This window comes from Neolamprologus multifasciatus, chromosome 11 (genome assembly GCF_963576455.1).
Source record: "Neolamprologus multifasciatus chromosome 11, fNeoMul1.2, whole genome shotgun sequence".
Classification (NCBI taxonomy): Eukaryota; Metazoa; Chordata; class Actinopteri; order Cichliformes; family Cichlidae; genus Neolamprologus; species Neolamprologus multifasciatus.
Genome location: NC_140449.1, coordinates 32,265,821 through 32,509,613, shown reverse-complemented (window position 1 = coordinate 32,509,613; position 243,793 = coordinate 32,265,821). Strand labels below are relative to the sequence as shown.

The 243,793-nt window shown below is 40.1% G+C and overlaps 2 protein-coding genes and 3 long non-coding RNA genes across 7 annotated transcripts; 3 read left to right on the top strand and 2 right to left on the bottom strand.

Annotated features, from left to right (window-relative positions):
* Window positions 1-714: 714 nt before the first annotated feature.
* Window positions 715-6,674, top strand: LOC146509040 (cysteine-rich venom protein). The gene is made up of 8 exons (XM_085178317.1): window positions 715-821; window positions 1,091-1,159; window positions 1,903-2,003; window positions 2,687-2,777; window positions 3,358-3,500; window positions 5,819-5,907; window positions 6,225-6,307; window positions 6,411-6,674. The coding sequence occupies exons 1-8, from the start codon at window positions 755-757 to the stop codon at window positions 6,545-6,547; spliced, it is 780 nt and encodes a 259-aa protein (XP_085034443.1). The 5' UTR covers window positions 715-754; the 3' UTR covers window positions 6,548-6,674.
* Window positions 6,675-10,955: 4,281 nt separating this feature from the next.
* On the top strand, window positions 10,956-56,868 carry plcl2 (phospholipase C like 2). Of its 3 annotated transcripts, none has more exons than XM_085178274.1 (7): window positions 10,957-11,315; window positions 11,718-12,201; window positions 36,074-38,554; window positions 39,994-40,197; window positions 44,568-44,643; window positions 50,587-50,696; window positions 52,785-56,868. In XM_085178274.1, exons 2-7 carry the CDS (start codon window positions 11,950-11,952, stop codon window positions 52,989-52,991), a joined length of 3,330 nt encoding a protein of 1,109 aa, XP_085034400.1. In that variant the 5' UTR covers window positions 10,957-11,315; window positions 11,718-11,949; the 3' UTR covers window positions 52,992-56,868. The 3 variants fall into 3 exon arrangements, with proteins under 3 accessions (XP_085034402.1, XP_085034400.1, XP_085034401.1); XM_085178275.1 differs by lacking the exon at window positions 10,957-11,315 and adding an exon at window positions 11,329-11,438; XM_085178276.1 differs by lacking the exons at window positions 44,568-44,643; window positions 50,587-50,696; window positions 52,785-56,868 and adding an exon at window positions 40,485-44,561 and having other exon boundaries at window positions 10,956-11,315.
* On the top strand, window positions 12,208-34,019 carry LOC146509039 (uncharacterized). The gene is made up of 2 exons (XR_014876973.1): window positions 12,208-19,531; window positions 20,441-34,019. It is a non-coding gene; the product is annotated as an uncharacterized LOC146509039 (long non-coding RNA).
* On the bottom strand, window positions 46,271-125,817 carry LOC146509037 (uncharacterized). The gene is made up of 3 exons (XR_014876965.1): window positions 125,090-125,817; window positions 118,686-118,842; window positions 46,271-73,525 (listed from the first exon to the last, which is right to left on the bottom strand). It is a non-coding gene; the product is annotated as an uncharacterized LOC146509037 (long non-coding RNA).
* Window positions 125,818-210,946: 85,129 nt separating this feature from the next.
* LOC146509036 (uncharacterized) lies at window positions 210,947-223,117 on the bottom strand. Its single transcript, XR_014876912.1, has 2 exons — window positions 211,748-223,117; window positions 210,947-211,269 (listed from the first exon to the last, which is right to left on the bottom strand). It is a non-coding gene; the product is annotated as an uncharacterized LOC146509036 (long non-coding RNA).
* Window positions 223,118-243,793: the final 20,676 nt, after the last annotated feature.

Genomic DNA, 243,793 nt, shown 5'->3' with positions numbered 1-243,793 from the left:
AGAACTGACAAAAAAGATTGTGGTATACTGCGAATAGAAGAAATGTTGCTCCAAGATAACATTTCTACTTTTCCTATGTATAGTCCCTAACAGTGTAAACAACAGTGTAAGCTCATTTCACACAGTTTATTTGCAGACAAACTGCAAAAAAAATCTTGATTTCATCCCCAGAAAAATATTAGGAGAAAAAAAAACTTTTTTCTGCATATGCAAATGCTTTTTCTGTTTGACAAACTGATCTGATCATAAATTGATTAGAATAGCTTTTTAAACTTACTTACTTTTAGTTTAGAGGGGTTTTTCACAACAAGCAGTCTTTGTCACTTGTAGTTTTGGGTTAAAATGATATCATTGTGAATTGTACGACTGAATTTGCCTTAATGATCTGCTGGTTCCCACTCCTGCATGCCGTTGTGAATTAATCTTTTAATGTATTGCATTTTGTGCAAGTGCAAGTTATGAGCACCTCTTTAGCCCACCCAAGCTGTACAGCTTTAATCCTTTCTTATATAAAAGCATACAACTTTATCTTCTAATCCATCAGTATCAGTGTTCCTTATTTGCTTTGACCTCAGAAACCGTTCCACTCTATGCTGTGTAAACACAGGTCAATACATCAGGTAGTCGCTAAACCCTTGGGATTAACAATTCCCCATTTACTCGCAGTCAGGTGTACTCTTATGAAGAAAGGGCGCCTTTAATACAATGTGACAGACTTGTCTTTGTACAATATCCAGTGTACTGAGCACTTGACATGGATCTATATAAGGAGGCAAAGGAAAGTGCCAACTCACCTCATTGTCCTGAGGACTTAGGAGCAGGTATGTAAGATCTAAGCATTTTTATAGTTTCTGTTATATATCATATAACCAAAGCTATAGCGCATATATATATATATATATATATATATATATATATATATATATATATATATAAACACTCAGATTTGTTTTGGAAGGAATATCTTACTTATTTCATGAATGAATGGCAAGCTACAAAAACTACACAGAAATTAAAAATGGCAACAACGTTTAAAAGCATCATGGATAAAAAGAAAAAAATGATTTTTGTTTTGTTTTATTGTTCTCAGAGAAAATGCTAGCATTCCTCATTTGCATCGTGGCAGTGCATCAGGTGCACTCAGCATGTGTTTTGGTGAGTAGAAGTGCAAAGCTTTCTTCTCTACTACACAATAATGTGACCTATGTTATCATATACTGCAAGAATTTTGCATGGGCTGAAAAGTGTATATTAGAATTTAAAACCTCTTTTTTGTTCTGTGAGTCGTCAGCAGAGTTTAGACTAAAATATTCTTTATTTTCATTCACTTGGTACTGTTGAATTAAGTTTTTCATGCAAGACAAATGATGCACAAGGATACAGTTCTCCACTATTTGTCATATTTTGGGGGACAACTGGGACTCATCAAAGGTTTTATAGTGTTAATTGTCTATAAACTTCCCTGACAGAGCAGTGAATGAAACTGATAAAAAAAACAAACAAACAAATAACAGCAACAAGTAGAATTAGCATTTTTAGTCTGTTTCATTTATGAGAAATTAACTTTTTCCTTTCATTTTCAAATGCTACCTTCCATGGTGTGTCCACAGCCAGGTAAGCACTGTGAAAATTGCATTAGGCATGTTTGCAAAAGTATTTTATTTTAATCATCATCTGAAACTGTGCCAGTAAGTCTCCCCGTAAGATTAATGCATTTGGCCCAGTTCTCTCTGTGTATTCTTTTTGTATGTCGAGTCATTTTAGAGCAATTAAACCAGGATATGTTTGTGAGTCATATCATGGATATTAAAACCACGGGAGTAAATACCACTCCTTATTATGTCTGTAATCCGGTGTTTACACATTGATTTTTAATGTCTGTGTGTGTGTGTGCTCCTGCAGACGTTTGCCCACAAAATGCAATGGTTCAGGCTGAGATCGTAGACGTGCACAATGCGTTCAGGAGAGCGGTTCAGCCTTCGGCGTCTGACATGCTCATAATGGTCAGTCGTGCTTTCAACTCTAACAGTGAATGTGGCTCCACAAGTGTTTACTCACAATCCTCAGCATTTGTTCTCCCTCCTTCCCTGTAGGAGGGAGAAAAATGATAAAGTGGGAGAGGTTTACTGCACCTCACCCACAGTCCTGTAAATCATAAAAGCCGGACTGTATAGTTTAATGATAAGGAGGTGACTCAATCCTAACTTCCAGTTTTTATCCAGTTCTTTCCAGTTCTATTCACGCAACTCGGATTGTATGCAAATGTATCAAAGCTGATAGATTTATATATTAATCACATGTGATTATTCAGTGTAGGAAATCAAGCCAGAAGTTCTGAAAGCAGGAGAATAAAGCTGTTTCATGTCCTTGCCAAACGAGCTGGGTGCAGAGGTGCGAGGCTTTAGCAGAGAAGTAAAAAGAAAAATTGCACGTTTGCGTTGGAACTTTTGGTAGAATAGCAAACTGGCTTGTGTCAAACAGCAAAGGCACTTCAGTTAAAGCCATTTCATATTTGAAGCATTAGAATAGGATGTATTTTCTAACTTTGCATTCTTAGTTCACCAATTTTTCCAGGCACAAATGGGCAGCTTTTCAGCACAAATCTAACCAGAGAATGATTTTTTTTTCTTAGGGATTGTTGGTGTATGTTCAAAATATAGTGTTTTTTTTTCTTTTTCTTTTATAGAGCTATAGCGAGGAGGTAGCAGCCAGTGCTCAGGCTTGGGTTGACCAGTGTATTCTGGCTCATGGAGCACCCAGCACCCGCCTGCTCAATGGTATATGTCTCTTCCCTTTATTCCTTCTGTTTCTTTATTCCTTTTCTTTCTTTCTTTCTTTATTCCTTTTCTTTCTTTCTTTATTCCTTTTCTTTCTTTCTTTCTTTCTTTATTCCTTTTCTTTCTTTATTCCTTTATTCCTTTATTCCTTTTCTTTCTTTCTTTATTCCTTTTCTTTCTTTCTTTCTTTCTTTCTTTATTCCTTTTCTTTCTTTCTTTATTCCTTTTCTTTCTTTCTTTCTTTCTTTATTCCTTTTCTTTCTTCTTTCCTTTCTTTCCTTGCACCACATCTCCATATCTGAATCTGGCTCAATTTAAAGGTTCCCTCTGAACTCAGCAAACCTGCGATTGATGGTCAGAATCACAGTGAACTTTATCTTATCTTCAGTCTTAATACCTTCTTTTAATAAGAAATTACACAGAGTAGAATATATTATCTACGAGGAGATAATGATCTGTAGGCTTTTAATGAACCCTGTTTTATCTAAATAATTTAATCTACTGTGACATGAAAACGAAAGCCTGCATTTGCAGATCCTAATAAATAATCAGTGCTGCCATGTTTCCCACTGTCAAAAAGGATATCACTTGGGCGAGAATCTGTTCTATTCATCTTCTCTTATGTCGTGGACTGATGTCATCAATGCGTGGCATAGTGAGGTAGAACACTACAATTACCCCACTGGATCCACCAATGGAAAATCTATTGGTCACTATACACAGGTAACAACAGCTTATACAGAAAGGTTTCTGCTTTCTTTTACCTGTTTGATAGCTGCTTCTTTTTATTAACCCATTAAAGCCAAGTGCATCATAATTTGTTTACATGACTCTTTGTGAGTTTTTAAGACTTCTTCATCATCAGTGTGATTTATTTCCCTCCCCCCAAAAAACTGAAATAAGTTGCATGGTACATCAAAAGGAATAAATTGCAAAAAGAATGGCAGATGTAGCAAATACGATACAAATTAAAACTCATATATGCAAATTGATATCACGTATTTTTATTCACCAGACGCTTCCGTGAACACAACATTTTTAATTAGACCTTTTTTGGCAATGGATTAGTGATTGAGACTTTAATGGGTTAACTGTGGATCAAATGACAAATGAAACGACTTCGTTCATTTCATACAGCTTTTCAGCATCTTTGGGGTTCTTGTTTTCTCCATTTATTACTGTCTTGCTTCAGTCTTACAGATCTTTGCTCAGCAAAACGTTCACACAATAACAAAGTGAATACATACCCAAAAGAGCGTGAATCTTAAGCTTGCAGTGATCAGGTGGCAAAACAACACAACTCCAACTGAGTGAACATATTATTCTTGAACTGAAGTAATTAGGGATGCAACGATACCAATTTTTTCAAACCGATACGATACCGATACTTGGATCTGAGTACTTGCCGATACAGAGTACAAAAACCGATACTTCTACCACACACACAAATACAGTCAATTGGAAGACAGGTTTTATTATATTCCCTGCCGATAAAAAATAAAATCTTAATAAAAATGACCACAAAAATTTCAAGTGAAAAATAAGCACTTCTGTTAAATTATTGCAGAGTCTCCACATTGTAATTTTACAAAATATCACTGAACTATTGGCACTGTCTGGGCGGTTGGGAATTTCATATCGCGGCTCGAGTATGCTGAGAAGACGGTGCAATCCTATGTTTTCCACGGCCGGCATTGGCTGGTCATCCAGAGCGATAAAATGAGTGAGAGCCTCTGTTATTTAAACTGCCCGTGGATTTTCTCTTGACATTTTTCATCGCTTTTCCAAAACCTGAGTTAAAGTTGGCTGTTCCACACTGCTGACATTTTGCTTAGCCTAGCTACAGCAGCCTCCAGTTTCTCTTTTTTTACTCGTCTAACCCTGTGCCTGTTTAGCGCGGGATGTCCCCCTAGTGGCCAATCTAAAAAACTACAACAGAAATGACAAGCCACCCTCTGGTTAATGAAATAAGTTGGTATCGGTTCATGGTATCGGTTAACTTTTACGAGTATGAGTACGCACACATTTTACAGTATCGGCCCCGATACCCGATACCAGTATCGGTATCGGTGCATCCCTAGAAGTAATATAAGCTTATCTAAGAAAAGTTACTCCCGAAAGTACATCACAGAGCATTTTAACACCAGGGATGCCTTTAGTTCTCAAGTCGCCTCAGTTCTTGGTAGCTGTTTAATGATTTTGGTCTACACTGACAATATTATGCGGTAATAATATAGTGATATCTGCAGCTTTGTCAGATAGACATTTATATTGTGAATCACCCACTAAGGTCGACACATTAATAAAGTTTATCCGACACGTTTGCTGTTTGCCATGAAGCGTTATCGTGCTGCAAGAAACATTTTTGCACCACTTTGAGTAAACCACAGACAGCTATGATGAAAATCCCAAAGGTCAGCCTCTTCAGAAATGACGCACTTAACTACTGCCTAATGACTGGCTGATCGAAGCGATACATGAGAACTCTGGCTCACATTATGCAAAATACATGAATTAAGTAGAAAGTGCAGACAGTGATAAGAGAAGTCCAAATGATTAAGAAGAAAAATTCCTTCTAGTTTTATCGTTGTTGAATAAAAGTATAATGTTGCTATCTGAGCTGCAGGATGCTTTTGATGTCATGACGAAGGACTCTGTTTGTGTCTTTCTCATTACTAAGTATTCATTTTATGGTGGATTGTATGTTCAAGACGAGTGGCCCTTCCTGCTTTCAAAAAGAGAATCCAAACCTATTTAGAAAAATGAAATTTTTATATTTCAAAAAGCAGTTGTTTAATCACTTTTAAACAGGCGCTGCGTTTTTAGGAAGATATATTTGTCTCTTTTAACTAAAACAAATGTAGTGCTTTAAATACAAATTAACTTGCAGAGTGTAGTGCCCAAATGTTTTCAGGCAGCCAAGAATTAGCCATGTTAAAACAGGACAAACATAAATGAGTTTTGTTCATATTTGAGCAGTCGGTAGCTATTTCAACACTGGAGTATCTCTAAAACCAACGGCTTTATGTTTTTCTCATCAGGTCATATGGAACAGCTCATACAAAGTTGGCTGTGGAGCAACGCTGTGCCCTAACAACATCTATTACTATGGCTGCCATTATTATCGCGCGTAGGTGACACCTTTCACACCCGTAAAGCCTACAGTGGCTTTATTTTACATGTCACTTTGTTAGCAATCTTAACAGCGATGGAAATAAATTGATGTTTGAGGGTGGAGCACACTTTGTATCTTTATCTTTATTTCAGACATATACAGAAAAAACGATATATACAAGTACACATACTTGCATTTACATGTACAAATATGAACATATATGTAAATACACACACATATGTGCTCAGACAAAACAAAAAATAGAGTCTAAATTGAATGAAATTACAATTATTAAGCTGAAATAATTGTAATAAACTGTTTTTATTTAACAGAGGAAACTTCAGGCGATGGCCGCCTTACACACCTGGATCCCCATGTGGCTCCTGTCCTAACAACTGCGTGGACAAACTCTGCAGTAAGTAAATGTATTACAAATGTGGTGTTTAATTACTGGGCAGGTAAAATGTGTTGCTGATAATGAAGACGATGAGCTAATCATTGCTTTACTTTATTTTTAGACAACCCCTGTCCATATATAGACCATTACATCAACTGTCCAATCTTGAAAAACACCACTGGATGCAGTAATGAGCTGGTGAAGGCTTGGTGCCCTGCTTCATGCACATGCACCACCGAGATCATTCCAATAGGCTAAAGGCTAAACTGTTGAGTCTGCAAACTGAGCTGCAGCCCAGCACTGTTCACATGTTCTTTGTTGGCTCTCTGTCTGTAACGTGAGATAAGATACCAATGACATATGAAAGAAAATAAATAAAGACAAATCTGTTCTATTGTCTGAAGGACATTTTTTTAACACTTCACCTTTAATCAAAGACACTTTGCAGATTGTGGACAGACAGTCATAATGAATCGCAGTATTTTGACGGAACAAACATTAAATAAAGTGTTATTGTTAATCCGCTGATGCTGGCAGCACCAGATGGTGCATTTAAATATTGACTCAGCACATACTGATACAATAAGTATTATTAAAAATAGCATATTCTGCATATGCTGAAGTTCAACTGTCTTTAAATGACTGAATATGAACAGTCTTCAGTAAATTGATCCCATATGTAACAGTCATCATGAGCTTTATTGTATTTACATACACATATTTATTGAGTTTACATTAATATGCATTTATTGCCTTCACATTCATTTTTATTGTAAAATGTAATGAAAGTCAGCAGAGAATTTCCCACGGTTAAAGATGACACTGCAATATCAAGAAGCAGTGTTTAAAAAGCTGCATCATTAACTAGTGATGACCTAAAACAAACAATTAAACAAACAATCAATAAAGCAAAGAAACTAAATGAAATACTGAACACACACTCAATAATAAGGGTACAGTAAAAATCAATTTCCAAATGTATGAATAAATCCATCCATCCATTCGCTTCCGCTTATCCTTTTCAGGGTCGCGGGGGTTGCTGGAGCCTATCCCAGCTGTCATGGGGCGAGAGGCGGGGTACACCCTGGACAGGTCGCCAGTCTGTCGCAGGGCCAACACACAGAGACAGACAACCATTCGCACTCACATTCATACCTAGTGGTAATTTGGATTATCCAATTAACCTATCCCCACAAGCTGCATGTCTTTGGACGGTGGGAGGAAGCCGGAGTACCCGGAGAGAACCCACGCAAACACGGGGAGAACATGCAAACTCCACACAGAAAGACCCCGGCCTGATGGTGGAATTGAACTCAGGACCTTCTTGCTGTGCGGCAACAGTGCTAACCACCGTGCTGCCCCTGTATGAATAAATATTATAAGAAACAAAACAGTCGGGTACATTCAGTATTTTTTTAATTAATGTATGAATAAATATTATTTAAAAAAATACTGAATGTACCCGACTGTTTTGTTTCTTATAATAACGAGAAAATTGGTTAAAAACAAATAGTTAACTACAAATAGTAGCTCTTGTCAAGGGGACAATGGTAGCATCTTACATGGTACCACAGAGAACTGTTTGGAGGCTCCACCAAAAAAGCTTTAAGCCGAACCAGAGCCGAAGAAAAATCACCAACAACTAAACTGTTTTACACACTTCAGAATCAGAATCAGAAACTTTATTGTCATTGTCACAGGTACAACGAAACTAAGAATGTTCCCCGATCATTGCATCATCCCTAGCAATATCAAAATATAAATAAAACAATAAAATTCAATAAATAAAATAGATAGAATACTTAAAATACTAATAAGACGTAACAGTAAAACATTCACATACATTCCCACATACATGCTTTAAACTGTTTTACACACTTGTGCAAAAAGACCAAGTTGAAAAAGGAAAATGCTCTTTTATATTTAAAACATAACAATGTAAATGGGAATGCTGAGAAAGAGCACAAATGCACTGGCAGTTAGGGTGCCTAAGTGTAAGTGTAGTAAGTGTTTTGTAATGCAAACGCGAATGGTCACAGGATAAAGTCAGATCAAACTTTGCCCTGCACAAAAAAAAGACAGTGTACCATTACGAGTCAGCAGATGTCTCTGTTGTACAACTCACCCCACCTCCTGCCTTTGTATTTCACAACACTTGCTCTGCCTGCTTTCATCTGAGGCAGTGGACTATGAACAAAGCCTACTAAACCATGTAAAATAACGTTAAGCCTCATCACTCACTCCGCGTGTCTTTTTGTAAAGGAGGGTATAAATTTAGGCTCTATGAATTACATTTAACGTCTGTGTTGACTATGTATGACTAATATTTTAAATCGCTTGATCATCCCCCCTAAAACCCGATTACTTTCTTTCGAAGAGTAGTTACTGTGAGAATATTTTCACAAGAAATCTGACGCAATAGTGCAATGAGACTGTTGTGTAGTAAGAGCCCTTACTTCACCTTTCGGATTAGTACATCTTCCGAGCACCGTCCGTATAAATACAAGGAAATTAGACATAATGTGAGCTGTTTTTGATTCATCATAAATACCACTCAGATGGACAACAACAACATTAGTCATTCAGAACATGTCCTACAGTCATGCAGAGAAAGCAGTTTATATTTCAAAGCATTAATCAGTGTAGAGTCAACCCTGCCAGGTCATCGTTAGAAAACAGCATTCCCTGCTGAAGAAAGGCTTTCCATGGAACGTTGTCTTTGCTCTTCCTAAAAGCAGCTTGACAATATTTTGGTTATCCATCTATTTCCTGTATCTTCAAGGACTTCCTGTATGTGAAACCGATGAATAAAACTGAGATTAATGACATTTGCCCAAGAATCTTTTGTGTGCACTTGCTTCTTGCTCCTGTTGACTTTTATTTTGTTTCGTGTTGTTTACTTTCTTTTCATGCATTATTCACAGATGATGGTTGAAAAGAAGATAACATGATACAGAAATATATAATAAAATTAAAGAAAAAGAAAGCAGAGCTACACCAGCAAGACTTATTTATGTTTTTGGTGGGGTTTTTTTGTATTATCCTTAAATGTTGTAGGTAGAATGAATGGTGAGTGGAACAGTATAACTACAGGGTTTATTTTCTCACGTGATAAGGGAAAATGAGCTCTAACTGTTAAACCACATTATCAAAATTGCATTTTCTCATTGCTCTGACATGACCTAAGCGACACAGCAGGTGTAAGCATGCAAAATGCATTTGACCCCGAAACACTTCCACAATTCACACTGAGCCCCTTCCCAGGTGGTTGGACCTACTCTAGCACATAGTTCCCCGGGTATGACATAACACGAAACACTTGCCCAATGAAGGTGGCAGTTGTGCTATTACAATAATCAGCTACTTTCACTCACAAGGGAGTTTCTGTGAAAGCGAGGAAAACCAGCTTTACATTGTCTTAATTCCCTGTGACAAAGATGAAAACACAAATGCACCGTGTCATCCACATTCCATGTAAGACACAAATTATTCAACATAAGGATTATCGTGGCTGAAACGATGATAAAAGTTCTGTTCCAATCATCCAAATGTTACCATAAAAAGAGGATTTGGGTTGGTTTGCACTGCATGCATGGTATGTCGTGTCTCCTTGGAATACGATACAGTGTAAGCTTTATTTTACCTCAGACAGATAGGTAACATTCAACATTTATATCCATTTATGGCTGAAACGTTTATACAAACCTGGAATTGAAATGCTGTTCAGTCACCCTTAGTTTACTCTCTGTATGCTCTTGGTGACTTTGTGGTGCTGTTGGTTTTGTGGCCTTTTTTCACGTACTTTTGTTTTGACTTATGTGACATAAGTCAGCAAGAAAACACTTAAACTATGTGAGAGTAATGTGAAAGGCATGTGGGTATTTTAAAGTGTGTGGCATGCAGCCTTGTTTGCTATGTAGAAAAGTGAAAGTAATTAATGTGTGTGTGTGTGTGGGTCTAATATTTCCTGGTAGTTTACAGCACGGATTTCTAACTTATCTTAGTCAAAGTGCAACCTAATTTCAGCTTAAGTGGGTAAGCTCATTAAAAACATTCTGTAATTGTTTATATTTAATAATTTAATAAGTAAATATTATTACACGTCCAAATATTCTCTTCTGGACATGAAGTAAAACTTTGAGAACTATTCAGCTCAGCCACAGGTAAGGTTTTTAAAAATTTTGCTCAAATTTTTAAAAACCTTAAAAACCATTAAAAACCACATTTTTATAACTTTACAACACGGGGTATTACTTCTTACTTAATCATTTTTCTTTTTTCCTGAGAGTAATTTATAACACTAATGATGAGCAGGTGAGGTCTTTTGAGATAAATAAGCGTGATTTTGTTGGCTGTACATGTACATTATATTTTACAGATTACACTGTAAAGTAATAAAACATTGAAAAAAATATTTGACACCTTTAAGAATTAAATCACTGGACTAGATCTATAAATACGTTCTGTATCTTTCAGTTTCAGCACCACCACAAAAGGACCGGTGGTACATGTTATTGATTAACAGGAGTAATTAAGGTTTATTTTGCAATTTTTACACTTTGCCAAACCATCAAGTGGACCAAACGGGAACCTGTGGCGAACCGGTACGAGCCCGCGAACCGTATGTTTGGCAGCCCTTGTCTATGGGTTTGATTGACAGCTCGGCCTGTTTCTCCTGCTGCGCGTTCACGAGACATACACAACTTTGTTCCATGGAGACTACTGTATGCGCGTGATTTAACGGGAAATCAACGTTTTCTTTTCTTTTTTCATTTTTCTTTTAAGAAAACGTAAAAGCGGCTTAAGTCTGACCTGAAAAAAAAAAATCAGGGGAAGCATTTCTCTCCTTCCTTTTTAGAGTTTTAGTTGGCTGGGAAAACTAACTTCAAACAGCTAGCAGGCGAGTGGAGTTAGCTGTAGCTAAGCTAAGCGCTGCTCGGCACACAGTAGTGAAAGACAGCAAAGGGTGCTGTGCTCAAAGAAGACGGGTCATTCATGGATAGTGTGGGACCAGGCGCTTTAAAAGGCAAGTACACAAAACTGACGAGCGTCACATGAAGCTAACCGTGACTTTAGTGGAGACGTTAATTGACCTGATAAGTTTCTGTTAACGTTATTTACCTTAACGACCACCGGTACGCTGGTGTGGGTGGGTTGTTATTATTGTTATTACAGTTAAATGGACCGTAATGGAGTCGCTGTGTGTGCGAACTTGTGCAGAAATGCACAAGAAAGCATGCACATAAATGGGGAAAAACCGGCTGTATTTGCTGCATTTGTGATGACAGCCTGTAGTGATTGCAAGTTAACATCCGCTTTCAGCGCACTGCTGAACGCCTTCTGTACAAAAGCTGCCACTGTTCACGTTGCTGTTGTTACTACTGTCATGCTGCCTAATTATGCTAATCGCTGTGGTTTCTCTCCACAGAGCACAATGCACGGAGAAAACCCCTCTCTCTGTAGGAACCTGTCAGCTATCTGCACCGAGAGATGATACGGCGTGATTTGGTGTAAATGTTACATCGAGGCAATAGGCCAGGCAGGAAATTGGGAGTGCGGCTGAAACATACGGCTTTGTTACCCAGCAGCTCGTCAGCTTGTGTGTGTGTGTGTGTGTGAGAGAGAGAGAAAGGGAGCGTGTGTGTGTGCTCGAAGTGCCTATGGCGGAGTTTGGAGAGGACGACAGCCTGCCTCCATTGAATCCCGAGGATACTGCCGTGCCCAGCGACAACGCAGCTGGTAAGACGCATTGCGAAGTGTCCGTCTTGAATGGAGACTGTGGGATATCTGAAAATATGGTCGGCTCGGGATCCCTCGTCGCACCTGGCAGCCAAACCGGGGTGGACAACGCCAACACCTCTGCCGGTCTGGACACCAAATCTGAAATACCACGCAGGAGCAGCATTATCAAGGTAAACACTGAAGTTCAAGCCTCTGTGTTATACCATTCATTCTGGTGAGCCAGTGTGTTGCACATCTACGCAGGACACAGGATGTTGGAAGTTACTGTGCAGTCTCTTCTGTGTACATCTTTGGTTTTGTGCACCATGATTGCTGTGAAATTTTCACACAATAGGAGCCAGTAATAGGAAGCACATCCTGTACTTTAAATATAATGTCTATAGCAGAGTGTATTGTTGACTTTAGCTTGTATGTCAAGAAATTCTGGCTACTAAAGCACTTGTGCCTGAAGAGCCACGATACAGTTACCAGAAGGGAAGAAACAGACGTTTAGGTGAAGCGTGTGGTTCAAAGTAATATGCTGGAGGGAAAACTAATGTGTGCAATAACAGAGATTAAATTGGAGAACAACAAATACCCGTAAATGAAAGCTGACTGAGGTAAAGTGGGGATGAGAGAGTGGAAGGGTAATGATAGTAGCTGGAGCTCTTAATAAAATGTTATGCACGACTAAAAATGTTTTATGTTTCCCTAGTGCTGTCTGATTATGGCAGATCAGACAGATTATTGTAATCATAGTAGTTACTCAGTGTCACTTACTGACTTTAGGAGCATCTTTCATTGCTTGGGGTTAAAAACATGTCTTTATAACAGTGAGCTATCTTGAACTTACTTCAACCAAACATGCCTCAGCTTGACAGCTAGTGAATTTGGGCTTGCACAAAAGCGCTTCCAAACTTACCTGAAAATCACTAATTACTAATCCTGTTATATTTTTCAGTACATCTGGTGGTTCACAGCAACAACAACAAAAAAGTTGATAGTTAATTCACTGATCCCCATTTTCCAAAATACAAACAAATCGTTTTGCCTCAGTCTGCTGAGGCTGTCAATCAGAGAGGTCTTTAACATTACGAATCATAAAACAGTCAGCTCCTCCAGTGTTTTCCTCCTGTCAAAGTCAGGATGCATGTCGAGCAACGCCTGACAAGAAGAACATCCCTGCATTGTGTGCGTGGCTTGTTGTAATCAAAAAGTTCTGCGCTTCCACTCGTAGAAAACAAAAGCCATACCCGATTTGAATTTCTTCATTCTATTCTTTATAGTCGTCTCCTTGCGCACCTCTGGTCCACTTCCAACTACCAGCGCTGCCACCGTTTCCAACTGGAAGGAGTTGTAGAGCAGAAAATACCAAAGCCAATCTTCTCAAGCTGTGCAAAGAGCGGCTCGAGAAGTCTGGGTTTGCATTTTCAACCACTTCTCACATTTTATCTGTAAATTCTTTTGTAAAGCAACCACTGATTTGTCTGATTAGAAATGATCTGCAACGTATGCACCATAAATCAAATTCATCGTGCTGAATTTCTGTGTATGATCGACATACTTTTGAACCCCCCACCTTCGCCAAAAAAAAGAGAAACGTCACTGGTTCCTTAAGGCATGTTTTTTGTCAGAAAAATCCTGCACCTATGCACCAATTTTAAGATTAGTCCTGCACACTGTTATCATAGTATTTATAATGTAGAAGGTAACACAAGAAAATGCTGCTGGGAGAGAGCCATGTGGTCAGCGAGAGTCTGCGAGCAAGACTTAACATGTTCCAGGTGCTGATTCTGAATACTAATGTGGCTGCTGAAATGCACAAGTGTGCGTGTTTCTGCGAGGTATGCAAATACTAAACATTTGACGCATACAGAGGTCTAATGTGCTGGTTCGTAATTTGATTTTGTTCTCAGCCTAAAGCTTTGTCTTTTGGTTTAGTCACCTCATGGGTGTAGATGTTGGGAATATTGCTTAAGGATATCAAAGATGATGACACTTCCTCACGTTGCACATTATGTCGAAAGCCCCAAGACATTTTCTTTAGCTAATGTCAGCAGCTCTGTAATGTAAATTTTCCCACTGCTACTGTTGTTGTCACAATGTGAGTCACAAGACTGCACTGGAGATGCTGTCTAGACTGAACAAACTGCTCACTACTCTGTTCTTCACATTATTTATACTGTGCCTGGTAAACGTTAATCTAGCAGAGACTCAAAATGGCTCCGGAAAGATCTCAGAAATGCGTGCCTTTTTAATTAAAATACGTGTTTACGTTTGGCTTCTAGAGGTCAGTAAATCAGCTGTTAGACCAGGGATTTGATTTCCTCAGGGGCCTGCCAGATTTAAAATGCGCGAGCCATGTGAGGAATTTATTCAGAGGCACCTATCAGAGAGCAGCGTGCTTTTGAGTGAAGTCTGTGTCCTAATTGTGCATTAACACAAAACGAGCAGCCAGTTTTCGATCTGCGATGTTATACCTGAGGAAAGTTCCTCTGCTCTGGATGCAGGGCAGGGTTCAGGTGCTCACATTTTTGCCAACAGGTTCAGCAAGGAGGCAAATTCTTGGGAAATTGCAGCTGCTATGCTTTGATGTTACCTGATGATTGATGGGGATAATATTGACATCAATCAATGGTGCAAAATTCCAAGTAATCTCTCACTATGCAAGAGTCCGTCTTAGTTCCCGGGACATCTGAAGGCACGTGTTAAGAAATGCCCTGAATTCAGACACGTTTATTTAAATATAATAGATGTGAAAAGATTTCTGACTTTTTCTCTAAGATATTTTTGATTGAACTGAGAACATTTTGTTCACGAAGAGGCAGAGATCGATGCTCTTCATGCAACTGTCCAATTTTAGTTAACTGGTCTAGAGATTTCCACATGATGGTGCAGCGCCAGGCTATCCATGCAGATGAGAAATCCTTCTTAAATGCTCAATGACCTAAATTCAATAACCGCCATATCAGATTGTATAACAGTAGCCTTCATGACAAAGCATAATGAAATATGTGAAATGTACCTCAGGTCAGTTTGAAATGGTTTTGTGGCATTTCCTTAGCAACGCAGTACGCAGATGGATAAATATCTAGTGAATCACAGCAGAGACGACTCACGACAAGTTGGAGACAAAACATATGTCACAGTAGGCCAACATTAGGAGACGTTAGTTGGGTAAAAAGATTTGTGTTCATACAGGAAGTGAAATTATTAATCAGCAATGGGTTAAAAAATTAAGAGAAATCCCCACTAACAATAAAGCTAACTAAAGGGGAATTTCTCTTCCAAATTTTCCCTTTTTAAAGCTGAAATTATTAAAATAAAACTGCAACATGCTAATCATTCACTGTTCCACTTGCGTGGTGACTAAACTCTCTCTGAATATCCTGAGGAATACATCCAGTAAATCAAGAACGCAGCAAGCTGTGCCCTTGACTACAAGGAAATCCTTTCTTGCAGGTATTTGTTTTTGTTCCTGATAGGTATGACTGATCAAGTAATGCACTGAGATGTTGGTGGCGAAGGAGCAGGCCAGCGTTTACAAGACGGCTTGTTTCACACCATCACTTCTTGTCAAACTCTTTCTCTGAAGCGATGGGAGGATGTGGTTGGAACATCACCCACCATGGTGTCATAGTAACAGCTTGTAGTACCTCTGTGCTTAACAACTTGACTTCTAGAAAGGTTTCTGTTTCACATAATTAGTGTGGGTGTGTATACATGCGTGTGGTTTAGAGTTACAAGCCAGTGCACATCTAAAGCTGCATGGTTGGGGCCGTTCTTCCTAAATTACATACTGAGTCAAGCCAAAGTTCTTGGGTGACAAAATTACACCATTTGTTGAGCTTTTAATTTGGTGGTTGCTGAATAATGCTATACTCCACCCCGAATCTACGCTCAGACTGTCGCTCATCATCCAAGTGACGGAAAACTTTCATGTGCCAGGACCTCTAGAGAACCGGAGCGGGTTTGTGGAACCCTCGGAAGGTCTGTGATGGATTCGTTGACTAGACCAGGAGTCAGCAACCTTTAAGTTTATTTGACTAACAAAATTCCGTGTGGAGCCACAAACTATGTCTGAACCTTGTAATGAAAATAGAATGTTACCAAACCTGACTACTATTCAGTGGCTGTTTATGATTGTTGGTACCTCAACTTAGCATTGTCATTTTTATAGTTATGTTCATCGAACCTTTTGCCTGTAGATGAATTGGGGGTTGCAGGCTGGCAGAGTTGTATGTGGGTTCAGAGCTACGAGTTCACAACCTCTGAACTAAATTTTTCAACTCTGATTAGTTAAACAGATCTTGCCTGTTTTTCCTAATGCCAGTTAACATCTGTGTCTCAGACGTTATCCAGCTCCCTGTTACTAATCAGGGCTGCAGCATCCCTTATAGCAGACGTTCCCAAAGTGTGGGGCCCGCCCCCTAGGGGGGGCGCAGAGCCATTGCAGGGGGGGCGCGGCATGAAAAGGGGAAAAAACAAAAAAAACAACGCTTGGACACTGCTAGCACGGGCGCCCACACGAACGCAAAGCAGGAGATGAAGCATAGCTGAATGTGTTTCCAAACCAACTTCATTCTATGGTGAAGCATATCTTCCCTTTGGTTTCACCTGCACAAGTGCCGAGGTAGGTCTCCCTGCAGAATTGGTTTTCCCTTCGTTGGGAGCAGCGCTGGGCTGTTTAAATCACGGACAAACAGTATCCCACATTCTTGATTTGTAGTTCATAAACACTTGTTGTAATGACTAACTACTCCTGACATTTTGGAGATGTTTGCTCTTTATACAGTAAAGTTACAGTGGGATACAAATAACATCAGGCTCATCCTGCCACAATTTAAAAATGTATTGATAGCAATGTTGAATATTATTACACAGGAAAAAAAAAACAACTACATGTAAAATAATTACACCGTGACGCCTCTGCCTTTCTAAATGGAGGGACAGTAACTGCGTGTATATGTAAGCGTGTAAAACCTGCAGATAGTCAGATTAACAGTATTTCGTCTCTATCTGTCATTCTGCAATTCATCTCATGTAAACAATAACGTGCACACAGCGTGAGGTGAAAAAAGGCACATACCTTTGACATTGCGTGACGAACTCCGTATTCCTCGTCCACACGTAAACGCAAAAAAGGAGTTTTAAAAAATCTCTGTTCTCGGTGATTCGAAACGCCGTTTACGTGTGGACGAAACAGCTGAGTTTTCAAAAATACCCGTGTAGGTGTGGACGTAGCGTAAAAGATTTAGTAGTTTATTTTCTTACTACCTGTAATTTATTGCAGATTACTTGTATTTGCTTAATTGTTTACTAAATGTTTGAGGTGTGAAATAAACCGCAATGGAGCAAAATATGGGCGTGTGTGGTTGGAGGATGTGTTCGTGCGTGCGCGCGCGAGGGGGGGGCGCGAACATTTTTCTTGTAAAACAAGGGGGGCCCAGCAAAAAAAGTTTGGGAACCACTGCCTTATAGTGTGATGAGAAGTTGCAAACAGTTCAGGTAAAAAGTAAGACAGATGACAGTCCTGCTAATGGTGCAATTTTGCAGTGTGTTGCTCTAGAACAAGGGTAGGCAACTCCAGGCCTCGAGTGCCGGTGTCCTGGAGGTTTTAGATGTGTCCATGATCCATCACAGCTGATTTAAAGGGCTAAATGAGTCCTCAACATTTCTTGAAGTTCTCCAGAGGCCTGGTAATGAACTAATCATTTGATTCAGGTGTGTTAACCCAGGGTGGGATCTAAAACCTGCAGGAAACCGGCACTCGAGGCCTGGAGTTGCCTACCCCTGCTCTAGAAAGACAGTAGTCATGTTTAACATGATGGGTTTTTTTCTTTTCTTTTTTTTTAAATGGATAAAAGTTAAGACATACGAAGCTAGATGGTAGGATCTTATTTTACATAATGTTGACAAAAGCTGATGCATCAATGAATTTATTGGTTAATCTGAACGAACACATTTCGTCATCAAAGTCAGAGAGTATCACAAACTAACCCATTGAGGAACCTATAGATAAACATGTCTCATTTTTTGCAAAGTAAATTCCTGTTTTTTCCAGTGGAGTCTCATGCTGATGCAGGGAAAATATTCTACATATATTGTATACTTAAACTATATTATTTATTTCTTGTAGACAGCTTAAATTGGTTTTGCTGCCGACCATGTCAACACTCGATCATGCCTTCAGTTTCTGTGCAGGTCGGTGCTTCTTTCTGCTTGGGGCTGGCTTTCTACCTGGTAAGATGGGTAAGATCAGTGGATCTGTGCCTCACACAGCCCCAGAGTGGAAGGAAGAAAAAACAATCACAGACTGAAACGAGGTAGTTTACCCAGTGAAGGGTAAACTACCATTGTTCTACCACAAATCTGTTCTAATACAGTTGCTAAAAATTGCAGCAATTGTTTAATAAAGAAACCAACTGTTTAAATATTATCTAGATATTTACCAGAGTTTTGTTTGTGACATTTCGCACAGTTGCTTTTGTCGAAAATACTGAAACATAAAATGTCAATATGAATTTAGTCTGTAAAGCCTAGCCGTAGCTGAACGCAATGGAAAAACAAAAAGTCACTCGTGCAGTGGAAAATAATGCAGCAGGAGAGATTAGAGTTATTTTTAGGTTATAGGTTTTCTTAATAATTGGAAACAGTTTTTACTGCTATGATTTCATTGTCCAGTGGCCACATCCTCTTTATGAAAGATGAAGTTTCTTTTTATAGTTATGTTTCAAACCCTCTGAAGGTTTGAGAGAAAAGAAACACTTTCAGATAAAATGTACTTACTTGTAGCTACATGTAATACTTGTAGTTATAATAATAATAATGGATTGCATTTATATAGCGCTTTTCGGGACCCCTCAAAGCGCTTTACAATACCACTATTCATTCACTCTCACATTCATACACTGGTGGAGGCAGCTACAGTTGTAGCCACAGCTGCTCTGGGGCAGACTGACAGAAGCGAGGCTGCCATATTGCGCCATCGGGCCCTCTGGCCAACACCAGTAGGCGGTAGGTGAAGTGTCTTGCCTAAGGACACAACGACCGTGACTGTCCAAGCCGGGGCTCGAACCGGCAACCTTCCGATTACAAGACGAACACCCAACTCTTGAGCTACGATCGCCCTGTGTTATGTGTCTTTGTGCTATAAAAAACCTAAATAACTTGGAAAATGGAGCCAGTGAACCTTTTTTTAAAGGTTAAAACTCCAGTAATCTGTAGCTGTCCTGGTTTACATATTGAAGTGGACGCAGTGACGTGGTGGTAGGTTTCATCTTTAAACGATTGCGACATAAAATTCATACTAGTGGTTTATATATAACAAAGTGTAAGGAGACCCTCAATGACAACCAAAACAAAATGTTTGAGGGCATTTCATCTGCATTTTTATCCCTTTTTATTGGGCTTGAGTGCTGAAAAAACATTTAGGCACTGGTTCTTGTGATTGTAGTGAAAACACTCTGTATACCTGGTTTGGAAGGTTGTGTCTTCACAGATGAATGCGCACATTCAGTCGTTTAACCCTTTAAAACCGGTCTGAGCAGCACGCTCCGTTTTGCGTAACTATTTTTAAATCCCGGTAGCACTGCAACCACGTAAGCTAGCGCAATAATTTTTTTTGCATATGAAACCGGAGGAGTTGTACTTACATCTTATGCCATCAGCTTGTCCTAAGTCACAGTTTCCTTCCACATATAGCTTTGCAAAAACTGCATAAAAAGCACTTGCAGCAACAAAAACATAATATTCCAGAAACACGCTTTGCCGATCCGATCAGCTGTTCATAACACTTCCTAATCCATCAGCACGAACTATCGCATGTCCGCCATGACCTGCCCGAAACCAGAAGTGACGTCATTTTCGCGGAAATGTAGTTTTTTACCATCAGGGCCTCATGAGCCTTTACTGGTGTTTTTAAAAGTTATGTTTGACTTTATGACTTTGTGTCGTTTCTGGGATACTTAGGACTCATATTGCACTGCTGGAAATAGTTTATTTTGATGCATATGCTGCTTTTTTGCAAATTTGCACTATAATATTTATTTTCGTTTTTCCTGCAGTATATAAAAATTGGTGTATTTCAAAAATAAAACTATGAAGACACTCAAAATAAATTTCCTGTGGTGGGAAACTATTTTGTGCAACTTTTTTGTATTTACAGTTTTGAGGGATAAGCCTCTTAAATTTCTCTAACTAGAAATATATGTTAAAAAACAAAAACGATTTTCAATTTTTTTGTAGTTTAATGCACTTTCTTGCAATTTATGTAATTACTATGCATTTAATGCATGCATATTATTAAAATGTAGGCTATAATGGTTGTATTGATGTATAGCAATTTGAAATGCTCCCAGAAATGGCACTACAGCATGTAAAAATATAATATAAGCTCTGGCGGACTTGGTTCTATGGTAGGTCTTAAAGGGTTAAAGAACAACTCTTCTTTGACAGCTTGAAATTTAAAACAAAAAGTTTATTTCTGCTGCTCCCAGTTTATCTACTGGGATATGGCTACAACTTTGACCAGTCCATTTTCTTTCTTCTTTATTTTTTTCCTTCTTTTTTTTTTAAGCATTCACCTGTGAAGCTTTTGGGTGGCAGTGCATCTCGTAGCTACACTTTTCTTACCCCTATGTCCCACCTCAGATCCTTTCGATTAAGTGGAATCACTCCATTACTTTGCTTTATAAACAACAGTTTTTTTTTCACAGCTCTGGTATGAGAAGAACACAAACTGTGATGTCCTTCTGTTAAAAGGGAAAACAATATGGCATTAATTATGGCGGACCAGCCGTGCTGCGAGTCCAAACAAGTTACTTCATGGTGATCTTCATCATTGTATCAGATTGCTGACTTAGTTTCAGTGGCAACTCATACAGTGGGGCTTTTCCATTTTTAAAGATCTACATTTACACAAACACTTTGCATTACGTCGATGCAGAACACTGAATGTTTTCTAGCAGTGGTTGGTTGTGTAAAAGCAGACTGTTTGGAGAGAGTTTCCTCCCTATAGTGATGAGCACAGACTGTATATAAAAGATGAATGTAGCCACTGTGATGTCACCCATCAGTTTTGGTCTCTGCCATGTTGGTTTTTGGAGGCAAAAGGTAACATATTTGACCATGAGCTCAACATAATAGCTAAGGTTAGGTACCATAAAGCAGCGGTCCCTGAGCCCCGGGCCACGAGTCGCTTGGTATCGGACGAGAGTTGAAGCTCAGGTGTGAAATGTATGGTTTTCAGGGTTTTTATCGTTATTTTTTTAAAATAGTTTTTATTGTTAACTCGGTTTCCCTGGGTCTTTTCCCGTGTGTTATGAATAAATCTTCTTTTTTGGGTACCAGTACTGGTTTTATTTTGTTGTATTTATCCGCAATACCTTAAAGGCATAAACCGGTCCGTAGCACAAAAAAGGTTGGGGACCGCTAGCATAAAGTGTACAGATGTAATGCACACACATAAATATCAGGTAATTAGTATTAAGTACCAGACTATTAAAATACTAAAATTTCACTTCACAAAACTGAAACACAACTTGTTGGATAATACTGGTGTTATCACACGCTATTTAACAGATAATTACATAAAAGATGCTTCAGAAAACACCAACAGGAAGAAGTCCAGTTCAGTGACTCAGGGACAGCTAAATATTTTGTATTTTTACAGTTTGGTTTATTAATGCTGGCATAAGCTCAGTATCAACTAGCACTCTCCTGCTGTTTCTTCTCAGCTCCTGGTATGCAGTGCACATGCTACATTATGCCTTTTAAGATTTCAAGATCAGGTTTTATACAACTTGAAGACTGAGGCATCATTCAATGTCAGTCTTAGCTGGTAAATCCTCTGAATACTTGGCTTGTAGTGTTGTGGAAGCATTTCCTTGAGTCGAATATCGATAGTTATACACTAAGGATGCTCTTATTGTACCTGCTGTAACATACTGCAGTCATCAGTGTTTACCATATTTATTAATAGCTTTTGAGCACTGGTGTTTCCCTTCTATACTCTAATTAACTGTGCTATATAATTACTGTTGAATGCACAGCCATACATTCCTCCATGTGAGTACTCGCACTGGAATGTGTAAGTGTACAGTCACTGCTTGTCCTATTTTAAACGCCCAGAGAGAAATAAGTATGAAAATTAATTAGGGAAATGCAGTGTGAAAAAGAGTCTCAACAAACTTATTAGTCCCCGAGCAAGAAACCAACTGATATAATCCTTAAATTCTGCAGTTTAGGAAGAAAAAGAAAGACAAAAGGTCTGAAGTCTTGTTTAGGGCATGATTGAGTAAAGCGGGTGGCGAAACGATTTCCTTTTTAAATATGATGTTGCAAGTGGTGGTGTTATTGCTGTTGCATTGTCACTTTAATTATGCACGCTACTATGTACAACTGAAATGTTACGACAGACCGGCCCATCATCATTTAGCCCGAATCTGCCAAGAAGAGATTTTTCTCAAATGCAATCTGAATTTCTTCTTCTTCTTCAAAAAGTTACTTGAATAATGCGGCGTGCGTGCTGGAGTCTTATCCGTTTGTCTGAACTAGTGCCGCCGGCAGCTGATTGTATAATTTATTGATGGTTTTTTGACAGCTGTCCTTGATGAGCGCCCTGCTGCGCGTCGCACATCTAGCCGTTGTGTTTACGTATGCAAGGCAACTTGCAGAAGCACTTACCGGAGTCACTGCCTATTAATTTACCAGGTCGGGTGTCACTGAGTTACACAAATGCTGTTTGCTTCACCAAGTTATTTCAGGGGTAGCTCAAAAAACTTGGCATCAAATACATTTCTACCACATTAACGGCAGATGTCCTTCTATGCCCTTGTAATGGATGGCATTAATTTTATACTTTAATATGCAGTCAACCATATTTTTCACAAACACGTTTACTAGAGGTGGGAATCACCATACATCCCACGATACGATATTATCACAATACTTAACGCACGATACGATATTATTGCAATTTTTAAAAATATTTTGCGATATTCAGATTCTGTACATAAAGGTAAACTTTATCAATATTCATTTTATCTAATATCAAAGTCTCACACTCAGTCTTTCTCTCATTTCAGTTTTATTGTTGACAAACTGAACGGTTTGTATTACAGTCTAGTCCAACTTAACTGATGCAACCATCTGGTACAATTATAGCTATTCTGAACTATGCAGTTTATGAAAACTATGCAGCCCCTTCAGCAACTGAAGAATTTGAAAGTAAATTAAAACAAAATATAATTTTACATTAAATAAAAAAGTTTTAAACTTAATTAAAATAAAACATGTCTTAAATTAAAATAAGTAAACTGTCATGTTTATTGCTGCCATAAAAAAAGTTAAACACATTTGGACAGTGAAGGAATGTCAGGATTCTTGCTCAGAAAAAGGATCAACATGCTCTGAAGTCAGAGCACAAAAACCTTTTTTGTAACAAAATATCGATTTCTGCTGTCCCTGTATCGATACATTATTAGCAAACAAAATATCACCATACTACACAGTATCGATTTTTCGCCCCACCCCTAACGTTTACGCAGGATGATATGTAGTCCTGTGAAAATTAAGTACACCTCATGGCTCAGTAGCTTGTATAACCATGTTTGGCAGAACTAAACTGAAGTTTTGTGGACATTTGTTAATGCACAGCTCTCTTCATTTCAGTTGAGATGAGGTCTGGACTTTGCTCACATGCAACCTAAAGGCGAGCTAAGCTGTGCTGCTATGTTCTTTTTAGAGAGAAAGACTTTCTCCTGGCAACCCTGGCAAAGGAGCCATATTTTCTGTCAGTCTTTTTCTAACTGTAACTGTTATTAACCTTAACATTTTACATGCATGAGGCCTGTAGAGGCCCGAAGAGCTCTTGAGTTTGAACGTTCTGACCTTGAGGTGAATTTGCTCTGAGGTCTTCTTCTAGTAAGATTCTGGCAGCGTGTTAAAACACACTAGAATGCCCCAGACCAACAAACTGCCAAAACCCCAGGTCACTCTTGCTGTTTACTGATTGTATTTGATTAGCTGTATCTGGCTGCTACTTGGTTTCTTAATTTCTATGGAAGCGTAAGAGGGCGCTTTTCATTTAAAAAAAAAAAACTTGCCATCTGAATTAACAGGACATCTTAAAATCCTAAAAGAGCTCATGTTGACTTTAAAACTGGATTTCATTGTTAATGATGGCTCACATGATTTTTTTTTTTTGTAAATATAGGTTTCTCTTGAAATATTGGGATATACTTGTGCCTTTGTCTCTTGAGCCAACATCATTGGTCACCACATAGACGCGTGGATGAATTTCGAGTGAATTACCCCTAAGTGTATTAAGGGTTTGCTCTTCATTGCTTATGAAATCAAGGTTTCAGGGCATTAGAGGCTTTCTGGGATTTTAACATGTCTTGTTCATTCAGAAAAAATGGAGTAATAGAATTTGATAGTTTTCTTGGAATTTTTGAGATAATCGTTTCATTAATTCAGGAAAACAAGGCTGCTTTTGTCAAGTGAAAGCACCGTGTCTCTGTAATATATTAATTTAATTTCAAATGATTCAATAATGAAAAAAATCCTCAGATAATTGATTATGAATACCGTTTTTGCAGCACTACTATAGACTTCATGCTTTATTTTCTGTTGTCCCATTAGTTCTTTTAACGTGGATCGCTTTGGGTAACTGTAACTCCTCGCAGTAAATATTTAATACTCACATAAAAATAAACTGTGAGGAGATATTAATGTGTATATTATCTCCAGCTCTGTTTACACTGAGGCCTCTGTTATTGTAATTAGATCACATTTAGTGTTTATGTTGACTTTATAAACTGGGAAGCTTTGTGTGATTAAAATCACAAACTAATATCCTGCCTGCAGGGACCTTTAACAGCTGTTCTCTGGGAGTGTTTATCAATAACATTGTTCTTGAGTTCTGATCACTTTCACTTTGAGTTATGTTACTGATGTTAGTATGACAATAACATTAATAGAAAAGTAGTGCATTAATATGTTGGATTGATTCTGCATATTAACCTTTTGTAGTCCTTTTAGAAATGAAACAAAGTTAGTCAGGTCTTTGTTTTTCTCAGTGCCTTCTGTCCACGGATGAATCAGTTCAACTGTTGTGATGGTAATACGACTCCTGAAGGTGGAAATACGATGCAATCTCCAGCTAACGGACGGAGAGTTATACTGAACTCTGACATGACAGTTTTGCTTCATATTGCCTGGTGGAGTTCTTACCAAAATGTGAAATGCAGTATTGACCTGCCATCAATAATGCAAGAATTTCTCGAGGTTTCACAGTTTTACAGTTTACTTGGAGCTGTAACATTGCAAGACTTGTCTATAAGTGGTGTAAAGAGCCAAACAAAATTGCCAGTTTTTCAATCTGAAATCAGAGTTAATCCCAGGCTTCACTGCACGTCTTTCCCCTGCTTTGCTTCGCCACATTTCCTGCTTCCTCGTCTGCTTGACCATCCCAGATTTGCCTCAAAATGTAAGGTCAAAAGTTTGGATATATAATGATATGATGATAATGATAATATGGATAATTAATAATGATTGTTGTGAATTTTTAGCTTCATATATCAAATACTTTTAAAGATTTATTTATTCTTTTTTTTTTTTAAAACGTCCTGTCAACCCACTTCCAACATTTTTGTCGAGCTAGTTTTACTTGCTGCTATGCTGGACCTGACATGCAGCTCTGCAGTTGTGAACGGTTGGTTTGAAGTTATTCTACAGCTGGAGGAACTGACTGGAGAGTTCCTCACAGAGTATATAATGATATATTTATGGAGCCTCGTGTGGAGCTTCTTGTGAGTTTTTCCCTACAGCCAATACTACCACAGATAAATTTGCAGTGAACCCTCTGAAGGCTTACCTACCCAAACCTTACATATCCTGCAGAAAAGTCTAACTTTACGTTGTTTTTTATATTAGTCGGTTAAAATGTGTTTGTTCGTTTTTTCTTTTTGTCTTTTTTCCCCAATTGCCCAGACTTCAGAGAACGAACAAACGGGTTGTCTGTGGTACTTAAAACAAAAAGGCAAAAAGGGGTACCGAGAAGGTCTGACATCCAACTTTGGCACCTAAAGGTTCACCGCAAATGCACTCGTTTGCTTGCTAACTTTGTTGGTCTTACCTGCATTAAATTTGCAGCAGATTAACTGAGTATTCTAGCAGACTTGTCGGTCTCCATGTACAATGTTTTCCCTGCATAGAAAAATATATGGTGCCAAGTAATGAAGGAGAAAAATCAGCTGCATGGTTGACTGAACAGTTTAGTTACTAGTCCAGTTGTTCTTGGATGCCGTCTTAGCTTTTTAAAACAAACATCATGGACACTACTTGGCTAACAAGTTGTCATTTCCAAGCTGTTATCCAGTGAGCATGGCCTTCTCCTTTCTGACTATAGTGGGGACCTTAATTGACAAAATGAATTTTATGTTGTATAGAGTGAGACTTCAAACCTGTTATTGAGGCAACAAATGTGATTGGAAAATATTTAATTTAATCAATTAATTTAATTTAGGGTGTCTTTTTTTCCCCCAGTGTCTTCCTCGTGTGTCCTGTTCATCTAATCCACACTTAACCCAGCCAGGAACCCAAAGGTCATAAACAAACAAAAACTAAATGTGATATTTATAAAGCAGCTTTTCTGTAGATGGTCTCTGATATATGTTTTTAGAGTATTAATAACAGGGCTAGACTAGAGCTTTTTTTTATAATATACTCTGGAATCATGCCTTTAGTTGCAATCTGCCTATTGCAGTCAGAGGTTCAGGTTTCTTTTTGTGGCAATGAAAAATGTGTGTCAGTAAAGAAAATCAGTGTGGGCATCTCTTAACAGTTTAGGTTTTGCTTTGGAGTATTTGTCAAACCACCAGACTGGTTGTAGAAAAGATAATATGTGGGCATGTGGGCTGTTCTTCTGTCTTTATGTCACGTATGTGGGAGTGGTTTGATGTTATAGCTGTCTGAGGTGACCGGCTGATGACTGTTGTTTATTGGTCTCTGAATAAGACCCACTGAATTTGCAGGCAAATTAGCTTAACGTGGGAGAATATAGCATTGATCTGGTGTAAGCAGAGCCTTTTAACTACTCTTCCAGTGATATTTTTGTGCTTAAAGTAAGCACGACAGTCCTAATCAGCTACTTGAATTAATTCAGTCAGATGTATAAAGTGACTCAGGGCAAAGCTGCAGAAAACACATGCATAAATGTTATGCATAGAACATTTTATATTAACCATAAATGAGACAATAACACAATACATTAAATGAATACAGCACATGAATGGCAGATGGCACCCTGACAATGAAAATTAAAAGCAGGTGTTTGAGCAACATATGAATTCTTTTTTACTAGAAACAGCTGCAATAAAATGGTAATAAATTCAGGATCATGTTGGAATGAAGGAAGCAACTGAGCTTTCTAAAAATTCACTAAGTCAGCAGACCACATGTGGTGTTTATGTGTGCGTTCTTTGGAGCGGTTGCTGAGTCAGACAAAGTAAGGAGATGGGGAAGGAGCAGTTTGAGATGGGATCAGAGATTATTTATTTAACAAAGTAGAATCTCAAAAAGCAGTATGTTATAACCCAAGATTTTACTCCGTGAGGTCTAATGAGGTAGTCATACTTCTGCATCAAATCTACACTGTGAGTGAGCCATAACCACAAGCCCTTCTGAAAGCCCGACATCTGCAACTGCACACTACATCGATGCAACCTGCAGTGACTGTACCTTCAGGTACCTTTGTTTCCTCCTATGCATTTACGGCTACTTCTTCTTGCCACCATTTTTCATATTGACTGGAAGCAACTGAGATCTTGAAGCTTAGGTGATTGCATTGTAACAGTATCACATTTTTACATTTATAAACATTGTGAATTTGAAATGTAAATTAAAGAAACTTATGATTTTGCAATAAACAATACAGTGTAAAGGAGTAGCAAATGGCCCAGTCTTTATATTTGCCAAATAGAGGAGATCTGGAGGAAGGGTGAAAGGTCCACTTCTATGAAGGAATGTCTCTGAGCATGTGTCACTCCCACGCTCAGTTCCAGTTTATTTTTCCATCACTGGTCCTGTTGACTGTTTTACCAGAATTATTTTAGATCCTAGATTGTCAAATATGATAAACATGAGGTGTAAAGCTCTGTATTGAGTTTCCTTTGTGGCGTAAAGGGTGTTTGGAGGTGAAATTCTTTTCAAGGCAAGAGACATAACTTCTCTGCGGAAATCTGGAGAAGCCTCAAAGATGAAACCCTGAGTCATTATTTCCTTAGAATTAACTCGGCCTTCTCTTCCCTCCATAGGGTACTGATTGCCCTTTTGACTGTAAGCCACTATGTTGTTAACTCTCTGAAAGGAGGTCCAAATTCTAGTGAATTCCAGTTTACCAATGTAGAAAAGAAAAGAAGTGCTGTGTTGTGGAAAGGGGGTCTTTGACCCTTTTTATTTGGAGTAGCATGAAAGGCCGCAAGCAGTGTTCATGGATTAAAGAAATGTCCTACATACTGATGGAAAATATTGTGGTGACCTTGGAATGAGATCTATTACTGGTAATGAATCAAAACTCAATTATGTTTGGTTGATGGCTGACATTTCTTTCAAGGTCCATCAAATTCATACCAGCTATAAAGATAACAAGAAACCAGTTGCAGAAGGTTACATGGTCATGGGTAAAGGCTTAGAAAAAGGGCATTCGGTGATAAGAAGAAGAAGAAATCTATTGCTTCTCGTTTCAAACAGCTCATATCTACAGGGCAGGTATCATTTACAGTATGATTTTCACTGGTTTAAATTCATAACTAGCTTATTGTCATCACTTTGATGAGCAATTAGGAAACTGACTAATTACTCAGTCTTGCATTTTTTTCTTCCTTATCTCATTTTGGAAAGAACCATAACAAATTAACTTTTTGTGAGGGCCTTACAGGAAATTGAACAGAAGTTACCCCAGTGTTATGTCCTAGCGCTTGTTGTGTAATTCAATTGATTGCGCAAGCTGCCCTCACAATGTCACGAAAGATTGGTCAGGGTATGAGATAAGGTGATCAGTATGCCCATTTAGGCATATTTGTTACTGTTGTTTTTAATGTTATTACACTGCAGATAATGCTATCAACAGCTCTTTACAGTTCACACAGTTTAATAAAATGTGACAGCTTTTGTCTAAAACTTAGTAAAGAATCAACCCTGTGGAATATTAACTTTCTGTACTATTAATAAGTAAAGATTCTTATTAATATCACAGAATTAACAGATTCATTTATTGTAGCTGTGACTAATGTCTCAATCTAATATTGAGAAGATGATAGGCTCGCTCTCTGCCCGGAGAGCTGATGATGTAAAGCCTGGAACAGCTCCATAGAGAACAGTTGGAAGAAAATGGTGGTAAGCAATTAACTCAGCCCACCCAAGGCAATTTTTTTTCTTGTTAATTGTATCCTCTTCTTTCTCAGTGCTGAAAATGTTGCCATAAAAAGACTTAAGTGTCAAATTTGAGGAAACATTTTAACTGTGTGGATTTTGTTGCACATTTTGGTTGATTGTCAGGAGAGCAAGTCCTTTGGGTTGTGGGCTGTAGAACATTCATCTTGTTACATTGTAACAAGATGAATATGCTTTTCACTTCATCTAACAGCTGTTTCTGATTGGTGTAGTTTGTGTTTGGCAGATAAGGTTCTCTGCTACAATGGTGGGTGAATCTACATTATATGGACAAAAGTGAGGCTACACCTCTTAATCACTGAATTCATATGTTTCTTTCAGTCCCATTGCCACTGGTGTATAAAATCAAACACTGCCAAGTTCCAATGAGGAATGAGGAGTTGCAGTGCTCTGCTTGCTCAGTAACTGCAGAGTTTCCTAACCTCCTCTGGTATTAACATCAGCATAAAAACTGTGCACTGGGAGCTTGATGCCGATGGGTTATCATGGCCAACAGGCATTGCCAAGCATTTGACAGAGTGATGCAAGTCACGCAGCCACTAGACTCTTGAAAAGTGGAAACGTGTTGTGTGAATTGACAAATCATGCAGTCTGCATTTGGTGAATGTTAGAAAAACATCATCTGCCTTACTGCAGCATTCCAAGTGTAAAGCTTGGAGCAGGAGGGATAGTGGTATGAGGTTGTTTTTCTGGGTTTGTGCTGGCCCTTTTGGTTCCAGTGAAGAGAGATCTTAATGCTTCAGTTTACCAGGACATTTTTGGACATTCCAGCATGAACCCTGCATGTGTACAAGGTTCACAAAACAATGGTTAGATGACTTTGGTATTTGGGAGAATGTGAGTAGCCCGCACAGTGCCCTGAACCCAACCCAAAATGTGATGTCATAAAAGCCTATGTATGTTTATTTTGTGCAAGTGGCTGTATGTACCAAAACAGTCCTAAACAGTATCCAAATTCACTTTTTGACTCAGCAGCCAAGCAGACTAGTAGATGGAAAAAGTCCGTTGGCCAAAAATATTTTTAATACTTTAAAATTAGAAATTGCTTTTTGATGTTGCATATTGATTAGCCGCACTACATGTTATGACCTACACAGTATCCTGTGTTGAGATGCACCCACTGGATTGGCTGGTGACTAGAATTGGTGGGTTTTCAGCTGATTGGCCAGGACCAGCTGATGAGTATAACTGACTCTAAAGATCCACTGCCATGTGCCAATGACCCGTCCACATCACTGTAGTCGTAAAAATCAGGATGCACAGCAGCTGCTAATGTGCTAGAGCAGCATCTGTCCTTTACTTGTTTTCACAGCTCTGCCAATCCCTATATAAACTTAGTATGCTCAGAAGTCTTTTCTCTCATTGTGTGGCAGCAGTTTGGTAATTTTAACTGTTCAACATTTATTATATCCAAGGCTGAGATGATCTGCTCAGCTTACAGTAGACCTTTCATGCACTGAATCAAGAATCTTCCTTTCTACAGCAGTCACCCTCCTTTGGATGCTTTGCACCCTGGTGTAGGGATGTGAGCTTAAACAAAAGTTAAATCCATTTATAACTGCAGCATCCAACAACTATGAAGAAGATGACAATTGAGATAAAACTATTTTCAAATTTTGTTTTTTTTGTAATCATGTGTTGTTTTGCATCGTCTTTTTTATCTTTCTTTGACAGCTATGTGCCTTTGCTCTTCGTTAAACCTCAAACACATCCCCCTACAGGATGTGGCAGGTTTAGATCAGCTTTGATTACAAAGAGTAGTAAAAACCAGTTCAGCCCTTCGCACACACTTTGTTTTCGAGAAGCCCGGCAAGGACAAGCAAATAAAAAAATGCCAGTTTTCCTTAAAAGTTCAACAAATGCACGATTGTGTCAAACACCCACCTATGGTGTTAATTAATCTTGATCTCAGAACATGCCAAAATAATTGCAAGTAGATTTTTTTTTTCCATAATTGATCAGCCCCATCATATTCCTTGATTTGACTGGCTAGTAATCATGTCTTGGCTGGAGACGCCATAAAGGTGGAATAAAAGATGGAAATAAAATGTGTGTCAGACTGTGACCTAAATAAGTCGAGGGCATAACCAGAGTGCCCGTTAACAGGGTAGAGATTCTTAGTATAGTTCATTATGACTGTTTTGGTTAGCTTCTCACATGCTAGGTGGTGGACACCCTGTCCTGATTTACTCACACTTTGTGGGAGTTAAACATTACCCCTCTTGTATCCTAGGAAGGTCTGTTCTCTAACCCTGATCTTTTTCCTAATCATCTAACTTAAACTCTACTTAGTCTAAGAGAAGGGATGGGAATGGATATCATTTGCCAATCTCCAGCTGTAGCAAATTAATATGTGATAGAAAATAGGTAATTCACTATTTTGAATGAAAAGATATGCTTAGTTGGTGGATTTTAGATTTTCTTCTTCCACTAATCTCCTTGTCTGGTGAGTCAATTTTGGACAATTGCATGGATTATTATTTGCCCCTAAAAGAGTAGACAGTACAGTTATTGCAGGCTGCCATCTTTTGAGCAAACTGACAAAAAAGGCCACAGCTGATCAATCCGCTCCATGTCAGTTAGATTACACAACACAAAACCTCTTAGAGATTAAGAAATGGATGGTTGAAATACCCAACCAAAAAGTTCTTATTTTGAACCACTGCACAGAAAAACAAACAGAAGACAAACACCTGCATAAATGGAAGTTGAATCTGTTAAACTGTATGGGAAAGATACAGCAGGTTGGCCTTTTTAAATACATATTGCTTTTTTATTTCAGCATGGAAAACTCGTGTGAAAAACAAGTTTTAGTCACAAGTTTTATTTATATTCACTCAGGAAATGGCAGAGCTGTTAGATTTCTCTTGTGTTACCTCTTTCACACTTCATGTGACAGACTCTTACCATATGGTACAGAAAAACAGCTGGGTCTGCACCAGGTCTGAACTCCCCTGGGATTTGACAGCAGTGCAGCTGGAGAACAAAAAGTCCCTATTTGCTAATTTTAATAAAACCGAATTCTCATTACTAGAAGATTGTGTATGTTTGTTGTTGTATACATACAGTATAGCGAGCTAATATCAGTTTAACTGCAATATAATATCTCGTGTTTCTTTTTCTTAGTTAAAATAATTTTTTACATAATAAAACCCAGTGGATTGTTTTGTTTTTGGCGTTTGTGCACGTTGATTTACGTTGCGTGCACAAGCAGGAACACGTCTGTTCCAGTTGTCCAACAAGTTTTTAGCATTGCCCCCAGGTGGTAACAATGAGTTACATCAGGTAGTTTGTCAGGAAGCTCTGCAGCTCTTGTAGTCCCTTAGCGCTGCACAACTCTTAGCTCAGCTAAAATATGCAAATATTTTTGTATTCAATATTTCTTCCCCTTGCTTTTACCGTTATCTGGTTATCTGGAAGCTGGCAAAACAACTAAAACTGAAGAATGCATTTCGAGCTGCCAGGCACGAGAAGATTGTATAGAGGGGCGAGATTAGATGTTGCTATGCAAACAGAGGACACATGGAAATCTGAAGACGATTACTAACAAAAATGTTAGTAGTTTTTTGGACCTCTGGACTAGACGTCATTTTATGTTTGGACAAAGTCTGCCACGTAACAAATCAGCCACAACTATTTGGGAATGCTTTCTGAAAGGAGGGCGATCTTCAAAAAACAGTTCCTCTTGAATTTATTATTTATTTATTTGCAAGAAATGGGTAATTTTTCCTCATTGTTTATATTTGTTGCATATCTAACGCGATATACACTGATATGGCCATATTTGAGCGAGGCCAATATCAGCTGTCCAGTACATCAGTTTGGCTTTGTGTAGAGGTGTATATATATATATATATATATATATATATATATAATATACTGTTTTCCTTCTAAGACCCCTAACAGTTGAGACACTGTAGGAATTCTTGTTGACGACTGTGATTTTATAAATTAGCAGTAAATAAGGGCCATGCACCATCACAAAGGGGCATATCTGTGGCTGCTTGTTACATTTGTACTCAGATGAAATTCATTTCATTCACTTAATTTTTGTTACTGTATATTTAAGCGTGTCTTGGCACCGAGCTAAAAGGTGATTTATGCTGCAGTGAGACTGAGGTGAGGATTTAGGTAGAACAGTAGAGCAAAGAGTAATGGGTCCCATGTGATGTCTTCAGTTGCACAGACAGTTCATAACTGCTCGCTGAGCCAGAAAAAAAATGCAGTTTTCCGTCCGTTAGGGAATTCAGACTCCTATGGGATCTTTGAGCAGTTGGACATATGCAGTCTTACTTGGTTCTCTCCCCCGCTATCTTGCTGTCGACACACACTCACACACACACTGATATCAAACATACACTGAAACCATGCATACAGCCTTAGAATTAACTTCTCTTTTCAGGGTGTCTGATGGTAATACCCAGGTTATTATCTTACCATTGTGAAGCACAAATACAACATTTAATATCTCATTTACGTTCTACTGTCGTGCCCTAACAATGCAGCACGGCTTTCCTTCTCTCAACAAAATTAATAAAGTAAAAAAACGAAACCATCCATAATAAACATAATGAAATGAGGATCAATGCAGAATATATATCAAAACCTGAACCTCAATTGTCCTGCTGTGTATTGTTCTGTTGCAGAGGATTCAAAGAAGGGATGACTAATAGCGTGGCACGGTCATGTATTTTGGATGCTTACCCAAGAAAATAATGTTTCTGTGTTTGCTTACAGTCCTTGTTACCACACAGTGATGTTAAACAGACTGAGCGGGGGTTAGATAAGGTTGATAAGTACTGAATACAGCTTGTACTTACTGGCGCTATAATGTCTTGCTCATGATATATATTTACACCCATACTTTTCTAACATATGGTCCTGTGGAACTTTTCTACTCTAATGAAGTTACAGCCCTTAATTGTTGACCACGGATCCCAAATAAAGGTCCTTTAAATCTGACTAAAAGCCAGCAGGGAAAGAAAGATCACCGTCTTTCTTGTAACTGCTAACATTACGGGGAAATTGTAGCTAGCTTGATCTGGTGCTGTGGTTTGACTTGGCAAAGAAACAGATGAACATAGATAAGTGATGGAGATTAATATGTACCCTATAAAACAAATAAATGTAGCTATACATAGCCCATCTGATCATGATTATGTTGTCTTTTGAACACCATGTAAGGCTAAATGAAGCTGCACTTGCAATGGAAAATATTGTGGATCACCTGACTGAAAAAAAAGACTGTTGCATAACAGTTCTTTTTCTAAGGAAACATTAAATGGTAAGACAAGGGTGCTTTGGCAATCTATACCTATCGTAATGCACTGGGTGTGTGCAGTATTTTTATTTCCTTATACTGACTGTATTATGGTTACTGCCTACTGATGACTATCCTAAAATCCACCTTTTTGTCCAGATCAGAAGGATTATGTAAGGAATTCCCATTTTAGGTTAGGGCAAGAACTGACCTTAAGCAACAGACTGCAAAATAAGGTCCATCCATGATTGTTACAGGGGCACAAGATAAGAGTCAGTGTCTGTGTTTTTTTTATACTCCAACACACAGATGCTGATGAATCAATTTGGAAAAAAAATTACATTATATAATTGTTTCGGTCTGTGTTTCATCTCAGAAGCGCCTACTGACAGATTTGCTTGATCATTTCTGTTATGTAAGATGTTTATTACTACGCTTGGTTGTATAGATGGTTTTTATGTTAGAGAAGATTTTGTTTCAGCCTTTCATCCTCATCTTTCCAGCTACTTTGACATCTTAATTGTACAAACTAATAAATAATCTCACTGAGAGTGGGCTGTCGGCAGCAGGGAGAACTATCAGGAGTGTCCATTGCTTTTGCTGCATTTTGACCTCTATATACATGATGTAATAATGAGTAGCCAATCCCTTTGTGCCTCTAAAAACAATAGCATTTCACTCATTCAGTCGTTAGATTAAAAGAAAATAAAGGTTGATGTTTCTACTGGAATGTATTGCAATGTAGTCTAGTTACATCATATATAGCTGAACAATGCTGCCACAGGATGATTAATAAGGGTGTGGGTTTTTCTAAAATTGTGAAATGACTTATGTCAAGTGTAAAATGCTGTTGTACTGAAGGAAACTGCTGCGATGGAAAGAGCAGGGTTCAGTGAAAATGTCAGACGTGTGACTGCTGTAGATGGCTGGATTTGTGTGGGCGATGCTCTCCTAAGGGAGATTCCTTGTTGTATCTGTATAATACACAGCGACAGGTGCCTTAAGTCAACCAACAAGGTTGCTGCTGTTGGACCAAGAAGGAGGACTATCTGGGCAAACAGTATGTCAGATGCTGGGTGCTGTATTTAGATTTTTCTTGAGTTGGAAAGAAATACAAAATGTGGAGATTGTGCTACAGGTCTGCTAGAGGGATTGATGACAAAATAGTGATCCACATGGAACAGTACTTTTTTAGTATGCGATTTAAGTAAGCCTAGACTGGCTTACCCCTTTAAAGTTAAACCTTGATGATAACTGCGTACTGTCATATTTTCATTGTTGTTGTTTCCTGTACTTTAAATGAAAAGATTTCTATTGATACACAGTGTTTTTCTTTTTCTCTGCAGGATGGAAAACAGCGGAAGGAAAGAAAGAAGACTGTCTCATTCAGCAGCATGCCCACTGAGAAGAAGATTAGTAGCGCAAGTGATTGCATCAGTGCCATGGTTGATGGCTCTGAGCTGAAAAAAGTGCGATCCAATTCGCGCATTTACCATCGCTACTTTCTCCTTGACGCCGACATGCAGTCTTTGAGATGGGAGCCTTCAAAGAAGGAAGTAGACAAGGCTAAAATCGATGTAAAATCTATCAAAGAGGTTCGGACAGGCAAAAACACAGATACTTTTAGAACTAATGGAACCTATGATCAGATTTCGGAGGACTGTGCTTTCTCTGTCATTTTTGGGGAGAACTACGAGTCCCTAGACTTGGTGGCGAACACTGCAGATGTAGCCAACACGTGGGTCACAGGGCTGAGGTACCTGATATCCTATGGAAAACATACCTTAAATATGATTGAGAGCAGTCAGAACAACATGCGCTCATCGTGGTTAGGTGAGCTTTTTGACGAGGAGGATACTACAAACAGCAAGCAACTTTCTATATGCACTGCTGTACAATTAGTCAAAAAGTTGAATCCGGGACTCAAAAATGTGAAAATAGAACTGAAATTCAAGGAGCTGCATAAAGTTAAGGACAAATCAGGTTCGGATGTGACAAAAGAGGAGTTCATTGAAGTCTTTCACGATCTTTGCACCAGACCAGAAATATATTTTCTCTTTGTTCAGTTTTCCAGTAATAAAGAATTTCTTGATACCAAGGACTTAATGATATTTCTGGAGGCAGAACAGGGAATGGCACAAGTCAGCGAAGAGACCAGCTTTGACGTAATTCAGAAATATGAGCCATCGAAAGAGGGCCAGCTCAAAGGTTGGCTGTCTTTGGACGGGTTCTCTAACTATCTTATGTCCTCAGAGTGCCATATATTTGACCCTGAACATAAATCAGTCTGCCAAGACATGAACCAAACCTTGTCCCACTACTACATCAATGCATCACACAACACCTACCTGATAGAAGATCAGTTCAGAGGCCCCTCTGATGTGACAGGCTATATCCGTGCTCTCAAGATGGGCTGCCGCAGTGTAGAGCTGGATGTGTGGGACGGACCTGATAATGAACCTGTAATTTACACTGGTCACACAATGACCTCACAGATAGTTTTTCGCAGTGTCATTGACGTCATTAACAAATATGCCTTTGTTGCCTCTGAGTTTCCATTGATACTGTGCTTAGAAAACCACTGTTCCTTGAAGCAACAGAGAGTCATGTTCCAGCACCTAAAGAAAATCCTTGGAGACAAGCTCCACCTAGATCCTCCGAAACCTGAGGACTGTTACCTTCCATCTCCTAATGAACTGAAGGGGAAGATCCTACTGAAGGGTAAGAAGTTGGGCACAAATTGCACTGCTTCAGAAGGTGAGGTGACAGATGAGGATGAGGGGGCAGAGATGTCTCAAAGGATGAGCATTGAGACTGCTGAACAACAGACAGTTGCACTCAAGAAATTTCAGCTGTCCAAGGAGCTCTCTGATCTGGTGACTTTGTGCAAGTCTGTGGAGTTCAAAGACTTTCCAACATCTTTCCAAAAACAGAAGCATTGGGAGCTGTGCTCTTTCAATGAAGTCTTTGCCAGTCGCTGTGCCAGTGAATTCCCAGGTGACTTTGTTAACTATAACAAGAAGTTCCTAGCACGGGTTTACCCTAGTCCCATGCGGATTGACTCCAGCAACATGAATCCACAAGATTTCTGGAAGTGTGGCTGTCAGATTGTAGCAATGAACTACCAGACTCCCGGCCTGATGATGGATTTAAACATTGGCTGGTTCCGTCAGAATGGGAACTGCGGTTATGTGCTGCGTCCAGCGATCATGAGGGAGCAGGTTTCATATTTCAGCGCCAACACTAAAGATTCAGTGCCTGGTGTTTCTCCACAGCTCTTGCACATCAAGATTATCAGTGGACAAAACTTTCCAAAACCCAAAGGCTCAGGTGCCAAAGGAGACGTAGTAGATCCCTACGTGTATGTCGAAATACACGGCATTCCCGCCGACTGCGCTGAGCAAAGGACTAAAACGGTCAACCAAAACGGGGACAACCCTCTGTTTGACGAGAGCTTCGAGTTTCAGATAAACCTCCCCGAACTTGCAATGGTGCGCTTTGTGGTGCTGGATGACGACTATATTGGCGATGAGTTTATCGGTCAATACACAATCCCGTTTGAGTGTCTGCAGCCAGGTTTCCGCCATGTTCCGCTGCAGTCTCTGACAGGGGAAGTGCTGCCACATACCTTATTGTTTGTTCATGTGGCAATAACCAATCGAAGAGGAGGCGGCAAACCTCACAAAAGGGGGCTGTCTGTACGAAAAGGCAAGAGGAGTAGAGAGTATGCAAGCATGAGGGTGCTATTGATCAAAGCTCTGGATGATGTCTTCAAAACAGCCATTCAGCCACTGAGAGAGGCAACAGACCTCAGAGAAAACATGCAGGTAAGGCATGAAGTATTGATTTTTTTTCCCACCCTTTTTTTGTGTGATTAACTAGAGTGGGTCTGAACTAACAGTGTCATCCAAGATATATATTGTACTGCATGGATATGCATGGAAAGTTTATGTCTGAACACGTCTGAACAGTAGACTGAACATAATCTATTAATTATAACTAGATTTAATACAAGACATCTAAAGTAATTTAAAACAGCGGTCCCCAACCTTTTTTACACCACGGACCGGTTTATGCCCGACAATATTTTCACGGACCGGCCTTTAAGGTGTCGCGGATGAATACAACAAAATAAAACTAGTACTGGTACCAAAAAAAAGAAGATTTATTCATAACACACGTGAAAAGACCAAGGAAAACCGAGTTAACGATAAAAACGAAAACAAAATAACGCTGAAAACCGATAAAAACCCTGAAAACCATACATTTCACACCTGAGCCTCTAGTCTCGCGGTCCGGTACCAAATGACTCACGGACCGGTACCGGTCCGAGGCCTGGGGGTTGGGGACTGCTGATTTAAAAGACTTCATCTTTGGAAAGGAAACACAAAAACCACCACCCTGGACTGAATTAGATTTGACCATGTCCTTATGTGTGTCAAAGAAGGGAGAGAAACGAGCAAACATAATGGTGAGATCCATGTTTTAACGATCCATGTTATAGAAGTTATTCATAACTTCTATTGTGTAAACTGGACCACATTTTTTAATGGTACCAGTGATGGAAAAACAATATAAAGCTGTTTGTTTTAACTGCTTAGCTTTAACCCACAGTATTTAATGGACTCCAGTCCAGACATACTTACTGTGATCCCTCTTTTCAGAAAAAGAGGCATTTATGTCATTGTTCAAGCTTTCAAAGGGCTGCATAGGAAATACACTGCTCGAGTGTCTCTGCACTGTGGATGGTCTCAGGTTGTGTTTCTTCAGGCGTTGTATTAGGTTTTATTTTGGTAGCGTTGTTTATATTGCGGTCGTTGTGCGATAACAAGCCACTGGCCTTGTGATTATAACACATCTTGGCCCTCCTGCTAGTTTTTCCCTCTGCTTGTTTATGTAGGATTTAAATTTGGCCTTTCACAGAAAGGTTAGGGTGTTTGTGTTTCTGTGTGTGTCTGTGTGTCTTTGTGAACCTGGTGTCAGTCCAAAAGGATTGAGTGTTTATGAGTGGCTTATAAGAGCCAAAATGAAAGTTCCCACAGGTAATGAATGAGCTTCCAGGCGTTTCCTTTGAGAAATGCTGTTCTGTGCGGTCGTGGGGCAGATGAAGGGCATATTTTTGAAAGCTGGAATATTAGGTTCCTTTCCTTTTAGACTTTTTGTAATGCTTATGCCATTTGATGCATGTTTTGCTTGGCACGCCAGTGTAAACCAGCATAAGTTCATGCAAGCCCGACTGTAATTACGCTTTCTCCATTCTCTGCAGAATGCCATAGCGTCCTTTAAAGAGCTGTGCGGCCTTTCAGCGGTGGCTAACCTGAAGCAGTGCATCTTGGCCCTTTCCCCTCGACTGACTGGGCCTGACAATAACCCCCTTCTGGTGTTCAACCTCAATGAGCAGTACCCCAACTTAGAGCCTCAAGGCCTGCTACCAGAGGTCCTAAAGAAAGTCGTTACCACATATGACATGGTGAGCAGTTTTTTGCACGATTCATTTACTTTATTTACACAGTAGTAACTCTAGTGAATCTCAAAAATGACAGTAAATAAAAAGAGGAGAGAGGCATTCAATTCCATGACGTGAAATAATGTCTAGAAACAAAGTAGCAGATATAATTTAATCTCTTGTCGTCTGGATCTAAGTGTGTTCTGTCTTTGTTGTCCAAACTCGTGGTTCTTTTGCAGTGCATAGAAAAGAAAACTTAATTTGGATTTGGCAGCAACCCATTCCACTCATGCATGCTTTTGCCACAACAGGAAGGGATGATCTAACCAGGCAAACCAACGCCAATCAGATCAATACCTGGGCTTACTGACTTAATGGGGACACATAGAGATGGTTAGGTAACAGGGCTGAAGTTCAGTTAAGTAATAAAATCAATGTTTACAAGTTATGCAACATGCCATTGAGGCTATTCCCAGCTACACCATTAACCTTAAAACACGATGTTCTCTGACATTGATTCTTGGCACAACATGAACAAGGAGGCAAAGGCGATTTTTCTAGCAAAAGCACAGCAACAAGAGAAACTATTTTGTCTCTGATTTGAAAACTTAAACACATAGATTAGGTATGAACATTCAAGAAAAGAAAGTCCAAAATCTTTTTTTTAAACCAGGCTGTAAATATGGTTTTTACTGCTGGAAAGATGGACGTGTTAATACAAGACTGGCTTACCTACTAGTCCCATGTGGCTCTTTTGCCTTTAAGTTCAACTCTGGATTCAAAGAAGGGGTACACACACCTGTGCATTTGCATTATTTCTTATCCAAATGATACATTATGCATTAAACTAAAAAAATGGAAATGGCAAAAGCTTCATACCTTGCAACTCAAGGACGAACATAGGAAAAAGACTCTGATGCAGACCGATTAAGGTGACCCCTCTGCTCTATTCAGACACGAGAATGGAAAGCTAGGCAATTGGCCCTGATGGAAGGAGCGCCAGGAAAATTGAGTTGGAGAGGAAGAAAGAAGAAAATGACGGGTGTTTGGGGACTAAAATCAAATAAATTAAGATCAAGGGCTTAAGTGGTGTGAAGCTGCAGGCCTTGATCATCAGCAGAGTGCCAGAAGTGATGGCAAGCAGAAAGGCGTGGCGGCAAAAGATGAGCTGACAAGTGCATACGTGTAATATAAGAGGGAGTGCAACCTTAAAATAATGTTAAATAATGTATGGATAAGTACAATTACAAATTCTGGTAGTGTGTCAAAATCCAAAATCCAGAATATGGGTCTCAATGCTGCCCATTTGTGTGCTAAGAGAAAAAGCTGGAGAGACTCGGTAGTACGCCAGCTCGAGCTCTTAGGTAATATGGTCCGATTTCTGTTTGTACTCGCAACAGATTAACTAAGGGCACAGAGGGTAGATGGAGAAAATACAAAGTCTTTGAAACACTGAACCAAGGGGACTTCAAAACCCATATGTTAGGCTTTTATTGGGGAATAAACTTGCTAAGATGTCTGTTATCTGCAGTTCAACCGCATACATCAAACAAGACTCATTAACACAATATTCTTAATAACATTAAAGTTGTTGTTCACAATATATTCTCTTTTTAGTTTTGGTTTGCAGAAATGTATCATTAAACTGACGTCACTTTGAAAATAAAAGACCGTTTGTGTCTTCGTTAATGTGGGTGGTAATAATAATAATACAGACGGCCATAACATTTAGAGGATACAGTTTAGTGTGCAAATAGGGAGCAGTCCACCCACTTACCTTACTAGAATATGCCTTTAAAGACGTTTGATTTGCTGTGTCTGCCACCAAGACAGTAATTTCTTTACCCATCAGGAAAGTAATCACAGTGTGTGAGGCAGCTCTAAGTGCCGCAACTGCAGCTGCAGAGTGAGACAAACAGCCACAGTCACTTAGTCATGACTGCCCGTGGAAGAACATGGTGAGTCACCATATGGGTTTGTGCAATGGTGTCTGTCCCCCATGCTGAGCACAGTATCAGGCAATGACTCTGCATAGTCATGCTTCGGGGGGAAAAAAGCTGCACGTTCATATTTATCTTTAGAAAACGTCTGCTGTGTTCTCACTTATTTTCTTAGAGTGCGTTAGAAAAAATAGCAGCTCAGGCCGTGACAAGTCTGTCGACATGCTCATAAGGGATAAGGCTGGCATTATTTCATATTTTCCTTATTAACACATCTGAAAAGACTAAAACGGTAGGAACAAACAAAGCTCTCTAATTTCATGGATTATACACCCTCGATTCCTTTCCTTGTATCCTCCCCTTGCATCTTAGTCCCTCCTACCAGAGAGGTGAGGAGAGAAGAATCGAGGCAACGAAAGTCAACAAAATGAGACATCCTCGCCTCTCAGCCATCATTTTAAAGTGATCCAGAATAAATTAGGCACAGCAGCAACATAAATTTTGTTGTAGTCCAACTACTGCTGTATTTTATTGATTCAGATGTGTGATCACATGATGCAATTCACACCATGGTGCACTGTGACAAGGTAGGCTATCATGCAGGCGATTAACCAAATTGCAAATAACTGAAACGGCATGCGAGTGCAAAGATCTAGTCGTTTGTGGTGTTGTCGTGTCGCCTGTGTTTGTATAGGTCAGCTGTGTGCCACGCCTTTTACATTCTGATGGTAAAATCGCTTCTGTGCATCCTCGAGTATTACTCCTCTCTCCTCTGTCCTTGAGAAGTATGTTAGAAATGAAGGCATCCTTCAACGTGGTGTCCAGTGATGGATTTTGGAGTCACAGGCAGGAGGACGGAGAAGATTGCGAGGCACCAAATCGAGAAATGAGAAAAGCCTAATGTGCTTCTAGAAGGAATATATATGGTAGTAAAATGTACCATAGTTTTGATTTTGTTTAAAGAGACAGCTTTATTAAATACAAACCAGACCTGTCGCACTTTTTCCAAATTCTCCCTACGTATCTTTTGTAACTCGGCAACAAAATTCAGTTGCGGAGAGAAATTTTGATGTCCGCCAAGTAACGTGTGGTCGGCGTATGCTGAACATGACACGCGAAGCAGACACAAACAGAATACGTAATATTGCATTGCAGGATGATGATGAGATGAAGATAATATACACGAAAATCCAAAGAACAGTTAATCATCAGTGTACGTGTGATAATATTCGTGCAAAGTTTTGTTCAGATTAAGCACCAGTTCAGGACGAGGTGGGACTGCGTCATTACAGTAAGACTGTCAGAGCAGTGAAGTACAGCCTCTGTTGGATTAAGTACTATATATTTTCCTCTCTATCCTTCTCTGTACGGGCCTCCCTGATTTCCCTCTTCTCTGGGATCTGGCTGGCAGGCTCCAAAGATTGATGTTGGGGCCACAGTGATGCTTGTTTTTGGCTTTGTCGCTCCGATCTCTGCAATAAAACACTGTTCATCATTCCTTAATTTCCATCTTGGCAGCTGAGCCGGGCCGCCTGGCTTCACGGCACAACCTCTATATGCTTAAGTCACACCGGGAGCGAACAAGTCAATTACGACCATGCCGCACCAGTAACCTACAGGCACTTAATTGAAATCAAAAGCGCAGTAACATTAGGGTATAAATAGCATCCCCATCAGATGAAAAAAATTAAGCTATTACTAAAATAATTGTGGCAAAAGATCCAGATGGTCTGCCAGGCACCCTGTTTACTCCATGCTTATTTACCCCCGTCTCTGACAGCCTACATATGCACCATTAACCTCCTGAAACAACATGCTGCTGCCGTCTTCCTTGTGTTAAAAAAATGTTTTTCGTTATTTCTTTATTTCTTTTTTTTTTTTGTTTACCGTTAGGAAGAAGCAGCGCTGGCATTTAATATGTAAATGGATTGCCACTAGAGTTTCAACAGTCTGCAGGTCAGCAGAGTTTGTGCACTCAATTAGGGGTGTGCACAAGACCAGAGGAGCTAAACTTAGCATCTGTCGCAGCTGCAGCTTCACAGAGAACACAGTAATGGTGTTGCTGCTTGAGAATGACTGACATGTTTTTAATTGAAATGACCTTAATTATCAGCACTTCCTTTGAAAAAAAATACTTTCCAACCAAAGTCAGACTTGCACATATATATATTTTCTCATTTAAAACAGGACACTGCTGGTGTTTTAGGGAAGAAAAGTAACTTTTAATAAACAACCTAATTGCTTGTGTCTCCTACCCTCTAATTTTGGCTTTCAAAAATGCAATTTAGCAGCCTGGCCCACTCACATCCCCTGTAATAACAACTTGTTTTCTAAGCACTCCCTGGATAGAAACTGCCTGCTAGCAGACAGACTTCCTGCTTTGTTGTGGGATGCAAGTTTTGCTGACATGGAAACTAAAGGCAAATGTGAGCAAATATGTTCGTGTGCTTTCAGGTAATCCAGACCAGCAAGACGCTGCTAGAGAGCTCAGAGGGGGTGTACGAGAGAATCCTACAAACCCAAAAAGCAGGTAAGATATAGGCTGTATCCCAATTCAGGGTCTGCAGCCTTAAAGTACGCAGCCTCAACGATCCTCAAGGGCCGCGTACTCAAAGACCGCTGAGGCCGGAAGTGTGAGGCTTGTGAAATGGGACGGTCTAGCCTCCGTTGCGCTGCCCAGGTTGCCTAGCAACCATGATACTAACAGCTGGAAACGTTTCATACAGCTTTGTTTGACAGACATGAAGGAGAAAATTAGTTCATTTGTTTGTTTGTTTCTACATGAGCTTTGATCATTCTCTGTAAGATTAAGCTCAGCTATTTTAAAGTAAAGGCTTTAAAACCAAGTTAGTACAAACGTCACTAATGTCACATGACTTTGCCGACATGTGGCCAACAGTAATGTTTTAATGATCTTCGTTATTAAACATTTGCACATAAATAAGTGACATAATATTCAGTACTTAGTTTACTAAGTTACTCTTCGGGCGCCCTTCATCCGCCGTTTTTTTTTTATTATAAATTATCCACACCCACCGCCGCGCTATGCATTCTGGGATATGTTGGGCCACGAAGTCTACACCGCCACGTCCTTAAAATTCAGGGAAATGAAGGACGCATTTGAGGGCCGCATTTCGAGCAGCCTTCGAATTGGGACAGCCTTCGTCGCGTCGCTGTGACGTAATCGGCCTTAAAATGCGGCCTTTAAGGCTGCAGACCCTGAATTGGGATACAGCCACAGTCACACAGGAGAGGAGGAAAACCCTTAAAAGGCAGAATTTCCTGACACCATTAATCAGCATCTGAGTGTTTGTCTGTGGCCGCATGTCTCCTCTGAAGCCACAGAGGTGACATGGGATCAGTCAATATGAATTAATTAGAATTTTCTTATTTGCATAAGTGGAATTACCATTTGATTCATGTTCATTAATGTGATCCAGTCACTGTTTCTCTTTGAAAAGCTGCCGTTCAAATAGAGGCGTTTAATTCACACCTGTAAGAGCCTCTGTCCTGTATTCTAATTACATGGTTCGAGACTGAGTGACGAGTGAAATGGGGGAAGACTGTGTGCAGTTAATAGATGGCAATCTATCCACACACACGCCATTCAGCACCAGTTAGAGCTCCATGCATTTGTGGAGCCTTGGCCTGCTAGCTGATTGTAACATTTCGACTTTGTGTCAATAAGGGAAAAGCAAATCCATTCAAGTTTAGTCATCCTTATAGGTCACTGGATTTAAGATGCAGCACACAGATGGGCTCTGGAGGCACCGTTTCTTCTTGAGTCTGTGTTAATGATTGAAGAGGACTGCCTTTTATTTTAGGGCAGTTCTTGTTTCATGAAGCAGCTACAGCAGTGAACCAAAAATATGGGTAAAACCTCTTAATTTTGAAGCTAATGCGATTCGTATTGTAGCACTTTCTCGCAATGAATCCTGTCTAAGTAGTCTAGAGGGCTAATTTAACATTGAGTAAGCCTGCTGGAAGCGCTTAGTGAGAATGGAAGGGCGCAGAGATGGACCATCATTACCGCAGCTCAGCTTTATTGGCTTTCAGATGGATGACTTATAAAATATTCATTGTCTATTGTCTTGCTGCATCAGAGAGGATGACGACTGTGCCTTTTTAAGCGATGTGAATCAAAGGCATTTTGGTGGTTTTTCGTTTCAACCACCTTCCAGACCTTAACAATTACCAGCCAGTGGCTTTGGGCTAAAGATGTACTTGAACTTACTGACATCAGAAAGATCCCCCAAAGCCTTTGAATTTTTATTTAGAGCATTTTCTGTTTGGCTCCAATTTGGACTGTAGCATGCACGATTCAGAACAGCGTCTGTCCTAAATGCACGACCTGTTTGTGTCCCTCAGCCATAATAACACCCTGTGATCTGTACGGCCTTCATCGTACACATCAAAAGGCGTCTTTTTTTTTCCTCTTTTTTGGCTTTTCTTTGTCTGCAGTTTGCAAATTTAGACGATGACGTTACTGTTACCGTCTTACCGCAGTGAGATTACATGTGCCAGCTGTTAAAGATGCCTGCCAGGCATTATTAGATCATTTTTACCTCACAAAATTGCGTTTCATTATCAGTTCTGTTGTGTTCCGGGGCAGATGCTTGATCTTGATTTGTTGCTGATTTAGAGGAGATTTAAAAAGTGGCTATTATCGTATAATTGAATATGCTCGTATGCCTGCGCAGGTTACCAAACTGAGTTTTGAATTAACGCATCACTCTTGTTGAGCTCTCACCTCTTTAGTGCAGCCTGGCTCATAGCAGATAACTAGCGATTATGATCCAGTTAAATTGTAAAGTGTTGTAGGCGGACACAGACTGAGGGTGGCATGTGAACGGTTCACTAGTCGATTAAATGTTATACGCTACAGTCAGTTAAACTCTTTAATTAAAGCTGGCACGCCTCCACCTCCAGAATACTTAAAAAATGGACCCTCAGAGTTGTTCAGGGTGGAAAACTGTCTACAGTGGTCGACTGTAAACATGTTTTTTAACGCGGTAAAGTTGGAGATTTGTTACGTGGGACTGTACAGGTCAAAGACGCTTTTGTTTCCTTATATTTTACAAATTTAGAGCCTGACAAGAATTGACTGCTTTTCAAAGCCAGCCTCAAGTGGCCACTAGGGGAACTGGAGGTATTGGTGCTTTTTTGGCTGCAGAAGTTGCTCCTCAGTCCGACCTGACAAATGCAGCAAATGCGAGCGTTTCCTGGTTCAGCTGCGTTGAACTGCACGGCCCGTGTGGAATAATTTCGACCAATAGAAACGCAGAACGACATGAAACGGCATATAGTACACGTGAAAACCATGAGCTGCCTCAAAAATGTCGGCAGGGTGCAGCGGCCAACCTCCTGTGTGAAAGGGCACATTAGGACACTTTAAATGAAACTATAGTCAAACAAACGAGTACGACGGGAGTACAAATTTAAGAAGACAAACATATTTTGTTATTTCAAAAGCTTCCAGAGAAGCATGACGGGGACTTAAATCTCAAAGCATATTTATATATGATTATCCAAAATCAACTGGAGAAAATTAAACAACCAACAATTGCAAACTAGGACACAACAGATGGCAAACTGATGAACTTGAACGTTGATTTATTTTCCATCCCAAACTGACATAATTCTATCCCAGCGGTGCATGCAGCGTGGTTTTGTGCGTCTGTTGAGTAGAAACTGGGTCAGTACAAACCCAATTCCCCTTTTACAGAAAGCAGAATGAGGAGCAGCTATTAAAGCTGTGAATAATCCATCACATCAGCTCAGACGAAGGAGGAGAAGAGAGAGAAAATGGACGTAGGTGGTGTCGGCGAACTCAGTCGGGTGTTTGTAGCTCAAACTGGGATGTCACCTCCCTCACCCGATACTCGCTTAGGTTCCAATTAACATTTGGGGGAGCTGGAAGGCCAAAGCTGCTGCAGACTAACATGATCAGCACAGAAGATGTTCTTTTAAATGCCAAGTGCGAAATTACAGTATTCAGTGCAAAGTGGAGCCACTGTGACATTTGGCAGAATACAAAGCAAAGAGCCGAAGTTTATTTTACAAGATAAAATGACAGATTCTCAAAAATCAAACGGTCTAAAACAATCTTGTCCCTTTAAGCTTTCTAATCCGTTTGATTCTTTTCATTTTCTAATTATCTGCTTGTCAGCTTTTCTACTTTAAGATGTAGATTTCTGAACATTTCTACATAGAGTCAACATTTTATCATCACTCCAGTTATACATACAGACACACGACTGTATACAAGTACAGTTGTGTGAGTTCTTAGCCAAAAGGCTTAATTTCAGCAATATTAAGCAGAAAAAAGTGCAATTGACCAAGAAGCTATTGTATTGTTGCAGCATCTCTGGGGACCGGCCCATTGTGGTAAAGAATGAGTTGAGATTTACTGATCAATATACGCTTTATCCTCACCGGTGGCCACGAGCTAGGAGTAGTGTACTCTGAAAGGGCACAGACACAGGCCGGAGAGCTCAGTGAGGGGGGGCTCAGAGCAGAGCCACCGCTCCTCCACACTGAAAGATGTAGCTCACGCCTCCCGGACACCACCTATGCGACGCGTTTCTGGCACGTCCTACCCAGAGCGCTCCAGGACATCCTGATCGTCTCAGTGTCCTGTGAAAGTGCTGTTGGGTATAGTGGGAAGAGGGAGGTCAGGTGTCTCTGCTTAGACTGCTGCCCCTGTGACCCAGACCTGGATAATTGCTTAATCTGGATTTGTACTCCATGTCTGATAAAATTAGGTTTTAGTGGCATGTGTGGTATAAGTAGATATGATCCTGTCTTGCTGAAAGAATTATGAATTTAACCTACTGAAAAATTCCGGTCACGCCGCGATCCTTCACATTACGCCTTCTCGAAGCGGCCTTTGCTGTACAGTTGCCGTCTTGCAGCATTACCTCAGAGATCAGAGTCTCAAATGCTTTGCTAAGAACGAGCTTTCCCCTTTCTTGCCAGCCAGACTCCATAAAATGTTGCTAGGCAACCTTCAGTGTAAGTTAAGCGTGTGCGCGACATGCACCTTCTTCAGCACCGTCATGGTTCACGTGCGCAGCAGCAGCAGCTCTGTAGTTACAGTAGTGACCTGGAATTAAACAGATGTCGTTTCACATTCGATTATAGCAAAAAATGGTGGGGAGAATTAAAAAAACAACTTGGGACTTGGGAGCGGTGACGTGACATCTGCTTCAAATATGATAAATGTGTCACAACTGACTGAGTCCCGTCAGCTTCCTGAGGTTGTATTCACGCCAGAAGTCTGGTGACAGACGCAAATCCTCAGCTGAGCGGCTCCGAAACAGCCCAGCACCACACACCTAGAATGGAGATTTCACACAAATGGGGTAGGGGGGGTTGTTGTCTCTCTCTCCCTCTCTCTCTCGTGCACACCATGTTTCCATGGCAACAGCACCGACAGGAACTACGACTGGCTCAAGCTGTTATCAGAGATTCAAGCGGAAATGTATGTGGAGTTTCCAGTGCGGAGGTGTTACGCAGTCATGGAGTCTGTGCTCTGTCTGCCTTTGGTTTATGCTTCTCAGGCTGAAGTTTCCTGTTGCTGCAAAGCAAAGTCAACTTTAAACATGTCCTTAGTCAGACTCAGTCATGCAGAGGATGGAGGGGGAAAATAGAGGAGGGAAGAGGTGGGAAAGCTCCTCAGGAGACAAATCCCTCCTCTGTTGGAGGCCGTGATGCTAATCCACAGTGAAAGAGCGTCGTGTCCGTCTCCCACTCTCTCTGTTTCTGCGTCTCTTTTATCCCGCCTCACTGTTCCACTCCCCTCGGTTTTTTCTTTCCTTCTCCTCTGTACTCCTGTCCCTTAGCATCCCTGTATTAGGAGGGTTTACCCAGGATTTGCACACGAGTCACTGCATGATATAGATTTCCCATTGATGATGCTGAAGAGAGGCATAAAACAGTTCCCCGCTAACAGGGACATCCCAGTGAAAATCTATGTATAAACACTGTGTGGATTCTAATAAAACAAAGCAGTCCCAAGAAAAGTCGGAAACATTTTCCTTCCGCGGTGAATGAAAAGCTGAAAAACACCACATTTTCCATCACATCTGCTTTCCACAAGACTGTTAATATTTTCATGGCAGGCACTTGAGTTTATGCTACAGGACAATCTCACCTGCTGTCCAGACCTGGTGTGTATGTAACTGTGGCCACTGCGATCCATTATCCCCTCGTATGTGTGCAGCGAGGAGACAGTAATGCTCTCCCACCTCCGGAGAGTCTCTGTACTTCCACAGACTGAAGTTTTCAGCTGCTGGAGAAATGTGAATGTCAACAATACATGCCAGGGTCTTTGCTTGCATGCGTTTCCTCACAGCGACAACAAGCCTAGCAAGCCTCGCATATCCCAGACTCCACTCTCGCAGCAGCTGTTCTTTCCTAAACCAACACCGCACTGACTCGACACTCATTCTCGTCCGTTTCTCTCTCGCAGCTATGGAATTTCACGAGAACCTCCACGACCTCGCTGTGAAGGAAGGCTTGAAAGGCAGAAAGCTGCACAAGGCTGTGGAGAGCTTCACGTGGAACATCACCATTCTGAAGGTGAGATTTTCAGTCACATCGCTTCGAAGTCGAGACAGTTTTATTAATGGAGGCCAATGCCACCAAATTGCTTAGAGGAGCTTTGCATAATAACCTTTATTTATCCTACAATGGGCCCTGCTCGCTTCATCCTCTCACTTCGCTTTAAGCCACGTTTCTTCTGATCCTTTTTGACATCATGACATCAGTTGGGGAAAAAAGTGCCTGTAAGCAAGTGTTTAGAGGAGTCTTGAGATTTTCAGGACACAGGGATTGCTTGTATACGCTCAGCTTACTTAACCTTTATCCTGCTACAATGGCATGTAGACTGTATACAAACGAAACAAAGGAAAGGAATAAAGAGATAGACCACAGTGAGCCGTATGATTTATGGCTAAAAGGACAGAGTGTGTTCCCTGCCACAGCAACATTAAGGACCAGAGCTGATCACTGTTAATCAATAAGGTGTTACAGTGCAGATCAAGTTTCGATCATAGTCGGCCTGACAAGATGAACTAAAGTGCACGTTGATGATTGCAGCATCAGCTACTCTGACATTTAAAGGAAGTGACGACAGAGGCTACGTCCACACGTACACGGGTATTTTTGAAAACGGAGATTTTCCGTTTTCGTTTTAAAAAATAATCCCATCCACACGTAAAGGCAGAAATGAAGGAAAACGCTGCTAGGAACATGCCAAAGCAACAGGTGGCGCTATATTCCTAACCATGCAGAAATGTTGGCCAATCAGAAGTCTAGAAGCCTCGGTGGGAAATAGTAAACAAAGCTGGGGCATAGAAGCAGAACCGAGTCGTATGTGTGGAGGGACAGTAACTGTGTGTGTATATGTAAGCATTTAAACACTGCAGAGAGTACAATTAACAGTAACAGTATTGTAGAAATTCATTTCACCGAAACAATAACGTGGCGCACAGTGTGACGTCAAAAAAGGCGCACACCTTTGACGCTGCGTTTTCTGCATTTTTCTCGTCCACACGTAAATGCAAAAACGGAGTTTTCAAAAATATCCACCCTGGCCGGAGTTTATAAAATCTCCGTTTTCAGTGACCAAAAACGCAGTTTTCATGTGAACGAAAGGTGCAAATGCATAGAAAAATCTGCGTTTTCAAAAATACCCGGGTACGTGTGGACGTAGCCAGAGAAACACCCCTCGTCTCGGCTGCTGGGAGGAAATCTGTTGGTCAGGAAAACGATCTAGTCGGCCATAAATGCTGCTTTAACAGTGACGTGTTCCACAATGATAAAGGCTCTCACGTATAAAAGAAACCTCATGTAACTTGTGTTTTAACCAACTTAAAATGAACTATTTAAGCCTGCTGTGGACTTTCAGTGTTAGAACTGCACAGATGTTCGGGTAATGTTAATGCAGTGAATTCATGTTTAAGAAAAATAAAGTCACAAGTAGAACTAGGTGTGAAAAACATTTCAAATTTCATTAAAAACTCAATCGTATGTTGTGCTTATAAAACCAACTGCAGTGAAGTTAAAGTATACAGGAGACGTGTTCAGCTCTGCGACCTGTTCAGGGTCTGACTCTCGCCCAATGACAGCTGGGATAAGCTCCACCCCCTCTGTGAGCTTGAATTAGACAAGCGTTTAAAAAGATGGACGGATGGATGATTCGTTACGTTTGTCACTACACAGCAGAGGCACGAGGACACTTTGTGGGACGTGTTAGTGAAACTGGAATGTTTATGGACTGAGTCAGTGACCTTGTAATAAACTTTTCGGAGCCAATAACATCTTAAATCTGACACTGACACAACTCTTCAACACATTAATCTAAACACAGAGGTGAGCGCGATCAGCTCTGCAGCTGAGCCTGGTTCAACTAGAGGTCTTTAACCCCACTGTTCCCAAGTGCTGTTCATAGAGAATAGAAAATATATGCTAATAATATACCATCAGATATTTGGGGTGCTCTTTGATATTGTATGGTTTTCTTTATTTTACAGTGTAACACCGCTTGAGATGTTTGTGTAGTGAATTAGCGTTGCACAAATGAAACTGAAAGAAGTTTTAGAAGCTACAGTTTTTCCTGACACCCAACTTGCTGCTGCCTGACTCTGATCTGCGTTTACCTCTCAGGGCCAGGCGGATCTACTGAAGCATGCCCGAAGCGAAGTCCAGGAGAACCTCAAGCAGATCCACTACGCCGCGCTCACCTGTAAACTGACTAAAGGTAGCGCGGTGAGCGGTTCCTTCGGCTCCTCTGAGTCCAAGAGCAGATGCAGCCTCGAGGCCATCCCGGAGAAGGCCGTCGCGGAGGAGGAGCTGACGGACGAGGACAACTAGACCCGCAGACCTGACGCCCACGTTCAGACCTCCACTCTGTTCCTGCCTCCTGAGCTCAAAACCCAAAGCTTTGCTCCTTCACCAGTCCGTGTCTTTACCCAGACATCACCGCTCCGTGCACGCTAGTGTTTCTACACATTCCATCACAAACATTCCCGCATCCCAAGCGCAGCTTTAACCTCTAACTTCTGGCATCAGTAAAACGCCGCTGCTTTTCCAGGCACGAGCTCAGTTCACCAAACGGCTTCAAGTCTAGATAACTGGCAAATTACTAATGGACCATTTGCTGCACATGTGCCACCAAATCTTCCCAGTCATCAAGCTCAGATCTCTACATCCTCCACGCCACTGCACAAGTTTGCTGCCATTCCTCTAACCCCAACTCTCCTGACTGAACCAGGAGAGATGAGTGAACTACCAGCCACCAGACTGTTTAAGACATTCAGCTACTGTTTGGAGACAGTGCACTTCTACTCAGCAGAACAGGTGTTAAGAAAAGATATGAAGGAAAAAAAAGCCGCGGATTGTTGGAAGAGATTTCCTAAAGCACAATTTTCTGGATTTACTGTATGAATGTAACGGGACAGGAGGAACAACAAGCCGACGGGAGAAGTCAATAAATGGTAGACGAACACATGTGAATGGGAGTAAAGAGCTGTTTACAATACTGAACTTGTCCATGTTTCTGTCTGCCAAAACAGTATACTGTGTGTATATATGGAGTTTCCTTTTTTTCTGCAGAGTGCATCATTTTATTATTGTACACTTGGAAATACAAGATTTATTTTATAAAAGATATATGAATATGTCTGTGGAAATACAAAGTTTTATTTGTCTGTGGACATCCGGTAACGAGGTTTATCACGAGGACCCGAGTTTTCCCGGTGGAGCGCGCCAACACGTCGAGACAGAAGGACGAATAAGAGAATGTATTCATACAGTTTCTTTGGTGCAAACAACAACAAAGTCTCAAAATTCAGAACCAGCAACTGCACGGAAGAAACCGGTGACTGGACGTTAGTGCACTCAACAGCTCGCAGTTTTAATCACATTTTAGCGTTTCATTGGGGAATATCTGGGGTTTTTATTGTTGGAGCATGCTCCTCCCACACGAGAGTGCTGAAACCTGTAATAAATATTAAAAATAGTAGATTTCTTCCAAGACAAAAAAAAAAAAAAAAAAGAGCCAAACCAATTCCACAGATATTCAAAATAAACCAAATGAGAAATCTGTTCTGGCTGTGGAAACAAAAGAAAACTGTTTTCTTGTAATTACTTGGTTTTGCTGAGCAGAATCATTGAATAGCTCCTACAGGGACTCATCTCAAGGCTTCAAACACTGCCGCTCTCTAAGACACGGCTGAAGACATGCGCACAAGTTGACCTTTGGCCTCACAGGTCACAGTGATATTAAATGGACACAGTAGTACTCTTCAAAATTACAAATTTGTAAATTTGAAAAAGGTTTCGAAAACAACACCAAATAAAAATAATTAATAAAAGAACTGAATTAAATAGAACAAATTATTGACCCCCCAAAAATTGCTGGATGAGCCTTCATCTTATTACATCTACCTTTTTTAACAGACTGAAACAACCACAAGTCAAAACCAGTGTTCAACAAACAGTGATAACCATCAACCATTACACAGTCCATAACAGCCGTAATGAAATCTATACGGACAAAGGTGACCTAATTAAACCCCAACATGCTTGAAATCACTAACCTCATTTGTTGGGAGTTTGTGAGACAGGAACTCACATTGTAGACTGGGTGCAGCCCCGTGACTTTGTCGCTGGTTAGTAAAATCCTGTTATGAAGCCGAGCACTTTCCCCATTTGTTTAAGACAACCCAAAGCTAGCGATTGATCCCATCGTCATTAGAAGCGTTTACGTTTAGGTCTGGGGTATTTTACCAGAGATTCCCCTACCATCAGAGGTTTTTTGTACCCAGAGTCATCGCTCCCCTGCTGGCCATGAAAGAACACAAGTTTAAAGCACATTAGCGTCGCCGCGTCCATCTTTTATACTTTCCATGTTTGAGATGCTGAGATAAACTCAAGTGCACTTGGTGCCTGGGAGGTCTGGGTAGGAGAGAGTTATGTTTGGCCAAGGTGCAGGGAAGCAGGGAAGTTGTAGTTGCGTTCATTCAATACTAAATACTGACTGGCTATATTTAGAAAGCCCTGCACACTGAAAATGCAACCTGTGCATTTATTTGGAACACCATGTCCTCCACAAACCTTTAGTTGAAAGTAAAACCGGTCTTGTTATTGCAGTACTCCAGTGCACCAATGCAGAGGTGCCACAGGACTCCTTGTGTGTCAGACGTTAGCAGCTTTGATAAGAATGGCAGTATTTGACACCACGGGTATGAGAACATGCTGCACTCACTTTGTATGGGAAGTACAAAAACAAAAGGCGTTGGATTCAGTTTACGCCACAAAGATGTTTCCCTGAAATGCTTCATTTTGCAGCTCCACTCATCCACTTTTAAGTTCTCACCTGACGAAAAACTGTATCATACAGCTCAAGCAGATTCTGCCTGTGATTAACAGCACTTTGACAACCCTTTGTAAGAATATAAACTCAGGTCTGAAGAGATGGTAGATAAAGGACACCGACTTCAAAGTAATAAAAGCTTCATAACCATTCCCGGTGACAGAGCAGCCATCGATCCACAGTTTCCCTTTGATTAAACGGCCTCGCTGCTGCTAACTAAAAGCAAGTGCAAGCAGGGACTGAGAAAAGGGTGTCGTCTTTGAACATGACTTTACTGTGACGTTGCTGCATTGACACGCCGGCTTGCCTTTCATTTGTCCCTCCAATATTATCTCTATTTATAATGTCACAATAGTAAAGCAGATATTTTTAATTACCGGACAAATGCGGCCTGAAATAATAAGTATATATAAAATAATTAACCCTAGAAAATGATGTAAAATGCATTTGACATTTCAGAGCCTTTAAAAGGAGGCCGGTTATGCTCGTCTTTTATATATACACATTAAAAATGGTGGATGTTCATATTTAACATGGCCAGTTTCAAATGTGGAGATCAGCCTTTGTGTGAGTGACCTCTGTGGGCCTCCCGCTATCCAACGGTGAGAGCGGATATCCCTAACGTGGTCACCTGAGGCGCACAGAAGCCTCACCGACCTATTTAAATGATTTGTTCATGAGGGGCAGCCAATGAAGAGAATCTGGTTTAGGTCAGACAGATGATGAACTGAGGGACGGTGCTGAGGATTATTCTGAAAGCTACTCTACACGAGTCCAACAATAACAACAATAATGTGTTGGACCACAGAAGGTCTCGTTTTGAAAACTTTCAAAACGAGTATCTGATTTGTTGCCTTATGGGGAGAGCTTAATGATCTGAGAGTACAAATTAGGTCAGTGCGATCAGGAAGATCCAGAGTCCTAAATTTTAAAGAGATAAAGCTGAAACCTTAAAAAGTTTAACTGTGTGACTCTGCTCACCAGCTGCCCGTCTTTTACACTCAACAAACATGACTTGGGTTGTGGATTTTTCTTTTAAAGCAGGGTGGTAGCCCTTTTCAAACAAGCTGAACATCAATGTCTTTGTCCACAGAATAAAAAGGATTTAACTGCTAGCTGTCAGTGTAGCCAAACACATCCATAAATGTCTGCATCCTTTTTCAAATTCTTCCTTGTTGCTCATGATGTGTTTTTTTCTTTTCTTTTTTTAAATGCTGTCCACACCTCCTGCAGATCACGAACCCACAACAAGACGTCAGTGCTGTGCCAGTTGGCGTATTTACAGTTGTTGTTGAGAGCATTTCAGCTGTATTTCAAGTCTCTTTACCTGTCAAATAAAAAAAAAAAAATGAACTCAATAAACATTGTTGGATAGATCATGTGTTTGTGTTTGACTTTACTCGATACTTTTTAACCTGGGGGCAGAGATGGCTTCCTCGTTCTTAGGCGGTGTTTACTTACTTCCCGTCATCTGCTCTCTCACTGCACAGCGATCAGCTCGCCCGCCTCCCTGCTGCAGCCGTCCTCCACTCTTCTTCAGGCTGCACCGTGTCAGACTGACCTTCCCACTCCAGTCAGCCCTGCTTCTGCCTATTTTTGCCAATGTAGGTTGCTCTGTTAGGTAATTTACATCCCAGCGTCATACTGAATCCCCATTTGCTCCTTCTCAAAGAATAAGAAAATCCCTTTTGCATTAAAGGAATATTCCACCTATTTTTCATCCCCTCCCTGCAGCTTTGACTCACGCAGGCCTCGCTAATGCTTTCTAATCCAGGAATTGAATCCAAGTCTCCTGCTGCTCTTATTCCAAGTCACATTACAGCCTTAAGAATGCTAAATGTTCCCGAGGTTCGTTTCGCTTTTAATATTCACATCAATCATGTTCACAGTGCGCGAGTCCACAAAGATGTGACTATTTTCAAGGGCAGAGATGCCTCGTTCCAACTCCCCCAGCCGGGTTTTTTTTTTGCACATGCATCAGTATCGATTAGCTCCCTGTGTGTTGAGCTGAGCAGAGGCAGCCTGGGGAAATAAAGCTTCGGCTTGCTTTGGATGGGTCTGTCGCCAGCATGCACGCTCACAAGTGCTCGTGCAGAGGTAGCGAGCAAAGGCAGACCCTATTTTATGGGTAAGACAGCTGTGCAGTTGCTACCAAACAAACTTTATTTATATAGCGAGTCACGAATGTATTATGTTTGGAGTCCCTAACTGAGAAAACTGCAAAAACTGAGAAAAGAGCAAGTAACCAATACTCGATTTGACACATGGTCACTAAAAAAGATTTAATTTATTAATCAGCTGTGGTTTTTTCCCTTTTTTATTGGAGGTCAACTTCAATGATCTACCACGCGTGGAGGCAGTGACAATCAGCTAAATGGGTGTAAAGAGCACTGAAACTGACCCGAATGGCCCTCTAATGCTTTCTGTAAAGAGCTTTTTAACGAGCGTTAGCATGTCACCCGAATGTTTATACAGCAAAATGTCTTTTATTAGCCATCAGAGAGTTCAAAACGAGGGTATCGGCACTTTCTGAGCCATGCTCTGCTGTCAGTGGGACTCGTTAAATATTGTTCTATAGTGTCAAGGCTGCAGGTTTTACAGTCTTACTAGTAATTTCTATCTTTGTGCTGATCTGCTAGATAACAAATCATAATTGAAACCCTAAAAAAAAATGACATATCCAAGTACTCCTTTCTGGAAAAGAAAATAGCTTGATTTAGCAAACGTCACCTGAAACGCAGCGATGTGATAATAGAGGCTGTCCTGATGTATAAATTTTGTGGTCGAGTAAATCAACTTCCTAGGAGAGCTTTCTTACAATGAAGAGGGCTCTCAAACAATATAAGGGTGGAGGGTTATGACACTAAACATCGTCTGGAATTAATCAGCAGACGAAGCCTGGCTCACACTTTCCCAGAAGTTAAGCAACAGCACTGCGGTTAAGATGAACGGATAGACGGATGGGTCTTGAGTGCAACGTCTGAAGCTAAATCATCATCTGCATGTTTACAGCGGCGCGCTGGCACTCAAGTGAACTCTGTGGGAAGCTGTTTGGACAAGGCATAAAACAAAAGGCAGTGCAGCATAGGCTGTCAGTGAAGATGTGTTCTGTTTGGGTTTTCCAAGCAGACGTCACTGAATCCTGTGCTAGCTCGACGCTGGCAGAACAATGCGTGTCCCTCCTGCTTGCGTTGGAGGAGTTTACTGCAGCCAAACAGCGTTGACGTGCTGCGATAGACTCCAGATACCTTTTGCAGATGAGGTCTGAGATGGAGTACAGGTCATGAGTTTAGACTCCATCCTTCTGTTTTTATATCACTCTGTATCATGATCTTTTTTTCCTCACTTGTTTCTTCAGCTTATTGATTCCTCCTCCATCCTCTCAACAGATCGAACTATTCTTATCTTTGACACCTCGTCAGTCAGCAGTCAGATGACATTTAAAACCCCACGGGAAGCCTGTGTGAATGTGAAGAGTGGTGTGAATGACCCCTAAGCTTGGAGTGTGGAGCATAACTCTAAAAATTAGGGGTGCAACGATACACAAAATTCACGGTTCGATATTTTTTCGATACAAAAAAAATGTTCATGCCTTTTCAATTTGTCACTTATTAAAATTATAAATGTATATTTTAACTCAAAAGTACAGTTTTTAAATTTAATATTGCTGAAACAACAAAGTAATAAAAATAAATAAATCTATCTGATTGAGGAATCACTCATCTTTGGAAAAGAGAGTTTATTACAGAGAAATGGCTCTTTCCAAAATAAAAGCTATACTATACGCTTCTTCTGGGCTATATTCTCAGCAGCATATTAAACATATCAGGTCCCCATAAGGAGAATCATGTGCTAACGGCTGTCTAAATGACTCGGGTAAAGTTGTAGCATGCATGCTTGTTGTTTTTGTCTGCTTCCACTTGTCTTTGCACTAGGATGATGTCGGAGTAAATGTGCAGTCATATTCGTTGTGTTCCCACTAGTGCTGTCAGCGTTAATCTCGTTGAAATGACGTTAACGCCACAACACGGCAAATCTCCGTTAACGAGCTACCACAGATCGCTGGACGGCCAACACGTTAACAAGCTAACTGCGCTAACGCACTAGTTCCCACCAATGTAATTGAGCATTGCTGGCACATCCAACATACTGTTTTACTTTTGTCCATGACGCGCTTACCTTCAGGGTCATACGTCACATGAAAACCAAAATAGTTCCAAACGCCAGATCTGAATGAGGGTGGGGGAGGTTCAATTTGCCATGTTGCAACGAGAGCTTAACTTCTGTCTTGCTAGCTTGTCCTGCGCTCAGTGAATCTGCGTTCGACTACTCCGCCTAGGCTGCACTGTCGAGCGCAGATCCACTGAGCACTCAACACAGACAGCATCGTCAGAAGGAAAGTTGATAAAATAAATTAAAAATTTTGTATTGTTCATACATATGCGTACCGAACCGAAAGCACTGTATCGAACGGTTCAATATCGATACGAGTATTGTTGCACCCCTACTAAAAATGGGGAAAAGAAAAGACCGGCTAAATTCCCATGTTGTTATAAGCAGAGCCTGGTGGATACAGAATTTTCAGGAGTAAGAAAAGTCAGAGCTAATAGATAACACACAAAACATAACCACACAGTATGATGGAAATATAATGAAAAGAGAAAATGATGGGAGACATTATTTAACTGTGGAACCTCTTTTTATACACTATCCTATTGGGATTGGTTAGGAATTCTGAAGCAGCCGACAGGTACCGGACAGGCCAAGCGGAACATGGCTCGGTCAGTGGTGGAAGCTAAAAACTCAGGTGTGGGAAGAGTTTCAGAGAGAAAAAAGACTTTCGGACTGCCTCAGGAGGGGAAAACGGTGGTCTACCTGCACTCTCTATAGTGCGGATGGGGTGCTGCTGACTTCGGCTGAGAATGCTCTGAGGCGGTGGAAGGAATACTTCAAGGACCTCCTTAATCCCACTGGCACGTCTTCCATGGAAGAAGCAGAGTCTGGGGATGAGGGTGACGACTTGTCTATCTCTAGGGGTTAAACAACTCCGTGGTGGCAGGGCCCCTGGGGTGGACGAGGTTTGTTCTAGGGCTGTCTTGGCCTCTTGCCTCTACAATGTTGCATGGAGATGAGGGGCGGTACCTCTGGATTGGCAGACTGGGGTGGTGGTTCCCATCTTCAAGAAGGGGGACCGGAGGGTGTTCCAACTATAGGAGATCACACACCTCAGCCTCCCTGGGAAAGTCTATGGCAGGGTGCTGGGAAGGAGAGTCCGTCTGTTAGGTGAACCTCAGACGCGGGAGCAATAATGCACTTTTCGTCCTGGTCATGGAAAACTGGACCAGCTCTTTACCTTTTCAAGGATACTTGAGGGTGCATGGGAGTTTGCCCAACCGGTCTACATGTGTTTTGTGGACCTAGAGAAGGCATTTGACCTTTGACCTTTGTCCCTCGGAGTGTCCTGTGGGAGGTGCTTTGGGAGTATGGGGTGTCTGGCCCATTGCTATGGGCCATTCGATCCTTGTTCAACCGTTGCAGGAGCTTGGTCTGCATAGCCGGTAATAAGTTGGACTAGTTGCCGGTGGGTGTTGGACTGGACACCGAAGGGTGGCTGGCCTCTCCCTCACAGATGAGGTGAGGGGTTTGCCCATCTGGGAGGAGCTCAGAGTAGAGCCGCTGCTCCTCCACATGAAAAGGAGCCAGTTGAGGATGTGGGGGCATCTGACAAGGATGCCACCTGGGCGCCTCCTGGGCAAGGTGTTATGGGCATGTCCCACCGGGAGGAGGCCCCGGGGCAGACCCAGGACACGCTGGAGAGATTATATCTCTCAGGTGGCCTGGGAATGCCTTGGTGTTCCCCTGGACAAGCTGAAGGAAGTAGCCGGAGAGGGAGGTCTGGGTTTCTCTGCTTAGGCTCATGCCCCCGCGACCCGGCCCCAGATAAGTGGAGGAAGATGGATGGATGGAACTTTTAGTACTCGGTAGCAGCTTGGTGAAGACAAAGACACTGGTTGACTTTGCACCACTGAACCCAGGGAAAATCTCGCTAATATTTTAAATAACCATGATGTTACTGATTAATTAGCACAGTCCTGTTTTGAAGATGCAAAATGATTGGTGTCACCATCACCAGCTTCACCTTTTCAAACTGAATGTAACAAGTAAGACGCAGACAGGGACAATAAACTGTATGTTTAATGGCCACAAAGTGTCCTTGCTTTATCATCTACAACTACAATAATTTACAACATCAGCATAATGTTGTACTCAATAACATTTGAAACAGCAAAGTATTTAATAAAGGCTTTGAGCAATAAAGCCAAGCACTTACTTTGTCCCACAGACTTTCACACGACTGGATGGTTGAGGCAGTTCCACACTGGCTTTACTTTTTAGATCAAGAACTACAACTTCTGAGTGGTAATGTAGAATACTTAATCTGAAATTCACAGTCACAAAAATGAATAAATGCATTTTTAAAATAAAAATACATTTTCTAGCGGCTTGTTTTATTCAGCCAACAGACGAAATAAAAAACACAAAAAATACAAAAACGTTCACATGACTCTAGTGGTGTAATGGTTCTAATGTATTACTCCTGGACTGTTTAATAAATGCCATTGGGTTCAGAACTCCCTGTGATCCAAACAGCTGCTGCCAGAAGTCTTTTTATGTTGATATATTTGTTTTCCTGGAACTTGGCAGCGAATAATTGCCAGTGCAAGAGTTATTGTCCAGCTCTTGCATACCAGCAGGATTAACCTTCTATGACGCATTTGCAGTGTGACTTTAATTAATCAATCAAAAAGTCTCCATGTGGTAATTTCCATAAAGTTTATTTAAATGGCTCAGTCTGAAAAAATTAATCAATACAAAAACAAAGTTAAGTGGTTTTAAAGCTGAACCTGAACTACTGGGTTTAGTTGTTAATTTAGGATAAAGATGAATGTGTTTTTCTTTACATTTTAAGGTATCTGACATACAAAAGCAGATGATTATCACACTTGGCAGCTGAAACTGGATAATTTTGCGCCTACTTTAAATACTGGAAACAAAATTACCCTGATTTATTTTCTGTGGACCGCTTTATTAATTTACTGCATAGCTTCTGTTGGTTGACACTAACCACTAATATTTTAATAATAAATAATATCAAAGTAATGGGTCACAGAAACCTTCCTTATCCCACGATGCATTGCTAAAATAAAACATGCTGCTATTGACAGAGTGCGTGCACTCTGGTCCTTTTATTGACCCAATATTGCGTGTGGCTCTGAAACGACCAGTCGTTTAATTGATTATTTGACTGACTCATAATTATTCTAATGATTTTTTGCATCATTTATCAAGTGCAAACGGTTTTGTTTTGTTTTTTCTTTAAACAATAGAATAAACATTTGGGTTTGGAGCTACTGGCTGGAAAAGCATTTAAAAGAGACCTGTTGTCAAACTCTGGCAAAAATAAAGAGTTCATTTAAAAACCTAATCGAAACAATCCAACTCATGGTTATTCCCATATCAGCTGCTAGATATTATCACTGATCAATGCAGACATTGTTTTACAGCTCAGGGTTGTTTATTCTGTTCTCTGTAGCTAAAGGGGGTATTACGAGTTGCACACATGTGGTTTCAGCAGCGGTTTATCATTTTTGGTTCCACACAGCAAACAGAGGACAAACTATCATGAGGATATTTTTCCATAGCATTAATTAAACCAGAAAACCCAAAAACTTCTGTTCTACTAAAATCTCTTTGGTCATTTGATTGGTCCCAAGGGCTAACTCGCATCTCCTAGTGTGTGGATTGCACTCTAACTGCTAGCCTTCCCAGCATGAAATACACTATATTGCCAAAAGTATTCACTCCATCCATCCAAATTATTGATTTCAGGTGTTCCAATCACTTCCATGGTCAGAGGTGTATAAAATCGAGCAACTAGGCGTGCAGACTGCTCTCAGGAGCTCGTACAGTGATAGGATGTCACCTGTGCCACAAGACCAATTGTAAAATTTCCTTCGCTACTAAATAGACTAGAATAGAATAGCCCTTTATTATCGTTGTACATCTACAATGAAATTCTGCGTGCTCCACACCAACTGTGCTGGACTAAAATATAGGTAGTAGACAGCAGGAATAATTAGTAAACAAGAGAAATATATACAAAAATACGAGAAAGGCACGACTGAAAGTGATCAGTGTGTTGCAGGAAGACGCATCCTATATTACAGTCAAATGAATGATAAACTTTATGCTAAACCTATTTAATACAATGCACTCATTCATCCATCCATCTGCAGTCCAACAGGAGATTCCCAAACCTCCCTCTCACCAGCCACCCACTCCAACACTTCTGTGGGAACGCCGAGGTGTTTGTAAATCATCTGAGAGACACCATCTCTCTGGCTCCCTCTTTGCCTCACTCATGAATACGACAGTGATATAGCTGATTTCCTCAGCTCTGGTCACAAACTCACTCCAAAACGTTTTGGGGGAACGTTGGCTCACGGCACAGTGAATCACAGGAGCTCTGTTGTCTGGGGCAATATGCCCCCTGCAGGGTCTCCCGAGTCAAACTGGCCCTGGACTGGCCAGGTGGAGGCCTTGATGTTTCAATCCTTAGTGGTTCAAACTCGTTCTTCGGTTGTGGTACAGTGAAAAACATAGTTTGCTTAAAGTGGTTTAGAGCCTTATCCTGACAATAAGTCAGGTTAAAATAAACCAGTATTGCCATTTTTATTAGGCCTTTATTTATTCAGGGGGAAAAAATCTCATTGAGATTCAAAATCTCATTTCCAAGAGAGACCTTAACTTGTTTTTTGTTTTGTTTGTCCATCTTTAATTAAACATTTTAAAATGAGATGCTTCTGGGTTTAAAAGCTCAATAAACTTATCAACTTCTGTTTATTGACCTGTATTGACCACCAGAGACACTTAATCAATAGACCCAAGCTTATTGAGATAAACAACAAAGGATAAGCCAACACAAATTCCTGGTGAATATTCAATAATAGTGTGGCTTTGTCATGTAGCTAGAAAAGATTCAAACTCCTTTAAAGACATTTTGTAGTTATTTTTAGGTCCAGAGAGCGACAGTCTTTCAAATGACCTGCGAATCACTGCAGACTCCCACTACATTTGTACTTCAGTCTGTGCTCACGAGTCTCCTCGCCTCGAGGCATCTAGACCTGGCACACACGAACGCCACACGCCGCGGCAGTTACTTCTTCCATCCTTCACATCTTTTCTTAGTGAATATTTCATGCTCTGCTCGACACTAAACTGCCTGTCCCAGAGCGCCATCTTTCCCCTTTGTGGGAGGCAAGTGTTTGCTCTTCAGTAGCACTTAGTGCGTTTTAGAGTAGATTGAGCATTGCCACGATCATGACCCAGTCATGAGCCCCATGGTGCAGTTAAAGGAGAGACCGTGGAGGCATATACGGGCCATGTTCAGGAAAGGTTCACTAAATGCAGACTCTCAGTGCTCATCTTAAGGCTGAAGCACAAGCCTTCTCTTTCAAAAGATGTGAGGAATGCACAAGAAACTGGGCAGATGCCATGGATAACGCAGCAGCCAACGACACCGTTTTTCTCCTCGGGAACGATGAGATACTGTTTGGCAGACTTATCTCAGGAGACACTTAATGGAGGGAAAATTTATATCACCAACAGCCATCAGGGCACTCAGTTTTACAGGGTGCCTTGTATAACCATGAAGCGTTTTATGCCCAAAGGCAAGGAGTTAAGTTTATTTATTGACACTGAAGGTTTGAAGGTTTAGCCTGACTAAACAATGTTTCATGCTATTAACATCAAAGCAGCACAGCAGGGCTTCATAATTATCTACATTTGGTGTTATTTGGGGGAATATTTAGTGTTTTTTCTGAAAAAAATAGTCTTTAAGTTATTGTGTTGCTTATAACAGAGATGATATTCTTATGTTAAAGGCTTGAAACTAATGTTTTACATTTCTGCATGAAGAGAAGATCGACATGTTAGGCCTAAGGGATTCTGGGAAGCATTTACACGTAAAGAATTTATGAAATGTTGTGAACACAATGGTGATTTGCTTTCTCTCACAGCTTCTTTCAGTGATACTGTCACTGTTGTTGTGTGCAATCTAACACTTGTCTGGAAACTTTTAGTATACTTATTAAGGTTGGCTGATATATAGAAATCTTCCAACCGACAATCGTCAGTCCAATAATCGACGATGGGCAATATATTCACGCATGCGCAGACTTTTTGATGTGTGGAGCAATGTGATCATGCACAGACTGATTTGTGTGTTTACGACACAGAAGTCCAAACATGGATGCACTAATTTCTAGGGATGGGTATCGAAAACCGGTTCCCAATGTTTCAATTCCTTGGAATTGTTTGTCATCTTTGCAAATGATTCCCTTATCGATTCCAGTCGCCCCGAATGACATCACCACGTTGCGGAGCGTCATTTACCTGGCAGGAAACATGGCGGCTCAAACGCTCAAAAGTTTGATTATACTTTACGAGAATGGATGACAACAGGGCAACTTGCAATACTTGTAAAGTGGAGATTTCATTTAAGGGAGGAAACGCTACGAATATGCAAAAGCATTTGCTCACAAAACACGCGATGACCTCAAATGAATGTTTTTAATTCCGCTCCGGACTCGTGAATCTCAACCCAGCAGCAGCGGTAACGTTTGCACGTCCTCTGCCGTTAATGCGGCAGGTAAATAATCAACTAACAGTGCATATTATGTTAGCGCGATCTGCCTTATTACAAAACCTGCCATTACTGTGCGTTTAGGTGACCATGATGAGAGAGACAGAGTCTGGCTCAGATGCTGGCAGTTCTCGCTGCAGTCTACCGGCAGCGTCTCCTTTCAGGCCAGGATAGACGAATGTCAGCGAGCAGTGACTCAGTTTGTGGTCAAAGGCTTGCACCTATTTGCCACAGCAGATGCCCCGATTTTCACTTACTGAAAATCGGGTTTAATTGTAGGGACATTACTGGATATTCTTGTGTAATTGCTACAGAATAATTTATGTTACACTTTGTTATTGCTACAGAAGAATATTTATTTTATTATTTTACATTTACATTTTTTTTCCTGGGGACCCTGTGACACCCCATTGAAGAGCCGTAGGCTGTGGATCTCTTAAGATCTCACCGTTGGGTTTGTAAGGCCATGTTACTCCTAAATTTCTATCTTGTTCAAAGAGAAGATATAAAACAAAGTTCTAAGCTAATTGAACTTAGTGTTCTCCTTTTTAAAAAAGAATCGATAAAGAATCGAATCGTTAAACAGAATTGAAAATGGAATCGGAATCGTGAAAATCTTATCAATACCCATCCCTACTAATTTCCCCAAAAAATTTAACGTTAAGGCATTAATGCGGCGTTAACCTGGTCATCACGATTAACACGATTAAATTTTTTAGCACACTGAACCCATCTGGAGCGCAGAATGAACAAACTTTGGACAAACTGCCCGAAATGGGTTGACAGAGACATTTCAGGGATTTTGACTCAGTCTGCGCTTCAGATGGGTTAATTGATAAATTGCGTTAGCCGTGCTGATTGCGCGTTAACTCTGACAATAATAAAAAATATATATAAGGTCGCCACTTTGGGATCTCTTTGGCTTTAAACCAGATGAAAGAGGTAAACCTACGGATGTAACCAAAGCGGTGTGCATGAGCATGCACGTGTCCACCATGCGTCTAAGTATGCTAGGCTATCACCAGCTTCTGCAGCTCCATCAACAAACATCTGGGCGCACTCTGAAGAGGCATTTGCTCACAGATGAAAAAAGTTGCTGTTAAAACAGCGATATTATTATTTTTTCCCTGTTGACTGCTTCTATTAGCTCCATCATTATTAGCAAAATTACTCATGGGCAAATTAATAAATAAATCGCCCGTGTAAAAATTTATTTACACGGATTTATTTATCCAATCGCCCAACCCTAATACTTATGGTGACATAACTCTAACCACACTTCCTTGTACTTAGAAATATATACAGCATATTAATTTAACACTGGTATCAGAGCAGTACTCTGGATGGACACAACTCTGAAGCCAAGATCTCAATATCAGATAGGCACTAGAAAAAGTCAGCGTGGTGCACCCCTACTAATTTGGACCATTATCGCTGCACGTTGCTGGATTTCATCAGTATTTCCTGCTCTGTTGGTTGCCACGTGTTGCCCGTCTCACCTGTGTGGATGCCCTTTTGAGAAGTGTTAACATTTTTCAACCAGCTACTGTGATGTGGATTGTGTTGCTAAGAAAACTAGCTTACAGAGAATGGAATAGCTGTTCCGTGTCCAGATAACACATGCAACATCCGCATACAGCACTCAGGTTTGAGCCAAACGTCTACTAATCCTGAATCCTCCCTTAGTTATGCTGCAATAGACGTAGGCTGCCGGGGGATTCCCATGATGCATTGAGTTTTTCCTTTCCAGTCACTTTTCTCACTCACTATGTATTAACAGACCTCTCTGCATTGAATCATATCTGTTATTAACCTCTGTCTCTCTTCCACAGCATGTCTTTATCCTGTCTTCCTTCTCTCACCCCAACCGGTCGCAGCAGATGGCCGCCCCTCCCTGAGCCTGGTTCTGCCGGAGGTTTCTTCCTGTTAAAAGGGAGTTTTTCCTTCCCACTGTCGCCAAAGTGCTGCTCATAGGGGGTCATATGATTGTTGGGTTTTTTTCTGTATCTATGAAGCGCCTTGAGGCGAGTTTTGTTGTGATTTGGCGCTATATAAAATTGAATTGAATTGAATTGAATTACTAACATAATGCACAAGCCGGGTTGGGTAATCTGTTAGAATTTTCCTACTGGCATTCATCAGTCCAAGAACCAACAGTTGTACAATTATTCATTAAGGTGTGTTTGCAAACCCCAATGCCTCATACACTGCGTCAAAGAACAAAAATACTTATTATAAATTATGCTAGAGTCAAAGCCCACAAGCTAATGACTACCACAGTCGCATGAAGGATGCCTTGCAGCCTCTAGATAAAGAAACGTCCATAAAGGCCACAACAAGAGAGACATGGTTCTGTGAAAGGCCAGCTGCTGATTGCAAACATATTTAGCCCAACCCTAGCAAACTGTTTATACAAAACTGAACTAATCATCTTAAAGGATTAACTTCATTCACAGAGGTAAGACTGATCTGTTTCCCTTCTCACTTCTAAGCTTGATTTATGACCCTGCATTGAATCTGTGCAGCGCCTATACTGTTGCCTACGCAAGTGGCCGTCACAGTTGTTTATCCTTCTACTTGTTTGCTGGTTTTTGTGAATTACTCTGCAAGCGGAGCGGATCCTGTTGGACTTGGAGTTAATAAATACTGAGCAACAGTTACTGTCCTAGAAACAATATGAATAAAAGAAACTGCATCTATAGAGTCAGAGCAAAACAAAGAAAAAAACTACGGATATCCACAGAGTATCGGAGCAGTTGAGATGCATTTTTTCTAAACACCGGGTCTCTGTGGCTTTTAAACCCCAAAACACGCTGCGCCAAAAATTGGTCCACCCCAAGGATCTGGTCCCTCAACACAAACAGAGTAACATAGTGTACGCTGTTAAGTGCCAGGAGGATTGCCAGGATTTATACATCGGGGAAACCAAACAACCTCTGGTGAAGCGGATGGCACAACACAGAAGAGCTACCTCGTCAGGCCAGGACTCTGCAGTCGATTTACACCTACACGCCCGTGGACACTCTTTCAAGGATGAGGATGTACACATCTTGGACAGGGAGGAACGCTGTTTTGAGTGTGGAGTCAAGGAGGACATTTAAGTGAAAAGGGAAATACCATCTCTGAATTGAGGAGGGGGCCTAAGGGCACAGCTTTCGCCATCTTACAATGCTGTGATTGCAGCCATTCCCCAACTCTCTGTGAATGGTACTCATGGCCATTGATCAGTGGGCTTTGATCAATGGTCATGAGAATTTGCATAATTATGATTACGGAACTGACCTCCCAGCCCATTGTTTCTTCAGTGGGCTGGTTTCAGTCATTATGCAATGTGCTGGAGGTGGCAGAGAAACACAGAAGAGCCACCTCCACAGGACAAGACTCAGCTGTCCATCTGCATCTTAAGGTCAAAGGTCACTCTTTCGAGGATGCCAATGTTCACATTTTGGACAGAGAGGACAGATGGTTTGAAAGAGGAGTGAAAGAAGCCATTTACGTCCACTGTGAGCGACCATCTTTGAACAGAGGCGGTGGTTTACGACACCAACTGTCTGCCATCTATAATCCAGTTTTGAGATCCCTTCCCAGACACCTTAACGCCCACTCACATCCTGGGACATCTGACCTCAGGAATTCGCATGATAAGGTGGGGCCAGGTTTCACAATGAACTCACCCGAAACTCTGGCTGATTGGGACCCACACCCAGTTTCACACCTTGGCTCAGGCGATTAGAGGATCATCAGGGGGTCCTTTTGTCCCTCTGTGGAGGGATACTCCCACTAGGTTTAAATCTGGGACTCTCCACCATTTGACCTTAGAACTGAAGAAGCTTCTCGGATGAGAGGTGAAACGTCTTCAGGTAACTTAAAGAAGTCCAGACGCTTTTCTTTGCAAGCTCCTTTGACTACTTTCCTGGATGATTGAGAATGCATCAAGACGTAATCAAGATAATGTGTTTACATGACTGATCACAGATGTGGTCAACATGTAGTTAAATGTCTTGGTGGAAAAACACCAAGTATCAACACAAATATCATTTTTTAAAACATTGTGCAGCTTTTCTTTAACAGAAACCTTCAGAGGCTTTGGTTCAAAGTACATCCAACAAATTGTAACGTATGTGATCAGTGCTGCTGCTAAAAAAAAGTGGGAATGATAAGCTGGCCGAGGTTTCAGGAAGGAAGCGGAGTTGAATGACCCGTTCTTGGGGACAATGTCACAGTACAGCCTACAGTATTTCTCAGAGTGACACAATAACGACTTGTTCTTGCCATTGAACAGTGCAGCTCTGTTTGGACTAATGCCATAACTGCTCTGTCAGAATTCTGCTTCCCCTCGCCAGCTCTCCAAACAAACTCCGACTATACTATACCACATAATGGCTCCTTCTTCTCACACAAAGCAGCAGCCAGAATACGTGCAGTCAAAGTAGCTGATGTAATGGTGCGGTCACTGGCACGTGCGTCTCGCCTGACTTGCTCAGAGGCACACTGGCAGGATATGAGCTCGACCGCTCTTCTCCGGCACTGCTCTGGGCTGATACCATAACTCACGCTCACATCGCCTGGATGTAATGGTTAAGAGGAACACTGCACGCTACGGCACTAACGGCAGAGGAATGACATCCATTCTCAATCAAAGCAGATCGAGGGTGAACTTTCTGTTACGAAGAGGGATAGCCTAGTTCCCTTTGACTTGATTAGAGTAGCTGGCAAGCCAATAAAGTCTGGGACAGATATTAATGTAATTGCTGAAGCAGCTGGTTCCTGTCTGAGTTATGATCCATTGTTTGAGGGGAAAAACCAGAGAGAGTGGAATCAGAGAAAGAGGGGAAACAGCTTGATACAATAACCACTTGTTAAAGAGCAAGAAAAAGAGGAAGTGCGTGAAATTGTGTTTGCACAACCGACAAACAGTGTGTCTGATTGCTAAGTCCCATCGGCTTTTATCTCAACAACTGAAGTCCATGTTATACTTTTTAAAATATTCCCATTCATCGATGAGGGAGACCGTCACTGCATCTCATAAAAGGCCGCTCATGTTCCTTCATGTTTCATATTTTAATGTCATGTTCACAAACACGTACTGCTGTTGGAAACGTGCGTCACCATTTGTGAATGCTGGTGGCCAATGAGGTTTTTTGGATTTGAAATTGCGGTCCCGAAGCAGCCAAGAGTGATCATTAACTGTGCTCGATGTTAGTTAGCTGCTGAGCAGCCAGCTGAGCAGCGAATATTGGAATATCAGCACAGGTCAGCCAACCACTGCTGCAAAGCGCCACATTATTATCTGACTTATGTAAAGCAAATCTTTTCCTCTCAATGTACGGTTACACCTGACCTTTAACCTCTCATTAGGCCCCGGTCACACAGGCCTAGAGACTGGTTGGCACCCCCCTGGAAACCTCGGGTCATTAAAGATCAAAGCACAGCCTAGTGTGGGATTCCACCTGTTTTCATGAAAACAAAGAGGAAGATTCATAAATGTTTGTTAACTTAATGAATAATCATGTTAAGTAACTGAGATTAGAATTACTGCTGTAATCGAGGAGCCTTAATCAGGAATTTGTCTGACAATGAGTCACTTGGTAGGTTCATACAGTACAAAGTTGAACTAGTGAAGCAACTATTCCCATTTAGAGATTTCTAAAGAAAGTTTTTACCACAAGCAGCCACATTGCTACACCTCGAGGCGCAATATCTTCAAGCATTATCTATATTATTGCGAATCTCAACAGCCACCTTGACATAAAACTGTAAATACAGAATCATAAACGTCAACACTGATAAATAACCTTGCACCAAAATAAAGTTTCAAAAAGCTCCAGAATTTAGATTTCTACTAAAAGATCTTTGCTGTTGCCAAATGAGTCTTCTAGTACAATATCTATTTCTTAATATAATGATAATAAAAGACGACCTAACATGCGTCCTGTGCTTCTTACCAAAGCTGTCAGTTGTCAGTTGTCCTCCAGTAAAAGCAGAGCGCCACCATTGACTGTGTTTATCCAGACCAAAACACAGCTTCTCAGAGGCATTCGTGTTGGATGGTGGCCAGCTGTCATCACTGAGTAAACACCTACATTATGTTATTTAAATTTACTCTTCAGGCACAAGAGGTCATGGGATATAGGAGGAGTATTCATATTTCCAATATGTGCCGAGTAAAAAACAAACAAACAAAGGAAAAAACCAAGCTTAGGGTGCAACAGTTTTAATAAATGCCATCTGCAAGGAGATGGATGTGAATTATGACCTCAGTGACTTTCTATAATTGCTATTAAGTCACTGGACTCGTAATTGAATCCTATTTAATTATCTCTTACTTTGTCAGAAGCCTCAGTTTTTCTTCTTTGTTTCTTTTTATAAATCAAAATAAATGGTCTAATCAGCATCATGACCTTCTAATAAATATCCAGTCTTTTGATTCATTCACAAAGACGACACACAAACACAGAGGTTGGCATGCTTCCTCCTTGCTTGCAGCTAGAATTCTTAACCAGTGCAACTCAGTCACGAGGGACGATGAAGACGGCAAAAACCAGCCTTGTGTTAAACAAGATGGAGCTGCATCGGTCACGTAGACACACACATTAGCTTCAGTAAGCAAAAATATAGAACTGTACTGCAATAAGAAGTAGCTGCTCTGTAAGAAAACATGACAGCAAACCTTAAAGACAAGTAGGTCATAGAATATGCTGAGCAACTATCCAAGAAAAGGAGAACAGCAGCACCAGACCTGCCGATCCTGAGGAGCTTTGGAGACCGCTTTTGGACAAATAAATATGACATAAAACTTTCTAAGTGATTTAATCTGCTCATATCTTTTTCTAACAAAATCAATGGTGTCAGTTAGGACATAACACGACTACAGTAAAGAGCCAAAGAACCAAACCACTGAAAATATTTAATAAAAACAACTATAAAACTGTTCTAACATAAGATAAATGATCCTCTGTGTCCAAAATCCACAGTTTTCTGTGTATTGTGCCAAAAAAAACTACTCGTGACAATGAGATGTGAATATAGACACCGTGGCTAACCTGTAACAGCTGCATAGTTCTGACATTTGCCCTTATAGTTACAGTTGGCTGTGAATCTTTGGTCACTAATAACTCAGAACAGGAGCATAAAATGTGTCAAATAACGCAGTTAGGATCAAAATAAAGATTGCAGTCAAACTAAAGCTGGTATTTTCTCGCTGAAAAGAAAAAGAAAAACCAGAATTGCAATCCTTAACTGTCTGGAACGTCTCCTGTGATGCAGACTGAGACAGGAAACTGATGTCTGGGGGACGACGAGTCTGACGTGGTTATCTGCTGCCACCTGGTGGTAAGAGGCGAGCATTGTAGTGTAAATCATGTGCAGTCACAGGGGAGTCAGACACTTAACGCACAGCTGCGCACATCAACTGCACCCTGTCCACACAGCACTTCCTAATCTAAATAAAGACATGACCTGTTTTAATTTTTCATGTTTGCCGTTTCCAGGTGAGAAGAGGCCAGCGTCAGCACATTCCAGCCAGCGGTCTGCAGCACAGCAAGGCACAAGTCAAAACAGAGTTGTCTTTACGTACAGCTTACTCCTTGTAATAAAACAAGAATGCTTGCTTTCTCTCATGATTGTAGTTTTTATAAATTTATCTGGAATAAGAAGAAAAAATAATGTGCGGTTTATTTCTGTTTGCACATAAATCTCATTTCCACTAGATGGCAGGTGGAGCTCAGAATCGCCTCCTGTTTCTCCGTCCCCTGAAGATGCTCCTGAGTTTTCCATCTAATCATGTTTTATTCTGCTGGGAACTGCCTCCCAGAGTATCACACCTGCCCACTTCCTTTCTGCCTACATGCCAGGGGAATGCAGTAACCCGCTCCCACAATGCAGCGCAGATGCCCTCCGTGAGGAAACACTGCTGTGGCACCGTGAGCATATGGCACTTTCTTTAAAAAAGAAAAATAACAAAATAAGTCAGAACTTAACCTTTACTATGGCACGCTGTATATAAAAGCTGACAGGCTCGGAGGCTCACGGGGTGTGAAGGATGCTGAAGCCTTTTTTTTTTAATATAAATTTTGCATATGAATACAAGCTTCCCCCGTCTCCTCAAAAGGAAAGATATATGAAGTGAGACTTGTAACTTTTGATGGTAACCGTGTGAAACTCTTACCATCGATCCTCTGAGAGACTGACTGTTGCTACAACCTGCAATTCATCAAAGCTCAGCGTAATCAAGTTTCATATGAATAAAACAGAAAATACGGGACTTATTTGCATCTTTATTCACAAGATAACTGTCTCACCCTGATGAATATAATTCAGCTAACAGTGAGTGGCTCTAACTGAGCAGCTAGAATAGCAATGATGCTGGACTGATATTTGTAAGATCCGGAACATGTGCCGTCACTAAATCTGTGGCCTGTTACAACCACACTTAAGCTACTGAAATTCAATTCTAAAACTAGCCTATAGATATTTGAAAAGATGTAACGTCTTTTGCATCTTTGTCTGCACAGACTTGTGTGTTAGTATCTCCGTCCTTTTTTTTACTTCCCACCCAAAGCCCTTTGTTTACTGCTAACCGCACTGCACTGCATTGTTTGTCAGGCAGGTTTGATGGAATCAGAGTCCATTAACATGGAAGGCAGCGTCGAGGTGACTTTAGCTCCTAATTAAAAACAGATGTGTCCATTTAATAGTCTTAATACTTTGTGGGAGAGCGAGACAATCACCGCAGAAATATCTATTTGCCTCATTAAATCGGGAGGCTTGATCATGATGAGAAGCAGGGTAATGAATGAAGACAGACATGTTTACCGGGTTGTTTAAATAGTGTTTGCTGGAAGGAGACGGGGTGGAATCTAGATGGACTGCTGTTTGGTGGTGGCGTGAGGAGGAGGGAGTCCTCGGCTAGGTGAAGACTTGTGGGATGAATGGCATTTGAAGTGAGGCTTATTAAAGAAAGAAAACAAACCCCAATGAGCCATTGTTTTGTAGATACTCATCTTTTAAATCTTACAATTGTTCCAAAGCTTCAGATTCTCACTGGCAATCATTTCAGATCCATTTAGCACATAGTAAACATAGTTGCTTTCATTTGAAACAAAACATTTTAAAGAGAAAGACTGAAGTGAGGGTGCAGTCACACTCCACTTTTTGCAGGGATGATGTCAAATCTCCATGTCCAGTAGTGGTTGGTATTTTGAGAGCAATGTTTTTCTGTGACTTTTGTTCTGCTAATTTCTGGTTTACCTCCTTGAGATTTTAGTTTGGTTAAAAAAAAATTAAAATCTTCTAAACGGCAATTTTTAAATACTAGCACGAGGTAGGGGCTGCTTTTTGATTTGTTAACACTGAAAAGGGTTATTGTGTATGATTTTGGAGTGACGTGCAGTGAAGACATGGCTTTATCTGATTGCACACAGTAATCAACAACTAACAAGCTAACAAGCTATCCTAGAAATCATGCTAGCTAAGCTAACTGCATGTTAGTTTTTTGTGTTTTGTTTTTTTTAACCCTTTAAGACCTACCATAGAACCAAGTCCGCCAGAGCTTATATTATATTTTTACATGCTGTAGAGCCATTTTTGGGAGCATTTCAAGTTGCTATACATCAATACAACCATTACAGCCTAAATTTTAATAATATGCATGCATTAAGTGCATAGTAATTACATAAATTGCAAAAAAGTGCAATAAACTACAAAAAAATTGAATTTTTTTTGTTTTTTTTAACATACATTTCTAGTTAGAGAAATTTAAGACCCTTATCCCTCAAAACTGTAAATACAAAAAAGTTGCACAAAATTGTTTCCCACCACAGGAAATTTATTTTGAGTGTCTTCATTGTTTTATTTTTGAAATACACCAATTTTTATACACTGCAGGAAAAACGAAAATAAATATTATAGTGCAAATTTGCAAAAAAGCAGCATATGCATCAAAATAAACTATTTCCAGCAGTGCAATATGAGTCCTAAGCATCCCAGAAAGTCATAAGGTCAAAGATAACTTTTAAAAACACCAGTATAATAGTTCGCGCTGATGGACGTAGGAAGTGTTATGAACAGCTGATCGGATCGGCAAAGCGTGTTTCTGGAATATTATGTTTTTGTTGCTGCAAGTGCTTTTTATGCAGTTTTTGCAAAGCTATATGTGGAAGGAAACTGTGACCGAGGACAAGCTGATGGCATAAGATGTAAGTACAACTCCTCCGGTTTCATATGCAAAAAAATTATTGCGCTAGCTTACGTGGTTGCAGAGCTACCGGGATTTAAAAATAGTTAAGCAAAACGGAGCGTGCCCGCTCTGACCGGCTTTAAAGGGTTAAAGCATCTACAGTCTCCAGTTTTGTAGGTGACCTTGTCTTGTTAGAGTATTTTAATACAGGCCCAACATTACTAGTTAGCACATCTAACACACTTTGAACCAAATTCCACAATTAAATAATTAAGTGTAAAGAGTGGGCATGGTACAATCACTGCTCACTCAAACGGAAGAGGTGGAAATGGTTCCAGGATACACTGTAATTCAGCCGTTTTCCATTTGACATCCTTGGATGACAGATGGAGTCTGACAGTGTCGACTGTCTATGTCTGTGCACTAAAAACAAAAGCTGCAATAAAGCAGTGAATAGAATACAGAACAATATGCAATTTTCTTTTCCTTTTGTTCTGGTAAAGCAGACATACAGCCTAAACATCATATTTACGTGAAGTCAGTGGTGCCTGTTGGCAAGTTTTATCCATATATGATCCAGCAGCTCTGTGCTGCCTTAAAAAAATATTCTTACTAAATATTAAAGTTGCTATATGCTATTATTTAGTTTACATGGCATGGCAGCATAGCATACCACTTCGTTTGTCAGTGCATGTCTAGGTTGCTTCTTTCCAAACTTAACAGTGACAGATTTGTAAACACTTGCTAGCTTACAAAGCAATCATAGACTATATAAACATGACCCACTGGTTTGTGGAAACCTTGGAAACTAATTCTGAAACCTTGAGTTTGCCGTTTTGGTCAATGACATAGTTTTTTTTTTCTTCATACAGTAGAACCATGTCAGTCACAACAGCCTGACTATAAATCTAGCTTGCTTGTCTACTCTACTTTAAATGGGACCATAATTTACAAAATAAACTGTATGACGCATAAGACCAGACACAAGCCGCAGAGACCACTAGAAAAGTGTTTAAAGTATTGCTTTGTCACTGGTGGTTACTAGAAGCTTTGCTTCAAGACGAACATCTGATCTTGTGAGGTGCTGAACATGTCCGTGAATATGAGCCAACCCAGTTTAAGCCTGATCTTAAATTTTATAAATGAAAATGTATATGCTGCAGTTCACAATGATATAATAAGGATAGACCAATAAATTGTCTAATATCATTGTTAGCTATGTCATTTGTTGGTTAGATCCATTATAAGGCCTCAAACTAAGTGTTTTGCACTGTGACCATCTGGGTGTTTTGAAACTGGGTGTGATCATAAAAACGTGGCTGTAAATCACCTACAATACGCTCTAACCAGCTCGCAACTTCTGTCTAACAAGATGATTCTCCTCTCTGGCTGTAACAAAATGAGCTTTGTTGCCAATTAAAGTTCTGTCATCAAAGTCATCAAAAGTCCAACTAGCAAAGTCCCAAAAACCAATATGTGACCATCTGGCAACCACTAGTTGTAACGGAGAAATATATGTTCCCCACTGATTTCTGATAGTCACTGCCAAATAGGCTGCAGGCCTGTAGGCTGGTCAATAATACCCTGGTTACTATATAATATACTAATACTAATATACTGGTTACTAAAGAAAACTGTGTATTCTGCAACCGTCTGGCAAGTAGTTGATGAAGGTTGCAGGTAGTTGCTAGGTGAAACTGGAAACAATGAGGTATATGGCGCTGCACCGAAAACCTCCCTGCAATTGCTTTGGTTGCTAGCAAGTTGCAAACAAAAACAAAAAAAACGGCATGCGTTTGCAGAGAAGTCCGCATCTTTCATCCAAAATATAAGCGATTTTAGCAATCTGCTAGCGAGCAAATCACAAGGTTTTTGGTGAAGCACTCTCTTTCACACCAATTTTGTGGCAACACCCAGTAATCACATAAACTGGTTGTAGAATACACATTTGTTTCTTGCGACCAGAGGTTGTCAAGGTTCATCAACCAGTCTCAAAGCCTGTGTGACTGCATCTTAAATCATTTACATACGGTTGGAAAGATACACCATGTCAGGTATTTGAGAATTGCTCTTGTATTAGCACACAACACACATGCCAAGTTCATTTAATCCTAATAACCTCAAGCGTTTAGTAAGGCACACAAGCAAAGATACAGTATAAGCATGAACAAAAGCAGCAGTGTGAGCCCAGTGGTGCAGTGTGGCTGCATTTTTATGCGTATGACAGGGATAAAGATGTGTGTGGACACTTCAGGCTTGCTCAGGGATCTGCTGTCACATCCCATCATCGAAGTGGTGCATTCACACCAGCCACGGCTCCAGGACGGCTCACTAAGTGGGTGGTGAACCTTCTCTGGGTTGACAGCGGCGATCATGTAAGGATCAGTGTCAGCGTCACTGTTACAGTCTCTGCATAGTGAAAAAAATCCTGCATCATTTAATAAACTGAAAATGAAAATAGTTTCTGAATCACTGTCAGCTCTGTCAGATTATTTACAACAGCGAGAGTGTGACCGACGGAAGTAGAGCCTGTTAAACAACGAGGACAGACTGGGAGTAGAGTTGTTAGTTGGCGCCTTGACAAGTAAGGAGCAAGTTTAATGTAATGTATAAAACTGACACACTGCAAATGTCCCTTTTTTGGTGCTACATTAACATCCTGGAAAGTTGATTCTCTTCATCTGCATGTAGCATTTTAGCGGGAGAAACATTCATCACTCATCAAGTGACTTCCTCAGCCGGAGGAAGCAAACATCAAGACTTTTTTCAACACTAACAAATTTTTTCTAGCAACTGGTGGTTACAAGACAGCTTCTAGCTCTACGTCTCAAGTCAGTCTCAAGTTCTAGAAGAGCCTGAGGTGGCTCTTCTAGAAGAAGAAATAATGCAAGACTCAATACGTGACTCAACTGTACAGAGAAGACCGATGGTTTGAAAGAGCAGTGAAATAAGCCACCTATGTCCACTGTGAAGGACCATCCTTTTTTTAAATTATAATTAATTATAATTAAATTATAAATAAAAAGTATTTATTAGATTTTGAATTTTATAACAGCAAATACAAAGATGCAGCAACCAAAAGCAAGAAGCAAACAAACAAAAACAAAAACAAAATAAATAAATTAATTAATTAAAAAATAAAAATAACAACAAAACAAAACAAGTGAGGTTTTAACATATGTTGTATTAAGCTCAAATGTCCAAGTCAGGTAGACATGTAGGTGCAAAAATTGTCCCACCGCAGCTTCCGTCACATGATGTAACTTTCCCAGCATCTTTTCGCATGCAACATTCCCAATCATTCTGTCTTTCCACATTTTAAGCGTTGGAATATGGGAGTCCGTCCAGTGTTCCAAAATGATACGGGCACATGTTACCAATGCAGTACTTAACACTCTAAACTGGTGTTTATTTAATTGCGGCACCTCTCCTTTGTCTCCTAGTAAACATAATTTAGGTGATCTGGGTCGGTTACAAAGTGTCCACCCCTGCAAATAATTCAGTACAGTGTTCCAAACTGGGAAAACCAGCGGGCATTCCCAGAGGGCATGTATCAGAGTACCTTTGGCTTGTTGGCATTTCCAACACAAGTCATCTCTACCAATCCCCATTCTATACAGCCTTGAAGGAGTATAATAATATCTGTTAATAAATTTCCCCCTGGCTTCCCTAATGTATAATCCATTGATCGACAATATAGAATCCCATGTACCTTCATCCACTGTACGCCCTAGACCAAGGACCATCCTTGAACAGAGGATGACACCCACAATCCAGACGCCCAATCACATCTTGCGTCAGTTGATCTCAATAGGTCACACGATAGGATGAGGCAAGATCTCACAAAGGTCTCACCCAAAACCTCTGCTGATAATACACACGTCCCAATTCATAGGCCGCATCCTTCGGAGGTCGTATTTGAAGGCCGATTACGTCAGAGTCAGGTGACGAAGGCTCTCCCAATTCGAAGGCTGCTCCAAATGCGGCCGACAAATGCGTCCTTCATTTCCCCGAATTTTAAGGATGGGTCAGGTGTGTCCTTCGTGGCCCAACCTATCCCAGAATGCATAGCCAATTCCAGTCTCCAACAATGGCAGCAGCTACTTAGTTTAAATATTACTCTTTCTGGGTCAAAAAATGAACTTTTAAGATGTTTTCAGGCAAGAATGTAGGCGTGTAAACTTCAAATATCTGCTCGGTTGATCAAGACATCACTTATTTGACTGCTCTGATGTTTTTGGAGACGTCTGTTACCCACCAGCTCGATAGCTAACTGGGAGGTCGAGGCTCACTAGAGCCGGTGAGAACGCCGGACTCCCGGAACAATTTTCAAACCCACGTCGTCTTTCACTACTCAGGTAAAACATGATATATAAGTCACTTAGTGTTTTGTTTGTTCCTGAGTAAATCGGTTTGGCTGAGATTAAAGAGTTTTCACACAGCTGAATAAACGCCAAACAGAAAACTGATTAGATGGTCGAGAATTTACACCAGTGTCCTGTTATATTTTAGATAACAAGGAGGAGACGGCGGAGTTTATTAAACTCCACTGAGACAGCAGTGACGCAAATCTGAAGGCTAGACCGTCCCGCTTCACAGCCTCGCACTTCCGTCCTTCTGGGTCTTCAAAGGACCCGGCCCACATAGACCGCGAAGGCCAGGTCCGCTGAAGGATGCGGCCTATGAATTGGGATAGAGCTAATGACCCACACCCTTTTTCACACCTTGGATCAGGTGACGAGGCACATGATCAATAGTAGGTCAGTGAAAATACCTGGGCCTCTCCACTGAACTGAAGGAGCTCCTCAGATGTGAAGTAAAGGGTCTTTAAGAAACTTAAATAAGTCTAGTCCCTTTTCTTTCTCCTTCACGTATTCAACAGTCATTTCCAGCCATGGACCAGCTCCTACATATATCCCACACATATTACAGTATGAGTCCACGAAAAATACAAAGACATCAGAATGTCACTCTGCAAACTCACTCATTTTACTGCTCAAATGCAAAAACCCTGCGATATATTCATCCTGCTCTCGTCACTCCTTCCCCTTTAGAGCATCATTTTTATTTTTGTTTTTTTTGCTTTGGCTTACAAAACATAATTTATAATGCAGCTGTACAGACAAACTACTCTAAAACACTCACTGAAAAACAAATTATTGCATTCTTAATGTCAACAGTTAGACACACATTTTCTACAAATTACAGAGAAGAAGATCAGGAAGTAAAAGTAACATATTACCCAGCAAACATCCTGCCATCAGAACTTTGCTACTTTTAAAATCAACAGAGTGCAAAATAATTGAGGAAATATTTGGGTCTAAAATTCAATTCACAGGGAAAACATATAAAGCATAAACAAAGTCAAACTTTGTAACCCAAAGTAAAATCACAACTCAAACATATAGTATAGAATTCTGTACATGCATTAGGGCAGGGCGATATGACCAAAAATATTTATCACGATATACATTTGAAAATTTGCGATAACAATATAACCGACGATATAATTGACACTAGACAAAATACTTTACAACTCCACAACTTTATTAGTGCAAAAAACCCCATCAATGTATTTTCACTTAAACAAGCAGCTGTTTTTTATATGTGCATTAAAGTTATATAAACATTTAACAGTGCAAATGCAAATTCCTTGCTGACAGTTTAACCAAAAGGCATTTCCAGTGGAAATTGGCCGACATATCCTCAGCATAACCATGTATAATATCCACAACACTTAAAAAGAGGTTATACACACACAATACGGTAATATTATGTTGAAGCACAGTACGTATCACTCCGCGGGGCGCCTAACTACGACAGCCGTAATGCTCCGACAATCCATCAAGCGGTGCGGCTTCGTAGCTTAGTAAAGTCGCACTAAAACATCTGACAGATTTTCGAGCGCTGTGTACATAAAATCGTTTCGAGGTCAGTAAACACAACCAGAATTCAAACATAAGGCACACGGGATTATAAGGGGCTCTGTCGATTTTCAGAAAAATGAAAGGATGGATTTTAAGTGTGCCGCATTTTCCAAACAACACGGTAATAACAACGGCCCGCTAGCATGCTCTACCAAAAATAGTGGTTTGTTGTGTATATGACGGACGAAAGCTAAACCAGTTCCACACCACTGAAGTTGCAGCATTTTAACAAACCAGTTCTGGTTCATCCGTTTCATTTAACGATCTGCTTTCGCTCTTCTCATTCTGCGTCGCCGCCATGTGCGTATGTAAACAAAGGCACTGCGCATGCGCGTTTTACCCATATTCTATCGCGATATTTCATTTTCCTATTGTTGCCCAAAATTACACCGGTATTACCGTGAACGGTATGATATAGCCCATCCCTACCTTGCATCCTTGCCACTTTTTGTAGAGTTAACTGAATAAATGGGAACAAACTGTGTTTTTCCAAAACGCTGTAACAAACAGCCTGAAGACACCATTTAAAATGGGTTCTTTGCCAAGTTGAAAATGAGTGAAAAAGCAACCAATGTCAAAATGAAAGACCTTCAGAAAGCCTGGAGAACTACCTCAAGCCCATTAAAAACACAATTATTAATAACAATAACAATAATAATGATAATGAATGAATAAACACACAAATAAACAAACAAACAAATAAATAAATGCAAGACACTCTGGCTCCTTGGAAACCAAATATGACAAGCAGCTCAAGACTATTACAAAATACTGTAAATACATAAACTACATGTTTTTTTTTTCCCCCAAGACAGCATTTTGGCCAATGTAGCTCATTCATGGAGTGTAAGCATGAACTGCTCACAAACAGACAACAGGATACTGATGTGGCTCACTTATTGGTCGTGAGTCTTATAAATAAAGTTTTAAACCGATTAGGCAGAAAACCTTTCATCTTCTCCCCTCTGGTTTTCTTTCTCTCCTTCTGTTTCTTTCATTCTTTCTCCCTGTCCTATTCCCCAGTCATGTCTGTCCCGTTTGTAGCAACCGAAAATAAAATAAATACATAATTATAATAAAGGTCAATCAAATGGACCAATATGGCAAGGCCATGATGATCCACTTGGTAAAATAAATCCGCTTGGCATCTTTCTTGGCCTTAAGTCAACAATTCTGATGGCTAAAGATCCAAACGGGTCACAAAAAAGAAAAAAAAAGAAAAAAAGAAAACCTTTCATCTTTACATCTCTACCTCAGTTTCTACTTAATTTCAAGCCTCAAGAAAACCACAGGGGAACATACGTCCTTAGATTTGAAATAAAAAGTGTGAAGGCACAGAGATTATTATTAATAGGCCATGCTCGGAAGATGTAATTTAATCAACTGGGACATTTTTTATTCTCTCCACTTGATTTCACTGTAAAAACAAAGCTTGGCAGCTTGTCAATCAGTCACCCAGTGTACAGGTTGTTGGTGAAGTTGTTAGCGTTGATAAAAAGCTAATTGGCACTGGACAGATCTGCTGTGTGCGCTGGAAAATAAGAAGATCTCCAGAGATCGCAAGTCACCTCCAACTGGGAGCTGGCAGGGTGTGTGTGTGTGTGTGTGTGTGCCATGTGAAACAGACACATTAGCAAAGGTCAAAAGGGAGAGTGCGAGTTAACGAACTGAGGAGACGGAAAGAAAAATGTGACGATGAAGATTTTGTTTTTGTAATTTTTAAGGGTTATGAACATTACCACATTTAAAACTCAGAAACGCTTTATTTTAAACTTAAGAAACGGCAGCAGAAGAAATTATTTGCATAGACAGCCAGTGGAGTATCTCATGTGGGTGATCTGGAACTCTTTTTTTTCAGTTTCATCAAATAATGTTTAATATTTGGTCTTAATCACCGATTTGACTTTATATACTTTTTAGGGCTGAGCGAGCTCATGGATAGGAGCGAGCAGATGGTAAAATGAGAGTAACAGAGGAGGAGCTCAGAGTGCAGGTAGGAGTGGCAACGTGAAGGTGAGCGATTAATGAGAGGTGCAGAACGTTAATATTAAGGCAGTAAACTTGTTAAATTGACGGTAGAATTTTAAATAAATAACACAGGGATATAAAATAAAACATTTCATTCAGACCAGTCAGAATCTTCAAGTGTTACAGAAGAACAAACAAAATGTATAGTTTTGAACAGCTGCAGACATCCCCACAGATAAAGACACAAAAATATTCTTGGTATACCTCAGAAAAATTCAAGCCTTTTCAACCACTATATGACTTCCAACAGGGGTTCATGTTTGATATGGCTTTGAGTAAAGGGCATTTCTTTTTGAAAGTTTAATTTACTTAGAAAGAAAGAAAAAAAAGTGTGTGGTAAAACATTACGTCGATGAACTCCGTCCGTCACAAAGTCTGCTAAGATTAAGGGAATGCATCAGGGAGACGGGACTCTGGTAATTTCACACACGTATAATTTTTAGTTTTCACAACACCAGTGTTTCCTCACCTTAATCGGCACGGGATAACTTTGACTGTCATTATTTAGTTTTACAGGCCAACATCGGTGCATAGATCAGGACTTACGCACAATAAATCCCCTGAGCAAAGCCTTATAAGTGCTCACAGACCCAGATGGAGTTGACTGTAAACATGGCTGCACGGGCAGGGACCCAACAGTCTTCAGAGGGGTAATTATTATTATTAGCGCTCCAAGCTGCAGTAAATCCCCCCGAGGTCTAAAGAACAATGAACATGCACGTGGGTGCTGTGACAGGCACTTATCTAGGTATCACAGTGAGTCAGCTAGACGTTAATACCCAGGCTAATAATGGCTGCCAAGTGGAGCTAACAGTAAGCTAATAGAAGCAATGAGGGACAGGCAGGTGAAACCATGGGGACACGCCTCGCTCAGACTTGGCCATCCAGAGGCATAGTCCTCAGGCTGTAATTAGTAGCCAGTGACAACAAAGCTCTACAGAGAAAAAGCAGCATGCCAAGCAGGTACACAGGGATCTGTGCAGCAATAATAAATAAATAACCAATCCCCAGAGCTAAATATCTATTACATGCAGGTGAAGTTTACCAAAGTACGAATACAAAGATGTAAAAGTAAAACGAAGCCTGAAATTAGATTAAAACAACTTTGGAAATTTTAAAATGTACCAATATGAGTAATAACAACAGAGCTGTGGAACCTTTACATCCTTTAAACATGTTTTACTCCACACCCAAACAGCTGCATCAAGTTCCTGTTTCTAAAGACCAAGAAGAAGTTCGACACAAGCAAGGTAGGGAAGTGAAAAAGTATCATAGTTCTGATCTTTTCATCGGATTTGTTGCCACTTAAAATGAATTCACAGTAGCATTAGAATAGCCCTCAAACACAAGATATAGCATAAATAAATAAATGAATGCAATGTAATTATGCAGCACAATAAACAACAGCTTTAACCTGATCTCAGTTTAAGTGTCAAATCAAAAATCAGGCCTCTGATTCTAACAGCACTGTCCATTAAAGCTATTGGCTTGTATTCAACACATTTGAACCCAAAGCCAATGGACCACAAAAATAATTTGGAACCCTACATGATTGTCACATATATGTTTGAAGGATTTAGGCTGAGGAGTTTTTTTTAAAAAAAAGGAAAAAATAAATGGTTGTAGGGCTGCCACGATTAGTCGACTAGTCACGATTACGTCGACTATTAAAATCGTCGACGACTAATTTAATAGTCGATGCGTCATTTGAAGCTTTGTAAGATCCCAAAAGACGCAGGAATAAGTAGTAGTATTTAAGAGTGTAATAACGGACTGAAACAGAAGATGGCAGCACTGCATGTACAAGGATGCCAGCTGCCGTTAAACCACGAAGAAGAAGAAGTATCTCTGTCCCAGAATTCATAGCGCAGCCCAGCTCAGTTTCCAACAATGGCGGCAGGTAGTTAGTTTTAATATTACTCTTATTATTCTTTCTGGGTCACAAAATAGAAGTTTAACATATTTTCAGGCGAGAATGTAGCTGTGTTTACCTCAAATATCTGCTCAGTTTATCAAGACACCACATATTTTCAAAAGCGCTCCGACGTTTTCGGAGACGTCTGTTAGCCACTAGCTCGATAGCTAGCCGGGGGCAAAGCTCACTAGAGCCGTGAGAACACCGGACTCCCGGCTAATCTTTTTCAAACCCACCGCCGTCTTTCGTTACTCAGGTTAAATATATATAAGTCACTTAGATAACTTAAAAATGTTATTGTTTGGCTTTTTTTAGTATTTTATTTGTTCCTGAGTAAATCGGTTTGGCTGAGATTAAAGTTATAGTTTTTACACAGCTGAATAAACGTCAAGCAGACAGCTGATTATCAGAAGTGTGAGATGCTCGAGAATTTACTCCGGTGTCCTGTTATATTTTAGATAGCAAGGAGTTTATTAAACTTCACTGAAACAATCTGCAAATTTCATTAAACTTTAATAAACTATCATCTTGTCTTTATTTTTAGTTAGCACATACCTTAAACACTTAAAGCTGTAAGCTAATGATAGTTATATAAGAGCAGATGCTGCTGGTGCAATAAGCTGTACGTTTTACGTCCAATGGATGATGATCTGATTAGTCGACTAATCGCAAAAATAATCAGTGACTAGTCGACTATCAAAATAATCGTTTGTGGCAGCCCTAAATGGTAGTAAGTATATGCTTAATCAATGTTAAAATTAATAAGGCATCCTCTAAAAATTCTCTCACCTGTAATAAATACCTGTGCCTTGAAAAGGCATAAGTTCAGTAACATCTTGATGAAGTGGACACTGAGGTTTGTATATGAATCACACACGAGACTTGACCACAGGTCCACAAAACAGCTGTTCAACTATCCGTCTACACTCTGTGTATAGCTGGGAGAGTGGAGTTGCTAACAGGGGTCAATTATTTAAGTCAGCCACTTAAATCTGACATTTTCAACCGTGCTTACTAGCAGCATGTCTTGTTTCCTGCCTTTATAGAAACACAGTTTGCAGTGCATGCTACTCTGTTGTTGGACTTTAAAGAGCCAAAATTCATGCCACAGAATTCCTCCGACTCTTCTCTTCAGGAACGCAATCATCTGTTTCCATTGGAGCGCCATGTTTGGCAACACCATCGCTCAGGTTTCGCTCAGCACATCAGTATGATTTCTGTTGACTTACTAATGTGTACGGTTGCAGTAGCACAAACACGAGCACGTTTTATGGATTTTACCATACCAGCACACGCACACACAGAGTATACTGCAAATGACATGTCATCTTTGCCCAAGAGCTCAAACACAAAGGAGGCCAGCAGGAGTAACAGTTTCAATGCACATGAAGTACAAGTTTATTTTTATTATTATTATTATTTTATTTTTCGTAATTATGGTCCAGGACTCTCTCGTTTCAATCGTGCAAATTGTGTCCTGCCCTGCTGAAATAATCGAACAAAACATAAACAAAATGAAGAAAAGCAAGAGATCTAATTTTTGTGGCTCTGATTTCACAAAGAAATTATGCATCTAACCCGTTCAGTGTTTATTCATTTTGCACCAAATAGTCTTCTTTTTTTCCCAGTGATGAGTGTAGAAATGAGCGCATAGCAAGTGCAAATGTTTTTGTTAGAAATCTAACAAAAATGAGGCAGAAGCCCATTATCCTTCCTCAAAATACATATCAGGCCTTCACCAAGACACAATTTGTGTCCTCACTGATGGCCCAAGATGCAATTACCACATCCAATAAAGCAGCACACATTTTCATATTTCATTGTCCCCAGTGAGTACATGACTCAGTTGTGGAATTACTGACCTGCTCGGCTCAACTGGCTGAGTGTAGTTTTAAATATGAATGCCACACATTTAACATGCATCACATAAGCATCCTCTCTGTCTCGTACTGTGGAAGTAAATGTGGTCTTAAGGACGTCAAACATGTCTCAAGCTTAAGTAGACAGGGCGAGGATGTGACCCTGATTCTCTTTGTCACTCGTGCTCTCGTCCCACTAAAATAGTTTGACTTAACATTCAAGCAGCAGCACTTTAGAAATCAAATAAGTGAAAAAGTCGAAAGCGATAACATGATCTGAAATCCAAGCTAAATAAGACCAGGAACACTTCACACGCTCTGCTATTTTGTTATTCTGAATCTAAAGCCCCAACTCACCAAAATATTCTGTAAAATCTGCAAAAACGGTCTGATTAGGATACCTTTATTGATCGTTTATTAGTTAAATAAGGAAAAAATGCACTAAGGTTGCTGTATTTTATACAATAATATATATGTGCACAGTAATATCCAGACTGTTAGAAAAGGAAGTGCTAGTTCACAAAGCCCTCTGTTAGGAGACTTCCCAATGCGGCTGTTGCTGCTACACAGTATCTAAAGCCGACCCCTCGCTGCACCGAGCCCAGGGGCTGATGGGAGTTCTCGGGGGAACCATTAGTGAGCGGATCGGCAATGTGGTGCGCAGGGAGCGAGTGCAATTCATGGGAGAGCGCCGAAAGAACTCACAACACTCTAACAACACCTGTCACCCCTGCGCCTAATGAGAAACACAATTAGCAATTAACAGTGCGATCTGTCAGGGCTAATACCTGCCGCCCTGCACACACGCACACACACAGCCAGGGGGGGGAAACCAGACCCCCTTCATCAGCACTTCCATGCAGGTATGAAATGAGCTCAAGCAAGCGGATCAATTAGATAGGTGATGTAATGTTGTGAAACTTAAGCTGATGCCTCGGTGGCAGATTTTCTTAACGGCGTCCTCGCCGATGCTCCACAGTGACTTTTAAGACAGGAATTAAGCGTGGTTTTTATCACTCAGCAGGGAACTGAACTCAGGAGTTGGACGAGCAGCATGCTGGATATAGATCATCGAGCGTCAGCTATTAAACTGTGTGCGCAATGGGAGGTTTGTCAAAATGCACTTTGCTGGTAGATTTGGTGCTCTATTCTCCTGTAAACCAATTGCCACCATGGGGATTAACAGGAGATGAACTGAACAGAGTATAAACAGCAGAGACTATAAAGTCCCCTAAATCAGCACATTCTGTGTGTGTGTTTTTCTTGGGATCCCTGTTAGCTGTTGTCTCATGACCTTAACTTCCAAAGATCAACTCAAAGACAATATTGACCCTCCCATTGATTACCTGTGAGGGGATATCTGAGAGCATGGCTGTGTTTTCAGAGGTGAAGAACAGCAGATTTCTTCATCAGAGAAGTCTATTTGATATTCATAAAACTATGTTATCTTCCACATTCTTTTGCTCACTTGTGAGTTATTACACTAAAATATTGAGGAAGATTTTTCTTCAACTCAAAAACTAAATATACCAAGTAGAACACACCTAGAATACTAGAAGTATGAAAGCACTGGATGTTACACTGGCTTAAATATCCCACAATGCAATGCTGTAGATACTAGGTATTGTTGGAGAGATGAGATGAGATGAGATGAGATGAGATGAGATGAGATGAGATGAGATGAGATGAGATGAGATGAGATGAGATGAGATGAGATGAGATGAGATGAGATGAGATGAGATGAGATGAGATGAGATGAGATGAGATAGCCTTTATTTGTCAGTTGCAGGTCTTTTGCCCACAACCCAGATGACAGACCTTGCCGACCGTACATACAATACACAAACATCACATTGGGGAGACAGGTCAGGCTAGGTAGCGAGGAAAAAAACATCGAAATGTGTAACGCAAAAGGATAATACAGGAATGCACAGATATCAACACACCATAGCACAATAAACACAGACAGCAACATGGGAAAGAGTTCCAGTGTGACCATCTGATCTGGGACCGCTGCAATTTTTCGACTGCGCCTCCAACTGACCCGATGTCCACATCAGAGGGGAGGTAAGCGTTGGAGGTGGCGTTGGATCCGGGGTAGGGAGGGTGATGCGTGGGTGAGTGCTTATCAGTATCAGTATATGTATGTGTGTGCGTGTCCATAATTCAGCTGAGACAGTGTCCTTCGCCCTGCCAGGCTAAGTAAACAGTCTTCCAGCCATCCCAGGTGGCCTTGCATGGAATGGGAAGGAACAGACTAAACACAGTCGTTATCAGGGTGTTTTGTTCAGCTCCGGCCTTGCAGCTGGCGCCGAGAGGGTATCCGCATGAAGTGATGTTATTTTTTTACTTTAGTGCGAACAGCTATATGAATTTCAAAGCAGTTCTACAGTCCAACACTGGTCTCTCAATCTCCCGTTGGAGAGCCGCGAGCTTCGCCATACTTGCGTTCTGTGATGTTGTCATTTCTTGTGCTCAAGGAGCCGATTTCTGAGAACTCACGGCAGTGTGCCTCCCCGAGATGTCATCCAATTTTGCGCCCAGAGATGTTATTCCGAGCGAGCCCTTCCGAGATGTATCGAGAGCACGAGAGATCGAGAGCACTAAAGGTTGAGCTCTAATGTCAGCAACTATTGAAATGCATCGCTACCCTTTGGTACACGGTGTGTGTTGAAATGAGTGTACTCTCAAACAAGAGCAGCTTACGATCGCTAAAGTATCTTCTGTGGGCCACGTAAACATGCTGAACAATATCTCTGCGCACAGTTTGGGATTTGGTATGCAACACTAGTTATACGGTTAATATTAATGAAGATGCCTACATGAATCCTCATTCATACCACTTAAACATGAAGCACCAGTCGTCAGGTTCACAGCATAACTACAGTAAAGAATGGTCAAGTCACACAGAGTGACATAAAGGCCGAATGACATAAATGACTTATATTACCATATATTCTCAGGTATCAAAACAACACATTTTCATTCTGGGAGATTACATAATGTAACTTTGTCAGACATCACCCCTGAGCCTTGATGCACTGGCTGATTGACCTACCATGTCTGCAATGGGAGGAAAGGGGTGGTGGTGGTATAAGTCACAGGTTTATTAGCCAATAGACTAACAAAACTGTGATGCCTGCATCCAGTTCTGACTTTTCCCCACTTACTGATTTATTTCATTTCTATTCGCTTTTTACTTTGAACATCATTTGCTGGTTAGATTTAAGGGACTAAATCAGGGGTGGGGAACTCCAGGCCTCAAAGGCCGGTGTCCTGCAGGTTTTAGATCTCACCCTGGATCAACACACCTGAATCAAATGATTAGTTCATTATCAGGCCTCTGGAAAACTTCAAGACATGTTGAGGAGGTAATTTAACCATTTAAATCAGCTGTGTTGGATCAAGGACACATCTAAAACCTGCAGGACACTGGCCCTTGAGACCTGGGGTTGGACACCCTTGTCCTAAATACTATGCCTCTTCCCAACACATGCAACAAGGACATTTGATGGATTTTACCACACCAGGACGCACACCTCAACACGAGTTGGAAGCGACAGACATGTCCCGCTAATGCCATAAAACCAGAGAGCAACACATCAGGACAACTTGTAACTGAGAAACAGCAGAAATTTGACAATTTAAAACTTTATTAGGTTATTAGGTCACAGAAAATGATACGGCGGACTAAACATGAGTGCGAATGATTGTCTTTTTGTGCTAGCCCTGCGATAGACCAGCCAATTGTGACTTATCTCTCGCCCTATGACAACCGGGATAGACTCTAGGACCCCTCACAGTCCATGACCTTGAATTAGGATGGATGGACGAGGTGAGAGGCTGATCAAACATAAAATATTTGATCCGTTTCACTTTTTAATATTTATATGCAAGCGAGAGAAAGGTCAGAGGTCAGATTTGAGTCCTCGTACCTGACCCTGCAACCAGCAGGCAGTCTTGCTCAGTGATACTTCCGCAGTTCAAATTGCTGAAAAGCAGAAATAAATCACCTAATGATTCAATTTTGTAAGTATATCATGTTCAAGCCTAATTAAAATTTCTTGTATTTATAACACAGACATCACAAAAAACTTTTGCAATATGAATTTCTAGCAAACCGGCTTTCTCACACATCCCGCAGCTCACACACCAGTACAAACACTGCTGTGTTCTAATTGGATTACACCCGTCTGTGTGTGTTTGCAAGTGTGTGTGTGTGGCATCTCCAGCATAGTAATTGTGTCAGCCTTGCTGGTCAGTGGGGAATTGAAGTGTTAAATCCAATTCTGAATTTGTATCTCTTGTACAGAGGAGGGGGAGATGTAGCGCGAGTACCAACCATATGTCACCATCCCCAATTCAGAGGGATTGAATATGGATGAGAAACAACTCGGGTTTCCTGGCGTTGCCACCGGTAGCAGGTTTAGACTGTGACGGTGTGTGCTCATTTGTTATCGGGGAGGAAGTGGAGTTGTAGACACCACCAGCAAGATTTCCGTTAATGAAGATAAAACTGATTCAGTGGCTTTGGCCTCCGTGCTTCTTTGCCAGTGTAATGCCCAATAACGGACTGCTCCAGACAATATGATGAACAAAAGGGAATTTTAAATGTTTTGCATGAACCGGATTGTTAGTTCTAGTAAAAATGTGTAATGTAACGCTATCCTAGCTGAAAAATGTCATATTTATCTCATGTTTACTGATAAAACCTGGTAAATATAAGCTGAAACTAAACTGCAGGAGTGTTTCATGTCGTTTATTACCTCAAAAAATTAAATAACTTAAATGCTGGACATCTGTTTCCTGCCAAGGTTGCTTACTGCAATCAACAGCTTTAGTATAAAGAGCAGCACTAGCAAACACAGGACTGCTGCCTCTCCGAGGTCTCCAAGTCTTCCTTTTCCCCTGAACATTCACTCAGCAGATTCTGTGACACATTTAGGTTAGAGATATTGAAACAAATCTGTTGAGGTTTCTTTCATTCTGTGTCCTCACAATATTTGATTCTATACTGCAGAGTCCAATTTGTGTCCATATGAGAAATGCAGCTGCTTTTGCGTGCATCTGCAGTTCCTTGTGTCTGCTTCTGTTTGTCCAACATGAGAACTGTTTTAGATGTCCTTTGTGTCACTCTGCACAGCCAGGCTCTCCTACTGTCTCACTATAAATGCACCAGACAATTATCAGTACTATATTCACATGGGTAAGATCAACCATTATATGAACTTTGCATATTATCCTGTCAGCTCCTCTGTACAATCCAGCTGTGTCTGACATTTCCAATCTTGCAACCCTGTCTGAAAATCTCTAGCAAGGTTCTGTGTGTCATATTTATGTGTCTGAAACATCTTTATTTGATCATCATCAATTACAGCATTCGCTGTAGCTAAAAGGGAGCAAGGCAACTACATGACAAAGCAGCAGAGACTTTTTTTGGTTAAATGACCCAAAAAAAAAGTCCATACTGGAGGAAATGCAGGAAAGGCATTAGAGTCTAACTTCTGTGGGATGGGTGTCATCCACAACCACTGTGTGAAAATGGTAAATGGACTGGTTCTTATAAAGCGCTTTTCTACTTTACACAACTTGTGCATTCATCCATTCAGACCCATTCGCACAAGCACATCTTTCTAAGTGCTTTATAGCTAACATTCACACACCTTCATACTCTGCATCGGAGAGCAATTTGGGGTTAGTATCTTGCCCAAGGATATTTGGCATGCAGACTAGGCGAAGCCAGGAATCGAACCACCAACCTTCCGATCAGTAGATGACCTGCTCTACCACCTGAGCTACAGTCACCCCTCTGTAATAAAAGATGCCTCTGATATTTCTTCAACAGTTTCCAAAGTGACAAAGACATTAGCTCACTAGGGCTGAGGGGGTAAATGATGAAAAAAAAGTCCATACTGGAGGAAAAGCAGGAAAGGCATTCGAGCAGCGGTCCCCAACCCCCGGGCCTCGGACCGGTACCGGTCCGTGAGTCATTTGGTGCGGGGCCGCGAGAGTTGAGGTTCAGGTGTGAAATGTATAGTTTTCAGGGTTTTTATTCGGTTTTCAGCGTTATTTTGTTATCGTTTTTATCGTTTACTCGGTTTTCCTTGGTCTTTTCACGTGTGTTATGAATAAATTTTCTTTTTTTCGGTACCGGTACTAGTTTTATTTTGTTGTATTTATCCGTGACACCTTAAAGGCCGGTCCATGAAAATATTGTCGGGCATAAACCGGTCCGTGGCTTGGAGACCACTGCTTTAGAGTCTAACTTCTGTGGGATGGGTTTCATCCACAACCACTGTGTGAAAAGATGCCTCTGATATTTCTTCAACAGTTTCCAAAGTGACATAGACATTCGCTCACTAGGGCTGAAAGTGAACTGACACAAATGGTCCAATCATGCACAATCAAACCTTTGACAGCTATAAGGCTGTAGATCTGCACTGTAAGGCAAAACTGTTTCGAATCATGGGCCATGGACACAGATCTGCACCACTAGAGGACTAAATGATTAAACACTGTCACCCTTACCAATCAGTATTAGAAATGCTGGATGTTTTTAACTAATTTTTTATACTTTATTAAATGTTAATGTGCAACAAAAATTTGCGAATTTGTCAAAGCCCGCAAATATCTAACCTAAACTTCTTCCACTCACTGAAACTGGCCGAGCATCCTCAGACCCGAACTACTTGTGCTGTGTAATTCAAATGTTTACTGCTTGTGCTGCAGCAAGTTAACAGAATCGTCATCTTTTTCAGCTGTTTACTTTCCTTGTTTTCTGATCAGAGGACTGAAACATAACACACACGCCAGCACATGTCACAAAGCATATCATACTATTTGACCTGCTAGTCCATAGGTGTCAAACTCTGGCCCGCGGGCCAAATTTGGCCCGCAGCCTAATTACATTTGGCCCACGAAGCCATACCAAATTATTATTAGAGCTGGCCTACTGGTATTATACAGCTAATATATATATTGTTTAGTATTAAGCTTTGCTTGTTCCATATTCAGTTTTTCAGCAAAACTTGTTGGAGTCCATAAGAAAAGATTCATTCTTAAATGTGGAGGAAGATTTTTTTTCAATAAATATTAATGTTAGCCTGCGACCTTGTTCCAGTTTTGAATTTTGGCCCACTGTGTATTTGAGTTTGACACCCCTGTGCTAGTCTATCGCAGGGCGAGTAAAAAAGACAATCATTCTCACTCACATTTAACTGCAGTGCAGAAAAATGGCAGCAATCAAAACTAGTATGTAGTTACACAAGCCTAAACAAAACATTAATCTTGTGGGTTACCGCTGTTGTTGAGGTGACAACGTGAGGCGATAATAAGGTGTAACAGTAAATTTACTAGTATTTGTTGTTTTCTTTATGGTTTGACGTGAATGATGAACACAGTCCCATGGTGCATTAATTACCGTTAACAGGCGGGTAAGTAAGGTGGGAAAGGCAGGATAAAAAATTGTGAAGAGAACAAGATATTTACCCAAAGATCCAGATAGTTTCTTTTTACTGAGCTAAAAGGGGGGAAAAGGTAATGAATAAAGTATTGGCTCCAAAGCTTGTTAGCAGCTTTGCTTCAGGAAATGTATGCATATAATCTATAATGTCTCGTGGGTTTCGTGGCAGGATCCCAATCTGTTTCCCCTGCAGCTTCAGAGTTCTTTGACTTATTCTGCTCATCTCTACTTCAGAGACAGTCGTATAAGCTGCATGCATATACAGTAACCAGTGCTGCTCTTCCTTTTGCACAAACTGCAATTCCAAAGAGGTTCTGTTCTTACAATTATGTAGCGTTCCCATTTCGGTTGATCTGTAAGTCCCTCTGGTTTTCTCAACCACCATCAAAAAGTACCACGTCTACTGAAAATGCCAGGCTAACCTTAGTGGTGTCAACTTGCAAAGAGAGACTAGCCCACTGTGTATAATGACACCTATTAAAAAGGCAAAATTGAGCCTTTATTTTCAGTCAATTAAAATTTTAAAAGAAGGTGACACTGCTGAAAGTAGTAAGGAGTACGTACTTGACCTGTAGTTACTGTGGTTTTATATAAAACAGTCTTACTGGAATCCTATTTAATCAATTAATTAGCTAAAACATAATGATTGTAATCAAAGTCCACTTAAGCGTTCTTAAGAAAAAAAGATGAATATTTCGTTAAACCACAAACTGTACATGAAAGATGGACATAGTTTCAGGGTTCTTACTAAAGATCAGGAGGTGGTGACTCATCTGGTTGCACAAGACTTAAAGATGTACATGAAAAAATGACCTCTCTGCTCTATTGAACCATGACCTCAGTAAACAGTATGCTGCAGTTTAATCACTAAATTTATGCTTCAATTAAGACAACGTGATGTTCTTATGGTTCCAATTAGTGTCAAAATAGAACAAAATCTTTTAGGGTGAGCTTACCTAGTGATTGGCAAATCAGTGGTGTCCCTCAGTCTGATCCCACCTCTCATTAGTCAAATCTGATTTCAAAAGACCAAGGCTACGTTCCCACTGCAGGTCTTAATGCTCAATTCCGATTTTTTGATCAAATCCGATTTTTTTGTCTGCTCGTTCACACTACAAATAAAATGCGACAGCAAACGCGCTCTAGTGTGAACGCTCAAAGCGGCCCGCATGCGCAAAAGAAGACGTCACACACAACGCGCTCTGTTTAGACCCAGAGCAAACAGTATTGTTTGACTGATGGCCCTTAATATAAAGACTTCAGACTTCACGTTTCCCAATTTTTGCTTTAAGTTATTTTGTTATTTACATAATAATGTAAATAACCTAATAATGATCCTTATTGCTGTTTTAGAGGAGCGGTGCTTCAAAGGATAGTTGCAGATTTCTGTCAGAATCTGCAGATTATACAGTACAAATAAAATGTTCACGTTTCTCCAACGTTGTCTTCCCAACAGTTTCACCGGATGGCCAGGAAGCGTTCGGATGTCTTCTCTGGCGCTGATAATTGGCGTCTGTCTTGTGTCGGTGACGTAAAAGACGAATTTAATGCGACATGACCGTTCAAACAGCAGTCGCTTTCTAAAACATCGGATATGTATCGGATTCAGTACCACATACGAAAGTGACCCAGATCGGATTTGAAAATATCGGATTCGCGCCGTTCACACTGTCACACCATGATCGGATATGGGTCGCATAGGGTCAAAAAAAATCGGATTTGATGCGCTTTCGCCTGCAGTGTGAACGTAGCCCAAGATGGTGATGGACAACTAGACATAAAAAATATACAGAGGCAGTGAATTGGAAAAACAACAACATAACTCCACGTCTACTGTCTTAAAATCGACTTTGTACAGCCCCTGCTCTTCTAAACCTTCACGTCTCAAGTTTAACATTGCGACCACCTATATCACTGGTGCAACTCTCCTGGTGTATTTTTATTTACCTTCATCCACAACTACTAATGCAGTTTTTAGCATACATAAAAAAACAGCTACCATTAATATTTACTGCACAGCTGTGGCTTCTGTGTCATTTAGACTTATGGGAAATGCGTTGTGTAAACAGGAGCTAAAAACAGAAACATTGAATAAGCAATGCTTTTTTAAAACCACCATTACTCATGTACATAAATATATGAATAGAACAGCAGGACAAAATGCCCAGTAAGGCCCCATTCCAATGCGGTTGTGTTATTTGAATTATTACCAGTTGGTGAAATTTTAAACGCGGTTCTCTTACTGAAACACGACCTAAAAGTTTAACTTCAGGGCTTTGGAAACAGGCAGCTGTCGAGAGCCCTCCAATATGGCAGACAATGGGTTCATTAAATCCAACAAAAGCATTATATATAGCACATGTGTGCAGTTTACATGCTGTTGGGTTTGGGGGAGGTTATATTCTCAGTGCAACACAGCAGTCCCAACATGTGCTCTAACGTAAGGAAACATATTTATATGTTGCGACACATGTAAGGAGCACCAACTGTCGACATGCACTAGTTGTTCATAAACAGGAGTTTGTGGCGATTCGTCTTTTTATCATGGAAATAGGAGGAAATGGGATATGCCCCCTCTGGTGGTTGAGAATGACAAACCTGTGAGACTTCCAGATCAGAAGCTGGTGTTGACTAACCAACCGGACATAGTAGTGGTGGACAAAGAAGAAGGAACACAGAAGCTCTAGGAATACCAGGAGCTGAGAGAGTAGCTAGAGAAGATGTGAAACTGGTCCAGCAGATCCCAGGAACTCCAGAACTCTGTCCCAGGAGCAGCAAAGATACTGCGATACTGCGCAGGCCACTCAAGCTGCCAAAGGACAAAAGACCACCCCACAGGGGCGAGTGGGGGACACACACACACACCAGTACTCTTACAGTAAGCAGGGAGTCACACATGCACAACTGTATGATAATGTTGCATTAAATTTAAGCTGAGCATACAAATATCTAGAACCTCCTGGGTCACATTTTTATGTAACAGCAAGGAGACTTGAGTCAGAGCATCAGCAGTTTGTGCATAAATGTATGTATCTACAGAAGACAGACACACACACACAGCTTTTTCATTAAGAGCCAGGAGTGTGAGTAAAGTTTGCTTTTGTAATTGCACTGCTCTTACACTGTTTGACAGGCAAACAGTGGTGTGGTGCGGCTCTTTAATGTGCCAGAGACTCCTTAACAAGCAGTGATTAAGGAGGCGAGGCTATGTCAAATCACAAGTTTACAGTTTGGAGTGAAGCGTGTGTAAAAGCTTCCTTTTTCAGCAGAAAACAACACTGTGCTCTGTGCTGTGATTTACACAGGTAAGACAGGCGGATTACTTACGAACAAATGTTGCTTTGAGCACAGTTGGCCTTTCCTGACCAGTAAAGACTGGCATTTTTAGAGATGCCAATGGGAGCTGCCCAGTACAACCACAGTTGTCTGCTGCTGGCCACTCAGCTCCTCCACTGAAGTAAGTGGAGCCTTGAGCTTTTGTGTAAGTGCCTTGAACAAGGGCACATGTGCGATAATTGCTGAGGGAGTGTGGAGAGTTGCTCATTTACTTTCTCTGCTCAGATATTTGAAACTGGTCAGGGGATCTGAACAAGCGGGCTACTAATCACATATTTTAGGGCTACTCAAATGCAAAAGCACTTCACTGAGGTTTTTTTTCCAATAGTTTAAAAAGGCAGAAATTAATCCTCGTAGGGCCTCGGGGTTCATGGACAAAGACTTTCATGCTTCATCTGCATCATTTCACTCACTACTGACTCAAAAGAAGATTGTTACTTTCATATGCAGTATTCTGCCAATATGGCGCTCTTCTGGGATTTGAGGAGAGGAGTAACAAGACACCAGCAAAGAACAGCGCAGGCATCAGCAGCTTTCTACCACTTATCTGGGTCCAGGTCATGGGACGGCAGTCTAAGAGGGGCTACACAGACCTCACTGTATAGTCACTGACTCCTTGTGGTATTCCCAGGGTATCTCAGAGAAATGTCCAAACCAACTACACCTCAATGAATCAAGTTTTTATCATGGCATATTTCCTAGTAGGGCTCCTTGATACAAAATGATCCCAGGACAGGACTTAAAAAGACCCATATGATGACGAAATCAAGGAATCCAGTAACCTCACCCAGGCTGCAGAGTAGGGCCCTGTTGTCTCCACAGCTTAGTGTTTTGTGAACTGGGCAGTAGCCAAATGTGGACGCTTTTAACCCTTTAAAGCCGGTCGGAGCAGGCACGCTCTGTTTTGCGTAACTATTTTTAAATCCCGGTAGCTCTGCAACCACGTAAGCTAGCGCAATAACTTTTTTTGCATATGAAACCGGAGGAGTTGTACTTACATCTTATGTAATCAGCTTGTCCTCGGTCACAGTTTCCTTCCACGTATAGCTTTGCAAAAACTGCATAAAAAGCACTTGCAGCAACAAAAACATAATATTCCAGAAACACGCTTTGCCGATAAGATCAACTGTTTGTAACACTTCCTACATCCATCGGGGCGAACTATCGCATGTCCTCCATGACCTGCCCGAAACCGGAAGTGACGTCATTTTGCGGAAATGTAGTTTTTTACCATCAGGGCCTTATGAGCCTATACTGGTGTTTTTAAAAGTTATGTTTGACTTTATGACTTTCTGTGTCGTTTCTGGGATGCTTAGGACTCATATTGCACTGCTGGAAATAGTTTATTTTGATGCATATGCTGCTTTTTTGCAAATTTGCACTATAATATTTATTTTCGTTTTTCCTGCAGTATATAAAAATTGGTGTATTTCAAAAATAAAACTATGAAGACACTCAAAATAAATTTCCTGTGGTGGGAAACTATTTTGTGCAACTTTTTTGTATTTACAGTTTTGAGGGATAAGCCTCTTAAATTTCTCTAACTAGAAATATATGTTAAAAAAACAAAAACGATTTTCAATTTTTTTGTAGTTTATTGCACTTTTTTGCAATTTATGTAATTACTATGCACTTAATGCAGACATATTATTAAAAGTTGGGCTATAAAGGTTGTATTGATGTATATCAACTTGAAATGCTCCCAAAAATGGCTCCACAGCATGTAAAAATATAATATAAGCTCTGGCAGACTTGGTTCTATGGTAGGTCTTAAAGGGTTAAGTCCAAAACGTGTCCACCCACACTGGTTTAAGAACTACACAACTGAGTAATTAAAAATAAAATTCCATCTCATCATCTTTTCCAGTGGAAAAATAGGCCGATAACATTAGGAAATGTAAGGTATGATGCCAAGAACTCAGCTGAATGTGTTAGGGCTTACAGTACTGATAAAGGGCAGCGTGGAAGTTCCTACAGTGATGACAAGCAGAGTAACTACACTATATCAGGAAGCACAGTTCCCCATCATTATCTCTCATCTCTTGGCAAACTTGGGCCATATCTATCAAGTCCACAGCAGCTCTATACCATCAACACTTGTCTCTACCCTTCTCCCCTTCCACTCCCGCCCCTTTCAAAGCTCCTCTTTTTCTAGCCCAAGAGAGGAGACACGGCCATAAATCTCAGAGTAGCTAATGAACTGCATTTAACAATAAAATGCACTGGAAATGGAACATTTCATTTACAAGAAGATCAATGGCAGTGACAAACACCCTTCTTGGAGCGACTAGTTAGCGGGATGATGTTCCGCAGGCAATCCAATCAATCACCGCACACCGACACGGAGATCAATCAAAAGAGGAAAAAGAGGAAGGAGGGGGGGGGGAAAAAAGATGTGAAGCTTTTGTCTTTATTGTGTATTCATGGCCTTTATTTAAAGAAGGCCACTAATCACTTAGTGCAGAAGTCCACCTTCTTGTCCTCTTATTTCTTTCGCTCTGTGGATATTCTTGCCGTCTCTTTTTGTTTCTCCCTCTTACACTCATGAGGAAGGCAGCTGAGAGGCAGGAGGAGAGTGAGTGATAACCATCCGGGGAGTCAAGTGCTCCATCACCGCCATCCCCATCTGCGACCCGACAAGTTCATAATGCCAGGCATCTGCTTTCATTTATAAAGGCCTCACTTAGCCCTCGCACACACACTTACAGTCTCTCCAGCTATTTTGCTACGCCCTCGCCTCCTCCTCCTGCCTTCTCTCTCGTCACTCTTTTTCTCCCCATCCGGCTGGCTGAGAGGGAGAGCGCTCTTGTCCTCTTCCTCACCTAATCCTCCTCATCTCCTCCTCTTCTTCTGCTCAAGACCTCTCAGGTCCCCTGCCCCCCCCATTTATCCTCCACAGTTGTACCCATTGCTTTGCTTCCAGCCCTACAGACCCCACATAGTCTACCAATTTTCATTTTATTTTCATTATAAAGAGACATAATATTTGCATAAACACCAAAAAAGTGATGGCATACAACACAAAACTTTGAATTTATTCAATTTAAACTTAGTTAAGTGTAGAAAACAGAACGATTTTGAGAATACCCTTTTAAAATGATGGCGTTTGCTTTATGTACAGTTAGTAAAAGCTGCGTTCTTCAATAAAGAAATTATTCTGCAGCTGCTTTCATGGAGAAACATGTGCAATGCTATTTTGAGCTTTTAAATATTGAAGCATTGGAACAATGAATTGATCTGCTGAAATTATTCTGACGCTGTCTCACAATTAATGAATCATTCAATTTCTCTATGCTGGAATGTGCACGTTTGGCAAAAGAGACGTTTGCAGCCATTAGGTGGTGCACTTCCCTCACTGTTAATAGGAGGGACCTCAAGAGAAGACAAAAATATGAGAGGGAGAGGGAGAGAGAAAAACTTGCTTTGCCCATTATGAAGTAAATTTTCTGAAATGGGTTTTTATCATGAAAAATAAAATGCAACATCTGTTGTAAATATATTTGGATACATTAGTGTGTCCTCTGAGGGCCACATGGAAATCACTGGCAGCCTGTGTGTGTGTGCGCGCGTGCACGTACGTGTGCGTGCGCGTGAGCGTGCCTGCATCATTGATGTGCTGAAGTGGCCGCACACACTTTTAAGCAAAAGGCAGAACAGAGCTTTGGACTGAGCAGTGGACTTCTTTTTGCCAGAAGCCTTTTGTTAAATACCTCATGAAGTACCTTTGATGGAGCACTTCAGCATTAAACTTCTGTCTGGAGCAGTAAGAAAGGACAAATGCAGTTATAAGGCAGACAGATCATGAATGTAAACAAAGTAGAAAGTGCCTTATTACAATAATTACATTTTCACAAAAAACACAAAAGGCTCAAGGCTTTTAAAAAAAAAAGATAAGTGTCCTAGAAAGATTTGTCAAGCGACTCTCATGTGTAAAGTAGTTATGTTTAGGCGTGACTTGTTGTTTAAATAAGCACAAAAGAAAAAAATATAACCAACGTTGAAGATATTAACTAGTGAAATGCTCCAAAATGGACACTGCTGTATCTGATCGACAGGGCAGCAAATGATCTCACACACTGCCAGCAAACATATAATACACATAACATTACTGCAAGAAGTTACTATTAGAATTATTATAATCTTTTAAGTAAGACAGTGGTGGGATGCACCGTCAAGCTCAGCTCTCAAAAACTAACTAGAAGGCTGCTTCTCCACCGAGACCCATGCCATATCTCACACTATACCTCAAGTAAATGGCCTGTATTTGTATAGCGCTTTACTAGACCCTAAGGACCCCAAAGCGCTTTACACATCCAGTCATCCACCCCTTCACACACACATCCACACACTGGTGATGGCAGCTACAGTACATTGTAGCCACAGCCACCCTGGGGCGCACTGACAGAGGCGAGGCTGCCGGACACTGGCGCCATCGGCCCCTCTGACCACCACCAGTAGGCAACGGGTGAAGTCTCTTGCCCAAGAACACAACGACCGAGACTGTCCAAGCCGGGGCTCGAACCGGCAACCTTCCGATTACAAGGCGAACTCCCAACTCTTGAGCCACGATCGCCCCAAGTCACTCAAAAAAATTTTATTAGCTCTTCCTTGGCCTTCGCCTTTCCCCTAAATTTCCTAACACATGGACAAGTAAATAATTCTGTACACTGGCTGAGACCATAAAAGTCAACTGCACATAATATCAAAATTAATCCAGACAGAGCGACTGGTTATCCGAATCTGGTCCAGTTTTTCACAATTATCAGATTTATCACTGATTCGTTCACTGTTTTGTTTTAGTTCCTGTTTCGAGCTTCAGTTTGACCAGTGTGAAACCTCATGGACGAATGTACTGGACCACCTACACCTACAGGAGCTGATCAACCACGCAAACCTATGCCACGAAGCTCCCAGCATAGTCTTTGTGCTGATGTTAATGCCAGAGGAGATTTGGAGCTCTCCAGTTATTGAGTCAGCCGAGCGTTGGCGACCCTTACACACCACGCCGCTCATTAACTTCTCGTCTGTGGCATCCTATTATAGTACAATGCAAAAAATCAGTGATTTCTTGAGAACTACCCATTCCTCAAAAGACAGACTACATAGCTAGGTGCTTGATTTTATACATTTGTAGTGATGGAAGTGAAAACACCCAACTTTGAAGATGTGGTCCAATACTTTTATCATGTATTGCATCCGCAAAAGATTTGGGGTTAAACACACTAGTTTTGTTGTCCTGCTCTTTGTCTTAAGTTTACTGCATCAGCAATCATCCATTTTTACACTTTTCAACTTTTATTCAACAAAGTACTTTCACCTAAAGGTTGTGGCTACTGTTATCTTGAGTAATGAATCAAATCAAATCAAAATTTATTTATATAGCACATATTAAAACAACAGTGTTGACCATAGTGCAAAAGCATGATACAATTAAAACAAACAATAAAAGAGGACAACAAACAATAGGTAACAACACAACAGCAGCAAAGTTGTAAAAAAGTAAAGTAAAAAAAGTAAAAAAATTAATTTTAAGACGTGATTTAAAAGACTGGATAGACTCGGCAGTACGAATATGAACAGGGAGGTTATTCCAGAGTCTAGGTGCCACGGATGCAAAGGCCCGGTCACCTGTCGACTTCATTCGAAGTCAGTCGTATCAGTATTTTGTCTGATTGTTTGGTTGTCACAAGTTATTTTAGAGAGCCGTGGGAAAGACATCAATATATCGGACAAATAGCAACTTGTATTGGTTGACATGAGGTGCTATTATTGCTAAAGCTTCTATAAATATCAGTCTTTATGTTGTCTTATGATATAGGCCAAGAAAAAGACTAAATTTGTTAGGCTGCTTTAAGTGTATTTTTTTAAACAGTTGAGAAAAAGCAAACATTGCAAAGGACGTGACTGAACAAAGGCAAAAATCAAAGCTTTTCCGATTGCTCACTTGTCTCGTCTGACTGAGTCCCTGTTACAATGTTCTGTATTCACCAAGTTTGTTTTTGCAGCTATATTTTTGCTCAACATCAGTGCTAATGCAATTAGTCAATGTTTGTCGTACTGCAGCGATGAATATTTAACAGATTATGTACCTGTGTGAGTTGGTGTTTTTTAGCTGATTGTGGTAGTAATGGAGCTAGCTAACATTAAGAGGTTTAGTGAACATGACGGCAGAAAAGACAGAGCTTTTGTTAAAAAATACCCCGGTTTACAGCTCACGTCGCCTTACTGTTTGATGGGGGTGTTCTTTAAAGCATCGTGCAAAACATACTCTGGTAATTAGTACCCCTTTAATTAAATATATGCTTGTACAAAACACTTGTACTAAACTTATATAACTATAATTAGTACCTTGCATGCCAGTCAATTTAGATACAACACAACCGTCGTGCATATCTTCAACCACATAGCACATTTGATCACTACAATTCAGAGGTGGGCACCAAAGATTTGTGTTTGCTCAATACAGTCTGAAAACTTCCAGTCTAAATCTTTACAAAGTGTGCTTTGGGTAAACATCCCAGGATCATACAAGCATGTGGGTTGTATGATCCTGATCCTAAACCAAGTTAAAAACCATATTCTTTCTACTGGTACTTTAATTTCAGGCTCAGCGTCTAGCCAGAATTCACAGATGTTATCTGTAAAACATCCAGAGTAACACGTAGTGCTTGATTATGTTACTCATCACATGCCAGTGAGGTTTTGCTGTTGAAATTATAATATATCCCATCATTGTTAGTTATGGAAAACAACCTGGGTTTAAATGATAAAAAAAACAACACTTTTTCCAGTTTTACCAGCGTTTAAATGCATTTTTCAGCCTTGAAAATTACCAGCTTTAAACTTAACATAGCGACTCTGTATCTGTAGGAGGCCTTTGGTTCAACCCTGCTCCAAATTACAAGCACTTCAATCAAGAATGCCACATTGGCAAAATCCACATTTTCTTTAACTGTAGCTTTATGCATCACTGCAACCAATACCATATTGGCTGCAGTGATCCCCCAACTTTCATACAAGGTCTGAAATAATCAGGCCCCATCTTATCTTAATGACCTTGTAGTACCATATCACCCTATTAGAGCACTTCGCTCTCGCTCTGCAGGCCTACTTGTTGTTCCTAGAGTATTTAAAAGTAGAATGGGAGGGAGAGCCTTCAGTTTTCAGGCCCCTCTTCTGTGGAACCAGCTTCCAGTTTGGATTCGGGAGACAGACACTATCTCTACTTTTAAGATTAGGCTTCAAACTTTCCTTTTTGCTAAAGCATATAGTTAGGGCTGGACCAGGTGACCCTGAATCCTCCCTTAGTTATGCTGCAATAGATGTAGGCTGCCGGGGGATTCCCATGATGCATTGAGTTTTTCCTTTCCAGTCACCTTTCTCACTCACTATGTATTAATAGACCTCTCTGTATTGAATCGTATCTGTTATTAACCTCTGTCTTTCTTCCACAGCATGTCTTTTATCCTGTCTTCCTTCTCTCACCCCAACCGGTCGCAGCAGATGGCCCCGCCCCTCCCTGAGCCTGGTTCTGCCGGAGGTTTCTTCCTGTTAAAAGGGAGTTTTTCCTTCCCACTGTCGCCAAAGTGCTTGCTCATAGGGGGTCATATGATTGTTGGGTTTTTCTCTGTATCTATGAAGCGCCTTGAGGAGACTTTTGTTGTGATTTGGCGCTATATAAATAAAACTGAATTGAATTGAATTGAACTTTCAGCATCGTCTAAAGACTTCTCAGTGTTTCAGCCTCGTTCACAGACTCTGCTGCAGCCATTTACTGAAGCCAACGCGTCCTTGTGACACTGGTGTTGACAGTTGACAGCTCCCTCCCTCCGTGCCACTGTCTCCCCCCAGCTGGCTGGCTCTAACGCTAATGGTCGCCCTCAGTAGGAGCTGACGGGTCGCGGGCGCCTTTGCCGTCATCATTAAGCACCATTGGTTTAATGAACGAAGCGTTTAGGATTGCTTGGACCTTCACGCTCCACTGCCTCATTAAGTGGGAAGCAAACTAATATGTGGAGCAACCTAGAGCTCACCTCTAGAGATGAGAGGGAGGAACACACAGATGCACGGTGACTCGGTATCTGGAGGAGGCCTCGGGTGCACAAGGCTTGAACCGAGGTGTAAGATATAAATGCGCAGTAGTGGACTGAACATGGAGACTGCAGTAACACCATCACTGACAGAAAATCCTCTGATAGTGTACCGATGTCTTTTATTTTTTGTGATTAACCTTTATTTATACAGGTAAACAATGTCTCATTTACAAGCGCAACCTGTTTTTGACTAACACTAAAATTACAACAATAATAAAATAGCAACAATTTAAAAAAATAGTCTAATGTTTACAGTTGATGGAGCCACAAGTCAGAGCATAGTGTGCATTTTCGAGAACAGGAGAGAGGAGTAGGCAGAATATAGATTAGTTGTAATTCAATGACTGATTTTTGATAGCGACTTATCTTTTTAAGGAAAAAATACAATCACTAAACAACTTCTGGTTTCAGTTTCTCAGATGAGAAGATAATTTTCTTTTCCGTTTCATCCCACCGCAGATTGTTTTCAAGAAAGTCGGCACTGAGCAAAAAGAGAGGCATATGGCATATATAATAAACCATACAGATGAAACGCGCACAAAACATGGTGCGCAATTCACCACGAGCTTAACTGTAACAGTCAATGCACTCGAACGCTGCACCGTGGCTCCTCTTTTAGTCACAACATACTGAGTGGTTTTCACTCACGAATGATAGAAATATGATTTTAAAAAAGTCCAGCGAGACCACAGATTGAGTACAAAGAGCAGCAGCAGCCAACGTGACGTTACCTATTGGTCGCATCTTTGAAACCTCAAGTCATTTTTGTCATCACCATCGCAGCTTTTTATAAACCGACTCATGAGCGAGGGGTGGATTATAACTTGAACAAAGTAGGCCCACACGTTACAGTTAAAGCTAAAAGTCATGTTGTATTCAACAAGACTTGAAACTAGTGACTGAGCCTGCAAATGCAAAAGAAAAATGTTTAATGAGGGCATGTATCAAGGGAGGTGAAGGCTTGCTGTGTCATAGGAAACGAACCAGAGGAGTCATCCCCGTCTGGTCGTTAGAAAGAATGAAGGTTTAAGGCAGTTTTGCATTGGCTTCACTTCTCAAACCTGGAAGGTACGTCCCTCTTTTAGAATTAGCACAACATATTCATAGCTTGAATTACTAAGTACAGCTGAATTCTCAGATTTGAAAGATCCAACCATCTTGTGCAATGCTGATCGTGTACAAATTACTGCTACCGATGTACAAATCTTTGCATCAAAATAAAACTGGTCCTCCTCATTCACCGAAATTCAACGAATCTGAAAAACAGAAAAATCTAAATCGTCGTAAAGCCTTAGCCAATCACCGTCTTCACAGAACGCTCATCTTCGATCAAACGTAATGAGACCGCCTCGGCGATTTCAGCGCGTCTGTGAGCTTGACGGACACGTTGACGTGTTCTGCCGGCGCTCTTGCACGCACGTCTGAGCTGATGTTGGGCTGTTCCCGTCAGCAGCCACTGCACTGTTTCGCAGCCTTGATGCAATCATTATACACGCAGTCTGTTGCGTTTTCATGTGGCTGAATAAGTCGCTATCTTGCTTTGCGGCGCAGACACGACTCTACAGCACTCTTTGCACATGATTTCTTCTTGGTTAACACTACTTGGCTTAAATCCAAAGTATTTCTAAACAACAGATGATGATCCGCTTCAAGAGACAAGCTCTTCGCCTTCTGCCGTCCCAGACATTTGATTTTTGTTTTTGACAGTCTGTTATCGGTTTTATAGCCGTCTTTTGATTTAGCGTTATACTCAGGAAACTTCAAGCAGCGCGGTGCAGGAACACATGTGGGCACGTGGTCAGGTGGTTAATTAGGGAGCATTTGATTCGTTTTTGCTCTGGATTCTATTGGCATATTCAGTATCAGTTAATCATATTCATTTAATTGTTGTCATTAAGATTAAAACTTGATTAACTGCACAGCCATAAATTAAAGCCACCGAGTGACCTTTCCAATCTCTCTTTCTTAACAAACTACGACTGCTCGGGAAGGAACACATCATACGTGTTCATTAAACTCGAACAGCATCTGCTCAGCTTTAAAGCTAACCCTGCTAGCATGTGATGGGTGATAAGACAGTGTACCGACTAGCGACTGTGTCTACCTCCCAGCAGATGGCCACCTCTCCCCGAGCCTGGTTCTGACAGAAGCTTCTTCCTGTTCAAATTGAGTTTTTCCTTGCCACTGTTGCCAAAGTGCTTGCTCATAGTGGGCCATCTAATTGTTGGAGTTTTCTCTGTTTTCTCTGTATCATTGAGTGTTTACCTTAAAACATCAAGCACCTCGACACGACTGTTGTTATTTGGTGATATATAAATAAAGGATTGAAGTGAGTTGGAAAATAATAAGTAGGGATAGGTATCGTTTAGGTTTTATCTGATACCGGTGCCAAACCGGTACTTTTGAAACGGTGCCGGTGCTTAAACGGTGCTCAAACCGGTGCTTAAAGAATGGAGAACACAAAATTGGTCCAAAAACCTCTCATGTTCAGCTGTTTTTTTTGTAAAAAGATAACAATGTTAGCCTTTTCTGCAGCTATAGGGCATATATGGCATCACTCTTGGCTGGAAGCAGTGCTTAAACAATGGAAAACACAAACTTTGTCCAAAAACCTCTCATGTTTAACTGTTTTCCTCTTTTTCTTTGGTCATTTTAGCCTTTTTGGCCAGGGTGAAGGGAGTATCTGCCATCAAACAAGAAGACAGCCGCATGTAGCTATGATGATGTTTGCTAGTTCACCTTACATGCATTAATGTAATAACGTGGTTAGCCTACTCAACGTAAATTACACACGAACAACATTAAGCTACTCACACAGAGAAGAACGGCTGCTGCTGCCATCATCATCCTCATCATTTCTGCTACACTGGCAGGGCTAGGGGCCAGGACTCTCCTCTTCGGGTTTTTGCGGGATGTTGCTAACTCCGGGTCGATAACAGGCACCACACCCGCAGTAGATGTGCTCGATGTGAGGTCTCGCAGCAAGCTATACGGCGCATTTCTCGGCTTTTAAAAAAAACGCTATGCGTCGCCAGGTGTTTCATCAGATTCGAGGTGTTACCTTCTTTGACAGTATCACAGTATCAGCTTAAAGCACTTGTTGCAGCTGCTGAGTTTGCATCTTTTGCTGTGAAGTACAGCCAGACTTTTGACCGCTTTGCTTTGGGCATTTTTAATCTGTAGCTCTGCTCTCAAAAGAACGTACGTACCTGGACCCGCCCACTATCTTCGGAAACGTAAAATGATTGGCTAGAATCTAAAGTGTATGACAGCTCAGGAAAAAAAAAAGCACAGAAATAAAGCACCGAAATGTGCGCTGCTTTTCGGTCTGGTTACTACCGTTTATGTCAGAACCAGTACCCATCCCCAATAACAAGTGTGTAGCTTTTATGTTGTATCAAACAAATAAAATTATTACATCTTTAATAAGCAGGATAGGTTCAGACTTCTCAAGTCCATTCTACTCCAACACAGAGCAAGACATATTGCACAGACATGTAACTCTTTCAGAATAAAAATAGCAATGTATTAAGAACCTATAATGTACCTTGTAATTAGGTTGGCATTAGTGGTGTATCATGAAATTAATTTGTTTAAAGTGTCACGTTATAAAACCTGTGAACCATTTAAAACATTTTTACCTGGCCAATAGCAGAGCTATTCTAGGCCAGGGAGACTCATCTATATCTCAGTGGCACTGTACTGAATAAACTGTTTCTTTTTTAAATATAAAAACATGCAGCTGAAAAGTAGCAGCCTACATGCAACATTCAAAATCCATACACAGCACCCCAATTTCAGTCGTGACCCAGTTTCAGTCTCAAGTCTTTAGGTTTTTGTAGGAGCTGTGAAAGAGGAAGACTTCTCAACCTGCCACCCACACCTTCAGATGGCTTTGCCAAAATCTGCCCACACCTTGCCATCAATACTGCCATTTTGTCCATCCCTCACATCCCCTCCTGCCCCCCTCCCGCCGTACCGTCTCCTCTTCTTTCCTCATCTCCTGTTCCCAAGGGTGGGCCTGGGTGGAAATAATTCCCTGTGCGAGCGGGAACAATTAAGGGCTCGGCTCGGGGCTTTATGGTCAGAGGAGCAGCTGCTTTTTGCCATTCTTGGGTCCATAACTGTCTGAATGACAACACGGGGGGTAGAAATGCAACAACCCCCCCTCCTAATTCTATATAAGAACCATAATTCTCTTCTGCCTATTCAGCATATATCACACACAACTATAAACACATAACACCAGATAGTATTCGATGTCTCTGTGACAGATTGGAGTTTGCTGGCAGGCTATAAACATTTCTTGCAGGCAGATGCTGAAGAGGCCAAATAATTAGGATGGTTCAGTTAACCTGAGTGGGTGGCGCTGAGGAGCCATAATTTTTCTAAACAACTCAAGTCCAGAGAAGAAGGCAACAGGTTTTGTGTTTTTTCTTCTTCTTTTTTTTTTTTAAAGAAGCTAAAACTGTGCCTGAAGAGAAGGATGTATACAACGAATCTTCAGTTATTTAACAAACACTGTTAAAAACTGAGGACTGGCCAGAATATACCCCACTAACAAACGCCAATCGTCCTTTTAATGCTGTCTGCTTATCAGCTAAAATCTATACCGTTTTATTTATCCCAACGGTAACTTTGAGCTTTTGAACAGACCCTAGTCACACTAACCTCAAGATATATCAGTATTCAAGTGGCTTAGGTGACTTCCTGCCTTTCTTATTTCAGTTACAATTAGTTTCAAAAGCTAAAAAAAGATCAGCAAGTACAGTACAGATATATGGTGCTTTCATCTGAATCAAAAAGAGTAAGTCTGTGTAAATATGTTTATGCTCAAAGTGTGTACATGAACACAGCAAGACACAAACTAACCCTGGATATTTTTTGATGGTGTTGGTGTTTTATCCTTTTGCAATGAAACTGCCGTTAAGCAGTATTATTACCTGAACACTATTGCAGAACAAGTAAAAATAACATCCACAATAATATTGGGACTAAAGTTTCCCTGCAGATCATTTTCCACAGAGTAACGTGGCCTGTGCCCTTCCCTTAGTGTACCGTGGTGCTGACCTGTGTGTCGGTCGGTTGGTCGACACAAACACACACACCTTTTCAAAGAAACCTCCAAAAGTTGATTCTGTTCATCTGGACGTAGCGTTTTCTGGGAGAAACGACTGAAGAAGTCACTTGGATGAGTGACGAATGAGTTTCTCCCAGAAAACGCTACGTCCAGATGAACAGAATCAACTTTTGGAGATTTATTTTCCTGGATGATTGAGAATGCATCAAGACTTTTCAAAGAAAGCTTGGTTCATCAGCTCAGGCTGCCTTCTTTTATTGCTCTATGATCAAGTTCTGGGGTAATGTGCCAATCATAGGCATGATTAAAGGTGAGCTACATGTGGAAAAGGACAACGGGGGAAATATCTCCACCTAATTCTCCCTAACTTATTGAAAGTTCACATGTGAGGATGATTTTTGACTTAAACCCCTTGACAAGCTATGCTCAAGGGCAGACAGTCAGTGAATGAAACCATGAACACAACAGCAGCTGAAGTTTGTGGAAGGCACCAGTGGAGGAGCCAGGGCTAGAGTTGGTTTTAGAGACGCACAGACCTTCACTGTTATGCAGGGCTTCCTCTTGCTGATACACCACTAACTTCACTATGTGCGTAAACGTATTAGGCCACACCTCTTAAAGTTAGAATTCAGGTGCTTTCAGTCCTGTTGCCACAGGTAAAATCCAGCATGTAGCAATGAAGTCTGTTTTTACAAATAGGTGAACATGTGAAAGAAAGCTCACAGAATTTGAGCACAGTACTGTAATACAATTTCACCACTGCAACAAGTCCGTTTGTGACATGTCAGTCCTCTTAGGCTACGTTCACACTGCAGGTCTTAATGCTCAATTCCAATTTTTTGATCAAATCCGATTTTTTTTGTCTGCTTGTTCACACTACAAATAAAATGCGACAGCAAACGCGCTCTAGTGTGAACGCTCAAAGCGGCCCGCATGCGCAAAAGAAGACGTCACACACAACGCGCTCTGTTTAGACCCAGAGCAAACAGTATTGTCTGACTGACGGCCCTTAATATAAAGACTTCGGACTTCACGTTTCCCAATTTTTGCTTTAAGTTATTTTGTTATTTACATAATAATGTAAATAACCTAATAATGATCCTTATTGCTGTTTTAGAGGAGCGGTGCTTCAAAGGATAGTTGCAGATGTTCTGCAGAATCTGCAGATTATACAGTACAAATAAAATGTTCACGTTGTCTTCCCAACAGTTTCACTGACATCTACACGGGATGGCCAGGAAGCATTCACGATGTCTTCTCGGACGCTGATAATTGGCGTCTGTCTTGTGTCGGTGACGTAAAAGACGGATTTAATGCGACATGACCGTTCAAACAGCAGTCGCTTTCTGAAACATCAGATATGTATCGGATTCAGTACCACATATGAAAGTGACCCAGATCGGATTTGAAAATATTGGATTTGTGCCGTTCACACTGTCACACCATGATCGGATATGGGACGAATAGGGTCAAAAAAAAAAATCGGATTTGATGCGCTTTCGCCTGCAGTGTGAACGTAGCCTAAGATATTCCATGATCAACTATAAGTGGTATTATTGCAAAGTGGAAGCATAGGAACCACAGCGACTCAGCATCGAGGTGGCAGACCACATGAATTTAGAGGATGGGGTGACTGAGTGCTAAAGAGCATGGTGGGTAGAAGTCACCAACTCTCTGCTGACTCAACAATAGTCCTCTGGTGTTAACACATCAGGTGATGCTGAGGCCCGGTCTCCCAACCAAGACAAAGTTGTGTAGCTCATCAATCAGCTCGTCATGTTGGCTTGGATTTGTGAAATTTTAACTTTGTTTTATCCTTTTGTTTGGTTGCATGGTTTGGTCAGACCTCTGTCACAGAGAAAAACTCTCTAAATCACATAGTGAGATGGTCCAGTCGTCTGATAGGTGAGCCACAGTCTTGTTTAGCCTCCCTGTGCTCTAAGCAGGTACAGAGGATGGCTTTATCAATCCTTAAAAATGGTTCCCATCCTCTAAGGGGTGAATTTCAGCTTCTTCCCTCAGGACGGAGGTTTCCATTTCCGAGATGCAGGACAAAGCGTTATAAAAATAGCTTTGTCCCCGTTGCTGTCACTGAATTAAATAACTGTTTTTGATTCAAAATATTAAAATTACTATATATATATATATACATACATATATATATATATATATATATATATATACATACATATATATATATATATATATATATATATATATATATATATATATATATATATACATACATATATATATATATATATATATATATATATATATATATATACATACATACATACATACATATATATATATATATATATATATATATATATATATATATATATATATATATATATATATATATATATATATATGTGCCACAGTGAGGTTTATATCTTTACTAGGTATGTGTGTTTTTAACGGGATGCCAAATGCTGTCATTTTTTCTGTAAAGCAAATTTACTTGCCTATGGGTATAAATAAAGTTACCTTGACCTTGATTTATATGCTGTTACAGTGTCTGCAACGTATGAATTAAAGTCAGTTGGACGAAAATAGGACCATTTAAACACTGAGCGACCTCATCCAGACAAAAGGTACAACCAACTGCTACAGTGGCTTTTCTATGGGACTCCATGAGCCAGCTTTCACTCTCCACATGCATCGACTTAGGTACCCACAGCCCTGTCACTAGTTCAACATTTATTCTTCCCTGGGCCACTTTTGGTAGATACCAGACCTACAGCATACCAAGAACTCTCCATAACACCTGCCATTTTGGAGATGACCCACTCAATCTACTCATCTAACCATCACAATTGGACTTGTCAGAGTCATTTCAGATCCTGGAGGTTGCTGATTTTTTCTGCTTCCCATCCATCAACCTCGAGAACTGTGTTCACTCGCTGCTTAATATATCCCACCTTTTGTCAGCTGCCACTGTAATTATATGATGAATGTTATTAACTCGGCCTGTCAGTGGTTTTAATGTTTCTAACTGTGTATCTCATGAGTATAAGTCCAGTAGTACAGCCTCATTAAAATTTGATAATTACTAGTAAGAAAAAACAAATTTTTTACTTTCATTTATTTTAGGGTACAATTCTCCAGCCGAGGACACACGTTGGCATAAAAGCATGCCGACCTTGGGACAGCAGCACTTTTTAAAATCTGTGCTTTTTAAACTTGACCCACTGAGGTTTAACTTAACCACAATTATTATCTGTATTTGCACAAAACCGGTGAGGTGTGGGGATCTGTGCCTTTGTAAGAGTGTAGACTACATGTCTTTGGATGACAGAGTGAGAGGATGATGGAGCAAGAAATAGAGAGAGCTGTGAAAAAGAGAAGTGAATGAGTGGGAAGTGTGGCGAGGAAAAAATAGCTTGGTCTTCGGCTGTGTCATCTGAAGTGTTGATAAGTGATACTGAGGGAGGTGTGAATGGTGTTAACAGGGTGCCCGCGAGAGGCTAATTGCTTAAATAGAGAGTCTAGTCATTATGGAGACCCTCAGAGTGATTAGAGAAAACAGTGAAATTATAAAATACAATAAGTGATTCTCTAAACCTCACTCCACTTCCCCCCCAAATATTTCAAGGCCTTGCTCAAGGTGCTCCACAAAAAAATATCAGAAGGATCTACAGGCAAAAACAAAACCTACCCAAAACTACCTATATGAAATGATTGCGATACATAAAAGACATCTTATATTTCAAAGCTTTAATCCTCATAAATGCATAAGCACACCCTTTGTTATTGGAGTGAAAATATGTGAGTAGAGCTGGGCGATATAAGATTTTTTCATATCACGATAAGTTTTTTTCATTTCGATAACGATATATATCACGATATAAGCTAAATAACTATATTTGTAAGATTTAAATGTGCCGTTGCTCACAAGTAAAATGTGAAATAATCAGCAGCTTGTTTTGATTTAAATATTTATTTCCCATAATAAGTTCAACAGGGTAGATGTACTTAAGGAACATGAGACTTTTTCAGATAAATAAAGGCAAATATTGCAAACTACACAAAAGGCAGCCGCTAAAGTGTTTAAGTTTCAAAATAGAACAAACAAAACAGACTAAATTGTCAATTCCACTTAGAAATTATTAATTCTAAAAATAAATCTTAGTTTGTTTTACAGAAGAACAGACAAAATTGACTAACTTTTGTCAATATCAAATAAACTGAGAACTAAAAGGAAATTCTCAATCTCTCCTTGTTGTATAGCTGAGCTTTTCAAACAGTTTTAACAGTTACTTTAGTTTGACAAAAGCTGAATGACGAATGAGCGCTTTCAGTCAGAGACTGAGCATGCACCGCTTTATTGTATTTCCAGACTTGCTTTCGGCACAATTTACAGTGCGCGCTACTCTGTTCTTTGTCAGACTTGAAATAGCCGAAATACCTTCACACTACAGAACTTCTGTGGCTCTTCCGTTCGACAATCTCTCCGGCATTGCAACCATCATCGGTTTTCTCTTCGGTAACCTTCGGTCACGCTCTCGGTTGATTTTTCTCTAGTCGGCACACTCATTTCCTCCATTACCCGGGCGGTACGACGGCTGGCTGCTTCAAATTCAATTCAATTCAATTTTATTTATATAGCGCCAAATCACAACAAATGTCGCCTCAAGGCGCTTCATAGATACAGAGAAAAGCCCAACAATCATATGACCCCCTATGAGCAAGCACTTTGGCGACAGTGGGAAGGAAAAACTCCCTTTTAACAGGAAGAAACCTCCAACAGAACCAGGCTCAGGGAGGCCATCTGCTGCGACCGGTTGGGGTGCATCCCAAACAAATACACATGTGCGGCTTGGCACTTGTGCTGTACGTAACAAGTCACGTGACGTGATGCTGCAGCTGTGATTGGTTCGGCTCTGCACTACTTAATTTGGATTGGCTGTTTTTTTTTTTTGTTTTTTTTTTTTAAGAGGACAAGAGTGGTGAGGCCTATCGCAATAATTTAATTTTTCTATCGAGAAAAAGTTATTTCGCAATACATATCGTTCTATCGCCCAGCTCTATATGTGAGGCATCAAAACAAAACCAAATCCTGAACGTATTAACACATGGGGAAAGTAATTTACAGATGAAATGTAATTCATATTTCGCTTTAGAAATAGGCGTAGGTACAGTTTGCTGTAGTGACTCGGTGCCTAATGCCATTAATAAACCGATTGATTCGTTTCATGTCAGGGCAAGACGTTTGGAACCAACAGGAGGCATCGAAGAAACCTACAGCGAAAACTGTTACAGCAACGCCGTCTCAAGTACCTCAGCAGTGCTTCTCCAATAAACAGGAAACAACAGCCACAACAGGAGCTGCTTCTGTTTATAGATCATTACTATAATCTATGTCCTGACTCCATATTTCTACCCTATTTACTCTGATCGCTTTTCTATGATTACTTCTCCCCGTCCCGCTGATGACCTCCATCTTTGTATCTCCTTCAATCCACCCATTATTTTTCTGATGGAGGTCACGCAGCTCAAGGAACGGCATCTTTATTACTAGCTGCACAGAAAAGTTGGATTCTTCTCTTGGACTGTTTCGGCAGAGGAAAAACAAGCAACCGGAATTCCCTGTAATGCTACAGATGTCCTATTGATTGACTCGCTGTCAGAATCGATAGAGTTAGGTTCTCAAAATGCACAGGCTATCACCGAGGCATTAAGGTTGCTTCCGGATAAAGGGGGAGATTTATGGGCCGAACTGCAGAGCAGCTTGCTGAATAGTAAATCATAGCCCACAGGATGCTATAAAGTGCTCGAGGAGTACCTATTGAATTGTGAAGGTCTGAAAACCCTGCACAACCAGTATGATTCTGAATAATGTATTAAACATTTATCAGTTGCAGCACAACCATGCAGCTATGACTCACTGACCTCTTCCCCCCTACACGCACACATTATAGCAGACCAAATTAAAATATGGCAACCTGCACTACTGTAAATAAATAAATAAATAAATAAAAATAAGTGAGAAAGCAATGGCCTGACCCACAAAGAGTTATCTCCTTGCAATAGTCATTGTTCAGACTCAGTAGTGCACGTGGCCTCATTCAGCTACCTGAAATGCCCCCAACACACCCCAGAACTACTCATAGCCAAAGTCCCCACGATAGGCACGATAAGTCACTGTATTCGTTAATTATCAACTCCATTTTTCACTGCAAAACTGTAAACAAGATGGGGAAATGGGGAGCAAGAGAGTGATTAGCAAGCTAAAGGAGGCTCAGGGATTGAACAGGGGAGGAAACTGTAGGCAAAAGAAAGGGGAAGAAGGTGAGTGAGAATACTTGCAGGCACAAGGGAGGATCAAACGTGGAGGACAGAGAAAGGAAAGTGTCACATTTTTTGCAAGGTTTCTCCTTTTTTCCGAGCAAGGGATGTTGCAGAGGCGTCCCAGTGCCTGTTCCCCTCCTAATTATTCCAATTATCATGGCACACTATGAAAACGTGATTAATAACACAGAGGATATTGTTGTGGCAATTAGCCATATGGTGGTGGGACTCTGCTCTGTCACGATTTTGCCATTAGCATCTACTTATGTTTGTCAGAGGCGTGCAGCCATGACAAGCTCAAGTTCTGCTCACCTTGCACTCCCCACTGAGATGCACACGCTGGGGGAAGGGGGGTAGCTGGGTATTCCTCCTGGCTTCTCGCCTGAGTGAATTTTTTATGTGGCATCCGGTCGGACTGGGGACGAAATGTCAACTGGCGTCTGGGACGGCCCATCAAACTACGGTGCTCCTGGGAAACGGAAGGGAAGGAGGGGGAGGTGGGAGGCACAACGCGAGAAGATTATTTGCTGAAACGCACAAAGTCTTGATGCATACATATACGGTAGGCACTTTCAGTCTGGTCCTCCTGTATAGTTTCATTCAACAGAAGTGTGAACCCGATCACAGTGAACTTTGTTCACGACACCATTGATGTCTATTTGTGTAGTTCTCTGGCAACACACACAGAAATATTATAGACATTTAATGCAGAGGATACAGAGACCCACTCGTATGCAGTCCTTCAAAAAGCCAACCGTATGGCAGTCAGTACTGAATGTGATTAACAGTTCCAACTGGCACCTACATACAGATGTAGTGTTTATGATTTTTGTTTATTTTGTTTGTTTTTTCCTCCTAATAAATAAGACTGGTAGATTAGCCTTCTGCACATTTACAAATTAAAAAAAATTAAATATTCTCAAATTTAAAGATTTGGTTGACCTCAGAACTGCAAACAATACAAAGCAGCAAATAAATCTTTGCCCCACAACATTCAGAACTTGTTCCAAATAAGACCAAATACTCATGACCTGAGATGAATCCTTATGTTCAGCAAGCCAGTAGTAAGGACAAATGTAAAATATCAGAGCATTACAGTCAGAGGAGTTAGTGTGTGGAACACCTGTACAGATGAAATCAATACAAAAATTCACACGATTGTTCAAAAAAAATAAATTGCATGAATATAGGAAATCTTCCTCTCAGTGACTGAGTTGTCTCATTGAGTGTTTATTAAGGTGTTTGTCACATAGATATAAAACAAGCTCAGAGATTAAGCAGGTGTTATAGACAGGGTGATTCGTTTATGTAAAAATGTAGTTTGTTGTTGTTCTGGTTTACGTGCTGAAAATGGTTTTTATTTGTGTATGTTCAATGTGTTCGACTTGTACATAGTTAACCATATATGATCAAATAATGTTGAATACTGGATATGGATTTGTAAGCAATGAAATTTGAAATAAGGGGGTAGGAACAAGAAAAGTGTAAACTTCATCCTACACCTTTTCGAGCACACGCATTCTGTAGACAAAGATATATACATGAAAACTTGATGATTTTTAAGTTTTGTTTTTTTCTGTTGTTATTTCAATTATATTCGCGTGTTCGAAATAAAATTATATCTATCTAACATTTTCAATGAGGATTGGTTGAAAAGTTGGCTTAACTACAGGCAAGTTGGGGTTTGCAGCCTCGACGTTGGTTTGAATCCCCGTAATTCTTCACTTGATGTATCCGGTGAGCCAAGCACACCGTTTTAGTCAACTCCAGCTTAATATAAATGGTTTAACATCAGCTAGCGGTGCACAGGCATAATATTTTTCTACTTCTTTACAGTTTTACTAACACTTCGGAGCCTTTACTGTATGTGTAAAACCCGCTGATAGAAATTGAACAATAGCTACGTTAACAATCTAGCAGGTAGCCAAGAAAACAATACAATTATAGCATACTTTCATGTTCCCCCATGCTTAGGCCAGATAGAAACCATGCAAACACACACGCACTAGGTCATGGGCAGCCAAATTAGTCAAGTTGACTTTGAGTTGGTCTCCACAGTAAGCAGTTTTTTCAGCAAGAGCCCAATTGTTAAGACCTGTTGTATTCTCCAGATGGCAATAAAAATGTATGAGGTCTGCTGGAGATGTGGAGAGCAGCTCAGCCACTTAAGGAGGAAAAACAAAACCTCAGAGAGAAAGGAAAGCAGGTAGAGTGTCGCCAAGCTGATACTCCGAGGACCGGGTAGAGAGCTTCAGATGTGCGCAGCGCCACTACGACTGCTGGCGAGCACTTCCGAGAACTGAGGATGTGTGCATCTTGTTATCTCCCTTATCAACCTCAGATGTGTCATGTTGTTATGCCATGCAAGCTGCCATTTGACTGTCAAGAGTAATGCTCTGTGGATGTTTTGAATATCATTTCAAAGGAGTGAGAATGATGAACAGGATGCAGTGTTACAAACTTTGGAAAGACGTGAATGAGCTGTGCCTCCAAACAAGTTGGCCCCTGTTTGAAAGAAGTGGCAACCTTAATTGAAGCAAAATGACAGAAAAAAAACAAACCAAAAACTGCCACTTTGCAAAGTTTAGAGATTAAAATGACGGCAAGTATTTGTAGGACAAAAAAAAGAAAAAAAAATGTAAACACTACAAACTACTCCAAACTTTGACTAATCATAAATGAAATGAATCTGACGTCACGAAAAATTTATGTTTGCTAAGAAATTAGTTTTTTTTTTTTACCTGTATACTATTTTTGAAGAATAATATTGCTACATTTAACCTCGTAAAACCACAAGGTTGCTGGCAACTGTTAAGGACAGGGTTAGAGATACAATGTTTCCATCAGTGTACCAGGGAGTCACTGTAGCAATTTACACACATAAAAACAGCTCCAAAAACTTTAAAGAAGGTAGACAGAAAAAACAAACAAACAAACAAACAAGGCAAAGTTTAGGACTTATGATCTCTTCAGTCACTATCTGATTAATTATTTCTACTAATTAAAAATCGGCTAGGCTAAATCATTTAACATTTATTTGGACAACATTAACCACTGCCCAGTGCTCTGCTGAGGGTGGAGGTTAGGGCTGCCACAAACGATTATTTTGATAGTCGACTAATCAGATCATCATCCATTGAACGTAAAACGTACAGCTTTTTGCACCAGCAGCATCTGCTCTTATATAACTATCATTAGCTTACAGCTTTAAGTGTTTAAGGTATGTGCTAACTAAAAATAAAGACAAGATGATAGTTTATTAAATTTTAATGAAATTTGCAGATTGTTTCGGTGAAGTTTAATAAACTCCTTGCTATCTAAAATATAACAGGACACCGGAGTAAATTCTCGAGCATCTCACACTTCTGATAATCAGCTGTCTGCTTGACGTTTATTCAGCTGTGTAAAAACTATAACTTTAATCTGAGCCAAACCGATTCATTCAGGAATAAATAAAATACTAAAAAAAGCCAAACAATAACATTTTTAAGTTATCTAAGTGACTTATATATCATGTTTAAGCTGAGTAGCGAAAGACAGCGGTGGGTTTGAAAACGATTAGCCTAGCCCCCGGCTAGCTATCGAGCTAGTGGGTAACAGACGTCTCCGAAAACGTCTCCGCTTTTGAAAATATGTGGTGTCTTGATAAACTGAGCAGATATTTCAAGTTTACACAGTTACATTCTCGCCTGAAAATATGTTAAACGTTTATTTTGTGACCCAGAAAGAATAATAAGAGTAACATTAAAACTAACTAGCTGCCGCCATTGTTGTAAACTGAGCTGCGCTGCGCCATGAATTCTGGGACACAGCTTCTTCTTCGGGGTTTAACGGCAGCTGGCATCCTTGTACATGCAGTGCTGCCATCTTCTGTTTCAGTCCGTTATTACACTCTTAAATCCTACTACTTATTCCTGCGTCTTTTGGGATCTTACAAAGCTTCAAACGATGCGTCGACTATTAAATCAGTCGTCGACGATTTTGATAGTCGACGTAATCGTGGCAGCCCTAGTGGAGGTTGACAAATGTTTTGGTGTTACAACCCGGCCTTCTTTTTTCTAAATATAAAAGCTTATAACAGCAGAACTTTAAGGCATCTAGTTTCTGAAAGACCCTAACACTTCCCTCAATCACATATCTGTTGACTTGACGGATGTTAAGTCAACAGAAATGTGATTGTGATTAAAAATAAAAAAATTGACATTTTGGAAAAGGCTTTTTATCTTAAGTGGACTATTTTCCTTATGTAGGTAAATAAGAGCCACACCTAAATTGCAACATTTTTACAGCTTTAAGGAAGCTCGTACCTAACAAAAACACATGACAGGACCTGACATGTCGCAGTGTGGATCATTAAAAGCTCGAGCCGAGTTAATCTACATCTACCAGCACAAGAAACTTTCTCCAACGACAAACTGCCAACTCAACAACAAACAAAGAAGAAAGGAAACAAGTAACAAGTACCTGACAGCCACACGCATGCCCAGATTATCTCAGGGCCCTAATATGGGCTGTGGAGTGCAGCTGAAGAGGAGGAATATGGGACTTTTCATAGCCATAATTAAAACAGCAAGATAGATTCAGTAATTGAATGAAAAATCAGGATGTGAGCAACATCTGTGCCGACCACATAAATCATTTCAACGAGAGACTTGAAATGCCATAAAACCCATGTGACTAGGAGTCAGAGAGCCTGTCGAATGCATCTCAGGGCAGCAGGGATGACAAGATAACAGACATTAGACCTGACACTTTAATTCACCATGTTAAATAAACTGGTTTAGAAAAAAATAGCTCAGCATATGACCAGAATGTCACAACACGGGATTTTAATACATGAATGAAAGCTCGAATTACTGTCAGACATTGTTTTTGTTTTACGTTTGCCTTCAGGAGTCACTTACAATGAATGCAATTTGACTTTGCAAAGCTTAAACAACGGCACACACAGTAAAGGGTAGGACCTTTTACCGGGGAACAAAAAAAACAGATCAGCTACTCTGAGCTTTTATGACCAGCGAGAAACAGGTGGCTGAAATTTTTCACTGAAGCAGAGCACAAACAGGGTCACGCCGTCTGCTTTTGCCAAAACCAAATCAAAGGTAAGTGAAAAGGTCACTGCACTGTCTGCATTATTTCCTGATTTGCAGGTGCAACATAGGTGATTACAACATAAACCACAAACTGTCAAATGAAGAAAATGAGAATGAGTGAAGAATCAAAGCATCTATCGTGGAAAGGTTGCAAACCAGCGTAGTGAGCAACACTCGCACTAACTTGGGACACGGCTGCCAACTTTTAGATTTAAATCAGCTCAGTTCTCAATGTGGTGTCGCCTTTTTTGTGTGTTTGTTTTGATTGACTACACCGGAGCTTTTAAAATTTGATTTAAATCTAAATATTTATCATTAAAATCTAACCTAACTGTTCTGTTTTGTACAAGTTAAACATTAAATAAATGTTGAATTGTGTGCACAAAGCTATGATTGAAGACTGTTTTACAGTTTTTGGGGGGAGTTCTTTCTTCTCCTCGTCTCCTCATGTTGTGCATTTTCCATTGTTTTGATTCAGGGCGCTGCTCGTGTGGTCGACCGGCCAGTGCTACCTAGCCTGACCAGTCTTGTTGGACATAACAAAGTGAGACTTTATTTTCACAGTTAATATAAAAGTCATAGCTATAATCACCACCTTTACCAGCCTCAATATTAATGGAATTAATGAACATTCATTTATATTAATGAAGATTTTCATGCATCAGTAATTATGACGAAATGCTCACAAATAGACTTTAACCTTGCGCACTTTAAGTAGGCCTATATTATTGTGTTTCTGCAGGAATATTTTAACATTATGGTATTTGTTTTAGAGCAGGCAACATTAGGAACTGCTGCTCTAAGATCAGCGTAAGCAGCTCAGAGCATCATAAAACAAACAAACAAACAAACAACTCCCTGTCAGGGCTGCGGTTACATTCAGAAACAGCTGAATTTTGAGGAGGGGGCATCAATCTATCAGAAGCAACAGCAGACTGCTGCTCTCTCACGTAGCCCCACCAACAGTCTAAAATTCACCACACAGACCTAGTTATGCAGAACCCGTGTTGGTTCCCACCATTGTTGTTTTGTCTGGCTGTAAATGGAGGTCAAAGGCGACACAATATTATTACATCACCCCGTGAGTGCAATGGAAACACAATGGAGCCAGAAAAGCTGAAATGGCTGATTAGTGGGCCTGTAAATGTTCAGCCCACCTCTTACCTGCGTCCACAGATAAATTTTCTTTGGTAAAAGATCTGAGGATTACGTTGGTAACGTACAGTTTCAGGGGAAGCAGTCAATCACACAAGTGACATGTTTAAAAGCTAATAATGGCAGGATTAGCAGTGCAATTAGTAACAAGTGTAGAAAACATAATGGCAGTAACTGGGAGTTTTGGATAATATTAGCACTGTATTGAGATAAAACATGCTGCGTTGGTTGAATTTCATCCACCTCGTCTGTATCAATTAGACACAACACAGCACAGCACCTCCAGCTATGTTACAGCCTGCAGTACTAACATGAATCAACACCTCTTCACAAGTACTCCCAAAAACAGCTAACATTCAGCCTCATGAAGGTAGGAATTGCCTATACACCTAGTACACAGAGCACACAGACTGTATATGACCCACAATCTCACTCTTTGAAAACGGGGAATTAGTTTTGGCAGCATACCTGTGCACAGCAGCCCAGCACGCAGAGGTGGCATGTCGGTTGGTTCTCGCTGTAAAGTGTAAATCCACCGTCAAATCCTGTGAAGCCTCCGAGTTCAAATTAAATCTGACTTGTAACAACAGTAAAGCTACAGCTCCGTTTGGCTAACTCAGCTAAAGCTGCCTTTGCTGTGTGCAGATTACTTTAATAACGTTTTATTTAAACCCTTAAAACGTTTATTCACCTGTGTGATTTGCTTCAACTTGCCACAGTGGCTGTATCCCCAATTCAGGATCTGCAGCCTTAAAGGCCGCATTTTAAGGCCGATTACGTCACAGCGACGCGACGAAGGCTGTCCCAATTTGAAGGCTGCTCGAAATGCGGCCCTCAAATGCGTCCTTCATTTCCCTGATTAATTAGAGAATGATCAAAGCTCATGTAGAAACAAACAAACAAATGAACAAATTTTCTCCTTCATGTCTGTCAAACAAAGCTGTATGAAACGTTTCCAGCTGTTAGTATCATGGTTGCTAGGCAACCTGGGCAGCGCGACGGAGGCTAGACCGTCCCATTTCACAAGCCTCGCACTTCCGGCCTTAGCGGTCTTTGAGTACGTGACGCTTGAGGACCGTTGAGGTTGCGTACTTTAAGGCTGCAGACCCTGAATTGGGATACAGCCAGTGTCTCCACATCTACGACTTCACCACCATTTTTAATTGACCTTCACTTCCGGTAATTACAGCTACCATGAAATGTCAACTAGCATGCACTTTTAAAAATTATATTTAAAAAAATAAAACAGTGATTATTTTGTTTTATTATTTTTTATGTTAATTATTGCCAAAGAAGTTATATTTACCTTAAACTAAACTAAAAACTAAAACTAGCGGTGAAAGTAATGTAGTTAACTAGAACAGAGAACTAGTTTTTGACTAGACTCTTTTGTCTGTACTCCAAAAGTACTGGTATATTTTCACTTTTTTCTTTTTAAAATAAATGTTCTAGCTAAAAACTAAAACCAAACATTGTTAAACAATGGAAGTTCAACCGAAATAGAAAATACTAAACTGTAGTAACTCTGACTCAAAGTTTTCTTTTCTTCTTATATACCTATACTTATGTACCTAATTGAATTGCCCAAACATGTTTTCTTTAAGTAGTCATTCAGCCACATTGGTATTATTTATAATTACTGCAGTCCATCTGTCAGAGCTCTAGCTTTTCACTTAAACAGATTCACATTTGAACTCATTATAGTGACAAATGTGACTGTAAAGCTGTTACAGTCATAAGTAACCATGCTCCGTTTTGTCGTACACTTTGGTCACAACGTAACAAATTCACTTCTCTCCACATTAACGTTTAGATAAACCAGCAGTTTCCTCTGCGACAGGAATATATGCTAAGACGTGAGTGGCATAAGCAGGGGCAAAGGTTAGCTGCTGAAAATGTTCTGATAGGATCTGACATACAGCAGCAAAATAGTGTTTTTTTAGACTTTCTTCTGTGAGTTAATTGATAGTTTTGTCTTGTCTGTTTCCATCTCAAGTAAATTACATGACTACTGTTAAGGTGAGATACAGCCGCTTATAGAGCAGTTGGCTGTCTTGACTGCCTAACTTCATTTCCAGCGTGACGTAGCTTTGTGACAGTCGATGACTCCTGGAGGTCTCCAGATGTTTTCAGGACATGTACAGATAATGTTAAACTGAAAAAAAAAAAAAAGATTTTATAGGCTTGAGTTTTCAAAAACAGAGCTACGTGGGAAGTAGTTGTCTCAAGATGACTTGTAACTTTTAAAGCAGACCATAATATGTTTTACTTTCATGCCAACAAACATTTTGTAGGAGTACTGTAGGTGTCAATCTTTCCAAATGATGGATATCTCATATTGGGACAATTCTCTTCCACCTGAGATTTGTGGCCGACTCAGACTTAAATCCGAGAGCTGCCTCTTCACTCTAATCTCATTTTCTCTATAAGCGGCTGGGATTTCATACATATCCTTATTTTCATTCTGCTGTCCCACCTGGCCACAAGGAAAGTTCTTAAAGCCCTGTTTTTTTAAAGTTTAACAGTGAATCTATGATTTAAAGTGGGAGAAAACTCACTTAGTTTGGTGTTGTAGCAGTGGGTGGCTTCAAAGGCAGTCCCTTGACATTCTGGAGACGATTTCACCTAAGACAAAGTGCAATCTTCATTAATAAAAGATTCTTAAATGCCCTGAGCTACGTAGGATTCATTTAAAGTCCTCCTTCAGCTCAGTGGGGACGCTCGACTCACAGGGAGATACGGTGTCTGCACAGGGAAACTGGGATTTGGATTGTCATATGAAGAGTTTTACTACAAAATGAAATAGTGTAAAAAAATAAATGTTTTTTCGCTAACACCCACTCTTAAATGTTTTATTGTCATTTGAGTTAATCAAAGCTGCAGTTTTTCTTAAACTTTGCTCAGTTACATATTTTTTTAAATGCCCCCCCTCCAAATGTATTCCTGCAGATATCATGTAACTCCTTGTGTTCGAGAAATTAGCCAAACACTCAAATACAGTTGAAAGGCATGTTTTCTGAGTAGACATGATCCGTCCTCTAATTATTCAATAATCTAATGACACAATTGGTCATGGTGAGCAACACCACGCGCTGACAACAGATGGTGGCTTTTGCAACAAAACCCCCCGCACACCCTCTGTGCATCCTCAATTAGGTTCAAGTCAGAGAGAGGCCTCGTCTGTGCTCGTCAGCTTGCCAAAGGTGATTCGATTCTCTAAAGATCGCTGTTGATTTTGATAAATAAAATCAAATTTTTCGAATTGCAGACAGACCATAAGCAATGTGAGGTCTTGCAGAGAGCCATTTGTTTCAGCTTTTGTCCCATCAGTCAATTTGGAGCAGCAGGTGCACCTCATGTCAAATCTCATTTTGGAGCAAGACTCATAATCTGTTGATGTAAAGGCTGTTTTTGGGCCCTACAACATTCAGTGACTGTTGTAGTGGTAGCTTCAGGGACCGAGTGATGTGATGGCCTTGATCTGGGGCAGCCTCCTCGGGGCTGCTCCAGGGCAAAGGGACAAAATGTCAGGAAAGGTTTGTGCAAGATGCTCTTACTGCAGAAATGTGTGCCAGCCTGTGGATGTGCGTGTGCCAGGGGAAAGGTACATATTAATAACCTGCAGAGTTCATATCTTTTACTTGTTCGTGCCCTCTCCTTGTGGGCCTGTCTTCGTGCTGGTTATTTAGTTGCTTTTAAAGATGCACTTGGCACCTTTCATATACATCAACAAACAACACCAACCCATGGATGTAGAAATGTGCACTATTAATCAGGCAGTCAATGCTGTGTGCAGATTTCATATTACTAATAGCAGGAATGTTATAAGACAGAGATATGGTACTCAAAATATTCTGAATTCAAACTGTGGGAGCAAAGATAGTGACAGAAATATAACTTTCAAGGGGAAATTCTTTTAAAACCTTATTTTAGGGCAAAGTCAGCAAAGTTTTTAATTGCTTTTTATCAGATTTGACTGTCACTTCTCTACTTAGAGTTTTTATGTCCCGCTAACCGCTGAAATTAAAGTTCATTTAAATTAAAGCTTCAAATAACTGCTCCAATAAGTGCCCAGAGGTGTTTTAAGATGACTGTGAGATTCAGTTGTGCATAGTATTTATGATATACTGTGTTCTTTCTGCAATTGGAAATCACTAAATAATCAAAGTGTACTATTTCATGCTTACGGGAAATATGATATGTGCAACATCAGATGCCAATCAAGCCGTGACTTTACAATAATGATGTTTATCTAAAGAATTTAAATTATTGTTATTTTTAAAGTAAACTGATTATGTTTTTTCTGTTATGGGATATTTTCATTTCATGACCTCAGACTTCACAATGCTTTCTTTTCTCTGTTCTTGGTTCTTTATGATGACTGAATCAGTTCAACTCATTCACAACAATAGCCACCTTATATCTTATACTGTAAGGTAACAACCTGCTAATAATAGAGAAAACCGCTTCAATAAGCAGGCGACCCTCTATGAGCAAGCACTTGGCGACAGTGGGAAAGAAAACTCCCCTTTAAAAGGAAGAAACCTGCTGCAGATTCCTGCCATGATCAGTTGGGATCAGTTGTGAGGGAAAAGATAAGAGATAAGAGAGCAAAGCGAGGCTTCTGTTCCCTTTTTTGTTATTTTTGTAGCAGGACTGAATATTTTTTAAGTGCATTTTCATGCATAAGCCTCTTTTTAGTGTGCTATCATTGTTGCCATGTCATACTTAAAACTGCTTAGCTGCACATTGCTACTTTTCAGGTGGCAGTGTTTGAAGTATTACTGCAGCTTGAAGAAAACCACCTGCCGTTAGAAGTCCACTCAGGCTAACAGGTTAATCTACTGGCATCCCTGCTTCTGTGAGGGTGTGAAAGCATGCATTGAACGCCACATTTTATAATATGCACCCTCATTTGAATAATCTATACTGTATCTGCAAATCACGTTAATTCAAATTTCAAAACTAGTGACCAAAAGACGGATAATGGACACGCCAGACATTTGCACATTTTGATTGTTTGATGCAAATCAAAGCTGTTTTAGACCTGCAGGCCAGCGAGTGGCTATCACCCGTGTATCCTTTATAATGCTTACACTATTATCTTCACATGGACCCTGAGTCAGTTTGTTGTGACTGTCCACAGGGTCATATTTAAGTGATTATTTATAGGACCTCAGCTTTATTGTTAACTATAAAATGCTAGTATAGCATAGCTGAGCATTTCAGTTCACAGAGCTCACTGTGAAGACATACTAATAGTTTGATGAGAGAGAGAACTGTGGCTTCAGATGATTTGTGCACACTCGTAACACAAGAATTCAATCATGCCTTGACAAATACATAGTTAATAAACCACCAGTGTTCTGTTATTTCTGTTATGTTCTAACTTTAAATTATTTGGTTATACTGTACTGCTTACTCCTGCATAGTCAAAACTGTAAGTTATCTAGTATCCAACTGTTACTGGATAACAATGAGTCAGTACAAAGTAATGTGCAAAACCAAATTTAGTAAACAAAAATTGCAGCAACAGAAACGAAGCACAGAAATTGCACATCTGTTTAAGTCATAGTTGTGCTACATCTCAGGTAGCGTCTTTATTCGGCGCGCTTTAGTCTGAAAGTAGCGCTTTCATAACAAATAGACTTTTATTTTCTAAAACAGGCCGATCGCAAAAGGTAAAAGATAAATTCCAACGGGGATTTGAAACAAAAACAAAAACAAAAAAAGCAAAAGCAGCTGAAGCACTAAGACATGCTTGATCATCAGCATTAATTGGAAAGTGAGGGAGGATAGGAAACTTTGTTGCCATAAAAATCAAAATAAATAATTGCTAGGTGAAACTCCGGGAGAATGCATTCTCTATCTGGTTGATCATAAATCCTGAAATAATGACATGCTTACCCATAAATGACTAAACAAGGGGCCATTAAGGCATGCATGACTTCTCCTGATGTCTGTGCAGCAGATGTTAATAATTTTTTCCATAATGGAGAAGGAGAGAGGGGAAGGGGGAGGTGGGGGGAAAGGGGGGGCTGCTCTAATCATATAAAAGAAAATGTCAAATAAGGGTCAACAATGTAAACATGGCAAATATGAAAGTGAATCTAATGAAAGTTATTTAGAAGCTTCCAGATCGAAATCACGTTGAAACCCTAAAATCAAACCACTTTTCATACAGCATGTCACGTTTCTTTTTTTAAGCTGAAAAACACGTCGTCGACGCGAGGAAGGTAACTTAAAAGCGCAAAGCAGCCGTAGATGTTATCGCCCCTCACAGTGTATCTGTACATCTCCTGTGTTCTCTTCGCTTTGCCGCCTTCTCCTTGTTGTTGTTTTCAGATCTTAATGGGAGATATTTCCGTGTTCGGGTCCAATGTGACGCCGCAGCCGATCAGCCCCAATCGTGAGCTTCTTATCGCTCGCACAGATTGGTTCCACCAGCAGAAAGACACGAGATTATCAGTCCATTAGATTCATACTGGCATATGGCACGGATCACATTAATGCTGATTCGGATTCACCCTACCTAAAACGTATTATTTCTTAAGGCTTCGCTGTGATCTTATCAGTCAGGCTGTCAGATAACACCACCTCCGCTCACAAAAATATCTGCCTCCCCTTTTGTGATCGCACACTATCTTTTTCCATTGTCCCAATTAAGCACTTTGTCACTTTTTGTTAGTTGTCATTAACAAAGTGCCATATAAAGTGATGCACAAATTGACACGAGATGTAAAATCACTTTTCGAATTTAAGTTTCAGCATTGTCTTTTTTTAGTCCTGGAGTGTCATTACTGCTATATTAATCATTGCAATATTGTCGTCTTGAACGTTATGCTTTGTTTATATTGCTTTTCATTCTGACGTTTTATGATTGCTGTAGTAATTAGAGCAGGTAGATTATTGGAGCATGTTATGAGACTTGCCGCTTTATCACCTGATATAAATCCAGAATATTTATACTGCTTCTGTGGTGAACAACTGTAGCTTTTATTGACAAAGAAAATAATAAAACTTTGGACTGTAGTACTTTGAATTACTAAAAACCTTCCTTTCCCCAGTAGTGGCATTAAAAAAAAGTCATTTTCTTATGAAAAACTCTAAAAGAAAAGGAGATTTCACATGATATGACATTTATTAATCAAATCTATTCCACAAAAAGAGACTTGTAGCGAACTGATAGATTTAGGAGACTTCACGAAGCATTTCAGCAACCTTGAAACTTCTCCTGGGTTCTGTTAAACTGACAGACGCGACACTTTCAAGTCTGAAAAGTCCAACCATATGCGCTTTGATTTTCCTCTGTTTGGCAGCTTTGTTTTGTCTTTTCAAACTTTGCCAAGAATGTCAAAATTGAAAGAAAAAAATATCTTGATATCTCATACTGTACAAATGATTAATGGCTTTGATTCATTAGCTCTGAACTACTGATAAAAAAAAGTGAAGCGTTAAGAGCCAACCTTGATTTTTTGAGTGCATCATTCAATGCTATACTGCATATGTGAAGAAAAGGATGCTTTTAACTGTTTTGGATTCACCTCAAATCAAGGCCTTTGGTCTGTTTCACCTTGAACAAACAAGGCAGGTAAAGCTTTTAAAATTACTCATTTGATTCATTAAATTCAATGATACTCGTGTCTTTGTATCGAGATTAATTTTACGGCATAGCACTCCGACGTACAACTATTCCTCTTGAACTTTGACCTAGAACATTTCTTACAGTAATATACGTGGTGCCTGCCTCTGATATTTTCTCTCTCAGCTTTCCTCTCATCCAAACTGAGAGTGAAGGAGAGCACACTTTTAACGGGAAGGAACTGTTGACGTTTCTCCTGTTTTATATTTAATATGTTGGGTTTTTGCATTTTACAAATAAACTCAAAATGATTTTTTTGCTGAAATTAAGGCGTTACAGACCATTTACTAAAAGGACAGTTTTCCATCAGAAATCTTTTGCCTCAATATAACTTCATTTTATCCTGATAGAGCACAGTAAGGGTTTCTCATACAACATATGTGTTCAAAAAAGGCAGCAACACACACACTTGTCTCAAGTATTTCTATCTAAGCTAAATAAATACCTAATTTTGTCCTATTTTTGCACATTTAATTTGGCTTTGTAGATCTGCATTGAAATCTTAGGGATTTTCTTTATAGCTGGAGATGCAATGGAGGCTTCCTGTTCACACCACTGCAGATTTCATTTAAAGACTACTGAAGTCTTTTGAGCCGAGATGAAATCTGATTAATTTTTTCAACCAAAGATCTTTTTGTTTAATGTTTCACAAAGACCTGGTGCAGTGGGTCAAGTGGCCCAAGACTCGCCCATCGAGAGCCAGGATAGGCTCCACCCCCCCCCCCCCCCCCCCCCCCCCGCATCCCAGACTGGATAAGCAGAAAAGTGAATGGATGATGTAACTTTGATGCAGAAACAGACTGAAAACTAGCGCGCAGGTTCTCGACAACATCTTCTCATGGAGGTCGCTGGCATTGCAGAAATGCACGCAAGCTGCTAAAGTGTTTGGAGTTTGTCTCCAAAGGCTGGAAGTGCTGTGGGGGAGTACGTTTGTGTCAATGGAAAATTGTACTTAGTAGTCAGTATAATCTTTTAATGATATAAGTTTGTATATGGTAGAATACTGCATGTAACCACTTGTGTTTAGAAGTATATAGTTGGTGGCGTATTGAAGGAATGTCTCATCCTAGGAAGTCTGTAACATTCCAGGGTGTTCTGGCGTTCACCCCCACATCCTAGGAGCATGGGAAAAGGTCGTACCTTGTTTTATTGTTTTACGGTAGGATTAACGTAACTTTGAGTCCAGCAGGTTTAGGGAAGTCATTTATGGGGTCACACTCTGACACACACACACACACACACACACACACACACACTGAAGTATAAATAAAGACCAGGGCAGTCTCTCATTTGCGAATCTTGGAGCCTCACTCTTGGTGTGTGAGCTCAGGAGGCTGCCCTTGCTAGCAAGAAAATCTGTGTGTTTCTCCTCTCTGATTCTCTGCTGAAGAAGTGTTTTAGAATATATCTCTTAACAGTTTGTAAACCAGGACCACTCACAATTAGACCTTTGTTTCTGTGTTTGGGGCAGAAAAAAATAGGAAATACTCACATTTAGAACGTCACCACTTCAGACTGAAATACTAACATTTATTTCATGCATGTAAAAGTGGCCAAAGGGTTCTTCTACTCTACCGACCTTCACTACGTCCCTTTTCTGAGGTCTTCCTCTTTTCGTCCCGCCTCGCAGCTTCATATTACAGTATCGCTCCTCTAAATCTGATGAATCAAACATGCGGCGCTGTCGAGTTATACTCAAAGTTATTTGGGAAAGGAAAAAACAACAAAAGAATCCTGTAACTATATTCTGCTTGACAAATATAAATGAGAGGTTTAAATTTTACAAAACATACTGGAGTCAGCAAAATTTCTTGTTTATTCTTGGTGTCTAAAATATTCTGCTATATGCCAGTGGAGAAGCTAGACAGTGCCAAAGCAAAACACTAGCATATGTTATGCCTGCAGAATCACTGCCGTGGTAGCAAAATCCAAGAAACCAGAAAAGAAACTGAAATGGGGAAAAATATTTGATTTACAAAGTAGTACCAACTACTGCACGATCTACAGAGACCGCGGCGACCTTGAGAAGCTTGTGAGAACCTCAGGAAGTTCTTCCCACAGAGATTTGGCTGCACTGCTGCTGGATATCAGACTGTGTATTAGACACTGATCTGTTTAATTACAGTCTGAGTCGCACACCATCTGTAAGAGCACCTCATCGCCTCTCTGCACTATCCAAACGACTTAAAGAATCCAGAGATATTGCACTCCAAGGACATGCTTAATTGAGTTCTGAGCGCAAAGAGCACTACAGCATTCTTCGACTTCAGCGATGTAAGCTTGGCCAAGCAGGCGGTTTGGAGTGCCGTGCGGTGATATAAATTAATCGGAAATTGCTCGCGATTGTCAATTACATGCTAAACAGGGTCCCGAACAAAGCGCGGTTCCAGATTTGCTTAACTCCTCGGTAAAAATTCGACTTGTGCGTCAGAGCAGGCCAGAGCGAAGAAGGTAAAAAAAATAACCCCAAACATGTAACAATATTGTTTCAGGAGGCATGAAAACAGACGTTTTGCAAATGGATTTGGAAGGAGTGGGATGAGGCGAGAGGGCTAAATCTGTCTTGTTCATTTGTGACGGACTTGGCGTGAAGCAGTGACTTGAGCTTGGATAAAGAAAAGACACTTGCAGCAGAATTCTGCCAGTCTTTGGTTCTCTGTGTTCGACATCCCCCCCTTCCCGACTCCACGCCACTGCCGGCACCGTCACCACTCCATCACACACACCCACACACCCCCTTACCTTCCAACACACTGCCGAACCTGGTGCTCCGCAGTCACCCATTAATCCCTGCATGTCGGATCCCAGCCAGGTAATTACTGTTTAAAAATATTTCATCCTATTCTTTCCACCTAAAAAAGAGACAAATGGAAACAAAAGGAACACAGTTCTGAACAACGACAAAGAGGTGTTTTAAATGCGTTCTCTTTTCTCTGGTGGAAACGGTGGCTTTGTTTGCACACAGTACAAGGTGTCTGAAACCAAATCTGCAGCTATTTCATATTTAAATGCAGCTGTCACGCTCTAGTTTTTACACCCGGTTTGGAAAGTTGGTGATTCTGCTCCTTTCATGGAGAAAGAAAAAAAAGCCTCTGTTTGTGGCGCAATAAAACCTGTTTGTTGGCTCGGTGCCAGCCAACTTTGAAACGAAATAATTGGAGGAGGGGAGAAATTACCGAGAAATCTTGGTCGCTTGGAAACTTCCCGACTGAAAGGATCTATTTTCATTGTATAGAAAGTTACGTCTTTCTCTGAGGACGTTTATTAAATGTTTATTCGAAGATTCTGACCGTATCGTGAGTTGGCGCTGACATGAATGACAGTGGCTAATTGATAAGAACCATAGCTGACAAGCTAACGGTACTGTGGGAAGCAGTGTTGCCAACTCCTCAGTAAGGAAAATCGCTATTGGTTGTCCTAAAAGTCGCTAGAAGTCGCTAAATGACGTCATCGCCTAATTTGCATAATTGGTCATGCTAATGTAATTGTAACCTAGCTTGTTGGAGAGAGAAATAACATCGTGGAAGAGACATAAAGTGAGTAAAAAACGTCCTAAATGCATTTAGAGTTTATTTAGAACTACAAATTAAATTTCTTTTAGCAATTATTGGTTTTTTTAATGTCACAATTCCAACCCTGCTCCTTTATCCGGGCTTGGACCGGCAAAAGTGACCCGAAATAGGCACTCTGGTGGAGTTACTTTGTGTGTGTGTGTGTGTGTGTTTATAAGTAGTTTTAAACCTTGTGATCCACAAAACAGCAAAAGAGTAAAAGAGTAAAAGAAGAACTGACTGCGTTACAGCACCCGCTGCTTGTTGAGAGTAAAAGCGATATGCGCTTTTACGTCTTTTTTTTAGCGACTATTTTTAGAAAAAAAGTCGCTAGGGGGTCTGAAAACTCGCTAAATATAGCGACAAAGTCGCTAAGTTGGCAACACTGGTGGGAAGGACTCTGTCCAGTTAAGACGCGTGTTCACTAAATGATCTGTCAGCCAAAGTGTGAACGCACGCACACACGTTTAAATATCATATTAACTGTATATTAAAATCTGTTTTTCAGGTGCTGACATCAATTTAAGAAACCTTTAATGTTCGCTCGGTCAAAATTTCTTAAAAGTTGCGATGCCATACATTTTTCTCCTGTTTGAAAAAGGAGACAGTTCAGCATCCATTAAGCCCTCATCATCATCTCATCCTGTCAAGGTTTCTATTCTCACAGTGAACATGTAAAGTTTAAAAGTGTCCCTGATTTTTTTTCCTTAAAGCTGTCAAACCACTTCAATGAAAACAAGATAGTTATTCCTTTTGCAGTAATTTATCATTGCCTTTACACCAAGGATCAAGGATATCTTTATTATTCCCAAGAGGAAATTTGTTGTACAGTCAGCAGAAACAACAGAGCTATCAAACAGACACAGACGGTAATAAATAATGAACATATAATAAAAACAAACTTAAAAGTCTAGAGTAAAAAAACATCATTTAAAAGACAAATAGCTGGTTGTACAAATGAGTTTTCACTCTGTTTGTCCTGGACATGTTGTATCTCTTAGCTTAGCATTAGTTGAAGGCTCAGCCCGGGCCTTGTTCAAACTCGTCACCTTATCCAGATGAGGAAGATTATTCAGGGTAACACCTGCAATTTTGCAGCCACTTTGACTATACCTTAAAGACTATTATTGTTTTTGAAGTTCAGTGATCTGTGCCTGCTGACAAAATAACATATTCAGTGAAACCAAAAAACGTTCTCATAAAAGTGCTGCTCACATAAAAACCATACCAACTACGGCCCATTTAGAACTGCCACCTCTATAAAAGCAGAAGTGTGTCTGTTTGGAGCATTCAGGTGTGTTAAATTGCAAAGCCACAATCTTTCTAGGAGTGGATATCTCAGTATGTTCACCCCCAGAATGCTGAGAGAAACTACTAAAAGTCAAACAGGTTAAATGTTAAAGTTTAGGAAAGTATGGCTTGTTTGGAAGGGTTGCCAGGAGAAAGTCTCTTTTCTCTATGAAGAACCTGGCAGCATAACCTAGATTTGCAAAGTTAAACCTGAACAAACCACAAGATTTCAGGAACAATGTCTTTTGGAAAGATGAGACCAAAGAATTGAATTCAAAATCCTGCTCCTCACATACAAGGTCTTAAATAATCAGGCCCCATCTTATCTTAATGACCTTGTAGTACCATATCACCCTGTTAGAGCACTTCGCTCTCGCTCTGCAGGCCTACTTGTTGTTCCTAGAGTATTTAAAAGTAGAATGGGAGGGAGAGCCTTCAGTTTTCAGGCCCCTCTTCTGTGGAACCAGCTTCCAGTTTGGATTCGGGAGACAGACACTATCTCTACTTTTAAGATTAGGCTTAAAACTTTCCTTTTTGCTAAAGCATATAGTTAGGGCTGGACCAGGTGACCCTGAATCCTCCCTTAGTTATGCTGCAATAGACGTAGGCTGCCGGGGGATTCCCATGATGCATTGAGTTTTTCCTTTCCAGTCACCTTTCTCACTCACTATGTATTAACAGACCTCTCTGCATTGAATCATATCTGTTATTAATCTCTGTCTCTCTTCCACAGCATGTCTTTTATCCTGTCTTCCTTCTGTCACCCCAACCAATCACAGCAGATGGCCCCGCCCCTCCCTGAGCCTGGTTCTGCCGGAGGTTTCTTCCTGTTAAAAGGGAGTTTTTCCTTCCCACTGTCGCCAAAGTGCTTGCTCATAGGGGGTCATATGATTGTTGGGTTTTTCTCTGTATGTATGAAGCGCCTTGAGGTGACTTTTGTTGTGATTAGGCGCTATATAAATAAAATTGAATTGAATTGAACGTGGACAGAGCAGTACATTCGGCAAAAACTGAAGACAAACACATCTACCAGCTGTCAAGCACGGCGATGGAGGGCTGATGATTTGGGCTGATTTTCTAGTCACAGTACTTGGGTACCTTGCAGACACTAAGTCAGCCATGAGTATTCTACAGTCAAATGTGAGATATCTGTCCAACAGCTAAAGCTTGGGTGGAGCCAACAAAATCTATAAAAATGGCTGAAAAAAAGAAAAGAATCAAGGTTTTGCAGCTGCACGGCCAAAGTCCTGACGTCAACTTGATTGGAGTGTGCTGGTGGGACCAAACTGAAGCAATGCTGTAAAGAAGAGTGGACCAAAATTCGTCTACAGCAATGTTAGAATCTGAGGAAGTCATACACAAAATGATTAGTTCAGGTTATTACTGCCGAGGGTGTCTCTACCAGCACTGAAACATGGGGTGCACTTACTTTTTCACAGGACTGTACATAGTGTTGCGTTTGTTCTAAAAACTTTTGGTTATCGCCTTGCATGTTTCCCCTAGTTGCAGTGGTTCTTCACCTTGGCTTGTATAGTTACCCAGAGCTAACCAGACATATAACTTCAATCAAGTTCACCATAGCAGCGCTCTTTTTACATTTTAAGGAACACCCTTACAATATAATTGAAAGAAACTTTGGTTCCATTGGCCCAAGCACATAGTGACAGTAAAGATTATCAACTACAGCTTAAGTTAGTGCAAATCCACTGTTTCATCTATTCTTTCCACTCTTGCTTTGTTTACTACCCTTTAACCCTTTAAGACCTACCATAGAACCAAGTCCGCCAGAGCTTACTTTATATTTGTACATGCTGTGGAGCCATTTTTGGGAGGATTTCAAGTTGCTATACATCAATACAACCATTACAGACTAAATTTTAATAATATGTATGCGTTAAGTCCATAGTAACTACATAAATTGCAAAAAAGTGCAATAAACTACAAAAAAATTGAAAATCATTTTTGTTTTGTTTTTTACATATATGTCTTGTAGAAATTTAAGAGGTTTATCCCTCAAAACTTTAAATACAAAAAAGTTGCAAAAAATAGTTTACAACAACAGGAAATTTATTTTGAGTATCTTCATAGTTTTATTTTTGAGATACACTAATTTTTATATACTGCAGAAGAAACGAAAATAAATCCTATAATGCAAATTTGCAAAGAAAACAGCATGTGCATCAAAATAAACTATTTAAAGCAGTTCAATTTGAGTTCTAGGCATCCCAGAAACTATTCAGAAAAGCATAAAGTCAAACATGACTTTTAAAAACACAAGTATAGGCTTATAAGGCCTATAAATAAAATACTAAATTTTTAAATGACGTCACTTCCGGTTTTGGGCAGGTAATGGCGGACATGCGATAGTTCGTGCTGACGTCTATTTCAATGTAGGAAGTGTTATAAACAGCTGATCGGATCGGCAAAGCATGTTTCTGCAATATTATGTTTTTGTTGCTGCAAGCACTTATAATGCAATTTTTGCAAAGCTTTATGTGGAAGGAAAACGTGACCTAGGACAAGCTGATGGCATAAGATGTAAGTACAACTCCGGTTTCATATGCAAAAAAAATTATTGCGCTAGCTTACACGGTTCCGGTTCTACAGGGATTTAAAAATAGTTACGCAAAACGGAGCGTGCCCGCTCCGACCGGCTTTAAAGGGTTAAAGTCTATATACTGTAAAGTCCACCCTACTTTGGCATGTGGTCAACTCCAAAAGCTCGCAGGCGTGCCATGACGGATGATAAGCTATGATCAGGAAAATGCTGTTCTTGCATTTATTATACTCTTGCTTTATGGGTTAATGGAATGAGAGCATGTCAAGAAATCAAATATAAATCAACTCCTGTTATATTAGAATTCATTATTATATGACAGCAAAGCAACACATCCAGATACTTCTCTCTCTCTCTTCCCTTTGTTTTAGATTTCACACCTGCCCACCACATATCACATTTCTCAAGTTAATAAAGTGCAAAGCCAGTTTTCAAGTGCAACCAGCAATTAGTGAACTTAATAGCATGTGAGGTGACTGTGTCAGAATTCTTGTTCTTTCACACTAAATGTTAAAATGCTGCTGTTGTGACATTGTGTCCCTAAGAATAGAGAGAAGGGGAGGGGAGGGGATGGGGTGAGACATCAATACACTGGCAGTGGCAAGAAATATAGTTAATATGTAGCTGGGAGGGTGTTTAATGCAGATGGGGGGGCACATCACTGTATTCACCCTTCTGTCATCTCATGAACACAACTGTATATTAATGATTGTGCTTCAGTTGGCACGGCTCCTGTGTGTTCTTAGTGTCAGCTAGTTAGCAAACTGCAGTCATAAAATATATGGATACAGTGGACTAAATAAAATAAATAATTAAATAAAATAAAAAAAATATTCACCTAAACTGAAGCACGGATTTGTCACGCAGAGGCCAGAGGTAGTTGAAAACTGCTGAAAGTAACACATTGTTGTAATCACATTACATTTTTCAGTAAGGTAATATTGTGACAGTACAGCATCCAGATGGATGAGTAATATATAACAGTGCAGCTCTTATTAGTGTTTTTGTATCAGGCTGGAAACATGTTTATTTCTGCTTCAAAGTTGGACATTTTAAGATGTGAATCTGTGGGAACTGACTCGTTTTATGGAGCCAGCCTCAAGTGGTCATTGGAGGAAGTGCAGCCGTCGGGACTTAATTTTTCAGTCTTGCAGGCTATGGTTCACCAAGTTCACCGAGTGCCATGGTGAACTTGGTTCTGCCATTTTGCACGAATGCCTGATGGTTTTAATGTTTGTGGTTAAAAAAGGTGGCTGGATAAAGAAGCAAGTCCAATGAACACCTTATGTTATGATTTGGAAAACAGTTAGAGGTGACATGTAATATGTTGTGGCCTAAAGCAGGGGTGGAGGAACTCCAGGCCTCAAGGGCCTGTAGGTTTTAGATGTGTCCTTGTTCCACCACAGCTGATTTAAATGTCTAAACTACCTCCTCAACATGTCTTCAGTTCTCCAGAGGCCTGGTAATGAACTAATCCTCTGATTTAGGTGTGTTGACCCAGGGTGATATCTAAAACCTGCAGGACACCAGCCCTTGAGGCCTGGAGTTCCCCACCCCTGGCCTAAAGCATGCAGAGAGGTTATGCAGTGGGATTCAAATACTCAGGACAAGCCAAGCCTCTCTAAACACATGGAGCTCCACTCTGACAGGCTGATAAAACGGTTGCGTTTAAACAGGGAAAAGAGAACCAACCAAAGTTTATCTGTGACTAGCGACCTGTTCAGGGTGTATCCCAAAATAAGGCAGCTGGGATACGCTCCAGTGACCCTGGAACCATCAGAAAATGTATAACATTACTGTACTAAATTACTGAGATAAATAACACTACAGTATAGTACAGTACAGTACAAATTATATCATTACTTGCATTGCAAAGGTTGCAGTTAGCTACATCATAGGTAGCAAGAAAAAAACATCAAACATGCCTTTTACTTCCTGCACAACCATCAGCTGATTTCACTTCACGTGTATGGAGGAGGTCGACCTTGCCTGCAACTTGTGAGACATTACTCTAATAGTAGTAATAGGAATAATAATAATAATAGAAATGTTATCTATACAGCACCTTTCAAAACAAGGTTACAAAGTGCTTCACAACACCAAACAGGAAACAAATAGTAATCAACAAAACAACGTGAGGTAGGGGAATACTGCCAGCATCAGGGAATTAAAAGCAAGGTATAAAGAAAATTAAAAATGGATGCCAATTAGATTTAATGCAAACATAAAATAATTAAAAAACTTTAAAATAATTATAATGGACAACATAGAAATGACTCAAAGTAAAAGCACAGAAAAGGCCTCCCTCTAAGAGGGATTTAAAAGACGAGCAGGAACTCACCAATCCTCAGGGAGGTTATTCCACAGAATGAGCGACCTGAAAGTGAGAGCTCGATCACCCTTGATTCGCATTCAAGGTTGTAGGATGTCCAGCAAAGCCTTAGCTGAAGACTTCAGGTTACAACCAGGCCAATGGGGTGTCAGGACATCTTAAATATACTTTGGTGTGAGCCCGCAGAGGGTCTTAAAAGTCAATAAAAATCTTAAACCCAAGTCTAACATTAAAAAGTAAGAAATGAATAAAAGCTATAATTGGAGTGTGTTCTCTTTTTTTGGTTTTTAGTAAGACGTCTGGCTGCTGCATTTTGGAGCAGCTGTAGTTGTGTAAAGTTTGTTGGCCCAAACAAGTGTGTGACAAACTGCAATAATCTAACCTAAAGGAAATAAAAGCATTTATAACTGCATCTAGATGTCTTTTGGATGAACCTGAGATGATTATTGTGCTGTTTTTTTTTAACTTTGTGTTTTGGGGTGTTTTTTTTTTTACTTAAACACTAGAATAAATTAAAATACACATGAAATCCATCCTCACTTGCCTTGATTGCAAAGGCCAAAATGCAAAATGGGAAATCACTGTGCGGTTGGGCTTGTATTTACAGTCTTTGGGCTTAAATGTAGTTTAGAGATGTGCTTTTAGCCCCAACCAAAAAAATACAACATCAAAATCTAAGAAATTCACACAATTTGGTAATTAAACACCAAGAACTAAGACATAACAACAATTAGAATCAAATAATTTTTCAACTATGTTAATCTATTCATGGAAGTAAGCAAAAAATGTGTGTAACTAAATGTATATTTTAAACATACATTTATTTTCTTTTTCCATTTGCTGTCTGTCATGTCTCACTGAGACATCTGGAAATTAGTGGGTTAAAAAATATCAATGAACAGCACATTGTAAACCAGAATGTAAAAGTTTTACACCTAAAATTTTTTGCTTAAAATTGTTTTTTTTTTAAAAAGGGGTCTCTCGCTTAAATCCGACTCTCTTTCTTTATTATTGACTGACACGACACAACTCTGGTCACAAATTACAGACTGTTCCTCGGAATTCAAAATCCCAGACGGTGATTGAAATTTTGAGATCTTCCACAACAGCAGCCATGTGCTCCATATTACAGTTTACAGTCTCTGTGGTATCACAGATTGTATTATAACAAAGGACAGAGCATTGTTTGTTGTGAATGAATGGTTAGCATCACTTTAACAGAATTTCCCAGCTGTTCCCTGGGAAAAAAAATACACAAAAAAGAAACTTTTCAATAGATATTCATAAAATAGCAACATTTCCAATGCATAAAGAACTATGTAATCCTTCTAGTAAAACCATGAGCATAATTAATATAGTTTACACGCAGTTTCTGGTCATTTTTCTTCGCAGGTGTGTTTTCAAGACAAAACAGGCTGGATATAATTAGACAGTGAATATGGACAAAAGAGACGTCTCGTGGCATATGGCAGGGTCAGATGGAGAAGGAAAATCTTGTCATACAGCAGCGGAAATCTATTAACTTGCATACATATGGATTTATGACAACAACTGGCATAAGGAATCATGAATAACTTACAGACGGATGTTCTTATATAAGCATCAATTGTTAATTGAAGAAGCTGTCACACTCCCTGGGGCTGTCAACTTAGTTTTATAAGCATTCAAACTTAGCTTTATCAAATTAATGGTCTATTCAGTGCAGCCTGATTCTCCTGTAATCCATCTTTTGTGCTTTCCGAAGAGAGAAAATAGTAAAATTTAGTTCCTGACATCATTCACTATAAGAGGAATGGCGTTAGCTCATGGTGGCGTGGCGCAGACACTCGCGCTACACCACGTTGGCTCCCCCGTGGACCCCGGACCCCGAATGACGACGGCCTCTGTTGCATTTTTCATGTCTCGCCTCTGTAAACAGACGTGGCAGAGTCAGCAAGAAAGGCCCGTTTGTGCCGAGGTGCTCAGGTGTGCTGACAGGTAGATCTCCACAGGCCATATGGGGCTCTCCAGGGAAATCATGAGCCACCCTCCTATCACAAAATAAACGTGTTTACTACATAGAAGAAGAAGAAGAAGAAGGAGGAAAAAAGCTGCTGAGGAGGCCTGTTTCTTGAAGCAAATGAATATGCTGAGAGACAACAAAGTTTGTTTTGTACTGACAATATTGTTGACCTTTGACTCAAATTATATCTACAGATAAGAAGCTTAGATCAGGAAAAGAAAGAAATGACAAAGCTAAGGTTCTTAAAATTACAAAAAAACAAACAAACCTTAAATCCTAGCAACAAACTCATAAATAAAATTCTTAAAAATTCAGTTTTCTTTTTCTCATCACTATCCAGCCTCATCCTATAACTGATGCTACCAACAGTAACTTATACACAAATCATCCATACTGGTTTGTTTATTTCTTCTGAATAGTTCCAATGTCTCATGAAAGGCTGGATGAGTCTTATAATGTTGGGATCCTGGGAAAAAATGACAAATATTTCTTTATTACACCCCTTTGTGTGATTTGATTAGGTCATCCACAGTCAGCGGCACAGCAAAGTGAAGCTGACTGGTCATCACCTGAAACCAAAAACAAACTGGATGCATTTTTACCCCTAGAGTAAAGTATTTTCCTTTAATTTGAGAAAATATGAGTATTTCTTCCTTTTGATTTAAATTTTTATGCAGAATGGATGACCTCTCATCTTCCTCTTGAAACTAGTAATTAAATTATTATACCATCTTGTGATCTATAATAATATTGGATAGTTGTGGTGTCAGTTTATAAGTAGTAAATATTTCTGCAACACCCGGTAAATTCTCAGCCTTCACCTATAATTGAATTTAGCCTGAACTTTGCTCCTCATCATGTTGTGAAGAGGGTGGTTAGACTCTTCTGTTGTTGGTTGTGGTTTTACTTTATAACTATACACAGAAATACTACAGCGGAGGAGATGCAGGTAGCTAAAAAAAATCAGTGATACAGTTTGATGAAGGAGCTTGATGTCTGTGATGGGTGGTTTTCTAATTTATGTATTTGGGACTGATGTTTGTGCTAGCTCTCGCACTTTAAGCTAGCAACCCCACCTAAGCTAGTTCCTCTTGCGCTTAGTAAACTTTGCCGTATTTGGTCTGATTACATTATTAATGTCTTTCTGCTGACCTCAAGTCCCCAGACATTAGGATGACTGCATATATTACATTTATATTACAAAATGTAATGTTTTCCACCTGGTTTCCATTTTACATTACATTTAGAATACAAAATTGTTTATAAGAAATTCATCAGAAGTCGTTGTAGTACCATTTTTGACCACCTGGACTACAGGGAATAGTATTTTTGGACTTCTTTCTTAATTTAGGAGATTCCTTTGTATGTGAAATTCCACATAAATATATAAGTGAAAACTAGATAATTCCTTCGTTTTTTATTTTTTATAAATTTCACTCAATTCAAAGCAGCACCAACATGACTGACAAGGGATGCATATCATCATGTTACTGTTGCGCTTTCCATTTCATGCCATATCATGCTAACATGCTTATACGTTTTGAACTTTCAACAGTAAGTTGAAGCCACAGGAGAACAAATGTTATGCTACTTTAGTAAAATCTCTGTGCCATCTAGTTGTTGCCTTGTGTTTAGCATTTTGTAACGTATGCTTTGAAAGACTAAAAATGATCAAAGTGAAGTTAAAACTGTAGCATAACTAAGTCTGAATTAGTCATGTCCTCATTTTAGTTTTGCTGTATTGCCAGCTTTTAGGATTGTTATTACAGTAATATATTTTTATATAATACTAATGTGTTTTACTTCAGTCACAGATGCTGAAAGCTTTGAGAAAGGCAACAAAACTGGAACTTCTTTGGAACAGCATTGAATTTCTGAGTGAGACCACTATTTCCTTCAAATGTTGAGTCTTGTGGTTTATATTCCTTTATTTTGATTTCACACCAGTGTCTTCACGTTTATAGTGTACGTGCTCTAGTCTCTATATGAAAAATGGACATAGAGACACCGTGACATCACCAATCGGTTGTGAATTGTCAACCTGAGCACCCCTCTCTCCAGTTGGGTGGCTCTAACTGTGAACTGCATGCTCATTAGCTAACGAGTAATTTTAAATCTATCCTCTTTTCTGACTCTAATCCGCATCTTAAGTCTGACGTCATTAGCCGTTTCCAGGTCCAAAACTCGTCTTCAGTTCTTCTTCCACTAGAACAAACACTGCAGCATCACTCAGAGTTTAAAACCCTTTAATAAAATGATCAGTGTGGCTGCTCTACCGGGTGTAACAATAAAGTATAACATCCAGGCAGCCATGAAAAACAGGATTTATAAGGTTAGCTCGCTAGCAGGAAGTTAGCTCGCTAGCAGGAAGTTAGCTCGCTAGTTTCCATCTAGAGATCATATGCCATGTTCTGACTGAGGGATTTCTAGAAAATTAAAATGTACAGCTCTGCTTTCACTTCAGATATAAGAGAAGGCAGAAAGCTAAACAGCAGCAATGTTTGTTAAGTTAATGAAGTGATGACATATAATGGTGCTAGCTACAGAGCTATGGTTAGGCTAATAAAAACGCGTTAGCAGGGTGAAACTGGAAGATGAATGCTAACTTGTTTCCCCTCACTAAAAGTTAACATGATGGTTAGGGACAAATGCAATCGCAGGGAAAAGATGCTAAAAATGGACCAAACTAGAAGAACTACTGAGATAATCCATCTACAAAACGAGGTTAGTCATTAATATACTGCTGCATGGTTTGGATTACTCACTGTGAAAAAGTTTTGCTTCTCAGCTTTATTGTGTCTTTCCTGACATGTTCAAATATTTGGTGTCTGGCAAACCGTGAGGCCCTGGGTTGTAGTTATATCATATGGTTTTAAAAACTGAGCTTTAAAACGTGCTGCAGATGGACAGTGATACGAAAAACCCAGAGAGGCTGACAGTGATCACCGACTATCTTTATGGGCTTGTTCATGTTAAATAGAACAAGATAAAAACCATTAAAACACGTGAAAAAGACAACAGTTAGTGTAGTTTGGACCCGGAAGCAGAGTTCATACATCATCACATAATTAACATAAAAAATAAATCAGAAAATGATAAAAATACTAGAAAAAAATCAAAGTACTTCATACTGTATTTGTTATGACTTATAAAACAACCAGAAAAGTCATTCGAACGAGTCACGAGTTGACTCAACTGAAGTAAACTTACTAAAACATAACAACAGTAATTATTTTCCATCCAGCTATCGATTATATTTTGCATATCTGAAGTTGAAGTTTATTTGTTTATTATCCTAACTCTCTAAAAACAGAAAACCCACTTAAATAACATGAAAATAAGAAGCAAAGTGTTTACTGATGTCACAGATCATGTCTCCAACTTCTATGCAATTGCAAGTCTTTTTGCAACTATAAGAGTCGCCCCCTACTGGCTGCTAGAATAAAAATGCATCTATTAAACCGTGGTAACTCTGTTTGAACTCCTGACTACAGTGCTTGGTGAGAATCTGACACATCGGGCATCCCTTTAACATTAAATTATGTACCAACGTGCTGGGTCGTCAGGCAGAGTGGACAGGATCCTCGCTCATCCTTTAGTTGAAGGTCATGTTGAAAGTCAGGCCTCCTAATGTGTCCTTTTGAAGGACTTTGTTCTTCTTGGTGATGCTTGGAATACGACTTCCCACTCATCACAAGTGCTCGGATGTTTTGGGAGGGAGAGCGTGTGGGACACACTGACCGAGACGGTCTAAGGTTAGAAAATAATCCACCCAGCACTGACCCCATGCGAATGATTTCTCCTTGTGAGAAAATTTGCTAATGATACCACGCGACTGAGCTGCTTTCATCCCACTAAATGTCTTTAAATAGCAAGAAATTATTTACATATGAAAATTCAATATTTTATTTCCGTCAGCTTGCCACACTGGTTCATGAATAATTTGTGGTTAAAACATGTTTTTTAAGCATTTTATTGAACATAATTTAAAGGTTTTCTCTTAGTGTTTTTGAAACATCTACCCTCGCTGTGTTGGTTTGGCCCGTCGATATTAGCAATTCAATGAGGCGAGCACATGCTACCAGCAAGCGTGAACAAAAGTGACACACTGGTCAGCCGTTAGAAAGCGACTAATGCCTAAGTTTGAAAATTCGCCTCGTCATCTGTGAGAACGATTAACACGCCGCGATCGACATCCATCTCTATCAGAAGCTCAGAATGAAAAGAGAGGGAAACAAGTCTGTCAGCCAAATCAAAGCGGAGCAGCAAAAACAGAGTGATAGCTGCGTATTTGAACTTGGTAATTGGTTGGGCACTCAGTAGGCAATACAACAGAGAACCTACAGAGTGTGGTGTGTGTTTCCCAGCCCCACTGTGCCGCTTCATAGCGTACAAAGGCAGAGAATGAAGTTCAGAGGGTTTTAATGCCTGAAGAGAAGAATATGGACATTAAATTATCAGGGGGAAACAGCAGGGTGTGAAAAAAGAGCCTTCTAAAGCCGGTAAACGCAAACGAACATACAGCCTGCTTCTGACACGGAAACCTGGCCAAATTCACAGGATCCTTTATTCTAAGCTTCACACTGATACTCACACTGTTTGTGTGTCCCTGCAAGTGTGTGTGTGTGTACATAAATTTACTGTATGTGTGCACATGCTTTACTTCTTTTAATTGGAATTTAAAGCCAAAGCTACCATAATACCCATCCACACATTCCCCACTTTTTGTTTTTCTTTTTTTGCAATGAAGACAGTTAAATTTGTAAATATGTATACCACTTTTTTTTTTTTTGTTAAAGCTTGACTTAAATCTGTTATCAAAAAAAAGCACAATAATTTAGCTCGTTTGCCGCATTTACGAGCCTTGTCAACATTTAGTTGAGTTTTCGTCGCAGAATCGTTTTATTTTATTGCAGTTTTGGATCATAAAACGTAGCTCTAAACTAAGAAAGTCACCATTATTAGAAACTGTAGGTACAAAGTCAGCTATTTGTCATCGGTGGAACGAAAGCAGGTTTGTCACTTCGGGGCATCTCGGGATCTTTTTCAAAACCATCTAAAACCAACACGTTTTTTTTTGTTGAAATAACATTGATTTTCCCATCTAGCTCTTCTGTCGTGACTTTTATAAGCTGTTAATTAACAGCGTTAGTTCAAAAAGAAGTGCAAAGAAAAAAATAATAATTTCTCTCCAGCTTTATGAGTTTGATTGACAGGTAAAGCGTGAGATTGGTTGAAAAGGCTTGAAAATGCACCGTTCTGCATTACAAGGCAGCACCAATGAGGCCTTTGAGGGTCTCTCCAAATAGCCTGAATTTCAAAGTGAGCAAAGAAAACAAGTACAATGAGAAATAAAAGACTATAGCTAAATGAAAAAGAATCACTCTTGAGAGTTACAGCTTTACGCACACACACACACACACACACACACACACCTTATTAATCTTTAATATCATGTCTGCTTTTCACTTCTCTCTTCTTCTTTTCTCTCTCTTCAGTTTATCTCTTCTGAAGCAATTACACCCAAGAGGACTGAGCACATAGGACATGCTCCCACTACCTAGAGCAATAATATATCATTACATACTAAACATATAGCAGCTACGCAAAGAGCTTTTATTACTACTCCAGGGCGAGTGCTATTTATAAGCAGGGGCACAGCCTCGCTCCTCCACCTGAGCTGCTTTTAGGAGATCCTTTTGGATTTCTCTGCTTTTCTTAGAGGGCGGAAATAATCCCTGTCAGTTTGTCCATCTCTGCCGTTTAATTTCAGTAGCTTCGCTTTGACATTAGGGGGTGCTGGAATTCTTCAGAGTTGAGTGATGAGACGCTGAATTTCAGGCAGTGTTGAAAACTGACAGCGGCGAACGTGATATATGTTTCTTTAAAGTGTCTGGAATTTATGGAAGTTTTATGAAGATTACAACTTAAGAAAAGCTGCTTAAGTGATTGTTTTGACACTTAATTGATATCAGGTGACACCGAGAATCGATCGGATGCTGACTGAAAATGTGCAGACCATGTTTGTCATTTGTAAAAGCTTGTAGTTTGTGAAGATGTTTACATGATATAACTCAGAAAAACACAGAGAAAAGCTTTGAGGTTCATTTGCAATGAAAATTCTGTACATTTGATTTTTGAAGGGTTCCTGTCTGCACACAAACCTGCTCTGGCGTCCAAACTGGAACGAAACATCCTTCAGTGTCTTTTCCTGCAAAAAAAACTCTTTTATACTTGCCGAAAAAGGAGATAAACTTCTACCGAGCAACTTATTCAAAGTACGACTCATGAATTATTTAAGAGGAAACATTTCCCCTTGTTTATTTATATATACATATGTATAAAATATCATTTATTCTAAGAGGGTCTATAAATCAAAAGTATTCCCGGAGAATAACAGATAAGTGAGGTTATTGTGCAATGAGGCCAGCTGGTGGTAATAATTTAATGACGTTTTACAGGCGCTATAAAGACAGCAAACAGATGTGGCATTAAGGATTATAAAGTTGGTAAAACTTTTAACAAGTGCTATGTATTTCGGTGGTACAACAGCACAACCCCCAGAATAAAAGGAATTTACACATCCTTCAATTCCAAAGCTATCAATCACACACGTGTTATTCCCCTGGGAGCGTCTTTACATGCATATTTATCAGCTCAACATGCTAATTCCCGCTGCTATACGCCCGCCAGGCACATCTCCAGGCGTGTTTATGACTCGTAATTGTTGATATCCTTTGATATATTTCTCTCAACTAAGACATCATTTGGTTTTTGTGGTCGAAAGTCAATGAGGCACAATGACCCGAGCTTTCAATTCAAATTTACAGTTCAATATCTATTATATGCTATTCAGTGCCTGGAGAGGAAGCCTCTTTCAAAGCAGAGGGGGGGATTGAGCGCTACTGTATAGCACTTATCAGCAGTAAAGCTCATCTCAAGGTTAGTTAATTGATTTGAAAATAAAATAAGGGATGTTGAATTATTATTGCAGGGAAGCAGCGCTGGCGTTTCATGCTTTTTAGTCGGAGCGCCGTACCTAGGGGAGAAATAAATAAATAAATTAAATGCATGTTTGTTGCAAACTTCCGTAACTTGGATGTAGCTCACAGGAGTTCTTAATAGTTTATCATCTTTTGCCAAACAATTAACTGTGGAAAAGTTTCTGCAGTGTAAGACACATGTGCCATATTGTTGCAAGAGCCGAGTTCATCAGCATGCATTTACATTGCTAAAGAGCATCTATGGCAGATGAAGCATTTAGGCACAAATTCATCTCTGCATCAGAAAACGAGTGGGAGATCTCTCTCTCTCTCTTTCCGTCTTTTTTTTTCCCCTTTATGTTTCTTCCAGTGCCTCTTCCTCTCCCCTTCCCTTTCCGCTTTTCCCGCAGACACCTGCCGCCAAGCGCACACCTCCAGGGAACCAACATCTGAGAAATGCAATTTGAGCATTTCAGCGCCACAAAGAGAAGACAAACAATGCTGGAAAAACGAGGGGATAAACATGCTGCCGAGTTGATGCTGGACAAACATGTCGCGTTCCCTCCAATTCACAAATGGCCCCCGCCGCGTTCGGCGCTCACAGGTGTGGAAATTCAAGGACAAACTTGATTGCGCCTGCGGCCGCTGTTGTTGTCTCTGGGTTTGTTTGCTTGTCGTGCTCGTCTCTCCACTATTGTTTGACAGATTCTTTCCTTGAGGAATGCGGTCCTCTTAAAATGACAGGAGAGGGATGGGTGCTCTTAAACTACGAGAACGAGCGGAATTAGTCTTCATCAAACGTTGAGCTTAGCGGAGGAAATCAACAAGCGAGGACATCGTGTCCACAGGCCGAGCTGTTGAAACAGCAGCTCAGGGGAATCGAGTGTATCGTTAATACCCTTTGGCCTGAAAGAGCTGCAAGAGCTGGTGGAGGCTAATTTGTTTTGGTCTATTGACAGCGATCATAAGATATCCAGCTATTCCAACCCTTTCGCTAGTCTTTGCCCTGCACAACTACCCTTTCGAAGCTTTACAAGCACAACAACAGAGACAAAAAAAAAGCCTTTTTCAGACACTTACAAAGAAAGAAAAATAGTCCGCTCCCGGTCAGCCTGCGAGAGGAGAGGCGCTCCTTACAATATGGACATTGTCAGTGGCTTATAAAAGAAAAATAAGTAGGTGTCACTGCAGAAATTACGTCCCATGATGAACTACATAGCCATCATCAGCAATGACACAGCGTCATTCACATCAACAACACAGGTGCATGAAAAATGGAACGAGCTGGCAGGAAAATGAATTATTAATGACACATTTAAGTATTATAACAGAAAATCAATGAGCATACCTGGTGTAATTAACATGCACAATGTTTTCCATAATCCAGCACAGTATAATTATGCCTCTCTATTCCAGAACACGTTAGCATTAGCTTTTTCTAAAGCACACAACACCTGTTTATTTGGTTTGCTTGTTCTCTGTCTGCCTTTTTCCCCCCCCCCCACCCACCCTGTAATGATAAAGAGGCAGCAAAATGTTATTTAGCTCTGCTCTGGTGTTGGATGTGGACCTACAGTCATTTGAAGCTGGCCACAGACTTTAAGCTCAAAACCTAAAGGGATCAAAACAGAGTTGTAAAATTGCCCGTTTTAACAAAATGGCTTTGTGTGTCTTCAACAGTGTGTGAAAGGCAGGGAAAAAAACAACATTTGATGGTTTCAGTCCGTTTGAAGTTCATGTAAACCTTTCTATACGATTTCAGATGCGGGAATAGATTTGCAAAAACCCGTCGAGCTTATTTTGCAGGTTAATCGCCGAATATCTGCTACCAAACACGTGCATTTATGTTTTTTTACATGCCGCTATTGATTCAGACTGAGGGGTTGGAGTGTGGGCTTATCTCTGTATACTGTAACATGTCCACTAATCACTGATTACCACCGTCTGTTTGTGCTATGACCAGTGGCAGTGTACAAGATTTCCCATCGTTCCTGAAGGATGCTGGGGAACAGCTTGAGCAGAATCCAGCTCGGGACTGGGATTTTTGGCAAGTCAAACTTTATCAGCACAAACATGCGCAAAATGAAAACAAACACAACCCAGACTGCTAATTACCATCCGCTTGGACCTCTGTCCCCTGTTTTTCCTCCCAGAGACACAAAATGGCCGACCGCGCTGCACCGTGCACAAATCGGGAGGAAGCTGCTCCCGTTCCCTCTGTCCAAGGGACAACCCCGGTCGCCTGGATAATGCAGGTTGACACGCCGGTAGCCCCGGCGATTTTTCAAACCTATTATTTCATGTGCAAAGTTATAAATTACACAACTGACACCAGTCTGGTATCTTCTGGGCCATGTGGCCTGAATCGACGCCAAATCCTGTGCCACTAATTTTACTAATTGTCTGAGCCCGGCCAACACTTTTCATTGGTGTGGAGCCTACAGTGTCACAGGAAGCTAATGAGAGCTAAATAATGTATGTGAACCTCTCTAATTGCTTCATTTCTCATTTTGCTTACCAATTCTCATATCATAGTCAAGTACGGATGCCAATATTTTTTTCCTCTTTTGCTGCTGCTGATTCTGACAGCGGTTAATACTAATAACAGCTCCAGCCTGTCAAAGGGCAGATCCTGAGGAAATGACGGCTGTATTATTTTCGCATAATAGAGAAAATCACGATGGCGGGGAATGTATTTACTCGTATGTTATTTATCGAGTAATCCTCTCTTTCTATGTGTAATATTCAGAGAAAATCTGAACTCCAACCAGCCCTCTTTGGGTAAACATTATTTTGGATGCAACCATCGATGCATACAACATCATCAGGTTAGGCGGTGTATGCCAGCGTGTGCCACCTGGGGTTGTGTGTGTTTATGAATTTTTGTGTGCGTGCGGTGGTGGGAGTGTGTGTATTTACAGCTCGCTTATGCATTTGATTCATTCGGGCTCACACAGACATGCATATGGGCGTCTGATGGTGTAGTACGGGTGTGTGTGTGTGTCGTTTCTGGCTACAGTCCCACTGCAGCACCCGTTGGCCACCTCTCCTCCCAAGCCTAACAACAGGGAGGCTGTAATTTAGCAGCAAATTTGATCATTCAAATAGCTGAATCTTTAATGCTATTAAATCAAAAGGTAAAAAAAAACGAACAAAAAAAGAAGGTATTATTTATTTACTCTCTATAGTGTAATTTCTATTCAGGCAACCCTAGGTGGTCCTGTAAATACACTCCATCTGTCACACGTGTTGAATTATTGACTGATAATTTAAAATAATTCATGTCTCGGAAAACTGAGCAACACTCTCCAGGACATCATCGCTCCAGCCCGCCTGTGACAGGCAGCCACTCGGGCCTGTCAAGGTGGCGAGAAGGTCAGTTTTCCCATGAAGACGGATTCATTCTTTCAAGAACGACTGCAGTCGAAAACACAAATGGGCCTAGTGAAGTTATGATTAAAAACAAGAGAAAATAGAATTTAGACTCAGAGGAAATGTTAATAAGTTCTCACAGATGTGGCAGCCTTTTATCATTTACTTTAACTCATTGAAAACACTTACAACAGACTAAACTTTTGTACCACAGGGTTCCCTTTTGTTATGGCTTTGGGAGCGAGTTGATTTTTTTTTTTTTTATTATTATTATTTTGTTTGTTTGTTTTTTTCTTTTTGTTTTTTTTTTCTTTCTTTTTTCTGTTTTATTGTTATCATCCGAATCTTAATGGCCTAATTTGTTTTGATATATGTCTTTATATCAGTTAGTTCTTGCTGTATTGGGCCTGATATGTCAAATTAAATGTGCAAAACTTTATAAATGGAGAGGGGAGGAAAAACAAGAGAAAATGCACTAAAACATGTAATCCTAAAGAAACGATCAGCTTTAAATGCAAAGAAAAATATAGTGTTAAGCAGAAGAGCCGCCTTAAATCACAAAAACGCCAGACATAATACATATATATTCCTTTTTTTTAAGAAAAAGGCATTATTCACAGCAGTCCAAATCCAAGCAGGTATGAAACAAGTCCAAAAAAATTTCAAAAAGTCTTCTTAAAGACCAGATTCGCCATAACAAAGACAACAAGGGTGGTTTTCAAGCTGTCAAGATGTTTATTTCTACCCACAACAGCTTAAAAACCGCCTGCAGGTGCATCCTTTCACTTTCTGTGACGGATATAATGTGAGGTAGAGCGCTTGGAGTGAAATGCAGGTGGCAAACTGGGCTGATGTAGTTTATAGAGTTTGAAGCATGCTTTCTTTTTCTTCTATTTTAGGCCACATTACCACATCTTTAGATAATTTAGTCAGTATGAAACAATTTTAATATTCAGGCAATGAGCACGAAATCTGAAACCCGAATCGTGTTTGTTACACGAATGCCTTGATTCCACTTGTATAACAATATTGGATTATTATTACGAGTTGCTTTAAACGTCAGGTCTTTCTATTGATTTATACCAAATGTCACCTTACTTTGACCTGCAAAGGCACTTGGCTGATTTGCAACATAGTAACTTTAATCCTTAACATTGTAACAGACAATGAAAGTATTTACAAAACCTAATTTAATGCAAAGCACCCAGAAATATTTCTTCTATTCCTTACTGTATACGTTACGTCTCCACACGATCAGTTAGTTTTACAGTTTTGGATGTTACAGTTCCTTCCTTTTTTCTTTTTTCATTCGGTGTGGTTTCCTCAGGTTTCCAGGGTGGGTATTTATCATCTCTGCTTAGTTGTTTGGTTTCATTTTTATATGCTTCGGTATCGAGCGGTTTAAATGTCAGAGGTGAGATTTAAGAGTGTCACACTACAAACACAAAACTCTGTGAACCTCTATTGCATTGACGTTTCAGCCTCTAGGAAAATATGCACCAGTGTCTCCTCGTGCTGATTGTGTTAACGACAACTAAAAGATGTTATTTTTTTGTGTAGTTTGTGAAATGTAGTTAAATACATTTTTCTTTGAGCTTTGGTTAACTACAACAACCATAGTTTTCCATAACAGGCAAGTATTGGCTAATTTTGCCTCAAATAGTGATGAGCAGAGGGCTAACGAGGTTTCATAAGTGTCTCCGAATTTGTCAAACTAGTAATTTTGAACTCTGTAACCTTTGTAGAAATAGTTCCCACATCTTTTATGTAGAGTTTCAAGTTATTTCCTCACCAAACTCTTGTAGCAGATATTTTATCAGTTCAGTGATCCTCTCCCAAATCAACGATCTTTTCTTATATAGAAGCCTAATCATGGGAGCAAAGCTGAAATTGTGACGCCTGCTGTCTTTGTCCTGCACTCTCAAGATTCAAGATTCTTTATTTGTCACGTTGTGAGGGACCGAGCAGCCAAAGCAAAGAGGACACAGGCAAAAAATATCTTCAAAAAGGGTTTTCTTTATTTTAACCCTCAAAAAGTTCAAAATTAACAAACTTCAAAAACATACTTAGCAGGCCCATAAAAGAGGTCAACTAAATATAACTCTACAAAAAGGAATTTCCAGAAACTTAAACAAAACAAAGTGAGACACAACTTAACTCACAAACTGACCTAATTACAAAGACACATGAGGGTAGCTTTTATAATGATTTGGCCAAACCATTTGAACACAATAGGGGGGAAACAAAAACACACTAATATTAACTAAGCACAGAATAGCCTAACTAAACCTAAAACACCCCTGCTCCTGGTAAGCCCATGGTTGGTCCTGCTGAGCAGGCATTTTGTCCTCAGCCACGCCTTTTGCCCAGACAGGAAACAGCCACCGCCCAAACCCAGGTAACTCAAAGAAAGAGAAACATAATTAATATAACAAAACATTTTAGAAAAACCACACAATGTTACTATGTGCGCGCCTCATAATACCAGTGTTAGGTTTAACCAAATGATTAATGAATTATATTAATGAAGAAAACTGCAAAGCAAACTAATAAAGTGAAAAATGGACTAATTTACCTGTGTGGCTGATGCCATCACACACGTGCATGGTTATACAGGTATAACACGCAGTCAAATGTGACCTGTACACCCACCGTCCACCTGACCACCTCCTGGCAAGTTCAAAATATAACAGTGCTTCAAATTCATTAGGAAACAATTTAGTTTGACTGCAGGTGACTGCTGCCTAACTGGTTAACCAAAAGCAAACACAATGTTCCTGCGGGTATTATTTTTCAGACTAATACTGTTTTATATGGGTCAGGGGTTGCTGAGTGGATGTGGAGAAGAGGACTCAAACGCAGGACTCACGGTGAAGATTCAGGGTGTTTATTGTGAGGGACGAATGACGAAAACAGGAGATGGCTGACTGACTGAATAACTGAATGAATGGCTGACTGATCTGAACTTGGAAGGCAAACATGGGGTATAGATAGCAGTGGCAACGTCAATGACGCGACGCCGACCAGGTGAGAACTGAGGACTTAAATACACTGGCTGAACAATGACTGATAGGTGACAGGTGAGTGAGCAGTTGAACTAACGATGCATGGAATAAGAACTAGAACATAATGCACACAGAGTAACGCTAACACAAAACAGGAAGTGGAACGTACAGAGGATAAACCGTGACCATGAACTGAAAATACTGGGTCAACGACCCAGGAACCCTGACATACTGTTACTTCTCTGTTGCCCCACCCCTCCTCGACCATGTTTGGACGGCAGGATAAACGGTGACTCTATGAGCAGATCGTTTTACACAAAGGTGAACAATTTTTAACGGCTGACAGAGAAAACATTCAGTTCAGAAAAGATGCTTAACACCTTATTTCACTGCTGGTGTTTGCAAAAATCCTGCAATTTCCACTGCAAACGACGAAAGTAAGCCGGCCTTGAAAACAAAGACACTTGAGTGGATAGCCCTGAGGCCGTCCACTCAAGTGTCTTAGTCTTTAAAAATTAATACGTGATTTTGAATGGGCGCCTGACCGTTCAAAATCAGCTTTTAAACCACTCATTCAGTGTGACTGGTTTGTTTGATAGCCTTCTCTGATTCCAGCTGGGTTTTTCAGCGCTTAATTGTCCCGTTTTTTTAAAAGGCTTTGCCTCATTTTGTATTGCGTATTTTCACAAAGTGCTGGATAAAGAAGGATTAATTAATTGATTGATTGATGAAAGGAATCGTGTGGCATATTAGAAAAACAAAAGTCTGAAGTCTGGATTATTACAGGGATAAAGGAAAATAGTAGTGTGCTGAAAGAAGTGTCTAAAAATACAAAATACTCAAATTACCCATTAATGACAACACAGTACAGTAGTCATCGTCTATAATGCAACACGCAAACAGAATGTCACTGGCAGGGAACACAAAACTGCAACCCTTAATAGGATTGTGCCTGTATAGCGATTTGTCAAGCCAAAATATCCAGTATTTATGAGACAAATATAGCACACTGGAACAAGTAAGAGAGAGAGAAATCACAAAATAGTCAATAGGATTAACCAAAGCATAAACTAAATGCTCCTTGATGTGTCATTGATAAAAGGATTTTTGATTATTCGTCACCATAAAATGCGTGGCAAGATTGTCATGCCGTCATTGTATTACTGTATCCCCTTTATCTGTATGTCAATCTAGCCGCATTAGAATCTGGGTACTGTTCCCCCCCCTTCTCCTGTTTTTAATGGATTTAACACACAGTCTGCATTTAGAGTGCAAAACACAGATTACCTCATCGCCTCGGGTCGGTGTTGTGTTAATAAATGGTGAACTTCCATAATTGTGCCCTCGCCAAAAGATACAGTGTCATCTTCAATTAATCCATCTCCAATCAATACTTTGGGATTTGACAGCACACGCGCATTAGTCACCATGAATCATCATGGTCCACAACTCTTCTAATGGGGAATGTGTTTGTGCGTTAGCTCGTTGCTCTGTTTGTTCCACCACTTGTTCGTGGCGGGAAAGTTGACTGAGCATTGCAATTCAGCACAGTAGAGAGGTCGTATGTGCGTGTTAAATGTAGACAAGTGTGTGACCTGAGCATATGGTGATACATGAGAAGGGCGAACGGGAGCAGCCCCACAGTTCCTGATAATGGCGCTGTTTGTTACAGTCTCATTATCGGCTGGGCAGCCAAATGTAACCGCGAAGACAACAATTAAAAAGAGGTACAGTGAAGCAGCTTATTATCATTTCCTCAAAGTCTCCTTCTGGAGAATGGCGCAGAGGCAAATAAGCCTTTGGAAATGGGATTTCTGAAAACAGAGCTTGACCTGGATATCAACCCCGGCACGATCTGATATCCTCGTGTTGGTGTCGTTCCCAGATCATCATACTAAAGGTTGTTCCAGGATCAACATTGCAAGTGACCAATCAGAATGTTGTGATGTCATACTTTTGCGACTTCGGGAAAAACCGGCGTAAAACAAAAAACTGTACTTAAGCTGCGAGAAACCGCCTTTGTCCGCCGATCAACGGACCCTAACCCTGACCCTTTAATAAACGCTAAGCAGAATTGGTATTGTCCTTGCAACATTGGAATTTCATAAATGCACGAATGGGTTGGTGCGCAAAAGAATAACGTCACAATAATGTGATTGGTCACTTGCAATGTTGAACCTGGAACAACATTTTCATGATGATCTGGGAACAACACCAACTCGACGATATCAGATCATCCATCACCCCCGACCCGAGCAAACCTGGAACCTGGCATACACGCTGTCCACTCTGACACTTGGTGCTACTTTGTAGCAACACAGCTGACTGAACGCTGAAGCCAAAGTGTTTTGTGGGGGAGATTGTTTTGATGAAAAATAGGTTGTAATCTGTTGTCTACTCTGGTGTTCGAGTTTGAACAACTTTTGTTTGAGTGTTATTGATCAAAGAAAGGTTTGAGTCTGTGAATATAATATTTCCAACTAAGTAGGAGGTCGAGTGCAAATCATACTTCAGGGGGAAAGAATATTGTGCTGTATACACTTTATTGTGTGCAAGAAATAAACAAAATACGGATACGATGTGTCTGTTGGGGCCATAAACTTAAGGAAGTATGGCCTCAATATAGTTTTGTTCGTCTTTCCATGTCTGCTGCCAGGCACCGCGGATTTATTTTCCTCTATGGCTGCGCAGAATGTACATGTGAACTGCAATCAAAAAGTTTGGGACTGTAGCCATAAAAAAACCAAGACGGGTCCAGATTTCAATTTGGATGATCTTTCTCGACTTCATACTCAGCAAGTCTGTTGCAAACTCACTGGATCTTCTGTGTCAGAACGTCCATCCATCCATTTTCTTTATTTAGTCTGTGTCATACCTTCACTAATGAATCATCATTTAACATAACATGCGTGTATTTAGACTGTGGGAAGAAGCTGGAGTACCCAGCGAACCCCTGTTAAAACAATGAGCCCTAAACTGTGATTTCATTTCTGGGAAATGGATGATGTTGCAGGAAGGTAACTCTTGCAAGTGAGATAAATGGTAAGTGAAGACGGTGTTGGTATGGTTTTTGATGTCAGCACGTGGTGGCATGCTGGCACAAACCACTGTTGTTGGTTTTCACTGACATTTCTTCTTCAGAAAGTTTACCTCAAATGATGACTCCGAACATGAAAGTCAGTTCAGTTTGAAAAAGTCTTTACTCTCTGTGCAAGTGGGTGGTGGAATTACAAAGTAAAAAGTCACTCTATAGCTCATCCGGCAAGGTGGTGTTGATATGCATATATATGTATATGCATCTTCCATCTACGGTCTTTCTAACTGTCACTATCTAATAAAGCATCCGCTTATCCTTTTCAGGGTCGCGGGGGGCGCCGAAGCCTATCCCAGCTGTCATAGGGCGAGAGGCGGGGTACACCCTGGACAGGTCGCCAATCTGTCGCAGGGCCAACACACAGAGACAGACAACCATTCGCACTCACATTCACTCGCACATTCACACCTGTGGGCAATTTGGATTAACCAATTAACCTATCCCCACAAGCTGCATGTCTTTGGACGGTGGGAGGAAGCCGGAGCGCCCGGAGAGAACCCACGCAAACACGGGGAGAACATGCAAACTCCACACAGAAAGACCCCGGCCTGATGGTGGAATTGAACTCAGGACCTTCTTGCTGTGTGGCAACAGTGCTGACCACCGTGCCACCGTGCTGCCCCTAATAAAGCCAAAAATGTAATTTTTTGATATAAAATTTAAAAAGGGGTCTGAACCATGTCCAGTGAGCAATAAAAAAAATGGCAGCCAGACTGGAAGAGAACCAGAAGTGCACAAGAGGTGAACTTGAAGGAGAGATTCTTAGAACGTGGGAATGCTTCATTTCATTTGTCCAAGCACCGACTATGACTTACAGTACTGTTTGAAAATAAAGTAACTGTAACGGAGACCTGGGGCTCAATTATGGTGTTTGAAATTTTTTTACTATGTTGCCATTTTTATGCTTTGTAAAGCACTTTGATAGAAAGTTATCTACAGGTTCTATTATGTTAAAAATGTTATTATATTAATCATTATTATTGTTGTTACCTTATACTGTATGTTTCTAAACTGTCAAACTAACAGGGCCCAATGGAAACCATGTATGTAAAATGAGAACTTTACAGGCAGTGTGATTGCATGCAGAGCCCCAGCAGAGCTAATTGACAGGTTTGGAATGAGTTGAAAGTCTTTCAAAAAGAAAATTGAAAAATACAACACTGATAACTGGAGTTTGTGGTGAGGATCACTCTGTCTGATCCACCAGGATTGGGTGTTACAAAGACACACAAAGACACAGCCAAACTCCACATTATGTCTCTACAGTTGGTGCATTGGCTGTTTGGGAATGCGAACAGGAAAAAGGCCCCAGTGGTAAAAAAAAAAAAAAAAAAAAGTGAGTTGTGTTCAATCTGTAAACACAGTCATGCTGTACCGTATAATAACAATTTACAGTTTCCTCTCACCAGATGTTCAGTACTTCTTTAATAAAATGGAAATTATATTGTTAAACAAACAGAGCTCATTGTCTTTTTGAAAACACACAATGGTTGAACGTTGACACTGCGCTGGGTTAACAAAATCACTGGACTAATCTACAACAGTAACAAGGTCAGCGATTCATCAGTAGCAAAATGTAAACACAAAAAAGCTTTTTTCCCTTTTAGTGCAAATAAAAACGACATTAAAAAACAACAGCTTGATCCAAGCGTTAACAAGTGAAATAAACGTTTTGAATAATTTAACTAAAGGAAACATTTATTGTTCATTTTGTGCTAATTATAGCTGTGCTAGTGGAGGGAGTTGATAATTTAGGCTCTTGGGCTCTGCTTGTCACAATGACTCCTTGAAGCTTCAGTGACTGCCACAAATAATGTGTGCACTTACTTAATAAAAATTAGCCTCGCAATCAGACGAGTTCAAAGGGAATTCTGGGCGGCGGCGGATTAGGCAGTCGACATGAACACCACAATGGTTGAATTGTTGTCGCAAGGAAACGGCAGCCTAAATCACAGTGGTCAGATTACAGCCTGTTTTGTGCTATTCGGGTGTTAGAAATGGAGAAACGGGGGAATCGTGAACGAATGTAGCTCCATGGGAGAGACCGAGGTAATATTCACGGCTGCAAACTGTGAGGTAAAAATGCCTAAATAACTGGCAGAAAGGATTATTTAATGAGCCAACATCAAGGCCCTCATAGGCAGCGAAGTCAACATTATCAAGAGGATGCAGGTGAGTATAAGTGGATGCAAGCATGGGATGTTTGGATAGAAAACACCATGTTCCACATTTATCTCTACAAATTTGATGGGAAATGACTCAGACCTAGCATGACGCTGCTGATCACAGAGAATGCAGTGTGTTTTATGTCTTTTTTTAATAAGAAACTAATTTATGTGTGAAGCAAATTCGCCCTCCAGCAGAACAAGCAAAACCTGGACTGGTGAAATTCACAATGAGCCTTTTTTCAAGAGAAAACAAATTCCTCTGCAAACAGAAACACATTTTTAAAAGACGTCAGTTTCATAAAACATTTTTAACTTCAAGAGCCAAAAGATTTAAAAGAAAAATACTTTTGCAGTTCTGTCTTATTCACCGACTCTTAAGAGTCATTGAAGCAGACTCATGTAGGAGTTTTACTCTTTGAATTTGAAAAAGATGTGTAAAAAAATAAGCATACATACTGTTACCTCTATCAATATAAATGCTGCACTGTCACTGTCACTCGTGTGCATATGTATTTGGCCTGATTATTATTATTTTTAATTCATTTGCACATTTTCTCAAAGCTGCAGCAATGCAGTATCTGCTAAGCTAGGCCCTAGGTTCACCACACTGTATAGTGTAAAGCAATCCGTCCATTCTCCTCCTGTTGCTGACGTCTACAAGACATATTCATGAGTGTATATGCATTGAGTTGCTACCATGAGTGGCTGATTAGGTCTTCACATTAACAAGCACTTGAACAGATGTACCTAATGAGGTGGCTAGTAACGGTATATTTCTTACAACCTGGCAGGAACCTCTAGTGCAAAAAGCTGCAGTTCCTCAAATAGCCACTTGAGGCACAAAGGAAAGATGAACACCAGCTCAAAGAGACTTCAAAGCAATGTTTGCTGATTCTGCTGCAGAAACATGAACGGGTAGAAATGGAGACTGCAGCCTGACTGCTCATTACTGCTGTTCTTACCTTTGGAAGTTCGGGGTCTGACTGCTTTATTACCACTCTGGGTTCTTGGTTAGCTTTGTGTTAGCATGCTGTCTGTGTCTATGCTTGCAAAGAGTCGATGTTGTGTTAGCAGTACTATGCAGCTGCTTTCTTTCTTGGACACAGTTTGCATTTATCTATCAGGCTATTCTCCTATTATCAGTGTTGGGGAGTAACGGAATACATGTACCGCCGTTACGTATTTAAAATATAAAATATGAGTAACTGTATTCCGTTACAGTTACCGTTTAAAAAGGTGGTATTTAGAATACAGTTACTTTGTTGAAATAAATGGATTACACGGCGGTACTTCCCTGTTTCATATTGTGGCGGGTCAGGACTGTTTGGGTTTTGTTTGACAGCTACGTTGTGTTGTTCCAGGTGGCAGCGTTACGGTTGCCATGGTTACAGGGTGACGCGCTCTCTCTCTGCGTGTTTCCTGGGTGAGAGAGGCCTTTTTGTTGTTGTTGTGCTAAGCTAATAGGCAGAATGCTACAAGTATAGCTCTAAAGAATGTAGCATCATAGGCAGTGTAGTCCGTGCTGCAGGGAGAATGGACTGCCATACCCGTTATGTGTCTGTGAGCGAGGGAGGGAGAAAAAGGAAAAGTACGAGCTGTCATCGAGCAAGCATGTAAATATAATAATAACCACTGCAGCCAAGAAGAGAGCCTGACGAGCCCAGTTGTAAGTAAGCTATTAAGACTCGACTGTACACCGTGTTCGTGTTTTCCTCCAAAAACAATAAGTTCTGTTGGAGCAGCCTTTCAACGCCTCTCTCTGTCTCTCGCTAGCAAAGTTGACCCAGACAACAAAGTAAAGCTAGTTTTCAGCTACAAGCCCGACACAGAACCCACCGTATTAGTCAGAGGTCCCTTTACTACGGTTCGGAGCCGCGGACCTTCAGTAACAGTAATAAATCACAGCAATAGTACATTCATGTAGTTGTAAACAGCATGATAATATATTAAGTAATCCAAAGTATTCAGAATACGTTACTCTCATTGAGTAACGGAACGGAACACGTTACAGAATACATTTTGGGGCATGTATTCTGTAATCTGTAATGGAATACATTTTAAAAGTAACCTTCCCAACACTGCTTATTATGCAATAAAATAGAAGTCATCTTCCTTGTCCCAGCACACAAACTGAAATAGACTATGTGCACCTCAGCATATGCTACTTCCGGTGGGGAAACTCCCGTAGAGCGCTTCGTTTCCGGTGTTATATTCGCGCCTTGTTTACAGTCGGGTTTTCCAAAACAAGTCAACCAAATAGACAAATCAAGCAGCAATTTACATTTCTCAAGATGTCTTGGGCATTCGCTGAATATATCTGTAGATGATATTCATCGATTTGTCAATATTTTTCCCCCCACGCCTCAGAGCAAAAGAGAGAAAGGATAAAAATTTTATATTTCTCAGTATTTGTATACAGTGGGCCCTCGTTTATCATGGGTGTTATGTTGTAAAAATAACCCGCGATAGGTGAAATTCACGAAGTAGCCAACTTTATTTTTTGCAATTATTATAGATGTTTTAAGGCTGTAAAACCCCTCACTACACACTTTATACACTTTTCTCATTCAGGCATGAACATTTTCACACTTCTCTCTTGTTTAAACACTAAAAAAATAAGTCCAGTATTATAGAATGAAACCTAAGATCAAACCCTGTTTTCAGGTCCAGAACATGAGAATAGAGCAGCTGCGGGAGAATTCAACATCAATGAATCATTAATAAATCAATGAATCAGAACAACTTTTTGTGCGATGGTTATCATCCTCTGCCTTTTGGGTGCTACAGCAAGCGCCTTTGATGGTGCAAAATGTTTCTTCTTTGTTGGGGAGAAAACTTACAAACATACAGTACAGCACTTCAGAGTCACACTGCTAGCACACTGTAAAATTGCCCACACGAAAATCTGCGAAACAGCGAGGCCGCGAAAGGTGAACTGCGTAATAGCGAGGGACCACTGTAATTTTGAAGGCAAGTCACAACATACGCTACCAGCAATCATTCATTTATTTCTTTCTGTGGCTTTTTTTCACGGTTTGTTGACATGCTATGTAGGTGTGTACTTGACTAGCTGATATCGACATAACGGGGGAAACATCTGGCTTTGACTATTCTTCACCTGTAGTTTGAATGCTGAACATTTGCCTGTTTGAATCATAAGAACTGTCACTATACAGAGATGTGCTTCTGAATGTGGACGATGTGTCTTCTGATTTTTTAATGCACTTCTGCTTGTGTTGAGTGATTCAAACAACTAATCGATCTACAGTCTTCAAATGTCAAAACTGATCATTTGATTTTTTTTTGACACAACAATGGTGAGTGTTCCCACCTTCTGCTCATTCTAACTTAACGCGATCTTTGAGTTTTCGTGTTTTGGACATGATTTTGGAGTCCATCTTTGTAGTAGCGATTGACTGCAAAATAAAGCCACCGGAAATGTACAACTCTACATCCGGACTTAAAACAGGAAGTTAGCATTTTCTCGTGCACAGGGTCTATTGGCTAATTGTGAGGCAAGTGTTCAGGGAAAAAGAAGGTTTTTTTTTCTCTCTTTTTAGAGAGAACCTTTCTAATAATGTAATGTGATTTCTGAGCTTGTTACTAAAAAAAAAATTGATTTCATTTATTTTGGACCACATTACACTCTGGTAGTCAGTCAGTATTTGCAAAGCCATACCTCTGCTAACTGGAGTTTATGGTGGTTTTGAAGCAGTTCTAATTTAGTTATCCGAGTTATATGGATTGTTGTATTGTTACATGTAAAACAGCATTTCAAGGAAATCTTTGCTCCACTTGTGGTAAGTGAAGGTCTGGCATTACTATTAATAATAATAATAATAATAATACATTTTATTTGAGGGCGCATTTCAGAAACCCAAGGTCACCTTACAAAAAACACAATTAATAAAAGGAACAATAGTCATAAAATACAAAAAATAAGTTAAAATTACAAAACAGAGCGTGACAACAGATAAAATCAGCATTAAAGCCAATAAGCCAGTCTAAACAGGTGGTATTCTGGTATTATTTTCTACATGTTAGTGATACTTAGCGCTGACTACAGAATGTGTAGATGCTACTTACTAACAAAGTTAGCTTGGCACGCAGACGGGTGAAGCATGAAGTGGTTCAAGAACAACTCAGCTTCATTTCCTGCATGTATTTTTGACAGGCCCAATCTATCCTCGCATCTGCACCGAGAATGTGTGTGACAGCTGTTTGTTTGATTGGACATTCCAAGTGTTTCATTTGCAGTTTTCATGCCAGGTTGTGAAAGGGATTTTGACACCTTTGCGTGTTGATTTGTAGTTAAGTGCACATATTGTTCATTTTCCTTTCAGTTTGAGATAGATAGAGTGTGTGTGAGAGAGAGAGATGGTAAACGAGACATAAATTAGATATTTCTAACTAGCATTACAATTCTCATTGCTCATGAGATTAGCTTGTTTAACATGGACCATGTGAACAAATGTGGCCAGTTTTAGCTAAATAGCTGATTTATATGGGCATGAAGTTATCAAAATGTATACATCAGCCAAGTCCTCTTGCATACCATTTTAATTTTGTGAAATAAAGCATTAGATAGATAGATTGATAGATAGAAAACTAGCAGCTATACATGCTCCAGTCTCAAGTGCAGAAGCAAAGGAAGCATAACCTCCACTATGGCACATTTACTGCAAATGGTGACGCAATCGGCTCTTGTGGTTTAAAGCTAAAGATAAACCAGGTCAACTGAATATTCCTTGTGGCTTGTGGGAAGGGCTTTGTCTTATACATTATATAGTCACAGTGTGCCATGCCTGCACACACAAACCCTTGTCTACATGCACTGCAGTCTGCTGCTGCATTTCTTTGTCCCCCCAGAGTTGCTCCCAACTCGCCCCTTCTTACCCTGCACCACGTTGGCAGCTGCAGGTGGCGTTTCCGTACAATATTTAACAGATTCACACATGCCTATCCCCCACCAGCCCTCCCCACGCACCCTCCACCCTGCTTTCCCAGCGGGGCCCTGCATGGCGTTTGAGCTCTGAACAGCATTACCATCAGTCCAGTGTAAATAACATGAAGTGGCAACTCATAAATAGTTAATGATGCAAAAAATCCATGAAGTCGCTCCCTCGGCTCTCTGAACAGTGCGCCGCTGCCGGTTGCTGCGTTTCCTGGAGGGTCTTGTGGGGCACGCAGTGTTAGTTTGAATCATTGCCGGTGCCGTGACAAATTCACAGAGCGATTAGTAACAGGTGGTAAAACGCCACAGCAGGTTATTCAAGGCAGGCAGATATCACAGAGCTAAAGGTAATTATAAATGTTTGCACTGCATGTCAATAGAAGTAGACATGAACATAAGACCTCAGTAGCAAATAAGCGAGGAGCACTTTGTTGTTAGGCTCAAAGGAGCTCACTGTGCTGGACAAACTGAAGGCCTGCGTGTCTGAAAATGCAGCACAGTGGGAGATTTTGAATGGCATCCACTGCTGCTACTTTCTGACTATGGCATGTACTCAAATCATACTCGGGGCTTTGTTCAACTTTGCTGTTAAATGACCTCTCAGATCAGAATCAAAGGCGATCCTGTTCAGTCGTAGTCTTTTCATTTTTGTCAATGCATGTGTGCCAGCAAATCTAACTTATTTTACTGTTTTACTGTTTTTTACCATCATGACAAAATATTCACTGACATATTGACATTACGCAGTAGTAAAGTGACAAATCAATTCGATGTAAATTATATGCCCTTTACATTACTTCCCTTTTTGAAGATTCATTTTATTTGACACTTCTGGGAGCCCATCAACCATTGACCTCAGATGGTAGGTGTCTTTGTGTGTGCTGTATTCATGTTTTTAATGTGACCGTGTGGATGTTTAATCTATGATGACTGGTTGTATTTGAGGCTCAGAGTGTTGAAACAAGAAGTTTTGTAATTACCTTGTTATCAACAGTGCTAATGAATAATTTTACTAACTAATCTTGATCACGCTCTGTGGATAATGGTTACAAACTAACAGTACAAATTAAGAAAAAAATATGCAATACATTTGCAAAATTAGAAATGCTCTTACAATCAACCCGATATTTACTTTCATTCATCATGTTTTTGACATTGGACACAGGAAACACTACATTAATGCAAAGTTAATAGAGACAGTGGCCAGGACTTCCTTTTTTGTTTGTTTATTTGTTTATTTATAAGGAACCCCATTAGCTTCCACAACAGTGGTTGCTAGTCTTCCCGGGGCCCAAACCATCAAATACCATCGAATAAAATGTTACACGATGAGTTGGATGCAAAATATCCACATAATTTGGCTCTTACATCCACAATAAGGTAATGTAAATATTAAAAAAATATAAAAAAAACCACTCCAACAAAATACACAATTTCCATTACAAGTGACATTACCCTCTTACAATACTCTTACTTCCTTTTTTTGTGTGCTTGTTATTATTTATGGACAGTGTTGGTCAATTTACTTGAAAAAAGTAATCAGTAACTAATTACTGATTACTTCCCCAAAAAGTAATCCAGTTACTTTACTGATTACTTATTTTCAAAAGTAATTAATTACTTAGTTACTTTTTAAAAACACGATTTACAACCTGAATAGGTGATAAAGAAATAGATCTTTCAGCCCAATTCTACTTTTTCTACATAATCATCATATAAAATGTAATCAAATGGAAATGTCTCATTTTAAAACTTGTTTTATTAGTTTTAATCTTTTAACTTTATGCATCGAGCAAAAATTAAATTATATGCAACATTCTCTAACTAGCAAAAAATCACGGTTTTAGTAACGCAGTAACGCAGCGTTCCTACAGGAAAGTAACGGTAATCTAATTACCGTTTTTGCTATAGTAATCCCTTACTTTACTCATTACTTGAAAAAAGTAATCAGATTACAGTAACGCGTTACAAGTAATGCGTTACTGCCCATCTCTGTTTATGGATGCAGGGTAAATTGTGAAAAGCCAATAAAAACTTGTCAGATGGCAAGTCTTTCCACTGATTGGCTCATTAAAGGTACGGTTTACATGTATGCAAGAATGCTCACATATGACTGGTAAGTAAAACTCAAAACTACACAGAAAAATTTGCAAACTTTACTTCTGTAGTAAATGAATTAAACTGCTTAAAGTTACAAACAGAGTTCATGTCACATTGAACACAGTAACTGTGTATTTAGTATTCATTTAAGTCTCTTTGTTGGCTTACTTTGGAGACATTGTATCTTTTATCTTTGCATCATGCACTTGTGGACACATTTTTTTCCAATATAATTTTCACATTTTTGTGTTAAATTACTTAAAGAGGTGTCTGACCCTTGTTTCACGTTACCTCTGGGCTTACTTCCTCATTACTTAGGGTCCCAAAGATCCAACTTCTGTATCATACAAGTAATGTAAGTGTGCATGCATCGGGTGTTAATGTTTTTTGGGGAGGGGGTGTCATATATACACATAGGCATGTTTGTTTGGAGACTTTGTGAGGAAATCATGTTCTTTCTGAACTTTTATGCAAGATTTTAATAATCATAATGACATTAACCCATATGGAAAAGAAATAGGAAAGACTTGCATCAGCTTTAGCTTGCTTCATATAGTGAATCCTATAAGGTTTATATGATTTACGCATGAAAGTGGCCACTTTCTCATTACTTTCATATATTGTTTTAGTAAGTATCCAAAGTTTCATTTATATCATTTTTCAAGGGATCTTATATCTGTTTTCACTCTTGTATGCTTTTCATACAAGTTTCACACAAGACAGATACAAACTTTATAAGATTTATATATCTTTTCCATATGGGAAAAGCCAGGACCATATCATAAACCCTGACCTAAGCTGAAATGTAATCCTCAAAGTAAGGTGCTTTGAAAGGGTTTGACAAAAAAAGACAACCGACTCTAAATTTGTAACTTTGTAACAAAATTTCATCAAAACTGTGGGGTTTTTTTTCAATTTAGTAAGATAAAGGAGCTCTGTTACAGGCATGTAGTTTTCATATAACCCAGCAGCAAATCCATCTTTCTGCAAAGCTACGTTCTAAATCCTAGATGCATGAAGGAGCGTTTCCGCAGGTCCTTCCTCCCTGCAGCTGTCAGACTGTACAATCAGAACTGCTCCCAACAAACATAGATGTTCACATCTGCGCTGTAACTGCAATAAGTTAATTAACCGATTTGCACTACAACCTGCAATCTGTAGTTATTTTTATTTTTATTTAATTTAATAACTGTACAGTACTCTCTGTATATAGTAACAACCACTGTCCTTGATGTAAATATGTAAAAATTGTAAATACATCCTGATAACTTTCCTCTTTTCAGAACAGTGACTCTATAATTGCCTGTGTGTGATGCATTTAGGGAAGTCTGTAAGCTGTAGTTTCAAAAAGATACCAAAGTGACACTGCAGGCAAAATTTGAATAAAACACAAGATGGTACATTCTTCCTTTCACATTTTTTCTCTGAACACTTGTTAAAAATCCAGTTTTTAGAGAATTGTTGCCGTTCCCCTCGCCAGAAGTTTGGCACAATGCATGAAGTTGACAGTACAAATATAACCACATTCACACCAATTGTTTTCCTACATGGTGATTTATGAACAGAATTAAGAAATTCAAGCATCAAGGTGATCAAACAGTGTTAGTGTTTTTTAATCTGTCTTATTGCCCGCAAAACACAGTGGACGTAATCTTGATGTAAACAAAAATAAGCATTTGTTGGTGAATTATTTAATCCGCATCATCCACCCCATGTTTGCAGTTTTAAGCAAACAAAGAAGGGAAGACGAGTTTAGTAATATTTTGATTCTGATTTAATTTTGTTGCATTTTCAAGAATACAGCACTTTAAAAGGACAATCACAACTGCTACCTTTTTTCATATAGGAGAATCAATCCCATGATTTAGGTGTCTTCACAATGGAATATGTTATATTGTACATACTGTATAGTATAATTACTATGTCCACCCCCGGTTATTTCCTTCAAATATGAAAAATGTATCTGTGGTCTTTGAGTGCTTTCATTTCAGGGAATGGAGGGCTGCCAGTTTGGAATCTGCAGCCAAAAACAAGAAGGCGGTATCTAGGGAACAGAATAAATAAATGAATAAATAATTGAGTAAATAAATAAATAAATACAGGCAGGATCTGACTCCAGTCAGAGACGAGCCTACTGCTGCGCTCAGGCAGACGCAGCCCGAGCTGATCCCAGACTTCTTTTTAACCTGGGCCTCCCCCTCTTTCTCCAGGACCGCCGCATATCCCCCCTTGATGCAGCACATTAGTTTCATCTCCGAATTGGATCTCCTCATGCACGCAGCGAGTTTCCCCATCAGCTGCCTGTCTGTCAGTGTGAGGATGGTAATTCGGAAGGGAAGGAGGCTGGGGAACAGCTGCTCTCGCAACAGCCAATAATAATGCAAAAACAAAAAAAAAAATTACTAACCTTAAAAACCACAGAGATGGGACTAAATTGGGAATCTATACAGCTTTCGCGGGCCCTCTCCCGTGAATTGTCTCTTCCCTGACAAGCAGCTCATTGCATTTCCCATCATGCATCTGATCGGTCATTCAGAAACACAAAACACAAATAAGTCAAGTCGACCATCTGCTTGTTAGTGGCAACCATAAAAGTGCCTGTTTTTAAATAAACACTAAAATGACTCTGACGGGCCACCTGAATGGAAAATCAAATATTTTGTGTTATTTAAGGTGCGTTTCTGTCAACAATAAAACAACGCTCGCCTTTAATTTATCACAGCAACACACAATACTTGTGTTGTCCTCATTTTCTAAATCAATAATCAGCCCAGCATGCTTCATTAACAGTGACCAATCAGAGACAAGCTGGGGATCTCATTTTACAACATGAGCATTCTGAAGACATAAACCATCTGCTACTTGTAGGAACAGAAAAATCAAATTAATCCATTCTTATCATGCATTCAGATTTTAAAGCAATTAAAGATGTTCTCAGTCTAATCGCAGACACAGAAGTAGCTTGGTAATGAGGAAGGCAAACTCTTAGGTGAACTTTCCAGGGTTCTCGACGGCGCGTTTGGAAACTTTACAAGTCTCACACACTCCAGTGAGCCGTTAGCCTGTACAATACAGATGTTGGCAACAACAATGAATTTTTTATTAAGCATTTAATCATTGCACAAACCCAGATTTCCCATAATAGGGGGGGCTCAAATTCAAAACCCAGGGATGCCAAATCATCTACAGTGTAATGTTTTCTTTTTTAATATAAGAAATAAACAGCTGCCAAACAAGCGCAACTGGTTTTAAGATTATATAAAAGCCAATGATGAACTAGAATTTTGAATTTACCTTAATTAAGCTTGGGGACTCGTGCTTGCCCAGAATGCTAATTTGAGCTCAGATGTGGTTTCGGTGCTTCGGTAACCTCAGAGGGCTCGGGCATCAAACCCCTGCAACTGCAGTTTATTACAGCATGATGCTGTCCAATTACAGTTAAAATATGGATGACTTTAAGACAAAACGCTACAGAGGCCTTTGCTTACTTAACCTGTGCCCTAAACCTTCGGGACGTATATGGAATAACACACACTTTGCAGTAAGCATTTGTCAAAAATGGCACTTCTGTTTCCTCTGTTCTTTCACTTATATCATCATCAGCAAGACAATTTACTTTGATGCTAATAAATCGAAATCACTGTAGCCTTTGAGCACACTAGAGTTGATGCGAGCTGGAAGAACAGTTTCTTTTAAGCGATCGTTCTTGATCTCACATTCATGAAAGTTGAATGATTTCTTTAATAAACCTTCTCTCCATGTCTTGGGGCTTTCCAGCTTTCCAGCCACAACACTCACCTGTTCCATCACAAACCAGTACAATGATATACTGGAGGCTGTGCACGTAAATGGAGCTCATCACAGGCAAGTTATCACTGAAAGATATGGGAGCTTTGATGGTGCAACACATCTTCCTGTTTGAAGTTTCCCTGCTTACAGTAAGTATCACTTCAGTGCAGGTCTTTTATTTAAAACGACTGCACAAAGATACAGGAAGGACTTGCTACGTTACTTAATATTTAACAAGTGTTGCTGTTTTCCAGGGAAATCGTTGAGCTCAAAAGATGTGCTCAGCTTTTTGTTTGCTATGATTATTGCAATTATCTGGGCTATATTTCTACTTTACTACCTTTCCCTCCACCCCAGTACAATTTCCATGTGCACTCACATTTGTGGCCCCAGTTGAAATTCATGAAGTCCCCCCAGTGCTGGGGTTTACTGGGCTGGCGACCAAGCCAAGAGCGCAATGAGCTCATTGTTACGCTCCGACTGCTGCTCTCGATTTCAGAGCTATCAACAGCTGTCGATCGGAGATGTCCTGGACCCCGTCCATCAATCACAGGCCCCCATCATCAGGAGACAAAACAAATAACAGGCAGCCAAATGTAAAGCCCAGAGTCAAACCAGGTGCAACAAAACACAAACGGAAGCGTGACTCAAAACAGGGGTCTTTATGTAGTTCCTAACAGACTGTTAAGGTCAGAAGTTCAGCCGTGCATGACGTTTATGTGTTCACAACGATGCTGCCAGGTTGTGAGTTTCACTAATTTGCTCAGTTCAGCCACGCTGAAAGAAAAAAAATTGCTTCTGAATAAGACTTCAAATCATCAAATGTGTTACTTTAACATAAAAGCAGGAGTATAAGAAGCTTTAAAATATTTTTCAATGACTATATGGCTGTTATGTGCTGTCATTAAAAAATGCCGTGTTTTATTAAACTCCCTTTGTGGATGCAGTGGTGCAACATATTCTGTGTTGATCCTTGCTTGGTTCGAGTTTTACATGGATATGTTCATGTTATTCCAGGTTCTGACAGCTGACGGTAATATAAGCAGTGAGCCAGCAACAGAACCAAAGAAGCTACAAACTACTGGCTCAAAATACATCCAGTCAAAGCACTGCAGTACCATAAATGGCCACTTGAGGCTGGACGTAAAAAGCAAAACAATGCCCACAGATTGCTGTTACTTTAAAGCAGAAATAAAAGTTTACAGCCTAGAACAATTTTAAAAACATTTTTTCTTTAGGTAATTTTGGCCAGACATTTCCTGCCTGTACTGCTGCGGGGGGTGGGGTGGGGGTGGGGGGGTAGCACATGACTACTAACCGCCCATGCAAAAAGACTGTTTGAGTTTTGGTGAGCTAATTTCTAGTGGGTTAGTAGTGGTCAGTGTTGGGAAGGTTACTTTTAAAATGTATTCCATTACAGATTACAGAATACATGCCCCAAAATGTATTCTGTAACGTATTCCGTTACGTTACTCAATGAGAGTAACGTATTCTGAATACTTTGGATTACTTAATATATTATCATGCTGTTTACAACTACATGAATGTACTATTGCTGTGATTTATTACTGTTACTGAAGGTCCGCGGCTCCGAACCGTAGTAAAGGGACCTCTGGCTAATACGGTGGGTTCTGTGTCGGGCTCGTAGCCGAAAACTAGCTTTACTTTGTTGTCTGGGTCAACTTTGCTAGCAGAGACAGAGAGAGGCATTGAAAGGCTGCTCCAACGGAACTTATTGTTTTTGGAGGAAAACATGAACAAGTAAAGTAAAGTGTACAGTCGAGTCTTAATAGCTTACTTACAACTGGGCTCGTCAGGCACTCTTCTTGGCTGCAGTGGTTATTATTATATTTACATGCTTCCAGCTCCCGTTTTTGCTCGATGACAGCTCGTACTTTTCCTTTTTCTCCCTCCCTCGCTCACAGACACATAACGTGTATGGCAGTCCATTCTCCCTGCAGCACGGACTACACTGCCCATGATGCTACATTCTTTAGAGCTATACCTGTAGCATTCTGCCTATTAGCTTAGCACAACAACAACAACAACAAGGCCTCTCTCACCCAGGAAACACAGAGAGAGAGAGCGTCACCCTGTAACCATGGCAACCGTAACGCTGCCACCTGGAACAACAGAACGTAGCTGTCAAACAAAACCCAAACAGTCCTGACCCGCCACAACATGAAACAGGGAAGTACCGCCGTGTAATCCATTTATTTCAACAAAGTAACTGTATTCTAAATACCACCTTTTTAAACGGTAACTGTAACGGAATACAGTTACTCATATTTTGTATTTTAAATACGTAACGGCGGTACATGTATTCCGTTACTCCCCAACACTGGTAGTAGTCTAGTTGTGCATAAGTTAGAAATTCTGCCTTTCACCCCAAAAATACTATCACATAGCAAAGCTTCAGATGGGAACAATGAGGGCAAGACTACAGAATGGGCTCCACAAACCAGTGGGTGCTGTCAGAGTGTCTGTGGTGTATATATCAATAATGCATGATTAAAAGTATATATATATAAAAAAACTAGCCTCCTAAGTGTGGGAGAATTTTCTTTTTTAGTCGGGTCACAAGGGGTCAATAATGAGTGATGCCTTACCGTGCCAGTGCTTGTAAGATACTGACTCAGCTTCTGTCTGGACCTACAGAGATCATCTATATTACCATTAGCAGAAAGCCCTTACACAGTTAACACGCCTACGCTCACACGCCCCGCCACATCTATAATGTCTTGTATTCAGACAGTGATGTATGGAAAGAGTCATGCAACACACATGGATGCTTTACTTTTTTCCCTCTGACAGCCCTGTGTTGCTGTAGTCTGTCCTCGTGTTTCTATGTAAGACACGAGTCTGCGCTCAGACTGCACAAGCAGACCTGACAACAAAAGGCTCATATGTTTTCTGACTGGTTCAACAACGTGTTTGCTAAATATAAACTTTTGTTGCAACTTGATTGTTCTGAGATATAGATTTGAATTTTCAACTCGAAGGGAGCTAATGTCGTCTTTGTATTGTTCAATTAAAAAAAACGCCGATGTTAATGATTAAAGCTCGCTAATATATAAAGTGCAACATTATTGAGCGCCAACAGTGTAGATAAATACAAACCTGTGCTGTTTATATATTTCCCATCACCTCCTGTTCCTATCAGAGCACACTTTGCTCTGACTTTCCAGTCTTAAAGCAGTCATGTTTAAAATGCTTATTTCCCATGCATCTAATCCTATCTGTTCTATTACATCATTATTTTATTCTGCCTGGTGCAACCCTTGATAATTAGATTTCAAGCTGACTGATAAGGCAATACAAACAATTTATGGACTCAAAGAATAATCAATTACTGAAACAACTGTCAACAGAACAACTGCCTTATGCATACAGCATCCACCTCATCTATGTATGCAGTGCATCTTACCCCACACTGTACTACATTGCTGCAGCAGGTCACTCCATAAGCTAACCCTATAATTCAAAGACTAACTGAGGATGAATTGTAAGTCAGTGTATGGATCTTACTAACAGAGTGCAGGTAAATAAATCATCACCCAATCCTAGCCCTCCACTAACCCTTACACCATCTGTTAGCATCAAAACTATATGACACAAGGATACATAATTAATAGTTAAACAACAATCTAATTAAAACGGACAAACTGGATGCTCTTGCCATTAGGGAGCTATAATTACAGGCGAAATTTTAAGCTAGAATGAAATATTTAAACAGGAAAATTATCTTTCACTCTCCAGTCTTGAATGCATTAATATGAATATGTGAAGTGCATTCGAAGTGGGACCTACAATATATAATTTTCCTTCATCAAAGCAGCAACTAATTGTTAAGTTTGCTGCCGTGCCATATGTGCTGTGTTGCAGGATGAGTAATATGAAACAGACGTTTACCTTTACCGGGTTTAACTTTCTGCTATGAGCAGTGTTGGGAAGGTTACTTTTAAAATGTATCCCACTACAGAATACAGAATACATGCCCCAAAATGTATTCTGTAACGTATTCCGTTACGTTACTCAATGAGAGTAACGTATTCTGAATACTTTGGATTACTTAATATATTATCATGCTGTTTACAACTACATGAATGTACTATTGCTGTGATTTATCACTGTTACTGAAGGTCCGCGGCTCCGAACCGTAGTAAAGGGACCTCTGGCTAATATGGTGGGTTCTGTGTCGGCTCGTAGCCGAAAACTAGCTTTACTTTGTTGTCTGGGTCAACTTTGCTAGCGTGAGACAGAGAGAGGCGTTGAAAGGCTGCTCCAACGGAACTTATTGTTTCAGAGGAAAACACGAACACGGTGTACAGTCGAGTCTTAATAGCTTACTTACAACTGGGCTCGTCAGGCTCTCTTCTTGGCTGCAGTGGTTATTATTATATTTACATGCTTCCAGCTCCCGTTTTTGCTCGATGACAGCTCGTACTTTTCCTTTTTCTCCCTCCTTCGCTCACAGACACATAACGTGTATGGCAGTCCATTCTCCCTGCAGCACGGACTACACTGCCTATGATGCTACATTCTTTAGAGCTATACCTGTAGCATTCTGCCTATTAGCTTAGCACAACAACAACAACAAAAAGGCCTCTCTCACCCAGGAAACACGCAGAGAGAGAGCGTCACCCTGTAACCATGGCAACCGTAACGCTGCCACCTGGAACAACAGAACGTAGCTGTCAAACAAAACCCAAACAGTCCTGACCCGCCACGATATGAAACAGGGAAGTACCGCCGTGTAATCCATTTATTTCAACAAAGTAACTGTATTCTAAATACCACCTTTTTAAACGGTAACTGTAACGGAATACAGTTACTCATATTTTGTATTTTAAATACGTAACGGCGGTACATGTATTCCGTTACTCCCCAACACTGGGTATAAGACCTCGTGTGTTGTCGTCAGTTAACCAGCTGTAGCCCACTTGACCTATTTGACCCTTATTTATATTAGTTCCATCATCCTTATGCGTGGCTGCATTGCGCAAAGCCTGACGCATTGGCGTTACAATACAATACAGCTGATATTTGCATGTATGGACAAACAGATAGAGGCGCGCACACAGACACAAAGGAACACACACACACACATAGATAGAGGGTAACATGATGTTTCCCCAAAGGCCCATCAATTCCTATGTGTAGCAACTACAGATTCGAAGCCGCCATCAAAATCCAAACAAGATCCGTCAGCAATTAAGGGAATACGGGGGGGACATTAGAAAGACGAGCTGCTATCCGGCCTACATTCCCATTCCCTTCACAGCGGGCAGTGGGATGAGCCTGGCACTGAGGCACTCATGGAAGACCCACGCATACCCTGGGTCATCTATATTCCACCCATGTTATGGCAATATTGATATTGGCAGGCAGGCTGCTGATATTGGGTACGTAATGATGCAATTAAAACAGGAGCCATTTTACTATTATTGGCAAGAATGTGTATCCCTGCCCTCCGCCCCCCCATCCCTTCCATTTTAGGAGGCAAATATGATTTGGAAGCAATGCAGAGAGATCCAGAGAGAACCCACTCGTAATAAAAGAATTCATCTTGTCATATCAATGTCGTTTTTCGGTTCATCTGTTAATGCAGTTTATTAGAGGGGGAGAACTGTACTTTTTTTTGTAGGGGCCCGCACATTTACATAAATCTATCATGCATGCGGCAGTCTACGTTCTCCTCAAATCACAAAGTACAGCACCATAATTCACCTTGCAACAAACCATTGAGCCGAGTCTTATGTTTTGCTTAACTGCACTCAAGTTGAGAATCAAATATATAACGAGGGAGAAATGCTTGTTTTATCCATTATTGAAGTCATCTGCAAAGATATGAGATCTGAAAAAGAGCCCAGAATGAAAGAAAAATGCAAATCAGTCCAATAATATTGGTTTATGCACAGGTTATATACCTTGGAAATAAAAGACCTGAGTGCTTTCAGAACCATATGTTGCTTCTTTGTTCCAAGAGGGGAGATGCATTCATGTCACTTATGTTTCTGATTAGCAAAATGATTTATGCCACAATCACTCAAAAATTCAGACAGCAAATGTGAAAATGCATTGTGACTCCACCAGATGTGCACAATAAAACAAGATTCCCATTGTAATCTGGGGTACTTAGTTTATATGAAGCTAATATAAGGCACGCTCGGATGTGGCAAAGTCACTCTTTTTAAAATTTGACTATAAATGATTGGAAATAAATTGTGTGTTTTATGCTGGATGGCATGAGTGGGTTGATAAATTAGGAACAGTTTTGTACCCTGACTTATCTACAAGACAAACCTGGTGGAGATCACAGGGATTAATTGCTTCAGAGGTGTGGAACGCCGCTTTCCCATTCTTCCCTGCGCATTCTGTGCCTAAACAATGATTAATCACCCTTTAACTATTCCCCAGAGGATGCCGGCATTTGCCAAGCCTGGCCTTATCCGCCGAAATCCGCCTGTGCAGGTTGAGGAAGGTACTTGCCAGGTACAGCGAAGGCAACCTGTCCTCATCCGTTATCAGATTAGGGAAGTGTCAGGGAGCAGACGCACAGGAGCAACGCTGTTGTTCCTCACAGATCCCAAACCACTGCCCACCAACTCCTCCTCCAAACCCCCCCCTATTTTATTTTCTCTACTCACAGCCCTAACCAACCCCTCCATCTCTCCAACCTCAGCTGCCACTCACTCCAAAACCCATCAGCTCTGTCAACTATTCCCAGCCAATCACGTGGCCAGGCTGCACTGGCAGCTCGCGGTGCTGCTGATCTTCTGCCAGCAGCGAACGCTGCGAATCAGATGCCTCCAACTTCTGTGGAAAGTAAAAAAAGTGCCCTTTTCAAATGCTTTCCTCAACCTAAACATATAGCTGAAATCACTGCAAGGCTAACTAACATCTGCCGTTGGCCTGTCAGGATTTCAATCACCTCAGCCCTAAAACCTGATATCTTAAAACCATGTAGCTGCTTGGAATAATTTTGATATTAGGCAATCAAATGTTTCATTCAGGTAAATGAAGCTGGTATTTCTAATCCTGGGTTTCTTTTTTTCTACTGAAATAGTGTTTTAGTTTACACATCGTCACAACAAGCAAAAAGATCCCTGATTTGATCCCGGAGAGAGACACAAATCAAGCAAGGGGATGTGGTATTTACAGTTAAGGTGAAGCTTCCTTCTGACCATCTGAAGACACATGTTATCCATACAGCAAATTCTGCAACATCTCTATAGGAATATTTTAGCTGCTTAAAGTCCATTCAATTTAACGCCAAGAGTACATGTGGGTATGGAAGTGCACAAGTGCCAAAATTAAATGAATAAGTATGACATATAATACGTAAATGTTTTGCTCTTATGATTAATGTTTACAACAAAAATAGAACATAATAAACTGTTACATGTGTTTGTTTGCTTCAAAGCCTCTTCAACATGCACAGCTATAAAAGGCCCATTAATGTGAAAACAGTTTGAAAGTTCATAAAGAACTGTACGCCAAATATTACTGATTAATCAATAGACTGTTCAGGAGATCTGTTTTTATTCTAAAAGACTTCCACAACATATAACAGACAGATGGTGTTTAAAGTACATTTGAATAAATATTAAAAACAGATAATTTGATAATTTCTGTCATCACTCTTTAGAACATCCACAAACAGCATCGAGATGCCAGTCCAGATGTTTTTACTCCTGGTCAAAATGCTCTCATATTCCTTCTGTATCAGTAGCCCTGTTACTGTTAGTTTTAGTTAAAAATAAACGGCTATATACAAAAATTGCACTTGTGAACGTCAGGAAACAAAGATGAGCAAACGATTCAATTGCAAATATACTGATTATTCACACTATCTATCCAGACAACATAAAACTATCCAGTTATTAAAGTTAACTTGAGTGTCATCCAAACTGATTTGCAAATAAAACACTGAAATAAAGCAAACATTAACCATTAGATTGAACCATTCGAGAGGAGACTGATGAGCTCTGACCACATGACCAGCTGATAACGATCAGGGTCAGCTAGCTGTTAGAGTAGCGGCACCTGACATCCCTGAAAACATCAGAGCACTTTTGCAGATATGCTCTATTTAGATAAATCAACTAGATGCTGCAATATTTTCACCTAAAAAAAACCTTTAAGTGTATTTGTTGATACAAAAACGGTATTATTTGAAAATTTGCTCCACCATTGCAGCTTCTGATTTAAAAAAAATGCATTCTGGGATACCTGGCTGTCCACACCCAACACGTTCTCACTCCCAACGCGTCACATTTTACGCTAGGTGACAAATCGTCAACATATTACGTTTTTGGCTACCCACCACGTTCCTACATGACGACCTCGGAAAAATGAGGAAATATGAGAACCGTATGGACTCAATCTACACATGTTCGCTCTTTTTCTTCAAATCGCTTAGAAACACGCTATTTAACATCATTTAAGTCATGGTTAAGGTCAGGAAAAAGGTTATGGTTAGGGCTAGGGATAAGGTTAGGTTTAGGGCTGGAATACAGGGCTGGAACGTCTATTACTGCGGGAGCGTCATTGCACTGGATTTCGCCCATAACCCGCCACGTACCATAACACCGCCGAAGGTCTCCTTTCGCGTTCCTCAGGAACGCCGCGGGACGTGACAAAACGTCGGCATGTTACGCCTCGGGAGTGAGAACGGGTTCCCACACCACCATCGACTCACTGCGACACTGGATCAATCCATTATTTGGAACCAACCTGTGCCCTGTAGGGTTAAGCAAGTCCAATCAGTGCATGCCTTCTTGTAACATCGCCACTGACTGACGCCATAGATGTAACACTACCTTATGCCATAACAGTCTAAAAAAGCTGAGAAGCATTTACCATATTAAAATGTGACTCAACCAAATTCACTAAATGTCCTAAACAGCGAATGAAAGCCATTCAGTGTTTTTTACTTTTATTATCTGATTTTAAAGTGGAAATATGAATACATATTTTCAACAAGTCTCCAATGTCGTCATTAAAAAGAAGACTTTTCTTGGAAAATGCCCATTTTGATACGGAAGGATAAAAATAAGCCGAAATAACTCTTTCAGTACTACTGTTCAATTGCTAAAAATAAACTATCCATCCTCACTGGAAACTTATAAAAAGGTCGTGGTTAATGAGGTGGGAAAGGAGCCTCAGAGGTATTATTGTGAGTCACGGATCCCAACATAGAACAACAAGGGCAAGACAATCAGTGAGACCTCATCCAGCCCGGGGACTCACAGGACAACTTTGTTCTGGTCAGTTAGCAAAACGAGGTTATCCTTTTAATATTTCATGCCACCTGCAGTGAGTGCCTGCTTGCACTAATGTGAGGAGCATATAAACAGGCTGCCGGTCCCCTGCTGATCTTTTTCATGACCGTGGCTCATAAGTGCAGGCTTTATCTCCATATCGACTCGATATCTCAAATGGATAACTTGTGTTGCCTCTGATTTGCGTTGGAAGAGGAGTGAGGCGTGAAAGCTGCGGCAAAGGCAGGGACACCTCTCGCTAATGCTGTTTGAGTTGCCTGGAGGCCCTGAGGGGCTGCCTCACACTCTGTTCCCCACCTCACAGATGGACCACACTCCACCACTGTCTACTTTATGCTTCCCTGCTCTCTATCAGCTGTCAAATGCAATGTTATCACTAAGCTATACAACCAAAATAGCGATTATTCAACAGGAGCATCGCCACAAAAGTTGAAAGGAGCTTATTTGTGTTAGGCATGTTTCACTCACACTGTTTGTTGCCTGGTGTCGATAAAACGGAATTTTTCCTAACAAAATGTAACTGATAAAGAAATGTTCCCAGTAACTATATTTAAAACTTATTTGTCATGAAGATGAATGGATCATATAGCAACTAACTCTTTTTTAACAAATGTTTATCAAAACAAGCAGAACAGTGTTGTACAGTCTGTGAGGACTTTTTCAGCAGCTTTGTTGTGATTCACATCGGCAGTCTAGTGATCAGTCATGCAGCTCTTTGAGTCAAACTCAAGAGTTTCCCAGACAGGATTAGGCCTAGTCTTGGATTATAAACCTTTCCCAGTGTAGATTTCCATTGAAATCATCTTTTTTGTCTGGTTTAAGGCTTAACCAGTGTGTCATGTTCCTGGGTCTGTTGACCCAGCGTTTTAAGTTTTAGTTTATTTGGATGTTGTTTATGTTTAAGTTCATTTGGTTATTAGACTCCTTGTGTTTTCTTCCCCTGTATTTAAGTTTCCCTCACCCTTTGTGTTTCATGCTGCGTGTCGTATGTTATCAAGTTTGTATTATCATGTCTGTCTCATGTTTCCTGTTTTATTTTGAAGGAGCCGTGTGTTCTTTGTTCATTGTATTTAGTTTCACTTCCCTTGTCCTGTCATTAGGCTCATGTCAGTCAGCTGTTCCTTCATGTGTTCCCACTTCCCCTAATCACCTCCTGTGTATTTAAGTCCTCTGTTTTCAGTGTGTCATTGGTCGTGTCCAAATTCATGGGCTGCATCCTCCTGAGGACCCGGCCTTCGCGGTCTACGTGGGCCGGGTCCTCAGGAGGTCGGGTAGGCCGGAAGTAAACGGCTATGGAATTGGACGGTCTAGCCTTCTCGATCTACTCCCGCCCTTAATTCAGAGTATTTCCGGTTGTCAGCGCCATGGCACGAAAATCAAAAATGGACCCCGAAATCTTTCTCCGTTTTTTGTGTTCAGCTGGTGGGGTGACAGACGTCACCGAAAACGTCGAAGCACTTTTGCAAATATGTCATATCTTGACAAACCGAGCAGATATTTGAAGTTTACACACCCACATTCTCGCCTGAAAATATGTTTAAAGTTTATTTTGTGGCCCAGAAAGATTAATAAGAGTAATTTTAAAACTTAGTAGCGGCCGCCATTGCCGGAAACTGGAGCTTGGCTGGGCCGCGCTATGAATTCTGGGATATGGTGGGCCAAGAAGGACACACCCGACCCATCCTTCAAATTCGGGGAAAAGGAGGACGCATTTGTCTGCTGCATTCGGAGGAGTCTACGAATTTGGACAGCCTTCGGCGCGTCGCTGTGACGTAATCGGTCTACAAATGCGGCCTCAGGAGGATGCAGCCCATGAATTTGGACACGACCATTGTCAGGTCGTCTGTTGTCCACGCCATGTTTCCTATGCCATGCTTCCAAGTTTCTTGTCTAGGTTTTTCTTATTGTTTGTTTAGATTTCCCAGTTTAGGTTTGTGTTAATTTTGCTTCAGTTTGCGTTGCCCTTTGTTTGTACCTTTTTTACCAGCCATATTAAACGGCTCGCTTTTTGTTAACATTTCAAGTTCTGTTCCCTGTTCCTTGGAGTCTGCGTTTTGGGTCCTTTTGTCAACCCCTACAGTCTGCCCTCGCCAGACTGTGACACAGTGTCCACGAAACCAGCATTACAAGTTATAATGGGAATACAATTAAAAATTATTTTAAATAGGACTTTCATTAAGCTTCGGGGTTTAGTTTCCATTAAAAGAGTCAATTAGCTCATTAGCTACAGGTTTAACAAGTGACTTCCAGTAGTAAGTAATGTGTCCTAAGAGATGCCTTGCTAAAAGTGTCCTTGGTTCACTCACTTCATAAAATTAAGGTCCAATTCAAATCCTGCCCCTGCACTCTATCACTTCATGAAGTCACACTTGTGGCTGTGAAAGAGTCTCTTAATAAGGGGGTGTGGTCAAAGCACAAGGCAAAGGGAAACCTTCACCTTTCCAATCAATGTGTGAGTCAATTTAAACTTCTATGCTCTGGATGTATTAGGATCAAGTGCGATCCATCCACTCCTGGAAATGAGCCTGTGCATTTCAAGTGTTTTCACAGCAAAATATTTTCCACTGCGCTCCCTCTTACCTTTGCTGTTGTTCAATATTAACCTTATATCAACAGTGTGAACAACAGAATAATATAGACAAAAGTACACAGCGCTCTGCAAGAATAATCTGGTAAAACAAACATATCATAACATCCCAGTTTAATCAGGTAAAAGTAGAGAGAACAGATAAAAGACCAAAACAACAAAACTTCATTGTAAGCCAAGTTTTATTTGTGTTCATATAAATTGCTTTCTATTATATAGTGTATTTCTGTTGATACACTTTGAAAATATTATTGCTTATATTATATGTATTTAGAGTTTTTTTCAGTAGCAAGCCAGTAAGTTGTCAGTAGGATTCTCAGCCTAGTCAGGGTACACATTGAACAGGTTTACAGTCCATCACATCTATACAGATAAATACTGTGTTGGAAAAATTAAATTAAAACACTCTTTCAAATACTATCTACAGAATATGTACCGGTACAGTACACTATGTTTGATGGAGCTACATATAGGAACCCATTTTAATTACATTGTTTTTTGTCTGACTCGCTTATGTGCAAGTGGACTGAATTGAGTACAATTCAGTCCACTTGCACCACCAACAGCAAAGGTATGATTTGCAAAAAAAATAATTAATTGCTTCAGATTTCTCTTCATGTAGGGACTCTAAGCCCATTGGCATAAATGTTCAACATGCAAGGTTACACCAATCAGGACAAGACTCAGCTGTCCGTCTGCACCTAAAGGTCAAAGGTCACTCTTTCGAGGATGCCAATGTTCACATTTTGGACAGATGGTTTGAAAGAGGAGTGAAAGAAGCCATCTATGTCCACTGTGAGTGACCATCTTTGAACAGAGGCGGTGGTTTACGACACCAACTGTCTGCCATCTATAATCCAGTTTTGAGATCCCTTCTCAGACGCCTTAACGCCCACTCACATCCTGGGCCATCTGACCTCAGGAATTCACATGATAAGGTGGGGCCAGGTTTCACAATGAGCTCACCCGAAACTCTGGCTGATTGGGACCCACACCCAGTTTCACACCTTGGCTCAGGCGATTAGAGAATCATCAGGGGGTCCTTTTGTCCCTCTGTGGGGGAAAACTCCCACTAGGTTTATATCTGGGACTCTCCACCATTTGACCTTAGAACTGAAGAAGCTTCTTGGATGAGAGGTGAAACGTCTTCAAGTAACTTAAAGAAGTCCAGACGCTTTTCTTTGCAAGCTCCTTTGACAACCAATCACAATCTTTTCTTGGCCTAAGTAGTTTTGGTCCCTAAAATGAACCAGGAACTGCAGGAAACAAGAATGAAGCATAAACAAAACAGCATGTAATGCTTAATAATACTCCAACCGAGGACGTGAACTGCAGCTCTGAGGTGTATGTGGATCCATATTGTTTGTTTTTGGCATTACATTTCTGTTGGTGTTCTGCTTTTACGTCCTTTCTTTTACGCAACCATCACATGACATTTACTGGTTTGGGAATATTGATAAAAGAGAAAATTCTTATATTTGTGTTTTCAGGCACAGTGATTTTAAATTTAAAAAAAGAAAAGAAAAAAAACCTTCCAAAACCAGATTGTTTAAATTATAAATTAGTAATTGTACTCAGGTAACTGGTCATGTGACATGACTAATAAATTTACGGTTGAGGGGGTTTTAAAATTCTCGAACTGTGTGGTACACCTAGTTTACCTCGACAAGCTTCGCTCCCGGGAGAAGGTCTGCAGGAGCCTGTGATCCGTAACTGTAATTATTCACTTGACAAGGTCTTCCTTGTAGTACATTGTACATTAGGCTCATTTAAACACGTGACAAAACACGAGCATTTTTGACAAGTCTCGCATATGTTAACAATGGCAATGTGTTGGTGCGACGCCGCATTAAAAAGACATCTTTACACCGAGAGACACGTTCTCATAATGCTACAATATGCAAGCTGTTATATTCAAATAAACAGGAAGTGAAATGTGAATGCACACCAGCGTTAATCAGTTAGATTTATACTTGTCAGATGTGGGAGGAGGTGAAAGAGTTGATTTTATTTCTTTATTTAGCAGCTTATCACATTTTCATTACAGCAGCCTCTTACAACAGCTCAATCAATCAATCTGGATCATCTGTCAGCTAATCAGTCAACACAGACCGAGCAAGAAAAAGGAAACATAATGTGAGGAGAGTCAAACTAATATGACCTCCTTATTTACAGCACTTACTCTGTGTAAATTCGATTTACTCCCATTCTATCACTGGCTAAATAATAATGAAAACATATTTATTAAACATATATTCTGACAGATGCAGTAAGAACTGGCTGCTGATTTGGCTTAAGGTCAAACTGGCTTAAACAGGAAGTACGTGAAAAGTATAGATAAGTAAATATCAAACGTGGTGAATATAGTTGAGTAATTCTTTGTCTTTATTTTATTTGACTTACCATTCGTCCTAAAGGGCAGCTGTTTGTATCAGGCATGGCCGAGAGCAAAGTTTTGGGTAAAGTTGTCACTTTCTGCTCCAAGAAATCGAGGGACCAGCAGCTGGCAGGTGCAGCAGTTTATCACAAACCCAGAAATAATTGAAAGTGACAACTGGCAGCACCACAAATGATTTATTAGTCTTTTACTCAGCTCCTAACCATCCTCGGGGCTGGAATCAATTATTCACCAACTATGTGTCTTCAAATCATTAATTCTACTGTGTGGAGCCAAACGCCGCCCCACTTCGCGTACCTCCTCGTGCACCAGACCTTGGACTTGTTCCACCAGGTTCTACTCTGTCGGGCAGACATCTGCATCCAAGAGTCCAGCAGAGATACTGAACGTCTGTCCCCAACAAGGTCACAACGGATCAGCAGAAGTCCTTCAAGAAGCCATGCAAAGATATTTAGAAATACCTCAAACAACCAGAATATTCATCTTTCAATACTGTTAGAAGAGTCTAGAATGAATATTTAAATGATTTGAAGGCATCGCCTGTGCAGCACAAATTAAAAGCTCAGAAACAGCAGATATCATCAAATACAGGCAAGTATTAATTTATCAGGATAATATTACTTTCATTCAAATCTGGATATCAGCCAGTTAGTGTTGTCCCCACCCATATGGTGGATGCAGTGGTTGGCTTTGAGAATTTAATTATGATTGTGAATAATTTTTTTTAAGCATTTAGATTTTTTTAGCATCTATTGTTTCAAAGGCTTTTCCAACCTGCCACTGAAAAGGAAAATCAGAGAAAAGCACTTGTAGCAGAGCAGTGTTTTGGCACAACAGCTGTTGGTTCGTGAGATGCTGAATACAATTATGAAAAAATGAAATATTCGGTCAAATAAGAGTCTGAAGGAAGGAAGGAAAAAAAAACAACCTTTAAGCGATACAAAAACAACAAATAGTTGAAATTGGAACATGTGTTCGAGTGTGTATCACAGAGAAAATCTAATCAAACTACTGAAAGACCAAAGCTAAGAGCCCTGAATTACACGATTTAAATATATGTACCTATATTTTTGAACATTTTCAGTGTGGTTCCAATAATGAGTCTGATGTCTTTTTATATCTTTGTTTAATAAGAGATGTGATTAAAGAAAATATTTATTTATTTTGAGGGAAAACTGACTTCCTGGAAATGTCTCAAAGCCACTTATCATCGATTAAATAGTGCACTTACTGAAAACTATATTTAGATGCACATTAATTCACATTTGCTGCGGTTTACTCATTACAATTACATACAGCACGTCGGGCTTTAGATACACACAAATATTTATTATGTTGCATTGTTGCAGTTTAAGTTGCTTTTTTGTATGAAAAAAGCTATAAAGTTGAGTTCGATTAGTTACTGATTTACTGCTATTATGTCCACATTTTTATCAGCTTTTCAAAATAATGTGCGATTGATCATGATCTAAACTTCCGTCTTACATTCTTCCCGCTTGATCCAAACATATTTTTTTATGTCTTTGTACTCCTGTATATGGATCATATTAGGGGTGATTTCCTGTTACTGTACAGTACATCATGCTGTGATAATTATCTTCCTTTTCCTTCATTTGATGTCATCTTATCAGTCATCCTCTTTCTCTTTAGCATATCAAAACTGTGACAAGAAGCAATAAGGCATTAGGAGATTTTTTTGTCTCTTTTTTCATTCAGAAGAGTTTAGGTTTTATGTATAATTAATCTGGTGTGGTTTTAAAGTTCAGCAAGCAGTATTTTATCTGTTATAACTCAAACCCTCTCATCTTTATGAATACAAAGCATATATAATGTGCTGCCTTCCTATTATTAATTATGGAAATAACACAACAAAAGCACATCTTAAATCCATTACTGTTGTAAGCTAGACTTGTCTCAATAAATCAGCGTCTACAATCAAAATTGAAATAATTTTTTATGCATAATGTATGTGCTTGTTGCCACAACATCTGTTCATTATGCAGAGTAATGCATTCCTGTAGTTTTTAAAAACTTCAGTCCTATAAAATAATCATAATGACTGCTTCATTACGGAGCACGGGAAGACAGAAGTAGATTTTACAATACGTCTCATGATTTACAGTTTCATCTACTTTTTATTGTCAAGTCAATCACAAGTTTGAGGAAGACTTGTGGGTGAAGACTCATTAAGGCAGATGTTTGTGAAATCACGCGCGTTCCGACAAAACGCATCAGGCTTGAATGTGAAGTGGGTGCGAGGGATGGTTGGACCCCGGTGCCACGAGTCCCCTGTCACTCATAAAGAAACCAATGAGGAAATGCTCATCGCAGTACCTCAACTGCATTTATTAGGACAACAAGCTTGTATTTCATTGTGTGCAAATGTTCTTACAGATGTAGAGAAAAAATGTCGTGACATTAAACATTCGTTTGCCAAAAATGTGTAAATGAAATTGTTTTATTTGGCCATATGGGGGCACTATGAAGAGATTTTACATTTTCACAATTTTCAAATTAGACTTTGGGGTTTGGACTTTTAGCAATTTATTGTCTTTAAACAAAAGCATTCTTCTTCCTTGTGTGTCCATTTTTTTTAATACTAATTAGTAGTTAATTATGTTTTATCGTGCTATGGCTTTGTCTGTTTCACAAATTTGTTTGTAAGCTTGAGTCATGGTAGACTAATTTTAAACATAGCATTGCAACAATGACAAATTCCTCCTTATGTCAGTAATTGATTTCATTTATTGATTAATAGGATCACTCATTCTAAATTAAATGTTTTTTTTAAACTTTAATTTGTATTTATTTAATATACTTTAATATTTTATAAGTAAAATAAGTATGCTCTACTTACAAAAAGCTCTGTATCTGTCTATGCTCTGTAATAGTGGTAAAGGTAGGACTTTAACCCTCTCGAGGCAGGCGTTGCCGATTTTCAACAGTTAAAAACTAACAACCTGATTACCCCACATACATATTTTATGAGTTTTTTTTACTCAGAAGTACCACTGCAAGACTTGGTTGTGCATTAGCAACAAAAAGTTGCTCTAAATAGAGCCTGAGAGGGTTAAGGACTAACTGTCACACACACGCTTACACTCTGAGTGTGTTCATTAGCTACACTTATACACTTTAGACTGGAGGAAGAGTCAAATAAAACACCAACCTTCTTATTGCTTCACCTCCTGAATCCCAGCCACTCCTCATCAGTAACACTTGGTTTGTCCTGGTCACCAATACCAGAAATACGAGGGTTGTTCTTTGAGTCGTGCTAAAGAACAGCCTTATTTCTATGTACTAGCTTAGATTCCCAATGCAATCAACTGTTGGGAGGTTAAGGTCTTGATGTTAAGACTTATACATATACATATACTGATTCATGTACTGGACAGATTCATAACCCACACAGATATACAGAGTGGGCCATTTATATGGATACACCATAATAACATGGGAATGGTTGGTGATATTAAAGTCCTGTTTGTGGCACATTAGTATATGTGAGGGGGCAAACTCCTCAAGATGGGTGGTGACCATGGTGGCCATTTAGAAGTCGGCTATCATGGATACAACTTTTGTTTTTTCAATAGGAAGAGGGCCATGTGACACATCAAACTTATTGGTAATGTCACAAGAAAAACAATGGTGTGCTTGGTTTCAACGTAACTTTATTCTTTCACGAGTTATTTACAAGTTTCTCTTTGTTCACAGCCATTGACATGTTGAAGAGGTTAACACGAGAGGAGCGGATCGAAATCGTGTTGATATCTGGTGAACGCAGTAACCGGGTCATTGCAGCAGATTTCAATGCAAGACACCCTACGAGACCACCCATCTCCCATGCTACAGTTAGCAAACTGCTAACTGTAGCATGTGCACTAGCATGGGTTAGTGTAGTTTCAAACATAGTTAATCACAGCTATAGGAGACTGATTAAAGTAAAAGTTCTCTACATTCTTTTAAAGTATATCTAAGACTATTAAAGCCTCATATTGACTATACATAAACTTTGTAATGTTCTTATTAAGTGAAGCTGAAAAAGGAAGCTGCTGCAGAAGTGCCAGATGCTACAGTTCCTTAAGTGACTTCAACGGTGATTTAACCCAGACTTTCCTGCTGTAATGTCTAACTTTACAGCAGAAATGCATAATGTTTTCGACCTGGTACGGAAAAAGAAAGAAAATTGTCTCTAGTCTTTACTCTAAGGATCTTGGAAAGAAAAGCGACTGGACTTCTTTAAGTTTGTTGAAAACATTTCACCTCTCATCCGAGACGCTTCTTCAGTTCTGAGAGCAATTGGTGGAGAGTCCCAGAAAGCTGGAGTTGTTGCGAATCATCTGCCTAATCACATGAGCCAAGGTTTAAAAATGGGTGTGGGTCATTATCAGCCAATGTTTCAAGTGAAACCATGACTTTGCCCCACCCTATCATGGTTATTGAGATCAACTGACCCAAGATATGAGTGGACATTAAGGCGTCTGGGAAGGGATTTAAAACTGGATTATAGAAGGCAGACAGTTAGTGTCATAAGCCACCGCCTCTGTTGAAAGATGGTCGTTCACAGTGGACATAGATGGCTTCTTTTACTTCTCTTTCAAACCATCTGTCTTCTCTGCCCAGAATGTGAAAATTTGCGTCCTCGAAACAGTGACTTTTGTCCTTTAGATGCAGAGGTACAGCTAAATCTTGTCCCATTGAGGTGGCTCCTCTATATTATGTCTATGAAGTGGCTGTTTAGTGTTTCCAATGCAGAGGTCTGACCATTCCTCGCTGCACGGCTGAGCATAGCATACATTTTTTACTTTGTGTTTGGGAGTTTTGTCCTGGGCATGAACCAAGTGTATGGCTGGGTCTGAAGTACACTGGGATGTCATGCTTGAGGAAGACTGTCCTGAGTTTCTCTGATAAACCTGCTACATAAGGAATGACAATGTTGTTCCATTTGTCCTTTTGTTTGTCCCTATTTGGTGTCTGACCTTGTTTACTGTGCAGTCTTACAAGTCACTTTATACTGTAAGGTAAAGCCCGAAATGTTTCCTGCACAAAAGCCCATCAATAAAGAAACCTACGAGCAAGCACTTTGCAATGGTAGGAAGGAAAAAAACTCTCTTTTTACAGGAAGATACTTGCAGCAGAACCAAGCTCAAAGAGAAGCAGCCGTCTGTCATAACTTGTTGGGGGTGAGGGGAAAGAGAAAAGACGAAAAAAGAAAAAGAGAAGAGAAAATAAAAAGATAATAAACAAAATAAAATAAAGAGTATGGGGAAAACATGCGCTAAAGGATAGAGAAGACAAAAACTTAATGGCCTGCTGCCATCGTATGTATGTAGGGAATGAAAGAGGTGAGTGGAGAAGAAGTGTGCTGAGTCTGTAGCAGCATAACTAAGGGTGGTTCAGGGTCAGCAGATCCAGTCATTAGTATAAACTTTATCAAAAAGGAAAGTTGAGTCTAATCTTAAAAAAGAGACAACTAAACAGGAGCTTGTTTGAGAGGAGAGGGGCCTGAGAGGCTCTGCCGCCTGCTTCTTGAAACTCTAGCAAGTCAGCCTGCAGTCTGAGAGTGTGGTGCTGTGTTGGAACAATAATGTATGATGTGGTGTTTGAGATATGATGGGGGCTGAACAATGAAGGAGGCTTTTTAAGGGAACTTTTAGAACAACCTGAAATTAACTACATATTTGTTTAATGTGCACATTGATGTGACATCCAGATGAAAAATGACTGAATGATTTCTCACAGTGTTGCTGTAGCCATGATTATGCCTTCCAGAGTATGTATCTGTTTGGGCACCATGTTTTGATTATATTTATTATTTATTTGGACTTTTTAGACTCAGGTACAAAGATAATAATTTCAGTTTTGTAGAAACTTAGGAGAAGAAAATATCTTTAAGATATGTCTTTAGTTTAACCAACTGATTTGAGTCATCTGACTTTATAAATAAAGATAACTGGATATCATCTGCATAGCAGTGAAAAAGTATGCAGTGTTTTCTAATAATGTTGACTGAGGGAAGCATTCCCAGAACCCCGGGGAACTCCATGACTAACTTTCATGTAGGAAGATGACTCCCCATCTATGTGCACAAATGTGATTGAAAGCACTGCAGCACATTTCCTTTAATACCAAGACTGTAGTCTAATCTCTGCAGTAAAGTGTTATGATTAACATTATCGCTAACAGGCCAAGCAGGTAGAGTCCACTGATCAGAGGCCAATTCATTTGTACTCTTTATTAGCGCTGTTTCAGTGGTGAACTCTGCATCCTGAAACTTGTGAATTAGACCATTTGTAAGCAGTGTGTTTCTGCGTTGTGTCTGACAAAGAAAGGTAAACGAAAGAAAGACCTTCAAGTATATAACTTGCGCGCTCCAGCTCCTCAGGGGAATTGTAGAAAAGGGGAGAGGCCAAAGGGGTACACTGTATTTATAGGGTTGCACCAAAGAAGAAGAACAATGAGGAGGGGCTCTAACTGATAATGAATATAACTACAGGCTTGGAGGTCCTAACAGTCAGGTATAAAGAACAAATTTTGTGTAATTATAACAATATGTAATCTATGACTGGGTTACACATGCACATGATCAGCTGGCTGTTTTACCACTACTAATTTCTGAAATAATGGCAAAAGTTAGAAACAGGTCTATAATTAGTTATGACAGGTCGATCAAGCAAGAGCTTTTCAAGTTATGGTTTAATTACGGCCTCCTTGATGCCCCGTGGTATGTAGCCTGTTGATCCAGATGAATGATCATATTTAAAATTGTAAGAATATTTAAAGGTAGGATGTCTTTGAACAGTCTTGTAGGAATATTATTTATCGACATGTCAGGGTTGGAGTTTGTAAAGATTAATAGATGAGAGAGAGTAAATAAAATAACAGTTGCTGTACTTAACGATGATAAGTGTGTGGGATGACTTTTGTGTTCTTTAGTGGGTAAAAATTAACTTGTTAAAGGATCTCTGACTCTTTGTCAACCCGGCTGCAGTCCTGAAAAAAGCATCCTGTGTTCCTCGATTAGTGACAAATAGTCAGAAGTGCTTTATTTTTAAATAAATCAGCAAACTATCTTACATAAAAACAACTTTTTGAAATAAGTGCAAAAATGTTTCTTCTTAAACCTATGAGCTATTTTAACCCCCACACTTACGAGCAGAGATGGGCAGTAACGCGTTACTGTAATCCGATTACTTTTTTCAAGTAACGAGTAAAGTAAGGGATTACTATTGCAAAAACGGTAATTAGATTACCTTTACTTTCCCGTAGGAACGCTGCGTTACTGCGTTACTAAAACCGTGATTTTTTTTGCGAGAATGTCTCATGACAGTGACGTAAGCGAGTGCAATGTTCGTGACAACAGCTGTGTGCAAATCAACAATGGATAATATATCAGTGCAGGAGTATGAGTGTGCAGCGTTTAAAGCGTGGAAGTACTGACCTTACTTTGAGTTTGATTCCATAAAAAGTGACAAAAACATTAGTGTCCGTTGTGCGTGGGAAGAAAACTTCTTTTTACAGCGAAAAAACCCTAAACTTCCAAACAAGCACCGAGTAGCTACGACGTAATGAGAAATTCACAGAGAAACTCGCGGATTCTTCCACTGACCGCTGCGGCACACCTGCACCAGGGTAAACCTCCGCCTACCCCACTCCTGCTTTACAGGTGAAAATAGAGCAACAGGACCGCTAGTCTTTGACTTTATTTATTTTCTGCTGTGTTTTACTTGCATCTATTTGAAAGACTGAGTGTAAACACAAAACATATTTTATTTTATGTGCTGGAATGTGCAGAAAATAGGTTTAAATGTTAAACAAATTTCTTCCAGTCAGAGAATGTTACATATAATTAAATTTTTGCTTGATGCATAAAGTTAAAAGATTAAAACTGATAAAACAAGTTTTAAAAAGAGACTTTTCCATTTGATTACATTTTGTATGATGGATTATGCAGAAAAAGTTGGGCTGAAAGATCTATCACTTTATCACCTATTCAGGTTGTAAATCGTGTTTTTAAAAAGTAACTAAGTAATTAATTACTTTTGAAAATAAGTAATCAGTAAAGTAACGGGATTACTTTTTGGGGAATTAATCAGTAATTAGTTACTGATTACTTTTTTCAAGTAACTTGACCAACACTGCTTACGAGTTATACCAGGAAACTTCAGATTTGTTGGTTTGTTTTTCAGATTAGCCACCGTATCCTACATCATACAAGGGCAAAACATTATTATCAACATTAACAATACTTCTGCCAAAGTAAGTGTTAGCAAATGGCAGAAGATAACTAAAAAGGAAGCTTTTTTAATATTTAGCAGTACAAGTGTACTGAATTTGTTTTCTAGCATATAATGCATTATTAAAAATGTTAATATTATTAACAAATGATCAGAGAAAAAAATACAAAAGCTGCTAAATGTTCACTTTCTTTAGCATATGTCAAGACAAGATTAAAAAAAGAGAGAGTGGGATTATTTTCATCTTTGAAAAAGCTAATTGGGTCTAATAATAAATTATAGCTTTTATCAGCATCTACATGAATGCTAAAATTACCCACTATAATTATTTTATGTGCGATAAACACTGAATCAGATAAAAACAATGAAACAAAACTGTGAAATCAGAATCTCTGAATAAGGGACAGCTGGACGATCGGTAACAATGTTTTCTTTGTGGCTCACAGTTGGAGGAGACCCTGTTTGTATCACTGACGAGCTGCTCATTGCTACTATGAAATGAGATAGGGTCAGTACACTCAGATGCATAAGCTACACAACCTCTAAACAATACAACCTACACGTGCAAGAATTGGGAAGAATTAAGGCAAAGATCAAACCGTGCTAATGTCTAGTTCACGGCTGTTTCAAGACAAATTTAGAAAAACTGAGAACACAACATGTTCTATTCCCTGAGTAAGCTTCAACAATGCACCTCTTCCCACAACATGTTTTTAAAAGCCTTTGTGCACATTTCGGGGCTAGCAATCAGCAATCTTTTCACTTTACAAAATGATGCCTGGGAAAGCCGTTCACAGAAACAATGTAAGTGAAATGTTATTGATCAGTTCTGCAAAGCACAATTTTTTTCTTATAGGACTCATATTGAATATTTTAAGGTATTTTTAAGCCGTGGTTCTTTATTTTGGGTCATCCATCGCTTCTGCTTTTTGAAGCCATGGATGAATAGAAACTGCGGCGCACTTGTATGTTTCTGATAGCAAGTGATAAAAATTTACCAGCATTATTTGCCAACATCTGACGCGTTAACAACCAACACACTGTGCTGCAAGAGAACAGATCTCTTCCTGAGAGCTTTTAAGAGGATGATGCTGCTTTGAGATGGGCTGCATATAAACAGTTATTATCTGTGTCAAAGTACGAGTGGCAGCGCCGGAGTGATGAAGAGGAATATTTCTGTGGCCCCAGCGTGCCGCCGCGGGACTGTTATCTCTGCAGCCCATACATCAGACAGTGCTGCACACACCTCTTCCCTGTGAATGCAACATGACAGGTTCCTTTAGTTTCCCACTTCCAATGCAGATAACATAGCAGTCTTAATCTGGCATGAAGCGCTTAGGAGATGTCGGCCGATATGAATTGAACTGTCAATAACGCACACAGCAGAACACTGAGCTTTTAAAAACGTACAAGGTCCCAAAGAATGTGTATATTCTTTGATACAGAGATTACGTTATCAGTGTTCAGGGTGTATATGCACAGCGCTATTCAAGAACTGATTGATAATGCAGCAGAGCATCCAACGTTTTGATTATTTACATTTACATAAGAAGCAAGAAAATTGATTTCCTTTCTAAACAGCAAACACTCCTGTATTTACATTTTAAAGGCCTTTAGCTGATGCTTTTTCTCAACAGTGACTTGCAATGGGTGCAACACTGGAATAAGCCTTCATGTTGCTGAGATTAAAAACAACTACCAGAGAGTGACTGTGAAAAGTTTCAGTTGTTCTAAAGTACCACATATAATGTATACCAATGACTTCATGCTTAATTTGGTTTGGATTAAGAATCTACAGTTTGAACATTTGTATGCTGCATGTGTAATGTTTTAGCCAATGGAGATTAGAGATTTACATAAAAAAAGACAGGATGTGAACAGTTAATAGACGTACAGAGGAAAGTGAAGAAATGCAGTGATTTACTGATGTTTGGTCCTAATCCAGGTCGGTTTAGGCCTGCATCATTTATCATGATTAGCTAAGAATGTAAACAATATAATGTCGATAAAGCCATGAATACAGACTATTTTTACCTTAAACTTTTACCTTTACCTTACTTAATCAGTCTAATCTTCAACACACATATTAAACAAATATGTAAGACTGCGTTCTTCCATTTGCGCAACATCTCTAAAATTAGAAATATCCTGTCTCAGAGTGATGCTGAAAAACTAGTTCATGCATTTATTACTTCCAGGCTGGACTACTGCAATTCATTATTATCAGGATGTCCAAAAAACTCACTGAAAAGCCTTCAGTTAATCCAAAATGCTGCAGCAAGAGTCCTGACAGGGACTAGAAAGAGAGCAGATTTCTCCTGTTTTGGCTTCCTGTTAAATCCAGAATTGAATTCAAAATCCTGCTCCTCACATACAAGGTCTTAAATAATCAGGCCCCATCTTATCTTAATGACCTTGTAGTACCATATCACCCTATTAGAGCACTCCGCTCTCGCTCTGCAGGCCTACTTGTTGTTCCTAGAGTATTTAAAAGTAGAATGGGAGGGAGAGCCTTCAGTTTTCAGGCCCCTCTTCTGTGGAACCAGCTTCCAGTTTGGATTCAGGAGACAGACACTATCTCTACTTTTAAGATTAGGCTTAAAACTTTCCTTTTTGCTAAAGCATATAGTTAGGGCTGGACCAGGTGACCCTGAATCCTCCCTTAGTTATGCTGCAATAGATGTAGGCTGCCGGGGGATTCCCATGATGCATTGAGTTTTTCCTTTCCAGTGACCTTTCTCACTCACTATGTATTAACAGACCTCTCTGTATTGAATCATATCTGTTATTAATCTCTGTCTCTCTTCCACAGCATGTCTTTATCCTGTCTTCCTTCTCTCACCCCAACCGGTCGCAGCAGATGGCCCCGCCCCTCCCTGAGCCTGGTTCTGCCGGAGGTTTCTTCCTGTTAAAAGGGAGTTTTTCCTTCCCACTGTCGCCAAAGTGCTTGCTCATAGGGGGTCATATGATTGTTGGGTTTTTCTCTGTATCTATGAAGCGCCTTGAGGCGACTTTTGTTGTGATTTGGCGCTATATAAATAAAATTGAATTGAATTAACCAAACATTTTGCAAAGAATGAAATCATGCTGCACTGTATTGTGTTGGCTGCGACGGTTTCAGTTGCCATACTAAAGATGTAAGTATGTCATGATCAGGCTGTGTGCAGGCAGGAGAGGACCCAAACGCAAACTCACGGGAAAACAGGACTGAACTCAAAATACAGCTTTATTGCTGACAGAGGATAAAGGCGATACAAGATAATATGAAACTAAACTGGGAAGTACTAAGGAACTGACTCACGAGGAAACACACAGTCATGAGAGAGAACGCGACACTGAACTGAGGGAGACGTGGAAATAAATGCACAGAGGGTAAACGAGGGACGTGGGAGCACACGGGGAACACAGCTGACACAGATAATCGTAACAAGACAGGGCAGGAGTGAACACAACATGACACATACTTAGGAGAGACTGTCAAAGTAAAACAGGAAGTACACAGAGGTTCAGACAGGAGGAGAGAGAGCACGGGGAGAGCACGGACATAACTGGGGAAAACATGGAATAAAACACAAGGAGGGGAAACAAGGGTTCACAGATAGACAGAGGGGCACACAGGGGGTTACTGAATAAGGAACATCTTAACTAAACAGCCTACGAACCAAGGCATAAATAACCAAGGGGTGGCTGTAGCTCAGGTGGTAGAGCAGGTCATCTACTGATCGGAAGGTTGGTGGTTCGATTCCTGGCTTCCCCTAGTCTGCATGCCAAATATCCTTGGGCAAGATACTAACCCCAAATTGCTCTCTGATGCATCCATCTGAGTATGAATGAATGTGTGTGAATGTTAGCTATAAAGCACTTAGAAAGATGTGCTTGTGTGAATGGGTGAATGCACAAGTTGTGTAAAGCGCTTTGAGTGCTCAGATGAGTAGAAAAGCGCTATATAAGAACCAGTCCATTTAACATTTACCATTTTACAAAATACAAGAACACACGAAAACTAAGAATACTGGGCCAACATGGCCCAGGACCATGACAAAGTAAGAGTCCAGTGACACAGGCCTACAGCCTGACCCCATGGCAACCACTGCTTACTGGAGAAAAATATGTATTCCCCAGAGACAGGTGGTGCTGTGGCAATCACACTGACAAGTTTGCAAGTGGTTCTTGGAATTTCTGGCAGTTGCCAGATGAAATTGGTCGCAAAGAGGCAGTGCACAAAAAAACTATTGCTTTTGATTGCTTTGGTTGTTATCAGATTTTTGTGGTTGCCTGTGGCTTTCATGGAAGACAGAGACTAGTCTGCTGATGCTTGCCAGAGGTTGCCAAGGAGTCACTCATTGGTCTCTAGGCCTTAAGTGTACTGATTGTCATAATTTATCCATAAACGAATTAGCGTGAAAACTGTTGAGGTACTCTGGTGGGATGTCACGAAACTTTACTGATAAAAACTGTGATGTCTAACTTATTATTGACTGACATCTTACAATCTTATTTTCAGGGTAAAGCCAGTGTTGGGAAGGTTACTTTTAAAACGTATTCCACGACAGATTACAGATTACATGCCCCAAAATGTATTCTGTAACGTATTCTGTTACGTTACTCAATGAGAGTAACGTATTCTGAATACTTTGGATTACTTAATATATTATCATGCTGTTTACAACTACATGAATGTACTATTGCTGTGATTTATTACTGTTACTGCAGGTTACTCGCTATACCAATTAGATTTTAAATCTTAATATAAATGAGTAACAGTAGGGTGGACATTAGGTAAGGCGATCTCGTATAGAAAACTATTCTGCGCGTATATAAAACATATATACGCCCTGAACCGTAGTAAAGGGACCTCTGGCTAATACGGCGGGTTCGTGTCAGCTTGTAGCCGAAAACTAGCTTTACTTTGTTGTCAGGGTCAACTTTGCTAGCGACAGAGAGAGGTGTTGAAAGGCTGCTCCAGCAAAACTTATTGTTTCGGAGGAAAACACGAACACAGAGTACAGTCGAGTCTTAATAGCTTACTTACAGCTGGGCTTGTCAGGCACTCTTTTTGGCTGCAGTGGTTATTATTATATTTACATGCTTCCAGCTCCCGTTTCTGCTTGACGATAACTCATACTTTTCCACTCTCCTTTTCCTCCCTCCCTCGCTCACAGACACATAACGGTTACAGCAGTCCATTCTCCCTGCAGCACGGACTACACTGCCCATAAGGCTACATTCTTTAGGGCGATGCCTGTAACACTTTGACTATTGCCTTCATATTAAATCATTTTTAAAATAATAATTTTAAAAGGTTTCTTCATGTCATTATGCGGGCCACAAGTAGAGGTGACATGGGCCGCAAGATTGAGACACAGACATTAGAGCCTCTCATGCATGTTTTGTTTGGGTTTCCATCGGCGTGGAATTACCAAAAATAGAGAGAGCATAGCCTAACATATGAAACAGGAAAAGACCGTCGTGTAATCCATTTATATGGCGATCGTGGCTCAAGAGTTGGGAGTTCGCCTTGTAATCGGAAGGTTGCCGGTTCGAGCCCCGGTTCCGACAGTCTCGGTCGTTGTGTCCTTGGGCAAGACACTTCACCCTTTGCCTACTAGTGGTGGTCAGAGGGCCCAGTGGCGCCAGTGTCTGGCAGCCTCGCCTCTGTCAGTGCGCCCCAGGGTGTCTGTGGCTACAATTTAGCTTGCCATCACCAATGTGTGTGTGAATGAGTGGATGACTGGATATGTAAAGCGCTTTGGGGTCCTTAGGGACTAGTAAAGCACTATACAAATACAGGCCATTTACCATTTTTTCCATTTATTTCAACAAAGTAACTGTATTCTAAATACCACCTTTTTAAACGGTAACTGTAACGGAATACAGTTACTCATATTTTGTATTTTATATACGTAACGCCGGTACATATATCCCGTTACTCCCCAACACTCGGTAAAACCACTTAACTTTTAAAATGATTTAAATCAGATTTGGTGTTTAAACACATCTGTTCTTTATGTCCAGTTGGTTCCTGGAATTCCAGTTATGGCTCTCTCACCATTCCTTGGGACCTTGAGTCCTTTGATATGATCCTTTCATAGCACTTTGATTATAATTATAATTGAGTGACAAATTATATGTTGTTTTATACCGTCAACATCAAAATTGGATTATTTATTGTTTGTATGCCGGTAGACGTCTTTAATGTTTTGTTTCAAAACTGTGAAGCACTTTGTAAAAAAACCCACTGCTATCCCAATATAGTTGTTGGATTTTCTTACGAATTCACCACCAGATTTGGATGAATGATCCAACTCCACTGCAGCAAACACACAGTAAAATGTGCATCTTCCACACATATCATCTTTTTTGGCAATTCCATTATCAATTACACAGTAAATGAGTGTTTCTACTACAGCTCATGCCTCCAGATGATCAATCAAAAGGTAATTCAGTGTTCATCGTGAGACCAACCATTCCTCCTCTTTACGGTGTGACTACAGTTTGTATGTTAATAGTGAGCTTTCAGGATCATTTCTCTTCTTCTTTCACCTCAAACAAAAAAATAGCCTGAAAGGGAGATTTAATATCCTTGTCTGACTTGATGTGAAAAGGCGACCCAACACTGCAACAATGCGGCATCTTGATGCAATAATCTCAAATTAAGTCATGAATAATGTAAGGAAAAGTCATGAAGAAGAATTAATAATTCAATAGATAAATAATTTACAAAATAATCAAATAAATAAATAATGACACACCATAAATAAAGCATCATATTAAATCTTTCCAGCAGGCAGCCAGATGCAAGAAGCAACACAAATAAAAACCAGGCAGAAAGAGTTTGTCCATTGTTCAACGAGGTCTTAGACGATAAATTAAACGTAAACGTCTCTTATGTTTGTTTGAACTTCAAAAAGAACAAACCCTGAAGGATACTGAGATTTTTAATAACATGGCACACATTATCTTTGGCTAATTATTACCCGAGCATAAAACAAAATAATTATATGTTTCCAGTTGATTTGACACATGGGCTGTAAAACATGCCATCGTCCCCCTACATTTCTGTCTGGCTGTTTGTTGTTTCCTATCAGCTACCAACCACCAGCAGGACACTCGTCAAGTTTCACAGTATTATGAAAGCAACAAATATCTTCTAATTTAAGAACAAGCAGTGACAGTGAAAGCGCTCACTCCTTCATCCATATCCAAACCTAAACATGGGTTTTCAATGCATTGATTTGGGTCTTGTCAAAACATTTGATTTGATGCATTTAACTGGTTTCAGGTATGAAAAAAACCTCTTCAGTCGCTTCAGCAAATGTCCCGTAACAGCATCTGATAGCAGATAGAAACAGGTGTTATTTTACAGGAGAAGAAAAAAGAGAAGAAAAACATGTTTACTTCATGTTTCTAGATTAAAACACTAAACATCATAATGTTCTTTCTTTGGCTTCATGGTGGGGCCAGTGATTTTGTCACTAGAGAAGGTTTGATTCTCCTGGTTTGGCTGCGGCAACTCTGTGTGGAGTTTGGATGTTTGCTCAGTGTCTGCGTGGGTTTCCTCCGGATACTCTGGCTTCCTCCCACAGTCCAAAGACATGCATGTTAATGTAATTGGTGATTCTAAATTGGCTATGGATGTGAGGCAGATAAAGTGCTTAAAGTGTAAAGCAAACAAAAAAGAAGCTTTGTATAAATGTATGGTTATGGAGAATTAAAAATAATGTACAACACACTGCAGTAACTGATTTCTTTTCTATACTTAAGTGCAGAAACTACAGCCCTGACATGTCAGTGCCTTTCAAATAACATTATGAGCCTGTAAGCATTAATTTGCCTTGAGCTTTGTTTCCATTAAACACAGAGAAAGGATTCTGGTTCTTTCGTCAGCTATTCACTAGCTGTGGACCAAAGTTGAGGGTCAGCAGGAATATTAAAAACTGAACTGAAAATTCTTCCAAACTAAAGGAAACTGCAAAGTCAGGTGAAAAAGTGGTTCATTAGTCAGCACTGCATGCTAATCCCCCGCTCCTTTTCTAGTTCAGGTTACACCTGGCCAGTGCTTCCACTCTCACAAACCCAGATTTTTAGACAGTTGAAACTTGGACACAATTGGGTGTTCCAACAAACCAATGATCCCAAACACACATTTTGAAATGGATACAGCAGGCTAACATTAAGCTTCGGGAATGGCCTTCCTAAAGCCGTGACCTCAGCCCGATTGAAAATTTGTGAATTATGCTCAAAAAGTTTCCTAACTAAGTAAAAAACATCAGTCATCAATATTTAACCAAACATTAGTGAGCGTATATACATGTAGCTGAACCTATATGTATAATTTTAATCCAGTGTGCATTAGAGAATATCCAAAATATATTAAAAGTTGTGCAGCCAATTCTTGCTTTTTAAAGTCATGAAAGATTTATGCTGTACAATCATTCTACCCTAGAAACTTCAACAGGTCGAAGGAATCATTGTATGGAAACTTCTGAATACTATTACTAAATATTAATTATAACAGCTTTAAAACTGATCTAAATCTGCTTTAAATATTTAATTACACAAAGCCAACCTTGTGTCTTGTTGCCCCTTCTACCTTTGACTCTGGTGGCATCCAGAATTTGCAAATTTGTAAATTTCCTTTACGCTCCAGTGTTGAGCAACTTGTTGGTATCCTTTGAGAACCAGCTTACATTTTGACAGTTGTGCTTAAATGTTTCCTAGCGTGAAATCTAGGGTAATTTCAGGAAAAGACCGTTGTGCAATCCATTTATATGGCGATCGTGGTTCAAGAGTTGGGAGTTCGCCTTGTAATCGGAAGGTTGCCGGTTCGAGCCCCGGCTTGGACAGTCTCGGTCGTTGTGTCCTTGGGCAAGACACTTCACCCGTTGCCTACCCGTTGGTGGTCAGAGGGCCCGATGGCGCCAGTGTCTGGCAGCCTCGCCTCTGTCAGTGCGCCCCAGGGTGGCTGTGGCTATAATGTAGCTGCCATCACCAGTGTGTGAATGTGTGGATGACTGGTTCTGTAAAGCGCTTTGGGATCCTTAGGGACTAGTAAAGCGCTATACAAATACAGGCCATTTACCATTTATTTCAACAAAGTAACTGTATTCTGAATACCACCTTTTTAAACGGTAACTGTAACGGAATACAGTTACTCATATTTTGTATTTTAAATACGTAACGCGGGTACATGTCTTACGTTACTCCCCAACACTCGGTAAAGCCTAAATGTTTCCTAGCGTGAAATCTAGGGTAATTTCTGTAATTGTGCTGTAATGGACTACGTGTACAACTATTCTGAGGTGGCCCTATACTCCTAAGATGCCATAGTTAGTTTTTTAGTCTTTGTTGGTAACAGATATGCAAGGAACCAGTTTGGCACCAGTACCATCAGAGTATTGATGGAAACAGGGTATATTTGGACCAACAGTTTAGATAATAATGATATCAAAAGAGCAGAGCAGCAGTAGAAGGAGAGGAAGTCTTTGTTTAGGCTGTCTGTCCTGAGGGCACAAGTGCATCTAACTTCTCATAACCTCTTTGGTGTTTACTTTGTCAGCCAGAGTTTCACACAAAATGCTGTGAAATTATACGATAGGCTTATACAGTGAAGACTTTTTAGCCCGTGCTGCTCTCTGCCCATTGAAGACATCAGTTTTCCCGGTGCCATCTGCCTATCAACCTTACCCTATCAAGAAACAATCAACACAACCATCTGCGGTCTAGTCACCAGTCCTGTTATCCCTCCAAACCAAATAATGACAAACTGGAAAAAGCAGGGTGAGTAAGTCACTGGTGCATCTATCAAGGAGGAATGTCTGTCAACAACAGAGAGCTCAATCAAACAGAAAGAGCAGAAAATACTGTTTAACTTCTTGGTTATGGAGGCTTTACAAAGACTACGTGGCTTTAGAATAAATTTGACAACGTCAGGTGATCGTAAACAATTTTTAATCATTTTTTTTTCTCCATACTCTCAATGATTTAAAAAATTAATGCGAGCCCAAGTCTTTATACGATGAAGGACATAAAGTTAAAAATAGTTTGACTTGTGATATTCTTTCAAACTGCTGCCTAAAAATCCAACAGTGCCTCTCTCAAACCATTAAAATTCATCCACTCCCAGTGATTGCAAACAATGAGGATCCAAAAGTAAAAAAAGAGGTGGCAGACACAAAGATTAATTAAAAAAAGAAAAGCTGTACAATGGACACATGGATTGTTTCATTAGAAGCCAGTTGTGTGGCTGCAGAAATGCCAAGAAAATATGTATGAGGGTCCGGGGATGGACAGCGCTTAAGATAAAACAGTCGAGAAATGTGCAACAGACAAAACCAGGCAATGTGGAATCGAGGAGGCCTCTAATGAAGCCAGCTGGTCCCAGTCCAGACAGGCAGAGGAGGGGGAAGGATTGATAGAGGGAGAGACCCACGGGGGTGGGTAGAGAGAGAGAAAAAGTGAGGGGAAAAGGGAGTAAGACATGCAGGATGTATGGCCACCCAGGCAGCTCTATTGTATCAGGAGGCACCAGTAGGTGTGTTTCTTCCAAACTCTGCAGAAAAAGCTAAACCCATGCCAAACAGCACGTCTGCTAATCGTGCAGCAATTACTACCCTAATAGATGTTTTTTTATTCAGCTTCTCACAGCCTCGCAGCCGCCATGTTGGGAGGCAGAGCGTCGTTATAATTGTGAAAAGGCTGCAGAACTCGCCGTTTTTCTCTCTTCCACTGCTGTGATCTTATCCAACTGCTCGAACTACCCAACAGTCTGTAACTGTTTCTTTGTGCGGTGGTCGGACATACTGCTTAAGATCCAATATACCTCCTCTGCAGCTGTGCCACTACCCCGCCATGCTGCACATACACTGATTAAACACCGAGTTCTTGTGGTGTGTTCTTTATGGGATGCTGGTGTCTCTTTGGCTTTTCCAACGTCTTCTCTGTGATATATATGAGCTGTGATAGTGTTTCTGCATCAACTCCCAAAACAAAGCAACATGTTTAGCTCTTTTTGTGCATTTTTCTGATTCTATAAGCTCATGTATTTACTTTTTAGTTCACTAGTTTTAAAGGCAGTTGTTAGAAGAATTATGCAACCTGTCAGCTTAGCTCATAAAACTAGAAAACTATTCTGGCTATAACAGAAGCACCTGTAAAGCACTTTACTCTAAGGTTACTGTACAAAGTCAACAAATACGATACGACGTGTTAATAAGTGAGCTTTAGGAGCTGGTAGGAGGATTGTGTTAACTTTGGACTTAGCTAGGCCAAGGTAAGCAGGCTAACTCTGGCCTAACTTGAACTACTAACTAGAGAATTTCGAATTTCATTTTTATAAGGGGCCCAAAAGGGCAAAATTATTTAGAATGCATGGGGCTCTATAAAGCTGTAGCCCAAATTTAAATTTCATAGATGAAATATTTTCATGATGTTTTGATACATGAAATGAAACATCAGATTTGGCTTCATTTTTTAATTATTTTATGGATTTGGAAGGTAGAAAAATGGCTTTCTGTGTGTTAGGGTCACGACAGCACTATGAGCAAACTTATAGTTTCCATCATCTTGATTTCAGGTATGAAGGCATGAACCTCCTGACAGCAGTCACCTGCAAACACCACAACCAGCTTTTTCTTATAAAAATCATATAATAGTTCCTGTTTTGGTTTGATTAAGCTTCTAAAGTCTAGTTATTGTTTGTAAATTCAGGTAAAGTGCCTTTGTAATTCCATAATAAATCCATTAGCTTGTATTAGTAAAGCATGCTAGCACGCGTGCAATTTCTGTTTAATAGTTTTCAGTGCTGTACGTCTCCCGTTGCCTTGCTGAGTGGTTAATTTTAGAAATACAGTGTAGTATTAATAGTGACTTTCTTTAGAGCAACTACCCCCTTTGGGAAATCTTGGACAACAGATGCCACATTTAAGGTGCCGCAGAAAAGAAATCAAAGAGAAAAGAAACAAAGAATTAAAAACGTGTACATATGAACCCAAGTTCAGTCAGTGCTGGGCAAAGTCTTATAGTTCCTCAGTTTCCTGACCTTTTTGAGTCATCACTCAAAATAGTCTGGATTATTTGCATAAATAATAGATCTGAACGGGGGCCCACACTGTGCACCTACTGTGTGTAGGAGCATTAAAAAGCTCCTTCGAGCTGCATGAGATGGGTGACATTTCTCAGCAGGTTGAGTTCAATGAACAAACAAGCAGCCGTTCATTGTGCTTAGCAAAAATGTTAGTGGATGTTTTTTTATATTATCGTATCAGATGACATCTTTAATAATTTAATGTCATGTATAATATTTGTGGCCTTGGATGAAAAGAACATTGAACATGGAGGAAAGTCAGTAATTAAATGATCTGCTATGGAATACAGAAAAGCATAATTAAAATGTTTTTTTAATCCTCAGAACAGTGTATGTATGTTTGTTTTTATCTTTCAACAGGTTCCTCTGTTGATACCATTATAATATTTTTGCCATGATGAAAATTCACTTTTGTGTATTTGTCAACTGGGGAAATATTTCGGTGATATATGATTTTATTTATTGTGCTGTTGCTTGGGAGGTTTTCTTTCCTTTAATAAAAATTAAAGGAAGGTTGTTTTTCTTTTCTTTTTTTTTTTTTTTTAGCTGTTTTTGTTTAAATGTTTCCACTTGAACAAAAATGAGACTGTTTTAGCCACTGTCACATTTCTGCTCTCTAGCAGTGCACTTTAGTCGCATAACAGGACTTTTGCACACATTATTCATGAACTTGTCCTCACTCTTCCAGTCATCTTTAATACTGTCACACTGCTGCTGCATCATCCTGACTAAATATGTTTTTTTTACTTTTTTTAAGTGTTTAGATTTTGATTTCTGTAATTCATTAGTGCTTTTATTGTTTTAAATATCTTTCAGTAAGTGAATTATACTTTTGTTTTTGTGCTTTAAATAAGCATGACTGAAGTGAAGTTACTACACTTTAGTAAAACGACCATCAGCTTAAAGTACAGGACTTTTTTTTAACATTTGCAGCTAAATTTTGATTAAGAAAGAAAAAGTATTTCACTGCTAATAACGCCACTGAACTTAAGCACAAAGTTGAATTTAAAGACATGCATCTGATTTATTTCTGCCCCAATTAGCACGTTACATGCCTTATAAAAAATGCAAACTTTTTGTTTATGGCATCACAACAACGATACAGAAGGCTAAGCTGCAGCACCACCCCGACTACCCCAGACCTTCACAGTGGGTCACTTAAGATATCACAAAATGCATCTTGCAGGATTAATGTTTACGTTTACTATAAAGAAATAGAGCGGACACTCTTATGATAAACAGCAGAAGAACCAAATAAAGTAAATAAAATCTTTACCTTTATATCTAATCTGTGTAATTGGCTCTTAATTGCTTTCTTTTAGGTGCATTCGTTATTGATGAAAGAGGAGTAATGGCAGCAGCAAAAGAGGTTTTTGTTATGAAGTAATAATTGCTTTTTATGGGTACTGGTTGTTGATGAGAGAGCAGTAACACAACAGTAAAAGAGGTGGTTGTTAATAATCAAAACAAGTACTCAAAAAATTGAGAGATGCTCCATGGGTTCACACCTTTAATAGGCATTTTTCACTTTATAATCACTGCAGTTTCCTCCATGACGCCATAAGAAAGCTTTCTTCATCATCAGCAGAATTACGTTTAATAAAATTCCATCTAAAACTCACTGTGGTTAATGCCTAAACCTGACACCAGCTGAGATTCAAAGAGGATGCCATTATGTTATTTGTGGCTATTTTTTTTCCCGATGCCATGTTATTGTTTTTGTGGGGGAGGGGTTCTGAGAATCCGATGTAAATACGAAACATCCTGGTAGATTTAGTGGAGTTATTGGCTTTGTAAATGTTTGAATAACTCCTCAAACACTTCCTGCTCTCCCCGGGCTTCAGCATCTCAGTGCAGCTTTGGAGCTAAGTGATCGTTTGGCTAAATGAGGAGCCCCTGTCTCCTCATGTTTGTGGGAGCAGTAATGGCACTGTACTCTCAGCAGGCTTGTGCAACACTGCACTGGAGAATGAGGAAGACTGCTGGGTCTCCAGCATGCCAAGGTCCTGACTCATTCCTGTCCTCCTATGGACCCATTACTCTGTTCATCGCTGATGCTCAAGTAACAGCGATTCCTCTTCCTATGGAGCCATTAGTCTGCCACATATGGACAGTAAAAAAAATGCAATCGTGAATTCCAGATGCCGCAATATGGTTCAGTTCCTGCTTAAGAGTTCCCGTTCTTTGGGATCTGTTTATCCAGATTTTCAACAGTTGAGTAAAACGCAGGGGGAAGAATGTAAATAGATTGATTACATTACATTTATTACACTCTCATTGCAGTCTTCAGTTCTGGGTTGAATTAAATGATGCAAATGAAGAATATTTTTATATATATATATATATATATATATATATATATATATATATATATATATATATATATATATATATATATGTTTGCTGCCAATAATATCACTGTACTGACTGTTTACATGTATCTATGTGACTGAAGACTTTGAACATTTTCCAAAAAACATACACTCATAAATGTCCATTAATTAAATTTATGCACGATTAAGGATGTGACGATAGATGATGTCACAGTTAAGCTTCACTTCAGCTGATGTGAGTCACTATCCTGGGTCCCTGAACTCTCTTTATTGGAACCTGTTAGAGAATTTTGTATTGCAATAGTCTGACAAAAACATATGGCTTGCTGTGCTGTGCATTTAATAATTGTTCTAACAGATAACACAAAAAGCCTGTGCCTCCAGTTTTAGTGTTTTTATGCTGCTTAACACTAATTAGCAATCATCTGTGTCTTTGCCATCTAACAATACAGTGTATGGATGCAACACGTTACCTGATGACTTACTACTTCCAAATCGTAGTCGAAAAACAAAAAAAAAACAATGGGTGGCATCATGGTCGCCCAGTCCATTTTTTAAAAAAAAATACGGTTAATTCTAAACTTTTAGATTGTTTTTCTTTTAAATTCTCCCTTTTGTAATATTGAACATGATAATGGTGCGAGGGTAAAAGGGTATCACCAAAGCAATTCAAATTCATCCTTTTATCAAACATGAATCTGAATCTGTAAACAAAATTTCAGTGTAATCCCTCCACAAACTGATGAGTTCTTTTTTCAGCAATAGAAATAAAACGTGTTTCTTTCAGCTGATGCAGAAATTTCGACAACTCAAATCTCATCAATAACAACAACAAAAATGCAAGAAGAAAACTGTGCTACACCTTATTCATTACTGTTGGGTCTGTGTTTCCACAAGCCCCGCTAATTCTAGAGACTTATTCATCATGAAGAAAACAAGACAGTCGATCGATCTATTATTTGCGCAAGGGAGGCCTCGTCTGTGTCCACCACGAAAAATGACCTCCAGATCTGACCTCCTCCTGCCTTTATTGAGAGACAGTTCACACAAAACACGTGAGAACAAAGCCACGCCCACATGGTTCTAAGACAAAGCATTGTATGTATATGTGTGAACATCTGTAAGAATGTGTGTGTGTGTGTGTGTGTCAGACCTCCTGCTGACCAAAGGGTCGTAAACGCAGGAAGCTTACATCAAAAGCACAAGGATGATAAAAGACTACAGCCCCCCACCTAGAACCTCGAGAATCTGGGGAGGGGAGGACAGAAAGAATTCCTTTCACAGAATTAAAACAATGTACAAATGGTAACCATAAAAATGACAAACATTTAACAATTCACTCTAACAATTGCAGTATTACTTTACCAATTTACTCCTTTAAAAAAGTAAATTGTTACTACTTATTTTACATTACATTTGCCTTATTTTACAACGTTGCCTGAAGTGCTGCTTTCATATAATTGTCAGTATTACCATTGTCAGCATAAACAGTACAAATTCAAACAGATTCTTCTTCTTTTTTACTAACAGCTTTGAAGTAATGTGTATATTCATCCCTCAAAGATGCTCTTTTCACCTGAACATATTTAACTTACATGTTATAACAGTTTGATTACTCTTTGTAATGTGATTCACTGAATTAAGGAGCAGTGATGCTCCATCTTACTCCATTACAGACAGAATTGAGAATTCCGGAATGTCCTACACTACAAAACTACCAGCTACCCTATGAGCTGTTTGACCGTCATCCAGCTGCACACTGACTGCAGGTGTTTTTATACACATACTGTAATGTATACAGCTCCCAATCTACTGTGTTCTATAATATTAGGCACTAATACTCCTAGTGTGTTTAGTCTCAATGTGCTTCTCTTTCATAACATAAAAAACGGTGTCATTTGTTTCTACTTTTTGAATTGAATACACTTTAAATTGGAGAAAACTCACAAAATCCGGGTAGCTCACACACTGTTACATTATGAACTCTGATTAAAAAGTGGATGGAAAAAGGGTCCCTGGGCCACTGAGCTAAAAGCTCGAGAACAAAAGCTTTAATCTGCACTTTCACCAACAGACAAAACCGCAACTGCTTCCTGGCAAAGAATCCTGAAACTGTTTTTGTGGAGTTGAACTCTAGCACATATTAATATGCTGGTAAAATCAGCTGGGTTTACTGACAGTGAACCCACAGAGTGTCTCACGCTCACTATTTGAGCAGCAGCCCCTTAGTTTTATCTCTCTTAAATTACTTGAAAGTCTGAGCTCTTTCGCTTCTGAGCTTTGAATAGGATTGACTGTCAGAAATGGATATTAGTTACTTTTCTCGTGCCATCGCTGAGCTCTGTACAGCACTGACGGCTCTGTTCCTTCATCCCTTTTTAATATTTTTTCCACTGCATGAACTATTTAACCCTTTAAAACCGATCGGAGCGGGCACGCTCTGTTTTGCGTAACTACTTTTAAATCCCAGTAGCTCTGCAACCATATAAGCTAGCGCAATAATTTTTTTTGCATATGAAACCTGAGGAGTTGTACTTACATCTTATGCCATCAGCTTGTCCTAGGTCACGGTTTTCTTCCACATATAGCTTTGCAAAAGCTGCATAAAAACCACTTGCAGCAACAAAAACATAATATTCCAGAAACAGCTTTGCCGATCCGATCAGCTGTTCATAACACTTTCCACGTCCATCAGCACGAACTTTCGCATGTCCGCCATGACCTGCCCGAAACCGGAAGTGACGCCATTTCCCAGAAATGTAGTTTTTTTTTGTTTTACCATCAAGGCCTCATGAGCCTATACTGGTGTTTTTAAAAGTTATCTTTGACTTTATGACTTTCTGTGTCGTTTCTGGGATGCTTAGGACTCATATTGCACTGCTGGAAATAGTTTATTTTGATGCATATGCTGCTTTTTTGCAAATTTGCATTATAATATTTATTTTCATTTTTCCTGCAGTATATAAAAATTGGTGTATTTCAAAAATAAAACTATGAAGACACTCAAAATAAATTTCCTGTGGTGGGAAACTAGTTTGTGCAACTTTTTTGTATTTACAGTTTTGAGGGATAAGCCTCTTAAATTTCTCTAACTAGAAATATATGTTAAAAAAACAAAAACAATTTTAAATTTTTTTGTAGTTTATTGCACTTTTTTGCCATTTATGTAATTCTATGCACTTAATGCAGACATATTATTAAAATTTGGGCTATAATGGTTGTATTGATGTATAGCAACTTGAAATGCTCCCAAAAATGGCTCTACAACATGTAAAAATATAATATAAGCTCTGGCAGACTTGGTTCTATGGTAGGTCTTAAAGGGTTAAAGCAGGGGACAGCTTAAGAACATGATGTCTAGCTGCAAAAATGTCAAAAGTTGGTTTGATAGATTTGCTACATCACTGGACAGTTTGTGCATTATATTTTCAGGGGAACTGGGATTCTTAGACTGGCAGTACATGTATTATTGAGCCACCCAAAACAAGCTGTACACAGGATTTTTTTATGTACAGTAGATTCTTTATTAAATTGGATATCTATTTGTAGACAAAACCTTTGCTAATGTTTTTTTCCTCCATATGAGTGACATTTTCTTCTTGGCAAACTTTTAATTTCTACTGAAACCACCTCTGCATTTGATAAAAGTTTGAGATTCCCTATTGTTGCCGAACAGACTAGACTTTGAAAGTGCCGGCCATCAAACCATGCAGCCAAGCATTAAACAAAAGATGACATCTTCTGGAAAAAAAACAACATTTATGATGTGAGGAAAATTCAAAGACTGTAATTCTTTATTGTACATTTGAAATTATTTTTCACCAAACAACTCATCATCAGAAAAAGTTACCAAACAAAGCGAATAAATAGTTTTTTCAATTTTCATTAAGGAAGAGAATAAACATCCTTTTGCAAAATCGACCATAAACAATAGAAAAAAAACCCAACAAAAGCAAAAATGTCTGAGGATAAACGTTGCCAAGAGTGAACAAGATGCACCGACAACAGCGAGAGGAAGGTATTGTCTGATTGTCTGCGGATCACATAAGAACGCGTACGGCGGGCGTGTGTTCCTCAGTCATCAGCTACAGAAAATCATTTGTTTCATGGTAGAGCAGGAGAGAGACAGACAGACAGAGAGAGGCTCTCCTGGGGGATGAAGGAGTCAGAGGGCTTTGTTTACCCACAGCTCCTGAGATGCCAAGGTCAGGAAGCTGGCATGTCCCGCTGGCCCACCTGGGACGTTACGTTGTCAGGCAGGAGGCCAAAAGGAAAAACCCCCGGGGATCTTAATAAGATACATCACGTCACTGAGATAGCGCTCCGATGCCAGCTCGGGACTGGATCAAAATGGTGTCATTCAAATGTTGTTGAATTGATGGATGCTCAAAGGCACTCTTGGCAAGATTTCACCTAAGAATATAACTCTTGTCAGCACAAAGTGGAGCTGCAATCACATCTTTATCTAGCTAAAGCTTTAACGATTTATCTCAATAAAAGATTGTGTGACTTTATAAATGTCCAACGAGGAGACGGTTATCACTGGCTGTGGCCAAAGATAAGTAGATGTATGGTTTCCTTCCTTCTGAGGTGTGACGAACACGAGCGAGCATGCTACAGTGTCTGGATTTCTTGGGATTAAAGTCAGTAATCTTAAAAATAATTCGCTCTTTCTGCCATTTGAAGGAAAAATCACAATTTTTTTTTGTAAAATTAATAACCTGAATTTTTTAAAGCAGCGGTCCCCAACTTTTTTTGCCCCACAGACCGGTTTATGCCCGACAATATTTTCACGGACCGGCCTTTAAGGTGTCGCGGATAAATACAACAAAATAAAACTAGTACTGGTACCGAAAAAAAAGGAAGATTTATTCATAACACACGTGAAAAGACCCAGGAAAACCGAGTTAACGATAAAAACGACAACAAAATAACGCTGAAAACTATACATTTCACACCTGAGCCTCTACTCTCGCGGCCCGGTACCAAACGACTCATGGACCGGTACTGGTCCGAGGCCGGGGGTTGGGGATCGCTGTTTTAAAGGAAATACACCTGAAATTTGCAAGTGTAACAAAGATTTTACTTTTCTATCAATAACAATAACATTTTTTGGGAATGTGATACAACCAAGGATTCCTCCTCTGCTAACAAAAAAAAAATATCTGTAAGGAAAGTTAGTTAAAAACAAAACCTTATCCAACTACGATACAAATATGTTAATACTATTTACACACAGCAAATGTGTAGCGTATGAGACTAACAAAACATGACTCTGCTGTCTGTTAAGTGACGCTCGCGTCATATTTATCATATAAAAGCTCTTTAGCATCTGCAGATTCCTCCTTCCTTTCCTGTTCTCTGCCTTATGTTCAGCAACATGAAAGCAGGGAAGCCGCCTGTTTCCCTCTGGAGCGGTAACATCTCTATTTGTCGTCCCCGGGGACCAGCACTTGTCAGCATGCAGCTCTACGGAGATAGATCCCTCCTCTGACTCTGAGGGAAATCACCTCGTTTGTTTTGTGTCAATCCCCTCAAATCCTACAGAGCTATTGTGCGCCGGCTCCCTCGTCCCTCCCCGGCTCTCCCCAGAGAATACGAGCCGTATTATTTCTGTCTTCACATTAGAAAGGTCAACTTTAGAGAAAACTTGAGTTTAAAAACCTTTTTTAAATCATGCACGAGCAGCAAATACAATGGTTGACGGGAAGTTGTATATCAGGACATCTGAACAATTGGAGAACCGTTCTTGCGAAGGCGTAGAAAAAAAGTGGGCCTGAAAGTGACTTCACCATTTAAGCAGCGAACACATTATGAGCCGATCTTAAAAGTTTAAAATTATGCTTATTTTTCTTTATTTCCTTAGTTGGTAGCAAAAGCACCGCCATGCGTGACAAAGGTGCCACACAGCTTGTGGGGGCAGACTTTGCCGTCACCTTATTCATTTCCTTAAAAGCAGTATTAATAGTTTTTGGCCAGCTGGGAGCAGTGGAACAGGCTATAAACACCCCACTGACATCATCTTGTAAAGCTGTTATGGCAAAAGTATTGCGCACACAGCAGCACAATTAGCACTGACTTCATTTGGTGCTGATCAGGTAGTGTGCATTTGGTTTACCAGAGCTTTTTAATGTGGCTACTTTACTACCGGCAACTTTTTTCAGCTTACATTTTTAATTTAACCAATTTACTGCCTTGTCAGTCATTCAAATTGCAGTTTGTGCTTCAGACTAAAACACAAGAAACATGGAGTTCTTGTGAATCTGGAAGTTCAAAGCTTTCTAACTTCAATGGCATGTTTATTTTATTGAACTTTCCAAATTGAGCCTTTAAATGGGTGACAATCTCTCCTTCCATTTCTGAATTAAAGCAGAAAATAGGTCTAGAAATGTGTTTTGGGGTAACATTATATGGTCACAGTACAAATGTGACCATATAGAATAGAATAGAATTCAACTTTATTGTCATTGCACATGCACAGGTACAGGCCAACGAAATGCAGTTTGCATCCATCCAGAAGTGCTTTAGTGATATAGATATATTACAATATATATATAAAATTATATGGTCACAAATGTGACCATATAATTTTATCCCGTGTGTGTACATGTGTTTGGTTTTTTTATTATTAGCATATGGATTTAGTTGTGATTTCACTAAAATCTTTTAATTTGTAAACTAAATGAAGTTCAGGAGGTCACAGGTTCATTTGAACTCAGTATTTGTAGTCACTTTGTCCTGGAGACCAAGTGAACATTTGTTTCCTCCAGATATTTCCTGATAATCTTGAGAATGGCATGGACAGATGCATACAATTCATTATTTCTGACCACATCCCTTATCATAGCAAAGGTATAATGCAACTTTGGATGATCTGATATCGTCGTGTTGGTGTTGTTCCTGGATCAACATTGCAAGTGACCAATCACATTGTTGTGACGTTATTCTTTGGCGCGCCAAGCCATTCATGCATTTATGAAACTCCAATGTTGCAAGGACAATATCAGTTCTGCTTAGCGTTTATTAAAGGGTTAGGGTTAGGGTCCGTTGATCGGCGGACAGAGGCAGTTTCTTGCAGCTTAAGTACAGTGTTTTGTTTTACGGCGTTTTTTCCCGAAGTCGCAAAAGTATGACGTCACAACATTCTGATTGGTCACTTGCAATGTTGATCCTGGAACAACATTTACTATGTTGATCTGGGAACAACACCAACACGACGATATCAGATCGTGCTCCAACTTTAACATCATCTTATACTGCAGACTTCAGTCAATCGTGATGACTTTGTCTTTGTCTTCAGTGAACGTTTCCAGGTGTTTCCCGTTAATGAACATCTACCTGGTACAAATTGTTGGACATTCATATCTTAGTGACCATCAGCTGACTCTGCATTAATATTCCCTATGTTAATACATTTATTTATTTTTAAAAAAGTGGAAATATAGGGTTGGTGGTTCAGTTTTTTAAAGATAAAAAAATAGAAATCTTGTTTTTAAATGCCTTGGTGCATGGCCTGAAAGTCAGACTCAGTCCCATATTTCATATCTGACTTTGACTCTGTATCCATATAATTAAAATGAACACATCTGTATCTTCATCTTGACAGTATGTGATGGCAAAAACAACATGAGACACCTCTAGCAGAAATAACAGGCATTGTGGAGCAGTGTACCAAAGCAGGTGCAAAGACGCCCACTTTTTCCTCCCCCATCCCTGAAGATCCCCCATATCACACGCAGATGTTTCCCATCAAACGCACCCACAAACCTCTCCACCCCGAGTATGTAAACCGAGATAAGGACCTATTCAAACAGAGGGACTCTGCAAACTGCACCTTGCTATTGAGCTTTTCTTTCTTTTACAATACGCACTTCAAGACTGGAAGCAGCTTCTTCTTCTGTTTTCTGCAAGGGTCAAATATGCTTTAGTGCCACGAGAGAAACATGTAGGTAGGATGTCTGTGATAGGCGTCTTTAAATTGACAAGAAAAAGGGATAATACCAGAGTCGTGTTTGGATGCAGCAGGGAAAAAAAGCAAATGATTGAATAACAGTAATTAAAGCAGTTATTCGTTCGGCGAGCACCTGCATGAGGGATGATATTGCTCCTTAATTCAGCTCAGTTTAACTTCTCTCAGCCGGTGGTTCCAGCATCGCCTCATTAATTGCTGATTGGCATCGAGCTGTTTGCAGGAACAAACTGTTTACTCTGTCTTGCCTGCTTTCTCTGGGCTGCATGTGGCGACAGTCTCACTCAAACGCAGCATTAAGGCCTATTGTACCGAACGAGGCTGGCGTTGCGCTTTTTTACGTTCTTTTGTGAACTATGTGATAAGGCTGATTCGTATTCATATACATATACTTTAGAACATGATGGATTGCCATACAATTATGAAGTAGTAGGTGATATTTTTACAGGTGGTGTGGAAGTTTTGAATGAGGAGGTGTACATAGTAAAAGCTCCAATCTGTCCAGATGGTTGTTGCAAATAATCTAGGTTTATCATCTTTATCATCTTCTATTTATGGGGTTGTAGGAAGCAAAATCTGAATTAATGTTTAAAAAATAAAGGTGACATAGCTTTTCAGACAATCTAAACCACTGTAAACTCACAAAAAATACATGCAAACGTATCTGATCATATATTTAATGGCTGCTAATCAATATTTTCATGTGACGAGTGTTTCGGACATCTATTTAGATAATCCAAAAAATTATTAATTATTATCCATTATCAGTGTCTGCCTTGGTTTTGTTGAAACAATTTGTAGCTTTGGTTTATTCACAAAAGTATCATCAATTGTTTTCCCCTATTGTGATCTTTATTTCAGCTTTGTTGTATTTAAACTTTTATTTTGTAGATGTTTTCATGAGGGATAGGCTCCAGCCCCAAAAACAGTCCTAAATGTTACTATGTTACTAACAGTACATCCCTAATGAGACCAGCAGTTATTGGTCAAATGTTAATAAAAGCATCCTGTAAATGTGCGGTGTATGGGGCATAAGAATTATGGTAAAACCTATGTCTCTTTACATAACGTTTGTACTGTAGCTTTTGTTTTTTAACCATTTTTTCTGTTTTACTTGATTTCATATGACTATTAATGCCACTTTAATTTAATTATATATATATTTTTTTTTACTTATTTTACTCTATTTTGCTTTGTCAGTGCTTGTCTGTGAAAGAAATAAACTTGACTTACTTTCTTACTTAGATATTGGATACAAATAAATTCAGTGTATCCATTGTGGCTTTCCCGGTTGCCTAGAAAACCTCCAATGGCAGCCTGCCAGAAAACATCATGATCAGATGCCTAACACAACGTCAACTGCCATTTGCCAGAGAGGGAAGCTCTACTCAGATTTCCCTCTGGATAAATGGATTTGTAAGGTCCAACCACGTCACGTTCTTTCAGCGTTCTATACTGAACTACTTTTACTCAATTTTAAAAAAAACAACCCTAAAACTGCTTGTAACTGAGCACTTCCTGTTTCAGCTGCACACACTTTCTGTAAAAGATGAAGCAGTCTTGCATGCACACTCACACACATACATGGAAACACACACCTTTCTTTCTTGGGGCCATGCAGGGGCGAACCTCCCACTCCTCCTGCCTCGCAACATACCTGCCAGTCAACATAAAGAGGGGTCAAATCCCAAAGGGCATCGGCTATGAAAAATCCTACAGACAAACAACCTAATGTATGCATGATGGATTTGGGGGTGGGAATAAGCTATACATTCTCCAATATATCAAAACACAATTAAGTGAACTGACAATTACAGTGAAAAGAGAACCTTTAATTATCTCTTTGAGGACTAGAACTTCAGCTGATGGGAAGTAATAGCTGGTTATGGATGATAGTGTGGTCACATTGTTGTTTATCTGCCAAGTGAGTTTGATAAACTCATGAGTGCAACTTATAAATAGTAAATTAGCGGCTTCAGTTCAGTCGCTTTACTCAGTGAACATTGTTGCTTTTCTAATTGACAAATGTTTAATTTTTCTCAAACAAAATGCATCGAGTTGTACCAAAGGCCTCGTTGGAGGATCAAATACTGTAGTTAATGAGTTACAGTAACTTTTAGTCATTCACTCATTAGTATTAAATACGGCAGTTAAAAATAAGCCTAGACGGCCTAATGGATAAACATCACCATTAACTAAATAAGCAACAATGTGAGGATATAAAATATTTAACTTATATATCTAAAAGTGTATTTAGCACAAGGTCCATACTGCTGTGTCTCACCATTATAGTGCGAGAAAGAAAACTGAGCAGGTGTGGATCTGCAGCCTTTGGGTCCTGACAGTTTTCATACTGAGGTTGTGCTTGTGCAGTGTGTTTCTTTGCTGTTCAGAAGAGATGAAAATCAGCACAGCAGAAGTAGATATGTAGTGTTTGTTAAGGATATTTTTCATGTGGAAATCTGGCGTCTATATTAATCACAATGCAAATCAACAGCTGAAGAGTCAGATGTGTTATGTTGAAGTGTTTTCCTTGTAGACTGTAGATGGATGTAACCACAGTGCTGTCACTTATTGATTTGTGGATTATTATTGATATCATTTTGAAATGTTAAATTTGTCTTTTTTGACATATTTGGTGAGAAGGTGAAATACTAAATTAACAGCTTTGGCCAGGCTGGTTAGCAAAGACTGTTCATAATGTGCATGGTACAGTCACAGACTCCATCCACACAGTGTTAACATCTGAATAATACTAGAATTATATTCACGTTGGCATGCTGTGTGACTAGTATAATTAATCACACAGCAAGTATGGGTATAATCATTATTTATCTATTTATTTTTTTATGACTGAAACTCTGACGCTCGAGCCTCTAAGTGGTCTGAGTGTCATGACTTTTACTTTGAAAAGACTACAACAGGAAGTTATGGCTTGCTTTTCAGGCCATAAGTTGTGTTCATCAAATTACATTGACACATGCTAACCACTGTTGCATGGGTTAGCTTGAAATAAATTAGCTCCCTCTGCTATTACTGAAGCTTACTGCAACTTCTGCATGTGTGTTCGCTTCACGCTTTGTTTAAAATGGACACGGTGGACTGGCGTGTCCATTTCAGGTTGGAGGTGCAGGACAGCGACTTGACTTAGTGTAGGTAAAGCCAAGCTGAGTCAAACAGCCAAGTCCTTCTTAATGCATAAGTGTAATTTGTTACTATTAAAATTGTTAACTCACAGGGGGAAAAAAGTCCCAAAACCATCCTTCATGCCAGAATGTCGATATATGTATTTGTGCGCTAAAATCTGGGACTTTAACATGGAAGTCTATGAGGACTGACTCAGTTTTAGACGGAGCCTCAAGTGGCCTTCAGAGTTACTACAGCTTCATGAGTTCACAGGATTAAGCTACTGTATAAAGCAGCGTTTCCCAACCTTTTTGCACATATTTCACATTAGAAAAATCACACCAGCACAAACCAAACAAAAATGTCACTAAAAGCATATTGATAATTTTTCCCCGCACACCAAGCATAACACATTTGGCTTGGTTTGTCCCCAGTATACCTTTTTTGCTTTCTTCTGACCTCTACTCATGCTAGGGTTTTCATCTGGGTCGGAATTTTCTCCAGGACTCAAGTCAGACTACTTTCTCTTTTCAAATATTTATCGATTGCTATTAGGCCATGCACAGGCCGTTTCACAGCATGACTGTGTATAATGTATAAAACTAAACTAAAATGTATTTTTAGTGACACAAGATACAAATATGGAAGCAAGATGTATAATTAGAATTATTTATAATAAATCATTGCAATTTCTTTAACCATAAAGAATAACTAAATCCTTCAGGACAATGTCACATCAATGCACTGAACTCACTATGTTATCCACCTAACAGCCTCCACATGTTCTCACTGTAATTTCCCCTCATGAATGAATTTATGCTGCACTTATGTGAATGTTTGCAGGGAAATCAAACGCATTTCACACGCAGTACTCAAGCTGACTTACCTTTGTTTGAATGACGACTTGTACGCGCTGACTTCACAGACAAGGTACGAGAATATGTCAGGCTATGTCAGTAGCGGTTGGTCTTCAGGGTTTCTACTCCACGGCCGTATTTCATACGGGTCCACATTTCCAATGCACGCTATTATCTGCAAGTACCGCCGCTTCGCCTCTGAACGAAATCGGTCTCTATACAGTCCATTCTCTTTTAAGCTGCTTTTAAGCATCTTGTAATCATTGTTCCAACACAGTGTGTTTGTTTTGATTCGTAGACCCCGAAAATGGTGCCGCGCTCCCACAATGCATTGCGGCGTGACGTCAACTCCTCGTCTTCTTCTGTTTTACTGGCAGTTAGCAACCCATTTAATTAGAGCAGGTAGTTGTACTGCCCTCTAGTGGAAGAGAATGTAATTGTTCTGCCCGTTACTCACGCTGGTCGCTTAGGCTATGTCCCAATTAAGAGACCGCACGCTTGAAGTACGCGCACTACGCGTACTACGTACGGTGCGTACTATAAGTACGAGAAGTGCGGAAGTGAGAGGCTTGTGAAATGGGACGGTCTAGCCCTTCGTTGCGCTGTTCAGGTTGCCTAGCAACCATGATACTAACCGCGAAAAACGTTACATACAGCTTTGTTTGACAGAAATGAAGGAGAAAAATGTTTTGTCATGACATCACTTTGATTAGTTGAGTATCTGAGGCTGAGGCCACGGGACTGTAAAACATGATTGTTGGGCTTCATTTCTGTACTGAACAGATTAGTTAGTAAATAACAATTAGCTAATGTTGTTCATGAGACTAAAATCATCTCACTGTGGTAATGTAAATATAATATGGCCAATATTATATTATTGTCAGATTATTATGATTTTTATATATATATATATATATATATATATATATATATATATATATATATATATATATGCTTTAAAACCAAGTTAACGCTGTAAGTACAAACATCACTAATGTCACACAACTTTGCCGTCATGTGGCCAACAGCAATGTTTTAATGTTCTTCGTTATTAAACATTCGCACATAATTAAGTGACGTCATGTTCAGTACTTACTTTTGACAGTTCACTCTTGGCCGCTCCCTTCTGCCGTATTTTGCGGCAAAATTATCCACACCCACCGCCGCGCTATGAATTGTGGGATATATGGGACCACGAAGCGTGCACCGGACCACGCTTGATATTTGGGGAAATCGACGGCGCATTTGGAGTATGCATTTGAAGTACACTTCGAATTGGGACAGCCGTCGTCGCGTGGCGGTGACGTAATTGCACTTGAAATGCGTACTTCAAGCGTGCAGACCCTGAATTGGGACACAGCATTAGAGTACCAATTAGGTGGAACCACATAATATTCCACGTCACACCTATGCAGCACAGTGGTTGGTAAACACTGGTATAGAGATCTGGTAACATTTTTCTTTTAACTTTTCCCACCCAAACTTCTCCTGATTTATAAACTTTAGATCTTTTCACTGAGTCATTTATCAGATTTTCAGTTGTATACGTGGATACAAGTGCAATCAACTACAGTACTATTATAATAATTTTTGTCCGTGCAATATTTTGGGGGGAAATATTGTACTTTTTAACCACACTACATTTACCTTTTACTTTACAGCAGGTCGGGATTTTAAAAATAAATCATCAAATAAATAAATTATTCCAAAAACAACAAGTTGTTAACAGCAAATTTAACAACCGACAGCAGGAAATCAAATGAGGCGTTCACACAGGACATGGTGACCAGTCCAGAGACGTTCAGCGACTTCAAGCGTCAGATCCAATATAACCTCTGAGGGTCACCAAGGCAACCAGAGCCTGGAATGTCCGCTAGCAACAAACCATCAACTAAAGCAATGCAACAAGGAAATTGCTTCCTGTATGGAGACCACAAAACGCAAACACGTGCATTCACACACACACACACGCACAGCATGATAATCTAAAGAAGTAATTTGTAATGCTGAATGACATAAGAAATATATTAAAAAGAACTAATTAAACTCTAATATCCTGTCATCTCTATATTCAAATGTGTGCGTATGTTCATTTCTTTTTATCATGGCTCATTGGCAGCTTTTATGTTGTTTTCTATACATATGCATAATTATTTAGCGTGGGTTTGATGTCAAATCAAATCAAAGACCAGTCTGTGCAGCCTTGGATACAGAGTGCACCTCCTGAATGGGCATTCAGTTCACTTTCATCGTCACTGCTTTGCAACGAAGAATTTGTTCTTCCAGATAGCACTATGTTGCAAAGCAGGGTTCTTCTCTGTGCCATCACGGGTGGCTGCCAGATGTTCTACTAAGAGGTGAGTTTGGTATTAGAGGTGGCAAAAAATTTTACTCTTTATTTAAATGCAAGTACATCCGACATTGCTCCCTCTGGAGGCTACACTCATGTGGATTTCTGCCCGCAGAAACGTGTTTAGAGGTGTTTCTCCACTCCTTCGTTGAGGAAGGCCATAAGACGTGGCTGAAAGCATTAGAAACAAGTAAGTTGGCCCTTGCATTGGCTTTATTTATTTATTTATAAAGCTGTAAATCAGGGAAGTAACTCACATTTTCATGGTTACCAAACAAATAAAGAGAGGATTTCATAGTTAGGGAGTTTCTGTAATGCAGCCTCTGGTGATTAGCGAGCCAATCTGTCAACTGAAGCACCTCGATTTAAAACTCTGTGTTGGAAATCATCCATTTCACTGAAGTGTGTTTGTGTGAGACACTAAAGTTCTTCTAGCTGCGGGCGCCGCTGCTCTCCGATTGACTCCTGACCTCACCGAAAGCCGTTAAGCGGGAAAAAGAGCCTACGTATAGCACGGACAAACAGTACATCGCATCGCCATTGTGTCTACATGTCGCAGAGTGTGAGCGCGAGAGCAGAGACGGAGAGTTAGAGACGGAGTGAATGAGCAGCTGTGGCAATATTTCCAATATTTACTCTCCTCCACTGAGTGCAGTTGCTCAGGCCTTTGAGGAGCAATCAAACATCCGGAGATGGTCGCAAGATTCTCCCTTTAAGCCACAAGGTTTTATTTGAGAAAGAATACCTTCTGTTCAAAGGATTTGCAGCCATTTCATTTGAATCCATCTGTTTTTAAGGTGAAAAAGAGAGAAGAGGGGGAGTGAGAAAAAACAAACAACAACAACAGAAAAAAGCGGGCTATTGAACAGAGCGTGTTTGTGCATCATATTGTGCTTGATGTAATGTAGGTCAGTGTTCTGCACAGCACCAGATAAGACACAGGGAACAAGTGTTGTGTGTACTTACAAGCAAATATCTGTCAAAATAGCAATTGACAGATCTACAAGAGCCTTCTCTCTCCCTCACGCTCGCTCTCCATCTCTTTCTGCCTTTTTTTCCCTTTTTTTTTTTTTTGGCCGGGGAAGTGTTTCCTTCGTCATTAGCATTTTTGAAAAAAGGGCCAGAGATTTGGGCCTATCTGCCTCCACTCGCTGCCGCAAAGCCAGTCTGGCCCAGGTTGTTATCTGTGCACTACAGAGGTGCAGCTGTTTAGCAAATGGATTTGCAGATTTTTAAAGGGAGATGAGGAGAAAAAAGAGGGGGAAGAATCAGGTATTCACAGTAACCCTCCCCAAACTGGTTTGTGCATGTGCTCGCGCGCGCGTGTGTCTATGTGCGGACACGTTTTCTTAAAAATCTTTACCTTCTGTTTTCAGAGGCCCACATTATTTTTGGAAATGGCATTAAACACAAAAAGCATGAAAAATGCTTATTCTCTCTTTCTGCGCGTTCCTTTATTCACTTTCCAGACTCCCGAGGGGCCTTTTCTTCTCCTGAGCGGGCGCCATCGCCGCTCCGGTTGCCTAACTGGACCAAGGGAGGCTGGGAGACGAAGGAGGAACCAATGGGGTGCTTTAGGTGGGGTGGGATTCTGCTGTCTTCGCCACAGCTGCTGGCAAGTGCGTCCCTTTTGTCTAATGCAATCCCAGCAAGCCTGAGTCTCGCACACACACAAGCATGCAGATTCACACAGACGCGCACACGTGGAGGAATTCTGGCTTCAGTCAAGGGTCCCCATGGGAGAGAGAGGAAAGGGCCCTAAGCCATTGGAGACACTGACGATGGTTGGCTTTCCTAAGTGGGGGTATGTACCGTATGTATGCACACACGCCTCTTCAATCACACAGCACCTTGTTCTCTCCCTCTTAAAGATATAGACAGACTTATGTACACACATATGGACACGCACATGCACAAAGCACACAGCGAGCGCGAGTTGCCTCTGAGCTGCAGCCTCAGTCTCGACCAGGAGGTGTCACATAACAAACTGGTGGCTGCAGAGATCCGCTCGCAGAGAGGAGGGAGGCGAGCATGGTGCCCTCAGAAAACTAATGACACCTGAATCTGAGCAATTTACACACCTGACCTGCTCAGGAAGTGTTTTCAAACCATTTTAATGCTGCACTTTATCACACCTGGAATTCTGGATTATGAGCACACCTTGTAGAAAGAGAGTTAAGATCGGCTTTTCCGAATTTAAGAGGGAATTCTAATCTGTGTTTAAAGGTGTGAGATATTTCTAGTTTTTTCTTAACAAACCAACAATGTACATTTATCGATGTATATTTTGATGTGAGCAGTGAATATTATACCATCTGTAAGAGCCACTGTAAATCAGTCCATGCATGTAAGTTATTCATGCTGTCACCCAGCCTTCCCCCTCATCCACTCTACTTAACATGCCTGGATTTTTGTCAGCTGCGGATATTTCTCTGACTGCGGTTTTATGTTTATACTCGAGGTGTTTTTCATGTCCTGAGCTGCAAAAACATAAAACGGCATAAAGTTGAGAAAATCTTGGAGAACTTCATCCACCAGGTATGTAAAGAGGTATTTAAATGTCTTTGACTGAGAAAAATCGATCATATTTTGATGATAGTTTATATGGGTTGAAAAATATAATGCAATCGAGTGCTGTGGTGGCAAAAAGATGACACGCAGCGATGTTTTTTTGTGGAATCGGCCAATTAGAATGAAGTAAATTGGTTTGGTTTTTAACATATTTTAATACTAGAAATAACTTTGAAAACGTGCCTTACTACACAGCACTTCCCATCATGCCTCGCTGGTGTTCCCGACTGCGAAAGTGTTTATCCGCAGAAATACCTTTGACCTTTGATGCGCCAAAAGGTCAAAGTGATTATTTGCCTCTCAACAATTAACTGCACGCGGGCTGATTAATCAACAGATGCAGGCTTATACTGCAGGAAAATGATTTCCACGTTGGTTTTGCGGTTCAAGTTGTAGTTTCTTTATGCAAGAAAGTTGGAATCAACAATGCACCGCTTTGCATTCGTTATCAGTGTAATTGAATGGGCTATTGTGCCGATAAATGCTTAAATGCTTTAAAGTGCAGCTTAGGAGGACAGTAGGTGTTCTTTGTAATGACTGAACTCGCTTCCAAAATTAACAAAGAAATCTATTCAACTAGAAGAGAAGAGGTGTGCAGGTGTCTTTTAATTTTATTCATCTTCTCCTTTGCTGAGCCATTAGTGGTTTTTTGTCTTTGCCCAACTATTGTGTGGGCGGGCGAGCTAACAATTAAACTATTGTTAAGACAATTGAGAACTGATAAAACTGTGTTTAGATGGCGTAATATTCCAATGTTGCTTTATATAATTACCATTAAACCATTTAACCTTTAAAATATTTCCAGCAGCAACAACATGCAACTCGAATAAAGTTGAGAAAATTATTAAATGTCAGAGTTGCTGAGAAACAGCTTGAAATGTGTACTTTTAAATTGTTTGTAATGGAGATAAATCAAAACCAATTTCAGGAATTCATCTCCTTCTCTCTCCTTTACAAAAAAAAGTTCGTTTTACTTTTGCAGCTCGCTCGCTCGGCAGCGGCAGATCAGATGAGCCGAGCGTTGTCAGCGCCGGTGACGAATGGGTGCGGAGAAAAAGGGTTTTTGGCCTTCATCAGTGGGTCTAACAGATGCTGCCTGTCCGCGTGTACCTCCCTTCTGCCAGAAATATCGGGCTGGGAATTAGGAGAGGCGATGTATAATTTAACTTAACAAGTGACAGTTCATATGCTGCAGCAGCAAAGAGCCACAATAGAAGTGCATCTCAGTGTTGGAGATCCAGGCTTGCCTCAAGTCATCGCCGCCTCCCTTAGAGTAGGAGTGAGGGCGGGTGAAAGGAAATACACACAGATACAAGCACGCACACACACGTCGCACACACACACACACGCCCTGTGCACTTCACTCGCTCTCTCTTGCCGGAAAGTGGAAAGAACAACCTCCAGTGTGGCATAATGACTTTGCAGGGAAACAATAAGAAATAAATACCTTGGAGCTCCTCTATTAGTCAACACTTAAAAATCGTTTTTTCCCCTCCTCCTCCCTTCTCTTTCTCTCTCGCTCTCTTTCTGACTCTCTCTTGCTCTTAATGAGCCTCTTGTTGGAGAGGTAACTAGGGCCGCCGCTCTGCTCCACGGCGCTCACGATGAGGAGACTGTTCGCTGTAATCACACAGAGGCTTGAGATGGAGGGAGCCTGGATTAGCTACTTTACCGTGTGTGGAGTGTTTAACATGGCACCCGACACCGTGCTCCTTCCTGTCTTTGCTAGACAAACACTAACCGTCATTAATTTCATTTGCTTATAACCGTCGCCCCCCTCCTTTTCTCTCTTTCTCTTTCTCCCCTGCGCTCCCCTTCATCCCTCCAAAAACCTTCAATTTGGACCCTTCTTGTTTTTTCGATTCAGGCGTCAATGCAAATTATTGCAGCCCGCTGCTAAGAATTACTAGGTAAGGAAGCTAAATGAAGATAAAGAATTGGAAAATGTTTCCAGTTGGAAGAATGTTGATTACCAGGGCTGGGGTCCTGGAGGATTCCCCACTATTTATCCTCATATTTTGGGCTGCCTCTCCCTTCTCGCTCCCCGCGTGCTTCTCCTGGGGCCTTAGAGAAGCAGCTTGCACTCAGCACTGCCAAAAGAATTTATTAGAGCAAATGGTATTGTAAGCCCTATGGAAGGCATACCTTATGTGAAGATTTAAAAGATATTAGGAGGATGGCGCAGGCAGGAACCCAGGTGTGCCTCGTAATAGCCATTGTTTTGAGTGTGTGTGCGCACATGAGTGCACGTGTGTATTTACATGTGGCTCAGTCTCTGTTTATAGAGCTTTTGCCTGGGAAGACAAGAGGAGGAGCACCGTGCACCCAAGACACCAGAGCAGACTGGTTCACTGTGTACATACAGCACATATTTTCTGGTATCTGAGCACTCTATATTAAAGCTGCACAAATTTTTATCAGCATTAGTTCTTCCTGATGTATCAGACGGATGGGGTTTGTCGTGTTTACCCAGCTCTCAGGTTCAGGCACGTGTCAGAATAGGACGTGACCCTTTCAGCTTCTCGTAGACGATTCCTCCGACGCTTTACTGACTCGGAGAAATCCTTCAGTTCTTGTGAGTTTTTCTGGATCATAAAAATATGATTGTATTTCAAGAAGCTTTGGAGAAGTGAGATTCAATGTTGCACCGCTCTCCCCATTCATAAAGGTGTACACATATAGAGGTCACTTTTTTTTTTAAGTCAAAATTTTTCAATGAAGTTTCCAATCAGTTGGACTCTGTTCAAAGTACTTATTGTTTTTCATTCTTTTCACATTAAAACACGTTTTCTCTCACAAAGACAAACTGTGTCAATTGAAAAATCTATTTTTTAACCTTAAAAGAAAATAGACTTATAATGATTTTAGGCTTCCGTAGCGGCTGGAGCTGTTTTGGTGTTTAAAATGCGTATTAAGTGTAGTATGGTAGCAACACCTTATCCACATTATGCAGCTCAATTATTCCATGAGCAACACCTGCAAAACAAATTTGGCATTCAAATTTGCTAAGGATGATCAAACAACGCCGAAACACTGTCATTATTTCTCCCTCACATACGGCAGCGAGCGGAGGAGAGGCAAAAAAAAAAAGACTCGCTTTTTTTTCTGGATGCACTGAATTAGCTATTCAGCTGGAAGCAAACTTCATTTTATAGGTTTCATTCACCTCATTTCCCAAAGTGTATTTAACTGCCATCGCAAAAACAACAACATAAATCGATTTGGATCCACAAAATCTCACCTGCCAGGAAGAAAAAAAGGGGGGAAAAAAATCACTCTGAAGGAACTTTTTCCGAGTTTGTTTTTACTCGTCCAAGTATAAGGCCTGCTAACTTTTACACTGAAATTCCCCTCTCGGGAGGTTTGCCGAATCCCAGAAGTTGACATGGATTCTTTCATCTGGCTTTGGAAGCACAGCAAGATTATTCAGCCCTCCTTCAGTAAGCTAGCCTTGCACTCTGACGCGAGATAAAGAGAAATCAGGGCTAATGAATTGCGCCTCCCCGGATATAATTCTGTAATAGCTATAATCAGGCCGTTCTGAGCGCATGAATATACATGGCCGGCATCAGCTGCAATCCTGTTGGTGGTCAATATTCTTGAAGCTTTGCCAGTCGGGGAATATTCCTGCTTCCCTGCTCTGCCTTAATGTTATCAGGTAACACACACTGGCATTAAATCCCACAACAAAATAAAAGCCTCTTTTTGGAAGCCTTCACAGGAGACAATGCAGCTCTCACCGAAAGCCCTTTAAGTGTTCGTGTTTTAATGTCATTACGGCACCACGAAACAGCACACAGACCAGGCGGGAGGAGGAAAGCGAATAAATAAATAAATAAACAGGAAGAAGAAGGAGAAGAAGAAGCTGCAGCTTGAAAGGAGAAACCCTACACAAGACCTCAAGGTACATTTGCTCTGAGCAGAGACAAAAAGGCTCCAGCAGTGGCAAAAACAAACGCGACCGGTTTATTACGTTTATGCGGTGAATAGTGGAACAACGGCCTAGGCAGTCCTCGCTGACAGCTTCTAAAGCCGCAGATTTGTGCCCATTAGTCACACATTTTAGCAAGAAGGTGGCTTCTAAAGTGCATTGATAGGGATTACAGTTCTATCCTTTCCTGTCTTTCTTTCAGCAGCGAAACATGCGGCTGATTCCTGAGATGCCAGGAGGTTTCTGCAAAGAAAAGCGTGGGGGAACTATTGTATTTGTTTTCTAAAATGGCAATCCATAGGGTATTAAGGGGGCTTAATCTGTGATTAATATTTTAATGATACAAAATAAGCAGCAAATTCTTAAGTTTGCAGCGTCCCACACCACGGCGAGGTTTACTTACACGCCCGTCTGGGAGACGGGGAGAGAAAGAGGCAGATGAATGCGAAACACGTTTCGTTGAGATTACATGGTGGCACTTGGGTGCGATTACACCACAAGGGATTTGAATAATCTCAGTTTATTGAGTTCGAGATATTTTGTAATCGTAGATTAGTTTTAACAGGGACATTCTTAGCCGTGCTCTCCAAAGCTAGGATTAAAGCAGATAAGAGTTTGTGTCAGTGAATCCAAAATTAGTATTTCAGCCCCCATTAGTCCCTTTGCGCCATCGCTTTGGTTGGATTTTCATTTCTGGTGTTTTTTTCTTCCAGGGAACGTATTTTTAGTGACACCTTGCTGTACTCGCTCACAGCCCTACATGCTCAGACCTGCGGGAAGCTGCTCATTATGACACAATACGGTCTTAGCCGGGGTTGTAAACGCGTTGCTTATGGGCCCCATGTCAGAAAACAAGGCAGATGATCTGGTAATTGCTGGTTCATTGTTGCAGAAAATCTGGACTTAAACCAAAAATCATCCAATCACAAGCAAGCCTATTTAACATCTCAGCTCCCAGCGGTAAGAAGTAACTAGATATTTTTACTCAGGGTACCCATATGGAAAAGAAATAGAAAAAACTTATAAAAGACTTGCATCAGATTTGGCTTGCTTCATATAGTGAATCATATAAGGCTTATATGATTTACTCATGAAAGTGGCCACTTTCTCATTACTTTTATATATTGTTTTAGGAAGTATCCAAAACATACAAGTTTCATTTATATAATTTTTCAAGGGATCTTATATCTGTTTTCACTCTTGTATACTTTTCATACAAGTTTCACACCAGACAGATACAAATTTTATTAGATTTATATATATCTTTTCCATATGGGTAGCTTCATGAAGCGTATGAGTTACTCTAGATATTTCAGGAAGACTATCATTCCTCATTACATTTAATTAACAGCTGCAGACGTCAAACAAGGGTTTCATATAAATCATACTCTATGACCAGATCGAGGAATGTGCAGATATCAAAGGAATAATTCACCCAACGTCATGCTTTTGTATTTTTTTTTGTTGTTCAGCAGTGCAGTAGAGCCACTTCTGCTGTAATCACTTGTAGGCTTGTAGGATGTCTACATCCACTACCAAAAAATCCATGCAACTTCCCAAGATTAGAGCTCAACCAAGAGGGGGCGCCATTAAAGCTTACATCCAGTCACACGTGCACGAGAAAAAGACTCGTAGATGGGTGCGTTTTCCTGCAAAATCCTTTAAGTGAGCGTTATTTAGTAGAACAAAAATGTTCATACATGAAACTGCTCACAAAAAGGTTTTTGTTTAGGCCATGATTACTGGAAAGATGAAAACTACTACTGAGTTTTTCCTCATTTCATTGCTTTAAGCACCACAAGGTTAGTTCACGCGCTGTCCTCATATTCAACAGAAGGTAGATGTTCCTGTAGCTTTCTCTCAATTGTATACTGTATTATTGTAGGGTCTTTAACCTACAATATAAAACGCCTCGAGGCAACCGTTGCTGTGATTCAATTGAATTGAACTGAATATATCCCAAACCTTGGCAACGCACACCAAAACAGTCTAGGTTAAATAACATTAGAGGCCGATGGAGAAATTTGGGGGGACTGTCCCTTTAAAAATGGCTCCATCGTTGCTGCATAAACAGTGTTGCCAACTTAGCGACTTTGTCGCTATATTTAGCGAGTTTTCAGACCCCCTAGCGACTTTTTTTTCTAAAAAAAGACGTGAAAGACATTACAAAAAACAATAATTGCTAAAAGAAATTTAATTTGTAGTTCTAAATAAATTCTAAATGCATTTAGGACGTTTTTTGCTCACTTTATATCTCGTCCACGATGTTACTTCTCTCTCCAGCAGCGTAGGTTACAATTATATTAGCATGACCAATTATGCAAATTAGGTGATGACGTCATTTAGCGACTTCTAGCGACTTTTAGGACAGCCAATAGCGATTTTCCTTACTGAGGAGTTGGCAACACTGTGCATAAAGTACCACTTGCTTATTAACTGTAGTAATAATAATAATAGAAATAATAATTCACGGATCATTATTAGAAGGGTGGGGGCGGCGCTTTGCTTGCTCATAGTGTAGCGTCGGTGCTGTTTTAACACGTCTGCCTGTGTTACCCTCAGAAACTCGCATTAATAAATGAAAAAATAAACATCTTGTCCTCAAACAGCAGCCAAATTACCCAACAAATACATGCTTTTACTGCTATTTCCACAGCCTAATTGAAATTCTAAAATATGCATGAGGGCCATAAAAAGTAGAGTCAGCTTTTTTTTTTTCTACCTGTAGTTATCATCTTAGAAATCATAAAGTTGCCTTTGTTCGTGCAGATTACCACTATTAAATATGAATGTCACCACGCCTGAAGCGTTTTTTTCGGCATCGTTCAGTCAGTTTTTCCCCTACATGTAAAGATCTTAGGAAGCCTAATAATCTTTGTATTAAAAAGAAAAGGGAAATGGACTGTTGTGGACAATGAAAAAAAAAATCATCTCAAGTGGGGTCTTGCAAGCACTCGGATCTACTCCCATGACCTCACTCTCTGCTGGTTGTTTCAAAGCAGAGAGAGAAGAAAGAAAAACATTAGATAACCATCAGTGTCTCCAATATCTTTCCTCAAAGAGGCTGAAGGCCCACATTGCCTATAATTGGATTTGATTTGCACTCCCAGCATCAGTTAGGGAGATTAAGGGCAAGCACAAAAATCCCCACGATTCCTTTTCATCCAGATGACAAGCAAGGCCTAACAGATCCTGAAAGGAATATTTGTGATGGAAACCGTCTTCGTGTCTCCTCGCGCAGAAGCTGCTGGAAATGACAGTCCCGGGGAACAATGAAAACATAATAAAAACGTATTATTATCGGTGTCTTAAGGATTCGTTTGATCTCTTTCCCTGCATCAAAGTGGGAAGGAAAAGTGCGGCTCGGTACCTGGATGATGAAGGCAGAGGGGGAAAAAAAAAACTTTACGAGAATTCCTCAACAACTTCAAACTTAAAAAACGAGGCGAAACAATAGTTTACTCGTTACAAAATGCCAAAAGTAGTTAAAAAGTTGCACTGTAGAATATATAGAGAGACCAAATCTTGCCAACAAAAGCTTTCATTCAGAATAATGCAAGACTTAACTTATTTTTCTTCCTCTTCATTGCCTCTGGCGAGAGGGAGGTTCTGTTCCGGCCTGATAAGTCATCTATTTGAATGGATCATCATTCTCACAGGTATGTAAATAAAAAAACAACCCATATTCCTCTCCCCTTTATTCCACTCCTTTGACAACGAGCAATGCTTACACTAGATTAAATATCACCATCAATAGACTTCCCCACGCTTGGGTGTCGTATTCACTCTACCCCATGCCAAAAGACTAATATTAGTATCTCCAGAAAATAATCTCTCTTTATTTTGCAAGTTCCCCGCTAAGGCATTCACATTCGCATTTATCAGAGGATTTAAATGCGGATGAAATAGTATATAAGCTGGATCCCCTCAGGAGAGGTTCTCATTCTCTTGTATTCTTTCAGATGGGGAGAGAAAAAGAGGAAGCATGCTGCACCTTGGCGGAGAAAAAGGAGGAGGAGGATGCCGAGGAGGAGGAGGAATTAATTTTTCCCCTCTGGGAGAAACACATGCTGGATCTCAAGAGTTGGAGGGAATCTTCCCATCTTGCTCTGATTGGCATTAAGAGGGAGGTGGTGGTGGCGGAGGGGGTGAGAGGGAAAGAGATGCCATGGTTGTTACTAATGATTTATTGTCTGAAATGTGAACGGTGTTCTGGTGGGTGCTTGTCATTCAAAACGCTCAGTAGAGCCTCTTTGCAGTAGGTTGGGTTTTATGTCTGTGAGCCTCGTTTTAGCTTCGGTATATTCAGTTAATCAGTCAGTGGAAAAAAAGCCAGCTGTCTTTAGTCTGACCCGATAAAAACTTTGAAGCTGAAAAACAGAAATAATCAAGAAACCGTTTTAACGACCAACATGTACGGTGTCACCTCGCGTAATAGTTTAAGCCTATCAGAATATAGGTAAATGTCAGATTTTCATCATCGCAACCCAGAGTTCGCATTTTGAAAATGTATTAATGGTGCAAATGCTGACAATTAACAAGTTGGAGCGGTGTGTTATTTAAAGACTTTATCAGTTGATAAACAATTTAGCCACTTAAATTGTTTATGTCAGTCTTCTAATCGCTTATTCAAGCTCGGAAAAAGCATTTTTTCAGGACATTCAGGCATTATAAAATCATATTTGGTGTTAAAAAGTGGAGCTATATAACTTGCATCATCTTGAAAAATAATCTGCACATAACTTCCATAATTCCGGCCCTGGAGTCCATCCCAGTTGTCACGGGGCGAGAGATGTGTCGCTGGGCTAATGTAGATGGACAAGCACATTCACACCTTCAGAATCACCAATTATAACATAATATGTGGATCTTTGATGCCCAGAGAGAACTCACACAAGCACGGGGCGGACATGCAAACTCCACGCAGCCTGAGCTGGAGGTTATTTTTCTTCCTCTGTTGTTAAATGCACCAGAAGCCATTGCATCTAAAAATTCATTAATTGCGCTCATTGTGACGTACATGCATTGTGAGGCCAGGTTTTGATTCAGGGGCTGCAGATGTGTTTCTGCAGAGACATTTCATTGGGGCAAGTCCAGTACTGAGGAGAAAAAAGACCACTGCACATACTGACTGGACAAACTGCCTCTTAGTTCTTAAGACTATCTCCTATATGAGCTTATTAATACTTATTCTACACTGCTACAAATGGTCCAGGTCTACTCAATTCAGGCTAAAAGTTAGAGTCACCGTGTGAAAGGTCCCTAACATTAGATTGAAAGTTCCACATTATGACCTTTGAAGTCTTATCAACCTTATAAGAACTGGAAGTAAGATCTGTATACAGGAACCAAACACTTTCTTATGTTTCCATTTGTCAAGTCAGACATATGACTTGAGAATTTCCTCATAAAGTACAGCTAGTGAGATCCAGTAAGGCCAACTAACCAAAAACTAATTGGGACTGAACTTAAATACATATAGTTGAGTTTAAGGAGACACCACAGCTTAAAATTGAGGCTAGCTCTGGATCATGACTGCTGAGCCAACACGTTCTCACTCCCAAAGCGTAACATTTTACGCTAGGTGACAAATCGTCAACATATTACGTTTTCGGCTACCCACCACGTTACTAAATGACGACCTCGGAAAAATGAGGAAATATGAGAACCATATGGATTCAATCTACACATGTTCGCTCTTTTTCTTCAAATCGCTTAGAAACACGCTATTTAACATCATTAAAGTCCTGGTTAAGGTCACGAATAAGGTTATGGTTAGGGCTGGAATACAGGGCTGGAACGTCTATTACCGCGGGAGCCTCATTGCACTGGATTTCGCCCATAACCCGCCGCGTACCATAAGAACGCCGAAGGTCTCCTTTTGCGTTCCTCAGGAACGCCCTGGACGTGACAAAACGTCGGCATGTTACGCCTCGGGAGTGAGAACGGGCTGGCTGAGCCAACATATTAATTCCACAGTGTCAAATACTGCCATTCAATCACAGCACAAACATTACTAGAACCAAGACGTCCTTTACTATTAGTGCCTCAACAAACCAGGAGATAACGAACCAAGTTTGGATGATGGTGGAAGAGTAAGCCACAAGTTTGTCACCCAAAGTCGGTGATTTGTGTTCAATTTGGGAGCTTTGTGTTTTGCCTTGCTTTCATTTGCCGATTCATTTCCTTCATACTTTCCTCAGTAGGTTTAAAGAGATGCCAAGGGGCTCTTTACAAGCATCCACGTGTGTGCAGTTCGGATCCATCTCAAAAGACACTTTATGCATATCTGTAAGACGCCAGTCACTTTGACAAAAAAGCAGCATTTGACCCCGGTGAGGTGAAAGTGCCCATGGTTTGTTTGGTGCACTGAAAAGCAAACTGATTCTAATTCCTGTTCAAAAGTCCAAATATAAAGGACCACCTGTGGTGTGCTCACCCAGAATGTCCGATTGACGGGTAAAAGTTTTTAAATCGTAGCAGTGAGTGCCGAGCACTAGAGAAGGCATGAAAATAAAAACAAAACTCTCACAGATTACCACTTAAATATTTGATAGCGTGTGGGGGCTTCCTACCACTTAGTATAATTAAATCAGTCAAGACCTCACTTATAAAGACTGAATTTGGACTCCATTTATGTCGTGTTGGGTTTCACTCACTCAAACAACTGGGACACTGGTTTCATGACGGGCAGAAAACAAAATTTGTATTATTTTTTTTTTTTTAAAGTGTACCCACCGTTTGACGCATTTACACAGCAGACACAGAGATAATGCCGTTAATGGCCAGACGTCTAGCCAGACACTGTCCTCTGTGTGTTGACGGGTAGACAGAAGGCTGTCGAGCTGCACACAGATCAACCCATATTGACTCAATCTATTGACAAATGAATTTGGGGGCAAAGTCCTTCTGCGAGTTGTTGATTTAGGTGTCACAGTTCATTCCTGTTAGTGCCAACACTCACAACACATATCTCTGTCTTGATCTGACAGCAAGCTGTGAGTTCAAATATCCTTTTATTAAAGTATAGTATATCAGAATTGTACACAATTATCATAATGCGGCACGTTTCCATAGCTCTGCTCGTTATGAGAAAACGGTAAACTGCAAAGAGAAGCCTGCAAATACGAAGCATGTCACGGTGTGCCATTAAAAATTCTGAAATAATGGCTCTGAATTTCAAATGGAAATGAAATGAATGCAACACAAAGTTTGTTTTCTGCAATATTATAGTCAACCGACTACATTAAAAAGCAATTAAAACTAACTATTGCATTACAAGGAAATGAATTAACTTTCAGCACATTGAAATGCATGTTTTCTCTATAAGCGTGGTGTAAATGAAACTCTTCATTAAGGATTAAGAAATAATAAAGAAAATTAGAGAGTACTATGAGCCTTTAAAATCTTCATTATTAGCTGTATTTGCTTTAATGAGCTGTCTGATGAAAAAAAAAAGAAAAGAAAGAGAATAAGCGTAGAGAAAAATCTGCTGAAGACTTTAATGCTATGATAACTTGATCAAGTTCCCAAGTTCATATTGGGGGGGAAGTTAATGAAATCTTCAAGAGAGATCAGCCAATTTCATTTCTCCAACTTCTCGACTTTATACAAAGATGCAGCAGGTGTTGGCTCCCAAGAAAAATTTTGGGTAAATATTGATCCTGTAAATATGTGTGCTGTTCACACCCTCCCTGTTTCTCCCTTCCTCTCCAGCTCCCTCTTTTCGCAGAGACGCACACTCCCTGCAGCCAACACGAGAGCTAGTTAAGTGAGGTATCATCTTCAGTCCGCAGCTAGCCCACTGTCTCCCACAAGGCCATTGTGGGAAGGGTACAACTGTTGCGAGTGGGTGGCACATCTGTTCCCTGAGACAGGCGAGGCCCCCAGGGTCATCACACGCCTTGGCTAGCGTTTCACATGCATCACTAATAACCACTCTGGTATCTCTGCTTAGCTGGAGACAAAGGGCCTTGACGGGTGCCACTCGCCTTCAGATCTGAGCCTCAACATTTCTAATGGAAAGAGCATTAAGTATCATGTTTACCTTATTCGTGTTCTTCCATCCATCTGGTGCACTATTCATACTAAACAGGTTAAGCATATTCAAGAAATACAAGTTTGTCATGGAATACATTTGCAGGTTCTTGATTGAAGCACCATATGTAGAGTGCTGTTGTATGCTATAGTTGCCAGGTTTCAGAGGCGCAGGCGTTCGGGAAAATATGGAAAGGCACAATGAGGACAATTTATGGAATTAAAAACTGCATCGGCGTCTCAGCATACCCCGCGAACTTTCTTTACTGTAAGAATATTCAGAATCACAACTGCTTTTTTAAAGTCAGTCTCCCTCCTACAATAGCCAGGGATGTGTGTGCCCCCGCACCAAACTAAAAGTTTAAATCCAACTCAAGCGCTGAAAAAGAGAGCGGGCAGAGAGGGAGATTGTGTGTTCGTGTTCACAATCCCCGTGCACGGTTAGAAGAGCTGGAGGGGGGATGAGGGCAAGCCAGAGATGGAGAGACGAGGGACTCAGGTGAGTTCATGCTGGGTGTTAGAGGTAAAAAAAAGAAAATCATAGACTGAATGTGTCCACAGGGCTGGTTCACCAGCTCACTGGGAGCAGTGATGGCTCTAGTAGCAGAGGGCGAGCAGAGAGCGTGGAGGATGAAAGATGGAGCCTAATCCTCCACATGTGGCGTCTTTTCCCCCCTCTTTTTTTTTTTTTTTTTTTTTTTTTAAAGGAAAGCCAACTGGAGCCGTTCTTTGGACTCTAGGCCAGGGGCTTCAGGAAAGCATTGCCTACAGCCAAAGCACATAGTGTGAAATGAGAAGCTAAAGCTTGAATGTGCTTTTGTTTATCAGAAAACTGCACTCTAAGTGGGATTGGCAGTGTAGGGGCCCAAACTCCATAAGTCACATAGACTGGCTCAGGCCGAAGTGGGAATGGCACAGCGAGGTTTCAGGCTTGAGCGGCCCAGAAAAGGCAGCTCGTCAGTCAGCCACTTGGCACCGCGTCTCCTCTTCTTCATCCCGCTCCTATAATTTTAGTTCCAGCACAAAGGCTGGTATCGCAAAGGTCAATCTAAAGTAGGGAAATATGGTCACAAATCGAGAAAGTAAAGTCGAGGAAATAAAATGTCATCCGCAGGTCTGGTTGGAGCGGCGCAAACAGAACTGTAGACATCAAACCTAAGCTTGAGGAATTGGGGACACAGATTTCTGGGTGAAAGGAGACCAGCGGGGTGCCAAAGACCGATCAGTTTTTGAGGTGGATCGCATGAGGAGATCCATGACCACGAGGCTCTTGGCTCCAAAGCAGCAAAAAGATAACTTCAAAGTAGGCACAAAGTTATAACGGGGCTCAAAGCTTTGGATGAATCAGAGATGGGCTAGCGGATGAACCAAAGGAGCCATTCCTTACATGCGAATGGCTGGTCAGGCGTCACAATTTAAAGCCCTGGGTACTGTTTAGCTTAATTTTTGCAGGTTTACAGCTCTAACATTGTGAAAGGGTACATTTTCGCATGACTTTCACTAGCCTAAACCTTACCAAACAGCAAATGAATGTAAAGAATGAATGAAAAGGAACTAACTGAATAAAACAAAGCTACAGAATAAGATGCAAACTGTGTCTCCTGGTTGACACTCTGCATTTGCTCTGCATCACCACTGCTCTTGCTGTTCTGTCTGTACTTTTGCTCTTTTAAACTGGAGTTTTCTCTCTGGACATCCAACATCGCTGCTGGCAGTGTACAGATACCAAAGGACAATCTGGGAATAAGAAGAGGTCAAGGATCCGGCAGAGACAAGTGCCATTCTGTAAGAACTCTGAATAATTTACTCATGGGCCTTTTGTTCTTTTTCATTCTTGATCAACAAAGAAATTAAAAGGGGAAAAAATTAGTTCAGCGTTTTCTGAAATAACAGGTAACACCCAAAAATGTGTAAGAAGTAGAAAAACATCCAGACGATAAGAAGGACAACAAAAAAGCCATAATTTCCATATTTCAAACTGGCTGCAGAACTTTATTTGGTAATGGAATAAAATATAAACAGTCACTGTGACAACGCTTGCATGGCGACCTTTAATGGTGTTTTATTTTCCGATTACTGTCAGGGGAAAAGCAGAGTCAGGTAAACTCAGCCACACAGTTATTTATTTTCACTAATTCTCAGAAATATTTGCTTTTTATTGTCTCTTGAAACCATTATTTAATGAGATTGTTTCATTAGGTCCTTTAATCAGAGTTAAGAATCTGTGCAGGGCAGCTGGATCTTATGACATATTCAGGTTTTATGAAGCAAATAATTCATGTGCCCCAAAATAAGGATTTCTGCATGAAGGGGTTGATTTGGAGTGCACTAAGGTTTTTATATTTGGCATGATCTTTTTTTGACTGATCAACACATTCCCAAGAATGTTAGCCTATTTTTCCATGATAGGGTAAATCCTTAAAGTAATGGTTAACGTGTGTAATATTCAAAGATGAGTAGCATAAATTGCTTGTAGGTCTCTTTTCTTTATCCTCTTCCTTCCCATCGATCTAATGGATGTGCTAGAAGAATAAAGGAAACATGTGAGACTGCAATTCAGTGCTGATTTAAACTGGAGTTAATTTGGAATAAAATACCTATGAAATTTAGGTAATATGCAATAATATGTAAAGCACATTTTTTTTGTTGTCATTAAGAACCCTGTGAAAAGACAGAACAGTAATTTACCATTACTTTATTACAGGTATTGACTATCAAGAGCCTGATAGATCTTATACCTTTGGGGCCTAGAGATCCACTTCCACAACTATTAAAACAGAAAATGTTTCATCCGCAGCTGAAACTAGTCCAGCAAATGCTCCAGTATTGTTTCAGCCGAGGCTTCTGAAATATCTATATTTTTGATTCTTTGCTTGTTGGATTGATCTCGGGTTCAGTTGATTTTTAAAGAATCAAGGTTGTTACTTACCCTCTTTAACAATCTCAACAGGCAATAAAGCATTCACAGCAAATCAGCTCTAACAGGCAGTATGTGAAACCATTCCCATTGATATCCAATACACTTGAGCACCGAGATACTTTACTGCTGGTTCTGTTCAACAACACTGCAACACAAAGCCAGCACATCATCGCAGTGCGTTTACTCCACTGCAGCAACTCTGCCTTACTCTTTCATTGAAAAGGCTGTACCACTTTCAGTCACTCGAGGACAGACACAAAGAGCAGGCGGTTTTCAAAGGGCCCATTGTGGAGCCCAGTGAAATTATTCAATTAGTGAATTTAGCACCTGATCTGGTTAGCCAGTAGCCCCGAGGACGCTACAGCTGCATAAGAGAGAGGGAGAGAGTTAGAGACATAAAATAAGGGGGGGCTGGATGGAGCAGACGGTGTAATATTCATTCCACTTCCCCTGTTTTATGACAGCAAAATTACCCAGTGTTCATATCACACACTGTAAAATATTACTTTTCATAACACACATCGCTCTTTACAGTGCGAGATATTATCACAAATTGAAGGTTTGTATTATCACAAATACATGCATTTTCAAAAAGAGATTGTGGATTTGTAATTTGGAAGTTATGTTCAGCGTGATATTCTCATACTTGCTTTTAGAAAACAGGACTGATAGCAGAGGAATATCCCACACATGGTGGCATGCATGAGAACAGTGTTGCTGTCAAAGACCTGCAAGTGGCTTTTGCGTTTATTAGCTGTAACCAGAACCTTCCCCAAGCTTACCACGGAAAGTAAATAAATAAATGTGATTCTGTAATTTCATCCACTGAAGATATCCTTCTCTGAGGGTTCAGCTATCTCCATCTGATACTGGCCAAAATCAGCTCTGATATCTGATTTTAGCAATTAGCCTAAACTAGGCTAATCGCTAAAGTTAGCAATTAGCCTAGTTTAGCAATTAGCCTAAACTAGGCTAATAGCTAAAGTGCCGAAAGAGTTCAAGGAAGGAAAAAGTGCTCACCAGTTAAAAAGTGCGGCATATCAAAAACAAACAAAAAAAGAAGCATAATTATCAACTGCCTTTTTATCAACTTTTCAGTTTACTTCTCAAAGCTCATTGAGTCTTGCTTTTTTTAATTTATGGACCGCTCTCGAAATAAAACCTTTGTCAGACAATATCTTGTAACTTTTAGTAAAGTCACATTTGACTCCAGATACTTTGGTATACAGACAAGTTCACTGTGTGTCTCCAAGTGTCCAGGTACTGTGGCTGAAAAACCAGCCAAATCATCACCCATCCACCGCCGTACTCGACAGTTGGTATGAGCTGTTTGTGCTGATATCCTGTGTTTGACGTGGCACCGTGCTTTATGGGCAAACGTCTCCACTTTGGTCTCATCTGACCATCGTTCCAGAAGTCTCGTGGCACACAAACATCCTCTGACTTCAGTAGGTAAATACTTCAAAATTCACGTCTTGTTAAAAACTCTACATTCTGCAGTAATGTGTCTTTTTTGTGAGTGAGCTTATGTCTTTCGAGGCTAGCAAACTCGCATAAACGTTGGTTCCAGTCAGTGTTGCCAACTCCTCAGTAAGGAAAATCGCTATTGGTTGTCCTAAAAGTCGCTAGAAGTCGCTAAATGATG

Coding starts and splice junctions, on each gene's coding strand:
- LOC146509040 (XM_085178317.1), top strand. CDS start 755: ATGGATCTATATAAGGAGGCAAAGGAAAGTGCCAACTCACCTCATTGT. Junction 5,908..6,224: donor GGCTGCCATTATTATCGCGC/GTAGGTGACACC, acceptor TTTATTTAACAG/AGGAAACTTCAGGCGATGGC. Junction 6,308..6,410: donor CTGCGTGGACAAACTCTGCA/GTAAGTAAATGT, acceptor CTTTATTTTTAG/ACAACCCCTGTCCATATATA.
- plcl2 (XM_085178274.1), top strand. CDS start 11,950: ATGGCGGAGTTTGGAGAGGACGACAGCCTGCCTCCATTGAATCCCGAG. Junction 12,202..36,073: donor GCAGGAGCAGCATTATCAAG/GTAAACACTGAA, acceptor TTTTCTCTGCAG/GATGGAAAACAGCGGAAGGA. Junction 38,555..39,993: donor ACCTCAGAGAAAACATGCAG/GTAAGGCATGAA, acceptor CATTCTCTGCAG/AATGCCATAGCGTCCTTTAA.